At 45.6% G+C, this 288358-nt stretch overlaps 5 protein-coding genes, 1 non-coding gene and 1 pseudogene across 9 annotated transcripts; 3 read left to right on the forward strand and 4 right to left on the reverse strand.

The window, feature by feature from the left end:
- Positions 1 to 4418: 4418 nt before the first annotated feature.
- On the forward strand, positions 4419 to 44143 carry KCNC1 (potassium voltage-gated channel subfamily C member 1). The gene is made up of 4 exons (XM_016225151.2): positions 4419 to 4988; positions 33965 to 34898; positions 41851 to 42039; positions 44079 to 44143. Exons 1-4 carry the CDS (start codon positions 4419 to 4421, stop codon positions 44141 to 44143), a joined length of 1758 nt encoding a protein of 585 aa, XP_016080637.2.
- A 3743-nt stretch (positions 44144 to 47886) lies between these two features.
- SERGEF (secretion regulating guanine nucleotide exchange factor) lies at positions 47887 to 220424 on the reverse strand. Of its 3 annotated transcripts, none has more exons than XM_087821761.1 (11): positions 220342 to 220424; positions 216217 to 216352; positions 214880 to 215035; positions 212871 to 212965; positions 208183 to 208243; positions 205369 to 205482; positions 202841 to 202903; positions 198488 to 198646; positions 175141 to 175307; positions 108495 to 108531; positions 47887 to 50405 (listed from the first exon to the last, which is right to left on the reverse strand). In XM_087821761.1, the coding sequence occupies exons 1-11, from the start codon at positions 220399 to 220401 to the stop codon at positions 50095 to 50097; spliced, it is 1359 nt and encodes a 452-aa protein (XP_087677887.1). In that variant the 5' UTR covers positions 220402 to 220424; the 3' UTR covers positions 47887 to 50094. The 3 variants fall into 3 exon arrangements, with proteins under 3 accessions (XP_087677887.1, XP_016080638.2, XP_016080639.2); XM_016225152.2 differs by lacking the exon at positions 220342 to 220424 and adding an exon at positions 219643 to 220094; XM_016225153.2 differs by lacking the exons at positions 205369 to 205482; positions 220342 to 220424 and adding an exon at positions 219643 to 220094.
- A 5307-nt stretch (positions 220425 to 225731) lies between these two features.
- LOC148092023 (small nucleolar RNA SNORA76) lies at positions 225732 to 225857 on the forward strand. Its single transcript, XR_015715337.1, has one exon. It is a non-coding gene; the product is annotated as a small nucleolar RNA SNORA76 (small nucleolar RNA).
- Positions 225858 to 228238: 2381 nt separating this feature from the next.
- TPH1 (tryptophan hydroxylase 1) lies at positions 228239 to 241907 on the reverse strand. Its single transcript, XM_016225210.2, is given in 11 exon segments — positions 228239 to 228425; positions 229957 to 230090; positions 230856 to 230951; positions 232515 to 232641; positions 233399 to 233534; positions 235637 to 235833; positions 235979 to 236046; positions 237327 to 237427; positions 238927 to 239110; positions 241777 to 241844; positions 241847 to 241907. Coding segments are annotated over 11 exon segments (1344 nt in total). The 5' UTR covers positions 241893 to 241907.
- Positions 241908 to 243684: 1777 nt separating this feature from the next.
- On the forward strand, positions 243685 to 244032 carry LOC107546738 (E3 ubiquitin-protein ligase RBBP6 pseudogene; annotated as a pseudogene).
- Positions 244033 to 258988: 14956 nt separating this feature from the next.
- On the reverse strand, positions 258989 to 278020 carry SAAL1 (serum amyloid A like 1). 2 transcript variants are annotated; one of them, XM_016225150.2, is made up of 12 exons: positions 277879 to 278020; positions 276480 to 276596; positions 273419 to 273502; positions 270229 to 270308; positions 268571 to 268630; positions 268324 to 268439; positions 267507 to 267687; positions 265506 to 265588; positions 265229 to 265417; positions 262948 to 263141; positions 261194 to 261286; positions 258989 to 260536 (listed from the first exon to the last, which is right to left on the reverse strand). In XM_016225150.2, exons 1-12 carry the CDS (start codon positions 278008 to 278010, stop codon positions 260444 to 260446), a joined length of 1422 nt encoding a protein of 473 aa, XP_016080636.1. In that variant the 5' UTR covers positions 278011 to 278020; the 3' UTR covers positions 258989 to 260443. The 2 variants fall into 2 exon arrangements, with proteins under 2 accessions (XP_016080636.1, XP_016080635.1); XM_016225149.2 differs by having other exon boundaries at positions 262948 to 263144.
- Positions 278021 to 279981: 1961 nt separating this feature from the next.
- LOC107546736 (serum amyloid A-2 protein-like) lies at positions 279982 to 283239 on the reverse strand. The gene is made up of 3 exons (XM_016225216.2): positions 283149 to 283239; positions 280500 to 280638; positions 279982 to 280144 (listed from the first exon to the last, which is right to left on the reverse strand). Exons 1-3 carry the CDS (start codon positions 283237 to 283239, stop codon positions 279982 to 279984), a joined length of 393 nt encoding a protein of 130 aa, XP_016080702.1.
- Positions 283240 to 288358: the final 5119 nt, after the last annotated feature.

A 288358-nucleotide genomic window follows, 5' to 3' on the forward strand; every position in this document is an offset into this window, starting at 1 on the left:
CAACACCTCCCCTCTAGTCTGAATAAGAAAAATTCCAGAGCTGAGGTGTTAAGGATATAGGGCTTATTATTATTCATATCCAACAATAAATAAATTGATGCATAAAAAAATTGAGTAATTTGCCCAAAGTCACAGCTAGTCAATGGTGGAGCTGGAATTTGAACCCAGGCAGTCTGGTTCTATGCTCCTGGCCACTGAACACCACTACCTTGTCTGTAGTTCACTGGCCCTTGCCCAGGCCACTGATCCCAAAGACCCTGGCATGGGACCACAAGCTTTTCTCTCTGCAAGGGAGGGGCATATGGCTATGAGTAAGGGGGGGCACTGCTCAAAGATGAAAAGGAATGAGGTTCTCAGCTGGGCTGAGGGTCTGTGGTTAGTGGTTGTGGGGGAGAAGCTAAGGCTCTGTCAGCAGGTCCTCCTCCCACCCCTGCTTCTCTGGGGCCTTTTCCCTTCTTTTCCTGTAATGCCCTCTTGGTTTTTCTGGGCTTTCTGCAAATGCCAGCCTTCTTACAGTGTGAAGAGAGTGTGAGAAAAGAGACTTTTATGTCCCTGCTTAGGACGGAGAAGGTGGGGGGCATTCTTTGAGGCTTAGGCTGGGGGGGTGTCATCAATGATGAAGGTGAGAATCCTAAAGTGGGACAGTGGGGGCACCTACCCTCTCCCACCTGGGAGGCTCTTCTCTCTGAGCCTTCTCTGCCTCACAGGGGATTTTAGGGTGTGATGGACACCCTTTGACACCCCCCTTCCCTCCAACCCTGGCCTGCTTCTTTTTCTAGCACATCCTTCTGGGCCAGGCCTGACCAGAGCTCCTAATCACCCAACCTTCCCCCTACTAGGAGCCCTTTGCCTCTCCCTTCTTCCCCTCTTCTTCTCTCTACCATCTGGGGCACATTTCAGCTCCCCATCGTGACTCACCATGGGTAGTGGCCCGAGTGGGCTCCACACTGACTCCCTGAGAAGCCCTAGGTAAGTCCCTCTCCCTGACTCAGCCTCAGTTAAGGGCTCCAGGCTCCTAGAGCCTCCAGCACTGGGACTCTAGGATCCTGGTCTCTGTCCTGGCCTTTCTCAGATCATCCCAGGCTTTAATAAGGAGTTCCTGTGCTCTGGGCACTGTGCAGGGAAGCAAACAAGCAGCATCCCTGGAGGAGATGATAGTCACTTTTTGGGAATGAGATGAGCTAGAGTGAAGGCTGGGGAGTCATACTTTGATCCCATGTGGTTCTACAAGAGAGGGAAGGGATGGAGCCCTGGGCCCCGTGCCTGGCAGAATCACAGAAGGGTCCCTGGGGGGTAAAGAGGGGTGAACATCTGGCTGGAAGGAAGGGAAGGTCTGGAAATTCCTCTTCCTTCTCTCTCCCACCTTGATTTCTCCCAGCCAGGGGTATGTGTGTCTCCATCTCTCTGTGTCTATCATTTTCTTTTCCTGCTGGGGTGTCCATCTCTCTGTTTTGTCACCTCCTTGCATTGGGGCAGAGCTTTCTGAGACCCTATGCCCAGGAGATCTGAATTTGGGCCAGGCTGAACCACACAAGGTCAGGCTTCCTCATGGGTAGGAGACGGGGTTCACTGGTCAGGGTGAGAGGGAAACTCAAAGCACTCTCACCCCTGCATTATTCTGAGATTGCAGGGAAAATAGCTCCCATTTAGAAGAATAACAGATTGATCTCTGGAGGGAGGATTGTTCGCTCCATACTGGCCCCATGCTCCAGCCTTCTCTTTAACTCTGCCGATCTCCACCCCTGTTTCTGCCCTAATTCTGCCTCTTTCTGTCTCTCCTCTTGTTCTTCTCTCTCATCCCTCATCTCTTGCCCTCGCCCTGGCCTCTCTCCAACTCTCTCTACTCCTCCAAACCTTTCCCCCACCACACACAGATTTCCCTGGGGCTGGGCTGGGATTCCCTTGGCCAAGCAAGGAGAGAGATGCCTGAAGCACAGCTTTGTCCCCAGGCCCACAACAGTGTCTGCAGGTCAGTGTCAAGGGACAGCTGTCTGCACAGTTAGCAAGTTCCCGCAGGTAAATATGAGTCTCGTGTCTTCTTAATTAAATAGCCCTTTGCCCAGGCAGCCTTGTGTTCGATTGAGCTGGGCTGAGATCAATAAGCTCCTTTCCCGGCAGAGCCACCTGGAGCTGGGCCTGACCTTCCCATCCTGGTCCAGGCCCACCTGCCCACTTCCCCACCAGCCTGGGAACCCCTCGGGGACAGGGTCTCTTGTGCTCCTGTGCCTGGGACAGAGCCTGGAACAGGAGTAAAGGAGTGATTGCTCAGTCGAGTAAACTGAGGCACTGGCACCAAACACTGGCCAGGAAGGCTTAAAGGCCCAAACTGCAACTCCCACCTCCAGGATCATCTTTGAAGCTGTAGGAACTACAGCAGGCAGCTGCTCCCATCCAGCTCCCAGACACAGAATCCACTTACCAACCAGGGCAGCTGAAGTCCTATGGGGGGAGGCGGGATTGTCAATGCTCAGGACCACCTTCTGCCCAGACTGCCCTTCTCATAGGGGATCCCCACTTAAGGATCCAGGGCTAGTGTGGGAGGATCAGTGAGCAGGATCAATAGGGTAGAATGTGTGGCACTCATGGGAGACTAGGGTCAGCCTGAAGTTATGAAAGGCCTGGGGTCAGTAAGGGGTCGAAAGGGGTTAATAAGCGTCCAGGATTATTGGATTGTTAGTAGAGAGCTTAGAGGACAGCATGTATGTCGTGTGTATGGGGGTGGGGGAGACATTTTGGGGTCCATGCGAGAGGGTGCTTTTGAAAGGATCATGTGGGCTCCAGATTCCGTGACAAGGGTCAGTATTAAAGGGTTGTTTGGAGCGGCCCATGCTGGTCCAGGTCAAGGTGTCCCTGATAGGGATCGGGGGCGTCTTGGTTCACTAGAGGATAAGACCGTCCCCAGTTTGAAAAGAGAGGGGCGGGTGCAGACGCCCCTCTCACCTCAGTCTGACCCGGGGACGCTGGTCTAGATGTCTCCCGGAGACCTCTCCCATCTAGTGGCGCTCCCCGAAAGTGAAGCGTCGGCGGGTTCCCTGGGAGCTGCAGGAGCCATGCGGGGCGGGCGCCCCCAGCGCCGGGGTTGAGGGAGGCCCAGCTCCGCGCGGGGCTGGGAGGGGGCGCGGAATCAGGGCTTTTTAGGACCCAGCGCGGCGCCTCCCTCCGGGGGCGAGTGCGGCTGCGCGCGCCGTGTGCCTGTGTCCGGAGAGCGGCGGGCTGGACGCGGACCGCGCGAGCGAGCGAGCAGGAGAGCCGAGCGGCACCCCGGCGGCAGCAGCGTCGCGGCGGCGGCGGCCGCTCCGCGCCTCACCTCCCCGGCCTCTCGGCCTCGCGGCGCCCCGACCCGCCACCCCCGCCTCCCGGGCCCGACCACCGTAGCCCCCTCGCTTCGGCCAGCAGCGCCAACCGCCTGCCTGAAGGAGGGCGCGGAGCGCGGAGCGCGGAGGCACCGGAGCCCGTGCCCGCCGGCCCCGCCGACCGAATCTAGCCGGGAGAGCCCCTGCCGGGCCCCACACAGCTCCGCAACAGTCTGGGAGCTGTCCCTTCAGCACCGCACCCGGAGCGGGAGCCTGAGTCCGAGCGCAGCCCAGCGGAACCCCAGCTGGAGCCGGAGCGCACCGAGCGCGGCGCTCCACGGCGGCAGCCGCACCGAGCAGCGTTCCGGCGCCCCTGTCCGGGGGGCCCTCCATCTCCTCCAAGAGGCGGGGAGAAGGAGCGAGCAGGGAGGGCGGCCGGGCAGGCGCGCCCGCCGCCGGGGGGAGCAGGCAGCTAGGCAAGGAAAGAAGGAGGGGGCCCGAGCCCGCCCTGCGCCCCGAGCTGCAGCCTCGCCACGCAAGGAAGGAAGGCAGCGGGCATCCATCTCCCCCGCGTCAAGAGCGCGCTGAGGCGACCACCGCACAACAGAGCGCGAATTTCCCGGCCCCCTCTCCACCTTCCTCCTTCCGGGGGTTGGTCTATCTGTCTGGTCCTGGGAGCAGCTGACCTTACCCCCAAAAGCTTTGTGTCGCTTTGTACATTTTCCCGCTGAGATGGGGACGGGAGCCCGGTCCCCCCACCCTCTTTTCCCCCCTCCCGGGGCTCGCCGCTGAGCGCCGCCCCCCTCCCTCCCTCCTCCTTCCCTCTCTCCCGCCCTTCTTTCCTCCTCTGCCTCCTCCGCAGCCAGACCAGCTCCCTCCTACATCTGGCGCCTAGAGACCCTTGGGATCCCGCGCACACTCACTGCCCTGGACCGGCACCCGACAGAAATCGCCCTGAGGGGCTTGGGTCGCTCTTGGGATTGCCAGAGCCGCTGTCCTCTGTCCCCCCCGACGGCTGGGGGGAGGGGGGAGGAGGCCGCGCGCCCCCCTCCCCGGCGCCAACACCCCCTGGCGGCCGCTCCCATGGGTGTCCCTGGGCCGCGCCATGCCTAAGGGGGCGCCGCGATGGGCCAAGGGGACGAGAGCGAGCGCATCGTGATCAACGTGGGCGGCACGCGCCACCAGACGTACCGCTCGACGCTGCGCACGCTGCCCGGCACGCGGCTCGCCTGGCTGGCGGAGCCCGACGCCCACAGCCACTTCGACTATGACCCCCGCGCCGACGAGTTCTTTTTCGACCGCCACCCCGGCGTCTTCGCGCACATTCTGAACTACTACCGCACAGGCAAGCTGCACTGCCCGGCCGACGTGTGCGGGCCGCTCTACGAGGAGGAGCTGGCCTTCTGGGGCATTGACGAGACCGACGTGGAGCCCTGCTGCTGGATGACTTACCGCCAGCACCGGGACGCCGAGGAGGCGCTGGACAGCTTCGGCGGTGCGCCCCTGGACAACAGCGCCGACGACGGGGACGCCGACGGCCCTGGAGACTCGGGCGACGGCGAGGACGAGCTGGAGATGACCAAGCGCCTGGCGCTCAGTGACTCCCCCGATGGACGGACAGGCGGCTTCTGGCGCCGCTGGCAGCCCCGCATCTGGGCGCTCTTCGAGGACCCCTACTCCTCCCGCTATGCCAGGGTAAGCGACAAGTCGGCCGTCAGGGAAGAGGGGGAGGGGTGGGGCGGATGCGAGAACTGGCACCTAGGGAGTCAGATGAAAGGGGGTGCGTGGTGTGTGTGTGTGTGTGTGTGTGTGTAAGAGAGAGGCTGTGATTTTTTCAAGGGTGACTAGTTTTTGTGTATGTAAGGTCTGTTTGTATTTCCAGATTTAATATGTATGAGCGAGTATGAATGGGTATGTTTGTGTGTGTGAGTAGATTGTGTGTGCATATTTATGTAACTGTGGTGGTGTATATTTGGGCGGGTAAAGAATGTAGTGAGAATGAGTGAGCATGTGCATATGTTTGAGTGTGTAGGAGCGCCTGTGCATGCATGTTTGTGTCTTTGCAGGTGTGCACTGTGAAGGTCTGATTTGCCCTTTGGATTCTGGTGTGGGGAGGGAAGCTGGGCACCCTTCCTCCTTCCCAGGTAAGGGCATCTGGAGCCAGCCAAGGCCCACAGACAAGAGCCTGAGGCCTGGGTCTGCTGCTTGAGATGGGCTCCCCCCCCCCCCAGGGAGCAGCCTCCGGCCATTCTGAGGAGGTGGTCCAGGGGGATCTTTATGGCTAATTACTAGCTTGGTAGTTGTGTAGGGCTCAGCTATGGGGAGGTGGCTGTGATTCTTCTGAAACCTGCTCCTGGGAACAGAGCCTGTCCTTCTTCCTCGTCAAAAGGGCAGGGTATTGGAGGGGGCCACTGGGTTTGGACCTGTCAGGAGCAGAGAGGGGGTCAAAGGGGGAACTTACAGGGAGAAAGTCGGTGAGAGGTGGGTGTGTCTTCACCCGCCACTCCCCTTTCCTGACAGCAGTTTATTACAGGGGAGGAAGGGCACCCTGTTCCTGACCTTGGCCCTTCAGGTGGCCTCTCTGGATCAGTTTCCTCATCTGTAAAATAGGAGAGGGAGTTCTGGTGAATTCTAAGGGTTTTTGCTACTTAACTAAGCCCAAAACTGGGCAGCCAGTAGCAGCTTAGTACTACTTGCTGGTAGCAGCCACCTACTTTGGAAGAGATACCCCTTGCTTTCACTGAATTCTGTCCTAGAGGCCTAAATGGAGCCTAAGGCATGAAGGAGAGGGTCACAGTTAGTAATTTAGAGCAGAGCCCCACCCCCATCCATAGCTGCCACCCCCCACCCCCTACTGGGCTAACCTCTGCCTCTGCCCACTGTCCTTTACTGCTCCACAAGCCTTCCCTCCTGCCCACTAGAACCTGGGGGCAAAGATGGGGCAGGAGTGTCTGCCGAGCTGCTGAGGATCAGTGTGGGAAGGGGACTTGGGGGCATTGAGGTGTCCACAGGCGGAAAAAAGCTGTGTTTAGGCGCAGGCCTGGTAGATTTGTGACTGAGATAAAACACTCAGTGTTTCAGCATCCTTTAAGGAGGGGGCAGCAGGTCAAAGTGTTATACATTAAGTCTTAGAATAGGTGTGTATGGGGGTGAGGTTACTAGGGAGAGAGCCAAACTCCCGCTTTTGCCACTGAGGACCCTGCCCAAGGTCACCCAGGGAGCTAGAGACTAAGCAGGACTAGAACCAGGTCTCCTGGGACCTCATCCTCCTCAGAGTTGGCCACCTTGGGCTCAGCTTCAGGGCTCTGACGTATGTCTCTGAGTTTCAGAATAGGCAGGGGTCATTTGAGGCAGGTTCGAGCCCCTTCCCCTGTCCATCTTCTCCCACTGAACATTCCTAGTCTGTAGGGTGGCCATCACCCAATGCAGTTAAATCGGCTGGCTAGGGTGGTTTGGAGTCTCGTTGGCGTACAAAACCTTATAGAAAAGTCCTGATTCTATCAAGTGTCCATTGAAGAACAGACTCGGAGGGAAAAGCTGGGCAGTAGAGGGGGATGGAGGTAAGTTAGAAGGTGCCCCCACACGAGTCTATCAATGCTACCTTCTTTCCCCAGGAGCCACACAGAGTCATTTCAACTTCCTTGGGTGACAGATGAGGACACTGGGGCCCACAGGGGGAGGGACCTGCCCAAGGGCACACAGAACTGAGGGCAGAGCCTGGATTAGAACCCAGACTTCCTGCTGCCCTCTGGCAGGCCTAGCTGCATTGCGCTGCCTCTCTGCGGCTCATCTGCGCAGGGACCAGCCGGCTGCCCTCCCTCCCCCCCTCCATCTTTGCTCAGCCACTGCTGCTGTCACCTTTGTTTACCCCTCCCTCACAGGGGCCCCAGGCCTCCTCAGATTGGTGGGATTTAAATTTTTCTTGTAGATTCTAGACCAGAATCCTGTATGTGTGTAACATTTTGTGTGTGTGTGTGTGTGTGTGTGAAAGAAAAGCTGCATGTGTGAGAGAATTTGTGTGAGAGAGATTCTATGTGGCTGTGAGAGACTTTTCATGTGTGTGAGAAAGACTGTGGGAGAATAAAAATATGTGTGAGACTCGGGTGTGGTGGTGCGTGTGTGGTGAAACTGGCTGTGACATCCTGCGTCTCTATCAGGGAAATTCTGTGTGAGTGTGAGAGACAGATTGTGTGTGTTTTGAGAGATGGACTTCGTGTGTGAGAGTGAGACTGTGTGGGGGAAAGTGTGTATGAGGAAAAGAGACTATATGTGTAAGAGAGATGCTGCATGTGTGTGTATGGGGATATGTGCATGTGTGTATGTATGTGAGAGATTCTTGGGAGAGGTGTGAAAGACTTGAGGTCAGTGGGAGTGCATTGGTGTGTGAGGCTGTACGTGTGTGTGCATGTGTGTATGTGTAAGGCTGTGTGGGGAGTGGGGAACGCTATGTATGATATAGACTGTGTGTGAAAAACTGTGTCAGTGTTGCTTTGTGTGCTTGTATGTGAGATGTGAGAGACCCTGTGTTGCCTGGGCCTGAGTGAGCCTTGAGGAAGATGAAACTCCAGACCATCTTCGTGCCTGCTGCCTCGACCTCCTGGGACCTCTGGGCTGCCTTAGTGAGCGGCTCTGCTTCTCATTTCCCGTCCTCAATAGAAATACTCTGTAGCCCTGGCCAGCTGTCGATGCGTGGACGGGTGATGAGGCCACCTCATCCAGGCCTTAGTGTTGGCTCTGGAATATAGAGGCTACTTAGCGGGGGTGGGAGGTCACATCTGAGCTCTTGGGTGACAGTGCTAGCTGGAGCAACTGGTTCCCTGGCCTTTCTCTCCTGTGGTTTTCTGGGCACCCAGGCTGAGGGGGTGAGGAGGGGAGCTGGGACACGATGAGCCCAGCTTGTATTCTGGGGTGATAGGTTGTGCACCAGGCACACACAAGCAAAGGATGATGACACTGCGTGGTAAGGGCTGTGAAGGGGCTTCCTGGGACTGTGAGAGTAAGAACTGTCCCAGAGCAGGTGATGCTGGGGGAAGCTTTGAGGGAAAGTAGGAATTAGCCACGCAGATGGCAGGGAACAGCAGTCCTAGCAGGCAAAGCTGTGGGAGGTGTGGGAGCAGGCAGGACTGTGTTGGGGTGGCCTGGGGCAGCCATGACTTGAAACCTGCCCTCCTCTCTTCCTTGGGGGCCGCCGGTACAGGTCTGAGGCCCTTGGCTTTTATCTATGAATTGCATGTTGTCATCAGGAACATTGTTCTGTGTCAGGTCAGAGCCATCGGTGGTCCCTGTGCTAGTAAGTATTGTCGTGTGTGTGTGTGTGTGTGTGTGTGTGTGTGTGTTGACATGTGTCCCCCAGAGTCACTTGTCCTTCCAAAATGACAAGCAAGTGCCAGTGGAAGCCCCACCTCCATCTACCCCACTGCCCAGCCCTCCTCCAACTCCAGGTCTTTGTCGCTCTGTCTTGTCCCCACCTCCATGGGATCTGATGTAGTCTGACGCCTCCTCCACCTTCTGGGAAGGAAATTCACCTGGTGGCTGGGATGAAGAGCCCAGCCAGAGACTTCTGTTTCTCCCTTGGATCCCAGCTGACACGGGGCTCTTGGAGCCTTGGCTTGGCATGCAGAGGGATTGGGGACAGAGCTGCTACCAGGGCCTTCTTAGGCAGCTTGCCCCCTCACCTCATAGCCCACTTCCCCAGGTCAGGAGACCCATGAGCAGTGGCGAAGGGGCTGGGTGCGTTCCCTTCCCAGCCACCCCAAGGGCCCCCTGCTCAGTGTATCCTCCATTCAGTATCCTTCTCTTTCCCATGATGCTCTTACAGGTGTCCTTGTGTCTTTGAATGGTACCTCCAACCTCCTCCCTCATCGCCCCTCCTAGTAAAGAAGGGCTCAAACCCAGCATCTCCTACTCTCTGCCTCTCAGCCTCTTCACCTCTAAAATGGGCATAATGCTAGAGCTCACCTCAGGGCTGATGGGAAGATTAACTGAGGTAATATGTGGAGAGCCCCAAGGCATGCAGTAAGTGCTTGATAAATACTGACTGCTGTTATTACTCCTATTGGGTGTATTATCATTTTACTTCATGACTCTCTAGACTCCATCCTTTGCCTTCTGTCTCCATGTCCATCCTCCAGCTTCAAGCCACCACTGTTTCCTGCAGGCCAACTTCTCCAACAGCTCCCTTACTGCTCTCCCACCTCCAGTACCTCCAGTTCATTCTCCACTTCACGGAGGTCTCTTCAACTCACAAATCTGACAGCTCACCTTCTTGCCTGCTTAACACCCTTCAGTGCCTCCCCAGCCTGCCTCTCCAGTCTCTGACCTGGCTTTCCTCATCACTCACTGAGCTCCGGCCACCCTGGCCTCATTTCAGTTTTTTGCATGTGCCAGGTCTGCCTGCCTCAGGGCCTTTGCATATGCTATTCCTTCTGGAGCACTCTTTCCTCCTAGTTTGCCCCTCTTCATCCTCCACGCCCTGCTTCAAACATCACTTCCTTGGTGATGAGTGATGCCTTCTCAGACTCCACAGGCCAGGTCAGGATTCAGAACCAGAATCCTTCCCTTCAGAGAAGCTCTCTGATTTGTAGTAAAATGTTTGTTAGCAGCCTTGCTTGATTCAGGTTTGTCTCCCACTCCAGATGCTAAGCTTCTTATATAAGCAATATAATAGAAGCTATTATTATGGCAGATGAGGAAGCTGAGGCCCAGAGAGGAGTGCTTTACCCAAGGTCACATGTGAGCAGGTTATTTGGGGGGCTGGCTCAGAAACCCAGGTCTCTAATTCTCTACTCAGTAGCCTGGGAACCCCCATCCACCTTGAGACACCTCAGGGAATGTTTGGAGTCTGGTGCTCTGGGGGTAGGAATTTGTGCTCCCTAACTCTGGGCAGGAGGTCTGGCATCTGCCAGAAGCTTTGGAGATTAGCTCCAGCCTCCCATTGTCATCTCAGTGGTGAGGGAGCAGGCCTGGTGGGGACCCATTTCAAGGCCTGCTGCCTGAGCCAGAGATCTCAGGAACTTCCAAGACAGCTGAATATAGTGCTACGCTATTCTGAGCAGTCCCATGACCAGTGTATTTGCTCTGGACCAAAAGGTCAGGTCCTCAAGCCACTGCCTCCCGTCAGCCCTCAGGCCAGCCTGGCTACCACCCTTGCCTGAGCTTCCCTTCCCTGGGTGCAGGCTCAGAGGAAGAGTGGGGTCTAAGAAGTTTCAGGGACTCTTGGCTGCCCAGTCCTTATTCAATAAGGGAAACACTTGGGTGGGGGGGGTACCATCTTCTGCATGCATGGGACTATTGGAGCAGGTGGGTGCTCCCGGGCCACCTCTAGCCACTATCCTCAGTAGGCTCAGAGAGGGAAAGACACTTGTCCAAGACCACACAGGGAATCAGTGAGACTCAAACTCACACCCATGCCTCTTGGCCCAGGGTCTGGCCATTTGCATTTCTTTTGGCTCTCAGTTTTTAAAGAACACCAAAGCTCACCTGTGCTGTTCTCTTACTACTCCCTGTATTTCCCCCACTGAGGGAGGGAGAATAAGCAGCTGCCTGCCCTCCCACCTCTCTTCCCCACTCCACCCTCAGGGCCCAGCACAGCTAGTTGAGACCTCCACAGATCGGCCAAAATCCTACTCTTATCATTCCCCAAGCAGGGTTTTCCAGAACCCCCTTCCTTTCTTGAATCATAATACTAACAGCTACTGTTTACCAAAGCACTTAATATGTATCAGAAATCTTAGGGTTTAATTTACATATTCTCATTTACTTCTCACAAAACCCTTGTGGAACCGTATTATTTTTAGCATGCCAGTGTCACAGAGGAGGCTGGTGAGTCTCAGAGAAGTTGAGTAACTTATCCAAGGTCACTTAGCTGACGAGTAGTAGAGCCAGCGTTCAGACTTGGGTCTGCCTGACACCGGAACTCTGCCATAACCACTGCTCAGTACTGTCTCCTGGTGCTTCCAGGGATGGTGGGGTCTGTGGCTTGCTGTGGGCCCAGGCTTGGGTGCTTACCTGGTTCCCTCCCTCCTCCACCAAATACTCTGTCCTAGCAAGTTACCAGGGAACCTGCTCAGCCATTTCTGGCCCCTGAACAATGGCAAGTGAGGGTTCAGCCTGGAGGTGCTAAGAAAATGCTCTGGCAACCCCCAGAGAGACAGTTTTCAGAAGGTGCTTTAACTGCCCCCAGCTGCAGACTCCACATGGCCTGCAGGGAGATGGCAGAGAGCTTGGGGAGGATTATAAGTTATCCTGCATGAGGCGACATATGGTAGCAATGCTGGCTCCTCCTCAGCTCGGCATTCAAGGCCTTCTACTCTGGAAACTGCCATGTTTCTTGCTGCTCCTTTCTGCCAAGCTCCTCCCTGGCCTCCTCATCTTCAGCCCTAGCTCTCCTTCCTCATCCTCAGTCCAGCTCTTCTCTAGGGCTCATGTGAGCTGTTCTGGTGCCGATGATACCAAGTGGTAGGAGCCCAGGGCAAGGGGCTCTGAAGAGCTTCCTCCTACACTCGTTCAGGCTCCCTCAGCCTGCTGTCATTCATTCATTCAAGGCATAGTAATCACGCTCTGCTTGGGGTCTGTTCTGGTGCTGGGCCCCTAGGAGCCATCAGTGGCACAGTAGACTCACCTAGCCTTTTCACAAGCACAGGCCCTGGGGGTACCACCTCTTTTGGGTGTGTTTGCTCAGGCCCAATGGGTGGCACCTGTTGCCCTCTCTCCCAGGCCCTTCTCTTGGCTGTCCTCCCTGTGAGAGTTGCAGAAAGGTGCACTCCGAGAGGAGATACCCAGCCAGGCTGTAGGGCTGGAGCAGGGTAGGGCGCTAGCTTTGATGGGTAGGGACACTGGGAGAGGGGAGCAGTGAGCTGCTGCTGTGCTGAATGGGGCTGGGGAAGGGGTGTTTGCAATGGCTGCTACGGGGGCTGCAGGGGAGGTTGCTGGAGAACTCCCCAGCTGACTCTTAGATTACTTGGGATGCTTCAAAAAAGGTCAGGTTCCTGGGCTCTGTCTAGCAAAAATTTGATTCTTAGATCTTAGGGTCAGGTCAGGATGTTTCCACTCCCAGGTGATGCTGATGCTCAGAGAGCGAGGGTCTGCAGTGGGGCATGGGGGCTCATGCTACTCAATGTGGTCCTCTGACCACAGTATCATCACCTGAGCAATTGTTAGAAAATAAGAGTTTAGCAACCACCCCATACCTGCTCATTCAGAATTTGCATTTTAACAGGAGTCCCAGATGAGTCATACACACGTTAGAGTCTGAGAAACACTGATGTGGGCAACAGTTCGTAGTCAAGGGGAAGTGTCAGGGTGCAGAGAGGCCTGGACGGGCGCATCCAGGGTGGCAGAGCTTCACGGTGATTCTCACCTTTCCTGGTGCCCAAGATATTGGTGTCAGGGTGATGGGCCTGGGTGTGAGGCCCCAGCTCAGTAAATGGCAACTGCGTCCAGTTGCTCAGACTAGAAACTTTGCCATCACCTTGGACTTCTCTCTTTCCCTCACACTTCAGCAAATCCTGTTGTCTTCACTTTGAAAACATACCCAGAACCCAACTGTGTCTCACCACCTTCACTGCTACCTTCCTGACTGAAGTTGCATCTTCTATCCCCTGGATTGCTGCAAGTGATCCTCCCTGCCACCATGGTAAAATGCTAGTCAGACCGAGCCACCTTGCTCTGTCTCGCTCAGGGAGGAGCCCAAGTCCCTATGAGGGTTATAAGGAACTCCCTACGACCTCCAGGTGAGTTCCTACCTCCCACCAATCCCTCTGCCCTCCTGCCTCTCTCCTCCAGCTCATTTTGGCCCCCTTGGTTCCCACCAGCACCCTGTTTGTGCCTCTGCCTCAGGACCTGTGCTCTTGCCGCTCCTTCCCAGGCAGAGCGTTTCTCCTCTGATTCCTCCCTCACCTCCTGCAGGTCTGCACTCATGTCCTTGTCTCAGGTCTCACCCTGCCATTCCCTCCTCCTTCCAGGCTTACCTGTTTTCTCTTTGGCATTTACTGCCATCTACCTATATTATCCTTATTTACCTTGTTTCTTGTCTGTTTCCCCCACTAGAATGTAGGTTCCACAAAGGCAGGGATTTTTGTCTCTTACCCATTGTTAGATGCTTGGAACCTAGAACAGGGTCTGGCACATAGTGGGTGCTAGATAAATATTGATTGAAAGAATGGGTGAGGAGCCACAGTTCCAGACATAGGTCCAACATTGGCTCAACACCTTTGGGCCTGTTACTGGCTGGCCCCCTTCCTTGCCTCACCTGGAAACACGATCCCTCCATCTCACACACCTGCAGGCACCATGGAGAGGCAAAGTCTGCTGAGGCAGTCCTGGGAGTGCTGGGGTTCCCTAGCCAGGGTCCCACCTGCCATTGCCCAGGGCTAGATGAGGCTCTTCACATGCTGGCCCCTCCGTCTCCCCAAACCCTTCCTTCATGCGACATCAGCCCAACCATTATGAACCACCACAGCTCAGAGCTAACAAGCTGTTTTCTAAAACCAGGCTGCATAAGCTGTTAGGATGGTGACATTTCAGGGACACTGAAGTCCCAGGTCCACTTGGTCCAGACTAACATTAAAGGCCAACTCCCTTTGGACTCTGTTTCCCCAATGGCCAGGCAGGCTCTCTTCTCCCCCTCCCTGTCCACTTCCCTCCCTCCCCTGTTCCCTCCCATCGGCTCCTTTCCTCTCTCAGCTGTGTTGGTGAGAAGTTCTAGGCATTAGTTACTGGCTTTCAACATGGATTCTATCCCTCGAAGGCCTAGCATACTTCTTGTCCCAAATCCCCCTGCATTGAGCCTTCGTTATGTCTTTAGTAGCAAGTGGGTGGGCTTCATGGCCAGCCTGCACTTCCTGGCTACCTCACTTGGCAGTACGACCTGGAGCCTTGTTCTCTCCCCAAAGCACGGCATCTTAAGCCAGGAGGCCTGCGCTTGAATCCCAGCTCCACCACTTTCCAGCTGTGTGACTTTGGACAAGTTCCCTGACCTCTCTGTGCATCAAGAGAGGGATATTAACAGCACCTGACTCATAAGGAAGTCGTGGGGATTGACTATGTTAAGCACTTAGCCTAGAATGCTGAACATAATAAGTACTTAATTACCACAGGTTCCGTTATTGTCTTTTTATCAGCATTTGGCTATAAAACATCCAAACAAACTTGTTCCCTGTCTATTTCCTTCTTTCAGCAATTGACTCTCCCTTCAAGTGCCTCTCTAGGGGTCACCTCACCTACCTTGGCCCTGAGGATACCTCCTTCCAGAGTCTACCTCCTAGAGGCCAGATTTCAGGGGTGTCACCCTGGGAGGCAGGCCTGGATTCTGCCACAAACCTGCTGTGTGTCCTGGGCAGGTCACGGTCCCCTCTGAGCTTCAGTCTTCCATCTGTTGTAATTGGCCACTCATCTGTGCTCTGCCTCCCCCTGCCCAGCAGTATTGGGGAGTGAGAGAGATGAATGGTGGAACTTTCGCCTACAGGTGGAGAGGGAGGGAGGGCCGTTGATACCAGGCTGTGTTGGGAGCCAAGCACAGGGAACTGAGATGTTGACAAGTGTGCCAGGATGGTGAATCTGGCAGGCAGGGACATGCATCACAACTCAGGATTAAAACATTTCCTCTTTACAGTGGATGCTTGGGCACAGGGAGCAGGGGCAGAAGGGCCAGGCAGGGCCCAGGAGCTGCTGGAGGCCAGGGGCTAGGGCCTGGGGCTCCTATTGGTGCCAGTGGGTGGTACCCACTTTGGGGCTGGGCTGCCCTGCCACACCGACGCCAGGCTGGATGGGGACAAGCTAATATTAGCTGGGGTGGCCCCAGACAGCTGAGCTCAGGGGGCTGCAGGGGCCAGCCTTCCTGGGCCCAAGCTCAGATGCTGTTTCAGCCTGGGCCATGGCAGCCGAAGGCAACTTTCTCAAGCCTGTGAGGACCTCAGATGCCCCTTCCACCTGGCACAACCCAGACCCTGCTGGCCTAGCAGCCCTGATCCTGCTTCACCCAGGCTCTGGCTCCAGCCCTTGAACCCCTGGCCTACTGTCCATGATGTGACCCCCCCTTTGCCTCTTTCCTTCCCCATTCACAGTGCAGAAAGGGACTTCTCTCCCTACTCCTCTACTCTGTACATAAAGACAGTCTGTGTAGGTCCCCTGCCAGAGACAGCTGTTAGGACTCATTCATTCAAAAAAAATTTATTGAGCACTTACTAGGTAACAGGCACTGCTCTAGGAGCTGGGAATGGAGCAAGGAATGAAACAGTCAAAAATACCTGCCCTCAACAAGCTTATATTCCCATGCAAGGAGAAACAAATGGATACGTGGAATAATAGTGTGTCAGATGGTGAGAAGGGCCATGGAGAAAGAAATATAATGGAGGTAAGGCCCAGGAAACACGGGAGGTGGTAACTTCAACTAGGCAGGGAAGGCCTTCCTGAGCAGGTGATGTTTCAGCCAAGACTTGAAGAGGTGAGGGAGGGAGACATGTGACATCTGGGGAACACAGGAAACAACTTGCCCTGAGCAGATGCATCCCTGGGGTTGAAGACACAGCAAGAAGCCAATGTCAGGGTCAGGCTTAAAGAGCCAGAGGACAGTACCAGGTCAGAAATAGCAGAGCTCCTCACAGTTCCACTGGGCTCCCAACAGTGGGCCTGCCTCTGCCGGGCCTGCCCTCAGGCTCCCTCGGTGTGTCGCCGCAGTGTTTGGCTGTGCTCATATCTGCACTGCTGTCCCCTCCCCTCCCATGGCCTCAGGGGTTGCACAGTCTGGACCTCCAGGCCACTGGACCTCAGAGAGGGGGTTCCTGCCTCACATAACAGGGGACCTCTGTGACAGAGGTCCTCCCTAAAGGTCAGCTGTGCCCAGGAAGAGAAGGTGGGACCACTCATGGCTGCCACACACTAAGGGATGAGTTGTTCCCTGAAGGCAGTGTGGAGCTGGAGAGAAGCTGGTGGGGGAGCCAGAGGTGAGGGGCCCTTCCAGACTAAGTCCTGTGAGCAATTTTTATTCACATAGCCCTCGATGGCTGCTCACCTGGCTCTCATTCCAGGTGTGTTGAGAGAAGATGGTTAGCATAGTGGTGATGGGCAGATGGGAGCCAAACTGCCAAGGTCCACGCCTGGCTGTGCTGATTGCTAGCTGTGTGACCTCTGCGAGCGTCAGCCACCTGGGCTCTGAAGGGGGCATAACAAGAGTCCCCACATTAAGAGGCTGCTGTGAGACCACATGAAATAAGCTACAGGAAGCTCTCAGCACAGTACATGGCACAGCACAGCGTTCCAGTCAGGCACCTCTGTCATTCTCACCTTTGGCAACGAGGCCTCTTTCTAGGATGCTCTGCACACACCGGCCTCCTCCCCTGGGGGGTTCTGAGAATATGAACCTAACATCTACAGGAAGGCTTCTGTGACCGGGGAGGCTTCAGCAGTTCCCCAGGGAGCTTCTCTACCCCAGCAAGAGGTAGAATGGGAAAGTGTGACTCCCTTGGGGCTTGTCACTAGGGCAGGACTATGAACATGTTTAGACCCCAGCCTCCCACCAGAGCCAGCATCTTACCACTTAGAGATTAATGTTTTATGCTCAACCTCAGGGGCTCTCTGAGCAGCTGTGAGGAACACAGTCACCTGCTGGGCCACCTCGAGCCAGGCAGAGCCCTGGGCTGAGGGCCAGAGGCTGGGCTTCTGGAGGCCCATGTGGCTGTCATCTGCTCAGGACCTGCCCTGGGTGGTGTGCTTCTTGCTGCATTGCCATGGTGCTCCTAATGTGTCCCCTGACCAGTCCACACCTGCAGCATGGCCCTGGTTCTTCTGGGCCTTAGTTTTTCACCCGTAAAGTTGCATAATGATGTCCCCAGCCTCTCAACAATGTTGGGAGAATCTACTAAGACTGAGGCAGAAAGATCATTTGTGAGGGAGGAAACATGGCTCATGCAGGGCCGTGTGCAGGAGGAGACTACCATCGCAAGGGCAGGGGGAGTGTTGGGAGGGGACATGGTAGAGGTAAGAGCACAGGCCATGGACCTGGCTGGGCCTCGGTTTGGTCTCCCTGCTGCCTCAGTGTAGGCTGGGGCAAGTGTCCGGCCGAGCCTGTTTCTTCCTGTGTGAAAGGAGAGCGTTTCAGAGGGCAGAGCCCAGTGTGGTGCCTGGCACATAGGATGCACTTACTAAGGGTGAGATCTGGCTGCCTGAGGCACCATTGTCACCTTGGTCCTGGGTTCAGATTCCCCAGGGGAGCTGGTCTAATGAGGCCGTGGCTGAGCCACAGAGACAGGGAGCCCTGGTGGAAGCCTCGTCCGATGGCCTCACAAGCCTTGGGGGCATGAACCACTGTCACCAGTGATATATTTAGCAACACAAAGGTCAGAAATGCCAGGAGCTGGCTTCCTTCTAGGCGGCAGAAATCGTGTCTCCCAAGGCCTGGCTGTCACCAAGCAGATATTTTTTTCCTGTCTGGCCGTCAGGGGATCTGAGTTAAAGCCTCAGAGTAAGGAATCACTGTGGTTCACCCTGGCTTGCTGAGCCTTTCCATTTCCATGGCCCTTTTCCAGCTGTTGTGCTACCCTTGGAAATGCCACCAGTCCTGTCTTTCCAGGTCACCCACTCTTGGCCTCCAGGAACGTCAGCCGTGCCCCCGGCATGCTCTAGCCCCTCCTGCCTCCTCCCTTCACTTATTCTCTTTCCTCCACCAATTTGCCCTTTCTTCCACCTCCATATCTGAAATGGATCCACCCTCCAAGGCCGGCTTTGATGGCTCCCTCTGTCTGGAGCCTTTCCTGATCCCCCCCTGAAGAGGCTGCTCTCCCAGAGAGCCCTTCCTGCCCTTGATCCAGCTGACCTATTGAGGCTGCATGTCTCCCTGACAGCTGCAGCCTCTCAGAGGGCAAGGACCAGCTTAGGCAATGATAGTGCCTGTTACATAACGTGGAACCGATCAATCTTTGCTGAAGCAGTGTACCTCACAACAGTCCTGTGAGGCAGAAGGATCCTATATTATCCCCATTTTACTGATGAAGGAAAAAATGGCCTAGAGAGATTAAATATATTTTCACAAGACCACGCAGTTAGTAACTGGTGAAAGAAGAATTAGACCCCAGGTCTTCTTTGAGAAATTAAGAAGGTAAATTGGCAGTGCCATGTTCCTTCCTGTCCTGTTATGCACGAGGTGGACATGTGGGTGAGGGAGAAGCAGATGAAAGAATGGATAAGAAGATGGGTATGTGGATGGGTATGGATGAATGGGTGGAGGGAAGGACTTATGAATGGATACCCAGATGGGTGGGTAGCTTAGTGGATTGGCCAGGAAACGGATGAATGTGAGGATGGATGGATACATTTCTCCTCTCTTGGCTTCAAGGCAAGAGAGGAAGTCTCACCTCTCGTTAAATGAAAACAGCCTAGAGAATGGGACTTGAACCCTGAGGACTTCAAGGTGGAAGGCAGGGTGGAGCAATCCAGCCTATGTGTGAGAAAGTGCATTTGTTAGATGCAGAAGGGGGGTGGTTTGTGGAGTGAGGGAGCTGGGAGCTGGAGGCACGGACTGGCCTAGGGGACTGGCCCACTCTCAAAGATTAGAGTCTCTGATGGAGCAGCACCAGGTTGCAGGTAGTGCCATGTGACAAGGGAGGCCTCAGGGTCCAGGGTGTTCTAGACTCCTTGAAGCCACTGAGTGGGTGGGGGGGTGGCCTCTGAGCCCCAGGACACACTGAGCATACCTGAGGAGTGTGCTTTCCTGAGGCCCTGGACTGTCCTGGCTTAGGTATACCAAGAGCCACCGCCTTCCCAGTGCCTTTTCCCATCATTCCCCAGTCTCATAGGAGCTCCAAGGCTTTCATTCTAAATGCCTAGCAAGGGCCAATAAAGGGACCACGAACATAGGTGGCCGATAGTTGATCTTGGCAAGGCCTGGAGGCTTAGATGCTGCTAGCCTAGAGCAGATGCTTCCAGCTGGAGCTAAGGATCTCCATTAACACAAGGCTCCGTGCTGTGAGCGGCTGTGCTCACAGACACAAAGCCCTGCTCTAGCATCCCCCAGCACCAGGCTGCACCCCCCACACACATACACTGGCCCCAGCAATCTCCCTGGGAAACCAGGTCCCAATGAGAGCGCCTGGTGTGCCGCTAACTGCTCATTACAGTCCTGGCTGCAGCTAAGTATAGCTCCCGCACACACAAGACCAAGACAACAAGGGAAAGTCTTTCCATAAAAAAGCTCCACGTGCAAACACACAAGCATCTGCACACATATGCTTCCACACTCGTGCATGCCTATGGCCTTGGACACTCGTGGACCCATCCTTGCACCAACACAAATTTTAATTCATCCTCTCAGCATCCGTTCTATACATGTTTGTTGAGGGACTGGGAGGGAGAGTGGTTACGAGCATGTGTTCTGGAGTCAGACAAAGCTGGGTTTCGAATCCTAACTCCGCCACCTCCCAGATGTATGATCATGGGCAACATAACCTCTCCAAGCCTCAGTTTCCTTCTTTGTAAAAATGTGACGGTAACCACAGTGTGGACCTCAGAGATGATGTATGGGTAACGAGATGGGGCATGTAAGAGTGCTTAGGAACGGGTCCAGCTCAGGATAAGTGTCAGCACCCAGTAGGTGTCTCTGTCCTTGTGATTGATACTATCACAGTGCCTAGCTCTGTGCTGGGAGCTTTATGTAAAGCTGTTATTTCTGGAGGTGGTTGTGAAAAGTGGTAGCTGGTATATAATAGGCACTCAGTAAATACATGATGATTGAATCAACGAACAACTGAGTGAAAGCTGCATCAATGGATGGCCAATGTCCTTGGAGCTTTCTTCTCTCGGGAGGAATCCACTGCACTTGTCTCTTGCCCAGTGTCTCTGGTAGGATCTAGATGTTCTTGTGGGTAACACAGGGGTCCTAGAGATAGAGCAGGAACTCGAGGGGAGGTTCAGGCCCCTCATTTTGCAGATGGGAAAATGCAGGACAGGGGAGCAGGGAGTTCTGGGCTGGCGCTAGGCAGGGCTCCGTCCAGCCTGGGTAAGAAACAAGCTTCAGGATTTGAAGGCTCTGTCACTGTTCCCAATCTTTGAATAGGCCGGCAGCTAAACTGGCTTGGCCATTGCACCTCCTCAAAAAGAAAGTGACATTTCCTGGTGCTTTTTTAAGCCCAGGCTGGCTGGCCAGGTCTGGGTGTGGAGTGGGGAGGGGGCAGGTAGTGCAGGGAGTCACACAGCCCAAGTCTCTCCTCACCTTGAGTGATCTCAAAATGCTGGGAATAGACATGGTCTCATCTCGCCATGTGTCCCACATTCCAGTTCTGATGCCCAGATTCTAGATTCCACACTCCAGTGCCCCCATGTAGGTTTCTAATTCCACATTCCCGTGCCAGGTTCTGCCCCCTAGGCAGCACTTGGGGTGTTGAACTTCATAACCAGCGCTTTAGCTGGCAGCCTGCGGGTAGGGAAGATGTGTCCGCCTGTCTCTAAACAGGAACCTTTGTCCCCTGTGGTCACTTTCCTCAGTCATTCATGTCCATGGCTGGTGGGGACTCAGGTCTTTGTTTATTGAGTGTGCCCGTTGCCAAGAGATGAACGTGATTGTGCCTGCTGCTCGTGTGTATGAGTCTGCTGTCAATGAATGTGCCCATTGCCAGTGTAGAGGTAGGTCTGCTCTCAACTTCTGTGCCCATTGCCAGTGTAATAAACAATCTCTGTGGAGATTGAGTTGATGAGAACATAGCTGAATGATTTGTGAGTGCGTCCGGGGCCAGTTTAGTCACAGACTCATGGATAGAGATTATCTTTTCCAGGGCAGATGAAGATCTGACGCAAGCGCTGTCAGTGCCTGTGTAAAGGCAAGTCTGACATCAGTGACTGTGCACACTGCCAGTGTAGACACAGGCACAGTGTCAGTAAATCTGTGACTGTGCACACTGCCAGTGTAGATGCAGACGCAGCACCAGTGAATCGCTGATTGTGCACACTGCCAGTGTAGACGCAGGCACAGCACCAGTGAATCGCTGCTTGTGCACACTGCCAGTGTAGACGCAGGCACAGCACCAGTGAATCGCTGCTTGTGCACACTGCCAGTGTAGACGCAGGCACAGCACCAGTGAATCGCTGCTTGTGCACACTGCCAGTGTAGACGCAGGCGCAGCACCAGTGAATTGCTGCTTGTGCACACTGCCCGCACAGACTCGGGAAAGTGGGCGCCAGAGGAGAGGTTCCCTTCCTACAGAGGCTGAAGGGAGTAAACTTATGCCCACTGTGTAGATAGAAGGATTGAGGCGCCTGATAGTTAGAGGCTGCGAGAAGAGGTTGGCAAAGGGCATCAAGAAGGAGCAGCCAGTGAGGTGGGAGGAAAATCAAGAGCCTGTGGGGCCCTGGCAGATGTGACAAAAAGGAGGGAATGACCAGCTGCTTCAGATGCTGCCGATGCTCAAGGGAGGTGAGGGCTGGGAATTGCCCTCGTTCTTTCTGCCGAGAATGCTCTTCCTCGTAGCCTGTATTTCCCTGGTTGGTTCTTGCCCGTGCTTCCAGCCACTGCACTGCTGCTTCCTCTTGCGGCTGCTCTAACCCCAAGGCTTGTGAAATGCCTTGTGCGTTCTTGGAGCCCTCATCACCTCACATAGGTACGTATTTGCTGGTATGGTTATTTGATAAGTAGCCTCCTCTGCCAGGCGGCAGTTTGCTCGCTCTGTACTCAGTGCCCTGCACAGGCCTGGGATTAAGAGTAAATATTTGTTGGAAAGAGAGCAGCTGGACAGTCAGCTGTGGTCCTGTCTGGGCTGTGCCCTCTGCCCTCCTTGAGCTGTCCCTCTTGGGGGTCATCTCTTTATTCCTTTCCCCCAACACACACACACACACACACACACACACACACACACACACACACGCACGCCCTATTGGGAGTCAGAACCCCTGACTCAATACAAAAACACAAGTGGGCATGGAGAGAAATTTCCCAGTGAATTCCTAGTGTACATACCATGAAGCTTGGAAGCTCAGTTTTCTCATTTGCCAAATGGGGACAATCGGGACAGACCTGCTGGTGGCCTAGCTAGTGTGTGTGTATGTGTGTGTGTGATTCATGTAGGATTTAAAATGTGAAGATGTGTTATAAACTACAGACAGCTGTACCCAGTGTCATCTTAATGAGAAGACTGATGTCTTCCTCCCAGGGCTACCTGGATGGATGTGAGAGAGATTTACAAATGGAAGCCCTGGAGCATTGTGGTTTGGAGGTCAGAGCGACCTGGTTTCAAATTCTGCCTGTTACTTCCAAGCTATGTGGGTTTTTGAGTTTTTTGCACTTCGTAATCACTCTGAACCTCAATTTTCTTATCTGCAAAATGGAGGAAATGACACCTTCCACAGAGAGGTTTTTAAAGATGAATGAGATCATGTTTGTAACTGTGGCCGTTGTTACTTGATAGCAGAGGACAGTGAGGCTCAACAAAGCCAAATGCTCCTGCCACCAAGGGGACTGTGAGGTTGGAAAGGGCACAGCACGTGATCCATTTAGCCATTCATGGGGAGCGCTCAAGAAAAGCAGGCTCGGAACCAGGCCAAGGAGCTGGCCCAAGACGGGGAATGTGATGGTAGCCGGAGGAGGCCTGGCCTGCAGGATGGATGGCTTAGGGCTGGGTCCGGAGGCCCACCTGTGGGTGTCACAGGGCTGTCACAGGGAAGAAGAGAAGCAGATGTGTTCTGGTGACCCCAGACACAGAATTGGTGTCACCGGGAGAAAGGAGCAGGGAAGCTGACTTATACAAGAAATAAAAACATGTCCCTAGAGTTGTCCAAAGACAGACTGAGTGGCCTCAGGAGCTCCCCTTGCTCGTGGTCCCTCACAGAGACATCTGCCTCAGGGTTACCACAGGAGGATTATCGACCTGCCCCCGGGGAAGGCCTATATACACTATATGGGATGCTTCCTACTTACCTCCTAACCTGGGAATCTCAGTCACACATTTCTTATTCCAAATGGTGGCACAAAAAGGTTTGGGGCACATGACACATCTATAACTGAACCCTTAGAAATAAAGAAGAAAAGAAAAAATAAGAAATAGTGACACCCCAAACCCAGGTAAAGGATTAGTCCAGAGTTGAGCACCAAATTTAGCTGAGCTCCCTGGCAGTCAGAGCAAAAGAGGAAATATGAAGGGTTCCATAACTCATCAGACAAGCACACCAGGAGACACACACTGTTCTAAGTCCTGAACTAGAAGAGCAATTCCTGTGTGGAATACTAGTATTTCTCCGAGTTTAAAATGTTTATGGGAGAGGGTGTTTACAGTTTGGACTCCAGCTAGGAATGAGTGTTGGCTCCCATGGGACCTTCTGGGACCCTGACATCCAGCCTTCCTCGCCTGGGGGAAAGTCAGGCATTCTGGGATAGCACAGCCCTGTTCCCCTAAGATGACCTGGGCCCTCTGCATTCCCAGTGAGTAAGGTTGAAACCAACCTGGAGCAGCCAGGCTGGGCTCACAGGGCACAGCCAGGCTGAATCGTGCTGTGTGTGGTCTGTCTACTGCTGGGAGGGCCCTATAGGAGGCCTGGGGTGCAGGACTTTGAAGTAGGGTAGGGCTGATGGTGCCATTGAGAACCCCTGAGACCCTGGGCAAGATCATTCACCTCTCTAAACCTCAGACTCCTCGTCTGAACAGCAGTGATAACAATAGAGCTCATCTCACTGGGCTGGCGTGAGGCTTAAATGAGACTACGGATGGAGAGCACAGGACGCAGCCCAAGGCAAGGAAGGACCAGGAAGCTGCTTGTGCAAATCTTCCATCTTGTTCCTGAGTTAGGCTGGAAAGCCTGGAGCTCTGGCTCTTACCCCTCATCACTGTATGACCCTTGGTGTCCTGTCCCACCAAGGCTCATTTCCTCTCAGCCCCGAGGCAGGGTCTCACGTGGGAAACCCTGTGGAGGTGGGAATGTGAAGTCACCATCACCCTGAAGAGTGCATCCCTTACGGCTGGAGGCCACGGTGCTGGGCTTGGATATGTACTTGCCTTGGGCTGTGTCACCAGGAAACAGGCTCCAAGGGCCATGTCATTGGCCCTCACAAGGCTGTCATTTGTTCCTGGTCTGTTGTTAGCAAATGATAGCAGGAGCAGAATAAATTATAGGAAAAATAAATGGAAATGAAACACATTTCTCCTTTAGCTGTTGCTGTTGCTCCTTATCCTCCCCAACCCCATAATTTGGGGGAAAATAAAAAACGCTGTGTTTGGATTTTTGTAGAAGGAAGCTTTGGCTCAACTCCTAGAATCACAGTGTGCAAGGGAACTGGCAGTCTTGGGGTTTCTCCTGCCCCAGAATTGTGCCCTGGATCTGGAGAATTCCTAGACACCTGGCCTGTTCCTCCAGGCCCCTCAATTATGTCTTCCTTCCTGGAGTCTATTATTCTTATTGTCCCTATTTTAAGAATAAAGGATCTGAGTCTCCGAGATGTTACTTGCGTGCAGTCATAAACCAGTGGCAGAGCTGGGATTCGAATGCAGCTCTCTGAGGCTAAGTCCAGGACTCTTCCCCTTCTACTGTGCTGCCTGCTCCCCAGCCCCTAGTGTTGTCTCAGGCTGATGAGGTTCACTGTGCATCGGTGCTGCCTGGCACTGGGTTTCATCTGGCCTCCCAGATCCCAAATGCCAGGATGGGGCTGGCAGCAGCAGAGCCACTGAGGGCAAAAATTAAAGGTAAGCTCTGGCCCCACCCACCACTACTGAACACCAGTCTCTGGGTGTGAGGCCAGGGAATCTACATTTGTATCTCCACTCAGTTGCTCTCTCCCAGCACCCTCCACAAAAGCCTGTCTGCTCCTGCCTCTTTCATGACCCACCAAACTCCTCCAGGGACAGCCTCTTTCTCCCTGCTTTCCCTTCTGCCCTTCCTGGGGGCTTGGGCTGGGCCCTCACCAAGCTCTCTTTGCTGCTAAATCCAGACACTTCTCCTCTAACTTTATGCCACTGAGTCCCTCAGAAGTTGTCCCTCAGGAAACACCCCTCCCCTTGTCCTCCAGGACCAGGGCTGGCCTCATGGGGCAGGCTGGTCACTGCTGCTCAGCCAGGCCCACGCGGGAACCACTGGACTCGGGCTCGATCATGCTGCAAGGGCTGAGCGGAGGCAGGTGGGGGGCACTCTGAAGGAGAGTCCTGCTGTTTTGTGATGTGGGGGCACATCTGCCTCCGTGTCCCAGCTATTCCCAGCTCAGTGGTTCCCATCCCCTGGCTGTAAGATTCCAGGCTTTCCTACATCTGAGACACTCTGATCCCAAGTGCTCCATTTTGATGGGAAAGGACAGGGGCAGGAGGCCCACTGAGGGTCAGAGTGGGAGGTTTGTGTGGGGACCGAAACAGTGTATTTGAATACCTCCTTCTTACTTTCTATGTATTATTTCATTTCGTCATCACAACTACCTGGGAGGCAGGGAATCCTATCCCACCTCCTGCCTATCAAGGAATGAAGGCCCAGAAAGGGGCAGTGACTTGTTCAAGGTCACCAGCTGAGCCAGGCCTAAAACTCAGGTTGGTCTGACCTCAAGGGCCGGCCATTTCTGCTCCAGCTGCTGCTTCCTTTGACAAGAGGGACTCAGCTGCTTTTGACCTGGGATCTAGAAGGCAGGCTGGACCTGGAGAACAGAGAGGCGTGAGAGGGCATTTACGAAAAGGCTCAGAGGCTGCAATGATGGAAGCCCTACGTTAAAGCCTAGGACTGATGTTACAGTAGAAGCTCATTCTCATCTCCGCTCCACCTGAGAGCTCTGTGACCTTGGGCAGGTCCCTTCCCTTGTGCTTCCCTTTCTCCATTTCTGCCACAAGGGGCTGCTTTTGGACCAGAAGTCTCTGAGGGCCTCATCCCCCGCCCCCCCGCCCCGCCCCTGTGTGTGTGTGTGTGTCTACTGACTGTATTCACAAGACCTAAGTACCACTGATTTAAGACATGCCATGAGCCCACTAACAGCATGTTGGGGAAATGGGGAGAAGTACTATTTTAAGGATGTCTACCTTTTATGACATATTTTCATTTCCAAAATGTGCATCTTGGAATGAAAATGACATGGGAACCTCTGCCACCTCAAAAGTCGCCACTGTGGGGGCAACCCTTTCTGTTATGTAACCTGGGTCTAGGATCATGAGAATGAATTCGTGAATTCAGTGAAGTGGGTTCTCACCTCTTGGGGAGCCTGGGCTCTGGGCTCCCTGCCACCTGGCCACTGCCTTTGCTGGCCTTGGCTCCCCCACTGCCCACACTACTTCCCAGGACTGAGAGGGCCCATGCAGTGGGACGAGAGGACTCTGATATGGGCACAGCCTTGCCTCCCTGTGGCTTTCCCCTGAGTTGGCTCAGTGGCCTTTTCCACATTCCTACCCTATCTGTCCTCCTTAGGGACAGTCCCGGGGAAAGGGGTATGCCCCAGGCAACTGTGTGAGTGATCATCTCTGGCAGGGAAAAGGGTCCTGGCCCTGGGCTGGGTCTCAACTCAGAGAACACATGTCCAGAGTGCCCAGCCAGACCCTGATTCCACTAAGAGATGGCCCATACATGTGTGTGTGAACACACACACACATCACACCCATGCTTGTGCTCGCGTGCATACCTACATTTCACCCATACATGTCCTTACACACCACACCCATAAATGTGCATGCAGCATACACACACGTCACACCCATACATGTCCTTATAAACACACATTTCCACCACCTGCATGGAATATATATGCTACACACAGTGACTGTTTCCACAGCCTTGTGCACACTCTTGGAGTCAGTTCACATAAGCAGATGACATACCTTCACCACGTATACACACCTACTCCGCATCTACACACTGCCTCCCCCTTCCCGCCAGCACTCTCCCAGCGCACAGACTTTCCCAAACAGGCACCCACACACCATGTTCCCTGCACACACTCACACCCTCCAGCTCCCACCCTCCATGTAGCACCACAGGGAGCTCCTGCCATCCACTGTTCCCTGGGCTGGGTGCCAAGAAGGGAGGATTCATGAGAAGGAATGGGGGCCAGGACCTGGACATTCAAATGGAGTGCTCAGGACCCAGCTAGACTTCTTGGAGTTGATGGTGGGGAGCATTTATTGATGGGCCAAAGAACAGACTGGACCCCAAAGAGCCACCTTCCCCCTTCTCCCCTCCTCGCAGCCCTCAGCCAGCCCCACACGCTGTGGGCATGCCCAGCCCAAGGAAGTGCAGATGAGTGTAATTCAGTTTCCAAACTCAACTGGCAATTTATTTAGGCCAATTGGCCATCCCGCCTGCTGTGCATCACTGACTCCACATGGATTGACTCAAATGCTGTGCACCCCCCCCTCCCCCGCTGGGCAGATTTAATTAGACGGAAAATCTGACCTGAAGCCTCTGGGGGCCTGGGGCCTGGACACCAGCCAGGGCTCCCCTGATTAGCCCCACTGCCTGAAACCTTGCCGAGCCTCAAAATCCTCAGAAGGGACCAAGTCCATCCTCACTTTGCCAGTGCTGACACTGAGGTCCAGAGAGGGGAATAACTTGCCAAAGTCACACAGCGAGTGCGTGACCAGACCAGAAGGTCAATCCCTGCACCATGTTACAACCATAGCCTCATTTCTGGAATACCAAACTGCAGAACACAGGTCCCCACAGAGAATCCGTGAACAGTTCTGAAAAGCAAGTACAATTCTCTAAAGATGACTGTGGCATAAATAATTTATAAATGAAAGTCATAGCACATATTGGTCATTTTAATAGTAAGTTGCCTTTCTGATTTATGGTTCCAAGGTTGGGGCTCTGATAAAAATAACTTGGTGATTTATAAAACATCTTCTTAAGTCAACAGATCGTTAGTAGGTTTGTCTGACTTTACAGCCAACAACCTCACCATCCTGGTTACTATAGAAATGGGATGCCTTGCTCCGTTGCCATGGCTACACTTTCTAGAACACAATTGGTGGGTCTCTCATGGTTTGTGATTTGGTTCTGGGGGAAAAAAGCCAGGAACTACCAGCTTGGCTTTCTGCTGCATTATCAGGAGATCTTGCCTCTGTTGTCTTGAAATTTCACTCATTACCTAAGCACGTGCACCGTACTGTGCATGTGGCCACACAAACTACAGCACAGTGTCCCGACCACACCTACCCCACCACCAGCTAGCAGCCCAAGAGGGGCTGGCCTCACAGCTGGCGTGGATCCTGGCTGTGGGGGCACAGATGCTGCCGGATGGGCTGGGGAAAGGAGACAAGGTCTGGTGGGAGGCAGGAAATCAGGAAGCCTGTTGCTGATGGGCAGGCCTTAGGGATGGGAAATCCGGGAGCTGACGTCATTGGAGCGGCAGAGCCTGGGGTCTGTTGTAATCAGAGCAGGTGCACGGTGTGGTGCCCATTTCTGCATCATCCGTGCGCTCTGTATGCGCGCGCATGCTGTGTGGGGGTTTTGGGGTATGCACCCCGCAGTACAGCACCTAGGTGTGTCTGTTTGGTGTGCAGCAATGTGTTTCAGTAAGCTCCATGGGCCCTGTGTTCTCTGCGTACGTGTGGCCCAGACAGTGCTGTAGTTTGTGTGGCCATATGCACAGTACAGTGTATGTACTTAGGTAATGGGTGAAGTGTGTACTCTGGGTAGTTGTGTGTCTGGTCTGTGAGTGACTGTTCCATGTCCTCCGGGTGACTGGGGATTGGGAAGCAGGCAGCTCACATGGGGTGCAGCCCCTGCCCTTGCCTGCAGCCTTTACAGAGAGCGAGAGCCCAGGCTTGCTGCCCTGGGCCTGCTAGGCAGAGGCTCCCTCCCTGCCAGGGGTCAGCTGACCCCAGGGCCACCCCTCCCCATGTACTCCCCCCACCTCTCTCCGGCTGAGCTTCTTGAACAGGTTGAGTTCATCTTCCACCCGCCTTCTCTGAGTCTTCCAGGAAGGGGGCCAGGTGGGAATGCAGGCTAGACCATCCAAGGCTGCTGTCAGCATTGATTACCTGAGCAAGGTGTGGCCGCATGCCAGCCCCTGGGGCTGCTCTAGCCCCAGGCACTACTAAGTTCTGGGCAGAGAGGCCCAAGAACCATTCAGGCATGGCTGGGCTCCAGCTTGTGGATCCAGGCACCCCAGCTCTCTCCATTGGAGACGGGCATAGCCTGCCCTCAAGTCTGGGCTGTGGGTGCCAAGCTCCAAGATGAACCATTTGGACATGACTGGGGTCAGCTCCCCAGTTCACAGGACTGTGCTTCTAGCCCCGAGAGCTGTGGCCACTGCAGTGGTGGAAAGAGCTTAGGTTCTGGAGCTGGATAAATTTGGGTCCGAGCCTCTGCTTCATCCCTAGCTTTCAACCCTTGGTCCTTGAACCTCTCGGTACCTAGGTTTCCTTTTTAGCAGAATGGGGTACGACCACCTGTCTGACCAGGTAGTGTGAGGATTAAAGGTGCAGAATAGATCCTTAGCCTGGTTGGCTTCCTCCTCTCTCCTTCCTGAGCGCAGCTTCCCTGAGGCTGGACAGAAGGGAGTGGGGACTCAGCTGCAGTGAGCTCTTGCTTTGGCGGTGCACCGTGGCTGACCTGCTGGCCTCTAGGCTTCGGAGGATGTGGTGGTCTGAGCGAGCCAGGGGCACCTTCCTCCACAGCCCTCCTAGGAGCCACTTGGGCCTGGATGTTGCTGAGGCTCTGCCTGTGACAAAGTCCAGAGGGAAGGCACCACGGAGCCTAGGCAGGGCCGGAGGCCTGGCTTCCACCTCTTCCAGCTTCCCTGCGGAAGAAGTCCTAATGTCTGGCTCACCGCCTGGATGCTGCTGTCCACCTCCCATCCCCACTCCTTTGGCTCTGGGGCCCAGAGGAGAAAGAATTTAGACAGGATCTCCACTGATGGCTGAGAACCAAGGATTTTTTCCTGCCTTAATTCCTATAAGACCGGACCTCTTTCCAGGCCTCATTTTCCCCATCAAGATCTGTCCTGTGAGAGGACCAAATGGGGTGAAAACTCTAGGGGCCTGTCGGGGCACCTGGGAGGGAGAAGGTTCCTGGGACACCAGAGCCCTTTCTGGGCTGTTCCCATGAGTCTCCTCTAATGAGCACTAATGAGCCAGAGTTGGATACAAACTCGCTGTCTCCTAGGGGGTGAATTTAGAGTCTCCTTGGGGTCTCTGCATTTGCTGCCTCGTAACGGCCTCAGCTGCCACAAGGAACCTTGCCTGGAGAAGGTGTCCCAGGAGAAGGGCTACTTAGTGGAGTGCTGAAGGATGATGGGTTTTTCCAGAGAAAAATTGGCAGGAGCACTCTGGTGGGAGGAAGGACAGGTGTGACAATGCGGAGATGAGGGGACATGGGGGTGGGGGTCAGAGTTGCATGTGGTAAGAATGGTGGTTGGGTGCATGTAAGGATGTTAGGGAAGCTAGGGCACAGAGAGCCTCGTGTGCCAGGCTGAGGAGTTAGGGCTTTTCTGTGTGGGCAGCGTGGTCAGGGGGCATGCAGACCTGGAATTCAAGCCAGCTGCTCCCTCTGGTTTGGAAGCTGGACTGGTGGCCAAGACTAAAGCCTAAAACCTGTTAGCTTTGACGGCATTAGCCCTGTTGAGAGTCACATATAAGCAGAGGGGACAGAGGAGGGTAGATGTGGGACAGATTAGGAGGGTAATGCCATGGCTGATGGGGCAGTGAAGAGGAGAGGTGCCTCCTGCCTTCTGCCACTGCCCAGGGTCGGGAGCCCAGGGGTGCAGTGAGCCCTGCCTCTTGGCATCCCTCTTTCACAAAGGCCAGGGGAGGGGGTATGGCTGGAGCATGACCTGCCCATGGGGATTATGGGCTGTGAATGCCAAGCTCCGAGATGGGACCATCCAGAGGGAATCTGGGGCCAAATACCCAGTGGACAGGGATGTTTTAGCTCCAAGAGCTTTGGCAGCTCTGGTGATGGAAAGTGCTGGACAAACGGGTTGGAAATGGCAGTCTCTTTCAGCCACTTCCATTTTGCTTTCCTGGTCTACCTCCATGGTGACCCAGGTCGGCACTATCTGGACACTTGCAGAGCTGTTTCTGGAGCCAGAAGATCTGGTTTAAGTCCCTACCGTATCCCACCTTGTCAAACCTCACCCACTTCATAGGGCTGAGGGGGCCTCACCTTTTCAGTTCACTGCTTTGTACTCAACTCCCCGTGTGTCCTTTACCCTCAGCTGGGCAAGAAGCTCCCTGAGAGCTGGGCTGAGGCCCTACTCCCCTCTGTGCTGGTGCTTGCTGAGGAAGGAAAGGCAGAAAGGGTGGGTGGGTGGGTGGGTTGGTGGGTAGGTGGATGGATGGGTAGATAGGTGGGTGGATGGATGATGGATGGATGGTTAGGTGGATGGATGGGTGGATGGATGGATGGAAGGAATGGAAGGGAGGGAAGGAGGGAGGAAGGGAAGGAAAAAAGAAGAGAGGAGGGAAGGAAAGAATGGACACATTCATGTTGGATGGGAGAGAGAGAGGGAGGGGGAAGGGAGAAAGGAACAAAGGAAGGAAGGAATGGAGGGAGAAGGGGGGGAGGCAGGGAGGGGACAAAAAGGATAAATGGATCTGTGGACCAAAGGGAGGGAGAGAATAGAGGAAGGAAGGATGAATGGATGGAAGGGAAGGAGAAAGGAAAGAAGGAAAGGTGGGGATGGAGAGATGGGTAAAGGAAAGGAGGGGCAGGGGAATGGCAGCAAGGGTGCATGGGGATCACAATGGGTAGTAGTCTCAGATAACATTTTTGAAAACCGCTCCATGCACTGAAGCCAGCAGGACTGCCAGCATCCCATGATGACTGCCTTGGGCAGGTCTCTTCCTGTTTCTGGCCCTCAGGCTTCCCCATGGGTAGCATGTAAGGTCTTGGATCAGATAATCCCTAAAGGCTTCTCTTATGTTGACATTCTGAAATGCTAGCTTTGTCCCTTCGCCTTCCCTCTCCCCTTCCCCCAGCCCAGAATGTAGCTTGGAAGGTCCACATAGTTCTTGGTTTCTAGATCCCTTCCAAGTTGGGTGCCAGGTCCCAGGGCCATGGTCAACCCAGACAGGGCTGTTCTGGGACTTCCAATGCTGCCCCCTCCCCAACCCAACCAGGTGGGGAGGGGTGTCAATGTAAACTAAAGAAATTGCTAGGAGCAGTATGGCTGCCTCCTTCTGAAGGTACAGGGTGAGACCGTGGCACTCCTTGAAGTTATCTGTGAGGGCACCTCTGTAGACCAAAGGTGCCACCTATTCCAGACTGCAACCCAGGGCTGCCTCCAGGAAGATGGCCGTGTTCTGACCATGGTCTGTTTTGGCCAAGCAGAGAAAAGGAGGGTCCAGAGGGAATGGGAGTGGTGGGAACATACAGGCAAGAATGACCAGCTGGGTCCCTGAAGGAGAGCTGCTTGGCCAGGGTTCCATCTGCCCAGGGCCGTGCCTAAGGTGGCCATGGAAGGTTAGCGTTCCGGGCGACCCAACTGGAGGCTGCAAGAAGAGACCTTGCCTGAAATTCAGTCTTGAGCAGGAGGATTTGAAACTTAGACAGCTGCTTGATTATCTTTTCTTGGTTTCCCATGTCTCCTGGGACTTGAGAAGCCCAAGGGGTTATCATATGGGGCCCCCAAACCAAACCAAAGGATCTCCTGAACCTTTCTCCAGGGGGCTCAGGGCCAGAGCGGGTGATTCTGGACAGGCCAGGTTATTCCGGCCATTTCCTCCTCACCGATGGGGTCCGAGAGAAGCAGGTGCTCACATATACTTGGAAAGCGCCAGCACCCCAACAGCTTCTTCCTCCCTCCTACCCACACCCCTACCCAGGGGCTGGCAGGCAACAGCAGGAGAAAAGCAGACCCTGTGGTTTATGGTGCCTTTGAGGATATCTTGTCCAATTCACTGACTGATGCCAGAACCAGCAACACAGTGTCTCTGACATATGACCATTTAGCCTCTATTTGAATACCCCCAAGGATGGGGAACTCACTTCCAGTTTGGGTATGTGAGTTCCTAGGAGGACAGAGAATTGAAAAAAGTCATCTAAGGCCCTGAAGCAGATAAAATCTTTAGATCTAGACTGGATAGAACCTGAAAGAGATTCCGTGAGTGAAGCACAGATTCACAAAAAGGAGAGCAAACGGGCTGCAGCAGGAAGGACAAAAGATGGGAGATGTGGCTGATTCCACCGTAGCTGTCCCTTCTCATTTCTTTGCCAACTTCAGCACCAGCAAGCGAGGTCACTTTTATTAGTCAGGGTGGCTAAATGCTTTAACCAGTGTCCCCCAAACCACAGTGGCTTAACACAATAGGAGTATATTTCCCACCCAAGCAATAGTTCAACGAGAGTATTTATGGTCTTTTTCAGGGACCCAGGCTCCTTTCTCCCGGTGGTCCTGCTGGCACCTAGGGCTTCAGCATTTGCCTGGCAGTGGGGGGAAGATGGAGTAGGAAGGTTTTATGAGCCAGACTGGCAGTAATGCACACTCCTTTCAAGCAAGGTCCACTGGCCTGAATTCAGTCACATGACCCCACCTAACCCAAGGGAGGCTGGGAAATGTAGTCTAGCTGCGCATCCAAGAGGAATGGAAACATGTTTGTAAAACAAAGCAATCTCTGGCACAACCCTTTAACTCCTGAGTTTCTTTACCCTGTGTCCTGAGGAGGGAGAGGTGGCCTGTCGGCTTGGCCCGTGTTGGAAGGTTCACTGTGCAGGCCTCTTCCCAACACAAAGGCTCCTCCGGTTTCTCTGCTCTGGGTGGGAGGGCCTGCCCTCTGACACTCTGTGTTTCTCCCCCACAGTATGTGGCCTTGGCCTCCCTCTTCTTCATCCTGGTCTCCATCACCACCTTCTGCCTGGAGACCCACGAGCGCTTCAACCCCATTGTGAACAAGACGGAGATCGAGAACGTTCGGAATGGCACGCAAGTGCGCTACTACCGGGAAGCGGAGACGGAGGCCTTCCTCACCTACATCGAGGGTGTCTGCGTGGTCTGGTTCACCTTCGAGTTCCTCATGCGTGTTGTCTTCTGCCCCAACAAGGTGGAGTTCATCAAGAACTCGCTCAACATCATTGACTTTGTGGCCATCCTCCCCTTCTACCTGGAGGTGGGCCTGAGCGGCCTGTCCTCGAAGGCCGCCAAGGATGTCCTGGGCTTCCTGCGCGTCGTCCGCTTCGTGCGGATCCTGCGCATCTTCAAGCTGACCCGGCACTTTGTGGGCCTGCGGGTCCTGGGCCACACGCTCCGCGCCAGCACCAATGAGTTCCTACTGCTGATCATCTTCCTGGCCCTGGGTGTCCTGATCTTCGCCACCATGATCTACTATGCTGAGAGGATAGGGGCACAGCCCAACGACCCCAGTGCCAGTGAGCACACCCACTTTAAGAACATCCCCATTGGCTTCTGGTGGGCCGTGGTCACCATGACAACACTGGGCTACGGAGACATGTACCCGCAGACATGGTCCGGTATGTTGGTGGGAGCACTGTGCGCGCTGGCGGGTGTGCTGACCATCGCCATGCCCGTGCCCGTCATCGTGAACAATTTCGGGATGTATTACTCCTTAGCCATGGCTAAGCAGAAACTACCAAAGAAAAAAAAGAAGCATATTCCGCGGCCACCGCAGCTGGGATCTCCCAATTATTGTAAATCTGTCGTAAACTCTCCACACCACAGTACTCAGAGTGACACATGCCCGCTGGCCCAGGAAGAAATTTTAGAAATTAACAGAGCAGGTAGGAAACCTCTTAGAGGCATGTCGATCTGACCTTTCACCTCTGCCCCCGTAGCGATGATTCCAGATTCAGTCAGACTGCTTCCTTAGTTCCGTGGGCGACCCCGGACCCCCGCACTCAATCTCGAAGTGTGGAGCCTGGGGGCCCAGGGAGATGCTGGGCAGCCAAGTTCACAAGGCAAGAGCCAGCTAGAGGAACCTCACTGGTGGCCCTGGGTAAGGAGGTTGACGTGCTGGTCTCATGAGATTCTGAAGAGATGACGTGGCCCTCGAGGTTGCTGAGGACTCTCTTAGGAGCCCGGAGAGCTGCTGCTCGGTGGGCAGGAGTCCAGCGTGAGTCTCTGACTCAGGCCACTGACCTGGTGTCTGGGCAGGGCGGGGGTGGGCGTGATTTGGAAATGGCAGACAGCTTCCGATTCGGTCTTTACACGGCTCCCTTCAGGCTGTGCAGACGGTACAGGTGGTGCATGGGATCTGGCAGGAGGGTCTCTGCAAAGGCAGTAGCAAGGATTCTCACCCCAGCAGAGCCTATCTCCATAGCTGAGTGGGATTCGTGCTCTGATTCCGGCTGCCTAGCGCCAGGTGCGTCCTAGGAGACGCCTCTAGCCCTCCGTAACAAGCTTACTTCCCCCATAGCATGCCGAACCAACTCATCTTCTACCATCACTCTAGAGTTTAGCATTTATCTTTAGAACCTGTTGGAGTGACTCTAGCTTTCACGTTGTCTGTTTGGGTTGATGGTTGAGTGGGAGTTTCCGATGGCCTTCTGACGGAAGCGGCTGGTGAGCAAAGGATTAGAGGGGCCACCACCCCTGGCAGCTTAGATGAAAGCGCTACAGACCAGCAACCACCTCCCACCGATGGTTCTCCCCATGTCCGGCGGTAGAAACTGCAGCAGCAATACATGACACCCCAACCAGTGTACAACCACTTTCCCGTGAATTAGGTGGGGGCCGGGGAGGGGGGAGGGGGCGGGGGGCATGAAACAATACTAGTCACCGTGGGATATATTCTAATATTCCATGGCTAGTGGTTCGTTATGGGACTCTCTCAGTTTTATGAGAACCTGCACATAGCACATAAAGTTGATCACGGGGCTCTGGTCTGAAGATATAAAGCCCATAGTCTACCTCTACCCATGGAATACCATCGACTTATTCTGTGGACACAGGGATTTCAAAGGAATGGATGACCCAGAGAAGAATACAGCACTGAGCTAAGGAGCGTGGGGCGAGGGAGGCTGAGTGAGTGGTAGGTAGCGTTTAGTTTACGAAGGACACCAGGGTCCAGGTCTGGCAGGGGAGCTGCAGGCTAGCTCAGCCCCAGATGAGCAGGTTTGCCCTGGTTTGGGTGGCCTACCCCAGCGTATGATTGATTCTTCCCCCCTGCTGAGGCACTCTCTTCCCAGCCACCCCCATCCTGCTCCACATCTGGCTTCATCCCACAGCTGTGCTGCCCAGAACAGTACCCCCAAGGCCCACTTATCTGCTCAAAGGAGGTCTCCAACCCCTTCTCCTGTCCCCATACCCTCCCCCTCCCTGGGATTCCTGTAGGCTCCTGAGAGGAACTTGGTTAGTGTCTTGGGCTAGGCCAGAAGGTGGGCAGGGGTCTCAGGAACTGGAATAGGGAACTTGGGGTGGGGCTGGGCTCCCCCTGCCAAGGCATGGCTCCTGCTTAGGAAGCCAGGCATTGGCTGGTGGAAAGCTCCAACCCTACCTCTATGCTTTGGATGAGCTAGTTGTTTGTCCTCAGGAGCCACCATCCTGGCAAGGAAAGTTCCTGGGGCTCGAGGGGAGGGTCTGGATTGGCTTAGCCCCCAGCTCTACCCCAGGCTCCATCAGGAAGAGCTGAGCCTGAGTGGCATCACCATGGTGCAACTTGGCCCTTCCTTCACATCTTCCCCAACACTGGATCTTTCAGGATTAGTGCCCCAAGCATGGGTGCCCCAGGCCAGCCTGTCAAGGATCCCCAGTTCACTCCAATCAGGCACAGATCGTCTGTGCTCCTGACAATGCCAGTATTCTCCGTGTGCTAATTGCGTGCGCACACACATGCACGTACCACACATGCATGTTCACACACGCACGCGCACACACACAGAGTACAGACGTGTGTGCTCTGACATGTACACCAGCTAGTCCCAGGGAACAAGCCCTCTTCCCATGCTGCAGCAGACCTGGAAAGTCCATGCACTCCTGTTGGATCCCCTGGACCCCACAGCCTGGCAACCCTGCTCCTGGGAGCTTCCGCACCCTGGCCCCAGGTCTCAAGAACCCAGAGCTCTGGCAGGAGCAGTCTGTATGGCTGGAAGGTGTTCTGTGGCCCTCCCAAGCCTGCCCCCTGAAGCCCCATGCCGGTGTCCTCCTCCTGCCTTTCCAGTCCCATCCCCACATTGGATCTCCACTCCCTTCCCAAGTATTCACGTCCCCTCCTGGTGCTGTTTTAATGTCCAGACCTGTCCACCTTGGCTCTGAGACCCCCTCTGAGCTTCATCCCTCACCAGAACACCCCTTCCTCCAAAAGCTGGTGTGTGAGACCCAGATTAACTGTCACTGAGAGGGGTATGGTCCTTAGGGGTATCCCCCCATTTCTGCCTCCCTGAATCCCTTCCCGTTCCCCTTCTTTTCTGCTTACAGCTCTGCACCTAGATGGGCATGGGGCTGAGGGTGCATTTGTGAGTGAGTGGGGGCAGACCAGAGGCAAGGAAGGCAAGTGTGGGTGGAGACCGGGCCCTGCAGGGATTGAGGGAGGTGAGATGCAGCTCCCAAGTCCTGTCCAGCCTCATTCCACCCTCAATAGCAGTCAGGCGCCTCAGCGAAACCTGGGGTCTCCAGTTCCTCTTTTAGAACCTAGGTTCGGGACAAGTACAGCATGCTGGGCTCTGAGGGCACCCCCCCCTCCAGGGCATGATCCCTGGGACTCCAGCAAGGCCTCCCAGCCATGCCATAGCTCCTTCCCCTCCCCCCACCTCTGGTCTCTGGAAGCCTCAAGTCTCTGTGTCTGTGAGGAATGATCTGGTCTTTTCCTCTGTACCATGGCTAGCATGGCCTCAGTGTCAGGGAGATTGTCCTGGGGGGGGCTGTAGGACCTTATGGGGGTATGTCAGGAGGGTACCCCACATCATCAGCGGCTGCCTGGAGCTGATAGCCAGGAGATGTTGCTCCCCCCACCGTCTGCAGTCAGGAGGCCCAGACCACTTGCTCTGGACGGCTCGGAGTGCTCCTCTGTCCTGCCACGTCCATTCACGTGTGTCTTGTCCATCTCTACTCCTGTGATGTGGGTCAGTCCTCTGTGGTGCCATGTCTGGGGCTATGGTGTCCCACCATAGGTGATCAGTGGGCTGGCGGGGAGGAGGGGTGGTGGCCAGACCCTCTTTCCTGCCCACAGGCACCCTCAGCAGCAGTGACCCCCAGAGAAGACCCTGCCTGGGCCCCTGGGAACTACCACTGCAGCTTCTGGGTCCTCTTTAGGGTGGTGGTGGGAGGTTCTCTCCAGAGCAGTGAGTCCTAAGTGCGCCTCTCCCAGCCCTCCCTTTCCCCTGCTTGGCTGCAGAGAGTGCCTGGAGTGGTGCTAGCCGGGGTAGGGTGAGTGACGACTGGGGCAGAGGTGACCAGGCAGGGTGTGGGCAGGGCCCCTCACATGAGCTGATCAAGTTTCTGCTCAGATACAGGGCCTGGGTGGGCAGCTGGGGCCCGTGTGGGGTCCATGTGGCCCCCAGGCGGGCTAAGGGGGAAGTATCCGAAAAATGATGCAACTCTGAGGGCCAGGCCTGGTGTTCTTTTCTGTGTTTTTCATATTCTCTCTTTTTCTCTCTCTCCGCTAATCATGTTTCTCTCTCTTTCTCTCCTCGTTTTGTTGCATGACTTGTGCCGGTTCTCGTGACTGTACTCTGCTCGTGTCTCCCACAGACTGTCCCCAGATAGCCTGGGACTTTTTCCCTGAGCCCCCCGCTGGGCAGAACCCTTGGAGCTAAACCCAAGGAAATGCCCAGCAACCCCCCACCCCACCCCAGCCCTGTGTGCGCCCCCGGCGCCCGCTGCTGGTCTGAACAGTAAGTACATCGGCTGTGCCTGGACCAGGGCGAGAAAGCCAGCCCCGCTGGTGAAGGGCCCTGACACCCGGTTCTCCTTGCTCCAAAGTTTTAAAAAAATGACCCTCTCGCGGATGCTCATCTATCTCAGCCCATTTCAAAGCCTGGAAACCATCTCCGTGAGCCGCTGCCCATGCTGCCATTTCATCATCGCAAGCCCGCGGGTCTAGTGGGGCCGAGGGACCCTGGCCCAGGGGAGGCAGGGCTCCGGCCTTCTGGGGAGCAGGTGGAAACCGAGGCCATCTCATCCAAAGGATGGGGTAAGGGCAGAGGGGGGAGTCTTGGGTGAGCTGACCCTCTGGCCTTTTTCACGGGTTCCCCAGGTTTGCAGAGTAGGTCCCCCCTTTGTTTCTCTTTCGTCCAGCCACCCTTTGGAGTTGGGGAGGGAGGATGCTCCCACTTTCTGACAGCACCCCAAACCGCAGATAAACTAACAGCCCAGGGAGGCTGGCTCCTTCACAGAGCAAGACCTAAACACTCTCACCCAATTACAGCCCTTCCTCAAACTCATGGTCGAGAGTAGAAGCAGAGCCAAGTGTGTCTTGGGGGTCCCTCAAGGAAGGAAGGGTGTGCAGCTCACACCTACCCAGGGATCCCTGCCGGTTGCCCCCTGCTCCCTTCCCCTGCAGGGAAAACCAGCCCCAACTTTGGACCCTTTAAAGTCTGTGGGAGCTGGATGCTCCAGGGGCATGGCGCTGGGGGACAGAGACTTTGGGTGGGGACACAGCACTCAGAACCAGAGGAGGCCTCGGGCTCCACCCTTCACCTTTGACCCACCCCTGAGCAAGAGCTGTAGGCTGTGGACCCCTCCCCTGACCAAGGATGGCCAACGGAGGGACAGCGCGTCCTGGCTCCCCCAGATGGAGACGCAGCCTGGTAGGACTTACTGTTTCCCCTTGAGGAAGCTTGGGCAGGATTCTCTGCGCCCCGACTTCCGCACCCCCATCCATGCCCCCTCTCCCCAGTCACCCTCCTTCAGCCCAGAGACCCTTGGGAGGGAAGCGGGTCTGCCGGAGGGGTGGCAGGGCCGGGCGTGTGTGTGTGCGCACAGGTGTGTGCCCACAGACACGCCCAGTGCGAGGCCCAGCCCCAGTCAGTGGTGTCCGAGTTACCTCGGTAACTGGCCTCAGGCTCAGCGTAAGGCGGGAAGCGAAGCCCCGGACTTGCCGAGAAACACACTGGACGTGAACTGCTTGCCATCTTGTATGACAGACTTTTTTTAAGTTCCAAAATTATGATGGGATTTTTTTTGGATTTGCTTTACGAATAAACCTGATTGGTCCATTTCTCTTTTGACTGACTGCCTCTTTGTAGTGACATTATGTGCACACGGCCGGGATCCCGCCCTCGGGCACGCTGAGCGGTGCCCGCGGAGGAGGATCCCCTCTGCGTGCAGTTCATGATGTGGACAGGGCCACGGAACAGGGTCAGATCGGGAGGGGACTGCCCAGCTTTCCCCCTTAGGCTTGCAGAGCGCCTCCCCTCCCGCGGTCCCACTCACGGTGGTGGCCGTCTTCCCTGGAGGCTCCCACCCCAGGGGAGGTCCCTAAGAAAGGCAAGGTGCCCACTGTGGGGACTGAGTTGGCTCTGCCTGGCCAGGAGGATTCTGATTTGAGAGCAGAGAGCGTGGGGCAGGCTCAGTCCCCAGGAGTGATGGGCGGGGGCAGAGGCCAGGCAGAGCTACCTCTGCCAGCTGCAGGGGCGTCCACGGCGCTGCTCCTGGACTTGGGAGAGGGTGAGCTCCCTGCCTGGCCACACTTTGCCCCCCGGCCCAATGTGCCCCCAGACCTCCTCCCAGGTTTCTTCTCGGGCTGCCACAGAGGCCAAGACTCGTCTTCCCCACCTGAGCCCATCAGCCGCTGTTGTCTTTACACATCCATTTGCTCTGCTTTTCGGGGGGGATGCTGCTGAGAGGAGACAGAGGAATGGGAGCCCCTCCCAAATCATGGCCACTGTCACCGCCTCATGCAAACATCCCTGTTGTGCCTGTGCAAGCTGACCAGGCCTGCTTTGTGCGGAGCGGGTTGGAAGCCACTGGCTTGGTCTGTGTGGGGACCAGAGCGAACCGAGTGACCAGCATAAGTCTGTGTGGGGGATGGGGCAGATTGAGTGGTCAGATTGGGTCTGCATGGGGACAGAGGAGGCTGTGTGGCTGGGCCTAGTCTGTATGGAGACTGGGGCAGACTGATCAGATTGGATCTGTGTGGGGGACAGAGAAGACTGTGTGGCAGGGCCTAGTCTGTATGGGGGGCGGAGCATACAGAGTGACTAGATTAGAGAGATATGGGGGGCGGGCAGGCTATGTGATCAGATAGGGTGTGTGGTGGACAGCGTGAAATGAGTGAGCAGATGGGATCCAAATGCGGACTGGGGTAGAGTCGATGGATGGGGTCTGGATGGGGCTAGGGAAGCCTGAGCTGGGTAAAGATGGGAGGCAGCCAAACTCTGGTCAGCAGCAGAGGGGTCAGAAAAGGCTGCCTCTCTGGACTGGAGTGTTTCAGCATGTCTGTCTGTCTGCCCCCTGAGCTGTGTCTGGCCCTCTACCCATGTCTGCATCCACACCATCCTGTCTCATCGGCCCGGCCTTGGGCCCTGGGCCCAGCCCCCAGCACCGCGCTTGCTGGGCCCATCACTCATCTTTTTGCAAACTTTGAGCAAACCCAGGATCCCCTCTTTTGCAGCACTGTGGGCAGCCTGTGGGCTACCTGATGAGCCGGAACTCCCAGCCTTGTGCCTCCCTCCACGGCCCCTCACTTTTCGGTCCTCAGGGACAGGCTGCCCTTTGCCAATGCCCCACCTCCGGCCTGTCCCCCCCACTAAACAGTTTTCAGTGTCTCAATAGCTTCTGCTTATATGTTTGAAGATTCCAAACTGAATGGGGAGGTGGCGAAGGCCGCGCTGGCGAACGAAGACTGCCCCCACATAGACCAGGCCCTCACTCCTGATGAGGGCCTGCCCTTTACGCGCTCGGGCACCCGCGAGAGATACGGACCCTGCTTCCTCTTATCAACCGGGGAGTACACGTGCCCACCTGGTGGAGGAATGAGAAAGGGTATGTAGAGGAGGCTGGGGCACTGCATCAGCCGGGCCGCCTCGCGCTCCTGCAGATGGGTGGGCAGGGTGGCGGGCAAGGGGCGCTGAGGGGCAGGCAGGCACACTGATGGGGGGCAGGGAGCAGAAGGAGCCCCAGGGTTGGTCCCCTGAGACCTGAGTTCTTCTCTCCTAAGTGGAATGTCAAAGCAGCAGAGAGAACCTGAGGTCCAGGCAGCTGTGGGTTGGTATTAAGGGTTAGTATTTAAGGGGTAGGAGGGTAGGAGGGACCTGGAGACAGGCTGGTTGGCTGACTGTGGGCCATGACCCTAAAGAAGAGGGGTACCCAGGGATGCGGGAGGAGCCTCGATTGCTCCAGGCTGCTCTGACAAATGGCAGGTCAGACCCAAAAGGCAAAGTGTTCTTCCCATCCAGTGGTTGAGGAGGGCAGTGGGTGGACCTGGCCTGGCCAGGACCCTGTGGGATTAGCCACCCAAGATCCATGTTCTGGAAGAGGTATCCTTTAAAGAGAATCCACAGACCATTGGGAGGGGAGCCATGAAGAAAAAGGTGGCTTCAGGCCTTGGGGTTGAAGCCAGTGTCCCTGCAGAGGTTAGGTGTGTGCCAGTCAGAATATTGCTAATGGCAGAGAATTTGCCAAGAGAAGGTTGTTAACACAGGACTCTGTGCAGCCCCTTCCATCCCCAGGGCCCATTAGCCAGGTCCTGGGTGTGGTCAGCGCCCCCTTGTGGTTGGTGAAGGCTGACTCCATGGTGGTCTCCTCTCAAGGACTCCTTCTACCAGATCCTTATCTTAGGCTGACACCCTGGGGAAAGGCTTCTACTAGAGCTTGATAGAGAATGGGCTGGAGAGAGGTTGGGGCGGGAGCCCAGAGCACCCTAGCTCCAGGCTCCAGGCCTTGGCCCGTGGCCCAGAAGGTGGAGAAAGCCATCCTCAGCACAGGGGACTGGCTGGGCAGCTCGTGCATGTCTGGGAACACCTCCTGCTCACATGGGATGCATGCTGACCAGGGTGAGCAGGTTGGGCCACAGCGATAGTTGGTTTTTTAGAGCAACAGTTGGTGTACCCTGTGGCCATTCACAACTGCTCCAGTATTTGAAGTGGTTCAACAATACACAGGGAGAAAATGCAGAATTCAAAATAAAAGGCAAACCCAGACGAGGAGAGGCAGCCTACACTGAGATGGGGAAGTCTTTTGGTCACTGGTGCTTAGTGTGCCCACCTGATCCAGGCTGGTCCCTGCTTCCTTGCCCTGCCTGGAGGTCCCTTGGACCCCAGTGCGGCATAGCGCTCCCCGCATGGTGCTGCATGGCGGAGGGCTGCCGGCCTGGGAGGGGGGTGGGCCCATCCTTGGCACCTTCCATGGATAGGCCTAATGCATCTGGCTTTCCCCTCAGTGGAGGCTCTAGAATGCCAGGAGCAGGGGCAGGCCAGGGGAGGGAGGGGGAAGCAGGTAGACCTTTCCCAGTGGCTGTGCTCTGCCTGGTAAGGTCTCATGGGCTGCCTGCCTCCTTCATCTTGAGCGTTGGACCAGTCTGTGTGGCCTGGAGCAGAAAGGAGAGTTTACTGTGCTTCCAGAAGTCCAGGAAGTGTGGGACAGAAGGAGCCCTCTCTCCTTGTAGTTGCCCAGCGGAAGCCACTGTCCACAGGCAGTACCCACTCCCCAATCCCAGAGGCCTGGGTGCCAGAATCTTTGGGAGGCACCCAGGGTGAAGTGCCCCCACCCACATCCACCTAGCCCTGCTCTCATGGAGTCATGACAGCCGCTGGTGACTTGCTTTTCTCAGGATAATTCCAGGCCGTAAGCCATGTGCAGAGTAGCAGAGGAGTTAGGGCCTCTACCCGGTCCCCAGGAGGGAGAGGAAGAGGCGTGCTAGGCTGGCTCACTGCATGGGAAACCAGGCCAGCTGGAGAAGAATCTGCCTGCCTCTGCATGCGGCTGTTCTGTCTTTCCTCCTCCTTCCTTAAAAACTAAGTACCAAGCGGGATGGGAGAGCCAAGAAGAGACGCTCAAGTGTTAATTGTATTCTTTACATACAGATCTTTGCAAAGAAAGCCCTGTCATTGCTAAGTATATGCCGACAGAGGCTGTGAGAGTGACTTGACCAGGCGGCTTGGCCGAGGACACTGGTGGCTATTAAGCATCTGGGTGGACCTGCAGCCCCTCCTCACCCTCGGACAGAGTAAATTCACGCCATGCAGGTTTGCCGGACGAGTCCGAGTGGCCCAGGCATTGTACTAGGACGGACGTAGCTTTTTCTACGGCCAAATGGTAACTGACCGTAGAGGATTTCTTTTCCTTCTTTTCATTTTTAAAAAATTTTATTTTATTCGGGGAGGGAGGTGGAGGGGTTCCTTAGCATGACTTGCATGAAGTTAAACAGAAAACCCAGCCAACCAAACCCACCCACCCCCCTGCAACTGTATGATTACCCTAAACAACGAAAAGAAAAAAAGCAGAAGTCCTCTATTTTCTTTCAAAGCTTTTTACTTTTATACATGTTGGAGCCAGACTGTAAGGGCGTTCGGTAGAAACCTGTACATTTCTGGGGCAGGGGTGGGGGTGGGCAGAGGGGTGGGGACAGGAACAGATTGTTTCCCTTTTTGTACACGAGATCGAGAGGAAAGGTTCCTAAAAGGGCAGTCGGTCAGTCATCGGTCATATTGACCTCACCTTCATAATTCATCTCTCACGTGGAAACTGAGAACTTTGCTCCAAATAGAATTGTGGAAACTCGCACTGCCGCCTTCTTCCCTCTGTTTGGCCTGCTTGTGACCCAGCGGACATCACCCCAAGACCCCTGACAGCGGCTAGTCTAGGTTGATCCTATCATCTCTTTCGGTGTGTAGATCCAGTGTGACCAGCTTTCATAACAAATTGTTCATAGTAAATACTCAACACCGTATGGATTTCCACGTGTTTCTTTAGAGCACCGAAAGATCAGGACCACAGGAGGGGCGGCCCTCCTCCTCCTTCACTAAGGCACAACCTGGCATTGTATGCAACTTAGTACTTCAGAGTAAAAACTGCATGCCCAATGTTATGCAAAGCGATTCTAGCATGAAATAAATTTTGTATCACGGTTTCTGTATAGTCTAAAGCAGATTTGTTTTCCTGAAGCAATGGGAGGTTTGCAGAGACACATGTCTGCATCTCGAATAAATATAGTATTTTCCCAAAAGAAACAGAGGACAGTAGCTTGGCTTTGGTCTGATTCTAAAATTAGTGGCTGGGGGGTGGGGGTGGGGAAGGATGATATTTTTGAAAAACACATGCTTGAGTTGAAAAAAATGCAACATCTCGAGCTCTTGCTGCAGCTCGCAACATTTCCTGGAAAGAGAGCAATGCTGCTTTAGTTCCACACCCTCCCCTCCCTGGGCCCTGGCCCGAGATAATAAAAAGCTGACTTTCGAGATGAAGCACGGATCTGGGTTTTTATTGCCTCAGTCAGTGTCGCAGTTTGGTTCTGGGCCTAAGGAAGAAGTTGCTCTCTAAACAGCCCTCTGCAGATCCTGTTGGCTGGGGGAGGGAGACAGCTCTCAGGAAGGGCTGGGCATGCAAGGACCTGACCTAAGACAAGCACATCCTCCAGGGGTTCATCAACACGGCAGCTTCTCTGTGGAGTCATGCCATAGTCATGACTCCTTGTATCTGGCGATGTGAGAGCCACTCCCACGCTCCCCTTCTAGGTGCAGACCACCGTCACCTCCCTCCTAGGGCCATTCTTGAGTCTGATCTAGCCAGAGGCAGGAGTCTGACTGACAGGTCTAGGTGCCCTATCCTGCTGCACCCTTGCTAGGCCCAGTCTGGTGGAGCACTTTATGGCATACCCCTCACTCAGCCCAGAGGTGTCTTGGAAGGGGTGGAGACCTCTCCTAGGGATCTTGATTTGCATGGGTTGTTCACTTGGTTTTGGTTGGGGGTAGAGTGGGGGATTGGGGTGCCAATTCTTTTCCTAACCAGTAGAGAATTTAGAAATGCTCAGGTGGAAAGGTTTCCAATGGTCATGGTAGTCAACCTCTGAATGGAGGCCCACAGAGGAGTGACCTGCCCAGGGCCACAAAGAAGTGGGTGTCAGTCTCCCCTTGATTTCAGTCAATGATCAGATGTGAGGGGAGCTGAAAGTGGGGCCCGATTTTCATCTAACAGTTTTGAACACCCTCTAAGCATTTGCCTCAACTTCCTGATGCCCTGTGAGGCCTGGGAACCAAGGGGTGGGGGTCGGTGGGGTGAGTACAGTAAGGCCTCTGCCCAGGGCTCCTGTAGCCAAGGGGCTACCAGATTTACGCTGTGTATGTAACAGCCATTCATAAGGACCAGGGCATAGAAGCCAAGCAGCTTCGGCTGCCGCAGGGCAGGTCGCGTGGCCTCCCTCTATCTGGGCTCTACCTTGGAGGAAGTGCCTCTGGTGGACTCAGGTGGGACTCAACGCAAAGCCATTTGGAATGTGGGTTTTCAAGGACCATACAGCTCATGGGGAAAGGAGATTAACATACACCGAGAATCTGTTATGTGTCGAGCACGTGAGAAAAGTTGACTAGTGAGAACCCACAATGATTCAACATGCCCATTATAGAGGCAAGAGAGTAAGGCACAAAAGTAACTGGCCCAGAGCCACACAGCCAATGAAGCCAAGATTTTAAACCCAGGTAGTCTGACTCCAGAGCTTGGGCTAAGCTGTCCCAAGGCCCTCCTGGAGCTGGAGGTGGAACTGATAGGAACACTAGAATTGCTGCTCCTGAATCCCAGAACCCTCATAACCTGGCTGCCTGCCCTCCTTCATGAATTGCCATGGGGTGACCAAGGGGCCACTTCACATGCTGCTCCGAACCATCCACACACATCTGACCATCTCACTCCCTGCTTAAATACCCTGCTGCCCTAAGAATGGGGTTGAATCTCCTTAAATTAGCTGTCAAGGCCTCTCCTCTCCCAGCCTGCACATCCCCCTGTGCTCCAGTCAGTGATTCTCCAAACTTGCAGCAGCTACACATATGCACCGTAGGACCTAGAACTCCCTCCCGCTAGCCCATCCCCGTCATTTCCCAATAATATGCTAACTCCCAATTTCAACTGATCACTAAGTTACTTCACTCAGAAGTGGTGGGTGTGTGGGGGGCTGGGGCTCTACTCTGAGCTCTAGGCCTGGATTCACGCTTTCCAAGCACGATCTCATGTAGTCTTGTTCTGATGGCCCACTGGGACCAGAGGCGGTGGGTGTGTCAAGATGGGGTCCCTGCCATCAGGAGGGGGAGTGTGTGTGTGGCAGGTTAGGAGGTGAACATCCCACTAACCCTTGGTATATAGTGGGCCATCACCCATCTCTCTGGAGCGCGGCCCAAGACCTGCGAGCACACAACGGGGTCCCCCCTCTTCATTTCTCTTTTCTCCTCTCACACGAGGAGTGTGAGGGCCAATTTACCCAGTCTATCAGAAAAAGAGTAATTCCTAAAAATGAGTGCGTATTTTCTCAAGTCGGCTCCTCTGGTTCACTTGCTACCCAGGTGGATATTGACAGTCAAATGGTTATGCTATCCAGGATGAGTGGGGGTGAGGGGCCATAGCTCCCACTCTCTTAACCTCCCCAGTCCACCGTGGCCCTAAAGGTGTAGGGACAAGTTCATTCACTAACAGTTTCTGGGCACTTCCTCTGTAGAAGGACCCCTCCTTAGAGAAAGGGTCCCAGAATCGATCTGGCCCTGGCCCTGGCTCCGAAGAGCTCAGGGTCCATTGGGAAGGATGGGCTTGAACACCTACAAGTCTGAGAGAGAGCAATAGGGATTAAAGGGCCCAGAAAAGAATCCTGGAGGCACTGTCAACAGCCCCCCCCCCCCCCCCCCCCCGGCCCCGGAGCGTTCAGTCACTCAGCAGATCAGGCCCACGAACTGCCCTAAAGAAAGCTTGCCTGCCGCTACCCGGAGGGCCAAGCATTGGATCTCAAGGTGACGGCACAGTCTGCGGTATCTTCTACTGCCGAGAGCCATTCATTGTCCCGTGTGGATTATCTGTGCCCTGCATGCTTCCAAGAGGGTCTGACTCAGGCTCTGAGCAGAGCTAGAGGCTCAGGGCTGCTGCACCACCTGTTTCAGGCTGGGAAGGAGCCTCGAGACACTTCTTTCTTGTGCCCACCAGGCCGCAGAAGAGGGACTAGGGCACTGCCACTCTGTGAGAGGGTGTGGCGATTCCTCGTGAGGAAACCCTGTCTCGTAGGTATGGGTGGTGGCCAGTAATAGTGGGCTGGCTCCAGCATGGGTCATCCCTGGGCCATCGATCACTTCACCTCTGAGGGCTCAGTCACCCTGGCAAGACCAGCTCAGAGTGCATAGCAATGTCCTGCCTCCTGTTCCACAAGTGTTTGGGGATGCACTGGCCTCACTGGGTCCAGGAGGTGGGGGACAAGCATTTGCTGGCCTGGGCAGCAATGTTTCCAGGTACAGTCCTGGGAGCAGGACCCGTGCCTTCCTGTTCAAGGTCAGCCAATGCTGTGGGTGATCTCTAGCTGCAGGCCTGGGGAGCTCAGGATTGCCCTCATCCCCACTCTCCTGAGCTGACCCCCTCTTGTCCTAGGGCTACCCCTTGTCTGCCTCGCCCCCTTGTCTGAGCCCTAAATGTGTCACCTCCCAATCAGGACCCAGGGACAGGAGTGATAGGTACGGTCTTAAGATGGTACCTTCCCCCTTTTAGGCCTCTGTTTTCCCACATGAACAATGAAAATACTGAATAAAGTCTGTGGTTTTAACCCTTTCTCTAGGACCCCTCGTCAAGTGAAACCTTATGTAAAGTCTAGATAGTGTGTAGTGTAAAGTATGTAGCGTAAATGAAAATGAAGCTGCTGTGCATCAGGTGGAGGGTGGGGACCACTTGGCCTTCCTTTACCCATAGCCCACCAGGTGGCCACTGAGTTTTCAGGACACTCCCAGGGCTCTGATGTAGTGTGAGGCCCGAGGCTACAACGTAACTACAGGTCTTCCTGCTCTGATATCCTGGGGTTTTGCAACTTGCTAAAGCCATCGGAGCCTAGCGCTCTCAGACCCAAACCTTCTCCTGTGTGATGAAGGGAAGGCCATATGGGATGGGCACAGACCTGGCTGGATAGCTGAGGCCACTGCTACTGAGTCTCCTGGAAAAAGCTGCTTTCTGAAACCCTCTGGCCAAAGGTCTGCTGCCAGTCACAGGAGAAAGGAACTATGTCCCCCAGGGCCATGGCTGCCACCAGGAAGCCGGGGCCTGGGGTCTAGCCTGGTCCCCATTTCACTTGAGGGCCCTCTTCCTGCAGATGCTAGGGCCTGGGGGCGGATGTGAGGGACTAGGGTCTTGATGTTGCTGTCCCTGCAGACCCCCTTCCCATGCTGTGGCCTGTCCCTCACCTGAAACTACACAGCTTGGCAATTACAGTCACACAGACTAGCTCCAGAGTCCTGCCTGGCTCAGATGAAGACATCAATCTTCTGAGAGCTTCAGAATGGTGAGTTCTGGATTACAGATTCCTCTGTCTGTCCCAGGGGTCTCCTCTCCAGGCCTTGTCTCTTCCTTCACTTACTCATCTCCACTTCCTTCCACCCCCACTCCAGAGCCTTCCTCCCCTGGTCTTAGTCACCAAGACAAGAACTCCTTCCTGTTCAGGTATCCAGCCACCTGATCAGGGTGCTTTGATATCTTTGAACCAAAAAGCTACATGCTCTGAGCCCTGAGAATGAAACCCAGGAGAGGCACATGGCTGCTCTGAGCATGACCTAGGAACTCTCAGTCTTACTGAATTGAAGGCTGCTGGACCAGAACGACCACTGGGGATAGGGCTGGGTTTCTGTCCCCACCAGGGAGGGAGAGCCTGGAGCTTTCCTGCACTGCCCATGTCCTTTGGCAAGGACCTAACCCTCATTCTCATCTGCTGGGGGGAAAAGATGTCTCCCTGAGCCCCAGACACCGGGCAGGCAGCCTCCCATCGTTCCAGCCAGTAGTCAGCTCAACCACAGTGCCTCTAAAGCCCTTCCTGGCCAACCCCACAACCTGACACAGCCATTCTCCAGGAGGTTTTGTGTGGGGAGAGCCACTTTATTAAAGGGTCTCTGTCATAAGCCCCCCACTTCTGCACCTGTCAGGTTGGCTTTGGGTAGATGGTCCTGGTTGTGTTTCCTTCCAGTTTCCCTCTTGGTCTATGGCTTCCTGAGACTTGGCATCCTCGCTGGCATCTGGGGAAGGGAGGGCTGGCAGCTGGCAGAGGGCCAGGGAGTGGCCAGCCCCACAGCCCACAAGGAGTCCTGACGACGACCGCAGAGCCTGCACAGGCTTCGGGGCCCAGACGTCGGCTTCGCTGTTGTCCCCACACATGCCGTGCTCGTTCCAGCCCCAAGAGTAGCACACCCCACCTGTGAAGGAGAGAAAAGACTGCTGGAGAAGCCGTTTGGGTTTTGGATAGGTGGCTGACACACTCACCCTGGGGGCACAGGGGACATCATAACCCCAATTTACACATGAAGAAACCAAAGCTCAGGGACACCTGGTGGCATGCTCACTATCCCTGCTTCCACTCCCATCAACCCACACTTGCTCTGCCCCAAACCTGGCTTTCCCCCCTTGGCCCTTCCCTATTGTCACCTCCCAATATGTGATCTAAGACCTAAAAATGCTGTCTCCAAAAATATCTCAAATCCTTCCACGTCCCTCCCTCTCCACTGCCACCACCCCCTCCATCCCAACACCGTCCTCTCCAACGGAGCTGCTCAGCATCCACTCGGATCTTCAAAGAGCATCCAGCAGACACCTCTGCGCCTGCAAATCTACTCACGTCACTACCCTGCTTAAACCCTCCAGTCACTTCCCACCACCCTTAAGACCTTTCCTTGGCCTGTGACTATCTTCCTGGCCTCCCCTGGCACAACTCTACCCCCACCCTCGGCACTCCAGACGCCGCCTTCTTCCAGCTCCTCTACCGTGTCCCGTGGGACCTTCCTTTCTCTTGAAGTCCTTGCTTTACTGGTCTCCAGGTTTCCTCCTCACCCTTTGGATTGCAGCTGAAATGTCTGCTCAGCCGCCAGATTCCCTAGCTGCCCAGTCCAACTGTGATTCCTGTCACTGCCCTGTCCTTTGGTCCTTTGCCAGGGTAGGCCGCGCAGAGACGACCTGCGCGGTGGTGTTTACTGTCCCTTCTCAGACCGTTCTCTCCACAGCGAGGCAAAGAGCACGTATGTTCTGTTCACTGTTCTACCCACAGTTGGTACCACTGTTCTGTTCACAGTTGGTACCCAATAAGGGTTTATTAATGATAAGAGACTGAATGAATTCAGAGCCACACAGCGAGAAAGTATCAAAGCCAGCATTCAAGCACAGGTCTCTCCGCCAGGCCGCCAGCTCCCACCCGACCATGGCACCTCTTCCTAGGGTTTGGACCCTTTCCTAGGGTCGAAACTCACAGTTTTCTGTAATTGTTTAAAATTTTTTCTGGATATAAAAGTAATGCATCTTCATGGAAAAATGGAAAATATGGATGAGCGTAAAGAAAATTAGACTTCCAGAATTTTGTCCACTACTACAAATATTTTAGATATCTCTTTCAAACTTTAATTTGTGAAATTTGTAAATATTTGTATATATTTTGTCCTGTTTTTACCCCTTAATATTTCTCCATGGAACTGCAAATTATTCAAAAAGTAAATTAAAAATAATTTGTTTGAAATTTTCAAATAGCTTAATATGCAGAAAGGTACAAAAAATAATTCAACAAAAAGACACATAACATCCCTACCCAGATTTAGAACATTCGTTAACATTTTGCCATATTGTTTCAACCCTTCTTTTAAAAAAGTCAAATCAATCAAGCTGGCATACAATATTTGAATGCTTGTTTAATATTTTCTACATATACATCCTTAAAGACTATGCAATATTTTTAGTTTGTTTATAGTATCATTCAAATATGTATTGATACTATTATCAAATATGTATTTTTATGACTTGCTCTTTACATAGCATTGTTTTTGAAATTTATCTGAGCTGCTTGTTATGGATCTGGTTTATTTATTTTAATTGTGTAGAGTATCCAAGTATGTATAAATCACATTTTGCATATCCATTTCCCTTATCCATTTTCAATTCTTTAATGAAAAATTGTTGCTATTATAAACAGCACTGCAATGAACATCCTTGAACATGTCTCCTTGTACAAATTGGTGTTTGTGCAGGGTTGATCCCTAGAAGTGAGCGTGGTGGATCACATTTAATTGTACTAGGTATGAACAAATAGCTCTCCACAGAGGCTGCAGTCATGTATAGTCCCATCAGCAATGGATATGAAATGGTTTCCCTCTATATTTGCCTTTAGATTCTTGCAGTTCTGGTAAGTACATTTAATTCAAAAGTGCACCTCCTGACTACTAGTGAGATGCGCATCACTTTATGTCCATTGGCCCTAAGTTGCCTCTTCTATGAATTGCCTATATCCATTCTTTGCCTGTTTTGCTCTTTGGTTGTTTGCCTTTTTCTTATTGATTTGTAAGTTTTCTTTGTGTATCTTTTGTTTGTATGATTCTTTGTGGTTAAATGTACTGCAAGTGTCTTCTCCCAGGAGTCTGTGGTGTGTCCCTTCGCTTTGTTTATGGTGTCATTTGTTGTACAGATTTATTTAAAATGACTGCCTAATTGTTCATTATGGAGGTTAAACAATTTTCTTAACCTATATCCTATTGTCAGATAAGTAGGTTATTCCTAATTTTTCATTATTTTGTATAACATTCTATAGACATCTTTATGCACAAACCTTTGTCTATCTAATTATTTTCTCAAATGAGGCTCTTAGAATGGGAATTCCTAGTCAAAGGGCATGGACCTTTTCAGGGTTCCTGAGTGCTGTTTTGAGTGCTGCCAGGATACTTTCAGAAAGGTCATCGGGTATACCTATGGCAATCTGGGGGAGTCTGTTTCACTCCAGCATTGCCAGTATTTATTAGTTACTACAGTGTTTAAGAATCTTTCATAATTTGAAAACAAAAATTATATCTCACTGTTTTGACTTTTATTTTTTTACTACCATTGAAATTGAAAATTAAGTCTTACGTTTCTCAGGAATTTGGATCTCCTCTTTTGTGTATTATCTGTCCCATTATCTTTTTCCTACTTAGCATAGAAAAGTGTAAGTGCTCAGACCTCAGAGTTAGATGGCCTGGGTTCAAATCCCAGCTCCTCCATTTATTAACTGAGTATCCCCGGGTAAGTTACTTAGCCTCTCTGTGCCTCAGTTCCCTAATTTGTTAAATGGGAATGAATGGAAGTACTTTTATCATGAAGTTATTCACAAGGATTAAATGAGTAAGAATGCATAAAACACTTCGAATGGTGCCTGGCACGTGGTACTACATAAATACTTGCTATTGTAGTTGTCATTGACTAACAGCCTTGTTGTTTTAAATATTTTTAAGAATAGTAATTCTTCTTCTGTCATATCTGGCATAAATATTTTTTCTCAGTTTGACTTAAAATTTTGTTTTGGGTCTTTGATATAAAACATAAGTTTTATGGTTCTAAGTATTAAAATTGATTGATCTTTTATAATTTCTTCCGTTGTTTGTAAGAACTGAAAGCCTATGCCTATCTAGATCAGAAAATATCCTTTTTGATTTTTCAATGATTTCAATTCTGTATTCTTTACATCTCACTCACTATCCACCGAAACTCTGTTTTAACAGAGGGAGGTGGGCTGCCCAGGATTCCCCTTCCCCTACCTTTTCCCTAATGGGGAGGCGATACTTGGTCTACAGCTTGGGTGTGGGGGACACGGATGCCTGCCTGTGGGCCCTGGGTGAGGAAATGCACGCAGAGAGGATGCTCCCCAGGAGGCGGCGAAGCAGAGTGTCCGCCAGGCGGGAGAGCGCGGGAGGCTTAGGACCTTCAGGCCCAGCGCAGCACCTGGTGTGGGCCCCGTGCCCAGCCCTGGGGAGTGGCACCAGCTGACGGTCAGCAGGGATGGGGGCGGGAGGAAGGCAGGGCTGACCTACCAGCAGGACTCGGCACAGCGGGCAGCTGGCAGGTCCCCCTCCTCCTGCCAAAGGAAACGCGCTCGGAGGAAGCCGCGCTCCGGGCCGGGGTAGCCGAGGCCTTGAGCCAGGGCTTTCATGCCCACTGGGTCGAGAGGCCTGGCAGAGCCCCAGAAATGCCTGCCCCCAATACTCCCAAAGAAACTCACTTGAGGTTAGGTACTTTGTAGTCTTTATCTCCTTTAATTCTAACCACCTCTGAGGCAGCCATGTTTTATAGATTTTTCTCGTTTTATAGATGACACTGAGGCCTGGAACTGAGGCAGTGTCGCTACAGAATCTGTACTGAACTTCGTATGTTATATATCAGGGTTTGCAAAATTAGTCTATAAAGGCAGATAGTAAATATTTTAGGTCTGAGGGCCTCATTTGGTTTCTCTCGCAATTGGCCATACAAAACAGGCCGTGGGTCAGATCTACCCAGTGGGTTCTATTCTGCTGGCCTCTGGTACATCTATAATACTATTTTCTATGGGTTGTGCTTGCTGTCCTGGGTCCCACACCAACACACAGCTGTGTTATAATTGTACTGAGGTCCCCAATGACCTGACAGGGTTGCCAGGAGGACTGCATGAGCGGAGATATATACATATATAATACCCCAGCATAGCGCCCGACACACAGTGACAGCTCATGCCCACATATGAGGCACACACTGGGGAGGGGCAAGTGGCAGAGAGGAGAGGGAGGGGCATCATCCGATGGGAAGGCCTCAGGTGGAATGAGGAGTCTGAAGGCTCTGAACAGTTTAAAACAACCTCAGAAAGTGAGAGACTGGCTACCCACCCACCCCACTAGGACCCACAGCAGGACGTCTTTAAATACTGAGCTCCTCTAGCATTTTAGCATAGCCCCTGCCCGCCCCCCACCACTTAGGGCCAACCTTTTGGGGACAGGAAGGGCCTCTGGACTCGCACGATGCCACCATGTGGGCTGTTCTCGTGTATAAAGGGGAGGAAGAAGAATGTCTCACGGTAAACTTTCATGAAGCTAACTAGAATACAGAGCACCCTGTTTTCAAAACAGCTGAGTTACAGGCGGGCTTCCAGCTTTACTGAGGGCCTTCTGCACTGTGCCCAGCATGTGCCAGGTCCTTGAGGACACTGACACCCACCTGATTCACCCAGACTGCTTTGCTGGCCCTGGAGCACACCGCTGAGCCTCGAGTGGAGAGGGATTTCCTAGCCTCGTAGAGTTCAGGCCCCCTGCTTATAGGGCTCAACAGATTTGGCCTGACCAGGATGTGACAAGTGACAGAGCTCATGGCCCACCACACTTGCGTCAGCCTAAGAGCCCTGCAGGCAGCGGAACCTTGGGACTGGCAGGGTCCCTGGCACAGGCTACACACAATACCCAAATCTGTTCAGGCCTTGTGGCACCTGCCTGAGCTTCTTGGCAACCTGGGTCCTCACCAGGCCTTATGGTGCTGGGACTACAGCCCAGTGAGGGGAACAGCGAAATTTCTGCTGGAGGCCTTGCCAAGAAGGGGCAAACACCTGAGCATGTATAGTAGAGCTTCCTGATGGTCCCTGAACCACAGAATGAAGACTTCCCAACCTCTCCTGCAGCTGGGTGTGGCCAGTGAGATGTCAGCTGAAAGGTTTGTAATAGCTTATGGTAACCTGCCTTCAAAGACAGATGGCATGTCCCCTCTGTACCTTCTTCTCTCTTCCTTCCTTCCTTCTTGTCACTGGGAATGTGGATGTGATAGCTGGAGCTCTAGCTGCCATCTCACACCATAAGGATCAAGGCTGCAACCTAGAGATGCTGCTTCTCAGGTTCCTACAAATATAACCTCAATTCCCACAACAATCGTATAAGGTGTTACTATCTCCATTTTACAGATGAGGTAACTAGGATCAGAGAGGTGAAATAACTCGTCCATGGTCACATGGCCAGTCTAGCCAGGACCAGAATACAGGGCTCCCAAGTCTCAGGTTCCTTCACTAGTTCCAAACCATATGAAAATGGTAATACAATCAGTGAATAGTTAGTGTGTGCCAGGCCCTGAGGTAAACACTTTTAAGTATTAATTCACTGAATCCCTAAAACAAGCCTATAGGTACAATCTAACATTACCCCCATTTTCCAGAGAGGCGAGAACTGTGCAAGGTAACAGAGCCAGTGAGAAGCAGAGCGGGTCTCAACCCAGGCAGTCTGACTCCAGGACCTCTTCTGTTAATATACAGTCCTCTCTAGCAAAAACCCTGCTTCCCAGGTCATTAAGAAAAGGTACAGAGAAGCAGCCCACCTGTGTGGGGACAAGATCAGCGATGGAAGGCAGGGCTGTAGCTGGTGAGAGAAGCGCTCTGTGGAGCAGAAACCTCGAGGAGCCTTGTGGGCGCTGCGGTCAAGGCTGAGGAAGCCGAAGAAGGCCTGCCCCTCCTGCACCTGGTGGGGGTGGGGAGAGCAGGGAGGGAGGTCTGGGGTGGAAAAGTCAGGCGGTAATGGTTTGCCTTGTCTCCTCCAGTCAAGGACCTCACTGCAGAGAGACAGGAGGGGTGAGGTTCGAGCACCTCACAGAGAGGAAGGCTCTGGAATCAGGAAGTTGATAAATGTCACTGTGGACACAGCTGACCTGAGTCCAGCAACTTTGGGAAAAACTTCTGAGTGTGCAGCCAACTAAGTTCATGGAGATCTCACCCTTCTGGCAGTAATTGGTCCCCAAGGTTCTGCTGTGAGCAAGGAACAGTGAGGAAGGAGCCCAGAATTCAGGCCTCCTGAGTGTTCTGGGTCTGGGTGGCAACTTCAGGAAGGAGGTTCAGGCCCTCGCCCTCTCTTGTCCGGACAACAGACAGCTACTTTATCTTGTACGCTGAGGCAGCCGGCCTGGATGAGAGAAGTCAGGGTGGAATAGTGGGGTCTAGGTCCTCCCCTGGACAATTTCCTGTCTCCCCACCATCGACAAGACCCAAAACACAGAGGAATCTGGCCACTTCTCACCAGCCGCAGCACCTCACATTGGTACTCCTGCAAAGGGCTTCCTAACTGGTCTCTCTCTGCTGCCTCCATTGTCCTCATGGTCTATTCTCCACACAGAACTGAGAAATCCTGTTAAAACCTAAGTCAGATGTGGCACTGCTCTGTTTAGAATCCTCTTACTCAGATAAACAGCAGCTGGTCGATCTCCAGCTTCCTCTTTGACCTCATGTCCTGTCATGTTCCACCTTGTTGACATCACCATAGCTACACTGACTTCCTGTTCTCCAAATAGTACTCGCCTCAGGACCTTTGCACTTGCTGTCCCTGCTATCAGGAGTGCTCTTGCCCTTGATAACCACAGGTTCACTCCCTCATGTTGTTCAGGTATTTGTTCAAATGTCACCCTGAGAGGCCTTCCTTGACAACGCCATATAAAACAGGAACCTACACCCTTCCCCATCTCTATTTCCTTACTTGCTTTATTTCTTTATATATATATTTTTACTGTTTATCATTTCTCTCTCCTGACCAGAACACAAGCTCTTTGAGGGCAGGGACTCTCATTTGTTGCTGTATCCCAGCACCTGAAATAGTACTTGGCATATATTAGTGCTCAATAAATACCTGCTGTGCACATGAACAAACGAATGAACAAATGAATGAATGGCTAGCAAGAGAATGAAGCTGCCTTATTAGCTCTAAGAGGGCCAAAAGATTGCCCGTGGATGTGGGGTGTGGACGCCACGGGAAGGCCGGTTTCCGCCCACCATCAGGAAGGACGCTGCCCTGCCCCAGGAGGTTCTGTGCCCCCAGCTGGTGAGAGCATTCCTACAGTGGGCAGAGTCGGGGTGAGAGAAACAAAGGTCCCTCTGATCCTCGGAACTTATGTGGTGTGTGGGTGAGTGTGAATGTGTCTGTGTGGGTGAGAGAGAGAGAGAAGGAAGGTAGAGGCAAGGAGCTGAGTAAGAGAACACACACCCAGGCCCTCAGGCTTGCTCCCACAGACACAACAGAGGAATGGCCTGGTTCAGATGGTAAATAAAAATGTGCTGCATTTCTAGGTTTGCCCTCACAGGTCTCATTCAAGAATGGGAACTGCCCTAGAACTTCTTTGAGAACCCCATAACTCAAAAAGTTGTTCAGTTCTCTCCACCAATCTCTATCCCTTTACATAAGAGAGAACCGAGGCCCAGCGTGGGTGGTCTGGTACCAGAGGTCCCGGTCGACACACCTTCACTGCTCTCCACCTCGCTCTGCGTCACTGTAGGCTCCACATTTTTGATGGCTAGAGAAGCCCGGTGAGGAAGGTATTTGGATCAACACTGTATGGAAGAGGAAGGTGAGTCTGGAGAGGTTCAGAAACAACTAAGTCAAGAGCGGCAAAGGCCAGCGCTCTCCCCCCTCCCCCCCACCCTCAGGAGCAGGAGGTGCTGTGGCTGCTGTGGATACATTTCCTTAGTCACCTGCAGAAAGAGTGTGCTGTCGCACGTTGGCTCCACTGGGTGACTATTCTTAGATCTAGGGAGCTAAGGATGATGGATTTAGAACTTACGAGGTGGAAACATGTTGGCCTGTTTTATAAACAACTGAAATCCTCCCCACAGACTGTCTTTCTGAATTCTGTGTTCTCTGTTAGCACTGCTAGCTCGCTGGGCTTCTTGGCGGTACTGGCGAGGGACAGAAAAGGCAACTAACCCTCTTGAGGGCCTACTAGGACCTCCTGTGGTGCTAAGGACTTTTGCATGACCCATCCCATTTAACAGAGCAGCCTTGGGGAGATGGCATTGACCACACTCTGTGGATGAAGAAACAGAGGCTGGGGAGGGCCAGAAATAAGCACACCCTAGGATGAAGCTCCAGAGCTGGGCTGTGATGAGTAAGCCCAATGTGGAGTCTGGGGCTGCCAGCGGGGGTCCGGCCCTGGGCTGGAGCAGCAAAGGCACCATATGGCACTTTTGGAGTTTATTCCCATTAAGAGTCTGCAGGCAGCTCTCTTATCCTCTAAGATTTCCTCACTCCAGGTGACATTATCCTCCCTCTGTATGACCCGGTGGCCTGTCCCCATGGCCAGTCAGGGCCGCCTCCTCTCAGTAGGTTCCAGGTAGTCATCATCCCTCTGTAAGTGTGGTGCCCAGTCCAACCAAGCCCATCCAGACGCACACCTTGCCCCAGAGGCTGCCTCGATCAGTTCAGCCTGAGGTCACTTAGCTGCACTAAAGTCCAAGTCCACTGCCTCTTGCTGAGCCCACAGCCCACCTATACTCCTAAACTGTTTCCGCATGAACTGCTGCACTATGTGTCTCCTGGCCTGGCCTTATGCTGGTGTTTTGAACCTGGCCAGAAATTTCAGTGGTCTCCACTAAATATCATCTTATTAAATGAACACAGAAATCTCTGAGGGGCACCAGTAGAGGGGCAGGGGCCCAGAAGTGGCTCAGAAGTCAGGAATCTCCAGTGTGGAGAGGAGGCTGGGAGTTAGAGCAACAGTGGGGTAGGAGTAAGAAGGTCTGTTACGGAACCCAGCAGTGAGTCCAGAAGAATCCACACCAGATGAGAAGAGAAGGGTTCTAGAGCTCACTGAGAAGCCCCTGATGACACAAACCCGAGAAGGAGTTCTCCCTAGGGTTTCCAATCCTATCGCTTAATAAACACCGAGTGTCTGCTCTGTGTTTGGTGGTGCACCCAGTGGTATCCTTCTTTCCAGCCACACTGACCTCTTTGCTGTTCCTCCAGCTGGCCAGTCATGCGTCCGGCTTTGGCGTTTGTACTAACTGCTCCCTCTGCCTGGAACACTCCTCCTCAGGCATCCACATGGCTCCCTCTCTCTCTCCATTTGGGTCTTAGTTCAATGTCATGTTCTCAGGGTGCCTTCCCTGATCACTCAACCCCATCCTTCTATCCCCCTCACCACTGCTTTATTTTCCTTCCTAGCACATCACCCCCCCCCCCCCCCATCATATACTCATTTGTCTGTCTTCCCACTCAAATGGACAGCTCTGTGAGAACAATTTCATTTTGTTCAACTGCTGTATCCCGGCACTTAGAACAGTTTGGGGTACATAAAAGGTGCTCAATAAATGTTTGTTTTAGGAATGAATATGTGTCACTTCCCCAGGAGGAGCTTATTCCCTTGAGAGGAAGCCAAGTCCAAGAACAGGGCGGGCCGTCCACAGGGGTCACCAATCCAAAGGGACTGTGTGTGGAGGGGCGGTCAGGGCAGCCCGTGAAGGCACTTGCAGTTCATAAGGAACCTGCAGCCTCAGCTGGGGGGAGGCAGACATTAGAGCTAAAGAGCGATAGGTTCCACTTCCAGCTCTAGTACCAGCCCTGTCGTGCGTGGCAGGCCTGGCCAGGAGTGTGCGGCCACTAACTCAGCACATGGTCTTGGGTGAGTCACAGCCTCTCCCAGGGCCTCCATGTCTGTACCTAGGAGCTGAAGGCACCAGCTTTGCTGATATCCAAGGGGCCTTCCAGGTCTAATGGTTCATGTTTCAAGACAACGGAGAGTACTTTCCAACATACTCCGGCTGCCACTCCACAGCACATCTGAACCTGCTGGGGCCGCAGCCTTGCTAGCTTGAGGTGGCCAAGAGAGACACCATTGCTGACAACAGCGCCTTGTTCCCAGTCACTGCGCTGGAGTTTCAGACTTTCCAAAGCCCCACTTCAAACCCGAGGCAGGGAGACCAGGGAGCAAGCATGTCTAGAAAAGAGGTAGCTCACTTAAAAGCTGTACCCTGGTAAGTAAGGGGGTTGTAACCAATATCAAGGCATTTTGACTCCAAGCCCTGTGCTCCTTTCCCTCACTGGGGTCATATCTTAGGAAGAACTACAGACCCAAAGGGCCTTCCTTCAGTGGAGAGACCATAAGAGTTGGAGTCAGAAGCTGGGCCACGCCCTGCTCTAGCTCTTCCTGCTGAGTGCTTTGGGGCCAGCCCCCGGTACTGAGTCTCAGTGTCTTCACCCGCAATGTGGGCTATTACTCCTGACGATCCAAGTGCTGTGGTGAGGTTCACGTGCGAGTGAATGGAACCTTTTGTATATTAGAAAGCTATATGTTAATTAGCACTAATACCATACATTGTGCCCAAAGGCCAGGAGGAACCTACTCCATCTATCTTTCAAGAAACCCACAGCCCTAGGAAGTACACATCCTGGGCCACAGGCAGCTGGGTTCGGGACCTGAATGGGCAAGTCACTTTACTGTGTAGGCTGAGCTACACACGACAGACTGGACCTGGCCTGGCTCCAGTCCTACACAGACCAAATGGTACCAAAGCTAAAAACGCTTGACTGGCGTGTAGAGCCCATCAATGTGGACAGTTCTTTATTCTGAGCATTCATCCCGTTAACAAACATCCTTCTAAGACCAATTCCAGATGAAGTACTATTTGGGCGCTTTATGTGTACAAGGGAAGAGGAGGTTGGAGGAGCACGGATAAATAAGACAGTCCCCATTTTTAAGGAATTGCCAACCTCTTAATAGCTAACATCCCCTGAGCTCTTACTACATACCAGGAACGGTCCTGTGATACTTCCACATCCCCCTCCACACCCATAACACCACAATAGGGTAGGAATGTTCAGGATCCCTATTGCACCCCTGAAGAAGCTGAGGCTCAGGCCCACCTGAAAACTAAATAGTGGCGCCAGGATTCGAATCAATGTCAGTCTGTTTCCAGATCCTAAGCTCTTAACCGCTGTGCTCTATGGCCTCTATCGCTGGTGGCCTTAGGCAAGCATCTTCCTTGTGGGTCTCCATTCCCCTATGAAATGTGGAGGTTCAATGATTCCAGTGGGTACAAGAGATATTGCAAACAACTGTGAGCAAAAACAGAAAGCAAGAGATGCCCACCTCAAGTAGGTGCTGAGTGGGAGGTGTGGTGATCAGCTCCCACACCGCAGGGGAAGGCCGAGGACAGCATCTGGGTGGTGTAAGGCCAACGTCAGGCTTTTACCACACACACGGCTCAAACTGGCAAGTTTCAGAGGAACATGGCTGACGCCTGGCCACCTCCACCAATGTCCTTTCTCCCACCAAACCGAACTGCCCCCATCTACACACTCATCTACCTCCCCAGATGGACCTTTGTTCATACTGTTCCCTCTACTCTTCCTCATCTCTTCCTTTTCTCCTCCAGGAAGTCTACTCTGATCCTGTAGTTTTCGCCAATAGCCTACAACAGACAGAACAGCTTTAAGAGCCACTTAAATACCATTTCATCAAGAAACCCACATGTCAGTGGGACAGCATTTTCCTTTAAGATCCTGGTCCTTGGTGCATAGCTCCCTGTCGTTACAATTTGCTCTGTCTCTAACAGAGAAGGAGCAGTGGCCCTTCTCCATCTGAGTTTTTCATGGCAGCAGATGCCAGTAAGGTTGCCTGGAGAGTCTGGAATTGCCATGTTGCCATGGTAACGGCAGACCAAGGTTCGATGCTTTATCCCTGATGAGCTGCCCTGGCAGTGCCATGCCAGGCTGCTGGTGGAATCTTCCCTGATGAACCAAAAAAAAATCCATTAGTGGACAAGAAACTGCTCCATGGTGCTGAGGTTTAGCTCCTGCAAACACACTTGTGGGCCACTCACTCAGCCCCTCGGTTGATAAGGAAGCCAGGCCCTGGCTCTCTGCACTGTGGCTCACTCAGGGGGTAATATGGTTTTTAATGGCTCAGCCAACAAAGTAGGCCCTCCCCCACTCCAGCCCCCAAATTACCACTTCTCTTGTTTGATGCCGCCAACCAGGGATCTGCCGACGTGGACCCTGGCAATTAGCACAGCACCCGCATTTGTTGGGGAATTAAGAGCCACTGATTAGCCTAATTCTACCCCATTTACAGGCAGTGAATGTCAGCCTGAGATTGGCTTTTCCAAATGGTGGCCCAGAGGGTGGCATGATCATGGCCTGAGTTTGAAATGGAGGCAAGGGCCTGGTGGGGCAGAAATTAACCAGGAGGGACAGCAGGACTCGCCTCTGGACCTGGCTATGTATCGACCTTTGCCTCCCCTAGTCTTGCCCACCTAAGGTAACTGAAGACCAGAAGGAGGTGTATCCACACAGAGGTCATGCCTATTTCCAAGTCAATATTGACCAGAAAGGGACCCAAATCCCTTTGACAGCCTCCCTGATGATACACACTGGGAATGCCCAGCCATAGAACTAGTGAGCCCTGAACTAGGACTTTAGGGGGCTGGAAGCCTGAGTCAATCTCTGAATGGCTAGGCAGGACCCTGACACTCTGCCGAGACTCTCTTGCCATCCCACCTCCTAGGGGCCTGAGCCTTTTATCTGTCCCCCAAGTTGTTGTCTGGAGCCCCTTAGAGTTTGAATGCCCCATAAGAATTACCTTAAGATTCCTGCTGTCACACCCCTCACCCCCTGCTGAAGGACCCCAAATGGGCCCTACAGGATATTGACATTCCCAGCATTATACCGGCCCCTATACCTTGGATGGTTGGTCCCCATCTGGACCCAGCAGGAGTCAATTCCATAGCTAGCATGGCTCCCTGGGTTTCTACTCTCTCCTGCCAATTTGCTTGTATGCAATACACATGACCATGCGAGCTGGCTAACTTAACACGTGCCAAAGACACTAGAGAACTTCCTGATCCCTCCACAGAAATTCATAGACACAGGCCTGGCTGGAAGGCCTTGACAACTGAGCTTCCCTAATTCAAACTCTAGCTTGCTTGAAAATGGGCCGATCCAGGTCTTTCCAGACACTCAAAACATTTATTGAATTTTACTTGGTAGCTGACATGAGGACACAGAGTGAGCCATTCATCACATCTGACATCAAGAAATATATAATCTGAGTGATCAGGAGAGACTTCCCAGTGGGAAAAAAGTTATGGACAAGGGGAGGAAGGGCGATCCAAGTAGGAAGAATGGTACGAACAAAGGCCTTGCTGAGGAGGAGATGGAGCTTGTAGAGCTAATGGTGGCAGTTCAGTCTGGTAGAAGAAGAGGAAGTGCAAAAAGTAGTAGAAGGGCCCTGGCTTGCATTGCTCAGTGGTTAGAGCATTGGCCTGAGCACCAGAGGGTTGCAGGTTCAATCCCTGGCCCAGGTCGGGTGTGTTCAGGAGGAAACCAACCCATGTGTCTCTCACACATAGACTTCTCTCTCTCTCTCTCCCCTCATCCTCCCTCCCCCCTCCCTCCCTTTCACTCTCTCTAAAAATCAATGGAAAACATATCCTTGGTGAGGATTTAAAAAAAAAGAATTGGAGAAATAAATAAATCTGAGATGATAGATACAGGGTATATCACTGCAGATGGCTCAAAAAATAGAATCCTCAACATGCCTGACTAAGGATTTTGGACTTCACTCAGCAGCCACTGGAAGCCACTAAGGCTTTCGGGTAAGGGAGGAGCTGAGTCAGAGCTGTGCTTCAGGAGAAAAAGCTGGAGAATAACACCATCATTGCCATGTTGGCATCACGGCAGGTAACGTTCACGTGCTCCTAGGCTGTGCTGGGCACTTTTCTAAACTTGAGACTGAATATGGCAGAGGGGCTACAGGCAGATCTGTTTGGAGGCGGAGGCAGAGTCCAGGAGAAAGAGAACGAGCAGAGCCTGAGCTGTCTCAGAGGCGGTGGGATGCAGAAGAGAGATGTTTAGAGAGAAAGCAAGGAGGCAGGGCCAAGGTGACTTGAGATCTGCGAAGCTGTGGGTACAGGGGGCTGAGAGGAGTCAGACAGCCTTGGCCAGAAGACGGGCAGGATGGAGGTGACATGGAGGTCTAGGATGGGCAATTCTTTGATTCATAGGCCTGGTAAATGAACATAGAATCCAATTCCAAGGACACAATCAAAATATTCCTCTTGTTACCTTGAGTTCAGGAAAACATTTGGGGAGAAAAAGACAATGAAAGACAATGAAAGAAGGGCAGCTATCCCAGGAAGACTTACTTTTCCACATTCTACCCTGGTCCTGCTAATCAAGAACCTGCTGGCTAGAGTGAGAAGGAAAAGACCTGGAGAAGGTGTGGCTCCTCCTGGCTTTGACACTTGTGTCTTCTTGATAGAGGTCTTTCTGTCATGATATGCATCACACTGGGGCCCCCAGATAGGCAGGGAGTCCTGCCTCATTTGCTGCTCTGTCCTGTAGGTACCACTGGTACCCACCCTGGGGACAAGGGCCTTCAGATGGAAAGTAAAAGCTGCCTCCTCGGAGACTGGTCTCATGAGCCACACGAACCCTCTGCTCTAGTCAGGAGGGCTTCTCACCCTGCTCCGCCCTCACCTGTACTCCACAGTCTCTCCTATGCTCATGCACCCTCCTGCCCCCAGCCAGGAAGGCCCTCGTCCATTTCTCTTGGGCCAGTCCAAATCCTAGTCTAGCCTTCAAGGCTCAGCTCCAGGCCTTATTCCTCTAAAAACTCTATAACAATCACTTCTTCCCTGAGCTGCAGTACTTAGAATGGAAGTTTTAGAGCAGGAAGGGAAGGTCGAGATCACTGGGCTGACCCTCTCAGCTCTACATAAGAGGAAACTGGGGCCTGGAGAAGGGAAGAACTTGCCCAAGACAGAAGAAGGGCTATGGCTAGAATCCAAGTCCATAGATTCCCTGGACTACCTCCCGTGAACTTGTAGCTTGGCTTTGTTTCACCTGCCCATGTCACAAACTGTGAGACTGCCTGGGGGACGATGCCTCTTGTATCTCTATATCCTGTGCCTAGCACAGAGCCCTGGATGACAGGTAGCTCAGAGAACAGAATCCTCAGTAGCCAAAGGCTCAGGAAGACAACAGGTCCTGAGGAAAAGCAAGACACAGGTGAAGGAGGGTAAGAAAAACCGCTCCTTCCAGCAATTCTCCACTGTTCTGGGGTGCAAGCCAAGCCCGGCCACTGGACTGGGGGCGGGAATAGAGATGATGCAGTCAAAGGGCTTTTACATCCAAAAGAGAATTTCACTTCCAGTGCCAATGTTCTAGCCCATAGCTTCCTGGGAGAGCAGCTTGCAGAGGCTGGCAGAGGGGTCATGATAAGGTCAGCTGCCAGCTGAGGGACACTGGTGATGGTGGCAGCAACAGCTGAGGGAAAATTTTTCTTTTCAAGTTAAACCTTCAGATTTTTAGAGCAAGAAGAACTCTACAATCACCCAGTCCAATTCCAATTTTTTCAAATGGGGAAACAGGTGTTGGGTAAGGAAAGAGACTTGATCAGGGTCACAGCCAGGACGCAGTCCTGGGTCTCTAGATCCCACCCTGCAGGGCAACCTTTCTCAGTAGGGTCCCACCTGGGTATAGAAGGAGGGCACCTTCAGGGTCAAATGGTCACCAATTTCTACGTTGTTTTTTAAAATGTCAAAATACAGTTACTGGCAGGCCAGTGATTCAAGTTTAAAGAAAAGTATTGGGTTTGACTAAGGCTCCAAGTGAAGAAGCCACTTGAGATCACACAGCTAGAAAAAGGTGGAGCCAAAACTCAAGCACAGATTCATCTCGTTCCGAAGTCCACCCTTTCTGCACCGGCTCAGGTGGCCACGCAGGCTGCCTCTATGCTCAGAACAGAGGAAGAAAGGCAGGACAGAGGAAGAAAGGCAGGACAGAGGAAGAAAGGCAGGACAGAGGAAGAAAGGCAGGACAGAGGAAGAAAGGCAGGACAGGCAGACATCCTGAGCAGTCAGAGAAAGGACTTCATTACAGAGGAGTCCTGGGTGAGCACCCTCCTTGGCCGCAGGTCCTGTGCTAGATGCTGGAGGAAGAGGAAATGAGGTCCAGGAGTGCAGATTCCAAATGAGCAGCTACAAAGGTTGGAAGAGAAACAAGCCCAGTGTTTTAAATTCTGAAGTGAGAACGAGGCTGAGGAACAGTACAGGGAAGGGACAATGTGATGGGACACTGGCAGGGTCCTGCCTGAAGACGGTGTGCCCCCAGTATAGCCACCTCTGTACTCACAGAGCACAGCACAGCTCAGCACCTAGCACATAAGGCACTCAATGCGGAGCTGAGAGTCAGCACACGGAGAAAGGAGACTTCTACCCCCAAGGGAATTGAGATGCAGCTCCAGTGCCTACAGAGAAACGGTCAGCCACCAAATGGGCCCTGTGCCCCCTCCATTTGGAGAAGGGGCAGGAGGCAGCTGGCAAGTCCAAAAATGCTGACACAGAGAGGGACAGAGCTTCCAGGCCCAACCGACTTCTCCATGACAACAAGCTCACAGAAAACTGCACAGGAGACTGAGAATCCAGTTTTTAAATAATGACACAAAGCACTCTCAGTCTAAAACCACACATGCAAAGCAATAGCTCCTGCCTCTTAGCCCCTCGGGGGCGGGACACAGTTACTAGACAGGTACCTCCTTCTCTCCTGCCGTTCCCCTGCCCAGGGCCCGTGTGCCCCTCCTGCGGTCTGCTTTTCTGAGAGCTGCAGGCAGGCTCCCTTGCTTGGCAGTATACACCTCAGGGCATTGCATCAACTCTGACAAGCGAGTGTAGAGGCTCCACCAGGGTTGGGGCCGGCTGGGTCCTTCGGCAAACGGGTGTGACAGCCAGCTTCCTGTCGCACCACAGCAGCAATGGCTGAGGGCGATGGGGGACCAAGAAGAGCAGGGTAGAGGCTTTTCCTCCTCTGTCTCCCGATGGTCAAATCCTGCTTCATCCTTCAGGGCTCAGCTGTATTTGCCTTCCTCTCCCTGCGATGACTTAATCGCACACAACTTCCACTGTAAATCCAAAGCCCTCTGTTTACATTTCAAATATACAACTTTTCATTTTACTTCTGCTTACAGAAGTAGACAGACGGTAGTCTACTTTGCATTTTACTTTTGCTCACTTATTCTGCCCCCAGTAGAGAACCTGGTCTGTGATAAAGCCTCAATAAATGTTTTCCGAATTGAATCAACAGCGTGCGAAAACATTTTAATGTCAGTACCTAGAGGCCAACCCTCCCTCGGTTGACCCGAGTGCACTCAGACTATCGTTTCCCTCCAAAGCCTTGGGTGCCCAGGGAGCGGGCAGGCAGTTTCTCTCTCTCCGGCGAAGCTGTCCTTCCCGCTGGATCCCCCACTAGCCATCTGCCAACTCTAGTGTGTACTCTCTTATAGTTTTACAGACATCACCATCTTCAAAAGGGTGCCCCAAATAAGCTGGGTTCAATTCTAGCTGCATCACTTCCCGTCTGCAAAGTAATTTAATCTCTTTGAACCTAGTCTGCAAAATGGGGACAATCCCTTCCCGTTGCTGTATCTTGCCCACGGCACGAGGTTGGTGTGAGGAACAAAGATGATGAATTGTGAGGATGCTCAAAAGCTGGAAGGCGGTCTCTGTGCAAAGGGAAGGTGAGTGCTGTTTCCGGGATCTATGAGAGATATAGCTGGGCCTAAACTCATGAGTGACTTGCCCATGATCACACGAGGAGGTAGCAGCCGAGGGTCCGGGTCTTCTAGTTCCTGGTCCAGAGCTCTTCTCCCAACCTTATGTTGCTTTAGAGATCCCATCCAGGCATTCTTCAACTTTGGCAAAAGCAACTCCATGTTCCATTAAAATGAGAAGCATTTTGGATCACCTGCAGAGTATAAATCTCTAAAATGGAATGGAGTCCAGCTCTCTACTTCCAGGCAGAATGCCACCTGAAACACTCTAGACAGGGAGTTAACTCTCACTCCCCCACCACGCCTTTCCTTCCAGCTCTCAGTCACTGCTAATTAACCGGGGCCAGAAAGGTCATCCTGGTGGCTAAAACATCTTGCTGTGGCTGAGCCCAAGTCTTCTCATCTAACCTCAGAAACAAAAATAATAACTGCAACACTGTGAATATTAGAGGAGCAGATTGGGAACAACTTGGACAGGATACAGAGGAAAATGGGTATGGCTTGGAGTGCAGACTTCAACGGAAAACCACTTCGGGTACCCTAGGGCTTGTCTTAGGAAGTAGGGGCACTGATTTCTTGGGATGTGAAGTCAAAAGAAATAGATCTCAGAGAGACAAGAGGAACACATGGCCCCACTGCTCAGATCCTAAGCAGAGATGTCACTGAGTGGAGCTTCTTCTGATCTCAGCGATGACTTGGAAAAGGAGAGAGGGCAGAAGAGAAGGAAGGAAATGTCCTTGTCGAGAACCCTAACCCTTTTATGGTGTAATGCTTAATTTTGTGTCACCTCGGCTAGCTTATGGTAACCAATTGTTTGGTCAAACACTAATCTAGATGTTGCCATAAAGGTATTTTTTTTTAGATGTGATTAACATTTATAGTCATTTGTGGTGGGTCTAATCCAATCAGTTGAAGGCCTGAAGGGCAAAGATTGAGGTTTCCTGAAGAAGGAATTCTGCCTCAAGGCTGCAACACAGAAACCCTGCCTGAGTTCAGGACTGCAACACCAACTAAACTCTTGCCTGAATCTTCAGCCTGCTAGCCTGCTCCAAGGACTTTGGACTTCGCAGCCCCCATAATCATGTGAGACAATTCTTTAAAATAAATCTAGGTAGGTAGGTAGGTAGATAGATAGATGATGACAGATAGATAGATAGATAGATAGATAGATAGATAGATAGATAGATATAGAGATAGATGATGATAGATAGATGATAGATAGATGATAGATAGATAGATGATAGATGATAGACAGATGATAGATAGATAGATAGATAGATGATAGATAGATAGATAGATAGATAGATAGATAGATAGATAGATAGATAGATAGATATAGACAGACATCCTATTGGTCTCTTTCCCTGGAGAACCCTAGTATGTGGGGGGCTGAGTGTTTTCATCTAACTTACCCCAAACAATCCTCCAAATGACCCTGAGAGGTAGGTTTTGCTATTCTGATGTTTGCTTACAGGAGAGGAAGCCTAGGCTTGGAGAGTTCAGTCACTTGGCAAGGGACACCGCAGAGCCCATGTTTTATGTGTTTCCCCACTGTGGGTGAGGAAGCAGAATTTCTCTGCAGAACGCTGCGCTAGAATTCCTGGCCGGGCAGAGCGTTGCTGACTCTTCTGAGCTCTCCTTCTCACAGGGATGTGGTTAATGCCAACAAGAACTAGGGGTCTGAACAGCAGGTTTCTCATTCAAATATCACGACCTGCTTTTGTTAACACACTCTTTAGGCTCCCCATCATTCCCTGGGATCAGCATCTGGATGGAGGACTGGGGTCTGCACAGAACTTCAGGGTCTCATCACGTCTAAACCTGAGCCTGAATGTCGGGAGAAGACAAGGTGTTGTTAATCCCTGAGTGGTCTTCCCCCTGAAGGCAAATCCAGGCTGGAGGCTGTTTCCATTTGGCTTCTGCAGGGAAGCGGGAAGATTATGCTCTCCGCTCAAACAGTGAGCACTGGAGGGGCTGCGTTCTCTGGGGCTGGTGACTGAGCAGGCTCCCTTCACTCTGCATCCTCAGGCTGCTCTTTCCCAACCCCAGGGTCTCTCAGCACCAGAGTCTCCTGAGGAAGGGAGCATTCTTCCCCTGAACAGCTTTGGCCCAAGGATGGATGAAGCCTCTTCCCTCAGTGCCCATTAGTGCAGCTGAGACACGGCGGGATCTGCAAGGGGAAGTTTACTAAATGCGAGGGGCACTGGAAAGGAAATAATCACAGCAGTCCAAATACATCTCCAGGCGGCAGGGCTGCCAACACAAGGCTTCTGACTCTTTAATAACTCCCTTCTCTCGCTCCAAAGGCTGGGACATACATCTACAGCAGCCTTGGCCCAGTTTCCTGTCATCTGAACTTGCAGCAGTTTCCACTGGGCCGCTAGTTTGCTTGGCGTGGCCTCCCAGAGCAGTACTGTCCAACATGTTAGGGCACACATGAAAAATGATAATGTTTGACACACTGGGTAAACAGAGAGTGAAAAGGACTTTGAGGACTGAAGCCAGCTAGTCCCAAACATACCTCTTCCAAGGTCCCACGGTGAGAATGGCAGAGTGGGATGTGGCTCTCAATCTTTTTTCTACTCTGCCTCCAGGGCAAGGACCACAGGGTGTTCATCCCTAATTGCATCCGGTACTTTACACATGGCAGTGCTCAGGAAATGTCAGAGGAACAAATGACAAGAACCCAGAGCCTTTCCCTACACACTCTCAGGCCCTCCGGCTTGTAGCATAGGCTTTGGCCAGAGATCTCCTCAGCTGCAGGCAAGCACAGAGCCCTCACATCAGAGAAGGTGCTGGCAAAACTCTAAGATGGCAAAGCACGGCCCGCTTCTCCTTTAAGTACTATTTCTCTTACTTAGTAGGTATCCCTGCCCTGACCCTGGGTTCGAAGCCCCCTCTCTTCATTACCAGCCCTCTGCCCCCACTTCCCTCCTTCCCCCAAACTTCCTGTCCATCTCTCAGCCCTAGTTCCCATTAGATCATAATAGCCAGTAAAGCTAGGCATGGTGTTCCTGGGGCCATTTGTGTGTTAAACCAAAGGAGAGACACCTCAAAAATTCTGTTAGTAAGGAGGCCACAGAAGGAAAAAGAATAGTTTTCAAAGTCTGACAACTCCAGGCTCCAGCCCTAGTTCTACTTTCTGTTTGAATGACCTTGGGTAAGTCACTTAATTTTTCTGACATTGGTGTCCTTATGTGGAAAATGATCATAAAACCTACCTCATAGGGTGAATATACAAAGGTCTTACAATCTCGCACTGTGTGGTGGGTTGAACAGTGGCCCTCCAAAAGATATGTCCAGGTCTTAACCGCTAGAACCTGTGCATGTGACCTTATTTGGAAAAAGCGTTTTTACAGATGTGATTAAGGATTCTGAAACAGGAAGATTGTCCTGGATTATCTGTGTAGGCTCTAAGTGCCATCACAAATGTCCTTTTAAGAGAAAGGCAGAGGGGCATTTGACACACAGAGCAAAGGAAGCAATGTGACCATGGATGGGAAGATTACAGTGATGTGGCCACAAGTCAAGGAGTGCCAGCATCCACCAGAAGCTGAAAGAAGCAAAGGACACATTCTCCCCCAAAGCTTTTGCAGACTGACTAAGTCAAGGACCATGACATGACATCATTCTGGACTATCCAGGTGGGCCCGAAATCCAATCATAAGTGTCTTTGTAAGAGACAGACAAGGAGAAACAGACACGACCAAGGAGGAAGCAATGCGAAGACACAGGCAGCCAAGGAAACCGTGGAGCCACCAGAAGACAGAAGAGGCAAGGAAGGTTCTCCCCTAGGGTCCCCAGAGTGAGTGTGACACTCCTGACACCTTGATTTCAGACTTCTGGCCTCTAGAACTGTGAGAGAGTAATTTCTGTTGTAAGCCACTCAGACTGTGGTACTTTATTACTGCAGCCATAGGAAACTAATATGCACTATCTCCCTAACATCCCTTAGCTCGTGCTTTATGCTAGAGCCATACAAACCACGTGCACAAGAATGTAAGCTTCGGGGGAGTAGGACTTTGTCTGACCGGGTCACTATTGTAACCCTAATGATGAGCATGGTGTCAGATACGTGGCAGCTGCTCAATACATGTTTTTGAAGAAATGAATGAACTGTAGTTCTCAGAGGGCAGCAGCCATACGTGATTTACTTCTACACCCTCAGCACCCAAAGCACAGGGCACATGGCTCTATACAAGTGGAATTCCTCCTCCTCCCCATCTATTCCAGCACTGAAGGGGCAACTCTTGGGGAAAAAAAGTGGGGGAGGGGAATCTTATCATCCTGGAGCCCAGAGATTAGCTTGAGGGACCAAAGAGTCCATGAGTCTTATCTCCAAACTCCCTTTAAACAGAAGCCCTGGAGAGAACCATGGCTGCACAGTCCTGGGGATGATATTGTTTAATTAAACAGACTCAAGTCACCAGCGTCTGGCTCAGGCTGGGCCTCTGGGACCTGAGCAGGCAACATTTCATCATTAGAAGGAAAGGAGATGACAAACTCCTGAAAGAACCCAGCAGGCAGTCAGAATTAAAATAAAACCATTATTTCCAAATACACATCCCAGGCAGCACTGACTGCATTCCTGGTATCGCACGCAGGCAATACTAAATTTAGAACTGGCAGTTTGAGTCATATGCTGATTCCTGAAGAGAAAAACTAAATTCAAGGGGGGAAAAATCAGGTGACGTATAAAAATAAAAATGCAACCTTGGTCTCTCAGAGCAAGCTGTCAAGAGAGGTTAGGGAGAAGTTTTCTGCACAGAATTCAGCCTCTGGAGGAATTCCAGGGTGGGGGCAGGGCCCTGCTGGGGAAACCTCGGGAGTGCCTCCCAGTGCAAGCTGCAGAGGCAGGAGGGGAATCTGCATGCTGAGCAAGAATGTGAGAACGCTGTTTCCAAGGCACTGTCACACGTAGTTTCAACCCTGCGGTGCAGGTCCCGCCTACCCCCCCCCAACACACACACACACAGTTGAGGAACAGAGCTTACACAGGTGAAGTGACTCACCCAAGTCATACAATCAGTGAGCAGGAGAGCAGGGATTTATTTTAATAAACTTTTTTTAAAATTACATTTATTGGGGTGACATTGGTTAATAAGATTATATAGGTGTCGTGTTCATTTCTATGATACATGATCTGTGTATTGCATGCGTGCCCACCACGCAGAGTCGAATCTTCTTCCGTCACCATGTATTCGGCCCCCTTTACCCTTTCCTGCCCCCCGCCCCTTCCCTCTGGCAAGCACCACACTGCTGTCTGCGTCTATGAGTTTTTGTCTGTTTTTCTTGACTGTCCATTTGTTGCCTTCAGTTTTATATTCCACATGAGTGAAATCATATGATTCTTAACTTTTGCTTTCTGACTTATTTTATTTTTTGGAACAGATTTATAGAAAAGTTGAAAAGATAGTACAGTTCCCAAATACTCCTCCCCCGGTTTCCCCTATTGTTAACACATTCCTATTGTATATTTGTCACAACTAAGGGACCACCTACCATCAGTAACTAAATGCCACAGTCATTAGATTTCGCTTTCCAGAATGTCCTTTCTCTGATCCAGGATGCCCTCCAGCACACCACAATACATTTAGTTGTCTCCTCTGGTCTGTTACAGTTCCTCCCACTTTCCTTGTTTTTGATGACTGTGGCAGTTTTGAGGAGTACTGTCAGGTATTTTGTAGAATGCCCCCCAATTTGGGTTTTTCTGATGTTTTCCTCGTGGTTTGAGTGGGATGATGAGTTTGGGGGAGGAAGACCACAGAGGTGAAGTGCCCTACTCATCACGTCACATCAAAACTATATACTATCAACACAACTTGTCACTGATGATGTTAACCTTGATCACGTGGCCAAGGTAAAGTTCGCCAGGTTTCTTCACTGTCAAGTTTTTCTCCTTTCCATGCCCCCTCCTTGCCCCATACTCTTTGGAAGCAAGTCACTAAGCAGAGCCCACACTCAGGGGATGGGAAGTTAAGTTCCAGCTCCTTAAGGGATGAAGGGGGGGAGTCTACATAACTTATTCTTCTGTATGGGGAGCAGGGATTTGAACCCTGGTCTATCTGATCACACTATCTAAAATATGCCCTCTTTTTTCTCTCTTATAGCATCCTGTTGTTTTTTCCTTGACAGGATTTCTCACAATTTGCAATCATGTATTCATCAATGTTTTATGTGTTTATCAATTTCTTTTTACATTACCGCTCTTTTCCAGTATGTTTTTACAAGGCATTTCTTGCTTAGCGGAATCAGGTGACCAACCCAGGACCACACAGCTAAAGAGTGGTGGAGATGGGATTTGAATCCAACTAGTTTCAATAAACTATGTCCTTCTAGACCATGCTGACTCTCATTCAAATATCGAGTAGATACCTGGATTTTAAAACGCTTAAGATTTCTTTTAATCTTGAGATTTTCTTATTCTGACTTGGGGTGTGGAGGATAGGAAGGTCAGATGTCCATCTTCTTGAAGGCTCCCTGCACTGCCGGGGCATATAGGTAAGCCTGGGCCTACTGAATAGGTGCCCTGCGCTCCAATGGTAACCATTCTGATACGGGGAAACTGGAAGGCCTTTGAGATTAGAGCCAGAGGCAATACCAGGTTGATGTGCCAGGGACCTGCATCAGGGCCCATGGACCACTAGCTCCTGTGGGCTGGGGAGAAGGCCATCAGCCAAGGCATGGCAAGCTCCAAATACAGCAAGAGCTCCTGGAAGCGTTTCTCCCCCATGGTGCAGTCACTACATGCCAGAAGAGAGATTCTGAAGATGAAGGCGAGGAAAGGTCAGAGCAGCTAAGAGGGTTCTGAGGTCTGTAGCCTCTGTTCAAATCCCAGCCCATTCTGTGGTCAGAGCAGACTTGTAGCCACCCTGAAGCCAGAGCACAATCTCATGATTGCCTTGCGTGTCCTCAGAAGTCCCTTGGCATCACCTTCTATTCTGCAGCCACCTCCCTCCTGTCACTGAATCTTGCCCTCTATGGAAAATGGATTTGGGAAATTGTCCTCCTCAGGTTTAAGTCAGTATCACAGGCACCAAGATAACAAAGGCATTATGGCAGAGTCAAGGGATGAGTGACAGGGAAACAGGTTTTCTGTAACATTGATCAGAGACCCCCAGACACTGACTCTGCTTCTTTCCCACTGGACAAAATGCAGACTTGCTGATCCTGAGCCGACGATGCTGTAAACATTCTTTTAACAGAAAACATAGAAACTGCTGTAACTTCAAGAATAATAAACTAAAGCTGGAGTACAAAAGACCTGTGGTGCAACAAGAAGTGGTTGTTTCCCAGATGCAGTAAGACCTACTCTGCGTGGACAGTGTAACCAACGGCTGTGTGCTCCATATGGAACCAGAGGCGAGAGGAGGCAAGGTAGAGACCCCCTGTGTCTACCCCCATCCTGCCTGGCCTTGCTCCCAATATGTACCATATCCTTGAGTTATTAAGTCAGGAATGTGATATAATCTTACAATTGGGGTGTGAGTGTGAGAGAGAGAGAGAGTGTGTGTGTGTGTGTGTGTGTGTGCTCCCACCAATCCATAGGCTCCCTCTGTATTTCCTCCACTCTCCTTCAAGAATTTCTTGTTTAGCTGATCCCACTGCACTCACTTGTAAGTTGGGATCCATTTGCATGAGCCCCACGAGCTGCCCTGTGTTGGCAGCTGGAGCCACTTGCTGAGAAGGGCCCTTGGAATACTGAGCAGGGCCGCGGCTGACCAACATGCCACGTGGATCTAGTCAGAATCTGCTGGGCTCCACTCCACGCAGCAATTGGCTGTCGCCTGCTCACTGTGAGTGGAGGACCCGGCACTTTTTTTAGGCCCTTATAAATAATACATTTTGTCATCTTGATTCTTCTTTTAAGCTATTTTTTCCTCCTTGGGAAAACCACTTTCACTCTACGAGACAGAGTTGTTCATAAATCAAGAGGAGCTCCAAGTGACCAAAGCCTGAATCCCTGACTTTGGAAGGAGTTGGGCAGCCACCAAACCTGATTAGTCAAGGAGAAAGCTAGTCTAGTACAGGAAGAGAATCTTACTTCATGAAAAAATGTTTACATGTTTGATCCCCTGACCCAGGGAGTCCTACTATCACAGCTTTAAATACCACCTTCAAGCCCTGCCTCCCTGAGTCCCTACAGGCTGATTACACTCAGTAACATGCTGAGGGGCCTTGCCGTCTGTAAAATGGAGACAAGGCTACCAGTCATGCAGACTGGTCCAAGCACCTGGCATAAAGTCCAAGCTCAGTACGTGAACTCCCCTTGAACTGTCCTTGATACCCTGCAGCTCCCAAGAAGATACATTTGTACCTTGAAAAAGTATCATTTTTCCCCCCTCTCTTCACTGACCAGGAACCACTGAGAAAGGATCCTTTAATTAATATGGCATAAGGAAGCCCAGCTACACAGTGGACAGAACACTGAACTTGGAATTAGATACACCAGGGCTTGAATCCTGGCTCTGCTACTTGTTATGGGCTCTTGGGCAAGTTCTTTAACCTCTCTAGACTTTAGTGTCATAATAAAAAAAATGGGGATAAACCACTAACTTCATAGTGTCTTGTAAATTTTAATGAGCATATGAGTAGCCAGGGAGTCTTGTTAAAGCACAGATTGTGATTCAGCAGGTCTTGGTAGGGCCTGAGGTTCTTTATTTCTAATTAGCATTGGCCAAGGCCAAGGCCACTGGTTTGTGGAGTACTTTTTGAGTAGAAAGGACATGCATGGTGAGGGTACTTTGTAAATTGTGAATGGCTTTGTCAGCTTACGGTCTGATTCATTAACCACTGTTGTCCTTCCTTCAACACAAAGAAAGTCATTCCACAACTCAACCTAGACTATGTATGAATCCTTAATTCTTTACAGGTAAGCAAAACAGTGATTATCTAATAAAACAAGGACTGGGGAAAACCACTGGTCACCAAACCTCTTCCCCCCAACAAAGCACAACACCTCTTATCAGCTAGCTGATGTCAGAGGTAAACATACCAGCAAACAAATCTCCAGTGGACCTTAAAACCCCTTCAGATAAAACTTTTGGGTGTAACAATGTAACCACCGTGCCCCTCCCCCCTCCAAAGCACTGTTTTAAATCCAGATGTTTAGGACTAAACCTGAGTACTGACTTGAGTGAAAGCAGGTTTCGGTAGGGTGAGGAAGGAGAGAGCCTGGCGCCCTGAGACAGGTTTGATGGAGCAGGAGGGGAGGAAACTGAAGAGCATTTGATTATGGAATGAAAGAAGGAAGCCAGTGATAAAGACTGTGAGAGGGGCTTTCCTTTCTGAAAGAGTCGTACTCCTGTTCAAGATGCAGCACCAGGGTCACCTCCTTGGTGACATCTTCCCTGACAGCTGGCTCCTACTCTTGGTGCCAAAGCACTGACTCCCACCCGTCTACCCACCCTGGAGCCGGTGCTCCTCGTAGCGGACTGAACACTCATTTCCGTATTGATCCCCAGCCCTGTGGGGTCAGGGACCATGTCTTATTCATGTCTATATTCTCAGCCTGGCACAGAGCCCTGGCGCGCATCAGGCACTCAGTGAATGATGCCGACTGAATGCATGCAAGAGGCGGAAGGTATTGAAGAGAAAGCTTTAATGGCCTTGCTTCAGGGCTCTCTTCCCTGGCGGGAGTCATTCACATACTCACGTGCTTGGTAAACACGCATGCTCCAAGTGGGAATGCTCAGGCCTTTCACCAGTTTTCAGTGTATTTCAGTCTGAGAAATGTTTCAAACTTTCTTGACCCCAAGATTGTAAAGTTAGTAATATATATATAATGTATATATTACTAATAATATATTAGTATTAGAAATATATGTAAAACTTTTAGCGTTTTTTCATAGTGCTTTCGTTTTCACTGTAAACTATATACATAATTTTCCCATTTTCAAACAAGGAAATGGGACCAGACAAGAAATTAAGTGCTCTAAAGCAGAATCTCAAATTTTAGGTACATAAGAAAAACTTGATTCTTAAAAAAATACAGATTCCTGGCCCTGCCCCCAGAGATTCTGATTCAGTAGGTGTGAGATGGAGCCCAGGAATCTGCATGTGGTGCTCCCAGGGTCTGCAGGCCTAAGACAAGGCCCCCGGGTGATTAGAGGTCGGTCCAGTGCCCTCCTCAGGCCAGACACCTGGCCTACTATGGAGCTCGGTGCCTGCTGGAGGTCGTCTCAGGGCTTTGGTTCCAAACCTAGAGTCATGGGATGGGAGGCAAGTCACACAGACAGCACCTTCCCAGGGCCTGGCAGGAAACCTAAAACCAGAGACACTCAGGTGATGATGGCAATTCCAAAATCCCATGCGCAAAACCATGAAGCCAGAGTGGTGGCTGGAAAATAGATCACATTTCTGAAGACTTAAGACCTGGATAACCAGGTTCTGGAAAAGGACCAGGCCCTCTAGGCAAGAGGGGGAGAAAGGGAGGGAGGGGGGGAGGGAGAGGGGGAAGGAAAGGGGGTCAATTTCATTAAAGAACAGCAACCAAAGAAAGTATCAGTAGACTCCTCCCTCTCATCTGCCTTCCACATGCACATCCCACTGACTGCACCTCTGATTCCTCCATCAGCCCCTTCCCCTTGCCCATTGCCAAGGCCCTGATTAAAGACCTCAAGGGTTACCTTTCACCCAGACATTATATAAAAGCCTCTCAAGGCTATGCCTGCCTTTCACCTCTCCTTTCCCTCCCACTAGAAACTGTCTCTTCGTCTACTTCCACTAGAAAGCCTCGTTAATCTCCCCAGAGTGTAAAAGACCACTGTATTTGAAGCCAGAAGATCTGGTTCTGGTTCTGGACCTGGATCCAGGTCCATCATTACCTAGTTGTCTGTCCTTGAGTTAGTAACTTCCCCTTTTGGGATTCAATCTTTTTGTGTGAGATGGAGAGCTGGACTGGGTCATCTCCAAAGTCGTCTCCAACCCTAGAATGTCCTTTATGCACATTTCTACTTAAAAACTCATTTACATCTTATTCCCTATGGAATTAAAGATATAACTGCCTTATCCTGGAATATCTAAGGAGCCCTCTGTGATCTGGCCCTACTATGGGCTGAATGCTTGAGTCCCCCCAAAATTTATATGCTGAAACTCTAATCTCAATGTGATGGGATTTGGAGATGGGTCTTTGGGAGATGATTAGGTGGTGAAGGTGGAGCCCTTGTTATGGTATTAGTGCCCCGATAAGAGACAGGAAAGAGAGCTTGCTCCCCCTCTCTCTGCTGTCCACCATGTGAGGACACAGTAAGAAGGCGGCCATCTGTGAACCAGAGGAGGGTTCTCACCAAGAACCCACCATGCTGGCACCCTGATCTCAAACTTCCAGGCTCCAGAACCATGAGCAGTAACTGTTTGCTGTCTAAGCCTAGGTTGTTTAAGTCTGCAGTATCAGGTTATAGCAGCTTGAACTAAGATAGGCCCAAACTGTTCTTAAGTACTGTTCCCTTTGTTAGAGTCAAACTGATGTATTCCCAGCTCCCTGGACATGCCAGGAGTTTTTTTGTTTCCTCAATGCTTTTGTCATTATATTATTTCAGAAGACCTACTACTACACCTATTTCAAGGTGCATGATTCCCACCCTTGTAGAGGTCAAAACCGCATGGATCTCTTTTAGTTTTGCCCTTTATGCCCCTCGCCTAGGAGTCAACTCCTCCTCCTCCAACTGCCAGTATTTCATTTGTCACCTCTCACAGCTGGTAGTACAGTCCGTCCTGGGCCTGGCTCACATCCTTCTGTCAGCTCCATGAGGGCAAGGCCTGAGTGAGTCTCCTACCCACTTAGCACAGGGCCCTGCATAGAGAAGGGCTTGCCAAGTATCTGTTGGATAAATGTCAGAAAGCGGATGCTCCCATTTTAGTTAGACCCTGAATTTCAGCGGCAGCCGAGGCAGAAAGGGTCACACGGTCAAACAGTTTCCAGTCTTATAAAATGAAGAATACAAATTCCTGTTCCAGTGAACAACTTTTTCTTGAAGTCAACCCCAAGAATGTGAATCATAAAAAGGGGCCACTGAGCTGGGCAGGGCAGTGTACCCACTGCTCATAAACACCAACGGCTGAATGCCTAAGATGATTCTCCTGCCAACAACAGCTCGGGCTGAGGTGCTCGACTTGGTGGCTGCAGGCTGACTGGGAGCCCTCAGCCCATGTGCAGAGCACATGCTCATGGCCACGGTGGCTAAGTGAATTCTGTGCCCTACGCTGGGAAGAGGCAGACTTCCTGCCTGGATGGTGTTCCTGAAGAGGTTTTTCTCCTCTGGCCTCCCCTAGCCCTGGATCTGGCTTATCCCAGCTTATTCTTTGTCCACCTGGAGTTAAGTGTGTATGTCTTATCCTCCTGACTAGACCGACTGTCAATTCCTGCCTGGAAGAATCATGTTTGTCTCGTGTTTTCCTCATCTTCCCATATCCCACATGCCTAGCACAACGCCCTGCTCACAGCAGATGTCAATAAATGTTCTCTGGATGGATACTTAAATTTAGATCAAATTGACTCAAATCCCAATTAAAATTCCTAGTCAGAAAGACAAGATTTAATTCATTTTCTTCCTACAAAAAGGACAATCTTGCTGTTTTAAATAACCTAATATATTTTCTTCACAACTCAGAGACAGATGCAGTTTCTGTTTTTAGAAGGCATATCTGAGAGGCTGTGAAGTAGTGCTTGATTTTGATATTTTATTCTGATTAAATGAGGCATATCAGTAATATGAGGGATGACTTGGCTTGCTCTGAACCATCACCCTAGAATCCCAGGACACCTGAACGTTGAGGGGCCTTAGAGGCCAACTAAGTTGTTGTATAGCTGAGAGAATTGAAATTCAAGAACTGGGATTAGCACCCAGGTTGGATGATTGACTGGTTGGTTAGTTGGTTAATCTCTTTTCCTTGTTCATTTAGTCAATGCACAACACTGAGCACACACGGTGTGCCAGGCCCTGTGCTGGGTGCCAAGGATATGGGACTGGCAGAGACAATCACAACCATCACTGAGTTCTCAGACTAATGGTCACCTCCTGGTTCCTTGGTCCAGGACATTTTACCTGCTTCAAAGGAGCTAAGTGGCCTTCAAAAGAGCTTTCTCGGAAAAAGACCAATGTCAGTTGGACAAAGCAGCCTTGCATTTTCCTGGAGCTCTGCACTGCCCTACAGGTCAAGAGCATCCATTCAAGGGCTAGTGGACCGGGATTCCTTGAAAGCCTGATACTTTATGCCTCAGCTCTGCCTCCTTGGAAGCCACACAACCATGGCCACACTCAGAAATATGTTCCTTCGGACTAGGTTGTTATTTCTCCCTTCAACCTAATGGCCACTCTCTCTTCAACAGCGGGAACACTGGGTTCTCACTCTCTGTCCCCCACCCTGTCTTACACAATATAGGCAATTTATACTTGTGGCTGATAACTGTAAAAGGTAGTTTTTGGTCCTAGAACACTCCTCTCTTTAAACTCATCCACACTCATCTCCTTTCGGGAACGGCAAACAGGCCTCATCCTCTGCCAATTTTGGTTGACTGGAAGTGGCTGCCTAGAGTGCTATGTTGAGAACATTTCTGAAGCTGCATCCAGACGCAGTAGGAAATGAGGATTTGATTGATCGGCAGTCTATGGGACAGCTTTTGCTTTCCATCAACTAGATCCTGGCTATAAGACCTCTGTTGGTTCCTGAATGCCTAAAGGATTAAGTCCAACACTCTCAACGTGCCCTACAAGACCCTTCACAGTGTAGTCAACAACCCGACCACCACGTACTCTATAATCCAGCCACACCAAGGTGTTCTTGAATACACTCCTCTCTTTTAGGATTCTGAGCCTTTACAAATGCTATTCCCATTTTCAGGAATGCTTTTTCTTTCTCTTTACCCCCTTTTGACACCCAGTTTCTCTGTGAAACCCTCCCTCACCTCCCCTATGAAAATCCTCTCCTTTGTGTTCCCCACATCCCTTTGTTCGACCCTTTGCCATTATAGTGACTCACTGAGATTCACCTATGTACATGTCTACCATAAGAAATGAAAGGGCCTAAAGAGTAGAGCCCTGTCTTGCTCACCACCAACAGAACACCAGCCACAGATAAGGCACTGGCATAGGACTGCTGAGTGAACGAACTCTGACAATCTCTCCCCTTTCACTTCTCCCAGCTGTCTTCTAGACATGCAAAAACTAACCTCTATCTACAGTCTCTCAAACTTGCAGAGGTGCACCTGGCAGACAGGTCTGTCGCCTCTGTCTACACAATGCCAGACACCCCCCCCCCCCCCCCCCGCCTAGTATAGGAATTAAAACTAGATATCACTAACCTGGCCAGTGTGGCTTAGTTGGTTGGGCATCATCCTGTGGACTGGGAGGTCATGGGTTCGATTCCCGGTCAGGGCACATGCCTGGGTTGCAGGTTCGATCCCCCATGGGGACACATACAGCATGTACAGGAGGCAACCAATTGATATTTCTCTCTCACATGAACTGTTTCTCTCTCTCTCTCTCCCAAATCAATGGAAGCATGTCCTTGGGTGAGGATTTAAAAAAACAACCAGATATCACTCTGATCTACACTAATTGGGTACTGAGTAGACTGAGCAGAATAGATTATTTCATCTAATCCTTCATTAAAACCTGTTGTCCTAACTTCAACATAATCACAAATTTATCTACTTCTATCTCCATTGTCATAACCCACTGTCATAACCCAATCCAGGCCACTGTCAACTCTCCTGGGCTATTACAATAGCCTCCTAACCGGTATTTCTGCTTCCTTGTTCACATACTACAATCCATTCTCCACTTAGCTGCCTCCATTTTCTTTAAGATCCCATCACCCCCTTGCTTAAAGCCTTTCAGTGGCTTCCTATTGATTCTAGAAAAAAAATCCAAACTCCTCTGTGGCTGCCAGGGCCCAATATGATCTGACTTCTGCTTCTCTCTGACCCTGTCACTTCTCCCTCCGGCACACCATGTCCCAGCATCCAGATCTCCATGTCACTCCTCTCTACCTTTGAATCTTCTCATTGCTCCCTCTGTCTGGAATGCTTTAAATAAAAAATAAATAAAAAGTTTTAATGTTTTTATTGGTTTTAGAGAGAGAGGAAGGGAGAGGGATAGAGAAACGGAAACATCGATCAACTGCCTCCTGCACGCCTCCTACTGCAGATCGAGCCCACAACCTGGGAATGTGCCCTGACCGGGAATCGAACCAGTGACCTCTTGGTTCATGGGTTGACACTCAACCACTGAGAACACCGGCTGGGCTGCCTGGAACGCTTTGAGCTCTCAGCTCAAAATGCCACCACCTCGAGTCATGCCCTGATCATCCTTCCAAAGTGCACAAGAAGTCTCCCAGTTACTCTCTATCCCAGAGCCCTATTTATTTCTTTCATGGTACTTCAAATCTAAAATTATCTTTCTGACTTACTTGTTTATGTTTGTACTGTCTACTTGCCCCACTAGAATGTGAGCTCCATGAAAGCCAGACCTGTGTCCCTTTTGCTGCCACATCCAGTGTCTACTGTGGGTCTGGCTGAGAGTAGGTGCTAAATATTTACTAAAAGCTGAATGAATAAGTTTCTGGAGCTCCCCAAAGACGGGGCTCCTATTTTTCCCCATGACCTATTACATATTCCTCTCAGACACTAAATAATAATAAGCTGCAGAACACGACACTGGATGTCAGGAGCCCTGGGTTGCAGGTTACTTCCACACGTGCCCCTCATGAAATACAACACAACAACATCAAAGATCCAGGAAAAATGCCAAAATAAGGAAAGGAATCTATTTGCCTTAGAGAAAGTCAGAAAAGGGGGAGAGCTCTGTGGCTGAAGAGGCTTTAGCGATCCAGAACAGTCTTGGGGCAAATGTCAGGGGTGTGATACAGCACGCCAGGGAAGGATGGTGTTTCCTGAACTGGCATAAGACTAAACACGCAGCACTCAGATAGGAGCTTTGAAGTGGCCTCTGTGGAAAGGGGGAGGGGACTGATGGAGAGGACTTCAGCATGACCTCAGCTTCCAAATGTATTGAGTGGGATACAGCGGAAAGACCACCGGATTAGTAGTCAGAGGGAGGATGAGAGAGGAAAGATGTACTATTGAGCACCTCCTCCATTGCAGGGTCTGTGCTATGCCTTTATCCACTCTACCTCATTCAGTCACATAATCACCCTCCCATGGAGGCAGTAGTATTCTCATTGAGAAACTGAGGCTCAGACAACCTACTTTAGTTCCCTGAATTTCAGGATGCTTAATCTGTAAAATGGATAAATAAATAATATTAAAAAAATAAAATAAAATAATAAAGCCCATTTCACAGGTCTAGTGTGAGAATGCAATAAGATATGGTGTAGAGTACCTACACCATGTGGGTGCTTTGTAAATGTTAGTTATTATTAAGAACCACTTATGATATTAATAACTAGCTTGTGCAGGTCACACAGCTCATGAATGTCATAGGTGAGATGCAAATGCTGGGTGGTGTTTTCACCATGTCAGGCTTCCCCTTAGAAGACCAGGATTTGAAACACAGTTCTGCCAATAATTAGCTACATGACCTCAGACAAACTATTGCACCTTCCAAGAGTCATGCTCTCTTACCCTGAATAAAGGGGCCAAGAACTCCGCCCTACAGAGCCCACAGAAATGCCAGAGGACAAAATAACCAGTGAACACGAGTCCTCATTGTACATGATGACTGTGATGGGCACCCTGAACAGGGGCAAGTGTCTTCAGGCTGGCATGATTCTAGTGTGCTAGATGGTGACACATGAAGCCAAAGCCAAGCCTGGGGTGCTAAGGGTTTTGCAGGCGGCAAATGGCTTTGAGTTGACAGTGACTATGCTAGCTCCATCCAAAGGCTAGTCTGTATCTGGTTCATGTTCCCCTAAGACACCATCAGAAACAGGCTCCAAGATTTTATCCAACACATTTGGAAAATAACTCCTCATAAAATTAGCTTTAGGAAAGAGCTGGCATGAGAAAGGGACATAGCCAGAATTCTAATGGGGTCAGATTACAAGCAACAGGCCACTCTCGGCACCTGAAAGGATTTCTCTGCAATGAGGGCTGGGTTCTTTGGGGAAACTTAAGCCCGGTGGGCTAACTGCTTGCTGAGTGGGTGTCTCCTGAGGGAGATCAGGACAGTGTGTCCCAGCCCACCCCAGGCTGCCAGCGGGCTGACACATGCCCTGCGTCTGTGCCCAGGGAGCAGTGAATGTTCTCGCTGAGCAGAGCATGCAGACTCGTGCCATGCGCACACACCACAGAGCTGACAGCTGATCAGAGGCAGCTGATCAGAGGCACCACAGGCTTCTCCCCCTCTTACCTCCCGAGGTGCTGGCTGCTAGGCTTAACTCAGATGACCTACGTACACAAAACTCTGCAAGGTATTTATGAACCGGGTTTTGCAGACCGACAGAAGGAGGTTCGGAGAGCAACTCACCCAAGTCACACTGTTGGAAGAAGCGGAGCTGGGATTTAGCAGAGGTCATTCTGACTTCAAGGACACTTCTGTCCTTGACAGACATGCCCAAGCAGACTGACTTTTCAAGATAAAAGGCAAAACCAAGAATCAGAATCCCAGAGATGCAATTCTCAGTCCACCCCTCCCTGCCCCCCAGAAAGGGTCTCTGTTCCACCTGACACATGGCCACTCACATGGTCACCCCTGCAGGAACAACTTCCCTCAGAGGGGCTCACCATCTGTTCCAGTGGTAAGAAGTTCTTTGTTCCATGGACAAAGGGAATGTCAGCTTCCCTTGAGCACCAAAATTCACAGTTTTTCCCCTTTCTCTCTGCACTGCATGGTAAATATACCAGAGGACTTTTTTTTTTTTAAATCCTCACCCAAGGATATTTTTTCCATTGCTTTCCAGAGAATGGAAGGGAGGGAGAGACAGAGGGATAGAGAGAGAGAAACATTGATGTGAAAGAGACACATCAATCAGTTGCCTCCCGCACACGCGCCGACCAGGGCTGGGGATGGAGCCTGCAACCGAGGTACATGCTCTTGGCCGAAATCGAACCTGGGACCCTTCAGTCTACGGGCCAAAGCTCTAACCACTGAGCCAAACCAGCTAGGGCTACCAGAGGACTTTTAAAAGAATACTACGTGCCCTTTCATGATCCCTGGCCTGAACTCATGTGGATTGTGTGTTTCGATTTTCACAAGACAGACACGGCCATTTGCAGATCCTATCATTTGGTGCCAGGGCTGGATAAGTTGCTCCTCTGCCCACCCCCTCTCTGCCCTCAGAGCAACCTCCTTGGCCACTCCACAGGAGGACACAGAGCCTGCTCTGCCACTTCTCTCACCCTCACCTGAACACAAAGATGCTCTCGGACAACAAACCAGAACACTTGGCACAGGGGTGGGAGTGGGGGAGCAGGGGTTGGGGGCTCAGACTCCCCAGCTGAGCCCCATTCAAAGTCAAGAATGAGCACTGTGACTGGTTCTTTATAGCTACTGTCTAGGGAGACTGTCCAAGGAGGAGGCCCAGAGACAGGCCTGGGAGTCACAACCACCAAGGGAGCCCCTGAAAAACCAACTCTCTGAACTCAAGGGCATGCCCCTTGATGAAAGTCAGCAATCAGCACCCTGGAGATTTAGCATTCTCTCCACCCTCTGCACTCAAGTCCTACTGACCCTCTCAGTTCTCTGGAGGCTCTGAGCTGCCTCTCACCTTAGGGGCCATGTTGGTCCAAGTACGAGAAAGCTTTTCTCCAACCTCATCAGTTCCCTTACCTCATAAACTGCCAATGACCCTTCAGATCTCAGCTCAGATGTCTCTTCCTCAGCCAAGCTATCCCTGATCACCTGAAGTAGACCAGAACCCCTATCATACGATCTCATGGCAACCTGTCCCTTTCTTTCATAGCATTCACCCTAATTTGCAATTTTACACTTATTGCAATTATTTTAATAGTGTCAGATTCCCCCAAAAGACTGTCAGCTACTTGAGGGCAGAGATCATGTGGATCATGTCGGTCTTATTATCATTGTATCTTGAGCGTTTAGCACCAGGCCTGGCGCACATAGGTAGGCAATAAAAATGCGCTGAATGAATAAATAAAATGCAGCTCTTTTCTGAGCTTATTGTTACCAAGGTCCTTTTCTAACACTATTTCTGAGGTGCTCTGGAGTTTGTCTTAGGTTCCCTGGAACTGTTGATATTTTGTCATCTCTGCTATCCTCTAGTGTCCACTAAAGGGGCCTACCTTCTATAGAGGAAGAGATCACTGCGTTGTCATCATTGTGACCACAGTTACACTCACGGAGGATTTACTTACCACGTATTAGACACTGTCAAGTACCACGCATGTGGGACTCACATAGTCCTCACAGTCCTGTGAGGTATACACTACTTAATCCTATTTTGCTGATGAAAAAACCTGAGACTCAGAGAGAGTTTTCTCAAACTTGGTGGGGCCATGTTTTGAACCTTGGTCTAACTCTAAAGTCTACAGTTTTAATTACAACCTGTTGCCCTGTGAAACGGGGCTAATAATACCCATTCGTTGTGATATCATGAGGAGTCAAGCACAGGACGCATTTGGTGAAGGGTGGCTATTATTACTGTGGTGGTGCTGGAGGCATCGTGGGAGGGATAACCATTTACCACATGCGTGGTATTTGACTGCCCTTCTGGGGCTGAAACAGCTGGACTTGGTTTGAAAAAGAGACTTTTATGAAAAGCGGCATGCTGTGGCAGTTCCAACACAGGGTGTGTGGAGCGGGGAGGTGACATACTAACAAAACCAACCCAAAGATCTCTGGCCCCAGGAACTAACCATTCTGAATGAACTTGGGTTTCTCCTCGCAGATCCAGACGTCAGGCCTGCAAGAGTTCCTTGAATTTCTTTCGCTACTTCTCTTTCTACCTCCCTGCAACAGAGTAGCAGAAAGGACACACTGCATTTGGGTTCTAAGTCTGAATTCTGAAGTGCTCAGGGCTGAGCCAACAGGGATCAGAGCCTCGGGGTCCAGGGAAGCCAGCAGATGACAAAGGACCACATGTCACCTCTGTGGCGGGCTTGGGGCTGCCCCATTCTTCTGCATCTCCCCTCCTTTTCCTGTCACTCACCTTAGGCCATGGAAAGAAGAAAAGCAGCTAAAGCATTTGAGTCCCTACAACATGTCCAGCACTTTTACACAGATTCTCACATAGTAAATTAATCCTCACAACAATCTGGAGCAACAGGTGTTATTCTTACTTTACGGCCAAGAGAACTGCAGTTTAAAGAGACTGAATGACCTGGGATAAATCACTTTGCAGTAAGAGGTGGAAATGAGATTCAAATCCAGTTTTGTTAGGTTCCAAAATCTGTGTTCTTCCCATTTATCACATCAGAAGATTTATAATGACTGAGTCTACAGGAAACACCATGGAAATTACTCAGATATGCATAAGTGGCAGTGAAGCCATGAAAGCCCATTCGTTCCCGCCTTGCCTCCCTCTGCCCACGGAGCATTTCCCATGTGCCGGGCATTGTGCTGGAGGCCAGGCATACAGAGGTGGACAAGACAGGGCCCCTGCTCTCGAGAGGTTCTCAGTCTAGTTAGGGGAGCTCTCTAGGGAAAACCGGATAAGAGAAAATCAGCACACGGAGCAAGAGAGAGAAGGCAAAGGATCCTAAAGCACGAGAACCAAGGGGTCCCTGAAAGAAAACTACTCAAAACGTGGCTGCATCACCAGGGGTCACCTGGAGGGTTATTAGAACTAAAGATTTCCAAGCCCTTGATTCCCAGGTCTACAGAGATGCAACTGGGCCCAGGAATCTGCACATTGAACAATTATCCCAAGTGATTGAACAGCACTGGTTGACAGGGCAGGCAAATAAAACCACCACCAATCTATTCCCGGCACTTTGCAGGCAGGAGAGCAGGGGCAGAAAGGGGATGTGACTAGCCCAAGGACATGCGGGACTCAGTGCTCAGGCTCAGGTTTCCAGCTCACAGCCAAATGACTCACAGTCCTTTTCAAAAACTCAGAATGATTTATTTTGAAGCATTATAAGTGCACATGACCACGACATATTTTATGCACATGGATAAGGTAGATCTTTAAGGACATTATGTGCCTACTGGAAAGTTATTTTCTACAAAAGTGCAGTGTAGAAAATAACAAAGATCAAGGTAGGAGACTAAAATTATCCACGAATACATAGAATGGATATAGATTTTCACAATCACCTCCATCCTGGGCGATCATTATAGAACAGAAAACTTTATTAATCGGGGACAGTGCTTCAAGGTGCTGGTTCCAGAACTGTGATGGAGACAGGGAAAGCAACAGACAAACGGGCACTATAGCAGCCTTGCTACACCCACAGTATCTTCCTCCAGGCAGATGGAGACGTTCTGGTCACTGAAAAAGTGATAAGCCTCCTGCTGCTGACTTCTCTGCACCAACTCAATCCCCTTGTCTCACTAGAACAGCAGACATATCCGCTGTTCCTTCCAGCTTTAGATTCTTTCCACTGGCTAAATGTAGGAGGTAGGCCAAAGCCAGAGGCACACAGAGGCTCTGAGGCTTGAGGGGAGGCAGGCTCTTCTGCAGGTCTTCTATGAGCTCACTGAGCAGCGATTCATCGGCCACCTCCACGGGGTCCCCACTTTTTCAGTGTCACTGTGGCTTGCCTGCATCTGCTTGTTTGAGAACTCTGAGAACAAACTCTACACATTCTGCTTCAACTTCATGTCCCTCTCTTTGGCAGTCTTGGCATAGTGAATTCTGGTTCTATTTACCTTCTAAGGCTCAGGGACCAGAACTACTTCTTCCTTTTCCGCTCACAGGCCACAGGCCCTGAGGCTGGGAAGGGAGCCCAGAAGCAGTGGTTAGAGAGGCAGGTAGGGGAGACTCAGGAGACTCAGTGTTAGAGAAGCTAAATGTAGAAAGAGTTCCAAGGAGGGGCTCAGCAGCAGTGCTGAGAGAGGAGGCAGCTGCTGGAGGCCTGGAGGTAAGACCTACGCCTCCCCATCCTGGCTCTGTCCCTAATATACTGGGCAAGTCATGCCCTTCTGTGAGCCTCACCTGTAAGTGAAGAAGTTGAACTAGCATGTGTCCATGGTTCCCATCCAGGTTCTGAAATTTGAAATTTTCATGTTTGTTCTCTTTGGCACTGGATACAAATGACTAATACCGACACTGGGATTCAATAATAAATGTTTATAATTCAGAATCATAGATTCAGAAATCTTAGAGCTGGAAAAGATTGATAAATCCAGTTCTCTCTTTCCTACCCATTTGATGATAAGGAAACTGAGGCCCATAGAGGGACTGTAAGTTCTGTGAGGGCAGAAACTATCTGTCTTGCTATCTACTACATCCCTGGTACATTTTCAAAGCTGTTTGTTAAATGAATGAATGAACAAATAACCTCTCTCCAAGGTCATGCAGCTTGGGGGCAGGGGAAATACCCTCATTCCCTGCCTAGAAGGAGGGAGCAGGATAAGGCAGAAGCCTCGGGCTGCTTCTGGCCCCTGCAGGTTGGTGCTCTCTAGCTGGAGAGCCAGAACAGAGCCAGGAACAAATTCTCAAGGCTGGTGGTGCCAGCAGCGGTTGGCCACAAAGTGGGCTTCTGCTGGAGTCCTCCGCGCCGTGTGTAATGAATCACACGATGTCAATTACTGCATTCTGTTAACAAGCTCGTGTCTGCCTGTGCATCACCAAAGAGTGCCCTGCAATTTGCCACAGATCTGCAGTTAAATGTGGCAGAGCAAGTGGGGCAGAGGATTTTGAGACACTCCAGGCCGAGGGAAATCACGTGGTTTGTTTTTGGCAATTGCTGGCCTCAATGATCCAGCAGCAGTATGTAGGGATGTACTTTGCCCTCTCTGCAGAAGAGGTGTGTGTCCTGGGTATCTTCCCTGTCCTGGAAGGAATAGGTTGCCTAACTCAGTAAGTCCAGCTGGAGAAAGCCATCACTGTCCTGTTTCCTCTGAAGTATCGAACAGCACAGGGCAGGGGTAGAGTGGTAATTGAAAAATCACCTCCAGCGTGGCTCGATGGACTGGTCATCCAGTCATCAGCTCTGATGTCTCACACAGGATTCAAATCTGGCTGCACTAAACATGAGCTGTGTGGTCTTTGAATAAGTCTCTTTCTTTGTGACTTGGTTTCCACATCTGCAAAATAGGGATAATAATCCCTACTTTGCAGAAGTATTTGCAAGGATTAAGAGAGATAATGCAGATCAAACCGTCTGGGTTAGCAGCTGACACGTAGCAGGTGTACAATACATGAGCCTCCTACCATGTTCAAGATATTTTCTGAAGGGATTCTCATCTCTTGAGGAAGATTGGGGCCAGGACCCTAAGCAAACCCAGACAAGAGACGCTGTGTCTTCAATGTGTGTGTTTCCCCCTCGGTGGCTCCATAGTGGCGATTACAACTGCAGTCATGTGAGGATGTCAGATCTGCCTTCTTCACCTCCACCCTGGCTGCCGAGAGAAGAAGTGAGCAAGCCTCCCAGTGAGAGGGGAAGATGCTCATTTCTCCAGCAGCACTGCTGCAGCCTCTGACCTACTTTCCTACTAAAAATAGCCCCTCTTAGGTCACTGCCGCAAATTGAATTCCGCTGCTTCCCTGCACCCTGTAAGCAGGTGGGTGGGCGTCAGAACACATTTGGGGAGCAGGAGCCTCTGCTTATGTGGTGCATGGCTGCCCAACAACCAAGCATGCACGGAGGGCAGAGGGCTCTAGGGCCCACCCCACCAGTCACCTATGAACCCAACAGAGCTGCCCCTGGCCTTGCAGGGATGCCTTGGGGGGGGGGGGGGCAGGTAGTGAGGGAGATTCTAGTTCCTGGGCTCTGAAGTCTGCTAGAACTAAATTCAAATATGAGCCCCACTGCATTCTTGTTATTTAAACTTAGGCAAGACACTTAACTTTTCTCTGCCTCAGTTTCCTCATCTGTAAAATGGAGATAATAAAACTGACCTTAAGGTATTATACAGAGAAAATATGTTGTATATGAAGCAGTCTTTGGCATAGAATAGGTGGTCAATAGTGAAACTCTAACAGTTATTCTCTATTGTTGGATCTGTTACTCCACAATGCCCTCATACTGAATCCTCTCACAGTGGGGGTAGCAAGGGACAGAGAAAGACCAAATATGAGATGGATTGAGTCCATTAAAGAAGCCATAGGCATGAGTCCACAGGAGCTGAGCACGGCTGATGAAGACATTGCTCATTCATAGGGTTGCCAGGAGTCGGAGCTGACTCAACAGCACATAACACACACATGCACTGTCTCAGCAGATGTCATTTCAATTCTAGCTCTGCTACTCTCAAGCTATATGATCCCTAAGGAGGCATTCATGCTCTCTGAGTCCTAGACTTCTCACCTGTGAGATATGGATAATTCTCTCCCCATCCTGTACCTCACTACACACACACACACACACACACACACACACACACACACACAGAGCTATTGCTATGATTAAATGATACAAAGAGTGTAAGAGACTCAGACAGACATTTGGATTGTTATTAGAGTCCTGAACATCAAGACTGGTCATTCTGATGATGATTAGAGACCCTGCCAGGATCCCCTGTCACTTTAGAAGGATTTAATTACACTCACTAGACAGCGCCTTCTAGCATCTGAAAGTGAATGGCAGCAATGCAATTCATCATAACCCTCAGTGAGACCTGAAACCAAGAGGTGAATACTTTGAGAAAAATGCATTAACCAAATACTGCATTCCGGAGCACTCTGGGGAATCATGGTTTCCCGGGACACTTTCCTGCTCCATCATTTATGTGTGTGTATTAGCACACAATGTACCCCAGGCAGCCTGTTTCTAGAAAGCAGGATTCAGCAGAAGGGAGGCTGGGCTCAAACTCTGCCACCAGGGGTCAGATGGAGATGGGTTTGGGGCATTCACTCCAGTTTTCCAGATGCTGCTGGTGAAATGTCAGGAGACCTGGCTTACAGCTTAGATTCTGCTGCTTACTAGCTGTACAACCTTGGGCAAGCTCCTACCTCTCAGCCTCAGTTTCCCTTCACATAAAACAGGGATAATGTCTGTCTTAGACAGATGTGCTGCTCTTTGCTATGAAACTGATGCCACGGTGACTATGTACCATGTGCTGTGTGCCTGCCCCTGTGCAGAGGCTCTTGTGCATTCTTCCACTCATCCTCACAGCCCTGTGCGAGGGGTACTATCATCTCCAGTTGACAGTGAAGAAATTTATGCTCGGAGGAGTTCAGTAATCTGCTCTAGGTCACACAGGTATAAAGTTGCAGAGTTAGGATTCAAACCCTGGTCCCTTTGATTAGAAACCCTGTGCTCTTAAGCACTAAACCATATTCCTGCCTACCAGAGAGCCATCGCAAAGAAAACAAATAACACTTATTATGTGCCTCCTGGGTGCCTGATAGTCTGCATCCCTCTTCCACACCACGTGAGTGCCAGGAGGTGCTCCAGGGTCCGGGACTGTGGGGCCCTGTGGGTACATACACATCTTGAGAACAGAAGGGAAAGACAGGACCTGATGCAAAATACTGACTGCTCTGCTCCCCTAATTCGTGAAGTCTGCCACACTGTGAACATTAGCAGGGGTGATGCATGAAATTTCTCCAAAGTTTCAAAAGTTGGAGATTTGAAGGCCATTTGGCAGTGAGAGAACCTTGCTGAAGACTAGAGTAAAGCACTCATGTTCAAGCACTGTTATGGATCTCCTCAAGCTGATGGTACCCAAGGTGACTGTGCTGGCTACTGATGAGGGAAAGACATGACTGTGAAGGCAGGAGCAAGCGCCTGCAGAGAAGCTGGACAATCCCTTCCCCGCCGTCACCCGACCCTCCACTGCTTACACGGAAAGGATTAAGGGACACTTGAGGAAGACGCCACATTTTTAAACCTTAGGCTGGATCGAACTAAAAATAGAACTGTGATTTAAATGCCTATAACTGAGTCTTCTGCTTTTGCATTCTCAAACCAGAGTTCTTCCCCTCTCATCAACTCCACCTCCCCAAAGTGCTCATTCCCACAACTTAGAGACACAGGGAAGAAAGAACTGCTGAGAGTCTAATGCACACTTGGTACCATGCTGGGCCCTTCACACCTACGATCTCATCTGTGCTGTACAACAACCCTGTGAGGCAGGCATGATCACTCCCATTTTATAGATGAGGAGATTGAGGCCCAGGGAGGTGAGATGACTTGCCCCAGGTCACTCAGCTAGTAAGTGGCAATGCTGGGAACAGAACCCAGGTACATCCAACTCCAGAGCCCATGCTCTTTTAAACACAAATGTTACTACATTTCAAAGTAAGAAGCCGGGCTTCACTTTAAGCTTAGTGAGTGATGAAAGCAGCACTGTCTTCCAATCTAGCGTATGGCTCCAGGAAGGACTCAGCAAAGCAGCCATTGGAATGATTCACTCCTGTGACTGACAGGAAGACTTCTCTTGGTTAAGGCTTCTGCAGCTGCTAAATCTGCCACCCCACCCCACCCCCTCCAGCTGGGAGGTGGAATTATTTATGTAAGAATTTCCGTGGCCTCAGGGCATGATAATCAGAGACTTTTAGGCGATAAAAATGTCATAAATCATAATAAAGGACAGGAGGAGCTGGGTTGGGAAGATAACAGGAGAGAGAATATTCTGAAAAGCAGGGCAGTCGGTACAGATGCAATAGAATAACTCCCAAAGCTCAAAGAAACACTTTCCTAGCAACTTCTTCATCTGATTCTCATACCACCCCAGGAGGTAGATGTGAGTATCTGCATTTTACAGATGATGAAAGTGTGGTTCTGGAAAGTTAAGATCCTCAGGTCCAAGGTCAGACTTAGGGCTAAGAACCTAAGTCTCTTGATTCCCAACCAGTGCTTCTCCCAAGCCAACTACTCCTAAAAGTTGTGAAAAGACAAATCTGTGAGCCCTGTGCGGAGAGAACCTGTGTCTCGCTGCCCTGCATGATGGGACTGGGGAGGGCGAGTGGCTGTGTCAGTATCAGAGAGACAGCAGAGTCTGGAACTTCAGGTTTGGCTCTCAGGACACTTTATCAAATCCCACCTTAGCTATCTACTGATAGTGTGACCCTGAGCAAGTCACTTAATATCTCTGCCTTGATTTTCTCACTTATAAAATGTGGCTAATAACTACCTATCTTATATAGTTGTTATGACAGTTAAATAGAAAAAAGAAACCAGTGCCTGGCACATGCTTGGTGTGAGCTGTCACTGTTTTCATCGTCATCATAGGTGTTCAATGAATGTCCATTCCCTCTTCTTCCTCATGCTCCCAAACCTCCCAGGGCACTCCCCCCCCCCCCTTCATTATCTGCAGCGCTGTGGAGAGTAGGTCTAGGGTTGGAAACTGGAGAGCAGAGGGTACTTCTTCCCAGGAAGCCTGACTGGGCTGGCCTTGCTTTCTGGGACAGTGAGCTGCTACACCAAGTCATTCATCTTACCTTATGCTGTGTGCTTTCAGGCCAGCCCTCAGGAACTAGTGACTGCACCCTGGACTTTCCTCAAGGAGACAAAGCCTGCACAGGTACGGGCTCCTCCTAAGGACCTAACCCTCACAATGATTTCTTTTTTAAAATATGTTTTTATTGATTTGAGAAAGAGAGAGGGAAACATTGCTATGAGAGAGAAACATCAATCGGCTGCCTCCTACATGCCCCCTACTGGGGATCAAGCTCGCAAGCTGGGCATGTGCCCTGACCAGGAATCGAATCAGCGACCTTGTGGTGCCTGGGACGATGCTCAATCAACTCAGCTACTCTGGCCAGGGGTCACAATGACTTCTTGACATCTAGGGACAAAGTTTTGCAGAATAGGTAGGTCGCTGCAAAAGGGGGCTAGGAATGCACTCTCTGCCCTGGGCCAAATTACTGCCACAGCAGAAATACTCACAGACTAGCCACACTGATGTAACATTATCAAAGTATCACAACACCACACCCTATACCAAGGCCACTGTGCAGAAACACTATCCACATATACATGAAGAAGACACTGCTTAAGTAGATCTACCTCACTAACCTTCTCTACAAAAGCAACTCCCTGACCTTTTTAAAGAGCTAAAGTCTTCATTCCGATCTCCTAGTTCTATCTGGATTTTCCACAGGCATCTCACACTTGGCTATGTTCAAAAATAAATTCGTCACCTTGTCTTAGGCCTGACCTTTTCTCTCTTTAAGTAGTTCCCGTCTTAGTCAGTGACAACACACCTACCAAGAGTACCAAGCAGAAAACTGGGCACCATCCCTGATCCTGCCCATTTTTCTTCCCTTCTCAACTCTGTTCACACTGTTAATACTGACAAGCTGAGCTTGGTCTTCCAAATCTCTTACTTTCTATCTCAATTACCACTACTTAATTCAGGTGCTTACCACAGCCCTTCCTAAGGTAATGCTCTGGTTTCTCTACTCTGGGTCTCTCTGCTTCCAGACTTCCTCTCCTTCAACTCAGCCTGTCCCCAGAATGATTTTCTTACAATACAAGTTGAATCATGTGATGGTCAGTTTTCATGCCAATCTGTACCCAGTTAGTCAATCAAACACTAATCTAGGTGTTACTGTGTAGGTAGGTATCTTATAGATGTGATTGACATCTATAATCAGTTGAGTTTATATCAAGGAGATTATTCTGGATAATCTGGGTGGGCCTGACCCAATCAGTTGAAAGGCCTTAAAAAGAGAAATGGGGTTTTCTAAAGAGTTTCTGCCTATTGACTATAGCATCAGCCTGCCCTTCTAAAGATCTGCCCCATGGATTTCAGGCTTGCCCACCCATCCTTCATAGTTGTATAAGCTGATTCCTTGCATTAAAACTCTTAATATATGTCTCCTACTGAGTTTGTTTCTCTGATTGAAACTGGGATGATATACTCTGCCTCTGAAACAAAATCCTTACTTTGATAGAGCTTATTAGACTGGTAAAAATTGATAGCTGGATCATTCCAAGTTGGTAAGAATATGGAGCTACAAAAATCTTCATGTACTCCTGGTGTCATGTATCAGGCATTAAGCTAGGTCCTTTACATATATTATCCCCTTTAATTGTCATAATAATTCTTTGAATGTTCTCATTCTCTTTACGTAGGAACACTGAGGCTCTGGGAGGTTGTAATTCACTCAAAATAACAGAGCTAGAAAATGGTAGAGCTGAGATTTGAAACCTAGTCAGGTTTCCTTTATGGACTTATTGTCCCAGCAAAATCACATCAAATTTATTTGAGAATTATAATAAAACAGCATTAAACCTGTGATAGTCTATCTTGCTTTTTATGCAAAATTATTACCTTTCTTTTATAATCATGCTTACACTTTTTACAACATCAGGAAGTCTCTATAAAGCAAGGTCGGGGGTTGAGGGAAGAGATTATCATCTTTATTTTTATAGTTGTGCAATTAGAACCCTTGCAGAGCAAGCAAACTGCTTAAAGTCACAAAATGTAGAAGATTAACAAAAGCATCTGAACAGTCTAAAGGGCCAGATTAAAAAGACATCTTCCCTTGGGGACAGCCAGTCCTGGATTTGGGAAGGTGTCAGAGTTTCAAATGCTCCCTTCTGAGAAACAACAGATGATAAGGCAATATATTTTTTAAAGGATTAAAGAATAAGAAAGAGCCCTTGAAAATTAAAAACGATAACCAAAATAATAATTCCGTTAGAAAAGTTGGAAGATCAAGTCAAGGAAGTTTCCCAAAAAATAATCAAAAAAGTAACAATATGTCCAAGAGGAAAGGAAGGTAAGGAAATTAGATGATGAGTCCAGGAGATTCATATACATCTAAAATTAGTCCCAGAAAGAGAAAAATAAGAAAAAAAAATTATCAAAGAAATATTTCAAGAAAGATTCCCAGAACTGAAGGACTTAAGCCTCTGGATTAAGAGGGCTCAATAAAGTACCAGAGCAATGAATAAAAAAAGACCTGCACCAAGGCACATCATCATAAAATTTCAAAACACTGATAATAAAGAGAAGTTTCTAAGTTTCAAAGAGGGAAAATAACCTGGTCACAGACAAAGGAACAGGAATTAGAAAACAGAAACAGCAGACTTCTCAACAGTGATACTATAATCCAGGGGACAGTGGAAAAATGCCTCCAACAACCAGAAGGAAAAGAATTTCCAAATTAGAAGCCTACACACAGCTAAACTATCAATCAAGTGTGAAAACAGAGTAAATGTATTTTCAGAAATTCAAGGAATCAAAAATGTATCCCCAGCTAATCTATGTCAGGAGGATACTGGAACAGGTGTTCCATCAAAACAAGAGATTAACCAAAAGAAGGAGGAAGACAGGGAGATGAAACAGAGTAAGAGAAATCCCAGGGTGATGGTCATGCAGGCCAGGGTAAGGCTAGAGGCTCTGCTCCAGCACACACCAACGAGGCAGTAAGTGAGGGCAGGGGCCATCCCCCATGTCCTCTCATCCCCTCCCCAAGGCCTAGCTTCATGCTGGGAACAAAGGAAGAATGTTTTCATCAATACATGTCTGTGGTGTTGACTTAAGAATAGAGGAGCAAGAGTGATGACAAAGAGGGGCATATGGGAAGCAAGAAGAAACACCAGAAAGAGCACTGAAATGAGTCAGAAAGAGAGCTGCCGACTACCTATCCTGTGCCAAGAGCTTTTCCATAAACCATATAATTCATTCCAATGACGAGCACTTACAGAAGTTATTATTATCTCAATCCTTAGAGATGAGAAACTCACAGACTCAGAGAGGGTAACAGCCCTGCCCATGGTCACACAGACATTAAGAAGCAGAGCTGGAATTGGAACCCATGACTTCCTAACTCTAAGGCCTCAGTTCCTTACACTACATTATGCCGCTTGGAGTAAATCATGCAACCTTTCTGAGCTTTCATTTTCTCTTCTGCACACCAGGGATTGATTGTACTTTCCCTGAGAACTTCAGAGTTACTGTGAGAGAGAAAGGGGATGGATGAGAAGTGCCCTGTGCACTGTGAAGCAGTGTGCACACATACGACGCTACTGACATATACAACATGCCCCACTAGGGCTATATTGTGGAGGTTCATGACCAAGTTTAGCCTTTTGGCTGCCTTGGGAAGAGGGAGAGACTGGGCTGGGCTGGGCTTGTTGCAACTAGGTCAGGGTAGAGTCTGATGGGGATTCTGGAGCCACAAAGCCTAGTCAGAACAATCAGACATCCAGTGTGCTGAGAGCCAATGGGTAAGCAGCATCTTTATTGTCTCAAACTGAAAAGCACAAACTTACTGAATTAATATCTTACAAAGCCACAAGATCAAACACACTGCCATTCCTCCCCGATTCTGCTGTTGAACAGCCACTAGCTTCTGAAAACAGATCAGACCAAATCATTGCTCTGCTTTAAAATCTTTCCTAGTCCCTGTTACCCTGCAGGATGAAGTCCCATCTCCTTAGCCTGGCATTCAAGGCCTTCGAGACATGGCCCCAGACCCCCTGCAGCCTTGTCTCCCACTGCTCTGTTCCTTGCCCAATTTTCCACTCCTTCTCCATGCTTTTGTTCCTGTTGCTATCATTGCCTGGCAAGCCTTTCTATTCCTGCTATTCATCCTTTAAGACCCACCTCAAACATCATCTCTTATGAGAAGCATTCCCTAACCCCATGTTAGGGTGAAGGTATGAGTTTATGGATGAACGAAACACAGTCTCAGAAAGTGCCAGAGCTGGTTGAGACCTCAATGACGACTACCTTATACAATTCTCTGTTTTTATCCAAAAAGAAAAGGAGGCCCAGAGAAGGAAAGTAGCCTGTCCAAGGTAGCAGCTGCTAGTCTTATACTCAGGTCCCTTGGCCCAGGGCTCTTTCTCCAACACTGTACAGGCTCCTAATGAATGAATAAATCCATGAACGGCCAAATGGGGAAAAAGAATGTTGCTGAAGCCCTGCACAGAGAGCACACTTTGGAATAAACAGTCACAGCTGTTCTGCGTTTAAGGGCTTTAGGTGCACCCAGGAGGAACAGGGGATTCCACAAAGACAAGAGGCAGCAGGGACCGCAGCCACAGGGTAAGTGGTATTTAAAGGCGCTGTGCAAGCTGAGGCCTTTGGGTACAAAGAAGTCTGGGGCGATACCATGGTGTCTTAGGTTGCAGTGCTTGCTCCTGTTTAAGGAATAACAGAGCAGGCTCATGGGCCTGACTGCTTGGTCACTGTCAAAGCTGCCCCATGCTGCACATGGCCTCCTAGGTGCAATGCTGAGGAGAGACTGCGATAGGGGCTGGCCTCTGCCCACCCCCAACAAGTACTATCAGTACCAGCTCTGCTGTTGGTTTTTCCAGTCTTCCAAAGTCACTGCATGCTATAAGCTCAGTTGATGCAGACTGATATGCTAATTAAGCCAAAGCCTGACCTCTGCAGGGAGGTGGTACAATGCCAACCTCAGAGTTAGCAGATGTTAGTCTGAATCCTGGGATCCACCTCTTTGAGTCTCCATTTTCCCATGAGTAAAATAGAGACAAGTATCTATATACTTTCTACCTTGCATGATGATAGCTAAATGAAATGATATATGCGAAATGCTCAGATTGGTGCCAGCACTTAGTAGGTACCCAACTACTGTCAGCTCTCTTTTACTCTGTAAAAAGGCGTTATCTTTAGTTTTTTTTAAAGCCTTTTATCTTCGGTAATTGTCAGCTTCTGAAATGTCTGCTAAATAACCCATTAAGATCCATAGTGACTACACAATGAAGTCAGTGTCCCTCAGAATACCATTGGAGACGGCCCCAGCTGACCCTCAGCTGTCATGCTGGTCAACCATTTGTACCTCAACCATGATTCACACTTTCAAGCCTTCCTTCCCCTTGCTCATGTTGATCCCTCAGCACAGAATCCTCTTCACCCTTCCTCCATTCAGGAGCCACCCCTTTCATGAGGATTTCCAAAATTAATCACTCCTTGCTCTTCACTCTCCTAATTCTTGGTACTCTCTGCTTTGTATTCAGTCATTCATTCATTCATTCATTCATTATTAAGTACATATTATGAACCAAGCTTAATTCATAGCTCTCTTTCCCATTAAATGTTGGCCCCATGAGGTAACAATGGCTTGCTGTATGCCTCCACGGCATCCAGAATGCTACATTACCAGCTGCTGGTGAGCTAAAGGGAGGGAATGAGGGAAACAGTGTAAGATTCACAGTGATTAACAAACATGTGAAGCACCTACTGCCTGCAAGACATGTGTGGACAGTTATGGCCTACTAAGATGCACAACACAGTTTGTGGATGTGAGGCCAGACTTAAGTGGTGTAGCCAACTTCAGAAACATTTCTCAGATGGGGATCTTAAGGCCCAGAGAGAAAAACTGCCCAGGACCACACACTCAGCAGAACAGCCTAAATCAGGAAGACAAAATACCTGGCAAGGTTATGGCACAGTTGGAACTCTCATATATTACTGGTGGGAGTACAAACTGGTACACCACTTTTGAAAACTATTGAGAAGTACCTCCTAATGTTATACTTATGACCCAGAAATCCTACACACCTAAGAGAAACTAACATATGTGTTCACCAAAAGGCACGATAAGAATGTTCATAGCCATGTTAGTCACAATTCTAAACTGGAAACAAACCAAACGTTCATCAACAGCTAAGTGAATAAGTTGTGGTATATTCATACAGTGGAATATGACTGATGAGTAAAAAAGAACTATTGCTACACATAAAATGGAAATTTCCTATAGACACAATGTGCTGAACAAAAGAGTACACACTGTATGATATGAAGTTCAAGCACAGGCAGAACTCGTCTCTGGAGACAGAAGTCGGGACAGTGGTCACACCTGAGGTGGGTTCTTGACTGAGAAGGCATGTGAGGTGGCCTTCTGGGTGCTGGAAACTTTCTGTTTCTTGTGCTGGATGGTGGCTTCTTAGGTATATACATATGTAAAAAACTCGGCAAACTGAAACCTTGAGATCTGTGCACTTTTCTATAATATACTGTACTTCAATTTAAAAAGGAAAACAAACAAAACCACCCTAAGTAGTTTGTCAACTATCAGATTGGCAAAAATCCAAAAGTTTCTTAACATACTCTATTAGGGAGACATCATAAACAGGCACTCTTATACATCGCTGGTGGGAGTGGAAAATGGTGTAATTCCTATGGAGACCAATTCTGCAGTATCTTGCAAAATGAATACACTTAGTCTGTGATACGATAACTTCACTTCTAGGAATTTATGCTATGACTACACTCTCCCACACGTGAAATAAAACACATGTGAGGTTCTTCACCACATCATTACTTGTAATAGCAAAAGACTGAAAATGACCTAAATGACCATCAACAGGGCACTGGTTAAATAAATCATGGTACACAGGTACACTGGAACATTATGTAGCTATAATGACGAAGTAGGAAGGCTTTTATACTGATGCAGAAAGATTTCCCAGATAAAACTGTTGAAAGAAAAAAATCAGACACTAAAAAGCGTGTATGGTATACTACAATTTATGTAAATGGGGGGATAAAAATATATCTTAGTATTCACTTATGTATGCAAAAAGAATCTAGAAGGATTCAAAAGAGACTAATAATAGCATTAGCTGCGCACTGTGGTAGAAGAGTATGGGGACACTGGATAGATGAGGGATATGGAAGGAGGGAGGTCTTACTTTCCAAATCTTTCTATGCTTTTTAAATTTTGAATCATGTACATGTATTAATTATTTTTAAAACTATATAAGTAAATTATCTTTCAAAAAGAAGTAAAGGACAATGGAGGGGGGAAGAAGAATCCTAAAAGGGGTGGTTTTCCAAAACCATGCCATGGATTTCACAATTTTATCTGGTTGTTATAAAGAGCACTGCTTAATCTGAAGCAGAGGAGAGTTAGGCTGGATGAACCTAAGAACTTGCCAACATGAAGGGAACTAAGCATTGAAATGAACAGATGAAGTAATGTTATCTGGCCTTAAAAGCAGGCCAGACGGGCACAGGTAAGCAGGAAGGCAGCATCAGGTAGGAGACCACAGGCTCTGAAGTTAGAGACTCAGGTTAAAGACCCAACACACAGACTCCTCCTGACCACCCTGTGACCTGAGTGGGGCAAACTGCTCAGCCGAAGCTCCAGCTGCCCTCATCTAGAAGATGGGCTTGACGGTAGTGCCAGCTCACCAAGTTGCTATGAGGATTAAATGGATAATAATGCACTTTGTCCATCACACTGTGCATAGGACCACACGAGTTTGTACTTATGACAAAGCTCTCTCTACAAGGCCTTGAGGTTTGCAGATACTGCCTCTCAGAGGGGCAGCCAGTGTCAAAAAAAGAGTTCTATTAAATTCGTACTGTGTGATGGGTTTCAGGCCAAGATCAGACATCTGCCACATATATTACAAAGATACAAAGGTTCAACAATTGGAACTCATCATTGAGATGGAAAAAAAAAAAAAAATCCTTGCATAGATTATTGCTCCACTTTGATAAAAAGAACTGGCTTTGCTTGAAGGAGGGGAAGGAGGAGGAGGAGGCGGCACCATATTTCCCTGCCAAATATCTAACCCTTTAACAATGCCTGTCTGGTGAGCCTGAGCGCTCCAGGAAAAAGCCACCAATAAAATCCTTTCCAAGGGTCTGTGTGGAGCAGGGAGAGAGGAAATGCAGTCAGCTCTTTTTTCTCTGCAGGAAGGGAAGGCTGAACAACTGCACATCAGGAGAGAAGGCAAACAAATTGCCCATTCAAGCCAAAATAAGCTGCTCCCGGGGGAAGCAAAACAGCTGGAGTTAATTCAGCCAGACACAAAGGTGAGGGCCCCAAAGACAGGGCCGGGCCTGGGGAGCCGGCCTCTGGCAGGCAGGGATCTTCCCAGCAAGTGGTGGCCACTTGCCCTCATCTCACCTCTGCTGACCTCAGCTTACACCCACGAATGGGAGCTTGTCCGCCAGCTTTCTCAGATGTAGAGGGAAATCCTGGCTAAAAAGGATTAAGAAAGGAAGCAAACTAGTGTACCTGCCAAGTGGGCGAGCACCTGCTGAGCACCTATTATGGGGCAGGCACTGGGCTGGCGCCTGACATACCTGTGCCATTTGGCAAAACAACTTTTATGGGTGGTACTGTGAAGGAGATTTTACAGATGAGGAATCAGGCTCAGTGAGGAAGAGTGATTGTACAAGGACATAACTAAAGAGTGGCCAGGTTCTCTCCTTCTTGTTTGTCACTTGAGTTTGTCTCTGCCCAGCTCCAGCAGTTTATCTAAAGCAAGAACTGACTATCCTTTCTAGCCATGGGGGTGCCTGGTAGCAAACACAGAACACATCAAGAGATTCTTCATTGGAAAACTAAGGAAAGAACAAGAGCAGATTGCAAAAGAAGTGGGGAAGAGGAAACCTGGAAGCAAATGAGGTAGCAGAGTAGAATTACTTTGATCTCTGAAGAAACCTGAAATGCGGCTGCTGTGGAGCTTGCCTCAAGCTGGACATGCAGACCCTGAGTCCCTGCCTGGGACAGTGGACAGCAGAATCCTGACTGGCACAAATTAGGGCTAGCAGCGGTTCCAGATTCCCTAGACTGGAGTCCCCAGGCTTCAGTTTAAAAATCCATTCTGCAGCTATGCTGAGCATCTGCCCTGGACTCTGACATTTTGCGGAGTGGGAGGAGATACTTCCCTCTCTAGCTCCTGAGATTCCCACCCTGAATCTCAGACCTTCTTATAGTCATCTTAAAATTACTCCCTTCCTTGAAGTCTTAATAAACAGTAATGATAATATCAGCTAACATTTGTTGAGCCATTACTTTTGGGCCAGGGAGTTAGCAATTTACATAACATATATATCACAGATGAGACGATCAAGACACAGAGAGGTTAAGCCACTTAGACAAGGTTACCAGGCTCACAAGTAGAAGAGCCAGAGTTTGAACCCAGTGCCTATGCTCTTCCTCAGCACCACCCAAAGTGCCTCAGGCCTTAGGGTCCGATAGAGTCAAAAGAACAATCCTGGAAGTCAGGCAGACAGCTCTACATGTACTGCTACTTATCCCTGGGCAACCTGGTTAATCTGTCATATCTCCGAGTCTCAGTTGTCTCCTCTATAAAGTAGGTGCAATAAATATGCTTTGTGGAGCTGTGTCCATTCTAAGACAGTGTACGTCCTCAGTCATGTTCCTTACCCATCTCTTTTTCACCTCCCCTTCCAATTTTGATTGTCACTCATTCATTAGACATCAAGACTGCTTCTGTCCTTGAGCAAGGTTTGGCTTCTTCATATTCTGTTCTAGTCTATTTTGTAACTATTGTGTGCCTACAACGTGTGGGACCCAGTACCAGGCATTGTGGGGCTGGATTCCAGGAATGAGACTGGAGGTGGGAAATCCATCTAGAGTGGGCAATGGCAGAGGGCTGAGGGGAGGAGCTGGCTCTGAGAACCAGGCTTTCAGCTGGTAGGAACTCTCCTCCTCCAGCTTGTCTCCCTCTTGCTGGCCTCCTGCCAGGACTAACAGGCACTTCTTGTCGCCTCCTGGTGCACAGCTTGCACCCCGCAGGGCACCAACTAAGGGCCCCATTCCTCCCATGCTGGGAAGCCTCTGCTCCCAGCTCACACGCAGGCACGTAGCCATGTTCAGAGCTCTGTGACTGGGCCCACCTATCCTGACTCTGGAACCATTCATTCCGCACACTGTGAGCCAGACCTCAGGCACTGGATATAAAAGAGAAAATGACAGGTCTTTCCTCAGGGAGTGCACCAGCATGCCCTGCTCTCCACTATCTCTGATGTTCTCCTCACTTGGGTAACATGGGACACACCTTTCCAGAACATTATCATTTCTCTCTTCCGACTAAGAATTACTTTACTAGAATAGACACACTAACATGCAAGTCTCCCCTCTGCCCACCCTGACCAAGAGAAATAAGAAACAGAATTATAAATATATATGTACATATGAATGTATTTCTTATGCACCCCCTATTTACCAAGTTATCTCACCTCATACGTTATCTCACCTCATCGTCACAACCATCCTGCAAGATGAAATTATCCCTATTATATAGAGGAGGGGAAAAACTGGAAGCTCGCACAGAGATGGAGCCGGTTTGCACCAAGGCTGTCTGCCTGCAGAGTCTCTGCTCTTTCTATAGCCTCAGGCTGACTCTCAGCTCAGCCTGCTGGCCTGCTAGCTCTGGCCCCCTCCTCCTTTGTCTGAATTTTGTTCTTTCAAATATTTAGATTCCCTGCAATCTTCTTGTGTGTGTGGTCCCAGAGGAGGCCACCCTCTCCCAGACCAGTGACAGCATCAGCACCTCGGATTCTCTGATTTGCCTGTCTTAATTACACCCAGGCTGGAGCAGTTCCGGGGCTGCTGCAAAGCGTGCAGGCTTGCTGTTCTGTTTTCTCACTCCTCTGACTACAGCCCCTTTTACTCCCCACCCCCTCTGCTGGCTGGCAGCCTACCTCCTCGCTGTCCTTGGTTCTGCCTCCTTGCACATCACGTTCAGGCCTGCCAAGGACTGCTTCAAACTGCTGCCGCCCCAGGCAGCTGAGCCAGTCTAGCTCAATTCAGAAAAGAGTGCTCGAGTCTCTGCTGAGTGCCAGGCACTGCTCTGGGTGCCACAAATAGGCAGGAAGCAAAAGGAAAGCACAGGGGCCTTGCTCTTCAGAAGCTCAGAGTCAGAGGCTGGGAGGGAGAAGCAGACAGGAGCAGAAATGGCTGGCCCAGGGCAGGCGGTGAGGGCTGTAACAGAGTCCTAAGATATCAGAGCTGAAGGGAACCTTGGTTTCCTGTTTTAACCCCTCCACTTTATAGATGGCGAACAAGAGCCCACAGGAGGACAATTATATGAATAAATGATGTCGAGAAATAACAACCAGCTCTTCTAAAACCCTTACTAGGAGCTAAGTACTGTTCCACGTGCCTTACATGTATTAACTGAACCCCCTCAACGACCCTCTGAGGGAGGCGCTATTGCCCTCCCCATTTTAAAGATAAAGAAAGTGAGGCATTGAGGGGTTAAATTCCTTGTCCAAGTACACAGCTAATAAGTGGCAACCTGTATTGCACTTAAGCATTTGGGACCTACAGTGCTGCCTCTCTAATGCAGGGGTGAGAAACTTTTTATCTATCCAGAGCCATTTGGATATTCATAACATCATTCGCAGGCCATACAAAATTATCAACTTTAAAATTAGCTATGCCTGGCCGGCATGGCTCAGTGGTTGAGCATCGGCCTATGATCCAGGAGATCATGGTTTGACTCCTGGTCGGGCACACTCCTGGGTTGAGGACTCGGTCCCCGGTATGGGACATGCAGGAGGCAGCTGATCATGACTCTCTCATCATAGATGTTTCTCTTTCTCTCTTTCTCTCTCTCTCTCTCTCTCCCCCCTTCCTCTCTCTGAAATTAATAAAGAGATGATAGATAGATAGATAGATAGATAGATAGATAGATAGATAGATAGATAGATAGATGATAGATAGATATAGATATAGATATAGATATAGATATAGATATAGATATAGATATAGATATAGATATAGATATAGATATAGATATAGATATAGATATAGATATAGATATAGATAGATATAGATATATTTTAAAATTACCTATGAAAAAGCTCCTAGATTTACTGAATTTCTAGTCCCTTGGCAGGGTCAAATCAAATTATTTCACTGGCAGTATCTACGGCCCTCGGGCCGGATGTTCCCCACCCCTAGTGTGAGACATAGACAGAGTCTACCAGCGGAAGCAATAAGAAGGCTCCTTGAAGGAATTACTCATAGGTCCTGGTTATCCAGAATCAACTAAGAGGAAGCCTAATTAATCAGAAGCTTCAACTAAGAGTTCCCAAGCACCACAAAATACAAGGCAATGAGTAAACAGAGCCTCATATTTCCAAAGAGCGAGCCGAGCCACCCAGGAGAAATAAACTTGGTGGAAGGGATTTAGTTAAGGAAGGAGTAGCAGCTCAACTCCCTTCCTCTTTTATGTCTAGCTTTCTACACATGCTGCCCCCAACCTGTAAGATCTTTAATATCCTCAAATACCACTTCCTGAGGTAGGGAGACCAGCTCAGGCACCTTAAGAAGAATCTCAATGATGTGGATTGAAATGTGTAGAAAAGGAGGTTCTAGCCTTGGTCAAGCAAAGACTTCCATTTCCCAGAATCTCAACACACACACACACACACACAGGCACCCTGGCCTCTGGTTAACAAAGAGTCTTTAATTTTGCCACATGAGTTTCAGAATAAACAGTTACCAGGATATTAGCTACTTACCAACCACTGCCAGATTATGTTCTGAGCCACATGAGACCTGTAAAAAGAAAGAAAATAAGTTACATTAGAAAAAGAAAATGTATAGATATTTCAGCCTATTTATTTTATGGTCACAGTCATTTTTTTAATAACCCTAACGTCTGTTTTTGGCAAATTTTACAAAGTAAGTAGAAAGGGGCACCATATACAAAAGTTGACTATAATTACAACATACTCACAACTACATAAAAAGGAAAAGTGAATTTTAAAAATTGAATGAAATATCTAAAGATGTTAATGTATTTGTTTTTAGGCAGTGAGAACATAAGTGATTTTTAAAAATCCTTTCTTCTTTCTACTTTTTTGTATTTTTCAAACTTTCTATAATGAGCCTGTATTACTATAAAAACTAAAATATAAGGCAATACAAATGATAGTTTTTGAAAACTGAACTAAAAAGACCATCACTCTTATCCTAACTGACAAAATGAGCAGAGAATTTGGTGGAAACAGACTTGTCTAAGGACAAATGCTTGACTTTTCTCATCTGTTCACCTTCCAGTCACACAAATATCTGTAGTTCTCTGGACATGACACATCTGTCACACCTCTACACATGCAGAGGCCTTTGCACATGCTGTTCTCTGCTTGGAATGACCTCAACAACTGCCAACCTAGAAAACTTCCACTCATCCTTTAAAATCTCAAAGCGTCCACTGAGATTCCTTTGCAGTTGCTTCTAGGCAGGCTCAAGCACTCCTTTCCTTGGACAACTTATATGCACCCCCACTGTAGCAATTATCTTGTGGCCTTTTGCATTTTTTCCTGTCTCCTCACTAGGCTGTATATATCTTGAGAAAAGGACTCTGATCCACCTCTGCATTGCACAGTTGGATTGTACAAGGCCAGGGACTCAACTAACATCTGTTAAATAAGAGAATAAATGAAAGAACAAAATACATAAAAGAACAAATACCTGATACATGAAAGACAATCATTTAGGGTTCTGAATCCAGTGTCCACCCAGTGACAGGCCCTTCTTTCATTCTTTGCACATCCCAACTGCTGCCAGGAGGAAATGGTTGGGAATATAAAAGCAGAAATCACCCTCCAGGTACTAATTAAAAGAAACTCAACACTCTGGAGAAGCATCCTGTGACCTTTATCAGGATGCTCACTTTAGCTCCTGGCAAGAGGAAGTCTCAGGTACTCAAGGAGGGAAGGGCCCTGGAGGTTTTCTAGTCCAATCTTTCGACATTATGAAGAGAAAACTGAGGATTGGGAGGACAGAATTTGCCTTACATGCCACGGCAAGTGTGTCAAAACTAAGACTACAACCACGCTGATTCTCACACAAGTTCCTTTCCTGATGCTACAGCTTCTCACTCTTTCCCAGTGAAAACCACCTGGAAGTGATACTCAAAAGTAATCAGCATAGACCCCTGACAGTGACAGGTTCAAAAGGCATTTCAGCACTGAAGGCCAAATAACACACTGGTAAGTGAGAAGGGGCAGCAAGGCTTCTGAGGCTTTTTTCCTTATAAAAGCTGTGCTTCCCAGATCCCATCTTCTAAAGGGAAGGGGCCTATAGCGAAGGTGAACTCCCTGACAGTGTCTGGCAAAGAAGCACCTGTATATTTGATCCCAGTAAAGATTTCCAGATTGTCTAGTCTCTGAGGTCCTTTGAGACAGGCTCTGTATCTAATTTATCTGAGAGGGTCCCACCATGTTTCATATACACAGCACAAGTTCATTCTATGCTTCCTGGTTATACTGAGCTTCCCTAGGTTCTGTCATAGAAAGATGTTTAGATTGAAAAACTGGGGAAAACTTAGATATCTAATATTAGGGTAATGTTTATGTACATTATGATAGAACCACCTGATGAACTATTATACAGACTTGGAAAATGATGCTTACACAATGGAAAATACTCGTGATATCCCGTGAACTGAAAAAAATTGCCTAAAAACTGTATTATGAATGTAATCTCAACCCTATAATAAAGCATGAATGAAAGACTGGAAGGAGATACATCAAAACGTTGACAGTGACTGCCTCTGGATTAGGGATGAGACAGGCATTATGAATATGGTTTTTCCTTTTGCTTTTTTAATGCTTTCTAATTTTAAACACCATTTTTATAATCAGAAAATAATCTTTTAAAAATAAGAAAAATAAATGCAGTGCAGTTTCCACCACAGAGTGGGGGAAAACCCCAGCCTGCTATAAAATCTGATATGTTTTATAGTGGGGGGGAAAAGATTTGAAGGAAATATGACTAAACTACAAAGGGCAGCTTCTGTTCTCTATTTTTCAAATTTTCTGTAACAGTGGTGGTAGCAGCAGTAGTGATGATGGCAGCAATAAAGGCAGGAATTAAAGCCACCATAGACTGAGGACTTATGTGCCAGGCATCACGCCAAGGCACTTTAGAAACATTATCACATCTTAATCATCACAATAATCTTTTTCAGGTAGGTTTGACTTTGCTCATTTTAGAGATAAGAAACTGAGCTCATACATATTAAATAACTTTCATAGCTAGCTAAGGGGAAGCAGCAGAACTAAAACCCAGGTCTTCCCAATCTCCCAGCTCCTGTTCTGTACTACTTGATTGTATCACCTTTGTTTTACAAAAATAAAGTGATTTCATTTCACAATATGCAGACAAAGGGCCTGCCTCTGACTGCCAAGGTTCAACCTGGGGCTGTGGACTGCAGAACTGACCAACCTTCAGGACTAGAGGCTTCCAGAAACAAGCCACTGACAAATGCCAGTATCAGGCAGCAGGTGCTGCTCTGAATTAATGAGCGAGACAGTGATGAATGGATTTTGTCAAGGCCACATAGAGCTTGAAGCTCAAAGCTCCCCACTGCTTCCTGCTGTCTGTGCATTGGCAGAGGCCAGAAGACTGAACACCACAGGCCACAAAATCCCAGGGCTACACTCCTTCAACAAGATTGTATCAATGACCGTTAGCTTCATATTGCTCCTGTCAGCATCTACCCTCCGCACAGCTGCAGGCAGTTTTCTGGAAGACTGTGTTAACAGTGGCAGTGTGCCTGGGAGAAAGAGATTCAGAGCCAGGAAGCCAGGTGAATCCTTAGTCCTCTGCTTCCTGGCTCTGAGACCATTAGCTAGGTATTTACCCTCCCCGGCCTCAGTGTTCTCAGGTGGAAAAAAGTACGTAACAGTACCTGCTCACCTGCCTCACAGAATTGCTAGAGGACAAGTGAGACACTCGCATCTCCTCATAGCCATGCGGCTCACCTTTCTTACATGTAAATCTGACCATGGCATGGCCCTATACAGAACACTTCACAGGCCCCCAGCACTGGGAGGACAGCCTGAACTACACAGTGTGGCTTATGAGGCCCTCTGGAGGAAGCCCCAGTTTACCTCTCTGGCCTCATTTCCTCCCTCTGCTACCCATGAACCCTCAACCCCAAATAACATATTCCCTTGGTTCCATTCACACCACATTACATGTTCTCAAAGAACACTACAGGATGTCAGGCTCTTATGCACGCTCTTCTCCTTGACTGGAATTCCCTTTCTCCCACCGTCTATTGCTCAAGTATCGCCTCCTTATAAAGCTGGCCCTGACTGCTCAGGGCAGACCCAGCTGCTCCACCCTGGCTACTCCCACAGCATTATGCATCATGGCCCTTGTCACACATGAGATGTCTATTCATGAACTGTGCATGAGTTAGGCACCACTGTTTCTCAAACATTCAGCAAAGTGCCTGCCCAGCAGTGTCTCTGCCACGCAGCCCAGTGCAGGGCATAAAGGGGTGCAAGGGGCTGATCAAAAGGTAAGCGGCCCAGACAAGTTAGATGATCCCAAAACAAATGTCAGTAGTGATGTGGCCATTCTAGCCCAAGTGAAGACAGGCACTGAGATGCACAGTGAGGGCAGGAAGGGAACAGCATTACAAGAATAGTATGGAGATGACAGGGGCATCAATAGCACAAGACATTGTTCCAGGAACTCTAGCACAGCAACACACAGTAAGCCAGCTGCAGAGGTCAGTCCTGGGAGATATAAAGTGGGCTCCGGCTTGCTGGATGGGGCCTTCAGAAGCAGTGGGGCACACCTCCCCAAGGGTGAAGAGTGGGACAAAGCTGGCTGTGGAAAGCTGTCCTGACTCAGTGCTGCTCAAATGCCAGAGGGATCTTCTCTGTTCAGGCATCTCAAACTGAGGAGGCAGAGCTGCAGAAAACAATTTCCAAACCCCTAGCTACCACAGGGACAAGATCTTCCAGCGACATTCCTGCTAGGCTGGACTCCGTCGGCTATTAAGGGAGATGCTCAGAAATCTCCCACCGGCTGGACCCCACTAACTGCAGCTGGATGGGAATGAACTGGGGCAAGAATTGACTGGTAATAGCTGCCCAGTAAATATATGATGAATGCATTAATGAGATAAATGAATAACTAAATGAATAAGCAAAACTTAGATTAACATGGAAATATTTGCCAGATGTTGAATGTGAGCACTTTAGTTCTCAGCAGTACATTTGTACCATTTCTAAAAACAGCTGACTGGCCCTTTTGAGTGTTTATGGCCAGACACCTGGCTAACTGCTTTGCCTGTTTTATCTCATTGAAACACATGCCAAACTTAAGAGAGGGACTCTTTTGTTACAACTGCTTTACAAACCAGGCGACTAGGGTTCTGAGGAATAAGGTATCTTGCCCAGTGTCTTACAGCTAATGAGGGTGCAGGATTCTGTGATCACTCCGATTCAACCTTTCTGTCCTCGCAACTGTTTAAACCCTCCTGTTTGTATACAGGATAGAAATATACCGCTCACCCTTACATCCTTACATCCGGAAACCCTGTGCCAGTTACCCAGGATCTAAAGGGGGAGAGCCCTAGACTTTCAGGGCCCAAACAACATCATCCTAGGGCTAGAGGTGTCCTCCCCTGGGCTGATCTAGAAGCTGTTCCCGGGCTTTTTCTTGGGGGGAAATGCTGTAAAATGGAAACCAGGCTTTGTCCCCTGCCTTCCCTATGGAAGCCGTCACCTCCTGGGGTCCTCCACCAGATTTTCCAACTCTGAGCATGGGGAAATCAAGGCGGGGGAACAGAGTGGGGCAGGGTACAAACAGGACTCGGGAAGAAGCGCTGAGATGCCAAGGAGAGGAAGCGGGCCGGGACTGCCCTCATCTTCTGCGCAGCTGCTAGTGACAGCCCGGGGACCACCTTGGGATGCGCCTGGCGGCCCGCAGGGCCTGCTGATTGGTTCCTGCCGGTGCCCTGGGCCGGCTCGCGGATGCTATGGCAACGAGGCGCCAGTGCGGAGGCACGTGACGCCGGGGGAGGGGCGGCCGTTCCCCAGGCCGCGGAGGGGGCATCAGAGCCTGCGCCCCGCCTCACCCAGAGCCTGGGCCCGCACAGCCTCCAGGAAGGGGAAGCCGCTGGGTGCAGCTCCAGAAAGGCCGCCTCCCTTGGGGTTCACAGGGAAGGGAGTGGGCACCTCGGTGCACACTGCTAGTACCCCGCCCAAACCCAGCTGTCATGTGTGTAGAGCTCTGGGAGACAACCAGAATTTCCAAACCTGTTAGAAAAACAGGGCTGGGAGGCTGGGCATGTTTCACAGGTAAAATGCAATCCCGCTAGCCAGTAGAGTTTTACCCCTGGTTCAGAAATAGCCCCAAATGGAGCCCATGGAGACAGCAGAGAGGCAGCACAGTGGCCTGCTTCTAGAAGCACCTGGCCTTAGAAAGAGGCCTTTAACTCCCAGTGGGAGGGCTTGAATTTCTAACTGAAGCCCAGGTGCCAAAGATCAAAAAGTGAGACCTCAAGGCCAGTCACTCCACCTGTCCTCCACCTCAAAGTCCTTGGAGAAGAACCCATTCTCCCTGTACAGCCAATTCCTTTTTTCAAAGCACATTATATACCTTAGGAAATGACGCTTAAACTAGGTATTTCCTTAAAAGTTGGGGTGGGGAGGAAGAGAGCTAAAATTTGGTAAGTGTCTGGATGCCAGGCATGTGACATTGTAGAACTGACTCTACCCCCACAGCCTCACAGCCTCAGTTACTCTGGGAAGTGAGAACCTGTCTCCCTACTCAACAGGTCAGCAAACACACTCCGAGGAGTTAAAGCGCTAGTCCCAGGTTACGCTGGGCTGTACACCCAGGCTGTTGGCCTTGATCCAAAACCTGTGAGTTCAAGCACTACCCATACTGCCTTCCTCTTCTGATACTGGTACCAAGCTGCTCCTGTCGGTAAGGCGCAAACTCTCAAGTGCCAGGAGATCTCTGACTGTCTCCCTCCTCCTCTGTCTCCGTCCTGTTAATTCTGTCTTCTCAGAGATTCTCAAATCTATGTCTTGACTTCCAGCTGCTACCATCTTAGTTCAGTCCTTTTCACTCTAGCCCAAAGAAGGCATCTAAAAGACGTCAAGCCTTCTTCTCTGTCATATCATGATCTCATTTTTAAAACAGCATTTTTAAGTTGTCACAGTCTCAAAGCCTCCTAACTTCCTACCACACTTGACCTCTTACCCCTTTCCTGCACATACCCACTAAATTCAGAAACACAAGTCTCTTCTCTGTCCCTGGAAAATCTGTTTCCCCACTTTTGTACCTTTATTGGCACCATTCTCCTTTCTTCATATCATTCTAAACCTGACCAACCCTTTAAGACCCAGTTAAAATTCCACTGCCTTGAGGAAGCCTCCCAGATCACCTCGGCCCCAAGGAGATGTGCTTTATCTCAAATCCTACCACCTGCCTTGGCTATAGTTTGCTTTCATCAAGTCTCCTTTGTACTGTTAATAATACATATACATACATACATACATACACGCATGCCAGGAGACCCAAGTACCCAAAATAAATGATTACTTACTTCCATCAAAAGACAAGTACAAGAATATTCATAGCAGCTTTACTTATAATAAATAAAAACATAAAATTACCCAATATTCATCACCAGTAGAATGGATAAAGGGTGATATATTCAGCATACTTTATAGCAATGAGGAGGAATCTACAGCTATTCGCAACATGGATAAATCTTCAAGAATAATGGTAAACAAAAGAAACCAGACACAGACGAGTAAATATTGTATGCCTCTACTTACACGAAGCTCAAAAGTAGGCAAAGCTTATTTTAAATAAATGGTATAACTGTTATGAAGGAGCAAAAAGAACTAATCCTGATAACATTTAAACATAGTACTTTGACTAAAAACTTCTGTTTAAAAACAAAAAGCTGCCAAAAAAGTCTTTAGCTCTACTTAGTGGATTTTGTAAAATCATAGTAGTATGCATATATCAATTCTAAAAGTATTTAGTATGTATTGTAGGAATGAGCAAATGAGGAAATATATTAATGTTGTTGGGAGCCGGAATTAGGAAACACAAATATGAGGGATGGCTAAAAGGAACCCTGTGGACACTGGATCAGAAACAGAGGTATAAGTATGAACTCACAGTTTTACACACACACACACACACACACACACACACACCCTGAATTAAAGCAATATGAAATTACCTATAAGAAATAACACCCCAGAAGCAATGAGTTCACTTGGTGCATGGATCTTGGCTTTTAAATTCTGTTCAACTAAGAGGACTTAGAGCTCCTTAGAGAAATGGCTAGTTCTAGGGTTGGGACTGGGAAAGAACAATTTGAGCCTGAAACATCTATTTGTGCCAGGAAATAAGAAAGTGAGCAAAGAATGACAGGAACATGTAAAAAGGATACAGAAGCTAGCTTGAAGGGTCTCTCACTGGCTAAATAAGGGAGAATTTGAGCATCAAAATGAATGACAATAGTAGATTATAACTCAATGAATAAAATAAAAATTCATGATTACACACTGAATAATAAATAGGGGAGCAGGAAAAGCTCTTCCTTATAGTATGATGTCAAGAATAATAAATGTAAAAGAAAGAATTAGACAAGAAAATAATTTTGCAATAGTAACAGGTAATTCAGGGAAGAATTATTAATGGATGGTAGAACTACTGGGCAAAAGGCCGAGAGGAACAAGGTATTTACGTAGTCTCAAAGTATCTCTTCACAGATTATTTCTTAATTACAAAGGAGAAATGGTGACCTTAGAAAGGAGGCAAAATCATCTTATCCAAGTGATATAAATCCGCATTACTATTAATGGGACAAACTGACATGAGGTGCCTCTTCTTGCAATACATGAAAGACACAACATTATTTCGTACTCCTGCCAAAAGTGCCTAAGTGAAATCTAATCATGAGGAAACATCAGATAAAACCAAATTGAGGGTCATTATACAAAACAACTACAAAACAATTGTCCTGTACTCTGAAAAAAATATCAAAGTCATAAAAGATTTTAAAAGCTATTTCAGATGAAAGGAAGCACAAAGACATGACAACTAAATGCAATATATGATCCTGAACTGGCACCTGGATCAACATGAAAAACTTCCATAAAAGATATCATGGAGACAACTGGAGAAATATGAAGATGCTCTGTATATTAAACAACAGTATTCTATCAATGTTAAATTTTCAGCAAAGAGGGAGAGGACACAAAAGTGGCAAAATGTTAACATATGCTGTACCTGGGTGAAGGATTTGGAGAATTCTTCATATTATTCTTATAACTCTTCCATAAATCTGAAGTTATTTCAAAATAAGCTAAAAATTTTAAACAAGCACAACTAATCTAAGAGGAGAGCGTAGAATAGCAGTTATCTTTGGGTGGGTATATTGGAGAAGAGGCACGAGGGAGGCTTGCTGAGGTGTCTAATTTGGGTGATTACACAGCTGTATACAAATGTAAACGTAATTGACTCTGGTCTAAAGTCTGACATTTGTTAAGTCATCAGACCTTGGGCATGAGGCTTGCACTTTCTTTTCTGAGGCTTCATTGTAAAACGGGTTTAATAACACTAGCCTCACGGGATTGTGAAGCGTCAGTAAGATCCAATACCCCGAAGAACCCAACCCAGCTCCTAATACTTAGAAGGAGTTCAATGTTACTTCTATCTCCCTTGATATCCCAACTCTTTTTATAAGTCCTCTGAAAAATATATCTTCATATGTGATCAATATCAAGGTCATTTTTATTGCTGTGATTTTAAATACTGGGCCTCGCTTCAGAAAGGCTCCCCTGCAATGAGGCTATTTCAGATTCCAGCAGGCGCCACTGCTGTGCATGTGCAGTAAGCCTTGTGCATATGCTCAGCTCGCACGCAGTGCAATGAGTGCAGCTAAGCAGGCAGGGATGTATGGGTGGCTCAGCCTTGAGGTCAGAAGGCTGAACACAATCTCAGACTATTAAAATGTACGGGCTACATGGGATAATCTGTCACTCAAACCAATGTTTCTTCAGCAAGAAACCCACAGGCCCACAGAAGAAGAACGAAATCTCTTGCTCAGCCTCCGCCACGCTGAGGGCGTCGGAGAAACAGTGAGCCTTGGTTCTGGCCTCAGCTCTGGCCTGGAATTCTGCAGCAGCTTCCTTGGTGTCCCTCTCCTCCCCAGCCTCCCCCTGCTCTGTGAAAATACTCTTCCTAAAGTACACATGGATTATTTTGCTCCCCGATGCCCAAGCCCAAATTCCTTTGTCTGGTATTGAAGATCCTCCATGGTCTGGGCCTAGTGTGGTCCTCTAGCATCTTTCCCCAGTAGAATTATTCACCGGGACTTGCATTCCAGCCTCATCAGGCCCCACACGGCATCCCACCACCCCACTCTCATCACGCCTGGCTCCTGCTGTCCCCTCGGTTCAGGGTAACCTTCACCACTCATCTTGGGAAGGAGGGAGAGAGGAGGAGAAAAAGAATTGCTAACATTTATTAACTACCAAGTCCCATTCTAGCACTTTTTGTGAATTAATTCATTATATCTTCATTTGATAGATTAACTGAGGAAAAGAGTGGTTAAATGCCTTGACTAAAAGCACATAGCTAATAAGTGGCCAGGCCACTTCAGAAGTAACTGCTCCCTCCTGTGGGCCCTGCTCTAGAAATAGCATTTATTCCACTTAAGTGGTTCACATGTCTGTCTCTTCCCAGGTTATATAGGTTATAACGTTCATAAGCATGAAGACTGCATCTCCTTCTGAGTGCGATAAACAGAGCCCTGCACATAGTAGGTCCTGATGTTTGTTGAATTGAAGTCACTCATCTGTGTACTTCACTCAGCTCTTGGCTCAGAGTCAGGCATAGAGTATGTACTCTGGAAATGCTACGTGAATGACGCTGGATTTATCTACAAATTTCCTCAGCTCCTTTCCAGGGTCTCATAAATACTTTGAGCTCTGTAAGTAATGGCTGAATTCAAAGACTAGATGATCCTTCAGATGTTCAGAATTTGAGTCAGCAGATAAACAGAAAGCCTCCCAAGACAAGACAGGAAGATCCCACAAGGCCTAAGGGAGAGCCACTGAGTGATGCTTCAGGATGGGAACAGCTAGAAATTGGACCTTTAGCATGTGGAAGGAGACAGCACAGCCCCCTCCTATCTCAATTCTACCTCCAACAACAGTAACAAAAAAACAAGCCAACAGACTAACTCTGAGCCACCTGTCCGCAAAGCCCAAGAATCTTTGCCTTCGCTGCAGCAGAGCTTGGCTGGGCTACTGCTGGCAAGAGCACCTGAACAGGGCCTCTGACCAAGAGGTCCTCGGGGACCCTGGAGCCCCTCACACTGAGGATCACTTCTGCTTTTTTGATTAGAACAAAACAAAACAAAATCTAGAGTGCCAGGTCCCAAAGCTTTATTCTTTCTGGGATTAAAAAGTCAAGAATTCAGATAAGATGACGCAGAGAAATCAAAGCTTATCATAACAAGTATGTGCAGTGTGAGAATGATGACTGTATCTACTGTGACTGGCCGGTGCCACGTGCCCCAGCCTGACAGACTTCCTTCCCAGGCACAGCGCACAAGTCCGCAGTCTAACGAGCTGCTGCCTGGCCCCAGGGGCCGCTCGCTAGGACCCCACGGCCTCCGCCCCGTTCCCAGCTGAGTGAGCATCAGTAAATTACCTTCTTTAACTACTGATGTGACTCTGAAACTTTACTGGTTCAAGATAAAGGTGTAGATTATCATATTCTGTTCTGGGCCACACACGCGAAATAAATTTTAAATAAAGTTTATTCTCTTTTTCAGATTATAAAAATTATATACAGTTATTACAAAATAATAAGAAAAATAAAAAACACCTATAATCCACCACCCACATGGTGTATTCCCTTCGAATTTTTTCCCTATCAATATCTGTCTGTGTGAATAAAATGTACATAATTTCAGGAACACAGTCCATATTCTAATGGGTCATGCTCTATATTCTGTTTTTATCATGACTTTTGCACTTAATGTTATGTTTCCCATATCATTACTTTCATTAAAAATGTAATTTTTAGCATGTGCTTTATAGTATCATAGGAATATGCCCTAATTTCATTATTTCCTTACTGTCGGGTACCTAGATTGCTTTCAATATTTTGCCATTATAAACTGCTCTGTGGTGAACATTTTTGAAAAAATATTTTCCTATATCACTGATTATATCCTTAGGATAAATTTTCCAAAGTAGAATTATTGAATAAGAACTATGAATCTCTTTAAGGCACTTGTACAGTTCAGGCAGTACATTTTATTTGGGTCATGGACAAAACAGATCCATCCAGAAGAAAAAGAACAAAATGGGAACAGAGTAAAATTACTGAAATAATAATATTGGCTAACATATATTGGGTGTGTATAATGTGACAGGAAGTTGCCAGAGAGCTTTGCATGCATTGGTTCATTTAATCCATGAATTAATCCTATAAGGTATACATACATAGATAAGGAAACCAAGATTCAAAGAAGTTAATTTGTCCAATATCTGTTAGTAGGTGGCATAGCTGAATTTAAATCATTATGATTCCAGTAAGTAGACTTAATGCTATGCTATAATATGTCATGTAAAAAAAAAAAAAAATAGAAGGGAAAAATTAGTATTTTCAATCTAAAGAGAAAATTTGGATGGTACAAGCGCCACAGGAAGAAGGGGGACCAGGTTGCAGAATGAAATGGCATAAGGTTCAATGGACAGAAATGCTAAAAATGTCAGAGTTCAGTTTAATAATACAAAGGCCTTTTTTTTTTTAATCCCCACCCAAGGATATGTTTTTATTGACTGTATTTCAGAGAGAGGGAGGGAGAGAGAAGGAGGGAGGGAGGGGGAGAGAGAGAGGGAGAGAGAAATAGAAAGAGAGAGACAGAGCGAAACATCGATTGGTTGCCTCCTGTATGCACCCTGACAGGGATTGAACCTGCAACCTTTCAGTGTCCAGAACGACGCTCCAACCAACTGAGCCACACCAGCCAGGGAAGAAAGGCCATTCTAAAAATGAAAGTTTACCAAAAATGTGAGGGCTGTCTCCAGGAGGGTATAATCTAATTACTCTAGGAACTCCTTAGAAACAGAGTTTTTTCTGGTTGCTGGCAGAAGGAGAATTCAGAAAGATTTGAAGTGCAAGAAGACTCTTGGGCTCCACTGCTGTCTTTGAGGATGAAGGGGCCATGTTCAAGCACTGGAGAGCACTAGCTAATTTCTGAGCACAACCTTGAGCCAACCAACAAAAAAATGGGACATCAGTCCTATAACCACAAGGAACTGAAATATGCCAACAAGCTGAATGAGCTTAGAAGCAGATTCTTCCCTAGAGTCTCCAGATGAAAATCCAGCCCACCTTGATTTTGTCTTTGTGACTCCTAAGCAGAAAACTCAGCTGAGCTCACCCAGACATTTAAGCTATAGAACTATGAGCTAATAAAGAATACTGTTTTAAGCAACTAAGTTTGTGCTAATTTGTGAAGCAAGAGAAAACTAATGCATGCTACTTAAAACACCTTGGAGTATCAATTTTCTGCAATAGAAGACTGTGGGCCTTTATTCATATTCCTAATGATAATGATGTTTAATAATTTTAAAGAAGCTGTTTATCTTGGATGTTCAATAAAAGCAACTGTGATCACACACAAATAAAGAAAACTAATACAATGAGTAAATGGATAAACAAACTGTGATACAACATATAATGAAATACTACTCATCAATAAAAAAGGAGCAATCTACTGATATGCACAACATGAATGGATCTCAAAAACAGAATGCTGAATGAAAGAAGCCAGACACAAAGTACATACTGTTTGATTTCATCAATATGAAACTCTAAGAAAAACAAATCTGATTTTTAGTGATAGAAAACAGAAAGACAAATCTAATTTTATAGTAACAGAGAGGCCGGGGTTGGGGTGGGTGGGCTAACTGGTCCATCCCCTTCCTGACTGACTTTCTGCCTCCACCTGCACCCTCAGCCCAGCACTGGAACTGGGGAGGCCCACTCATAAAACACAGCACTACGCATTCATTTCTTCCTCTGCTATCCTAACAAGACCGAAGGCCCCATTAGTCCCCAATGTGGGCAAACATACAAAATCCTTAAAACATACATTCCAAAGGGGAGTAACCAAGTTTTCAAAAAGCTATGCTACATAGCTTTCTCTTTTCAAGTTCTTTTTAACGTTATGTCTCATCTATAGGGGGAAATACTGGCAAGGTTCAGTATTCACAATAATTTAACACACTTTTTTAAAGTGGTGTTTTCAATCAGTGGCAACCGGCAATGGTGACTGAAGAAGTCAGGAACCTGGCCCTGCCTACAAAACAGAGGTCAAATATTTGTTAATAAATTACTTGTTCTAGCAGCTCTGATGTGAAGCTGTAAACAAGCTGCCACCTTGTGCCTCATGCGGAAGGCTGCGTGGCAGGGGGCAGAGGGCACGAGCTTTGCAGTCAGACTGTCAGGAGGATACCGCAACAGTCCAAGGTACGTGAGGGTTAACTTCTGGTTTGTTAACCTGGCCAAGTTACGAAGACTTTCTAAACCTCAACTTCCTCATCTGTATAGCTGGAATTATAGCCATAACTTCACAGGACTATGATGAGGGTTGAATTTAATTACCTACACTTAGGATCTTGGACAAAGTAGACACTTACATGCTAGTTCACCTGCCCCTTTGTCCACTGGCACTCTGACAGTCCTGAGAAACAAAGGGGTAAGTGGGAAATTACTGAGAGGTGGGGAAGGAATCCTTTTCTCCCCAGACCTCTTTTACCTTTCATTTAAAAATAGATTAGAGGAGAAAAACATGCTTCCAAAATTCATCTCTAAATGTGATCCTCTCTAAATGTGTGAGCAATGATCATTTTATGGGCAAACAAATCATTTTTATATTCATCAACTAACAGTGATTTTAGACCTCTAAAGGGCACTTGAAAAGCACTGTATATATTTCCATATTAATCAAAATGTTAGTGCTACCCTAAAAAATGGCATTTTTTCCCTTTTTACGATTTCAAAATTTCTATCAGTGATAACATAAAATTATTGATTGCTATGTGCCAAGTACAACACTACCTAAGTGTCTTTATCCTGAATACATACAAAACACCAATCTGAGCGTTGGCATCGCCTGAAATATATTTGTAAATTTGACCATTCTTTCTAAGAGTCTATCTACTTATATAGCAGCTAAAAATTATCCCAACTTTCCCATTTGTTATGTGCTAATGTCTTCAACTGCATTTATTATTAAACTGAAATGTACCCTTTATTCCCTAATAACCTTTACAGCTATTGAGTCAATGGTTCAGTGACCCTACCTGGAGGGAATGGCAGGAAATGTAACAGCACACTTCTGACCATTCTAAGTGCTTTGTCAGCAAAAACATTCATACAAACATGAACCACTGTTGTGATTATGTCATTTAGAACCATCAGGGTTCATCCCATGTATACCAGGTATACTATGTATATGGGCACATGCTGGGGAGACTGGACTCAGGAAATATCCCGTAGCATGGACGATACGTCAGAGATTCAAAGATAAATAAGGTCCACCTGAGGGCTTCCTTCAGCTGGACTGTAAAAGGCAGCCAAAAGTGTGTCTACAGAGGAAGGCTCAGGGGACAGGGAATGGTGGCGGCAGCAGTGGAGAAGAGCACTGAGCACAGGTGTGAGATAGGCAATTCGCCAGCACCAAAAAATGAACCATCAGAATGAACCATGAGAAGGGTTTTCCCTTCTGACCCTCCTCCTCTGTCTGTCTGTGCTGCCATCACTACCCTCACAGTCACTGCGGAACCGTCTCTGAGTCCTCCTCTTACTCCCCAAGTCCCGCCAATCACCACGGCCTGCAATTCTGTCTCCCTGGTTCTGCTCTCACGTTGTCCCTCTTCTCCATCCCCACTGTCACTGTGCTATTTCAGATTTTCAGAACATCTGTACTGGACAACTGTAATAGTTTCTAATCACTTCCCCTCTCTGCTGTTTCCCTTTTTCTCCAATTCATTGGGTGCCTAAGGTAACCTTCCTAAATCTCAGTTCTGACTAGCAACTCTCTGCTCAAAATGTACTAATAACTCCCCTGTGCCTAGAGAACAGATCATGAATCTTTTAACCAGACATGTGGGTCCATCTATGAACAGGCTACAGCGCACACTGGCAAGCCCACACCTCCACTATGCCTTCCCCACAGGAACCCTGTATTCAGCCCAGGGGGACCATTCACTGACAGCCCTCTCTGTGCCTCTGTCTGTCCTAGTCCCTCTTTTCCTGTCCTGGTCTCCCAGCTCCTTCTGTCAAAATATTATCCATCCTTCACACTCCCTGGAGTCTTCCCTAACCACCAGCTGGAAGAAATTTCACCATCCTCAGAATTTCTACAGCACCGTATCTACAGTTCTCAGGACAATGGGCAATATTTTCTTCCACGACGGCTGTTTACATGCATGCCCTACCCGCCTGCCAGTCTAGAGACTTCTCAGTTCCTCCCACCACTCCACCTCTGCACCAGGCCCACAGCACAGCAGAAGAAAACATGCTTTTTCCTCAGGCCCTCAGTTTCCACATCTCTAACATGAACAAAACTCAACCTAATTCACAGAAATATCAAGAGAGTTAAATAAGATAATACATGCAAATTATCAGCACCCAGTAGGTAGCTGCCAAATCCAAGCCCCATTCTTCCCTTTCACATAGCAGAGCACTTACTGAACAAATAAAACCTTGTGTGCTTTAGTTTGCAAAGAAATGTTTTGGGGGTTTTTTTCTCACTGAAAGATGGAGGGAACAAATGAGCAACAAATCACTAAGTATACAGAAGACAGGAGTAGCTCAATCTGACTGGTATGAAGAACTCACACTGGGCATAGAGGGTGAGATTATGAAAGAGCTGGAATGTTTCACCCAGAAGCTTTGGGGAGTTTTACATTAGAAAGTGGGCAGTGTTCAGAGCCCAACAGTCCCCATGCTGTATAAAGGCTAGACCAGGGTTGGTGAGTGCTGACAGACTAAGGGACTGGAGGGCTCTTCTCAAGCTGTCACAAAGGACTCCAAGCCTAGGTAATTAGGAGAATAGATGACCCCCGGGAGAAGAGAGGGATGGCTGGGAGATGGGGAGTGCACAGGGGGAGTGGCACAAGCAGGGAGAACACAAGTTTACTCTCTTAGTTTGAGATGGACACAGGCAGGAACGAGGAAGTACTGTTTGGTGTCTTGGGGGACTGGGAAGCCACTTTAGAAACAAACAAAAGCCTCCTTTTGTACATGAGGACCTATAAGGACTCACTGAACGAGAGTCATGTAGACCCAAGTGTCCCCAACGCTGGCCCATGAACTTGCCTATCCATCAGACATCACCTGCCTGGGAGGAGGTCACCTCGAGGCTGCCTTTCCTTCGTTACACTGACAAGGCATAATACTGCAAAACAGGGCCCAAAACTGTTTTATTTGCAAAGAGAAATTCAGAGAGTTGGTACCTTCCTCAAATAAAGAGCTGGTTTACACAGAGAAGATAATGTATAACTACAGCCTAAAATCTAGTCTGGAGCGAGGATCCAAAATTTATGAGCTGGGTGACCTTGGGTTAGTCACTAAACTCTCTGGATCTCGGGTACTTAATTTGTTAAGTGCAATAAGGTATCTCATGTACCAGAAAAGACCAGAGATGTCAAGAGGTCTCCCAGTTGTAAGCTCTACGATTCAGTACTTAATCTAAATCCTACAGGTCAGGCTCCGCTCTCACTGAACCCCTGGACTGGGACTCACTGTAGAAGCCTACATGAGATGGAGATGTTGGGAAACTGGACAGAGCACAGGATGAGAGTGGGGGCAGAAATTCCAACTGTCAGGTCCCAGTCACAAGAAGATACAGCTAGAATATTAAAGCTGGCCAGGGGACAGAAGATAATTAATCTTCAAGGCAATAAAAATATTTAATTCATTCATCTGAGCAAAATGACAAGGGAGAAGATAGATATTTGCTTTTCCCCTCTCTGTTCTGACAAGGTTGCTCTGGATGGATCGTAGAATGTTTAATGAACATTTAATATAAGCGCCTGAGATGCAAACAAGTAAATGATGAGGACCTGGGCAGCAGGCAGCAGGAGCTGACATTGTGAAGGCTGCAACCAGGGCAGCCGTTTCCAGTGCAGAGCTTTGGGAAGAGAAGTTGATTTGCAATCATTCTGGTGACAATAAAATGAGAAGATGGGGATGGACATAGGGGAAACTGCAGGGGGGAAATTGTGGGATTTGATAACTGAAAGGATAGACATGAAAGGAAGGAAGAGGTACACAGAAGCTCCTTGAGCTTCCTCTCCAGCATCAGAATCACGGAGTCACCAAGTAGGCAAGAGAACAGCCATGGAGAGAGAAGGAAATGGGAGTCTCCATGTCCTGTGGATGGTCTTAAGCGACAAGACAGCCGCCATCAGCAGTGAACACTTCAATCCCCCCTTCACCTCAGCCTTGCAGGCCTCGAAAGTATGACCACAAAGAGCCAGAGCAGTCAGCCCACATCCGCTCTTTGCCCAGAACAGAAGGGTGTCTAGGGCCAGGGGAGTACATTTAGGGAGGTGTTCAGGGGCTGGGAGAGTATCCAAGTAGAGATAAGAGGAGAAAATGTAAGAAGTCCATTGCATTGGACCCTATGCTGGCTTTACGCCTTATATACTTTCTTCCTTAGAGGGGGATAATGAAGGCTCCAAGAAACAGAAAAGCATGTCCAAGGCTGCAAATGAAACCATGGGCCATGGCCTCAACCAGTGGAGCAGGGAGGGGAGTCTGCACGGAGAAGAGCCTAGGCTCTCCCAGCTGTCCTCGGCAACAGCTAACATGAGCGACTGATGAATAAGGACCACTCTTAAGTATCGATACCTGAGAGGCTTCACCAGGGGTGGACAATTCAGGAAAGACTGTTCAGAGGGTCCATCACACCAGGCTGAACCCTCCGGGCCTCCACTGTAACCGCAGCCCTGCCTTTCCCTCCTTTTATGTAACCCCGCAAGGAAGACAGATGACTCTTGAGAAACGAAATTACAATCTCTCTTCAGCTTCTCTCTGTCTATCCCAATCACTTCTATGAACTGTTCAGATGACGTTCACTCTAGTGACAAGTCCTAGTATGACCCCGAAATGAGAATATATAGAAATTTCTATGAATGTGTCAGCCTTGGGATGAAAACCTGCCTCAGTATGAAGAAGCATTTCTTCTTTCCTTCCCTCCCTTCCCCCTTTCCCTTTCTTTCTTCCCACAAATACCAACTACATGCAAGGCCTGCTAATTTGCAAATAAATATGTCCTTCTAAGACTAGGGAAATTGTTTAGAAGCATTTAAAACCACCTGCTCTACCCTAGCCAGTTTTGCTCAGTGGTTAGAGCATCAGCCTGCACACGATTCCGGTCAGAGCGCATACCTTGGTTGAAGGCTCAATCCCTGGCCCCCACCGGGCACGCATGGGAGACAACCAATTGATGTGTCCCTCTCAGATCAATGTTTCTCTCCACCCTCCCCACCCCCCACCCTCCACTCTCTCTGAAAAGGTGAGGATTAAAAGTAAAATATAAGGAACCTCGACTTTGAGGAGGGCTGGATCTGGTCTGGCTACATGACTACCAGGGCCATCAAAGCCTGATTTTCTGCACTGGAATGTCTGACAACAATTCTAATGGGCTTGTTCTTTTCTGTTCACTTCACATAGCTCAAGCCAGAGACTACTTGGCATTTGAATTATAAACTGCCTTACAAAACATGTCGGCCTTAAATTTGGCTTTGAAAGAGCCTGTGCAAATGGTTTGCTCTATTAGCAAATTTTTGTATATTTATCAGAAAATGGGTATGCATTTCTGCATTTCAATTATAACATCAGCACTTGGTCCAAAGACAGAATTCCTTGAATTGAGACCATCCAAAAGATCCAAGGAAAACTACCAGGGAGACTGCTTTATTCCCACCCTCTGATTTCTCCTCGAAAGAGAAAGATATGCTGTACAGAATTAAACTGTTCTAACAAAAACTGTAATCTTTAAAGCAAATTTCAGTACATTTAAGTATTCTTTATTGAAAACAACTTTCAGGCAAAAGAAGCCCACTTTTCTCACAGAGTATCATAAAAGTATAATGGCCTGGAGTCCTGCCACATTCAACTTTTCTGACTTTGAGAACTTAAGCTCTCAGTCTGATGCAAGACCCATTCCCACCAAGCATTCTTGGGGAGGCACTAGCCTCCCGATAAACCAGGCCTGGTCCGATCTGAGGAAAGAAAGGGATACAAGTTGTCTAGCAGGGATCCAAGTAACCTAGGAGTCCAAGGCCAGCAAGACCCAGGTTCCCTCCCTAATGGGTAATTTACAGGAGACCACTGGGCATCTGTGAGTTCACATGACGGGAGTGATGACATAGAAGTGAAATCCAGGAGGAGGAAGTGGATGTCCTTGGAGCTGCATTGGAAATGAGGACAAGGGCATGACTGGTTATAACAGCACCGGGCGGCCTATGCTCCAGCCCCTTCCTCTCTGTTCCTTCGCTTGCCCATCTATAAAATAAGGAGCTCAACAAACAGGTCCTTGGGGTCCCAGTCAGCTCCGACACACTAGCTTCTAGCCCCAGATGACCAGGTAGGTCTCCAGCCTCCACAAGGCAGTCCTGAGACCAGCATGAGCAGGCCACTAGTGTCTTCTCCTCATTTCTTCCTGTCTTCACCCAATTCATTGCTCAAAGCCTAACTCAAATGTCACTAGAAGTTTCCCCGACTCTTCTGGCATAATCACTCACTCCTAGCTCAAAGCCCCTCATTTGTCTTGGTGCTCAGTACTGAGACTTTCAGAGATGAATGCAAAATAATGGGAACAGAGGCAAATGGAAATATTACAACCCTTCTCTCACCACTGTGTAGAACTCTCACACCCAGTTCCAGGCCTCTGACAAACCCAGCTCTGGAAAGCCAAAAGACTTGCTTTAGAATACCAGTGGCTAACAAAGATTCCGCCTGAACCAATCTTTGATTTTTTAACTGAGAAAAAGCCATCCCTGAGCTGCCAGTTATAAAAGCTGTGTGGTCTGTAGAAAAACAGAAGGCAAAATGGCCACAGGAACAATTACCTGCAAAGGAAAGGGGGGGGGGGGCTGCAGCGCAGAGCCCCGGGGGCGGGGTGCTCGTGGCTCAGGCTCTGGGAGACAGTGCCATGCTGTGGCCACCTGCCGTCTCTGCGCCGCCTTCCGCAGTGGCTGCAGGTACAGGAGGCCTGCTTTCTGACCCAGTTTTCTTCCCAATCTCTATTTAGCTGTTCGCTAGTGATGCTCCCGGCATGCCAATCAGATACTGCAGCCTGCAGTGCAGCTCGCTACAACAAATTCACAGTTCCTAGTAAATTCAGTGGAAAAGTACTGTGTCAAACAGCCTAATTAAACTGACGTAATTTCCATAGCCATACACTTTTATCAAATAAGAAAGAAAAAACCACTCAGGGTAAAAAGAAGGAAATCGTGTCTTTGGAATCTTATGAAATCGACTGTGGTTCCAACGCACTTGAAGAATGCTTCCATTCAGTGTCCTTGGAGCCAACCTGCCAAGTCCTGGGTCCTGGGTGAGACCTTGGACGGTGCTGGAAAGAGCACCCGCTACAAGTCTGGAGGCTCTTCTACAGACCCTCAGTCACTCTGGGACCTTGGACAAGCTCTTTCCAGTCTTAGGAAAAGGGGACTATCAAACTAGACTGTCATTAAAACAGCCTGTAAGTTTCTTATTCTCCAGACTGTCAAACTTATGACCAAGAAAAAAAAAAAAAAATCATGTACTTCACAGGGCTAGTGAAACTAGAACTGAACTAGAAGGCCTCGATTCTGGTCCTAGTTCTGCTACTAGCTAATTGTGACCTTGGGCAAACCACACCAGCCCTCGAGACTTCAAAGACCTCATCTGCAAAGTGAGGATGGTGAACTAGATGAACTCTAATGCTCTATTCTATTCCACAAAAGATGAAATCGGTCAGCACTATCCTGGAAAGGGCAGTTCTGAATGTCACCAACCTGGAGCATTCCAATCTGCCCACGCTAGGCTTCTTCTTCTCTTGGTGGGAATTAGTTACATGCTCTTTCCCACTGTGTTTAAAGATCTATTCTAAAAATACAAGAGGGACACTTGCCTCTTCCTCCTTTAGAAGTAACTCAGCAAATAAGGTTACCTTTTATCTCACTCCTCCCCAGCTCTGGAAGAAGATGGCACTATCCCCGGGGGTGAGGGGAACATAACCTAGAGGAAAACTTGAGTGACAACTCTTGGTTGACCTGAAGTGCCACTCAGTGTCCAAATGCAAACTAAAAGAAGGCCCTAGGCATTGATCAGACAGATGATCAAGGTAGGGTGAGTCAAAAAGAGAAGGACCTTGCAGGGAGAGCAGAGGGAGGGAAGAGGAATGGGTAAACAGAGCCAACCAGAAATCCAGCATCAGAATTCTCTTCAGACAGCAAACGGGGACTGCATGTAGGAGGAGGCAAGGCAGACAAAGGTAAGGGTGAGATGAAATAGCATGTCTCCTCTTAATCAGCTACTAGCCCTAGAAATGCCACCTCCTTATATTCTGAATCCACTTACTTTTCTCCTTTACCATTGCCATAACCTTAGTTCAAGTTCTCCTCAACTCAGGTCCCAGTCACTGCCACAGTCTTCGGACTCCCCTCTTATCTCTCTCTCTCTTTCTCTCTCTCTCTCGCCAATCTGCCCTTTACCCTGACACCATAGTGATCCTTCTAAAATGCTATTCTAAACAAGCCACTCCTCTACCTAAGATATTTCTACAACCCCCTATCACCTTCAGAACAAAATAAGAGCCCTGCACAGCCTGGACCCAGATTATCTCTCCTGAGTCATTCCTCACCATCCCTCCAATCTCTGTTCCCATCAGGCTGAAGTGTCTGCAGCTCCCTAAAGGTTCAGCCTTGGGTCTTCATATAGTAGCTCTTTCCGCCTGGCACTCTGCCCTCCCCACAACTCCCCCAACCACCACCACCATCACAAGCTCACTGTAAGCCCACCTCAACTTACCCTTTAGGACCCAGTTCAGACATGACACCTTCCAAGAGACTTCTTTGACCCCCCAAATCTGGACACATGTCCTCCTCTGATGCTCCCACAAACATCGTCTGTTTATGCCTTCACAACATCACTATACTGAATTGTAAAGGGCTCCTGATTCTTCGGTCTCCTCAACCATGTTTTCACATCTTGGAACCCCCGGTGCCTAAATACAGTGCTTGACAACGGCACTCAGAAAACGGTTGATAAATAAATGAGTAAATAAATAAGTAAATGTCAGAAACTGAGCATACCACGCAGGGGAGGGGAGCCTCAGCCTATTAAAGAAGCAAGTACCAGGAGAGATATAGAACAGGTTAGGAGAGAAAAAGTCCAGGATCAAAGCAGGGTCGAAGGTTCAGAGCAAGGATAAACCTGACAGTGGGAAAACGGAAGGCAGAGACATGTGGGAGCTCTAGCTAAGGGAGAGAGATGCAATTCCACAGTCAGCATGGGAAGCCACAGAAGAATCTTAGGCTCTGAGAGCAATAAATTTCTTCCCGCTGGAATCTATAGAACTCTCCCAAGACTAAAAAGATACAGAAGCAGCAGAGAAAGTAATAAGTGGTTTAGCTTGGAATCACAGAAAAAACCTGGGGTTAAAGCCAGAACAAGGCAAGGCAATTCAAAGGGAAGATACTGGTAGGAAGAGCCAGGAGATACAGTGGGAAGAGAGCAGGGTTTGGAGTCAGGCAGCTCCACCACTTACCAGCTCTGGGCAAACCAAGCCTTGGGCAAACCAAGCCTTTTTTCTCTAGGAATCTTAGATTCTTCACTGGTAAAGTGGGAACGTAATATGCATTTCATAGAACGATTTAAAGGAACAGGTGAGACATACTATACTTTGTAAATAAAAGGAACAACGTAATTGGCACCTGCTCTTATGAATGTTGACCAGAGGCCTCTTTGGTCCCAAGGTATCTAGTGCTTACCAGTTGTTACAGATTCCTTGTGAAGCAGAGGAACGCATACTGATAACTGAATGTTCTCCAAGAGATGAAAAGTCTGACATGTTACCATCTCCTGCACGTGATACCGCTGGAAGAGGCAATGCTTAATCCAAAGGGAAGGCACTAATAATGATGAACTTGTAAGCTAGATCAGGGTCCAGTGGGAAGGGACAAAATAATGTGTTATTTTGTGTAATGTCACAGAATGGATGTTTTATTGATGATATGAGTGAGGTATCATTACACTATCAGACTCATAGAGAGGACAAGCCAAACCACATCTGTAAGAAATGAAGTGCCACCTGAATGGTGATCATCCTGGCTATGTCCCTCAAACTGGAAAAGGGAAATGTGTATCAAGAGGAATAGAAACCAAGTTCTTCAGTCTTGGACACAAAAATGTCAGGATGTCATCTACACACACTTTGAAGTTTTCCCTCCAGGGCTGAAGTTTATTAAGTTCTGGGTTTGTTTTAATAATGAACTGATGGAAATTTGTCTTATTGGATGAAGTATTCATTACACCTTATGAATCATACACTATTCATTCTTTAATTCCACTTTTACTGAGCACCTACTGTATGCCCAACATAGGCAAAGGGGACACAGAAAAAAATTCAGAAATAATACGTCCCCTCAGATGTCCCATGGAGATGGAGAGGAAAGATATGTACACATGAAGCCACTTTTAAAAAAAGACAAAACAAAAATCGAGCTGTGAATCAGTACCAAATGTGCTAATATAAAGTATCAGTGTAAGGGAAGGAGGGAGGAGGCTAGGAGGACCTTGTGGGCTCAGGTGGGTGAAGACTTCACAGAACAATTAGAACCTAAGCTGAACCTTAAAGAAAAAGTAATATTTGGGTAAAGGTTAGGGAAGGAAAATAGTACTTCAAGATTATAACAACATTTATAGAAACCTATTCTGTGCTGGACATTGAACCTGAGATGAATAAAAAAGGACAACAACACTGGGAGAACTTAGCACGCGGCAGGGACTATTTTAAGCCCTTTACCTGAATTAACTCAATCTGCCCAAAAATCCTGTACAGTAAGTTATTGTTATTGTCCTCATTTTACAGATGAGCAAAGTGAGGCACAGAGAAGTTGAGTAATTTGACCTGAGTGCTAGAGCCGGGATCTGTTCAGACCCAGGCTGTCTGGCTCTTAGCAGTCTTCCTTCCTCCCTCCCTCCCTCCCTCCCTCCCTCCCTCCCTCCCTCCCTCCCTCCCTCCCTCCCTCCCTCCTTCCCTCCCTCCTTTTCTCCTGTTCGGTTTTATTGAGGTATAATTGGCATGTCCATATTTAATGTGTACAATTTGGTAGGTTCTGACATATGTATAAACCCAGCTAAACCCTCACCACAACCAAGAGAGTGAACATACTGATCACCTGAAAGTTTCCCCATACAGCATGGGCAGTTTTAACAATGACTCACTGGCAGAAGTGGGGAAATCAGGTGGAGAGGCAGAGGGGCATAGTCTGGGGTTTAAATAAAGACAAGTTTAGTTTTAGAGATGATGACTTAGAGTTTATATTCAGCAAATATCCAGAAACAGGAAACTGGAGAGGGGCTTGGACACTGGAAGTAGAAACACTGGTTTCAGAATCCTCAACTAAAGGTAAAAGTAAGATTCCACCTGAGGAAAAAAACCAAGGGGAAGAGCAGGGACTAAGAACTAAATCTGGAGACATGCAGTGCAGAGGACAGGAAAACAGAGAAAACGTGAGGAGACAGAGATGCACCCTGCTCTGAAAGCCAACGAAGAACATTTCCCGAAAGTCAAGGACAATAAAAACACTGTGATAGCATGTCAGAGTTTAATAAAAACCAAACAAAACTCATAAATAATCTAGTCTAATTGTTATCTGAAAAGATAAAGGGGATCTGAATGAGGTTATAGTCTAGTGAACAACAGGTATTGCACCAATGTCAGCTTCCTAGTTTTGATACTGACATACAGATACTCCTTGACTTACGATGGAGTTACAACCCAATAAACCCATCATAAGTCGAAAATATCATAAGCTGGAAATGCATTTATTACACCTAACTTACTGAACATCATAGCTTAGCCTGGCCTGCTTAAAATGTGTTCACACACTTAACATTAGCCTACAGTTGGGCAAAATCTCCTCACTGCCGGGGCCCAGCATCGCAAGAGTATCATAGCACATGTCGCTAGCCCAGGAAAAGATCAAAATTCAAAATTCGAAGTATGATTTCTATTGAATGTGAAATGCTTTCACACTGTTGTAAAGTTAAAAAATCAAAGTCAAACCTTCAAAAGTCGGGGACTGTCTATAGAACTACATAAGATTCTGCCTTTGGGGGATGCTGGGGGGCGGGCACACAGGATTCTCTGTACTGTTTTTGCAAACTTCCTATGAGTCTATCATTATTTCAAGAAGTAAAGTTTTTTTTAAAAGGAACATCTTATATATGCCAGGCATTGTACTGGACATTTTTTAAATAAATGATCATTTTAACCTTCAAATAATCCTACTAAGTAAGCATTACTATTCCCATTATATAGCTGACAAAATAGAGATTCACAATAAAGAGCTTGCCCAAAGTCACCCACCCAGTTAATGAAGCAGCTAAAATGTTAACTTCTTCAATGACGTACATAAATTCCATCTAAAACAGCCCTGACAAGTAGCCTCTTGGCTTCTGCATGAACAACTCCCCACCTTTATGCTTTATATCTACATGACTTTAGAATAAGCTACCTAACCCCACCCTAGCCCCAGTTTTCTCATCAGAAAAATGGATCAGCAGCTGCTGTCCTGATTCACAGGATTGTTGTGAGGTTTCAGTGAGATTAAGAGTGTGAAAGCCACTTGCAAACTGTAAAGTCTGTGCATGTCTGAGGGACTGACATTCTGAAATTGGCTGCGAATACAGTCAGCCCTGGTAAAACGGAGGGGAGGAAAAACGATCTGCACTAGCAACTCCTGCTGGCCTGTCCTTTTGGGTAGCATATGACCCTGGAGATGCACCAGCTTCCGGCAGCATCTGGCCAAGGGCAAGCAGTCCTCTCTGCACAAGCCAGTATCAGCAAACTGGACCCAATCACCATCCCCCCCGCCAACTCCACTTTCCCCTAGCCCCACATGCATATGGTATCCTTGCCTATGCAGATGTCCTGTGCCCCGAGAAGCTGGAGATGAGTGTTTGTAGATGAGCATTCTGCTATCAGGCTACTGGAAACATAGCCCCTGGCCCATGGCCTCCAGCCATTGCTCCAGCTGTATTACTGAAGGTACACTCTCCTCAGTGCACCCAGAACTTAAGAAATGAGCAGCTCTAGATACCGATACCCCACGGTGTCCATAGTACTGGTGTTAGCCAGAGGTGAATGTATTAAAGCAACAGAACCCTCTGTCTCGAAGGTTGCTTGTAGACATGCTTCTCTGGATGAAATGGCCTATCATCTCAGGAAGGAGGCCAGGCTGCATTGTCATTTGTCAGTCATGCAGAGAACACAACTGCACTAGGGATGCCAGTGCAGCCTGACTCCCTGGCTTGATCAAAAGGCACTTATCACTGCAGCAATGCCAGTGATTCCAAGAGCCCTCAAAGGAGACCCAGAGCTGGAGGGTGGGCAGGCCTCGCGCCCAGCTCTATCTCAGCCCTTCTCTCTGACACCACTGACGCAGCTGTAAGCTAAGCTCTCGTTATGTGGACCACGCACTGCCTCCTAACTGCTCTTCCTGTTTCCAAGCCAGTCCCCAAGGGCAGCCAGGGAGAGCTCTGATCACATCGCTTCCGCTGAAAAATCATTCACAATTCTCACTGACTGCAAAACGGAATGAAGCCCAAATCCCATGGCTTAGCATTCAAAGACCGTCTCAAACTGTCCCTAGTCGACCTTTGTAATGTTGCTTCAATTATTGCCCTTCGTGTTCTTTAGGCTCCAGCCAAAATGAACTACTTCAGATCCCCGAGTTCGGCCTGTGATTCCTGTCTCTGGACTTCGTTTATGCTGTGCACTCCATCTGGAATGCTTCCTTCTTATCCAAATCCTGATTTTCAAGCCAGCTCAAATCCCACCTCCTCCATGAAGCTTTCCCTGGTTATTCCAGTTCACATTATTTTAAGCTACCCATTATCATTTACCTGGGGAGCTCTTATAAAATACTGATGTCCAAGCATCACCCAGAGATTCTGACTTAATCAATAGGCACAATTGATTTTTCTTTTTAAAGTTCCTAAGGTGTTTCTAATGTGCAGCCACATTTAAAAACCACTGTCCTAGTTAGAAGCGATCTCTCCCTTCACTGAGCTCCCACAGCACTTTATGTAAATATATTTTATGACACATAATTTCTAGCTTCTTTTATAGATATTTTTAAAAGATTTAATTGAGCATTTATTTTGTGTCAGGCACTATTCACTATTCTAGATACTGGAATACAACAGTGATCAAAACAAACCCTTGCTCTCATGGAGCTTATATTCTTTTTTCTTTTTTTCCTTTATTATTTTTTTCTCTTTCAATTACAGTTTACTTTCAATATTATTTTGCATTGGTTTCAGGTGTACAGCATAATGGATAGACAATCATATATTCTACAGAGCGTTCCCCCCAGTATTTCCAGTACCCACCTGGCACCATACATAGTTACCGCAATATTACTGACTATATTCCCTATGTTGTACTTTACACCCCTGTGACAACTATTTTGTAACTTCCAATTTGTACTTCTTAATCCCTTTGCCTCTTTCATGCCGTCCCCCAAGCCCCCATCCCTCTGGCAACCACCAGTCCACTCTCTGTGCCTATAAGTCATTTCAATTTTGTTCCTTTGTTTATTTTGTTCTTTAGATTCCACATATAAATGAAATCATACAGTATTTGTCTTTCTCTGACTGACTTATTTCACTGAGCATAATACCCTCTAGGTCGATCCATACTGTCGCAAATTATTAAGATTTCATTCATTTTTATAAGTAATATTGCACTACTTCTTTATCTGCTCGTCTACTGGTGGGCACTTGGGTTGTTTCCATATCTTGGCTATTGTAAATAAGGCTGCAATGAACATAGGGGTGCATGTATTCTTTCGAATCAGTGTTTAGGATTTCTTCAGATATATTCCCAGAAGTGAAATTCCTAGATCATGAAGCAGTTCTATTTTTAATTTTTTGAGGAACCTCCATACTGTTCTCATTGTGGCTGCAACAACCTGCAATCCTACCAACAGTGTACAAGGGTTCCCATTTCTCCATATCCTCGCCAGCACGTGTCATTTGTGAATTTATTGATGGTGGGTGTGAGGTGATATCTCATGTGGTTTCAATTTGCATTTCTCTGACAATTAGTGATGTTGAGCATCTTTTCATATATCTATTGGCCATCTGAATGTCCTCTTTGGAGAAGTGTCTATTCAGGTCTTTGGCCCATTTTTTAATTGGATTATTTGGGGGTTTTTGTTGTTGAGTAGTATGAGTTCTTTATAAATTTTGAATATTAACCCCTTATTAGATGTATCATTGGTGAATATGTTCTCCCATTCAGTAGGTTATCTTTTTGTTCTGTTGACAGTTTCCCTTGCTGTGCAAAAACTTTTTAGTTTGATATAGTCCCATGTGTTTATTTTTTTCTTTTGTTTCCCTTGCCCAAGGAGGTATATCAGAGAAGAAGAAAAAAGCTAAGAGAAATAAAGAGTTTACTGCCTATGTTTTCTTCTAGGAGTTTTATAACCTCAAGTCTTACATTTAAGTCTTTAATCCATTTTGAGTTTATTCTTGTCTTTACCCCATTTATGTTCTTGCCTCACGGAGCTTACATTCTGATGGCAAAAGGAAGAATGTGAACAGAGGTCATGTTCTAGAACTCCAAGTTATCCCCTTGGTTGAAGCAAAAGGTTCACTTAACTTGGATGTGGAAGATGAAACTAGAAAGGTCTATGCCAACCAGAGGAGATTCTAAATGCCAAGTTGAGAGATCAGAACTTTACTTGATACATTTCGAGGAGCTGCTTCACATTACTCATCATATTACATAATAAGTCATTTAACTCCAAATCCTTTTTGAAAGAAGCTCTGGTAAAAACAAACATTTCTGAATTGGTATTGTAATTATTTCAAGTCTGCTTCCTCCATGAGGCAATCAATTCAACGGACTGTGAGCATTAGTAGATGCTCAAAAGATGCTGAATGTATGAACAAAGGAATGACTAAATAAGTATACTAATGAGCAGCTCTGAGGGGTTATGAGCAGGAGAGAGGTGGCTCAATGTTGAATCAAGGGTGGGAAGGAAGGGATAACGGGGGAGGTGGTGATGGAGAGACTGGCAGCAAATCTAATGGTGAGGAGGCTATTGTGATTAGACAGGTGAGAGGCCACCAACTAGATTAAAGAGAGTAGGAATGAAGAGAAAAGGGCAGAAGAGGAACTATCAAGTGATTGGCAGTGGGGGCAAAGAGAAGGAAGATATCAAAGTCTCATTGAAGTCTGGAGCCTGGGGGGCTGGAAAAAGGGAAGTTGAAAGGAAGAGCAAGGTGCTGTATAGATATCACTTCATTTAATCCTCACAACCCTTGGGGCATTATCACCATTCCCTCTCTGACTTCACCTGCACTGATGTTCATCCATGCTCGCTCTGCTGGAGCCACAATAGATGCCTTGCTGTTTTTCAAATGTGCCAGGCCTTTGCCCTGGGTCACTCTTCACCAGGTACCTGCATGGTCAAGGCCCGCACCAACTCCACCTCTCTGCTCAATGAGGCCTATTAAAAACTGCAACCGAGGAGGGGGGCGTGCAGGGCGGAGGGGATCAATAGGAGAAAAAAGGGGACATCTGTAATACTTTCAGTGATAAAGATATATTAAAACATAAAAAAACCTGCAACCCACACTTATCCCAGCTCCCCTCCAGAATCCCCAAAGTCTCTTACCTACTCTCTCTTTTTTCTTCTTTTTATTGTACTTATTACCTCTAACATATGATATGATTTTCTTATTTATTATGTCTACGGTTTAAGGTCTGTCTTCCCTCATTAAAATGTAAATTCAACGAATACAAGGATTTCTATTTCCCAAATGCTTTGAACAGTGGCTGGTACATAACATGTACAATAAGTAATTGATGAATTATCTCCATTTTATAGATGAGAAAACTGAGACTCAGAGAGTTAATACAACTTTCCCTAGATAACACAGCTGTCAGTCAATCTGTCTAATTCCAACTTCACTCTGCCAGGCTGTCTTGCTTTAGACATGCCAACTTTGAGGGGACAGTGGCCCATGTGGAAAGCAATGACGAGCAGGCAGTGAGAAATGTGAGGTTAGAGCCAACAGTAACCTGCTCACAAACGATGGAGTGGGCCTGGCTGGGGGCAAGTCCAGGTGTGCAGATCCTGAGCTGCCAACAGCCTCAGAAACAAGCACTCTAACCACAGCCTCACCAAGACAACCAATGGTTTCATTTTCCAAGTGCAATCTGAAGAATCAGGCCAGTTTTTCCAGCAAAGCAGTTCCTAATTTTTCCAGCTGTCTAAATTGTCAAGTTAAAAACGTATATTCAAGGGAATGTATTTAACAAAGGGACGTGTTCTATTTCCCTTTTTACCACCCACCCTGTGGATCTGCAATTGGTTTGCCACCCCGATCCCTTCACAGAATCCATACAGCACAGGCTCATTTTACAGCGCAGTACATTAACCCACTGGAGCTGCTCAAAATAAACAGGGCTGGAAAAGTGTAATTATTTCCAGCAAAAGAGTTGGTTCTGCATTTTGACAGTCATCTGATATATTACTGTACTCAGTGCTAAACTGTGAAACTGCAAAAAAAGAAAAAAAAAAGAAAAAAGAAAGCATTTTTTAAGTTTCGAAAGTCCTCATTATTAAATTATAAGGCAGGTCATTTGTGATGAGTCAGTCCCCAGTCCAAAACCGGAAGGATAACAATGAAAGGCTGCAGGAAGCTTGACTTCTTTGTATAACCTCTACTATCCACAATCCAAGGCCACTGTGAAAGTTAAACAAGATGGCACACCCAGCCCATAAGAAGTCCTCGATAAATGTCAAATTTTGTCCTTAATTTTTATTGTTGTTCTCCCAGCAGCAGAACTTACAAACTACATCAATTTGTCCATTTGGTCATGACTCCATCATCCCCAAAAAGCTCTCAGTCCACCAGGGAAGGGCACGTAAGCAGGTCATTCCCACACAGGGGATGTGTGCTAGGAAAGGGGGAGACATGAGGGCAGTGTGGGTGCAGAAAAAGAGCCCTTCCTCCCTCAGGAGAGCAAGCCCTGAACTGAGCTGGAAAGGGGAATAAAGGTCAACAGAGTGTGGGGAAAGGTGAGGAGGGCAGGAGGCCTGGAAGCCAGAAAGAGCACATGATTTGGGGAAACTGCAATTAGAACCGGCCTAGAACGGCCAACGCAGGGCGAGTAGATATATTTAGACCTGCAATGGCCCCTCTCTTTGTGTTAAGGTGACAAAACGCACTGGCTCCTCGGCACAGTGGGAAGTGACTGTGTGTCTCCTGTAGCCCACCCTCCCCAGTCCAAACTCTTAGAGGAAGGTGATCTCTGGCTCCAGCCACAGAGCCTCCCGTGCTTGCTCTCAAAGATGATAGAAGAGATCTCTCTTGAAAGGAGGACTTGACGAAATCTAAGCTACCCAGTGGCGACGTCCGAACGTGCTGAGTCAGCTGCACTTCAGGAAACAGAGCGTCCTTGAGAGACAGGGCAGATCACTTACATACAGAAAACCGCTCCTGTCCACAAAAGACAAACTGTGAAACGTTTAAAGTTGGCCTTCAATTATTAAACGAGCCCAAACGAGCTCTGGCAGGAAGACGGATCGCGCGCACTCAGGGAGGGCTCCGGCAGGCCAGCCTGAATTGTGTCGGGCTCTTCATCAAGGCCGGCAGGCAGGGCGAGAGACAGGGCTCCCTCGGAGATCACAGGGTCACGTGGCTCCCCAGAGCTTTTGGAGAACCCCAGGAAGAGACCATCACGCCCAGGGCAGGGTACAGAACATGGTAAGAACCGGACCCTTTGGAAAACGTGTTTTTTTCTTAGGTATGACAGCGCATGCTGGCAAAGATCTCGGTAACAACTTCTCGCTCCTCAGTCGGCATTTTCACACTGGCCAGTGTCTGGCTTCCTGTGTAGTGCTTAGGCAGTTATTCTACCGTCTCCCCTGCGGGTATGTTTCTGTCCCCTGGGACCAGCAGCATGCTAGGGTGAAGCTCTGGGTCAGAGCTGCCTTCAAAGCCTGCTCGCCTGTTCACTAGCTGCATGGCTTTTAGCCTCAGTTTCCCCAACTATAAATGTTGATACATGGGTTTGTTATGAAAATTAAATAACACATGTTATTAAATAATAACCTGGCACATGAGGGGATCCTTATATTTTGCTCCCTGCTACCCTCTGCTTCTTTTCTTTGTGTCCCAGAAAAATTAGACTGCTTTCCTGTCTGGGCGATGGGCTCACCTTTTTATTATTTTAAATCTAAACAGTTATCCTGTGGGGCCTCTGCTTGATTTAACATTAATTTCCCCTGGAGGTCACCCTCATAGGAGGAAATCTGGGTAATGATCTCAGGGCCCGCCCTGTCACATTCTGACCTCAGCAATCCACCCTACCTGGTCATACCTCTGACCATGCTCCTCCCTCACTGCCTCACCCATGAGCTCGGCCCATTTCCCTGCCCGTTCAACCTTTTTCTCCCTCATAGCTGATTCCTGTCTGTTGGGCCAGCCCTGCCACAGGCCAGGGATCACCCTCCAGGCCTCACTAGGCTTCTGCCTCTTCTGCCTCTCACCTGGTTTAGGCTACAGGATCCTGAGTCCCTGGAGAGCAGGACCCATGGCTAAGCACTCTCTGTTCCGCAAGCAGCACAGAATCCAGCACGCAGCAGAAGCTGGCCAGAGCTGGTGGGGTGAGAGGGACACCGTGCCAGAGGGCCCAATCCTGGGACATGTTCTTAGAAGTTCTGTCTTGAGGCCAAGAAAAAATTTCCTAGGATGGAAGCACTCCAGGAAGCCTAGGCAATGACAAATGAGCTGAGCACACAATCTCCAAGACTCCTGGGACTCCAGAGCCTTCACTCTCTCTCCCGCACAGTCCTCACACACTTGGAGCAGTTTGTGTGAATGGGCCTGGACGGGGTGTAGACAGTACAGATCCCGGCCTCAATGGAAAGAAGTGCTGCGGAAGGACTGATGAGGAGAGAGAGAGAGAGAGTGGAACAAAAGACGAGTGAGATGGGAGTCCTGGTCACAGGGGAAAACAACTTAATTTAACACAGTGCTGGGTGCTGGGATACAGAGGTGGGTGTGTACATAGCCCAGCCCTCCCAACCCTGAACCTCCCTCACTGGACTCAGCATCCTGGACTGACACTGACTTACTTGTCACCTACTAGACCACAAGCCCCTTGATGGAAGCGACTATGCCATACTGAACATTATATCTACAACATCAAGCATAGTGACCAGCACAAACCCAGGTCTACCAATTTCTAGCTCTGTGATCTTGATGACTCACTTAAACTCACTAAGCCTCAATTACCTAGTCTGTAGAGTGGCGATAATAATCTCTACACCCAAGGAGGAAGAAATGAGCCCTTACTTAGCCCAATGCCTGATTTAGAATCAGCACTCAATAATCATTAGGTAGTAGTAGTATTATAGAGCAGACATCAAGCAAATGCTTGATGTGCGGGTGTAAGAGAGAGGAATAAACATTCAAACAAACGATGACAAAATTATGTAATAAAAAATACTGCAGGACTACATCTACATCTGTAAGAGAAGAAAGGAGAGAAGGCACCTCATTTTGTCTGAGCAAATAGAGAAAATTTCACAGAGGAAGTAGGTAACACTTGGATTAAAATCTAAAGAACTAAAATCTGGTCCAAGGAATGGCATGTGCAAAGGCCCAGGGACAGTACAGCTAATTTGATGTGTTCAGGAAATACAAGTCTGGCTACAAGCAATGGAAGGACTGTATGCAAAAGAGCAGTGGTCACACAGGTTGAAGAGATCAGTAAGAGCCAACAATTCCCTGCATACTGTCAAGGAGACACTGAAGAGCACTGTAGGGTTCTGAGCAGAAAATGAATGGCACAGGTACTCTGATGGCTGTGCAGAAAGTAGATAAAGGAGGCAAGACTCGAGGTAGCACAAGGGAGTGATCTGGATTGGGGGGAGGGAACAGAGATGGGGGTAGAGAGAAGGGGAAATGAAGCCAGCTCAAGGAGCCAGGTAGAAACTGAGTCTCAGAAAAACTGCACTGGCCCTTGTACTCCCCAAGACGCCGCCATATAAAGCATGGGTCTATGAGTTAGATAAATCACCTTCTCTCCACATTGCTGCCTTACAATTTGTGCAACAGCAGAGGAGCATGAATATGGAAAATTCCAGCTGAAAGCTTTGACCGGAGTGAGCAGGCTCAGAGGTCACAGCCACCACTGACGACTGGACAAAACCACCTACGACGGGCCTGGGATCAAGGCCAGCACTTTTCCACTCACATGCTAACCCGGGGCCCAAGTTGCAGGAACGAAACCTTTTAGGTGTCCTTTTTTAAAATATCATTTATAGGAATTCAAGGTCCTCCAAGTACTTCAGAGAAATGTCTGTACCTCATCTCATTGGTTCTTAGTCTAAACAATAGTCTCTTTGCCTTACATGTTCAGGCACCAACAAAAAAGATGCAGTGATTCACCAAGTCTCTAGGGTCTCAGAAGTCAGTCAGTCTATCGGTCACAAACACACACACTCCGCCCCCCACCGACCTCCCACACATCTCTCCGTCTCTCTGTGTCTCTTGCTCTCTCACTCTGTCTCTCCTGCAATAAGAATATACTATTGTCCTGTGAAAGGAGCTGCATTCTAATGGCCTTGAGGGGGTGGTGCTTGGGGGGAGGAAGGGAGGGTTCAAGGCCATACAAAACCATTCCTGCTAAACAAATATGGTTGCCTTTGCTGCTTCCTACCTTGGTTTCAAACTAATTAGACAGAGCTAATGAGCAGGCAGCAATGGTGCTTGGTTCAGCTGTTCCAGACCCAAGTGTTTTTTACTTATTAAAAATAAAGACACCCAGAGGCTCAATTTGGTAAAAATGTGCACAGAGAGGCACATTTCCTTTTTTTAAAAAATGTTTTGCATTAAAAACGGTATCTGTTTAGTAAGTACCAAAAATCAAATGTACAACAGCAAGATCCCAGCAGCACCTGTGTGCATTTTCAGGCTTGTCTTCAAAGAACATGAGAGAGAAATTCAGAAGACCTGAGTTCTAATGCCAGCTCTGCCATTTACCAGCCATGTGATCTCGGATAAAACATGTAACACCCTGGGCCTCAGCTTCCTCAGTATCAAACGAGCATAATGCTCTGCCTATCTCACAGAGTCTGGGGGAAAGAATGTCATTGGAAGTGCTTTGCAAACCATAAAGCACTTTGTCAACACCTACTCAGTCAACTAATATTTACTGAGGGCCTATTATGTGCCTGGCATTGTTCCCCTTCAACTGTTACCATCATTACCAACACTGCACCTCTTCAGCTCAATCACTGGGTATCAATTTCAAATGCAGCCTGGTCTACAGTCTCAAGCCACCCACCAATTCAGCCAGCTTTTTCCTCATTGAAACATTAGTCACTTGCCTCCATCAGCAGATAGTTAATGGCATCTCAGCCCTAGGAGGCCCTGGGACATGTTAGTACAAACAATGATGGTGACAAGGGCCTTCTGCCACCTCTGTTACCTCAAAGGGCCTGAACCTGAGAAGCTTCCAGAACCTTCCTTTCCATAACCACCGAATAAGATGATTGATACATCCAGAGCCATGGCAGGTGAGCAGATGGTAAGCCTGTGTGGCTATGTCCTTCTGGTACCAGAGTGCCTAGTTCCTTGACCTCACCAAGTGATCTTTATCTGCAGGCTCAGCTCTAGCCTCAGCCTAGCCCTGACCAGTCAGTCCTGTCCTCAGTTGGGAAAGGTTGAAAGCATCTGAGGTTAGCAGCTTAGAAGCAAGCTCCATGTGTTGTCTTTCCTGCCCTGACCTTGTTCCTTGGTTTTCATCACTAAGCATATGCCTTATTCCAGAAACCATACCCTGCTTTGTGCCAGAGGTCCAGCAAGGATAACCCTGAATGGTTTCCTCTATCTAAATCCGCACCTAGTGAACTGCTCCACCGAGACCAGAGTCCTGCCATACTACTACTCTAAGAGACTGTCTTGATGCAGAATCTACCCAGGAGCCTTCTGGGACCAGAGCTCCTAGGAATTCATCTCCATGCCCCTCAGTGTGCAGCTCAGCGTCTGGCATCTTGTAGGCACACAATACATATTTATAAGGTGCAAAGCTGCCCACTTGCTTAGGTGACTGCAGTGTCTGCTCCTATGCCCCTCCCCACTCCCAGGACCTCCTTGATGCCGTGTTCTCTGGCTGCTGTGCTGTCACAACAATTCCAGGCTCTGAGCCAAGTTTCTGGGTCAAATCTACCTACCCCATTCTCAGTAGGTCCCCTTTGTCATTTAGTGCATTCTAAGAGCCAAAGTGCTAAGCAAGTTCTGAAGTCTGGTCATAGGCTCAACATCCCAAACCCTTTCACTCCTAGAATCTGAGAGTCGGAAGACTCCATTTGGGCTATCTTGCTCCTCTGGCACCAGTGTGGAAAGGACTCGAGTTCTGTTCAACAGCACTGCTGAACACCGAGTGGTGAGAGGGAGGCTCTGCTGAAGATGTCAAGGTTGACACAGAAAATGTCTCACTACAGCCTAAGAAAGAAGGGCTCTGGGCGGGTCTAGACTATAATATATCAGGTTTTGGCTTTATGATGTTGCTCTAAACCTGATCATAGGAAATCTTATTTCTACTGTTTTATTTCTATTTCTTTCCAGATCAGCAGATGAAAAGTATATATAACACCAAGGGAAAGTGATGACCTAAAATTTAGTCCTGGTCTCTTCCCCTAATTGGCTGTGTGACCTCAGGCAAGTTACTCTCCTTACCTGGGTCTTTTTATCATCCTTTGTACAGGCCAGGCTTAGATTTAGTGATTCAATTCTAAGGTCCTTTCTATGCCTGGCATTCAGCAATTTCCTTGCTTCTCAATGTGTGGTTCTCAGACCACAGCAGAAATGCAGAGTAGACCTACTGAGTCCACCCCACAGAATCCAAATCTGCATTTGAACAAGATCCTAAGTGATTTGCAGGCACACTGAAGTTTGAGAAACACCATCCTATAGCTCCTCAGAAAGACCCAGGCCAACCTCAAGCACATCTCTGCAAGAAGCAGTAGAAGAATGAGACTGTCACAGGACTTGACTGAATGTGATTAGAAGCAGCTGGCCAGTAGTAAGGGCCAGGGAGAAATGCTGCAAGATCCTTTTAAACTCAGCTGCGATCCATAAAATATCTCTCAAGTGCTTACAGTCTTCTAAATTTGAAGTCTTTAGATAAAACGACTTAAAAATACTAATTATGCACGGAAGTCTAACCATGAACCAAGCATTAGTGAATGCAGCGCTCCTTCTGCACTGGAGAGCTGCCAGCAGCACTGAACAGAGCTCTCAAATCAGCAACGAGGTCACCTCTGAAACCACAGCACTTCTCCCAGCCCCGCCTGTCTCCTGACTGGCCCTGGCCGGCGGAACTTCAGTCCCAGTTGGCATCCCACAGACAAGACCACACTTAAAGGAATGCCGCTTAGACCCACACAGCAGGGCAGAGGTGGGACATGGTCACAACCTCTGAGGTCATCGACCCACAGAGTCAGAAGTGGAAGAAGAGGAGAAGCACAGACCAAAAGCAGCACAGACTAAAACCTTGTCCTTGCTTCCAAATCCAGGGAGGACACCAGCTTCTGGCTTGGTGGGTGAGCATCCAGCTGAGAAAGTCTCGTTCAGTCAATGAGGCTGTGAGACAAGCAGAGAAACCATCCTGAGCCCTGGATTCTAGTTCTGGCTCTACGCTAATGTGCTGTGTGTCCCTGGGAGGCAGCCTCCTGCCTTTCCCCCTCCCCTCCAGATGAAGAGTCATCACTTGCTTCTCTGATTTGGAAGTCTCCTACACACTGTAGAGTTATTCACCTTTGTTTGCAAAGCCACATCACCCACTATGCAAGGGCTATATTTCAATTGCCCATTTCCCCAGCAATGGAGGGGACAGGAGGAAGGAGGGAGGAAGGATGGGAGGGAAAGCCTGGACCTGATGACTTTGCAAGGCATCAGCAAGTTGGAAAGGAAGCCCTTTCTTAAGGCCGTCTCAATGTCACAGTGCCCATTCATCCTGAGGACACTGTGAAAAAATAACTGATAACCCTCAGAGCCCAGCTCCAAAACTCCTCATTGCACCTGCCAAAGGTTCCTTTCTCTTCCACCTTATGGTTTCAGGATCACACAATAACTACACACATTGTCAGGATTTCTGACCATCTGATTTCCCCAATCACTCTGATAGAAATCTCAAGTGCAGATCTGACTGTAAAATTATCTATAAGCCATTACCTATAGCTATACTCAGTCTCCTAAAATCAATCTTCAAGACTTCCAAACCCTACACAGAACCTAAAGGAGCAAGGCGACAGGACTCCTGATTACCTCCTGATTATCCCTCTTAAATAATCCTGCAGTGGGGGTCATGGGTAAGATTACTCTCAGTACTTGCTAAATGGACTATGGCCAGCCCCAGTCCTCTCATAGGGAGGAATGAGGGCTTGCCTTTGTGAGTCCTCACTGAGAACTGACCCCTGGCAGACCTCTAAGATGCACCTTCTCCTAGGATGCCTTCTCTGACCATCAGTGTTGCCCGATGTGCTCATCCCAACACTCCCTCCCTCATCTTATATGGCATCTGTCTCCCCAAGCATTGTAAGCTTTGTGAGGACAGAGCTGTAAAACTTGTCTCTGTATGTATGGTGGCCTACACATAGGAGTCATTGAACAGATGTTTTATGAGTGAATGAGTGAATGGACCAGCCAATGAAAAATGAACAAACAAGAACCAAAGATCATTTACTGTTTCATCAGTGTCAGTCAAGACCGCCCTTCAAACTCATTGTGAGTTAAGCCTATTCTTTAGTCCAGAAGTTAGAACAGAAAGAAAAGACCCAGGAGGTTAGATCTGGAAAAAAGTGGGGATTCAAACTGGCCTGAAATTTTTTCTGGACCACGGTAGACTAACAAGTAGGCTATTCTCACCTGCTTCAGATTCTGCAGTGTTGTGCTCCTCTTACCAGAATTGTCAGGTTGGAAATTTCTTCTTAAGAAATGATACTGTTTTAGATTTTAGTTATTAAATGCACTGTGAAAGTACCCAGTGCATATTCATTGTTTAAATTAACATCTGTTGAACCTCGATCTATAGAAAGCTATTTCTCGATGTCATAAACTAAGAATCTGCAAATAGTGGAGTTACAGAACCACTCTGGGCCACCCACTTTTGTGAAAATGAAAGCACCTAAGGAAGGCAGGCTGACTTCGGTGGAACAGCATCTATTTTTCACCCACTTATGTAACCCTGCACTGTCAAAGTGCACCAGTAACTTGTGCTGTCCTCTCTCATGCCCCCAAGAAAAACCTCCTTTGGGGCTCTTTCTACATTTATTTTCAATTGCCAGATCCCCAGAGGAAAAAAATCAAATCACTGACGCTATTTCAAACTTCATGCTCAAGGCAGCCACTAAGAGGATAATAGGGCAGCTCAGCTTTTGCTCTCTTTGAGACAGGAAGATACCCTATGGCTGTAAGGGGAAGGCAGGACACGTGTGAGGACATTCAAAATATAGTGAGGAAACCCAACACAACAGAAAGATAAGAGGAGCTGGAAAAAAGGCTGTTTGGAATTATGAATCATCCCAAGGTAACTTATTATGTTATTATACAAGAAACAAAACGAGCTTTCAGAGTTACCATTCATTTATTGTTTCATCCATTCACGCATTCATTCAGCAAACATTCACTGGGTACCCATTACATGGCAGGCACTGAGCTAGGCAGGCAGGGAGAATGAGAAGGATTCTAGTAAGTAGCAGAGCATCAGCCCACAACTGCTCACTACGTTCCTGCCGCACTAGCCTTCCTGCAGGTCTCTGTACAAAGGTCTCAGCTTGGGTGTTGTTTCCTCCAGGAGGTCTTGCCTGCTTTGGACCCTCACCCTACCCTGGACTAGATTAGGCCTGCCTGTGATATACTCCCACAGTATCTCCAATAGATGGCAAGCTCCACGTGGACCGCCTCCCCAGTAACTAGCATAGTGGCTAGAATATAGTAGAACTCAAATATCCACTGAACAAATGAATGAACTGGGGTTTATGGGCAAACTACAGGCCCCAAAATGTACATGGGGAAAGTGTGGGATTTGGAGCTTAACAAACTCAAAATTAAAGCCCAGTTTCACCACTCCTTAGCTATGTCACCTTAAGCAAGTCCCAGGATCTCTTTGAGCCTCAGTTTCCTCATCTCTAAAATGGAGATAATTCTTAAGAGATGTGATTAAATAATATGATGTGAGTAAAGTGGTACAAAATAGATTCTCAAGAAATACTACGCCTTACTTCTCCCACCCCCAAATCTACAGTGAAGAAATAACTGATGACAGCGTGGCACTGTCCCAACCCTACAGGAACTTACCAACTTACCAAGACAAGAATCAGGTAACAATGGGCCCAGGACCAAGCCCACAGTTGGAGATTAAATGGCCTGCAGCTATGGGAGAAGATGGCAGAAACAAAGCCTATTCCTCATGCCAGAAAATGGCCTTGAAGCCTTCAGACAAAAGCATACATCTCTTCCCTAACTATGCTGTCCAAAGGTAACTAAAGGGAACCCAAAGGTCTACAAGTTGGTTACAGTCACTGAGGAAAACCAGTGAGGGAAAGGCAGGGCAGTGTAGGTCTAGGCTCAGAAGACAAGGCTTAAGGTCAAACTTTGTCACCGATTAGATGTGTACTTTGGGGGCAAGTCCTTCCCTTACCTAGGCCTCATTTCACCATCTGCAAATGGAAGGGACTAGACTAGGATGAGGTCGAAGGGCCATTATAGCACTAAAGATGCGTGTCCCCAGCCATAATCAGTGGGTAGAGGGAGACTTCAATCACACACACCACTGATCTGACAGCTGCACTCTCAATTACAAAGCGATGAAATGGTCAGAAAGAAGAGCTAATACAGTATTCCCTGATCCTGTTTAGTCTCCCAATTCAACACTGCACCTGTTCCTTCTGCATTTGCAATTTACTAGATAATATCATCACAGGCACTCCCTTAAACAGCTTCCATTTATCACTTGCTTGGGTATTTCAGGTCTTCCTTTTTTAAGACTAACGAGAGTATTATAAAGACTAATCAATAAAGCTGCCAAACAAAATTTACCCGGAAAATTATTTTCTCCTTTCTTTGTTTCCATTAATAATAAAAATACCTTTAATGAATTGCTGACCTGCACTGATAATCAGACAACTACTAGAAGGGACATGGGGACAAATATGTAATGCCTACTTCACAAACATGTGAGAGAGTACTGTAACCCATTCATAACCCAGAGCCTTTTTCTTATGGAAATAATACTATAAATAATACTCAATATCTAGGGCCTGCTGCCTTGCAACAATATCCACCCTAACTTCCAAACACATACCCAACTAAGTATCCCTTAACATACTCTAGCCATTCTGCGAATGGCTGGAGAAACAGTGATAAGACACAATTTCTGTCCTTAAAGTCTGAGGCTACTGGTCAAGTGGTCCCAGCTGTGGAAAAAAAAGTGGTAGACAGAACCAGTCCATATGCCAGAAAATGGCCTCTGCAAGCACGGAGGCCGAAGAATGAATTGCGAAACACAGCCCAATACCCAAACCATAGAAGCCACATGATCCTGGGGCAGCAGTTTTCACAGTGTGGTCCCAGGCCATCAGCATCAACAGCTCCTGGGAACTTGTTAGAAATCCAATTATCAGGCTCCGCCCCACACCTACTGAAGCAGCAACTCCTGGGGTGGGGCCCAGCTGTGTATTAACAAGCCCTCCAGGTGATTCTGATGCGTCCTTAAGTTTGAGAACCACTTCCTTAGAGCATCCCAACCGCTGCATATTTGCAGTAAAAATGGTAGAAAATGTTGCCCATTAAACCTAAGAGAAAAACAAGAAAATGGGGTAAGAAATAGGTTTAAATTACCTTAAACGTTGGTATTTTGGAAAAAGCAGGTTTATTAGAGGAGGAAGGAAGGGAGAGAAATGCTGGTTCTGGTGCCGAAGGAAATGCCTGCATAGAGAGGAGCCTCTGAAGCTTATGGCCCCAGGCCTTTCCCTACGTGGTACTTCATTTCCAAATATAGGTCTTTTCTGTCTCCTCAGCTAAGCTCATCACTTCAGAGGGTGTTCCCGCACATTCAGTAGCAAGGCTCCCAGACTGGGCAACCACAATTAAGGACACTGAAAAAGAAATTTTTTTGACTCATAAATAAGAGAGTGGAAAATAAAAAAGGAAGGAGTAATAAATGTTGTGAGGTCACTAAATTTAAAAATGAAGGGAGAAGTAAAATTGAGAGGGAGAAAGAAATAGGTGAAAGAAATAAAGTAGGATTTGCAACGCTGAGTAACAAAAGAAAGAAGGTTGGGATAACTCCAGAAGGAGAATATAGGAGTGAAAGAGCACTGAGTCGGCCTTGGCCTCTGCCACCAGGGGGTGAAGTTGACCCAGCACAGCTTAGTTACTGCCCCAAAGCTTTTATGTTGACTCGTCCTTTCTTGTTTTGTTATTGTTTTGGGGTGGGGATGGAGATGCAGAGCAATTTCAAGTTGGGTGGCTGGGACGGGGAGAGCACACCAAGCAATGGATTGTTTTTATGCATGTTAATTCAGTCAGTGACCTTAATTAAGGATTATTGTTACATTTTACAATGTGGGAACCACCATGTGACAAAAAGTGCCCTTCACGATAAATGCTCTACCAAGTTATATATTAATATTCTACTGCAACTAAGTTTTTAAGATAATACATTTGATTTTAAAATACCTATTTTCCTGGAATAAAACTCAGTATCAAGTTAGGTCTAACGTTATGGTCCAATGAAACGTTAAATACTAAGAAAGACAGTAATAATGAAAAGTCAGCTGTACTGTAACAGCACATTTCCTGAAGAGACGATCTGGGGTTCTACAGGTCACAGAGGAAGAGACACACATGGTTAATCATAAATCCATCTAAAGATAGTTCATTTCTATCATTTCTCAGTTTTAATGGAAGCTTAAACAATTCTCTGGGCTTGAAAGGTTGTAAATTTAATAATGTTCCAATTCACTACTAGTTCGCATTGATTTTCTCTCATTTTAATCTGTATTGATTAATGTCATTTTGTGACATTCAAATGGCAAATTGGGGAAGAAAATGATACACACTGAGTTGGCCCCTTATTGAGAAGAGCACTAAACTGGAAATCAAGAGACCTGGGTTCTGCCCACTAGTGTGGCTCAGTTGGCTGGAGCACTGTCCCATATACCAAAAGGTGGTGGGTTCGATTCCCAGTCAGGGCATATACCCAGGTTGCAGGTTCAATCCCCAGTCAGGGCACGTGCAGGAGGCAACTGATCAATGTTTCTCATATCAATGTTTCTCTCTGTCTCTAAAATCAATAGAAAAAGAAGAAAAGGAGACCTGGGTTCCAGTCCTTGCTTAGCCACTACTAGCTGTCACCCCTGGGAAAGTCATTTCATCTCTCTAGGCTTCAGGTTCCTCATATATAAAGCAACACAATAATATTGACCATAGCTCACCAAATTGTTACATTGAGCAAATGAGAAGAAGTAATTATGAAATGGTACATAGATTTCCCTAAATTCAAGTCAAACAAGTAAACAACCCCTTGACTGAAGAACAAACTATTTTTAAAGGCTTTTAAAATTTGGCAAAGAAAAATACTATGCTGCTTTAAGGGTCATAAATATCAAGGTGGACAGGGAGGAAAACTGGAAAATAGTTTTCTTTGTTGTTGGGTCCTCAAATTTTGTTATAATCAAAATAAGTGTCTTTGGAAAATTCAAGTCTAAATATTCCCAAATGATGCTAGAGTTACCATAGCAACAGATGGCACCATTCAGTTGGAGCAATCAATAACAGCCATCAATCATAAGTAAGGATATGAAATAATAACAATAATAATAAGACAAATAATACAGATAAATACACTAATTAATAAATAATAATGCAAGAATAAACTTTCACATACTCACAACTGTAAACCTACTTTTGCCCACCCCTGTGTGTTATAGCTTAGGGGTAGGAAATGATTTCTTAAAATGGTGGCAAAAATTCTAACTATAAAGGAAATACTGTTATATTTGACAGCAAAATTAAAGTTTTTGTTCATCAAAAACTGCCATAAAGTAAAAAATCCAAAAACTGAAAGAATATATTTGCACCACATGTTCCTGACCAAGATTTGTATCTAGAATATATACCTAATTCTTCTCAAAAACTCACTGGAAAAATGGACAAAAGATAAACTGATACATAACAGGAGATGTTATGTAATGGCCTAAGAATATGAAAATGATCAATCTCACTAGCAATCAAACAACTGCAAATAAAAGTCCACCCCAGTGAAATACCACTTCATACCCATCAGTTAGTAAAAATTAAACCATCTGAAAACATCACATTTTGTAAATATCTTATAATACCTGAAGACTCAGCAATTCTACTCCTAGCATAGAACCCTGAAGAAATGCTTGTTTTTGTGCACCAAGCCTTGTATGAGACTTTTAGCAATCTCTCCATTCATGAAGACCAGAAATAAGCCATTTATCTATGAATTGGAGAACAAACAAATTTTGGTATAATTATACAATGGAATACTAGAGCACAGAGATTCTATATCCCTGTAATGAGTCTATCCCCTGGGTTACTGTTTCCCTGTAATATGGGGCTGAGTCCCATAGGACCCTGCATTCCTGAGTGTCTTAAAGGCCCAACTCCCCATCCCCTAGAGCCTATATCTGATCCCGTGCTCCCTTGATCCACCATGACGGCAGTTTCCCTCTACTGCTTTGCCTATTCTTTCTTAACATGTAGCCTTACTTATATCTTTTAGGAAATGATGACTGGTAATTTAACCTACTTTTGCCCACCCCTATATTCTCCAATATTGTCTCATAAACTTATATGATTTGAATTTTCACCTTAACTTTTTGTCATATTTCAGAAATGAATCCAATTATACATTTTTAATGTGAAAAAAAAAATAATAGCCATCAACAAGTGGCTCTGCTTTTCCTATGATGAAAGCCACAAGAAAGTTTCCACTAAAGGTGGTGCCTATATGCTCACACTTCTCTGAAACATACAGTTTCAAAATGCTTATGGAATTAACAAGATTCAAGTGATTTTCAGAGTAAACTGAATAATGAAAAATACTAGGAATTTTTTTTTTTTTAAGTATTGAGATCCTTGAATGAAAAGTACTGTCTGGGTACATAGATCACTATTATCCAGGAAGGAATATCAATCAAATTAGTCTATAGACAATTTACTCTAAATGTTTCTTTGGCTGCTATATTAATAAAAGGTAACATAATACATGGTAAATCTGTATTCAATAAAACAAGAGCTTTCAATCTCTCTATTAGTGGACACTCAAATTCAAACAAGCCAAACCATCCCTGAAACAATTCTGATCATAGAGCTAGACAAATATTAGCTTAGCTTACCTCCCAGCTGGTAGCCTGGAGTTTAATCCAGTTACTGATACAGGAGAAAAGAAACTTCCTGTCATTTACCTTCAATTCACTGTTGAACCCACATCTCTAACAGCTCTCTTCCAGGTAAGACCCACAGCTCGGATATTAGTTCTACTATTAAATAACAATGGTTCCCTTCAATATGATGGGATTAGTGATGGGACCATGACCAGGGAAATCTTTTGTTTTTTAATCCTCACCCAAGAATATGTTTTTATTGATTTTTGAGAGAGAAGAAGGGAGAGAGGGAGGGGTGGGGAAACATCAATGTGAGAGAGAAACATCAATCAGTTGCCTCCTTTATGGTCCCCAATTGGGGACCAAATCCTCAGCCTGGGCACGTGCCCTGACCAGCAATCGAACCAGCGGCCTTTCGGTGCACAGGACAATGCTCAACCAACTGAGCCACACCAGCCAGGGCAATAATTCTTGACATACTAGATATGTGTCAAGAGCCTTTAAAAATTCTATATCCTTTGATCCAGGAATCCTACTTCTAAAAATCCTTCCTGAGAAAATAATCAGAGATTTGACCAAAGGTTTAGGTACAAAGGTGTTGATCACAGCATAATTTTTAGTAGCAAAAACTGAGGAGAAAGAAGAACCCCAGCTTCCTCAGGATGGGTGATAGAAAGCCAAATTTTTAAAAAGTGAACAAATAGCTAAGTGGAGGCATGAACAAATCTGTAATCACCCATACTGCTCACCAGAGGAGGCAGGCAGGGATGCTCATGAGTATCAGAGGAGGCCAAATTGACAGAACAAGAGTGTTATGGAGAGAGAATCCATTTCTGCCTTGGCGTCTTGGTTCTCCTTAGCTTGGCCACATCAGACAGTGAACCAGGTGGGACAGAGCACAAAAAATATGATAAACTCTGAGTGAATGTTACATTCTGAAGAAAGAGACTAAGATAGTGACACCAGGTCCATCCATGTTGTAGCAAAAGGTAAAACTTCCTTCTTTTTTATGGCCGTGTAGTATTGCATGGTGTAAATGTATCCACTCAGCTCCTGATGGACACGTGGGCTGTTTCAGGATCTCGGCTATTGTAAATTGCGCTGCTATGAACATAGGGGTGCATATATTCTTTTTGATTGGTGTTTCGGGGTTCTTAGGATATATTCCCAGAAGTAGGATCACTGGGTCAAAAGGCAGTTTCATGTTTAATTATTGTAGGAAACTCTGTACTGTTTTCCATAGTCTGCATTCCCACCAGCAGTGCACTGGGGCTCCCTTTCTCCACACCCTCGCCAGCACTTGGTTGTTGATTTATTGATGGCAGCCATTCTGGCAGCTGTGAGGTGATGTCTCATTGTGGTTTTCATTTGCATCTCTCTGATGATGAGTGACTTTCAGCATTTTTTCATGTCTCTTGGCCATCTGTATGTCCTCTTTGGAGAAGTGTCTATTCAGGTCCTTTGCCCATTTCTTAATTGAATTGTTTGTCTTCCTGATATTGAGTTGTACAAATTCTTCACATATTTTGGAAATGTAACCCTTATGGAATGTATCATTGGTGAATATGTTCTCCCATTCAGTGGGCTCCCTTCTTATTTATTTATTTTTTAATCTTCACCCAAGGACATTTTTCCATTGCTTTTCAGAGAGAGTGGAAGTGGGGGAGAGAAACTTCGATGTGAGAGAGACACATCCATTGGTTGCCTCCCACACTTGCCCAGACTGGGGCTGGGGATCGAGCCTGCAACCGAGGTGCGTGCCCTGGGCCGGAATCGAACCCAGGACCCTTAGGTACGCGGGCCAATGCTCTAACCACAGAGCCAAACCCGCCAGGGCTCCCTTTTCATTTTGATGGTTTCTTTTGCTGTGCAGCAGCTTTTTAGTTTGATGTAGTCACATTTGTTTTTTTCCCTTTGTTTCCCTTGCCCCAGGAGATATATACTGAGAAACAAAACAGAACCAGAGGCATGGCTACGTGGGACAGACTGACAGCTGTCAAAGAGGAGGGGGCTGGGGGAGACTGGATGAAAGAAGGTGATGAGATTAGCCAAAGAACATAGATGCATAACCCATAAACACGGACAACAGTGAGGTGATGGCCAGAGGGAAGGGGGGACAGGGGCTGGGTGGACGTGGGCAAAGGTGGGGGGAATGGGGGACATCTGGAATGGGGTAAACAATAAAAATAAAGTTTAATAAAAATATAGTGACTCTGTTACCTAGGGAAGGAGCAGAAATCTGGTGATGCCTCTTTTCCTACCGTTCCATACTTTTCATATACTTAGAAAACAAATGATAAAAGAGTAGAAAGTGGGGCAGGGACAGGAGGGGCAGAAACGGTAGCAAGACAAGGAGAAAGAGAATGGAAAATCAGGGCAGAGGAAAGATTTTAAGAGTAGGAAAGCATGCTTCCACAGTCAATAAGTTAGATGACAAGTCAGGAACAAGAGGTTTTTCTTTCTAATTTAAAAAGGAAGGTGACTTCACTATTCTGGCCAGAACCACCTGTCTCCACCTCCCTCCCTTGCCCATTGGCTCTCAAGGTAATGAAATATCAAGGTAGACCAGGCAGTGTGGACATGAAAATCCACCAGTCCTCAGCCCACCTCTTGCACTGGAACACTCTGAGCCACCCTGAGTCTTCTCAGTTGGAAGGGCTGCGAACAACGATGAGTTAATTTGGGCATTTCACTGCAGAGAAGCCAAGGCGCTACCTCGCTGCATGAATACAGTGTGCTGTTGGCTTCCTCTGGATCTTCGGGTGTGCCCAGGTATCACAGGCAGTGTGACTCCCCGGAGACAGGGCAGCCCGGGGCAGAGGCAGAAGAGTCAATGAGCCAGCAGCAGGCAAAGACACGAGGGGTAACCCAAAAGTGCAAACTCACAGAAAAGGCCAGCCTCTGGGTGATTCAGAGCTCAGTGGAACCCTGTCCATCTGGCAGCAGAAGACAGTTCCAGTCTAGACTTGGTCACTCTCTTGAGAACCCTCTTTGGTAATGGTGGTGTCAGTCCCTTTCTCAATTTGCACTTAATGCTCAGACATCACGGGGACATGCAACCAAGAACAACTCCTCAAAGATTCTCAGGAATATTTGAAAAAGAGAAGGAATAATTGTTTGCTTGTGTTATTTTTAATTAAAGGTGTTTTTTTGCAGAGGAAAGAGCCCCAGAAAAACCTTTCTAATAACGTAGTCAGAGCACTCTCCAGCCCAGCTGCTCCTTCCCTCTTCCAGTCTAGCAAAGAGAAGGAAAGCTAAAGGGTCTAGCAAGCCAATGGAATCGAATCCATTCTAGTAGTCTCCACGTGGAAGCTGGAAGAGCACTTTTCAGACCAAAACAAAACCCAAGCCACCTGTACTCATGGACAATGTTCTAATATCTCAAAATTCTAAAAACACCACCTGGGATAGTGGAAAGGACAGCACTGGTAGTCGAGACATCTGGGTGTAGGCCCAGCTCTGCCAATGACCTGCTGTGCAGCCTTAGGCCCAGTTTTTAGCCTCTCTGAGGTCCAGTGTCCCCATCTGTGAAACAGAGATGATAATGTGTACCTAATTTAACACTACTGGTTTTAGTTTTACCTGTTAGAATTTCATACATATGGAATCATGCAGCGTGTACTCTTGTGTAAGGCATCTTTCACTCAGAATAATGTTTTTGAGATTTCATCCATGTTGTTGGATGTATCCCTTCATTCCTTTGGAATCACATGAATATAATATAGCTTTTTTTATCCATTCTCCATAGATGAATACTTGGGCTATTCCCCGTTTGGGGCAACTATGAATAAAGATTCTACTTTCTATCTTTATGATTTCGACTACTCTAGGTACTTCATATAAGTGGAATCATACATTATTTGTCTTTTTGTAACTGGCTTGTTTGATTCAGCATAATGTCCTCAAGGTTCATCCATGTTGTAGCATGTGTCAGAATTTCCTTCCTTCTTAAGGCTGAGTAATATTCCATTGCATGTATATACATTTTGCTTATCCATTCATCTGATGGACACTGGGCTGCTTCCACCTTTTTGGCTATTGTGAATGATGCTGCTGTGAACACCCTTCCAGATCCTGCTTTCAATTCATTGAATATACATGCAAAAGTAGAACTGATGGATCATATGATAATTCTATTTTTAATATTTTAAGGAACCACCATACTATTTTCCATAGTGGCTGCACCATTTTACATTTCCACCAATAGTGCACAGGGGTTCCATTTTCTCCATATCCTGGCCAACAGTTTTTTGGATTATACACACACACACACACACACACACACACACACACACACATATGTATGTGTATATATACACATGTATATATATGTGTGTGTGCATATATATATATATATATATATGCCATCCTAATGTGTGTAAGATATAATCGCGTGTGGTTTTGATTTACATTTCCCTAATTAGTGATGTTGAGCATCTTTTCATAAGCATATTGACCATTTGTGTATCATCTTTGGAGAAATGTCTATTTAAGTCCTTTGCTCATTTTAAAAATTAAGTTATTTGTATTTTTGTTATTGATGTAGTAATATCAAATCTTGAAGTCAGATAAGTGAATCCTCCAACTTTATTCTTCTTTTTCAAGACTGCTTTAAAATATTTGAGATCCTTCATGTTTCCATATAAATGATAGAATGGGTTTGTCAATTTCTACCCCTAAGCCTCTTGGGATTTTGACTGAGATCACTTCAAATCTACAAATCAATTTAGGGAGAACTGACAACAACGCTGAGTCTTCCAATACATTAATGTGATATATCTCTCCATTTATTTAGTTCTTTAACTTCTCACAGCACTATCTTGTAGTTTTTATGTACAGGTCTTTCACATTTTTCGTTAAGTTTATACCTATATCGTTTTGGGTTCTTGATGGAACTGGAAAAGAAATCGCTTTTTAAAGATCTTACAATTCTTTGCTGCTTCTACATAAAAAATATAATCAATTTCTGAATGTTGACTTTGTACTCTGCTAAATTCAGTTCTGGGTTGTAATAGTTATTTTATAGATTCCTTAAGATCTTCTTTGTTGACAACCATGTTATCTGTGAATCAAAATAGACTTACTTATTCCTTTCTGATTTTTAAGATATTTATTGCTTTTTCTTACTTTATGACACTAGCTAGAACCTCCATCCAATTTAATGGTGAGAGAGGACATACTTGCTTTAACCTGGTCTTAGGAAGAACACAATTTTTCACCATTAATCAGACTGTAGAAGTTTCCTTTTATTTCTAATTTGCCCAGAGTATTTTCACAAATGAATGTTACATTTTTTCCAGCTTTGAAGTATAATTGACAGATAAAAATTGTATGTGTTTAAGATATACAATATAATTGTATATACATATACATTGTGATTACCATAACCAAGCTAATTAACACATCCATCACCTCACATGGTTACTATTTGTGTGTGTGTGTGTGTGTGTGTGTGTGTGTAGTAAGAACAATTAAGATCTACTCTCTTAGCTAATTTCAAGTATACAAAATTATTAACTATAGTAACCATAATGTACATTACTCTCTAGGCTTATTCATCTCACATAACTGAAACTTTGACCAGCATCTCCCCATTTCCTCCACACCACAGCCACTGGCAACCACCATTCTACTCTTTGCTTTTATGAGTTCAATTTTTTGGATTCCATATATAAGTGAGCTCGTGCAGCATTTGTCTGTGTCTAGCTTATTTCAGTTAGCATAACGCCCTCCAGGTTTTATCCATATTGTTGCAAATGGCAACACTTCCTTCTCTTTTAAGACTGAATAATATTCTTCTGTGTGTGTGTATGTACGTGTGTGTGCGCTCACACTTGTGTATCACATTTTCTTTATCCATTCATCCATCAATGGACATTTAGTTTGTTTCCATATCTTGGCTACTATGAATATGGCTGCAATGAACATGAAGGTGCAGATATCTCTGAGAGATACTGATTTCATTTCCTTTGGATATAAACCCAGAAGTGGAATTATTGGATTATATGGTATTTCTATTTTTAATTTTTTGAGGAACCTCCATTTTGTTTTCCATAATGTCTGTACCAATTTACAATCCCATCACCAGTGTATACAAGGGTTCCTTTTTCTCAGCACCCATCAACACTTGTTATCTCTTTGCCTTTGATAATAGCCATTCTAACAGGCATGAGGTGATAATAGCTCATTGTGATTCTGTCAATGCTTTTACTGTATCTGTTGAAATGATTATATGGTTTTCCACCTTTATTTTGTTAACATGGTGAATTACATTCATGGTTTTTCAAATGTTAAAACAAGCTTTGATTCCTAAAATAACACAGCTTTGTCATGATGTATTGGCAGATTCGATTTGGTAATATTTTGTTAAAAATTTCTGTGTCTGTGTTTGTGAGGAATACTAGTCTATAATTTTTGATTTTTGTAATGTCTTTGTTGGGTTTTGGTATAAGAACCATGCTGACTTCATAAAATGAGTTGGAAAGTGTCTCTTCCTCCTCCTCTATTTTCTGAAAGATTTTGTATAAAAACTGTGCTTTGTTTTCCTTAAATATATGATAAAATTTACCAGTTACACCATCTTGGCCTAGAGGGTTCTTTGTAAAAAATCTATTAATAAATTGATTTCTTTAATAGATATATTGATATTCAGGTTTTTTATCTTGTGGCAGTTTTGGTAAATCGTCTTTTTTCAAAGAATTCATCTACTTTATCTAAGTTGCTAAATTTATTGGCACAAAATTGTTCATAATATTTCTTTAGTATCCTTTAATGTCCATATACTCTGTAGTGACACACCTACTTTCATTCCTGATACTGGTATTTTGTGATCTCCTTTCTTCTTCTTGATCAGTCTAGCTAGGATTTACCAATTTTATTTATGTCTCCAGAGAATTGCTTTTGGCTTTATTTTCTCTCTACTTTTGTCTATTGTCTATTTAATTAATTTCCTTCTTTCTACTTATTTTGGGTTTACTTTTCCTTTTCCAGATTCTGAAGGTGGAACTGTAAGTCGCTGAATCTAGTCCTTCCTTCGATTTTATTATATATGCTTAAAGCTATAAATTTCCCTCAAAACACTGCTTTGGCTGCATCCCACAAGTGTTGATGTGTTCTATTTTCATTATTGTTCGGTATGAAGTTTTTAAAAATATTTTTATTTTATTTTGAAATAAGTTCAAAGTTCGAGAAAAGTTGCAAGAGCTGTACAAAGAGCTCCTGTTTACCCTTCACTCATATTCCCCAAATATTAACATTTAACCATCTTTTCTCTATGTTCCCTTCCCTTCAGTCTCGATTTTTTTCTGAACTATTTCTGAGCAAGTTGCCGAACTGATGCCACTCTAAAATGTTAGTATGTTTGTTACCAAAACAGACAGCACTCTTTACATAACAACTTGACCATCAAAACTAAAACGTCAACACTTGTAACTACCATCAAAACTTCGGACTTCATTTAGGTTCATCAGTTGTTCCAGTAACCCTCTTTACAACAAAAGGATCCAGCTCACAACTGTATATTTCATTGAGTTGCCACACCTCTTTAGAATCCTTCAACCTGGAACGGTTCCTCAGTCTTTCCTTACTATCGGGACCTTGACACTTGTGAAGATGGGCCTGCTTTTGGTTACTCTCCAGTTCCTTCAGGTAGTTGGGTTTTTTCACATTTTGTCCAAGTTTGCTGTCATTTTCTGTGGGATGGTTGGTCTGAAAGAACTACTCCACCACTACCAGAAATCAAAATGTGATCCTATTCTCTTCCGACCACGGAGCCTACATGAAAGCCCTGCCTCTCTCTGTTTGACCAGCATGTCAGTTCTCACAGCTACAAAATAGAAACATCTCCATTATGTGGTCTCATAGCATTTCATACAATTTTTCCAAATATCTACACTACTATTATCAATTAAAATAATACTTACATAGAGTTAAAAAATCAAACAGTACAGAAAGGTATCAAACAAAAAGAAAAAGCCCCCCACCTAACATTAAAAGGATTATCTCTAATGAACAGAGTCTCTCTGTTCTATGCCTGGCATACCAATGATAGGAAAACTAAAAGAAACTCTGACAAGGAATGAGAAGACCAAAGTTTCCAGTCCTGGTTCTGCTCCAAAACATTATTCATGCAAAAGCTATTTCCTCAGCTCCTAGTAGTAAATTTAACTCCTCTGTGCCTCAGTTTCCTTATCTGAGGAAAAATGCAATAATGTGTGTTTGAATGTGTTGAAAGTTGAAAGTAAAATACAAATGTAATAACATGTCAAGTATTAGACCTCTGGAAAAATCAAAATGGAAATCAGAAGCCTTAGTTGGGATACAGAAGACAAAGATAAGATGGGAATGGAAAAATCTATACTCTATTTGGTTGTATAATATTATACTATCTATACCTGCACTGTCCAATACAGTAGCTACTAGCCACATGTGGCTATTTATATTTAAATTAATTAAAATAAAATAAAGTTTTAAATTCAGTTCCTTTGTCACACTAGCCACATTCCAAGTGCTCTGGTGCCACATGTGATTATCAGCTACTATATTAGACTGATATAGACCATTCCTATCATCATAGAAAGTTCTACTGATCCATACCTTTTTCTACTATGTATAGTCTTAACTGCCTGTATTAATGTTGTTGCTACGGAATTAATACATAGCAGCTAGCCTGACACTATAAAACAAAACCAAAAAATCTCAAAGTTACAAAGAAATCAGCCTGCAGATAGGTAAGTGTTCTAACCAGAATGGTGTTGGCCTTAGAGTGCTGGAATAACCCTTGCAACTGCTTCTCATTACATGGATTAGGAAGCTGAGGCCCCAGGTCCCACAGAGAATTAGCATTAGAGTTCAAAATGGAAACCTGGTATCTCATAGCATAGGCTGTGCAGCAGGATCTGGATTTTAATGACAACTCTGTCACTTACTAGCCATGTGGCCTTGGAAAAGTGACCAACCCTGAGCCTCACTCACCTCATCTGAAAATAGGAATAATAACCTGCACTTTGCTGGGTTGTCATAAGGATTACAGAAATGAGGTCTAGAAAGTCCTCAGCAGAGAACCGGGCACCAGACCAGGACAGTTACCTGTTGTCATTATTAGCCAATACATTGCTCTTTCCACTATATGACAAACTGATCAGGGAGGCTGCAGCCACCAGATGCATCATCATCATGGAGTGAAGGAAGGGACAGGGAAATGATGCAGCCTGGCAAAATGTGCCAGGGGAGCAGAATGATTAATGCATTGTACAGCAGTAACTACAGAACTGCTCCCGCAAGTCCCCATGCAGCAGGAGAAATTTCATCTTGAGGGGTGTAAAGGGGGAGGTACCATTTGCACGCCTCGGTGCTCTTCCCCTTAAACAACGTCTGAGGAATGGAGCACTGCAGACTGAAGAAGATGCTTGCATTTCTATGACCCTCATGCTGAGACACTGGAGGAGTCAGCATTCTGATTTTGTTCCTTTCCCTCCAAACTCATATATCACAACTCTGTCTGCAGATATCCCAAGGCAGACCTCTCCAAGCCTGCTGAGAGTGGGTGGAGCTCAAGCCCCCATGGCTTCTACTAGTGCCTGCTGTATGACCTAGCCCCTCACCCCCTGCCCAACAGTGTATGAGACTCTTATTGATTTTAGAGAGTGAGGAAGGGAGAGAGGGTGAGAATGAGACAGAGAGAGAGAGAAACAACTATATGAGAGAGATACATGGATCAGTTGATTCCCATACACACCTCGACGGAGGGTCGAATCTGCAACCTAAGTATGTTCCCTGACCGGAATTCAACCTGCAACCTTCCTGTGCATAGGACGATGCTCCAACCACCTGAGCAACACCAGCCAGGGCCAGGGTATGAAATTTTTTTTAAAACCTCAAATAGAGTGCCCACTCCACAACACCATATGCTCTCCCCTGGAGACCACCGCACATGAGGTGATCAGATGTTAGAGTGAAATCAAACAGTAACAGGTGACTCAGACTCTCAGTGAAGAGAGGTTTCCATTCAATTCCATAAGAAATCCCAGCTGTTTGCTTTCTAAAAGGCACTGTGCCATGTTCTAAAGATACATCCACAACCAAGACATGGTACCCATCCTCAAGTAGCTTATACTTGAAATGGTAACTGGAGTTGTCCAAAAAAGATTCAACTGGATGAACTCTCATCTGAGCCCTGTAAAGTGGTACAAATTGGATCTGCAGGTAAGGGGTCTGGGGTTGAGACACTCAGAAGCTCATCGTTGCTACCACTATATTAGTCTATATCCTCTAGTCTACAACACTGCCACTGTGTTAGCTCTGCTATTTCCTAGCTGTGTCCTTAGACAAGTTACTGCCCCAAGTTTTGGTTTCCTCATCTACAAAATGGTGATGAAATAGTGCACTGCTTCACAGGAACATATAAGAACTGAAAGTAATGTTCATGGAGTGCTTAGCACAATATGTGGTACACAGACAATGTTCAACAAATAGGAGCTATCATTATTATTTCTTAAAAGTCCTGTTGTTCCCAATCAAGTCCTTCTTAACTGCCAATCTCCGTGCTCAAATCCAAGCCTGCCAACACCGTCCCCAGATTTATTGCCTCAGAAGGAACCAGCCTCTTCCCATACAGGTCCTTCAGAAACCTAAAGAGGCTTGATCTTCTCAACCACCAAACTCAGTCTCTCCAGCCTTGAAATTTCATCTTCTCTAAGGTCTCTCAAAGACTCAAGAGACCTGGCCAAAAATGCTTTTCCCAACACTGCTTCTTAATCTCTCTGTTCAAAAGTCTTCGGCTCTTACCTGTAGGAAATTTATACTATCACTCACATCCTATTTAGAAAGCTGGAGGACTCTGTGTCCTCCCTGTTGTCACATTCCATGTCCACAGCTTGAATGCACCCTGGGTACTTGGTAAGTACTAATGAATAAATAGGAACACAAAAATCATACAAATGATTCACATCAAACCCCAGCTCCATGATAACTCACAGTGATTTCCAAAGAGCTACAAAACCTGAAAGCCCAACAAGGCTGGATAGGACAAAGAAATCTACTAACATAACTTACATTTGTTTATTGCTTCCTAGTTTATTAAGTGCTTTCACATCCATAACATCATTTTGACAAGCACTTGGAGAGGAAGGCCTAATAAGTATTATTATACATGACAGATGCAAAATCTCAGGCTTTGAGAAGTAAAGCAGTTTGTCCAAGAATCAAGCCATGATGTAAAGTCTTTTGATTCTTCCAAGTACTTCTCCAATCATAATTCTGTTGCTCCTTCATGCAGACTCTGTCCTCAAATAATGTGCATGCTTCAGGCTATTAAAAAAAAAAACCTTACCCAAAAGGGACCACATGGAAGTAAAACCACAGAGAAGATACTCGAGAATGACTAAATTACCTTTCCGGAGTGAGGAACTGTCCTCTCTCGATCCCAGGAGTGTTGGCTACAATGACACATGCATTTTGTTCAGCAGCCATGAGCAACTGTTCCCAGCCAGCTGGGTCTCCTGAAGTGAAACATGGGAAAGTCTTCATGGGAGCTCCAAGCAGCCTCCCGACACCTAGGATGGGCTCCCACCATGCCCACTGCTTTCCTCTCTCCTTATACTCCGAAAAGTAAGAAGCTTCACAATCATCATGGCAGTTGCTCTTTTTGCAAAGACATTTCTGATTCCTTCCATTTCTGCTCCACACAACCAGTCTCCCCCAATCTTCAATGATACCAGGCACCCAGTAAAAAGTACTCCCTTCAAAACAGCAACCTGCAGTTTTTATTCCCACAGAGAGAACCACTACATCACAGAAGAGAATTATGTGATCACACAAACACTAACTTCTTCTAGTCATAATGCAGTGGTCCCTCTACCAACTGGCCTGGGTCTTGGGGTTCTGAAAGCTGTATCCCAACAAAATGGCCTGGATTTGCTTCTTTAGATAAGACAAGAGCAATGTTTGCTCTTTATCTGCCTCAAGGGATGCCTACCAAGCAAGGCCTCAGTGGCTCAGAACATTGCAAGCCAAAAAAAGGCTAGAACTAGATGGGAATGACCTTTGGGGAAGGGCGGTGACTACAGGGCTTGCTCCCAAGGCAGCCATCTACTACAAAGCTAAAGGGACCTAGTCTGATTCAGGCCAGCACCCATAGCAAAGAGGACCTCTAAGCAGGAAGCTCCGAGCAGCAACAACCCTCAGAATCAAGTAGATGTGTTCCACTAGGGAATCAGTCATTCAGAACAAGGTCCCAAATAGTGACTGAAGGTCCAGGACAGAGAGGACAGTCCTCAGGCAATGGGACTGGCAAAATCCATGCCCTACTCAGGGTAGGGCTCTTGGGCAAGTGGAAATGGCAGAGAGGTCCAGCTATCTGGATGGGGCCAATGTGGGAGAAAGAAGATGTTTAAGAAAGGCAAAAGGAAGGCCAGGGTTCTTCACAGCCACGCAGCCAGACCTCCAGCAGCCCAACGAAGTCCAGATCTGGACTCTTAGGAGACTCAAGGACTAGGAGGGTAGAGGGAAGGTGAAAAAGGGCTTCATGGACAGCAGCTCAACAGAGCCAAGAAAGGTGGGTAATGACACCAAGCCAAGAAAAACTCAACAGAGAGAGAAAGGAGAGCTGGGTTTGTCAGGTTGAAGGGTAGGGACACAGAGATAAATATAAGACATAGTCTTTGTTATCCATTGGGGGACGGGTAGTAGTTGTCCAAGGAGCTAAGGGCAAAGGGAAGCAGGAGAGCCAGCACATGCAAAGGCCCAGAAGTATCAAACAGCACGATGATTTCGTTGGTTTGGTCTGAATGAAATACACAACGCAAGAGAGAGAGCGATACAAGGTGAGACTGGATATCCCGGAGGGGTGGGACCAGGAAGAGCTTTTTATGACAAGCCAGAGATTCTGGACTTCATCCTGGATGGGAAGCCATTAAAAAATAAGGGCATACATTCAACCTATGACAATTATTTACTGAGCATCTGCTAGTGCTGAACACTAACCAAGGTGATGAACAAGACCAGCAATAATCCTGGAACTTATGCTCTAATAACTCCACTCTTCGAACACTGGCTGTGGGGCTTATGGGTTGTGTGTTCACCTACCCCTGAGGGCAGAGGCGGGGCCTTATTCTCCGCTATATCCTAAACGCTTGGCTAAGTTTCTTCCATACATATAGTAGGTTTCCAATAGTGTTAAATGTGGGAATGAATGTTTTTTTTTAAAGTAAGAGCCTAGCACGATCAGATTTATATTTTAGAACATCATTTTGGCAGCTGAGTGGGACAGCTAGGAAGAGGCCAGATTAGAGATGGAGTCTTCAGCTAAGGGGCTGTCACTGTAATTAGGCAGCAGATATGGAGGGCCATGCCAGAGGAACAGGGGTAGAGATGGAGGTAGTTTCAATTCCCTGGCCAACCAATTTAGGCACAACTCACTCAGCCTTCACAGACCTTGCATTTCTCTCATCAAACCACTCCAGCCTCCTTTAACCCTCATTGACTTCTATTTCCTCTAAACCTCTGCACGATTTACTTTCACCCCGGAAAGCCCAGTTTTCAAGGTCAAATGCAATAAAAGACAGCTGGACAGCTCCCTGGTGACCCTGGGTGCGGCCTGGGGCAGTGGTAATGCTCTAGAGAGTGGTGGTGACACATGAGGTCACTGGGACTTTAAATCAGTGCTGATGAATCTCCTCTGCTGCTGAGAGAGAGCAAGCCAGAAATATCCTTGCTGTCAGTGCTGATGGCGACCTCAACAGGAATCCACACTCTCTGGCACTGCGTGAAGACTGGCTATGGATTGCCAAGCATCTGGCCTCCACTATTTTCACTGGTTCTGATTCTAGGAAGTGTTTGCCACAAGATCCAACACGGTTCTGTGTAGCTCCTAAGACGTCAAGTGATTGAGACAGAAGAGCAGCTCTGGCACACGGAAAAGCGGATATTATTACTCCCACTTGGTAGATGAGAAAAGTAAGGCTTGGAAAGGTTTTCACTGGCCAATAGTGACGTGGGCTGTAGGTGACAGAGCAGAAAATCCAATCCAGGTCTTACTCCACATTCAAGAGTCTGTCCATCAGACCCCCAAGCTTACAAAACTAATGCAAACCAGGCTCTCCTTTCAGGTTCCTGAGTCTGTTCTCCTCCACAATCATTCACACCTGCAGCCTGTACTGCCTGTCACCCTTTCATTCCCTATGTCCCTGCTTCAGCTTCCACCTAAGCTTCTCTCAGAAGTGCCACCACACCTCCCACCACCAAGTCCCATGGTCTGTTCTCAGCCTTCAACCTCCCTGACCTCCCTGTTGAAATCTCCTTGGCTCCGAGACGCTGCAGTTCCTGGCTTGCTCCCTCTCTTGTCAATATCAGTCTCACTGGCTGCTCTTCCTCTGCTCTCCTCTTAGTGCAAGTTCTTGCCAAGGCTCCCCTGCTACTTTACATTCATTCCCTTGAGGCCTAATTTAATGTCAACACTTCCAATTCAGGAAGCCTTTCCAGTCACCCCCACCCGTACCCTCCAGAATCCAACAGAACCAGAGAGGCTGAAAGTATAAGAAAGGAAAAGTCCCCAAGGACACAGGGAAGGGCTGAGATCAACATTATCTTCATTGTCAGACTCTCCCTTCAGCCTCTGTCACATTCTGCTTGTCCTGCCGTGAACTTGTCTGAGCACTGCCGCTAGCTCAAAGCCCCTAAGCCAGGAACTATTCCACTCTCCTCTGTTCTCCTCATTCGGCTCATGTAGTACCCGGACAGACAAACATAAATAAGCATCTGTTGAATAAAAGAAAAACCAAAGATGAGTATGCATAAAAGTGCTTAGTAAACCGTAAGTGCTAACGGACTGACAGTAAAAGCCTCGTCATCAAGATACTTTGTAAGAAACGTCTGGGTTGTCTGAGCACATTATAGGGTCTGTTCTCTGGCTCTGCAGGATGTCTGATGCCCAAATGCCTGCAAACACAGAAATTCCTGTTCCTGAGCTGGCCTTGGGATTGGGGAGTGCAGACTGGAGAGAGAGCGAAAAGGAGCAGAAGAGGGCCACATACCTCCCAAACCATTTCATTTCATTTGTCATTTATTCAGTCAGGAAACATCCACTAAGCACCTACGAGGTGCCTGGAATTATTCTAGACACTGGGAACCCAGCCTTGAACAAGACTGATAGGCCCTTGTCTTGCTTATGTTTTAGTGAGAAAAAATGATAAATATAAGTAAATGAGAAAATAGCAGGTGGTAAATACGTGCTTCTGTATCAGATCCCTTTACCATCTCTTTCAAACAATACAGCACTGTCTGGTGGCTCTTTCTCTCTCCTGAGTGTTCACATAGACAAATCCAGGCTACAGCTTTGAGGTTTGTTTTGGGTTACTTCTCCTGTTAGGGCAGCAGCCACCACACAGATGTGCTAGCTTTTCTAATCTCCAAAGAAACAGTCTTTGGGTGAACACTGCTATCCCATCTGGGGAGGCTCCTAAAACCTGCTGCACCTGGGAGGTTTGGGCTACCCAGGCCCGTGGCCTCAGAGACCTCCTGCTCCTCTAAGAACAGCAGTGACACACGGATGACTTACCAGACAGTGACTTGGAAATGCTTTTCCAGGCTATGTTCAATGCTGTCAGAGCCCTCCAGACTCAGCTGATTGCTGGTGGTAGGTTTCTGTGTTATTTAGGGCACCGAAGTCCCACAGTCTTGACACAAACTTAAAATTAGAAATGCATTAAATATAGGAAAGGAGGAGGAAGGTCATTCAAGAAAGGCAGCCTTCGGAAACATCTGCAGGACAAAGACGCCCTGGAAACTTCCAGGTTCATTAATGGGTTTTACACAGCATTCAAGTGGTATTTCTCCTTCAGAAATAACACTGTGGAAAGCGTAGGGGACTGGCTCAAACCTCAGCTAACACAGCTGAGTGAGTGACTCTGCAAACTAAAAATAGCTTCTTTCCCACTCATTCTGACAGATTTCACTTAGACCCTGTGCACAGGTTGATCCTCCAACAAACAGTTTTAGTCCTGCAGCAAAATGAGGGCTGATGGCATCTGGGCTTCACGATTATCCAATCCCTGGTTCAACCCTTGTTTATTTCCGCATTTCCTGCTCCTGCTCTGATGGCTGCGTGTGTGCACACGTGCACGTGTACACTGAGCTCCCTCCCTGGGACTTGGTGCTCCTCAAGCAAACGTGGGCAGAATTTAAACCAGCAACATGACTCAGGGCCATGCTGCAGACTGAGCCCAGAGCAAGGCCCTCAGAAACACTGAGAATCAGGCTGCTTTCCATGGATCTTCTCCCAATTCCCAGCTAGCCTCTCTGAGCCTCAGTTTCCTCAGTTATGAAAGGAGGACAACCATTCTTATTTGGGCCTATTTCACAGCATTGCACTGGGCTCAAATGAGACCACATATATGAAAGCTATATGAAAAGACAGTAGTCCTCGCAGAAGGATTGGTGGCAGTGAAGGGGCAGGCTGGACAGGCAGCGAGACTGCAAAACTAGGCTGGACCACTGGAATGGGCAGGATCCTGACTACGCCAGGAGTTAGAGCAGATTCAGACTCACAGTTTTAGTTCATGTTTTCCCCTCTGCTGGACTGTCCTTCTACCTTTTCTAAACTCCTACTCATTGTTAAGAACCCAGTTTAAACAACACTTCTTTCTGTTAGTGTCTTCATTGCTCCCTTGGCCTAACATACCTCTAATGGCACTTTTCACTCTGTACAGTAAGGATTTATTTATGTACCTGGAAGTTCTTGCAGGGCAAAGACATATACTCTTTATCTTTGGGTCCACCTCCCCACCCACCACCCTGTGTGGCCGAGGCAGGTGAGCAGGAGACGTGGGTCAGCACACACAGAGCCTGAAAAGGGGTGGCGGGTGGGGAAGCCAGGAAGCGTGTCGCCAAGGCCTGCCTGCCCCTGGAAATAAGGGCAGAGCTACCGAGATGGGAGTCAAAACCAAACTGCAAGTCCTGGAGGACCAGGTGGGCACATCATACTAACTCCCAGTGACCTAAACTGGAACAGGAGGCCCTGGGGACAAGGAACGAGGGCAGAGAACAGAGCCAAGGCGAAGAAGCAAAGCAAAGCTCAAGTGGCCCTGAAGCCTGGAACATGTTAACACTGGTTAACATGACAAAGTCAAGCCAGCAGCTGGGGTTAAGTGATCTTGGCTTTGACATTGAGAGACTCCAAGGGCAGGAGTCACTACAGATTTAAGTAGTGATCACTTATATGACATAAGAGTCACAGGTGGAAAGGACTCTTAGACTTATAAGAAAATTAGGAATCACCTGGTCTAATATCTCCGCCCTACATATGGGGGAACTCGGATGCAGGAGGGAAGGGGGCTTGCCCAAATTCATTCAGTCAGGGGAAAGCCAGACTAGAACCTAGGTCTTCTGTCCCTCAGTCACCTTCAGTCAAGCAGATCTTCTCATGGGTCCACTAACACACCAGGTGCCCAGCTCTACCTGCTTTGGAACCACTAAGTGAGCACAAATGCTTCTGCCCAACTGTAAAATGTAGGCTTCTACCTGTGGGTGGAACTTTGAGCCAATATTCCACAGGAACTGTGCAGGTAGCAGCCCTACTTAGGGCTTGGAAAGCAAAAGGCTGCTGTGGTGCATATTTGCTGTCAAGGAGCAGAGAAACTTGTCTACACACACTCCACCCTAACACGGGCAGGGGGGATTAATCCCAAACCTGTGCTACCCCAGGAATTTTCTGAGAGTGGCTACAGAGGCCTAGGATCTAAGGCAAAGCTGACAGTACGTGAAACATGTAGTCATCACTACTAGAAGAACATTAAAGGAAGGCCCAAAAGGTCTAAAATCTCAGTCTTTCTCAGGCCTGAGATGAGCTACAGCTCAGAAGAAAAATATTGAGACACTCAGGGAATCAGAAACCCTGAATCTCAGACTTTCAGAATTTTCATCCATGTGAGGATAGACATGTAAAAGGACATGTGCATTTTTACTTCATCTATACAGAAGATATGTGAGCTTCAAGTACTTCAAGTCCAAGTCTCAGCCTGCTGTTTACCTACAGTGTGATCCAAGGCCAGTGACTCCCCATTCTGAGCCTCTGTCTCCTTATCGTAAAGCAGTGATTATAAGCTGTGCCCAGGTTTACTATGGAGATAAAATAATATCTATATATAGCATTTAGCACACTGCCTGGTCCATAACAACCACAGGGTAACATTGTGTTTATTTGCTTTCTTTTGTTCACAGGAAGGGATATATATACCACAGTCCAGCTCTATCTACCTGTGCTTTCCCCTTCTGCCTGGCTGTCCCTCTGGACTCTTCTGGACAAACATCCTACCTGAGGCCCCAGCCTAGACAGCTCACTCCTCCCTCAGCTTATCCTTTGGACATAAAGATGGCAATTATCAGCTATGGGCCACACTCAGGTCCTTAAAGATCTGGAATCATCAACTTAGTTCAAGGCTGTTCCTGTACCCCCGGGTGTCCCTGCACCTCCCTGGCCAAGCCTCTGCCAAGGTAGCACCTTGCTTTGTCCAAGGTAAGTGGGGCTTTGAATGGCGTTTGGGCTTGACATTTCTTCCTAGCAGCTTATAGCTGCCCACACTGGCTTGGCTCTGGGCCTCAGGCAAATAGGTATCTTGTGGGTCAGATTTGGACATCAACAATGGAGATAATTCCCAGCCCCAATTTACCAAGAGAAAACAGCCTGGAGTCTGAACCTGCAGTGAGACCAATGAGTATGCACACCAACACCCCAAGGACTGGAGCAGAGATGGAGGGGAGCACTGCACAAAGCTGCCACAGGTCTCAGGCGATTCCTCAGATTGCCCCACTAAGAAGCTAAATAAAAGTCACATCAATGTCAGGTCCTTAGGCTATATGTTTGCACTGGCCATGCCTGTCACAGTGCTGCGTATCGTGGCCACTGCAGGACCTTAAAAGGCTTCAGAGGAGAAGAAGAGAAAGGACCCAACAATAACTGAGTGGGTTCCTGCCACGTGCCAAGAACTCTGCAAGGAATCCTCACCAACAACCTTCTTTAGTAGGTGTTAGCATCTTCATCTGGCCAACAACACCAGAGACTTGAAAGCTCCAGAAGCTCTTGTGCCTCCTCTATGCAACCAGACCACAAAGTCTCAGCCAAAGAGCCTAAAGCCTATGTACCAAGTGTCAGCCCCTGAACTCGCAGACACTGCATTCCCTCATTCACTGCTGGGGGCGGCAACTTCTTTCAAACAGAATGCAGAGAAATGTAGCGAAAGTCATAAAGATGCTCAGGGCCTTTGCCCCTGTAATTTCAACCCCAAGATTATATCTTCAAGAAATGACTCAACAGGGTATTCACTGCAGAGTCCACCCCAGTGCCAAAAAAAAAAAAAAAAAGGAAATGATCTCAATGTCCAACATTCAAAGAATGGTTTGAAAATATCCCAGAATCTTCCAACCACATAAAAGCCATTTAAAATGATCTTACACCCAAGAAAAACAAAGCAATGCATTTGTGGTCAAATAAATGAAGATAATACCAAACATTATAAATAATTTGTAAAGGATGTACGTGGAAATGTAGTTGTGTTAGGGTGGTACGATTATAAATGGTTTTGTTATTATTATCATTATTATTATTACCATGTCCAAATTGTCTCTGCGGTGTTGTTTAGTGCCTTTTCAATTAAAGAAAAGAGAGAGAGAGAAAGACAGACAGACTCGAGGCAGCCCTGAGGAGAGGCCCAGGAGGGCGCGGGCTGGGACGTGAAGCAGGAATGGATGCGTCCTACATACCCGGAAGGCGGAGGCCAGGCAGGCCCTGGGGGAAGGGAAGCCCTCTAGGTATGGAGAGGGTTGTAATTAGTCTGATGCTAATTACAGAAGTCTCACTAGCTTATTAATTTTTTGACAAACGCTGAATGGAGACTGAATTCCTTTATCAAGCCAGCCTGGGTTCAGAGGCACATTTCCTGTGTGGCCATTCTCATTCTTCTTGAAAGCCAAGCCTTTTCTTTTTTTTTTAAGGACAGCAGTAAAGTGAAATTTAGTAACAGAAACATACACCCTGGAGAAATTAAGACTCCTGCCTTAAATGTAGAAATTCAAGACATTCCAGGCAACTGCAGGGGCTTGAATACGCAAATGAACTACAATGTTTTCCACACTGGGAAATATAAACAGAAATGCAGAAATACTTAGCTCAGTATTAAAGGCCCCCTGATCAGGTTCCATCCCATCTTTCTGATATTACCTCACACTCGCCCCCACAGATACCCCACGCGCCAGTGGTCTCCCAAATACGTTCTTCACTTTCCTTCCCTGTGACTCTGCTCAAGCTGCTGGGCCCACCTGCAAGGCCTCTTCTTGAACCTACAGCTGCTCGCTCACGTCCGACCCATCCTCAAGGCAGAGCTCAGGGCCACGTCCTCCTCCAAGCCTGACCCAGTGCCCGCACCCTGACGTCATCTCTCACCCCGCAAGTGGGCCCAGACTCCCTTTTCTACCACACAATAAACCACAAGCAACTTGAGGCAAGGACCCTTCAGATTCCTGCGTGGACGCTACTGTAATGTCTGGAGTATGCACACACAGTAGGCCCTCAGCAAGCGCTCTGCTGAAAGACAAGGCAAAGAGGTGCATCGCATCTTTGGAGAGTCACACCTACCTCGGTTGCTCCCATTAAGCAGTGCAGAGATGAAGGTGTGCTCTCCCATGGCCTCGAGCAGGGGAGGGGCGAACCCTGCTTTTCTGGTTCCCAGCCTTCCTGAGACTCCGACTTCCTCCCTAGTTGACCGTAGTCCGCTCGGCCCCAGGTAAACACCTTGCCAGTTTCTAAAAACAAACATTTGAATTAAGGCTACATTCCACAGCTCTCATAGGTAGGCACTGAATTACAAGTGAAAGTGTGAACATTTATTGTAGTACCAACTATGAGATACCAAGAGCCTTTCTATCTACCTGTAAAGAAAGCAGAGGTATTCAGTTTTTCTAAAAAGATTTTTTTATTAATTTTTAGAGAGAAAGGAAGGGAGAGGGAGAGACAGAAACATCAATGAGAGAGAAACATCAATCGGCTGCCTCCTGCACACTTGTGACCGGAGATTCAGCTTGCAACCTGGACACGAGCCCTGACTGGGAATCGAACCGGCAACCCTTGGGTACACGAGATGACACCCAACCTACGAGCCACACCAGCCAGCGCATGGGTAATCATATTGACATATGTGGGAGAGGGGAAATAACTTGCTCAAGATCCAATCAGCAGTGAGCACCAGAACTGGATTCCAACAGAGGCTGATTCTGAAGCCCATGTTCCTGCATCTTAACAGATACAGACACAGACATGACACAGAGAAAACAGTCACCCATGCTTCATGGCCTGCCCACCCTCTCCTCTCCTCACAGGCTCCTTGCCCATTGCCCAGATGTTTCTCAGACTCCTCTCTCTCTCACCCAATTCAGGGCTCCCATCAGCCACCCTGAAGTCCCCAGGCTCCTGACTTGCCCCGTGTCACAATCTCTTAGGGTCTTACTCTGAGCTCAATTAATGGCCAGTTTCATGTGTTTTCCCCTCTGTGTAATATAAGAGGACCTTTAGGAGTCTAAGCTCTTACTCAAAGGAGCAATTTGAAGTCCCCAGGCAAGTGTCTATGTGTGCTAAGCAAGGGAGTGTAGAAGGAAAAAAAGACAAAATCATTTAGAGCCAGAAAAGCATTCAGTTCCCCAGATGCACCACCTGGGAAGCTGGCCAGTGCTAAGGATGATTGAAGAAAATGAAGTTTGGAAAAAGAGAAATGGCCTTTCTTCTCCCAGATAAGAGAAAATTCACGAAATTCATTCAGTTGTACCAAGTGCCGCATTTGTTATTTCAACAGAAATGCAAAATCCGATGAGGCATAGATTATTAACAGATTCTCTGCAATAAATATGCATAACCATGTGCGCTGTATAAATTCTTTATACATGTTTATTTTAACAAAGAAAAACTTTGCTTAAGAGACAAAACACCAAGTAATACATATTAAATTCTAGATAAATCTACTACATACACTGTGTTTAGTATCAAAGCTTCATCTGGCCCCACATTCAACATATGGCTTATAGTGTCAGCTAAAAAACAACCACAGACTCCAGGGGAAATGTCAGAATATTGCAGGAATGTAGGGCTCTGCAGGGATACTTTCTAAGGATCAGTCTGCTCCCAGGCACCAACATAGGCACCAAGAAGTTCACAGGAACCTGACTTCTGAGCTTCTTCAAAAAGGGAGCAAAGTCTGGGCAGCCCGTGGGGTAGCAGGCACATTACAAGACCTGACGTACTACTCATGGCCTCACCTATGCTGTTCCTTTGGCCATGGATGACCTTTCCTTATATTACTCACATGATCAACAATGGTTCAACCTTTAGAGTCCAGTTCATGTACCACCAGTTCCCTGAAACCTTTCCTGACTCCTCAGTTCTCCACAAAAAGGGTGAAACCCACCCTCCCATGAGCCATCTTTATAATTATACTCATCGACTACTATGCTCCCATTTAACAGCTGAGAAAATTAAGGTTCGGAGAAGTGATCAGCCCAGGATCACACAACTAAGCCACCTCTCCTTCTTCCACGAGCCCATGGTACCTCTCTACATCGACTATTCATACTGGTCCACATCACTAGGTAACCACGCAACACTCTTCCTTCACTTCTGTAGGATTAGACCCAAAAAAAACTACATGCCCCAGGCCCAAAAATTCCAAAACTGGCAAACTGAACTGAGCTGGCTGACATTCACAAGCAGACTGCCTCAGCAGGGAGATTCCCAAGCAGCCAGAGGAGACTGTGATGTAGGTGAGCCTAGCATTCCTCTGCTGGGAAAAACTGGCAGGTTGCTATCTGCAATTCTACAGAAGAACTGTGTTATCACAAATCCCACAATGACTCCCTCCTTATCAAGTAAAGGATCATAGAACTTTCTCTGCTATTGATTATTGATGTCCAAGACTGTCCGGATACAGTGCCACCATTATTACATCTCCAATAGCAATTCAACCATTCCACTTACACAGCACTTTTCACCTTCAAAGTACTTTACAAAGATTAACTAATTAATCCTTGTGCCCCTGGGGAGGCACAGACATTCTATTAGAGACAAGCCTAGAAACCAGGCCGACTTGATGTCTAGCCTTCAGTCTCTAGCCTGTTTGCTCAGTCTGGTAGGTGCCCTCTCTGAAGCTGTTTCCCCCAAAATACACTCTGCATCAAAAAGCTCACAGAGGACAGAGGAGACTCTTTTATTTTTCTTTTAAACAGACACTTATTGCCCTGGCCAGTGTGGCTCAGCTGGCTGGGTGTCGTCTTGTGCACTGAAAGATTGCCAGTTCGATTTCTGGTCAGGACACATGCCTGGGTTGTGGGCTCCATCCCTGATGGGAGGCATACAGAAGGCAGCCGATCGATGTTTCTCTCTCTCCCTCTCTTTTCCTCTCTCTAAAAATCAATAAAAATATTTTAAAAAAACAACAAACAGACACTTATTGACCACCTCCTAGATGCTGGCACATTCATAGACACTCTCCCAATTAATCCTAATAATTCTGTGATGTATAGATTATTAAGCTTATTTTACAGATGAGGTTAAATGACTTGGTCAAGTCAAAACAACCAGCAAGTGGCCAAATCAAGATTTAAACCTGTGCCTCTGACTCCTAGACTAATAGGATATTCAACGACTGCACAGCTGCTGTCACAAACTGGCAAACCCTGGCTGAGAAACAGAGTTCTTACAGTGTTTGAGGAGGGGGGAAACCTAGATTAAGTGGATATGTTCTGTGTACCATGCAGCTTTCCTCACCTCCCAAGAGGACATGCAGAACTCAGGACTGTGAGTACTAAAATACAGGCATTAAATACAAGGATTATGATTTTAGGTCACCTGGAGTAAAAGAAAATAATAAATCCACATACAGAAGATGTTCATTGCTGCACTGTAGATAAATGTCTGCCTCAGGCTGAAGCACACCATCAAACCTAGGGAGATTCAGATCACAAATGCAACAAATGGAATCTTCTCCTTAGAGTAAAGAATTATAGATTACTACCATAAAACAGAGATACATTAATGTCACTCAAAAAGTATAGGTATGTGTCTCTGGATAAACGATAAATGACAAACAGCTCAAAATACAGTCAGCAAGCAAAATCTAATTTAAAGGCATGTCCATGTGAGAATTAACAGAACTATGGAGCCAAGAAACGTACATGGCAAAAGATCACAACTCCAATTGGAAAACAGCAGGGGTCAAATGAGTAGTATCAACAATGAATGCCCGGGGAGCTTGAAGGAAGCATTTCAAACTAGAATGATCCTGGCAAGCTTGATGGAATAAGTGGCATTTAAGGTGAACTTCTGGATAGAAAAAAGAAAATATAAGAATCTCTAGGAACAGGAAGAGGAGATTAGCAATGACAGAAATCAAAAGGCACAAAGTGGGGCAGGTGGAGAGTGAGGGTCATGAGGAAGGGGGACAGGAAGGGGACTCAGGACTGCCAAGATGGGGCCAACCACAGGGAAATGCCAGGCTCGGGGTCTGGACCTTACCTTCCAGATCAGGGATCCCCAAATTCATTTGCTTGCACTCCCCTATCAGTGAAATATTTTAAACATACCACCAACATATGTATATTCATTTATTATTAAAGTATGCACTTGTTTGCATATATTTATAAATTATAAATGTACCCTTACTCAAAAATATACAGTGTAAAACATACTCAAGAAGTAGAAAGCTTAAAAGAATAAGATAAAAAACACAAAAGAAACCAATTTTCTCTTCCCACACCCTGGCAATTGGTCTTGCATGCTCACTCTAGGTACTACTGTTAGACAGACTAAGGGGAGATTGTAGGCTTTTGAGCAGGAGTGGGCCTGATGAAAGGAATGTTTTGGGATGGTACACCTGGCAAAGGACTGAAGGGCTCCAGTAATAACAATATGCATAGCTAACACTTCCATAGCACCTACTATGTGCCAGGCAATGTTCTAAGCATTCTCTATTAGTATCCAGTTTATCCCTCCCAACAACTCTGTGAGACAGGCACTATTTCCTACCCCATTTTACTGACAGGGAACAAGGCACTTACCTTGTTCACAGTGGCAGTGAGTGAAAAGCAAAGGAAGGAAGGGAGGAAGGGAGGGAGGGAGGGAGGGAGGGAGGGAGGGAGGGAGGGAGGGAGGGAGGGAGGGAGGGAGGACACACACAGTAACACAGTCTAAAATGCATCAGGGCTGAAAGCAGGTTTTGGAATCACATGGTGGGGGGAGTAAAAATTTGCAAGGCTTGGCACCCAGTTAGATGTGAAAAGGAACAAGAGGAGATAAACAGCACTCTGAGACCAGGATTTCCAGCTTAGTGGGAAGGCAGTGGTGCCATTAAAAGAAACAGACAAAGGGGCAGACGTGCTAGATCAGGGTTCCCAGCAATGAGAATCATGAAAACCTATTTCATTACCAAGTGACTGATTCTTCTGGGACCTTTGGCATAAACCTTATCAAATAGTCAACATAAATAAAGAAGTAAACAAGGAGAAAGACCACCAGGTGCAGAGTCCTGGGGAGGGGAGAGGGAGAGGGGTGTTCTGAGGTTAAAGGGTACTCAGGAGGGCGGGTGGGTGGTGAATATGCACCTGTTACTCTCCAGCTCTGCTGAGCCCTCATCCCAGATCAGTCTGTGCAACAATCTCAGAGAACCACATTCCTCACCTTGGGCACACTGATGCCAGTTTATAAATTAGAAGGACCACTGGATTAATGTGCATCTCCCCCTCCATAGGGTCAGCTCTATGATAGCAGCAGGGACTCTGCTTTTGCTCATCCCTATATTCAAGAATAACGCCCAGCACAAAGTAGGTGCTCACTAAATACCTGTTGCCTGAATGAACAGATGACTCTACCTGCTTCTTGCTCGCCAGTGCAGAACTATATCACTCACTGGCTCCATCCTGAGCCCGTTATCCCACATCTGTAAAATGGGAATAGTAACATCGACCTTGTAAGGTTGTTCCAAGAACACTTTTACATAAAGTACGTGACACGTAATATTAATAAATGTCAGCCACTGTTACTATTACTCTCCAAGACTGAACACCCCAGCCTGTTACCAAGAATTTCTATAGTTCCACCCACAGTTTCTACCAATTTGTCAAATCATCTCGGCCAACTCCCATCTACCAATGTCTTAGGGTCAATGCCTCTGACAATAATTCAAGAAAGAAAAGAACACTGAAGGCTCTGTCATGAAATTCTGGATTTCTGTTAAGATTCAAGCATAGAGACCTCTGAAGTACTGCACAATATAAACAAATTAAAGCCAGGAATAAAGAAGAAAGTGGAAGAGGAGAGCACTGGGGAAGAGAGATGAAGCTAGGTGAGCAGGAAAAGGGAGGAAGCTTTAACCTAAGACTCATATCTGGATCCTAATCCTGGCTTCTATTCTAGGCTATGTGACCTTGAACATGTCCCTTCTCCTCTAGGGGCCTAGATTACCCCATCCATAAAATAAGAGGGCTGGAATAGATGACCCTTGAGACATCTGCCTGATCTAAACTTTAATAAATGATGTATAAAACTCTTCAGGGTCAAAATGAGCAGTGTATGATATAATGTTATTGGCAGCTTTGGAAAATTTAATCTGACCGTGTCCTAAAATAAAACATCTATTTTAATATCAAAGGCCACTCACATAGTTCACAATTTAAAGAAAAATTGGGACTTGACTGCATATCCTATTATTTTTTAGTAAAATTTCCCCAGTCCCCAAAGTGATATCATGAACAATATCACAGAAAAAGTTTAGAGGTTTTAAAAAATTAATACAGGAATAAAATTTCCAATCATGGGCTGCACAACTAAAAGGGGAGAAGCGGCAGCAGCAGCAAAAGAGTAAACAAAAAGGTAAGAGGGAGGTGGGACGGGGTGGGACGGGTCACTGGGGAGAAAAAGGGACATCGGTATAAACAAAAATAAAATTTAAAAATTAAAAAAAAAAAGGTAAGAGACAAGAGAATTTATTTATTGAGAGCTGAGTCTGTCTAACATTGCTTTAAGCACTGCCATTACGTTATATAATTTAATCAACTCTTAATGATTCATTTTACAGGAAAAGAAACAGATCACAGAGGTTAAATGACTTGCTCAAGATCACAAAGCTAGTAAGTAGCAAAGTTGCAACAATAATGATGATACTAATACTGATAACTGATATTTTGAGGGCACTAATTTCATGCTAAACTTCTTTACATGGATTGTCCCAAACCCGGTGGGAATGTCTCAGGAAGCCCCAGTCCTAGTTTGTTTAGCCCTTGCCTTCCACACAGACCCTCCCTCCAAATACCTATGCTCTTCGAGGCTGGATGGCTGCCCCTTGTCAAGGGCACACTCACTTCCTCCCTCCAGGGCCTTAGGGTCAGGCCGTGCGCCGGCCTGAAATGCTGGTGGGCTTGCGTGTTCCACCCAAGAGCTCCTTCTCCCCTGTCAGCGCCTGACTCAGTGCCACTGCCTCCCTAACCCATGCCATCATCTCCCTGTCAGAACAGCCATCCCTTCCATTAGTAGCCACTGGCATGCTGTTTGTGTCTCTGTTCCAACAACTATTCCATGCCACCAAATATAAGATTATTTGACAACATGTCTTATGTTGCCCTCTGTATTAGTCAAGGTTTTTCAGAGAAACAGAACCAATGGGATAGAGAAAAAGGTTTATAAGGAACTGACTCACATGATTATGGGGGCTGGCAAGTCGAAAATCTGCAGAGCCGATGTCTCAGTTCAAAGGCTCTCAAGCAGGAAGAGCTAATGTTCCACTTGGAAAGCAAGAGAATTCTCTTCCTCAGGGAAGGGTCAGCCTTCTGTCCTGTTCAGGCCTTCAACTGATTGGATGAGGCCACCCACACTGGGGAGGGCAACCTGCTCTACTCAGTCTGCTGTAGAAATGTTAATCTCATCCAGAACACCCTCACAGAAATACTCAGAATAATGTTTACCAAATATCTGGGCAACCTGTGGCCCAGTCAAGTGACACACAAAATTAACCATCACATCCACTAAAGAGTGCAGAGCAGTGATCCTTTCTCTCTGTGTCTTCACAGCACCTACTACGGGGTCTGACCCAGAGCAGATACTCAGTGTTTGCTGAAAGAAAAGGGAGTAACAGGCATCGCTCTTACCATGCCACCAAGGACATCAGTGACCATCCCATACAAAGAGAAAACAAAACTGAGGAAAATAAATAATTTTTCCAAGTCACCCAGGCTACTCAGAAGCAAAGCAGGACATTCACAATACTCAACAAATCATTACTGAGCACTTTCTCTCCACCAGGGGCCATCCCAGGAGCTGGGGGCCACATCAGTGAACAAAACAGACACCACTGCCTTCCTTTGTAGAACTTCCATTCTAGTTCGGGGAAGGCAGATGATGGACAAAACACATAGAACATATCCCCTGGCAAAGGACTGTAAGTGTTAGAGAGAAAGAGAAAGTAGGGAAAAGAGAAAGGTAGAGCTGGGGAGGGAGGTGGAAGCCCGGGACCTGCGTCCAGCTCCCCACTTCCTGTCTGGAGCTTTACCTCTATAGCATATGTGATCTTTCTGAAAGGAAGAATCTTAAATTTAAGAGACCTCAGCCAACTCTAAATACCTCTCAGGACTGTGATGAAAATCGAGGCAATACACATGAATGCACTTGTAAACTCTAAATGGAGGTGCTAGTAATATAATATGACTATTACTCTTTCTCTAAAGTCAGTTTGGCACAGCCAGTGTGGGTCAGTGGTTGAGAGTCAACCCATGCACAGAGAGGTCACCAGTTCGACTCTCAGTCAGGGCACACGCCCAGGTTGCGGGCTCGATCCCCAGTAGGGGGCGTGCGGGAAGCAGACAATGGATGTTTCTCTTTCAGCGATATTTCTCTCTCTCTCTCTCTCTCTCTCTCTCTCAAAATCAATAAAGACATTAAAAAATAATAAAGTCAGAGCCCTGGCCCTGAGGGGCCGCTCTGGCTGAGTGCTGGGGCTTCCTGCTCTTCCAAGGGCCCAGCAACACATCGCTGCCACTCATACCCAGCAGCCAGTTGGCACCAGAGAAAGCTTCCTGATTGAGGCCAGTGTCTCTGCAGATGTTTCCCAAGTCATTTCACATTCAAACTCCAAAGCTTCTTCGCACACTTTTAGACTCTTATTAATAACATTTTAAAATGTAGATTGCTGCCTAATCTTAGCTGCGTAATTAAAAAAATAATCTTGCTTCTCTCCCTCCCAGCAAGAAAGGAAACTATACCCCAAGGCTTCTGCAGCTAAGAATCACACCCTACAGAAAAGCTAGTAGGAGGCCCAAGGAGGGAAGGAATAGTGGGGGGAGTTGAAGTCAAGAAGTAAGGCTAATCCTTTGATTTTAGAGGAAATGAAAATGAGGCTGAGGAGGGAAATGATTTGCCCAAGAACACACATGTATTTTGGCAAAGCCAGAAACAGAATCCCAGTTTCCTGCTTCCCAATGAACTCTGCCTCATGGGGAGAGGAAAGGAAGAAGACAGATTGTAACTTCTTGGAAGATAGGAATCTTACCTATGTGATTCTCCTTACTCAGTGAGTGCTGTTCACCTGGGAAATAGTCATAGGTTTCAGGTGTTCAAGGGGATTATGGGAACAGAGTCCAAAGTTCTGTATATTCAATTTAGACTCACAGACTGTCACAGTAAGAAGGGACCGCAGGGCACCGTAATCCAGCCGTTTGCTTCTAGATGGGAAAAGTGAGGCAGGTAAGTAAAGTGACTGACTTACCCAAGGTCATGTAGTGAGTTAGAAGCAAAGCAAGACTAGATCCCAGGCCACCCTATCTTCTAATACATCCTGGCCACAGCTTCTTAGAAAAATACCAGTCAACCTCTCAAGGCTTCCATTGCTACCTGCAGTTTACCAAAGGCATCCTGGGCTCCTCGGCCAGGAAGAACTGAGAGGCAAGGTCCACACAGTCCCTCACTGCCTACCTTCCTGGGATGGCTTCTTGGAAGGCCCAAAGGCTTGGTGATAGAAAGACACACATCTCTACCCCCATCTCCTTGGGGTTCTCCCCCCCCACCTAGAACTGGTGTTCCTAACCTGGACTTCAGTTACTGTCCATTGCAAAAGATCATCAGCAGTTTCCATCTCTGTGAAGTTACAAAACAAGAAGTTTAAAAAAAAGGCCAAGCACTGCACCCAGCTGTTGGTGAGGCCGAGTTTTCCACTGATGACGATGACTCACAGCGCCCGAGCTGGAGGCAGGAGCTGGGAATGAGACTTAGCAAGGGAAAGCCAGAGTTGAAGAGCATGCCTGGGCCTGTAGAGGAATGCTTGAGTTCCTTCAGTAAAACCCCTTGTGCCCGGCTGTGGGAACACAGCGCCCCCTGCAGACCACCATGAGGCCCCGCAGGAGCAGGACCAGAGACAAACCATGATCTGGGGCGAGCCTTCCTGCAAAGCTCACCACAATATCAAAGCTGTTATGTTAGCAAGACAAGAGATCCAACAACACAGCACCCCCCAAAAAATACTATTTGCATCCTCCGCTTCCAAAGAGAAACTGGTTTTTGGTTAATGGGAGGCCCAGATTAAGAACTTGAAGCAGGGGAGACAAAGGTTGCCCCCAATCTTTAGGTGTAAACAATTTACCCAGGGGTAGGAGCAAGGAGGGGAGGGAGTCTATCCTGGGATGCCAGTTCATGATCAACCAGTGACAACATTTTGGGACATGACTTTGGATGGTGCCTCTCAAATTTCTTCTAACCCTACCCTTGGGAACTCTCCCAGGTTTCTCCTGAGAGGTGGGTATAAGAGACCTTTTGGAGACCTAATAGAGCTATACTCTATTAGGAGAAATTAAGGAGACGTGTAGTCCCAAGTTCAATAAGAGACTGGGGGAGGCTTGGATCAAAGCTGGTGAGCATGTGGCAACAGTGAAGTTATATTCAAATTGCTCACCTGGAGGTGCATGGCCTTGTGGTTTGAAGGGCCACCAGTCCAGATCCATGGTGGGACAGCCTGTCTTTCCTTCCACATCTACTAATTTCCCTCCCACTCTGCTCTCTGCTCCCATCTGTCCCTCAGGCCCCAGGAGAAGCACCCTTTATCAGCAACCACTTCTGTAAAAACCTAACATGGTTCAGACTACCTCTCATGGTCTTCACCTTCAGTCACACCGGACAAGGTAAGGACCAAAGCCACAGTGCCTTCCTTGGAGAGGCTGACTCTTCCATGGCCAGGGACTGGGAAAGGCATCTGCTACACAGGGTTTTTCATTTCATAGGATCAGCTCCAACCAAATCAGCAGAGCACTGTTACTATGGACCATCTGTCAGGACCCGGAAACAGCTCTGTTACATAAAGGGGCTGGTGTAATGAAATTTATTAAACTGGATCCTTCCTCTAGATGAAGCCCTTGAAGTCTCTTCTAGGAGGGGCCATATGGGGCACTGGAGGGGCACAGGGCAAGGGACCCAGAGGGTCCTAATCCTGGCTCCGCATCTGTTAGCTGTGAGACCATTTCCCTGAGCTTCTGTTTTCTCAAATCTCAAATAAGGATGAAATGGTCCTTTCAGCATCATAATTCCATGACTTAGTATTGTTTCCAACAAACTGGCAAAACAGTAAGCTTACTTTGCTATTAGTTTTATACTGTAGGGTTAATTTTCTTTTTAAAAAAAGAGCAGTGCCTTCGTATTTGTGGACTTAAAAGAGAGAAGTGAGGAATGGAGCCACGGACGCTGGGGCTGGCTGGAGGAAGTGCACAGAGGAGAAACCAAAGTTAGACCCTCCTATCAGCTCCGGCAGGAAAGGCCCAAGCAGATCTCCAACCATGTCGCTAGGAAGCAGGGCTGTTAGTGACCCCCTGCCTGAGCACATGGTAACTGCCAGTTTGCAAAGTGCTTTCACATATAGGATCTCAACACCCTCGAAGCTGACAGAGTGACACTGTTGACCTCCATGTCACATTGAGCAAAGTAAGATTAAGAAACTGGATAAGGTGGGCCCATGGCTCTTAGCCACCCCTCAGCCCCCTCACACGTGAAATGGGAGTGAGCCTTACCAGGCAAACTGTGAAGGGATTAGACAGATGATTTCATAAAGCCCTGGCGCAACGCCTGGCGCACAGCACATCCTTGATAAACGCGAGTAACCCTTCCCCACACACCTCCATCTTCTCAGGGCGGCATGGGAAGGGCCCCAAAGCTGCTCATCTTCAGGATCCTAGGAAATGCTCAAGATGGAAGGCAACATGCTGGCATCCTGGGTGACCTTCCACGTGGCCAGAGACACCATCCCAGAAGACAGACCAATGAGCCAGATAACTCGTCCCTATCCATCTCGTGGATTCTAATAATCATCCCAGCTTTTGGGGGGTGGGGCTCCCTTGAGAATCCAGAGTACCTCAAAATCAGCCAGAGATGAGAACTGAAGCAAAAAACAAGCATGAGGCCTCCACAGGGGAGCCTGAGAGAGCCACCCAGAGGCAGGGCCTCTCCCCAACTGTTCCTGTTTATCACCCTCCCCTCCCACACAGGAACCTTCACCGCTGCTCCATTGCTCACAGAATAAAGCCTGAATGAGGACCCGTACCTATTATACCTGAATGTTCCCACTCCCTTCTTCTTGCCTGGTCCCATGTTGAGCAAAGTGCCCCAGGGTGCACTGCCCTCTCCTGTGCCTTTGCCTGTAGTATTCCTTCTGCCCAGAAGGTCCTCCCCTCACCTCTACCTATGCAACAAATATTTGTGAAATGATAGAGTAAAGGAAGGAATGTGTGAATGAGTGAGTGACATAATATACCCCTGTGAAGCAGACAAATTAGGGATTATGATTCTCATTTAACAGATGAGGATCTCCAGGCCCAGAAAGGCTAAATGACTTGCCCAAGATCACAAAGTCAACAAGCAACCAAATTAGAACATGAGCCTGGCTCTTCAGGACTACTTTGGCCACATAAGACTTCCTCTTGAGGTAAAAAGTCACTCTCGTATTAGGAACAAGCTGATCCAAGATTCCTCAAAATGGGCCACTTTCATCTTGGCAAACATCCGAGAGCACTTGGAGGCACTGGCTGTCACTATGATTACTGACAGTTCCTGTGAGACAGGCAAGGTCCCCTGAGAAAGGGCAAGCACAGTACTGTCTGTGAGGAACCTGAAAACAATGGTGAAATTACAGGTGGGTCACTTAAAGCTCATTTTCAGAGAGATCTGGGAACAAATCAATCCAACCAGGAAAGAGGAAGATGACTCCTTGAATGGAGGCTGAGCCCTCTGCCAGGGACCTCCAAGCCCTTCCCAGCATGCCTGATACCCCCACCCACTGTGGACAGACAGGGAAGCCAAGGACCCACAGCAGGACCTTGCAGACATGCAGGGACAAAGCTGGCCCCAAGCCCTGGGGCACCAGGCATGGCTGTCAGCATCAGGGAGCTGAGGTTCTCAGCCCTGGTCTTCTCTGAGAAGGTGGGAAGCGGGCAGGGCCACAGGTTGGGTCTCCTAAGCACAGCCACTAAAATGGTACAGCTTCCGCACGCAAAAGTTAAAGCCATCCATGGAACTAGCCCTCACTGGGCCTCTCCTCTATGCCAGGGGAGAGCCAGGGGTAAATACAACAGACCAAGTTCCTAATCCCAAGGGGTTCACGTTAGGTGAGAGAGTGACAACAAATAAGTAAGCAGTAACGATACTATGGTTTCAGGTCGTGAAAACTGATCTCATGAAAAATAAAGCAGGGTGGGAGTAGCATGTGGCTGGGACAGACTGGCGGTGGCTATTTCCAATAGGGTGGACAGGGAGGGCCTCTGTGAGAGGTGACAGTTGGGCAGAAAATGATGGGAGTGTGGCAATAGTGTGGGTATCAGAGACTAGCACTCCTGGCAGAGGGGACTGCTAAAGGTACTCAGGGTCTTCTCAGACACAAATCCTACCACACAGTGTTGAGGAGTATGCAAGTGGCAGCACCTGGCGGAGCACCTAGTCCATGCCAAGTGCTTGGCAAAGACTGGTTCCCTGCCCTCCTCTGACCCCCTTGGAAATTTTTTAAAAATGGAGAATTTGTTCAACTAGCTGTGCTAACTCGTGTCTTATTGCATTGTGCCTCTGACAAGGCCCTGGGCCTGCCCATCTGTTGGGTGTGGAAGCTGTGAGATGACCCTTGTCAAAGCTTCCAGCACAGCACAGCCTGATGGGAGGGCCTTGGCCTAGAGGAGAATGTGGCAGGCAGGAGGGTAGCAGAAACGGCAATGGACGCTGCCCTTACTGCAGGTGGGAGGGTGGAAATCACTAGGACCAGATGCTCACGAAACCAGGATCAAGGCAGAGAGTTAGCTCCTGTCTCCTTCCCTTCTTACCTCTGGCTCACTGGCCCACGGCCCAGCCCTTGTCTCCTGACTCTCCCACAGGGTAGCCAGCCAGAGGCCAAACCATCCTCAGTTCTTGTCACAAGCAAGGAGATAACTGGGTATTATTACCTCATGGTGAGACCTTAGGTAGCCCCCTTCCCTCTCTGGGCCTGAGTTCTCCCATCCATAAAAGGAGAAGAGGGCCTGGGTGACCTCTGGGGGTCCTTTCAGCTCTGACCTTGCTAATTCTGACTCCGGATGCTGGCCCAACCCCCCTAACCCCCCAAAGCTGTCTGCCTGCCCACTGCTGCCATCTCGTGGCCCTCCAGGGCCAGCTGCACTTGGCTTTGACCGGGCCCCTGACAAGCCCCCTTATTCGAATGCACCTATTTCTAAGAGTGAATCCTGCTTCTGCTTCAGCTTGACATATACTGCACTTCTCCGGACCGCAGATCAATGGGTATTCATTGCCAAACACAAAAACCAAAAATAACACCAAAACTTCATCTCTCTAGCAGAGATGACACACTGCAGCTGAGAGTCCGACCTCCCTACTCAAAGACAGGAAGTGACCTGCCCAAGGTCGCACAGCTGCCTGGCTCCCAGACCAACTCACAGTTCCACTTTATCACACTGCTTAGGGCTGCTGGGCACCCCGGAAACCAAAAATAAAGTCAGCCCAGGGCAAAGGAAACAAAGCCTTTGAAAGGTGGGAAACAAACTATCAGGATTCCTTGGAAAGCTCAAGAAATGGTAAGATAAGGCATGTGAACATGTGAGCAATGCTTGCAGAAATTCACTGGAAGTAACAAATTGGCAGTGCCCAGGGTATCTCCTAACCTTGGAGGGCCTCAATCACAAGGACACCTTCAGGTCTTCCATAAACCAGTCTCCAAGCCACCACCGCAGCCTGGATCCTAGGTTAGGGAGCCCCCCAAAGGACAAGAAAGACACACTGGGGTAGCAGCATGCTTCCCCCACCACATGAACTTCTCAAGGTAGAGTTATAGCTTGTTTTCTCTACCTCCAGACCTCTCAGCACCTGGCCAGAGCAGCTCAGTAAAGGTCTATACAGGCAGACCCCTTAGATTCTTACACAATCATGGGAACTGTCCACCATTTGTGGACTCAACTGACCACACTCTTGGCTCTGTCTGCAGCCTACTCCTGAACCCTACAGTGCAGACCCTGAAAAAACATACTGTAGGTTATTTGCCTTTTCTAGCCTCTATTATCTCACATCTGCAGCATAATGGGTGCAAGATCATCTACTGGATGATCTTCAAAGTCCTTTTAATTCTAAAATTCTAGAATTTGAAACCAGTTCAAGGCCAATCAAGGCTACTCCACCTGCAGAGCAGATATAAGGAGGAAGTAATCAAGCAATGCTTCCCTCTAGTGGTTTAATGCTGTCACTACATCCTCTCAGCTCTGAGCCCTACCACTGAACTGCATTTAATCCCACCCTGAACTCTGAACAGAAATGGGCTTGCCCTGGTGCAAAGGAGAGGGAGAGAAAGCATGGACCCAGGAACTAATGAGGCCTCTGAGCAGGTTCCATGCCACTGGAGAAATTCTCCATCTTTAGGAACAAGTGTATTTTGGCGCTCAAAGGACCTTTTGTGACCTCCAACTCCTCTCTTCAGATGAGGAAACCAAGGCTCAGGGACATTCAGAAGGAACTTGCCTGAGGTCACAATGCTGACTCACAACTGAGCCAAAAATAGATCCCCACTTTCCTGCCTCCTTCTACAGTCTACTGCCTCTTTTCCATGCAACCTCCTGACTGAAGCCTGTGGAAGTGACCTGTCAAGGACTCACACAGAGGAATGGGTGGCAAAGAGGCCACCCCTGCACTGCGGGGCAAGAAATTTTACTCATTAACATTCATGGGAGATATAATCAAACTAAAAATTACATATCTGCATAGAAAATATGAAATAAAATTCATTCATAATCCCACCAAGCAGAGATAATATTCTGGCATACTTCTTTCTAGTCTTTTCTGTGCAGACATCCTTTTAAAAAAAAACAAAAAAAAACAAAAAACAGAAGTTATAGTGTAGTAACTTACTGTAATATACTTTTTTCACTTACTATATCATAAGCATATTTCTGTCACTAAATGTTCTTCTAAAACATTCTAGTTAATGGCGATGTTCCAACATGTGGTTGTACCATAGTTTACTTAACCAATCGCCCTACAGTTTCACTTGTTTCCGTGCATTTGTTTTTGTCATTATAACATAGGTTACAATGAATGGCAATATTCTTACTAATTCTTACTATTCTAACATCCATAATTATTTCCTTAGGCCATTTTATATTTTTTTATAGGACAGAATTTCAGAGCTGGAATGGCCCTCAGAAATCATCATGTCCACAATCTCCGATTGCCCAAACGCGGAAAAGGAGACCAGAGAGTTTTGTGTCTTGCTAGAGGACAGAAAGACAGCAACAGAGCCTAGTCCCAAACTCTCCACCCATTCACATGCGACCTTCCCCAAGTATTTCACGCCGTTCCCTGACCACCCTCGCCCACACTGACCTCTCCTTCCTCTGGAACCCTAGTACCTTCGGTGTCTGGGCCGCTCCTCTGGCTCTCTGTCACATCCTTTTTTATTCTTCTACTAAATATTTCATTTGTTCACCCAACTACAAGCTTCCTGAGGGTAGTTCTGGGTTTTATATTCCCTCGTATTCTGTAGCATAGTGTGATATACATGTGAGTAAGCATTCCACAAATACCTGCTGAAGTCAAGGATAACTAAGAAATACCTTCCTTACTGCTTGGAGAAAGATGCTTCTTTGAAGAGTAAAGGAAGTTCGGTCAATGAGTTAGAGCGTTCTGAGATACACACAACTTGGAATGAGAGCAGCAGGCTTGGGGACAAAGGACCAGGTTCAAGTTTTAGCTGTGCCATCTATTTGGACCAGGGCAATGCAGTTAACCAATCAGGGCCTTGTCTGTGAAGCAAGGCTAGTAACACCCATTTTGCCAACTTCATGTGAGAAAATGGATGTGAAAGCACTTTATGGTGATAAAAGTGGTCACAAGAGCTATGCCTGCTATTGTAGTATCATAAATGGAAATGCAGCTGCTTCTGTGAATCCTGGAATGGCCTCAGGACCCTCGCACCTAGGGCACCATCTCCTGGTTTCTACTCCACCCACAAATCCATTAAGGGAATCTATGGCTACACATTTCAGGTAAGAATCAGTGTTTTCTTCAAACAAAACTTCCATGTATACATGGAACTATTATTCCTGGTTCAGGCCCCTGGGTGTGCTTGCTTAAGTCAGTCATCCCCACTTGCTCATCGCCTCTAGAGAGAATGTGACGAGGTGGGTAGGACAGTGGACCAAGAGCCACGAGATCTGTGTTCTGTCCTAGCTCCTTCCCTCACTCCCTCTGCTTCCCCCACTTCAGTCCTCAGTTTCCCCATCTCTTAACTGAGGAGTCAGGCAAGCTGAGCTCTAAGTTCTCATGCATTCTGACATTCTAAGGATTCTAGGATAAAAACTAATGACTTCAACAATAAGCAAAAACTATCCATTTCAAAACAGTCCTTTGGGCTTGTTTTGACTTTCAATCATTGGGTTTCAAAGTTCTAAAGCACAAACATCATGCATTCCAAAGCACCTGCTTTAAATAGGGCCCATGAGGTCAGAATCTCCCTGAGCTCAGCTGAGGTTTCATGATATACGGTCCCAAAGAAGATGGAGTGATATCCACTGTCGCTCCATTCTGGAAAGGATTTTGGCCAAAAAAAAACCCCGGAAAAATCAGCATTAGCTGTATATTTATAAACTCGGTTTAGTGTGAATCAATGGTGAGGCTTGGATTTCACTAATGCTTAAACATCAAATGCAATAAAATATTTCTTGGTTTGTGACACTTAAAGAAAGGAGACTGGTCCTTCCACATATGGCATGCAATTCCCCCCCGTTAGAGAAAAAGAACAAAAAATATCTCAACTAAAGAACACAACCAAGAACCAGGAGGACAGCAATGGAAGGGGGAAAAACTTACTGAAGAGCAGAATTGGATTTCTAGCTTTAAATGCTGCCCTAAAGCCACTTTCTCTCCTCTTGGCTTCAGTCTTTTCACTTGCAAAGTGAGGAAGTTTCTTCTTCCATATCTGATTCTCTAAAACTTCTCAGGTTCTAGGACTTTCTTAGGTGACACTGAAGAAACCAAAGAATGTTAAGGACTCGGTATTTGCACTTTTTCGAGCCACAGTCTTTGTGAGACCACAATACTACTTTGGGATGCTGCTTGGCTCAGGAAAAGCTTCCAGCATCCAGAAAGCAACCGGATTCCAGACATTCTAACCAACCCCACATTAAGTTTCAGATCTCGTGTAAATCATTGCTCTTGAAATTCTAATTTATCACCAGCAACCAGCACTTAGCATTTTTAAACACTCATCTTTCTGCACCCTCCAGAAGAGTTCTGAATCAACCTGTAACCTATCCAGACACATTCATATCCAGCTCCTCAGAGACCTTTGCCAGAGAGAGAAGATATGGGCATCTGACCTCCAGAGGGCTCCAGAGTTTCAAAGGGCAGAGGCAGCTAACATGTACTGACCCAACACATGAGCCCAGTCCTGTGCTGGATGCTGGAAGCATCTCATTTAGTTCTCAGACAAGGTCAGCAATGCTTCTCCATTTTCCTAATGAAAAAAATAAGCTCAGAGAAGTTAGGTGTATTCATTTGTCCGACCTGCCTCATATGTGCCAAATATTTTACTGAGCACTGAGAATGCAATGCTGAGCAAAACAAACATGGCCTCTGCCCTCATGGAGCTTAGAGCCCAGTGGGAGGGGGAATTAGTCATAGAATGCTACAAAAAAATACCACAAAGGAGAGGTTGTAGTGCTCTGAGAACAGATAAAAGGGAAAAGTGACTCGTCGGGGATGTCAAGGAAAGTCCTCCCTTTGGAGGTGATGACTAAGCTGAAGTCTGAAAAATTAAAATAAAAATGATGTAACTAAGTCAAAATGAGGGGGTACAAGGATAAGTGTGCCAAATAGAGGGAACATCAGGTGCAAAGGCATTCCGGTGGTACATACATGATGCACTCAAGGTACCAAGAGGTGACAGTGGCCTGCACTATGGTGGCGACAGAGATGGAGAGCAGTGGTGCTGCCCACAGCCACACGGCTGAGGTTCAAACCCAGGCCTGTCTGACTCCAAAGCCTGTGTTCCTCTCTGCCTGGCCATTTATTCATTCATTCAGCAATTAGTTGCTAATCATCTACTAAGTGCCAGGCCTATACCAGGTGCTGAGGACACAGCCATGAATAAAACAGACGCTGCTCTCAGGGAATTTACAGTCAAGACATTAAACAAATAAGAATACACATAGATGTACACAGTTACAAACTGGGAGGAGTACCATGAAGCAACAATAGTGTGATCCGAGACTTTAACAAGGACAGTCACCTGTAAGGCCACGAAGCACTTCCAAACTTGATAATATAGAAGAGCCACTTGCCGGCTGCATGTAAGTGAAAGGCCTTAGGAAACTGCCTGTCAGAGCTGGGATGGAGCATCACATCCCTGGCCAGCTCAGGAGCCCTCAGGGGAGAAGCGGGAATCTCCAGCTCTGCACAGACTTTGATAAAACAGAAGTCTTTCTAACTGCTAACTCCTCAATATACTCACGTATCCCAACCTCAGGCACCCCTCACTTATGTACGTACACAGCATTTTACAATTAGCTGAGATTTCACAAAGATTCATTCATTTGAACCTCACGGCAGCCCTACGTAGAATGCTGACAAGTTTGAATATCCTGCCTGCAAGATGAGGAAATTGAAGCCTAGACAGGTGAAGTGCTTTAACCAAAGTCACCAAACTAGGAAGGCAGCCAGATCTGCCATCCAGCTCTCTCTAGCAGCACCTCGGGCCAGGAAATCATGAATCTCAGATAAGACGGCTGCAGGTCACTGAGCCTGGGTAAGGTCACCCAGGAGTCCCATGAAGTTCCTGAGAACAATGATCGGGGACATCAAGCAGCCTGGGGAAGGTTTCTAGAATGCAGCTCCAGCTTGAGACACAGGTACCCTTGCCAACTTTCCCAGATTAGAACAGGTTCGCTTGGATTCTTTCCAAGTGCCTCTGACTAACAGAGAAAAGTATTTTTCCATCGCAAACACTGCAGGCGGGCACCAGACTCCTGAAGCGGGAGGGCAGAGACTGCACCCATATTCCTGCAGAGACAAACTGTAAAGTTAGCCTGATGCTGTGTGAACCGCCTACCTAGGTGCCTACCCCTGGGTATGCTAGGCTTAGCCAGCATTTCTCAGTCGTGGCTCAACTAACATCTGGGGTCGGGCATTTCTTTGTTGCAGGGTGCTGCCCTTGCACTGTCAGATGCTTAGCAGCATCCCCCGCCTCTATCAACTGGATGCCAGTGGCACCCCTAGTTGTGACAACCAAATACGTCTTGAGACATTGCAAATGTCCGCTGGGATGCCAAATCACCCGAGATGGAGGATCACTGGCCTAGGGCCTATGGAGAAGGGGACAACCAGAGTCCACTCCCTTTCTCTCATCCTAACCCATCCACCCAATCCCATCTTACAGGAGAGATATATATATGGTCACTGTGCGTAAACTCTTTTTTAATCAATATCACACATAATTAATGCCTTCCCGAAGGAGACTGGGAGCAGCCTCTGTGCCAACCTGGTCTGCAGGAGGGTCCTGGGAACAATTCACCACTGGAGCTTGTGAAAACAACTAAAGTCAAACAACCCTTTGTTCCACTAATGAGCTGCTTCTGACCCTGTGAGCAAATCTTGTTCCCGTGAACATGAGCGGCAGAGTCTGATTAAACTGGAAGCCCTGGGTGTTTCTTCTCAATGACACTGGGCCCAGATGGAGCGCAACACTGGTAGATTAAATAGCAGCAGACTCCCATTTACCCGAAATCCAGCACAACCACCCGGGCACACAAACATCCCAGCTCCTAACCACTCTGGACTTAGGAGGAAGGCGAAAGTGACAAAGTACATAAACAAACGATCTGAACTAACAGGTTAATTAAACAGCTGAAACATCACCAAAAAATCACGCTCTCAAGTGGAGGTGGAGACCTGAAGCTGAGCTCCGGAGCAGCTGGGGTGACTCAGACAGTGGCACATGCGTGGGTTCCAACCTCCCACCCCAGGGGACGGGCTGCTGGCCCCGAAGTGGAAACCAGCATCAGTTACAGCGCTTCAAGGCTGGAACCAAAGAAGCGGCATCTTCATGTCTTTCATTAGTCAGCTACCTAACTAGTTAAAGGGTTTACTGACAGACTCAACCAAACTCACTGCCACTTGGTAGTAAGTGTATTTCACTGCACTGCAGTTCTTTGAAGACTGACTAACCACAAGACGCCCACCTGTTAATACCCAGTTACTCATATGACTGCTAGTTTCCATGCTACTTCTGCAGGCTGCACTTAGCGCTATAGCTGCCTGTCTCATACAGCATTGTACTGAAATTTCATAACAGATCTGTCTCCCCTAATGGACAGTGGGCTCCCTGAGGGCAGGGTTTATATCTAGTACAAGGCATGGTACGTAAACAGATCCTCACCATCTGTATGATGGGTGGATAGACAGATGGATGGTAAAGTTTTCCATCTCTATATCCTTAGACTTAAGCCTGTCTACACATTTTAGTGGGAGGGCATGGCCTGTGTCTTCTCTCCTGTTTCTCTAAGGCTTATAAGGACATTGCTTAATAGGTTCCAATTAAACAATGACTGATTTGCTTGGACTCTTGAACCCAAAGAGACAAACTGAGGCCTTCTGTTCATAAATCAGTGAGGCCAAGGAAAGAGGTCAGAAATCCCAGCTGTCTACCCTGCTGCACAAGCACTTGAATGTGTTTTGTTCCTTTTGACTAGATACAGTTTGATGTGAGAACTGAACACATTCTCTCCTAGGCAGCGAAGATACAGACATGAGCAAGACTAATAGGGTGCCTTCCCTAGAGCTCATTGTCTGGAGGAAAAGGCAGATATTATTAACAATTATACAAATAAGCAGCTATTATGTTCAGTGAGTCTTTTTAAGAAAAATGTCTGTAGCTGTTGCCAATCTTTAAGCAGTCTGAATCTTTCTGAGGAGAGTCATGATTTTTCCTCCAAATAAATAACACGCTTTCCTTAAAGCATCCTCTGACATTTATTATACAGAAAGTTTATTATACTCCTTGGTCATATAGGCCTCTGCTCCAAAATGACTGTGATTTTTTTTAAAGACTAATTAAAAGCATCACAGTTACGAATACTCATAAGTCTATGTCTGTGTGTTCCAACGTGTAGTATGTGTGACTTAACCAAGGAAAACTGAAGCTGGCTTGAAAACCTACAAAAGTCAGTACTAGAATAAGTCACCAGATATTTGGAGCCTAGAGAGCCACGCATAGCTAATAAGCAGGCCAGGGGACTCCTGAGAACCCCTAAAGTCAGAAGGCCTTGACATGATAATAGATCTTAAGAATTACAAACCACCCACCTGGGAAGTTCTGTGTAAGTCAGCAGAAACTCTAGGAAGGCAGGGAAGAGGAATGGCCACGAACACAAACCCCGAAAACACAGTCAGGAATATGAAGACCAGGAAAGAACTGCCCTAAGGGCAGGGTGAGAAATAAATGAAGACTCAAAGAGAAGATAAAAATGCCAAAAGCTGGATGGCATGGCATGAGAAGATAACACCTGAGGGAACATATGGATGTCTGAATTAATGCACATAGTTTATTAGGGTTAATAAAAATTTAAATAAAAGTACCATGCCAGCTATGATTCAAATTAATGCTCCTGCCTCAATCATGAAATACAATGGTTGGCAAAAGTAGATTTACAGCCTGGCCAGCATGGCTCAGTGGCTGAGCATCGACCTAGGATCCAGGAGGTCGCAGCTCAATTCCTGGTCAGGGCACATGCCATGGTTGTGGGCACGATCCCCAGTAGGAGACATGCAGGAAGCATCTGATCAATGCCTCTCTCATCATTGATGTTTCTGTCTCTCTGTCTCTCCCTCTCCCTTCCTCTCTCTGAAATCAATAAAGGCATATTTAAGAAAGAAAAAAAAAGTGGGTTTACAGGTCTGAGTATGCAAAAGAGTTTATTCTTGTATTGTTATTTATTTATTTATTATTGTATTTTTCTATAAGAACAACTGTAAACCTACTTGTGCCCACCCCGGTATTAATCTTTAAGTTCACAGGTACTGCGGCCTTTAATTTAGACTCAGGTGGAAATGCAAATAGAGTCATCTCTTCAGGCATGACAAGGCATACTCCCCAACAACCCGGGCAAATTTCTGGGCGATGCTTGCTGCAATGGGTTCCTTCTCAAAACCTCACGGACTCTCAGGGCCAGAAGGCAATAATCTAAGCCAGCCTTGCCTTTGCAGGTGCAAACCTGTGATCCAGAAAGGAAAAGCCACATATCTGGCTGACTGCAGAACCAGATCCTAGGTCCTCCCCTGCCCAGTCCTAAAAGCTTTTCATCAGTAAAAACCAACCAACTTATTTCTAAGCATTCAAAGCTGTTTAGACAGCTGTCCACCCCAGCTGCTCTTACCGACCACAAATTCTCTGCTGCTCTCTTACCTGTCTGAGCAACCAGGTGTGTCCACCCACTCCAGACAGCAGTAACCTTTTCTTTCTGAAAACAATGTGCTTCTATTTTCTGGGGCATAGGAAGGAAAGCAGCCTGGGAAGCCAGTTGCCCGTGCTTGTTGCTTCCCCAAACATACAGCTCTCCTGCATCTTAAACAAGCAGAAGGGGAACAAAAGAGGTAAAGGAACATTAGTCCCAAATGATGGAAAAGAACACAAGTCTGAAAAAAAAGTGGTTAAAAGAAGTATTATTTTTATGCTACAATGTTGCACAGAGCAAAGCAAGATACAAAATTTATATACAGCATAATATAAAAAAATTTTTAATTCTATAAACAGGAAATGAGGCCAAATACTCATAGTAGTTTGTCAAGGAATAGAAATTTTCCCATTAATTCATTCAACAAATATTTATTCAACCTCTACCATGTGAAAGATATGTTTCTCTATATTCTAAAGCTTTAAAAATATATGCCCTGCATTACCTTTTATTAGGAAAAAATACATTAACCTTTTTAAATAACTTATTAAAATTATGATTTAAGCTTAAACTTTTGTTTTGTTTTAATTTTTATTTTTTTCAATTACAGTTGACATTCTATGTTTATTAGTTTCAGGTGTACAGCCTAGTGGTTACACATTTATACAACTTACTAAGTGATTCCCCCAATAAGTCTAGTGCCCACCGGGCACCATACAGTTATTACAATATTATTGACTATATTCCCTATGGTGTACTTTACATCCCGGTGACTGTTTTTGTAACTACCAATTTGTGCTTCTTAATCCCTTCACCTTTTTCACCCAGCCTCCAACTCCTCTCCCATCTGGGGCAACATCAGTTTGTTCTCTGCATCTGTGAGTCTGTTTCTGTTTCGTTTGTTTTTTAGATTCCACATATAAGTCAAGTCACATGGTATTTGTCTTTGTCTGACTTATTTTATTTTTTAAGCTGAAACTTTTTAAACATAAGATTTCACTACACGCCCTGCCCAGCAGACAATAGAATGCTACCACATCATGTCTGTGTAGCACTTCGGCTCACTTGAACCTCACAATAATCCTGTGATATAAGCAAGAATACAACTGACTGACATTGTGATTTAATAGAGAAAGAGCACATTCAGAGTCAAGTGACTGGCTTCTATTCTTGGATCTGCTAACTAGCTATTGACCTTGGACAATCACCTCCTCTCTAAGCCTTAGTTTCACCAGCTTAACATTGGAGGTTAGTCTAGAAGGACAAACAGCATAACTGAAGACACCAGCAACAAGACAGACTGGTGGGAAACTGTGGCAAACCAGAAAAAAATTTAACTGGAAGTCAAACAAAATGGGGCCGTGGGCTACAATTGGGCCATGAATCTACAATTTATGATTCCTTCGGTGATTTCTAAGGGCTTTTCCAACCCTAATGTTCTAAGGTTCTATAAGGTTCTTCACATGTGGTTACGGAGCACTTGAAACATGGCTAATCCACATTGAAATGTGTTGTAAGACAGAAAAGCACAATGAATTGCAAAGACTTACTGCAAAAAATATAAAAGTATAGCTCATTAATAATTTTCATATTGATTACACATTGAAATAATGTTTTAGATATGTGGGGTTAAGTAAAATATACTATTAAAATTATTTCACATGTGTCTTTTTACTTTTCGAAAGGTGGCTCGTATTATATTTCTACTAGACAGCACACTTCTAGAAGATAAATGAATCAAGGCTGGGAGATGTTAAATGACTTTCAAGATCACATGGCTAATAAGGAGTCAAGCAGGGTAAGAAGCCAGGTCTTCTGCTTCCACTGTATTTTGTGACCTTCCAGAGAAATGTTACAGTACTGCTTGCCCTGATATAGTCTCAAAAACTGATCAAAAGCTAAACAGTACCAATAAAGGGCATTAGACCAAGAGTCAGGGTTCAATCTCAGATCTGCTGCTCTATCACTCTGACATTGGGCACTTCACTTCACAACCTGGGCCTCTGTTTCATCAAGTCTAAAATGAGAGAGTGTAAATAGGTGGGACTTTTTTGTAACCCAGGTGACTGTGCAGCACTGACACTGTGAAGTTCTATAGTAGATTTTATGTAGCCTCCCTGGACTTCACCAGGGTGTGCAAAGTATGAGGATCCTTCACAAGAAGGCAGAGGAGACCCTCGCAAAGTCTCAAGCTATTAAGTGGCCTGGTTCACTGACCATGAGCCAGTGTAATAAGCTTCTATTCATCTTAGTAAATCTAAACCATCTTTTTGCAAACACAGACTGCCTTCCACATGCCGATCATCACACTGTTGCAAAATTAAATTTTGCTGCAATGCCAAATAGTTACATAATCTACAACCCAAAACAAAAGGTCTGAAAAGCACTGAACAAGACCCAATGTGTTAACAGCTTGAACTAGACCAGGAAAGAGGGATATTAATCTTGGCAACTTTTTTTTTAATTTTTATTTATTGATTAATTTTTTTAGAGGGAGAGAAAGAGAGAAGTATCATTTGTTGCTCCACTTGTTTATGCATTCACTGGTTGATTCTAGTTATGTGCCCTGACTAGGTATCAAACCTGCAAACCCTGGCTCACTGGGAGGGCGCTCCAACCAACTGAACTACCCGGCCAGGGCATAATCTTGACAACTTTTAACTGACATTAAACATATCCAAAAACAATTCAGGCCCAGCCAGCATGGCTCAGCTGTTGAGCATCGACCTATGATCCAGTAGATCAAGGTTCAATTCCCTGTCTGGGCACATGCCCAGGTTTCAAGCTCAATCCCCAGTAGGGGGCATGCAGGAGACAGCTGATCAATGACTCATCATTGATGTTTCTATCTCTCTCCCTTCCTCTCTCTGAAATCAGGAAAGATATTTTAAAAAATCACTTTGTGAATATACTAAAAATCACCAGATTATACAATGTTAAAGGGTGTATTTTATATATGAATTACATGTCAATAAAATAAAAATTCAACATCTGTTTTAGAAACACCAAAATAAAAGTGTTCCACATATGAAATAAGTAACTTCACTAATTACATGATTTTTGAAGAAACTGATATTAGCAAGCAATTAGAGAATCTCTCGGTTTATATAATGCCAGCCACTTCAAATTAATTAGAACAGAGTAGAAACATCTCTTAGCCTACTCTTGTTCTCAGAAAAGAATGCCTTCCCCAACCTCATTGACTGTGGGGCTTCCAGTTCCTCTATGAGGCATTCATTTCAATTCAACTCTTCCAACATATATGTATAAATCTACCTAATATGAGACATAGGCTAAAAGTAGGCATTTCTTTTGTTGGCTGTTAAAATTCATTAAAGAACACCCTACATGTAGTTCAGAGTTTGTAAAGTATTTAAGCTCATTATGTCTCTGAACTCTGGAAACGATAACAGCTTCTCAGTGGATCTGCACTGCAAATCTGATGTTGAAGAAATTAACATGAATTAATTTACATATACTATGTACACACTTTAATTTCCACATAAAACACCATGCATGAAAGTCATTTCCCTTTTCTTAAAAATGTAATGCATTTAACTCTGTGTGAGAGGTCTTAACCAAAATTAATTTCTCAGAGCCATAGTCTCCAGTCTACCAGCAGGGGGCAGGGCAATCTGGACTTTGAAAGAGAGAACCTTTGGAAGAGATAACCTTCACTCTCAAGAAAATGCTACACTGTCACTAGAAAGTTTATACTGTATTGGCTGGGTGTGTCAAATGGATGGATGGATGCATAGCTAAACAGATATAGTGTGAGAGAGAAAAAAGATAAAATATCAATAAAAATAGAGATATATAGTTAAATAAAATAGAGTAAATACAGAAAGAGCAAACAAGGAGATAAATGGGTTAGAAAGGTTAGTTTGAGATTAAACAGAGGGAATAGATAGAGAGCTTAGATAGTTACATTAGACACTTAAATAGATTAGATGGATAAGATAACAATATGTCACATATAAATTTACTGTTGGTTATATGATTTGACAATCACAATTACCCTAAGAGGAAGGCATCCTTATCCCTAGCGTACAATTAAGAAAACAAAATCAGAGAAAAGGAAGTGAGGCCATAAGAGTGTTTTACCAGTATTGTCATATTTAGTTCTCAGAACTACCCACGAAGTATTTTACAGACAAGGAAATGGTCTCAGTAGGGTAACTTGCCTAAGATCACACAAGTGGTGACATCAGAATTCTGACTCCAAAGTCTATGCTCCTCCCTCTGTACCCCAAAATCACCACTTGAGAAAAAAGCATACAGAATTGTGAATGGGGACATCTGTAATACCCTCAACAATAAAAATAAATTTAGAAAAAAATACAACTGAAAGAGCTGTTACCTACCTGTCAATGAAGCCGAGTGATCTGAGCCAGCAACAACACATACTGCTTTAGAATTCTCTAGGCCTACAAAAAAAAAAAATTCTTTTGAAATTACATTTAAAACAGAACAAACTGGGCAGAGAAGGGGTTCAGGTAGCACTGGGAGAACCTCTCAGCCAGTACAGGCAGGTCTGAGTCAGCAGGTCTGGGTTGGCAGCACTGGCCAAGAAGATGGCTAACATGGTAAGGAAACTGGTTACCTACCAGGGGATTGAACAAACAAATAGATATACTGAGGATAAAGGAGCCAGATTTCTCACCATCAGAGAAGAGAGGAAAGATCCAAGAAAAGGTGGAAGGCTAGCATCGACCAGGTGGTACTGGCTTGCAATTGTAGAGACCAGTGTAGGCTCATGGTTTCCAATGGAAACAGATAAAGATATAGGTGTACATATGTGTAAATACATCTATTTCTGAGCTCTGTCCACTGAGGGAGCCTAGAAAAATGACATCTCATACATTCAGCTGCCATCCACATGCAGGCACTAAAATACACACCTAGGCTTCCTGTCACACAGGCAGAACTAGAATTTGGCCTGCCTTCCATCTCCAAACCCAACACTTTCCTCCCTTAATTTACTGACAAAGTATAACTCCAATCGACTCTGCTAGACGTTGTGGTCACCTGGTCTAGAGAATTCAGTCATTCTGTAACTCTTTTTTCTGACACTTCTGCTTAATTGACTAGTGTCTTAATAAAAGGTCCCTGGACCTTAAAATATCCTGTGGGATAAGAAAGACAACACGGATGTTTCTGCCACATTCACCAGAGAGGAAGCCCTGGGCCCGAGCGGTCAGGTGAGGAGGGACATCCAGGGTCCCGGCTCCAGAACCAATGGCTATGAGGTAAGATGGGAGAATGAAAAATGAAAGACTTTGAGGGCAGGAAGTTGATGATGTCATCAGAAAACCCCCAATTCAACTCTGAATCTAAGCTGTGCCCTGAGCAGATCTCAAACAAGTCATTTAAATCAAATCAAATAAAAACATTTCTAATTCCTTCTGGTTACAGTTCTGTGCTAAAATAGAGAGCAGACACAGTTCCTGCCCTTAAAAAACTCAGAATCTTTGGTGTGTGGGAAAACATATGAACAACTCATAATAATACAATATACTGTGCTATCCACATGAGAAAATGCAACAGAGGTGAGAAGAGGGAAGAGCACTTACTGAGAAAGCTGGACCTGAGCAAGGCCTTTAGAGATTATCAGGGTTTTCCTAGGGGAACAGGAAGGAAAGGCAGAGGTAACAATTTGCCACAGGCACAGAGGAATGAGAGAACAGGACACACCAGGGGAGCAGTGAATACCTTAGTGAGGCAGAAAAAATGTTTGGGAAGTTTGGGTTCCTGTTTGAATGTTTTCGATGTCACAGGAAATGGACTGCCTGTCCAGCATCCAGTGCCCCTTCTCCCCTAGGAGCACCCTCCCCAACTCAACCCATGGGCTTCAGGGTGGCTAACTTCACCCCAGAGGAAGGGGAGGGCCTGCAGGACTTGGGAAAATCAGAATGATCCCAGTATCTTGTACATTGCTCCCACTGTGGCGGACCCTTCCCTTTTCCTTCCCCCCTTCCTCCCACCCTCAAAAATCTCTCCTTTGTTCTGAACTAGAGGAGACTGGTTAGAGGTTTCCTATCAAGGTGTCATTGCAGCCGACCATCAGTAGGCTGGGTCACAAAGCAAGAAAGCGGGAGAGGAAGAGAGGAAGGAGACATGGAGACTCAGTGCTACATACAGAAAGACCCACAAAGTGAGTGTAGAGCAGAGAGGGGGTGGGGGAGAGAAAGAATGAAAATGAGTCCCAGCACGAAAGAGAGAAAGAGAGAAAGCCCTACTGACAACTGACCAACAAAACGCTGACCAACAGGCCTGTGGGCAGAACACTTACTGACTACTCCTCGTGTGCCCACATAGAGACTTCCCTGCAAGGACACTCCTGGCCTCCCTCTCTACACACTCACTCACTCCTGCTTTCCCTTGGGAGAAGGAATTGGGCAAGTGAGGCACAGGCTTCTGGGTTCTCCCCTTGGGGTGTGCCTGCCTGTAGAGAAGGTGCCTCCTCGTGTGTTCTCAGCTGTACAGTCAGCTTAGCGGGCCCCACTCTACGCAGCTGCTCTAGTGCCTAGAAGGAAAATACAATCTGGGACTCAGAATTTAGAGGTTTACTACTGCTACATCTTATTCCCAAACACCTAAGTCATGTCTTCCAACCTAGCTTTGAACAGTTCTAGAGCTACCATTTTGACCTACACATACCTGACATGCATCTACCTCTCAATGGGTTCCAAACTATAGCAGTGAAGAGAGATGCTTTTACTGGGCCCACAAAAATCCCAACAAGACTAAAAGACCAACCAATAGAGAGAGTTAAGACACAGAGATCAAGAAATAGCAAAAGCAAAACTCCATTCACCCCTTTTCTGCATGCCTGTGTCTCCACTTCTTGACAAAGAATCAATATAGGTCTCAGAAGAAATAAGGGCCTTACCTGTCACCCTGCTAGGTTCCTTTGCTGTCAAAAACAGTGGGAGAGTCTGCCCAGGGCACAACCGCCGTCCAGATGATGCCAAACCAGCTCCCCACTGGAACACAATGCCACTTGCTTCCCAATTGAGCAGAAGAAAAAAACACACACACTTATTTGGATAAGACCAGATTGCTCTTTGAACCTTACTGCTATGGGAGATTCCCAATTCATTCTCAGTTAACACATGTATTATGGAGAAGCTTATTGCTTCACAAGCCTTATGACTGGACACAGGGATTACCCCCAAATCAATCACAAGTCCAATCTTCAAAGCAATCTAAGACCATCAAAGAAAATTCCAACTTAGTAAAACTCCCTCCAAAAAGTTCTAGGACACTCCTCCAGGGTCAAATTACTGATGACACTTTGATCATGACCGACCTGAAAAGACCATTCAGATTCCAGACCGAGAGGGAAAGAACCTTGAAGGTTATCAAGTCCATTCCTTACATTTACTAGATGAGATCATTGAGACCCTGAAGAGGGGATATGATTTGTACAAGGTCATACAAGGAGCTAGTAGCAGAGAAAATGCTAAACTCAGCTTTCCTAATAACAGCAAAAATTTTTAAGGGCATATATATTTTTAAAAAGAGAAACTTGAGATACATATCAACCAATTGCAATATATAGATCTAATTCAGATCTTGATCCAAACAAACTGTAAAAAAAATATTTTTGAGACAATCAGGGAAATGTAAACACTCACTAGATGTAATTTGATGAAATGACAGAATTATTGTTAATTTTTACAGGTATGATGATGGTATTTTAATAACGTTTTCAAAAAAGAGTCCTTATCTTTTAGAAATGCATGTAGAAATATTTACAAAATGAATGGGGGAGGACTTATAATTAACTTAATCAAACATATAATGGAAACTATGCTGCTTTATAAATGGACAGAAATGTACACATAAGGCTGGCAATTACAGAAAGTTGGTAGGAAAGGGAGAAGTAAACACATGATAGACAATTCTCCACTCTGCTAATTTCTAAGAGAAGCTGCTGCTTATAAAAGTGTAATTACTACCATACAACTTAGCAATCACACTCCTGGGCATTTATCCCAGAGAAATGAAAATTTATGTTCACATAAAAACTTGTCCACAAATGTTTATAGCTTTATTCTTAATAGCCAAACTCTGGAAACAACCAGATGTTCTGCAATGGGTGACTGGTTAAGCAAACTGTGGTTGTTAGGGACTGAATTATGTCCCCTGACAATTCATGTTGAAGCCCTACCCTGCAATGAGGCTGTATTTGGAGATAGGGCCTATAAGGAGGCAATAAAGGTTAAATGGGTCATAAGAGTGAGGCCTTAAGCTGATAGAACTGGTGCCCTTATAAGAAGAGAGAAACCACAGGTGTCTCTCTGTCCATGTGTGTATAAAGGACCATGTGAGGACACAGCAAAAAGGCAGCCATCTACAAGTCAGGAACAGAGCTGACCAGAAACCAATTCTCACAGCACCTAGATCTTGGACTTCCAGCCTCCATAACTGTGAGAAAATACATTCCTGTTGTTTGAGCCACTGGTCTGTAGTATTTGTTATGGTAGCCTGAGCTAATACAGTGGAACCTCTATACCATGGAATACTACTCAGCAGTTAAAAGGAGCTCATTATTGACACTCAAAATATGGATGAATCACCAGAGAGTCACACTGAGCAAAAAAAAAAACCCAACCCCAAAAAGCTATATACACCATGATACCATTTATATAATATTCTTGAAGTGAAATATTATAGACATGGAGAAGAGTGGTTGTCAGGAGCCAGGAAGAGGGTGGGGCAGGTAGAAGGTGAGTGTGGCTATAAAGGGTGACAAGTGGTCCTTGTGGTGATGGAACTGTTCTGTAATCCGACTACCAAAACATCCCGGTTGTGCTGCTGCACTACATTTACACAAAATGTTACTACTGGGAGAAGCTGGGAAGAGAGTGCATGAGACCTCTTATTTCTTACCACTGCATGTGAATCTACAATTATCTCAAAATAAAAGTTACTTTTTTTTTAGGTACAATCAACACTATGGCCCAGGGCACCATCAGCACAGTGCAGCACAGGCTCTTCCTCGCCTCCTCTCCGCTCCCCACTCCACAACTGGACTCCCTAAATGCTTGAGCCTCAGCTGCCACAGCCGGTTAGGGCTGTCCCTCAGCCCAGGAGTGGGGCAGAAAAATGAGCAAGGGAGAGAGAAAAGGGCCACCACCCTTCCACCTGCGACCATCCCTCTCAGCTCACCACCCTCCACCTCGCACACACTGTCAGCCCTACATCCATCGCCCTCTCCCAGTCCAGGAGACAAGCTCACTTTTAAATCAATAAACATTACAATCTCACTAGTGCAGTCACGGCAAAGAAAGTGGGCCTTGGAATCCAGCCCATTCTAGACTCTGATCCCAGCTCTACCTTTTACTACCTTACTCCCTGTGCCACCTTAGACGAGCACTTCAGCCTCTCTGGACCTCAGTTTCTTCATACATAAAAATTAAACTCACATCACCACACAGCTGTGAGGATTAAATGAGGTACTGATTAAATCAAGAGAATCTAGCACCATGCCTAGCATATAATAAAGAGCTGGAAACTTCATTTCTTTCCTCCCTGCCTGCTAAAGGCTTTCCCACATGACTTTGGCCATATGCCCCATCCTTTTCATCAAAGTGCAGCAGAGCAGAACACTCTGAATTACTCCTTACAGTTTATTTCTTCTAAAGCTCTGTTTCTCCTTATTACACACCTACTTAGAGAATAAAAGCAAAATGATCACCTGTAGCAGCTAACGCATGCCTCAGTCCAGCAGCAACACTAACAACCTTCTCTCTCAGGAGCTGTCAAAACAGAGAAAAGGGTTGAGACCTCAGAACATCCCTCTACAAACTGTTAGGTAATTGATGCCCAAATGCATCATGGCCCCCAACCAACATATCCATCCATAAATACCTCCGTATGCATCCCTAAAAGACAAAAATCCTTTTAAAAGACCATATCACACTGCCTCTCAGGATGGAAAGACCTTCAAGTTCACCCAGTCCAGGGGTTAGCAAACGTTTTCTATAAAGGGCCAGGTAGTAAATATTCTAGACTTTGCAGGCCATATGGTTTCTGTCACACTTCTCTATTCTGCCATTATAACATAAAAGCCACCACACACAATACATAAATGAATGGGTGTGGCTGTGTTCCAATAAAACTTTACTTACCAAGGGTTCTCGTTTGCAGACCTTTGATCTAGTCCAATCTCCATCCAATACTAGAAACCACTCCACAACACCCCACCAAGTGGCCACCCAACCCCTGCCAAACACCTACTTCAGTGGCACAGGCTCAGCACCTCCCCAGAAGCCTGTTCCACCTTTGCACTGTTCCATTTATCTCCTTAGGTGAAGCCAAAATCTATCTGCCTATAACTTCTGACGATGCTTTCCAAATGTGTGCAGACAGTTATCACGTTCTAAGATGCCTTGTGGTGGTTTTAAAAATAGGTCCTCGAGCCCGGATGGGCGTGGCTCAGCGGTTGAGCATCAACCTAGGATCCAGGAGATGATGGTTCAATTCCAGTCAGGGCACATGCCCGGGTTGCAGACTCCATCCCCAGTGTGGGGCGTGCAGGAGGCAGCCGATCAATGACTCTTTCATCATTGATGTTTCTATCTCTCTCCCCCCATCTTCCTTCCTCTCTCTGAAATCAATAAAGATATATTTTATTTTTTAAAAAAACATAGGTCTTCGAATTCTTGGAGACCCCCTCCCTTCAAAATGAGCAGCTTAATTCCCCTCCTGTTGAGTGTGGCTAGACCTAGTGACTTGTTTCCAGGGAAGAGACTAAGGAAGTGATGAGTGCTCAGACATGAGGTGATAAAAGGCGCTGAGGCTTCCTGCTTGGCTTCTCTCTCGAAGCACTAGGGGAAAGCCAGAGGCCATGTCTAAACAGTCCTTTAGGGAGGCGCTGTGGAAGGAACTGAAGCCTCCTGCCAGGTGAGAGCGCGTGGAAGTGGACCCGCCAGCCCAGGCACGCCTTCAGCAGCCTGCTGCCCCAGCTGAGATCTCAACTATAACCTCATGAGACCAGCTAACCTGTTCCCAGATTCCAGACCCTCAGAAACTATGTTTGTTGTTTTAAGCTGCTAATTTTTAAGCTAATTTATTACACAGCAACAGATAACTAATACATATCTCTTCTTTAGGTCAAACGTCCCCAGTTCCATAAGCCATCAATCACCCTGCTCTTGGTTTCGCTCCTCTATCAACTCTGATTACTCAATCTCTGTTTTTGAAAGGGACTGTATATACATCTATCACTGCCCCTATGGAACTTTACTACATTTATTTACAGATCCACAGTGTCTTTCTAAACTTCAGGACCCTCAGGGAAGAGTCTGAATCTCAGCTCTTCGCCCAGGGTCTAAGCACCAAACCCACAACAGAACACGAGATCCTAGATGTGGTCTGGCCAGCACTAAGAACAGCTCTGGCCTCCCTTCTACAGACTATATTTCTGGTAATGCAGCCTAGCTCTGGGGAAGATCAAATCTTACTGCTAATATAATTTGGACATATTGTCCTATAAAAATTTTTCTATCCAAAATTAATTAATGGGCTTTACATGTGGATTCAATCTCGTCAACATCTTCAACTCACCTCTATTCCTTCCTCTCCATCCCCACTGCCATTGCTTTAGTTTGGGCCAGGATTATCTCTTATCTGAATTATTAGCAAGAGTTCCCTGAGTAATCTTCCTTCAGTCCATCCTGCACTCTACCCCTCTTGCCCCTCCCTACCACAGTTCTTACCATGTGTCATACACGACCTCCCAGATTGCCCCCCTCCCCACTGGCACTTCCACCACTTCCTTATGCTCCAACCAAACTAAACTGCTTGCAGTATCCCCAACCCTACTGCTTTATGCTCCTACAGCTTTGCTCACAGAGTTCCTTCTGTCTGAAATGTTCTTTTGTACCTACTCTGTGCATCGTATCTCAAGCCAGGTAAACTTTTGCTCAACTTTTAAGAGTCAGCATAAACCTGTTTTCACCGTACTTTCCCCGGACGAATTCAATACTCCCCCCTTTGAGGCTATACATGCACCTACCCGAATTCTAGCATGGTAATGCATTGAGGTGTTTCTATACCTAACATGTCCTGCTAAACTATAAGATCCTCAAATGCTAGGATTGGGTCCTACTCACCTTTGTCCCCCCTGCCTAAACACAGCACCTATACAGCAGCTATCATTAGCTGCTATTAAATAAATGAATGAATTTCTATAATATTTCACTTTGGCACATTCTCCTCATTGCTCCATAGGATCCAGCCTGTCAAAACGTTTTTACCTCCTGATTCTGTCATCCAACATATTTTAACTACTGTTCGCCTCTGTCTTCTTTAATTATGTGACTTAAGCTAAATGAATTATAATTTATATGTAGGTTCTTTAAAAGCCATCTATGTATAATTGGAAGCTGTAACACTTCCTACAACAGGAACTAAAGAGTCTAGACTTCCATGTATAACATGTGGTAAAGACTAAATGTTTGTGTTCTCCTGAAATTCGTATATTAAGATCTATTATCCAATGTGATTATATTTGGAGGTGGGGTCTTTGGGGGGCTTATTAGGTCATGAGGGCAGAGCCCTCATGCATGGGGTTAGTGCTGTTATAAAAAAAGATATCCTAGAGAGTTCCTTCACCTCTTCTGCCATGAAAGGACACAGCAGGAAGATGGCTGTCTATGAACTAGGAAGAGGGCCCTCACAAGACACCCAATCTGCTGGTGCCTTGATCTTGCACTTCCCAGCCTTCAGAACTGTGAGAAATAAATGCTTGTTGTTTAAGCCACCTAGTCTGGCATTTTGTTATAGCAGCTCAAACAGACTAAAACACCATGGAAACCAGGACCCCAAATACCCCACAGACAGCAATTGTTAATTCAGCAAAATGACAGGAGCAAAATCAAGCTCTCTCCAATGAAAACAGATCCACTCTGAGTCAGAGTTTCAGGACTTTAGATAGGAGTGGAGCAGCTTAGGTGGCAAAACTCATTTTGGATCCCAGCATATTTCTTTTAAAATATTCCAGAGTCCTATTATGATCACTTACAATATCAACTTCACCAAAAGTTGTACATCTTAAGTATGACGCAGTGAAAAGAGTTCTGAACTAGAGCCAGGAGTCTTGTTCTATGCTCATGCTGTCCAATATGGTAGCCACTAGCTATGTGTGATACTGAACAACTGAAATGTGTCTAGACTGAACTAAGACATACTGTAAGTAAAAAACGTACACCAGGGTTCAACTTAGTATAAAATAAAAAATATGAACTATCTCATGAGTAAATTATATATTAATGGCATATAAAATAAAATAATAATAGTTTGGATACACTGGCTTAATTTAAAAGTTATCAAAATTAATTTCTCCTACATGTCACAACATGGATGAAACTTGAAAACACACATCAGGTGAAGTGAAAGAAACCAGATATAAAAGGACATACATTGTATATTTCCATTTATATGAAACACCCAGAATAGGCAAATCCAGAGAGACTGATTAGCAGTTGCCAAGAGCTAAAGGGAGGGAAGGATAAGAGGTGACTGCTATTGGGTATACAGTTTCTTTCCTGGTAATGAAAATGTTCCAAAATTAGTTCATGGTGAAGGATGCAAACCTCTGAGAATATACTAAAAACCACTAAATTATACATTTTTAAAGGATAAATTTTATGGTATGTAAATTACATCTCAATAATGTTGTTATTTGAAAAATTAATCTCACCCATTTCTCTTTACTTTTTTAAATGGTGCTATTAGAAATCTTTAATTTACATATATGGCTCACATTATATTTCTATTAGACAACACTTGCTTATACCATTTGCCTAGCTTAGTGTCTTTAGGTAAGTCACTTCTATCTGGACCTATTTCTAACATAGTTCCCATTATTACTAATTTTAGAATTATGAAAAGTCATTAATGTCTTGCCTGGCTGGCGTGACTCAGCAGTTGAGCATTGACCTAGGATCCAGGAGGTTGTGGTTCGATTCCTGGTCAGGGCACATGCCCAGGCTGCGGGCTGATCCCCAGTCAGGGGCGTGCAGGAGGCAGCCAATCGGTGACTCTCTCGTCATTGTTGCCTTTCTCTCTCCCTTCCTCTCTCTGAAATCAATAAAGACATATTTTTTTAAAAAAGGCAAATGTCTTTATAAGATATATTACCTTTATTGTTCTATTTCACAAAAATTTATAATGTGTATGAGGACTAACAGAGGTTTTTTTCACTCACAACCTTCATGCCCCCAACCTAATTTTTCCTAGAAAAACCTAAGCTTTTTAATTTAAATTCTAACTACCCCATGGGTTTTCAGGGACCCAGCCAGTCTGGGGAGGAATAACTGTAACACCCTGGAAACTGTTTAACAAGACACGGGCTAGAAGAATATTAGGTGCTGTCCTTACCTCAATGGTCTGGGGAACTGCACATCTTTGAGGCCTCTGAGGAACTCCTAATTGGCCAAAGGAGTTGGATCCACATGATAGAACTTGACCATTTTCTGCAAAATACAAATATTTAAATCACAATGTAAGTGGTAGGATACCAGTGACCAATGGGTAAATGCTAAAGGAGCAAAGGGAATGAGGAGGGAGTGAGGGCCCTGGGCTTCAGGACATTCAAACCATACCCCCTGCCTTTATTGTCGCTCTAGGAATAAAAAGCCTGTTTTGCACAGAATATCCATTACACTGCCTAATTCTGACAGGAAACTGTGTGGAACACTTAGCCCAGTGCCTAGAGTTGGGAAAGCAGGATACTTGTTCCCCACTTCTCATGTTTCCAGGAAACACAACTTCTATTACTTTAATACTTCGGGTCTTTCTCCCTGCCCTTCCCATACTCACCGCCTTCAGAGGAGGAGGGGTAACCTAACCAACTGGTGAGTTTGGGAGAAGGAAGGAACAGGACACGTGGCTTGGCACCTTCCTCTCAGACACTCTGGGCTGACACTTAGTAAGGGTTTCCCCTATGGGAAAAGCCTAGAGTTTGGGAGATAAGTTTGGATCAAAGGAGTGTTAGCACAACCACTTGGCCTGACAGTTAACCCTGTCCTCCAACTTGGCCTTTATCAGTAAAAAGCCAATAGTTTGATCTCCACCTGTCTGACTGCTCTCCACCTTTCTCACAGTTGATTCCCAATATGAAAAGGAAAAAATATTATTTATGACTCCCTACAACCCCATCACAGGCCCATAATGAGCACTTCATAATGATAGCTATTATTTAGATTCTAATAATTACTATCAAACTCGACACACATTTCTGAACCCCTCCACAGAGGAGAGATGGTGACACCCTAGCAGGGTTTTAAAGACGGGACAAGAGTTCAGCAGAGACAAGAGAGGGGCTGTCCCAGGCAAAGGACAACATGTACTATTTAGTCTGACCAGAAAGGAGAGGGTGAGGAGCGAGGAGAGTAAGAGCCAAGGCAGCACCAGGAACAGCTGGGGAACAGCTGAAGAGCCTGCGTGTGAGCTATGTGTGTGAGAATCCACAGGGGTGTGAGGCGGGGCTGCAGGTGGGCAGGGTTACCTGCTCAGAAGATGCCCTTGCCACAGGACTGTGACAAAGAGGGACCTTAATCAGAAATTACAGATGGTCCTTTGAATCCAGAATGGCCAACTAGATGGGGCAAAACTACTTCCAGGGAGAAGTCAGCTGACAAAGTATCTATTGTCAACTGATTCCCAAGGGCATTTCGGTGGTCCCTCGGTATTTGCAGGGGATCGGTTCCATGAACCCCTGCAGATACCAAAACCTGAGGAGGCTTAAATCCCTTATAAAAAATAGCTTGGAACAATGCATATAGTGGCCCTCTGCATCTGCGAATTCCCAACCATGGACTGAAAATGCTATATGTACTACTCATTTTGATCAGCAGTTGGTTGAATCCACAGATGTGAAGCCTGCGGATACAGAGGGCTGACTGTATTCTGTTACCCTTTGCCCATATCCCTCTACAGCCTATTCTGCTATCTGGCTTCACAAAGACGGAACAGTTCTGTCCAACCATATTCACATTTTTTTTAAATCCCTCATTGGGGAAAAGCTACCATCACTGTTGTGGCAACCTCTGATTTCCACCTACTCCCACAACGTTCCCCTGTGAGTATCTTGTAGCCAACGCTCCTGGCCAGCTAACCCAGCTACACGGCTATCATGAACATCTGGGACAGAGAGTGACCACCAAAGGTGATCCAGCTCATTCCCACCTATGGTAAAAGTTTTCCAGCCCAAAGTTTTACTGTTAAAACTCTCCTTGCAAAAGACACCTCGCAACTTTTCTTGAACCAGAAAGAACATTTGTGTGTGTTTTCAAACACAAAGAAGCATTCGTTTAATCTGCATCACCACCACCATGCTCTTCTCACTCAAAGCCTTTGTGGTGATATTTACCTAGGAGTGCACTCACCTGTGAGAATGATGGTAAAGTCCCAGCCACAGGCCACCTGTTGGATGGGAGAGCCAAGGAGGGATTTGCAGGGTGTAAAATGCAGAACATCCTCCGTGTGACCAAGCCCCAACTGCCCATCTTTGTTCAGGCCACAAACAAAAAGGCTTCCTCCATCTGCAAAATAAAGGCTTTAGTGATAGTGTGCACAAGGGAAATCACAACTGCCAAAGCGAGCAAAAGGGTTTCACTATTTATTTGGAGTTACAAACCCAATAACCTTTTCCCACCCATGTTAATAAGCCATGTATATTAATATGCACTGAAGCAGATGGCACTGGGCCAAGGGGCTCAAATCTAATATCTAAGTGGAAACTCCAAGTGCTACAGTAGTGGCCAATCATCAAATTGAGCATCTACCGTAACAATAAAGCCAAATCTATTCTGCAATTGTAATGTGCCAAGTATTGTTCTAAGAGGTTTCTGCGTGGGGCCAACTTATCCTTTAAGCACAGTGCCTAAGGCACACAATACTTTTAGAGGCCCACAAAAATGTTTCGATTTTAAATTCTTTTAAAATCAGAAAAATAAATGTAATAATAATGAATACATAATATTAAATCTAGCCTGGATTATATTAACCTTTATATCGATGCAGTTGTAAAATATAATTTTTAATATTTCTTTATGGAAAAAGGAGTCCACAAAGGAAAAAGTTCCAAGGACCCATAAAAGTCATAATGCAGCCGTAAACTCATTGATTCTTCTTATCAACCATTATTATCCCCATGTAACAGAAAAGAAACTGACACAGAGGAATTAAGTAAGTTGTTCAAGGCCACACAGCTACCAGGACTAGAACCCGGGCAGTTTGATTCCAGAGTCCATGTTCTTAAGCAGGATGCAATATGCCCTCTTTCACAATATTGTAGCCCTTGTTAAGTCCTATCCTACATACTGCAAGGGAAATTAAGGAAAACACAATGTTCTTGCTGTAAAGGAATATTCAAGCTAATTTCAGGCTTCTAACTCATATGTGAAAGTTAAATAGCAATATATGGTATAAAATGTGATATATTTTGCAGCTCTCCCACTAACATGTCTCGTAACCTTAAGCAATCAGTTTTCCTTTTTGAGCCCCCTTCATACAAGTGAGGCTGTGGGAGCCTTGGGAGAGCCAAATGATCTCTGAAGTTCTTTCAGCTCTGACAACCTAGGATCCTCTGATGATAACGGCTCTTTTACAAAAGTGTTTTCCTCTGCAAAATACAAAAGGCTAAAAGATGACAATATGACATCCTAGGGGGAAATGTCTAAATAAGAAAAAGAGGGGCTATCTACTCTTGAAGGAAAGTTACCTGTGACAACAGCAGAGTGGCCTCCTCCTCCTGTGATCCTCCTGACACACCCAGGTTTACAGAAGTCATTCAGTTTTTGGGGCAAAAATACATCTTCCTTATGGCCAAGGCCAAGTTGTCCATAGCTATTTGCACCCTAAGGATAAAATAAACCAAGGATGAAAAAAGTATGGGAACCCCAACTATTAACGTTTATTTGCTTGGCCTTATCGTTCTCACCCCAACAATATCTCAAAGCCTATATACAAATGAGATTTCATAAGCTCATTCTTTTTTGTGTGTGTGTGTGTTTTTTAAATATATCTTTATTGGTTTCAGAGAGAGGAAAGGAGAGGGAGAGAGGGAGATAGAAACATCAATGACGAGAGAGTCATTGATCGATCCCGCAACCCGGGCATGAGCCCTGACGGGGAATCGAACCCCTATCGCCTGGATCCTAGGTCGATGCTCAACTGCTGAGCCACGCCCAGCCAGGCAGCTCATTCTTAAGAGGCTATTATATGCAACCCCCACTTAGAGTGTAGCCCCATACCCAAACCACTATGCTTTCCAGGTTAGGAGCCCTTAGCACCCACAGCTTATCCAATGATACTCCTCACCTTCCCCTTCCAGTGCCTCAGCCCCTATATGTTGCTTTGGGGGACAAGGGGAGTTCCTTCTGATAAAATCTAACTACATGGGATGGCTAAGAAAAGAAATACTGAGGGGAAATAATGAGGGGAAACAAAGTGGATGGGAATACACTAGGACTAGTTCTTGTCCCTTCACCCCACACCCCACTGGGAAGACTAGCAATGACTTTCTGCAAAGTCAGCTAAGGATTTTGTACCCTCAAGCAGGGCGCATCATTGTTATTTCATCTGTAAGTGAAAGAGGTTGGCAGTGATCTCTAAGGGCCTTTCCAAGTACTATGTTTCGTGACTCTAAGATTCACATGGTAAGATCCCTGTAAGGAAATAGATTTCCTTTTGGTGGATAATATGTCTATCATTATTATACAATAAAGGTCCAAAATCCCTACTCCGAAACCTTTGCAACCAGATATGTTTCAGAATCAGAATTTTATAGGTTTTAGAAAATACAGTATATAAATCATATATACTTCTGCAAGGTCTGGGAGCAGCACCCCATAAGCAAAACAGTATTATTCCGGCAGTAAACGGTACACATACTCACAGGAAGTGGGCAAAGACTATAAACAGCCTATGTCAGGTAGTCTGGGGCGTTCAGAGCTTTTTGTTTTCAAAGTTGAAGATAAGGGATTGCAGACCTGCTGGGAGAATCTAATTAAGATTTCAGAAATCCTTATTTCTCCAAGTATTTGCTTCTGGCTGGTTCTTCCTAGAGATGAGTTATAAAACCTTTAAACTGTGTTTGTTTTTAAAACACCTGAATGAGGAAAAGTGACTTAATACAACTACAAAAAATACATACATACAAACTCCTGCCCCTTATGGTCTCTTCCACAGTCATCTGGACTACAAGGACTCCACACTGGAAGAGCAAGCCAGGGCAGGGTCACAAGTCCCAGAGGCCCTCAAGGACAGTATTAGCTACCAATCTGAGTGCCTCTCCCTGTGCTAGGCAATCACCTTTAATTCTCACAACAAGAAATGGGCATTGTCACTCTCACTGTACAGATGAAGAAACTAAGGCTCAGAGAGGTTAAGCAATTTTCCATAGTCACATAGCTGGGTAGGTAACATGTCAGATGCCTCCTCTTTTCATTATACCACACTTTGTCTCTAAGAATAAAGAAATACATACATACACACATACACACACACACACACACACACACACACACACACACATACACATCCCAGAGCTTACCTGGCAACAGGCTGACTGGCCCCATCTAAAATAGTACCCCCATCACTTGTTTGTGCTTTATTTTTCTTCACAACACCCCCTGACATGGCATTATATATGTTTACTTGTTTACTGTCTACCTCCTCAAAAGTAAACTCCATGAAGGCAGGAATTTTATTTTGCTCACTGCTATTTCCCCTACATCTGAATCTGTGCTGGCCCAGAAAAGGTGTGCATCTATTTTATAGTGAATTAATGTAAGGCCCTGTGAGTCCCTAGGAAAGATCAAATGAAAAGTTTGCACAGTGTGAAGTGGAGGGCCTATGCACAGGATTTCTCCGTCAACCCTGGGATCGTGTGACTATCCCATTGCCAAGGTTACAGGCTGCTGAACAGAAAGTCAGAAACTGGCATTATGGAATTCAAATTATGATACCAAATTTTTATAATACAGCAAGAGGCCCTAAATCCATGATAAAGCAAAACAAAAGGAAATTTTAATACAACCTATTACAACTATATTTGCCTCCCTTCCTTATAAACACTCCAGACAGCCCCACACACACACACCTCCAAGAAGGTAAATTCCCTTGTTATGGACTGAATTGTGCTCCCCTAAAATTCATTTGTTGAATCCCTAACTTCCAGTAGCTCAGAATGTGACTATACTTGGAGACAGGGCCTTTAAAAGGGTAATTAAGGTTAAAAGAGGTCATAACAATGGGGCCCTAAACCAGTAATACTGGTGTCCTTATAAGAAGAAACACAGGGATGCTCTCACATAGAGAAAAATACATCTGAGGACACAGTAAGAAGGCTGCCATCTCTAAGCAAAAGAGAGAGGCCTCCACAGAAACTAAACCTGCTCGAGCCTTGATCTCAGACTTCTGACCTCCAGAGCTGTGAGAAAATAAGTTTCCATTGTTTAAGCCCCCCAGTCTGTGGTATTTTGTTATGGCAACCTTAGCAAACTAATCCACCCCTGCACACAGATAACGCAGCTGGAAGAACACACCGTCAGGTCTCCAAGCACAGCAGTGGGGTGAGGTTCAATAATCTTTGTTTCAGTACAGACAAGACCACATCTTAAAGGCTTTTTCTGTCAGATGTCTCCTCTGTCCACATAGGCCCCAATCTCTGGCCTGGGAAAAGCCAGAGACACCGCCCACCCTAGGCACACATTCAATCCCAAACTCCACCGCAGGTTGAAGTACCACCTCAAAGGTACTCAGACATCCAGACTACCTCCAGCCACACCACACTCTCCCACCTGCCAGTCGGCAGCCTTACATTCAACAAGTGCTTCCCCGGCACTGAGGATTCCTGTTTTTTAATTAGTGAACATATACTGGTTTTAACAGCAATACAGGTATCTCCCCACCACCCTCCCCCACCCCAGCGCCAGAGCTGTAAGTCTTTCACTCGTGTTTCTCCCAAAAGACGAGCACATAGCTCACACACAACAGGCACTCATTCAGTCATCAGTCAACAAATATTTACCGAGCACCTTACCGTGTGCCAGGCACCGTGAGCAACACAGGCACAGTGCCCACCGTTACGATGCTCGCATTCTAGCCAAGGAAACTGACACTAACAAATTACACGTTTCATTACCATTGAGATGCGCGTTACGAAGAACTAAGACACAACGTCTGCTTGCTCCCGTACATCTGGTCGAGTACCTGCCACACACGCCCGTGCCGAGCCCCTCCGCTCCCGGCCAGGGCACCAAAAGATGACCGCGTCTCAAGGCGCCTGTCGAGCCAAAGGGGGCGCTGACTCCCACTCCCCAATACAGGCAAGATCCAGCCACAGCAGAAGAGCAGCAACTCTGCAGGTCTCTGGCTTGAGCACCGCCAAGCACCGTAGGCCTCACATCGAAGGAGGCTCCCGCCCGGCTGCGGTGGGGCTGGGCAAAGGCCCCAAGCTCCGGGCAATGGGACGCTGCAAACCACAGGTGACCCACCGGGCTCTGAGGCGGGGAGATCCTCTCGGCAGGGACAATCACCCCGTCTTTCCCGGAGCTCTCGCGGAACCAGGTGCCCTGCCCTGGAGGCAGGTTCTTCCCCCTGAGCCGCAGCCCCGCGGGTCCGGACCCCGCCAGCCAGCAGGCCCCCGAAGTCACCCCGAGAAGACCCTTCCCTCCCGCCCCCTCCTCTTCTGCCCCCAGCCCAGGATCCTCTAGCCCAGAGCCAGAGCCCCGCTGGAATCGCCGCCGCCCAGCCCAGGACCGCCCACGCAGAGGCCGGGAGCTCCCGGCCCCAGGGCGCCCCTCAGTCACAGCCGCCCCGGCGCGGGGGCGGAGTCACGCACCCAGGCGAAGAGCGCGGCGGGAGCGCGGGCAGCAACAGCGGCGCCGGGCTCGAGCTCCATGCGGGGACGCTCCGCCGACGCTTCCGGGAGGGTCCAGAGCGGAGGGCGGGGCCGGCGCGGAGGGCGGGGCCAGTCTGGGGGCGGGGCCTGCCGGCCGCGCCCTCGCGCCGCGGCGAATCCCGAGCGGGCGAGCCCCGCAGCCCCCGCCCGAGCTGCCTCCCCGGGGCCCCGCCCCGGCGCGCTCCGAGCCTCTCCGCCCCCGGCCTCCTGGTTTGCAGGGTAGCGCAGTCTCGCTTTGCCTTTATTTTTAGTAATACTTCTGTGCGATTGCACCACGCTCCGTCACATTTTTATCTCCTTGGAGCCGCGCCACAGCCCAGAGGGGCTGGCAGGGCTTCACCATTTGATGGGGAAGAAATCGGGGAAGGAGTGAAAAGGGTCCGGCCCCAGGGTCTTAGGCTGAACTCCTCGGGCCTGCTTTGGGGTGCATTTGCAAAATCTGAGGGAGCTTCTTGGGAGATGAGGGTAGTGTCTTCTACCGTTGGGGTCGACCTCAGCGCCAAGTACGGATCGGGAACTTACACCGAGGAGGCTGGTTCTCGGGGATGCCTGCTGGGGCAGCCTTCTGACTCAGTGCCGGGAGCATGGCCCTGCCCTGATTCCAATCATCAATATGGATCATTTTCGCCCAACAAAGATTTTCATGTAAAATGGCTTTTGTCAGACACCCTCTTACACTTTTGGGGGGAGCTAAATAAGCACAATTTTCCTGAGGAAAAATGTGGCAATGCATATTAGGAATATGAAGATAGATATTTACCCAGCAATTCCATGACTGTGAATTTATCACAAGAAAATAATCAGAGCTGTGCACAAAGACTTAAACTGCAAGTTATTCATTACAGGGTTACATACAATAGGAAAGAACTTACTACCTCGGAATTTAAAAATAAACTGATTAAATTATGGCATAGCCATGCAATAGAATACTAGGCTGCCATTTAAAAATGTTTTGAAAGTGCTCTGGCTGGCATGGCTCAGTAGTTAGAGCCTCGGCCTGCACACCCAAGGGTTTTGGGTTTGATTCCAGGTCAAGAGCACGTACCTGGTCGGGGTGCTTGAGGAAGGCAACCAATCGATGTGTCTCTTGCATATCCATGTTTCTCTCTCTCTCTCTCTCTCTTGCTCTCGCCCTCGCTCTCACTCTCGAGCTCTCTTTCTTTTTCTCTCTCCCTTCCACTCTCTCTGAAAAGCAATAGAAAAAATATCCTCGAGTGAGGATTCTTAAAAAAAGTAAGTATACCAATTTTCCATACACACACACACACACTCAGGCGATATTTTTTTTTTTGTACTTTGTTTATAACCCACATTTTCCAAGCCACATGTTACTTTGTGGGTACCAGTGGGATCACATTAAGGATGATAATCCATATTCACTAGTTCTTGACCCCTCTGATGACACAAACATCCAGTACCCTTCACCCTTTATGGCTGGGAGCCCTGGAAAATATCTGGGGTGAGCTCTTAGCATAACCCCTTCCTGTTCTTTCACACCAGCACTCCTGTTGTTTCTGCCTATATGACCACTTGAGGGCAGCACCTCACCTTTACCTCTCTGGCCTGTGGCTATGCTAAGAAAACCATGCTGAGTATTACCCTAAGCAAAATAAGCCAGTCAGAGAAAGACAAGCACCACATGATCTCACTCATATGTGCAATATAATGAACAAAATAGACTAATGAACAAAATAGACCCAGAGACATAGAAGCATGGAACAGACTGAGGGATCTCAGAGGAAAGGTGCGGGTGGGTGGGGAGAGATTAACCAAAGAATTTAAATGTATAAATGTGCAACCCATGGACACAGACAATAGTATGGGGAAGGCCTGGGGGTGGAGAGGATGCAGGTTGGATGAGGTCACTTGGGGGGGGGGGAGAATAAGGGGGACATCTGTAGTACTTTCAACCATAAAGATAATTAAAAAAAAAAAAAAAGAAACAAAAGGGAAAAAAGGAAACCATGCTGAGAAAAATACAAACTATAGAAAGGCAAAGCAGCTCTTTGTACTCAGGGGACCTTGATGTGCAAAAACTACACTGTGTTTGCTGATTGTTTTATAATACTGATCTTTTCTGTTCTGACAATTCCTTTAAAGCATGTGTAATAGGATGTAAAAATGGGACCCTTCCTGTCTCAGTTTTGTCTGACCCCCCCCCGCAAGTCAATAGATGCTAATTACTCCTGCATTATAAAGTGAGGTGCAAAACCACCAAAGCATAACTTGTGGAGGTGTCCAGAAACCAGTGCATGACATCCTCTCCATGAGAGAGGTTGGAGAGGTGGAGAAGGAATTCTGACAGGATATGTGGCAATAGTTGTCAGTGTGCTCCAGGTCCACACCCCCCCTTGTCTAAAGAAAGGCACGCTTCAGCAGGGCTACTTAGAGAGAGTGGTCTATATCACTCCAGATTGGGACCCAGACAGGCTGCTGTACAATTTGTACTGAGAAATTCAATGGCTTATGGTCAGGTAACTGCTCTGATGGTTGAGCAAAGAGTCGCTGATGCTTTGGAGAGGTCTTTCATGTCCAGTTTTTCTTGACAAAGAATGTCTGAGTATCTGCCATGTGAGTGTTTCCCATGCATGGACAACTTAGCCAAGCAATAGCCTTGGGCCCCGTCCAAGGGAACTCTGGAGGGCTGGAGTGACCCTCCAGGAGAGTGACCACTAGGTTCTCAGAGGATGAGGGAGAATTCAACAGCCCCGTCACAGAGGTGCATTTACCCAAGAGACCCGAAGAAATAAGAAGGTCGAAAGTTCTTCCAAAACACCCATAGAGAATGAGTGAGCACTAAACGCCAAGTACACAAAGCACTGATGCCAACTCACAACGGTATCGGACCAGAAAAACCCTTTCTCCTCCTTACCTCTCCTTTCCCCACCATCCCAAACCCTGGAGGAGCCAGGGGCATCTTATCGAGTGGGGTAAGAGGAACAAGAAAATAAAGAAGCTTATTAAGTTCTTTAGTAACCAAAGAACTTATATGTGTATATGCACAACCCTAGGACACGGACAATGGTGGGCAGAGGGACTGGGGGGGAGGGGTCATTGGGGAAAAAAAGGGACATCTGTAATATTTTAAGCAAAAATAAAATTAAAAAATAAAATAGCCCGGTTGGGCGTGGCTCGGTGGTTGAGCGTTGACCTAGGATCCAGGCGATCGGGTTCAATTCCCAGTCAGGGCACATGCCCCGGTTGTGGGCTTGATCAGTGACTCTCTCATCATTGATGTTTCTCTCTCTCTCTCTCTCTCCCTCTTCTTTCCTCTCTCTGAAATCAATAAAGATATTTTTTTAAAAATTAAATAAAATAAAAACAAGAAAATAAAGAAGGTTGGCACACCCCTTCCTTTCTCATTCTAAAGAAGAAAATGCTAAGCTTAGATAAAGTTAAATGTTTTGAACTTTTACATAAGGCTAGATTTTTAAAATACCAAGGAGAGAGAGAGATAGAGAGAGAGGGAAGGAGGAAGGGAGGAAGAGAAAGATTGAGATTGAGATTGGAAGCTAAAGACTGAGAGTGAACAGAAAATTCAAGGCCAGGACCTGAGATTTCATCCAAAGGGGCAAAGAGGAACTACCGACAGAGCCAGTTGCATAGAGAGAGGGCCTGGAAGAATATAGTTGTTTTCTTATTTCACCCCTTGAATGTACATGCATCAACACTTACAGCTACATTATGTTATTTCCCTTAGTACAATTTCTTGGAAGTGTTCAGATGTTGCAACTGTGTACATGCCACTGACTAGCCCCTTCCCATTAACGGCCTGGTTGAGTTGCATTTCCTGATCGGGGCTAGATTTAAACTATGTGATGGTATCACTTTCAGATGCCTTGTCTCCCCATAAGAGGAAAATATAAAGCATTTGGGGCCATACAGACTATATCTCTGCACCATACAGGTTAGGACATTTTTTCCATTAGATTCTTATTTAATCCTCTCAATATTACTGGTATGATAAGTATTGTTAGGATCATAATTATTTTGTAGGGGAGAAAACTTAGGCTCAAAGAAGTTAAGTGATTTACTCCAAAATCAGATTTCTGCTTTTGATAAAGGCATATTAGCTAATGCAGACCAATTCTCTCATCAAAATAACTAGAAAAGCTGGGGAAAATATTTTAAAAATTTGTTTCAAGCCATTAGAGAACTATCAAAGCAGCCAGAACTTAAAGGGCCAATGTCTGGAAGCTGAGAGATTATATTTGGCACTTTTCTGCTTGAAGCATTTGTTAATTAGCAAGCGGTGACTTGGAGGCTAAGAAACTGGGCTGAAAGCAGCAGCTGAGAAGCTGAAAAACTGAACAGTACTTGAATAATCTTATGGAGGTGGGGGTTAGGGAGGATGAGAGTGAAGGAGGGGACAAAAGTAGGAGCCCAGGGCTCCCAAGGAGAACCCCTGGGGCACACCCATAGCTTTCCTTTGGGATCCCTAAAGGGCTGCACCCTAAGAGTAGAGGCAAACTGGAAACAGACCAGCCCTCACAAAGACTGAAACTCAGCTTCCAATTGGCTTAGTCCCTAACTGGACTAAGAAGATCTTTCCATGCCATGACATACATACTGCGTGCTAGAAGTAAAAGTTCATTCCCTCCAGAAGAAGGTAAAATCATCCAGAAGCTATGGAGGCTCTCCAATTAGAAGAGCGATTATTTTAATTATTCTTTACATATGGATATAGGTAATACATAATCCACAACATAATTCCTCCAATACCCTAGTGAAGTAGATTTAGCTCATTTTACAGATAAGGATCACAAGATTGAGACTTAACCAAGAATTCCAAGAAATGGTTACTAGGTTCCAGGCGTGTTTGGCTTCCCTTATCTCATATATTCATAGGCTTTTTAAGAAGTATGAGGATGTGATAGGTTTCTTTAATTAATACAATTGCTAATATATTTAAATCCATTTTAACATGTTTGACAAAAAATAAATGCTTGCCAAGAACATGAGTTTTGTATCCATTTATTATCCAGTTGAATAACAAACTTGCACATCATAAGTGTATATTACATAGTAAAACAAAGGCTAGACTGAAATAGATAGCAGTATCTTTATATATTTCCTAGAAATTAAATATATGAACTCTATTATATGTTTTTTAAACAAATCTAGGATTTTTTTTTTTTCCAATTTGGAAGCCAACTTAAAAATGAACTCTAATTCTGTATATTTTGGTGGGTCATTACTACTGTACAATTCTGAATGACAAAATAAGCAGCTTAAGAAATGTAGGCATTCTGATGACCAGCTTTTGGAGCTTTCTTCAAAAAGTCAGGAAAATAAATACCATTATGTCTGAGTAACAACTCACTGATTAAGAACTATGAACCATCACTGCGCCGGCGTGGGGTGCCGGGGGTCAGGCTGCTGCGCCAGAGCACGTGCTAGAGCGTAACTGGGCCCACTGCTTCCCACCAGGGCCCTTTCAACCAGGAGCGACAGAGCAGAGGGGAAAAAGGGCGGGGAAAGAATTATGAACCAAACTTTTGGCTCAATTCTATTCCTAGATGCTTTGAAGATATATATTTTAAACGTATGAAAATTCGAAGACTCTGAAGATTCCTGACTTACCAAATATCACAAATCTAAGAGGTTCGAAGAACCTAAATCAATCCTTAAATATTTCCATTATTCTGAAGTTGTGAATTGTAACGATTGTGTCTTTAAATATTTATTTTAGTGTGCTTTAGTCATAGAGTGATTTTAAATACCATCATTATAAAATTCAATAACTATGATTCTTCACCATAATCAAAGTTGTATGAAAATAACCAGATACAACATGCATAATTTGCTGTTATATGCCATCTATCATGGTTTGCTTACAATAGGTTTCCTTGCAACCAAATACACTAACGATAAACTAGCTAATGAATCTTTTAAAAATGATTTTAGATTAGCTTAGATCTATTTACTATCAAAAATATATTTAAGTTAATCGGCTATTAAAATGTATGATATAAAGATATGAAATAGCATGAACTACCTTTCCTGATTCTATTTCCTAGTACAGTATAACAAACTGAAAGGAATTTTTAAGATTTTTATAATTTCTTTTGAGGTCTAAAAAGGATTAAAAGATCAAGTGGTCTGTTGAAATAAAACATGTTAAATGATATATAATTAGACAATTAATCTGAAAAATATAAGGACACAGCTTCTTAAGAATGGAAAATTGGCTGAAAATATGACCCTTAACATATGATCAATAAAAAGAAGATCACTGGGAGAAGACACTGATAGGGTATAATATTCAGGTGATTCTGAGTTTCTTTTTGGTCCTGTTGAGTTTGAGATACTTGGCAGGGCTGCCACATTGCACAAGCCCATTTCATTCTGTGAATGGTGCTACAAAAAGTTGTACAGCACTGGCTTAATTTATGGGACATCTAGACGGAAATATCCAGCAGACAGCTGGAATTAAGAGGCAAGAAGTCAAGAAAGATGTAACGGCTAGAACTGCAAATATGGGAATCATAGAAAATGAGAATTGAAGTCATGGACGTGGATGACATTTCCCATGAAGAGATAGCAGAGTGAGAGAGGGCCAAAGACAGACACTTAACGGAAGTCCTCACTTTGGGGCGGGGGAGGAAAGGAGCAAATTAAAAAGATACAGCATGTGTTTGGGAGTCCAGCTTCATCTGTTTACATCAGACCTACTCCCTGTACTACACACACAGCTGACACCACATAAAAACCAGCCCTCGCATTATTACAGTGTCGGCCCTAAAATGCTCTGCCTGGCCTTTCTTACATTCCACCTCCTCCATGTTTCCCCCCCCTCCGCCCTCATGCCTTGCCTTCCCATTCATCGTCTCACCTTATACCTTGGAAATAAAGTGCCCGGCACTGCTGTTCCAACTTTAACTTTGTGCTTCTCTCATCTGTTTCAGTTGGAACTCTCCCTTTGACAACACTGTCTCCTGCTAACCTGAGGACAATCTATCACAGTACCTGGCGCTACGTGTCTGAGTGCAGGGCCTTGCAAGTGGTACCCCCGCCAAGTTCCCTTGGCCCCATGAGTAGGACAGATAACCTAAAATAAAACCAGTGTCATGCAATGCCATCGAAAAGGAAAGTTTTAAGGAGGACTGTCACTTGGGAAGGGGCTCCCTAGTGCCTACAAAATAAAGTCCCAAATTCTTAGCCTGGTCTTAAGGTTGTACCCCAGTGGCCTTTACAGACTTAGCTACTCCTATTTCCCTACGAGACCCTACCCTTGCAGCTACACTGCTTGCTCTTTACCGGGTACGTTTCATGTGCCAAGCCCTCTATGCTCTTGCTCACACCGGCAGCTGGTCTCCTATTAAATTGAGGTGTGTGAATGTGATGACCTTGGCACAGTTCAGTGACAAGTAAGACAGTTTAGAAATAAGAGGATTTACGTAACAATATGGACCAGCTCCATAATACCTATGAAGGTATTCATTTTTGTTTGTTTGTTTGTTTGCTTTTTACTGTTGACACTCCTATGAAGGTATTTTAAGTCATCATAAAGGTCATTTTACCGAAGAAGGATTGGGAAAAACAGAGTCAGGCTCGGACTAGATATATCCATTGGGTCAAACAACTTCTCTACTTAAAAAAACAAAACAGGTAGTCAGTGAATTATATGGTATGTGAATAATGTTTCACTAAAACTGTTACCAAGAGAAACAGGTATGGCTAGCATGCCCAGGTGCAGGTTTTCAAAGACTAACGGTCCATGAAGGAATGGGAGTAGAAAATATTTTTTGGCTGCTATCCCTCCGTGACCAAGTCTTCAAGAAAAGCAAGAGCTGGCCCCAGGTCCCTGAATCGATGCTCGGACGTGTTCTCAGGATTAGGGCTGGTGACTGTCGATGCTGGGCTCCCGGCTGACCTTCGCGAGCGCGTCGCTGACAACACCGAGCTCATGCAGCCCGTTCGCGACGCCGCTTATGCTCTCGGTGCCTTTCAAGATCCGAATACTCTGTGTGTACGGATTATACTTCACTCCAAACGGGCGCTTCATTGTTTCAGTAAATTCTCTAGTTAAGAAAAACAAATAAAAGCCAATCAATTCCCAGTGAAAACACAAAAATTTCTAGTGAAAACTAAATAACAGCAAACCTATTTCACACACTAGGCAAAAGACAAATCTAGACGTTCCTGCAGCCAATCTGACTACTCCCTACACTGCATGTGCACATGAACCCTGGAATCCATAAAAGTAGAAAACCTGACGTCGCCGTGGATACATCTACCCCTAGATGAAAGATCCTGTGGGTGGCTTTATTAACAATTCATTACCTTACACATATCTTAACTACTGTAAGGAGACCGACCACAGTAGCTTTATCAGTAAACAATGACAACTCTGGCCATATGGTAACAGATCCCTCAGTTGTGATTTACACAACTACACACACACACACACACACACACACACACACACACACACACACTGAAACAGGCCAAGAGCAGTCCTGCCTCCTGCCCATGTACATTCTTTCTGCTTAGAATGTTTTCCTCTCACCTTCTCTAAAATGACCTAAATTCTACCCTTTCTTCAAGCATGAAAGTTTTCTGCCTTCTTTCTCAAGCCAAAATTCGAACGTCTCATTTGGCACTCCCAGGAACAGTCGCGCTCAGGACCCCCAGGGGTAATCGTACAGCTCAGGACAATTACGCATGAGTGCAGGGTGAAATCCAGCTTGCAGTCCACCTGGTCTACCCCCAGGGGACCCCTCTTCTAGCTGCACAAAGGTGCCACATGTGCACCTTAGAGGAAGACTTCTGATATCGTTATTTGGTTCTGTGCATGTTAAATGCCCAATTAAAAGAAAATGCCTGGAAGACAAGGAGCATGTCTTCAACCCCTATCTATCTCCATTGTCACAATAAGATCTCATGACCCCTTGCACTAATACTGTTTTGTTGCTTATGCCTCTACCGTCCTTTCCTTTCCTGAACCTCTATCTTAGCTCAGACTTTTATTTTCACTTGAAGCATTGCAAGAATATAAGTAGTTTCTCTGCCTGCAATACCTTCCTTTCTTAACAACACACTTAGCTAATTAATAGTTAAAGCATAGCTTTGATTTCATCCATTTCCTATATTTTTCTACCTCTGTGCCTTTTTTATGCTGTCCTTTAGCCTAAAACTTAACATACCTACATCCTTTCTATCCTTCATGTACTTTCTAAAATGCCGTTAGCCTTCTCTGTTCCCCTAGCTGGAATGAATTACTCCTGCATAAAATGCAGAACAGTGTTTCAGTCATATCTCCTCTAAGGCTTTCTCTGTTGTTGTATAGTAATTTGTGTATAGCTTTTTTTTCCTTAATAGATTATAAGCTCTCTGATTGGAAGAAACCATTTTCTTGATGTAGCTGACTCATAATTTAAAACTGTCATTTAAAACCACATACTCTAAATATTTGTTGTGAAAGGGAGATGTGTTACAAGTAGAAGGCTCCTAGGCTTCTAATTATCCCGTTGCTTACTTCTGTGATTTGTTGCCATTATTGGACCTATGTGTTACAGAGGAAAATTAAGGCATGGGGAAGATACACTTTACCTCATCTTCTCCTTTGCATCTTCAAAGCTTTCAGATACAAAGTAGACATCCTGAAAAGTTGTGATGAGACATTCCTGTTTGCAGGTTACCTTGGGATCAAACGGCTTTACATTGGCATGTCCAGAAAGTGCATGCTGGAAAACAAAGAGTTAGTGAATCAAAGAATGCTATCTATTTTCATATACCACATTCTATACACAACTGCCAGAATCTGCACACCTCTGAATGCATTACTAAAGCAAAGGCCCCAACCTACAATTCCACGCTAATTTCCTACAGCTCTATTTAACCCACAATATTATCCAGCAAAACAAATGGCCTGTCGCTCTCTGGAAATGCTTTGAGATCATCTCCATTGTTTTAACACTCTTCTCCATGTAGGAGGCATCCAAGGATCTTCATGTAGTTCTGTATTATGGCAGGTGCCACATATTTGGTAAGACTTTCTACCTGCGCTAGCTATTCCTGCGCATGGCCTGTACCTACCACCAGGTGGCAGGCTCCTTGAGAGCATGACACTGCCCTGGATTTGGGCCGCACATGTATCCATCACTCAACAAACCTAAGTTTATTCCTTTATTGGCTAAATAAGAAATCTCAAAGAATTCCCTAAAAATTAAAGCTCCTGCTGGCACACCAAAAATGGTGAGGAAACAGCAAGACTTTTTAAGCAAAAGCTTTAAAGCACTTTTTTATTTTAAGGATACATATACACACACTCACACATACATATATAAATCAGAATATTTGGGAAACAGAGAAAAATGTCTCTTAAATAATGTTTACCGTCACCTTCAGTATTTTCCATACTAAGCTCTTACTCAAGCCCGCAAACTATTTCAGGTCATATAAGTGATATTAAGTGAATATAGCAATGTGCGAAGATTTACAACTCTTACTTTGAGTTCACTGATGGAGGACAGTAAGCCAGCACCAAAGACTCTTAGCTGCCCATCTTGTTTACACAGACCAAACTCCACAGTGAAAAAGTAGCACTGCAAAAGGACATCAATATTACTTTCACATCCTGAGTGACTCCATTTAAAACAAATTACAACCCTTCGTCACTACCCAAAGTATCCTGGAATAAAGTCAAGACCCCCCGACTAGCTCACAAGTATTTCTACAGTCTGGCCTCATTCTAAACCAAGACTTCTCAAGCTGTTGTTCCCAGGATCCTTATACACTCTTCAAAATTACTGAAGACGCCAAATACTTTTTGTTTATGCAGGTTATAGCTAGCTATACTTACCATATTAAAAATTAAAACTGAGAAAATATTTAAATATTTACTCATTAATTTTAAAATATGGTAACATAAATAACATTTTAATGAAAAGTAACTATATTGTACAAAACCAAAAAAGTAAAAAACTAGCATTGTTTTACATTGTTGCAAGTCTTTTAAAAGTCTGGCTAGATATTATTTAATGTCTGGCTGGAAAGCAGATGGATTCTCACGTCTGCCCCTGAATTTAACCTGTTGCAATACATTGTTTTCGTTAAAATATATGACTATGTATATTCATTTGCTTATTACCTATATCCCACATTGGAACATAAGCTCTATGAAGATAGGAATTTTTATCTGGGGTTTCTTTTTCAGTGTTACATTCCCTATGCTTAAAACAGCACCTGTCACTTAATAGGTTATCAATGAATAAGAGTAATAATGATGGCTAACATACAGGATTAAAGTACATGAAGAAAATTCAGCCTCACACAGATAAGTAGTTGGAAGAGGGCTGAATAGTGTAATAGCCTTTTCAGATAATTGTGGATATTTTTCTTTGACATTACATCAAAACTCAAAAGGTGGTCGTTTCTTAAAGTTCAGCTGCACTGTGGAATCGGAAACCATATCAGTGAACCCTGTTACATTAAAGTCCATTTTGTACTCTGAATGGATCTTTCACCTCTGCATGATTTAGAAAGGGTCTCCAGGGCCCCAGACCACAATTTGAGCACAGTTCTGACCATCGAGCTCATTTCGCAGCGCTTTCCCCACCCTCACACTCTGCCCCAGCTCCCTGTCTTTCTCAGCGGGTGGAAAACATTACCCACCTTCCCAGGGCCAGCCCCAGCGCTCCTCTCCTATGAAACCTCCCCCAAGCAGTTCTCCGCACTCTGCCTGACCTTCTCTATCGCCTTGATCTCATTCTAACATAACTATCTCCTCAAGCAGTGGTAAGTTCCTGAAAGGCAGGAACCAGGCCTTCCTCAGACTTGTATTTGCAGCATGATGTCTTGTATCTAGTACTCAAAAATGTTTTTAACATCATTTTTTGGGAACCTATCGTTTTTACTGGCAAAAGAAGATATACAAACAATTAACATTATTGTACACTGGTGTTTCCCTGACTTTTTTATGCTCATGTCTCCTTTGATAAACCTTAAAATTTTACATTCTCATTTAAGGTTATTTAAATTAAATTAACTATGAGCCAAGACACATTTTCTAATGGTCATCTTGACTATGCACTTTTAAACTATGCACATACCCGCATCCCACCCCAGTTAAGAATTACTGATCTATGTGGTTATTTACAGATTTATACCGTTGCCAGTTTTTGAACAGCCTCCTCTGAAGCTCCAAGGGATGCCAGGCCAATTTCTTGGGAAAATTGTGCAAAACTAGGTTCAGCCAAAAGGGGGACATGACCTAAGAGTTCATGGCAGGTATCTCTGAAAAAGAGGTACAAGTCTGTCACACTGTGATGCTTAACACAAACACATTCACCAACCATTCAAGCAAAGTAAAATCAGAACTTACTTTTATTAAATTTAACCAAGTGGTATTACTTTGGAAAAAGATCACAAAGGACATTAACCAAATAAAGAAACAGTTTTGGTTCAAAACCTTGGCTACTCACAAACCCACACATGTAAGTTCATACCGATATTCACAGACATGAAACCCCCCCCCCAATCAGGACTCTGATCAAATGTTACTTTCCCTGCAAGGCCTTCCCTGATCACCTTTTTCAAAATAGCAATACTGCACACACACACACACCCACACACACACACACACACGCACCCTCCATCTTCTTTCCATACTTTATTTTTCTCCATGCACTAATCACCATCTGAATATATATAACTGTTTGTTTATTACCTGTACCCCCCCCCCCACACACACACACTGGAATAGAAGCTCTATGAGGCAGGAATTTTTGTCTGATTTTTTCAGTGTTTATACATTCATACTTCCTCTATGCTTAGAACAGCACCTGCCACCTAACAGGTTGTCAAATAACAATAATAATAATGATGAAAATAAAAATGGCCAACATATATAGAGCATGAAGCATGTATTGTGTGCCAGGGGCCATTCTGAATATTTTACATGTGCTGATGTACTTAATCTTCACAACAATCTCAAGAGGTCGGTACCATTATTACAAACAGCAATTTGATGAATGAACGATGAAGTACTCACGGCTCTGGAGTATAGAGGGGGTCTGAACTGTGTCTCACATACTGGGTGCAGTGAAAAACTCGGAAGGCTAAACCTGATAAGAAATCCCTTGAAGATAAGTAACCGGCCACAGGACGGATGGAAAAACCCGTGCGCTCTGCAAAGCAAGGGCAAAAACACAGAGGTCTTCACTGGAACAGACCACATGCTGCAGCATCTTAACTCTGCCAGTGGCACCAAGTGACGCACGGAGAGAAGACGTGAGAACTAAAATGTAGCCTATGTGTACTAGGGGGAAGTAATAATTATTACACCTTTTGCATATCACGCCTCCTTTCGTGTTTACAGTATGAGTTAACATTTCTTCCCCTCATTGTAACAACTAGAAAACTGAGGCTCAGAGACTCAGTCATGTGCCCCAGGCCACACAGCGGGTGGTAAAGGTAGGAGGAGAGCCCAGGTCTCCCTATTCTACACGTTGCTGTCCCCCTGAGGAGTTTCGAATATCCCCCAGACAGAATCTATTAATTTAGGTCAGAACCATTTTCGAATCTACGCCATTTTTTAACCAGTACTACCGCTTATAAAGTAGGTGCAATATTTTATCGATATGGGATGGCGGTCTTCCATTCCCCCAGCAGCCAAGGCTGTGTGGCCCCTGGAAAAGTGCCTGCCAGTAGGCCGCAGTGGCCCAGGGGCCTCGACGGGCTCCGATTTCGCCCTTCAACCCAACCCCTCACGCTCTAGTATTCCACTTGCACCCGGCTGCTTTGTACTTGGGTTCTCCCACTTGGAAGGGCAGACTTCATGGCCCAACCGAACTTTCCACAATGATGGAAAAGTTCCGTATGTGACGGCTGAACACTTTAAATGTGGCTAGTGTGACTGGGGAACTAACATTTCACTGTAAATCTCTTTTAATTATTTTAACAATCACATGTACCTATTGGCTACCATATTTGACAGGGCGGGTAGCCTCTTACAACCGATGTTTTGTTTGAAATGTCTTTTCATTTTGGTTTCTCTCGTTGACACTTTCCCTTGAAACACCTCAAGCTCCAGACCCCCAGTGAACAGCTTTCAGTTTTGTGTCCATGACAACATATTTCTTCCAAATCTCATACAAATCTGATTGATAGTAACTTCTGTAGCATATGCTTGTCTATATCTGTAATCCCATGAGATCATGTGCATGTGTCATCCGTAATCACTTCTTTTTTTTTTAATCTAGCTTTTGTAGGAACCCCTTACATGAGTTCCTCCCTTGTAAAAAGAGTGTTGTTCATTCCTGTCCACTTCTTCTCTCGGGTATGATAGTAGAGTAATGAGAATTGTGGAGCTGAATATGCAGATTTTTATAACAATCTTTGCTAAAAATTCAAAGATAGTAATTTCAGATGGAAATAAACTAAACTAAACATAATTTCTCTTTTTCCCCCTAAGTTTCTAACCTACTGAGATCAAAGGGGATACTTCTTTTTCTTACATACTGGAGACCCTAGATCATTTTATTTCCTACACTGGCTGGAAGAAATAAGGAGGCCTGGTCCAAACAAGAATGAAGATCTAAAAGGGACACAACGGTCCTGACCCTCTCTTTATGCCTCTACGAGCACAGCCTCTCCCACGGGAAAATGATGGCAGGTTAATGTGGAAGGGGCTTCAGACCACCTACTCCCCCCTTCCCCGAGGAGCTTGAATGTCCCCCCTTCCCCGAGGAGCTTGAATGTCCCCCCTTCCCCGAGGAGCTTGAATGTCCCCCCTTCCCCGAGGAGCTTGAATGTGCCCCACCGCATCCCTGGCAAGTGGGTGCGGGGCTCCTGCATCAGCACCGCGGATGGGGAACTAACTACCTCCTGAGCCTGTTCCGTTTCCATTTCGAGCCAAAAGCTTGTAGTTTCTACTCACAGTCCTTTACTTTAGTCATCCCTCTATTATGCAGGATGACCTTGAAATCTTTAAATAAAGCTATAATATCCCTTAAACCCCCAGGTTAAACGCCTTAAGAATCCTTCAGATTTTATTTATATGATGCATTTTCCAGTCCCCTTATAATTCTGCTCACTCTCTTCTACATCAGTTCGGTTATGATTATCCCTCTTCACATGTGGAGCCCAATACAGGGTCCAATACTCCAGGACAGAGAACAGGAAAATTCTCATCTCCCACATCACTGGACGTTATTTCTCTATTAAAAATCCTCTTGTGATCCACGCAGAGCTCAACATTCCCCTGACAAAAAGTTAATGAGTTTATTACCTTTTAAAAAGTTCGAAACATCTTCCAATTGCGGGATGTTATCTTCCCGATAGCCACAATATTTAGAAAGCAAAGGTAAGTTTCTGAGGTATTCTCTGCAGGCGTGCGTCGGGTAGAGCTTGTTGAGCTCTCGGAACACGGTGCCCCAGGTCTTCGTCTCCTCTGCGGTGAATTCAGCCCTGGGAATGGGGTCCCCGCTAGCGACACGGAGGAAAGAGGTTACTTCGAATCAGCATTCAGGAGACAGTAGCACTTATTCTCTACTTACTAAATGAGCGCGATTCCCTCTCTGCCGATTTTACCATTTCCCAGTTGGACAAGTGGTTTTTACACTGCACTTACTGTCTGTAGTTCAGAGCCAAGTCCGCGAAATACTTCCGTCGTTTACGGTAGACACTGTCTTTGAAGCCCTGATAATTAGAGAAAAGGTGTTAAACGTTCGTATTAAAATAACCTTGGCAAGTGATATTTGGGAAACATTTTTATATTCAAGAGCTACATAATTGTTATTTTGAGCAAGCTTGTTTAGAAGTTTATGATCATTTTTAATTTAAAGTCAATGTTACATGACAGCTTTATACTATAGTGGCTACAAAGATAAAAGATACTATAGATACAGCTCTGGCTGGTGCGGCTCAGTAGTTTGAATGTCATCCTTCGCACCAAAGGGTTGCGGGTTCGATTCCGAACAGGGCACATATCCAGGTTTCGGGTTTGATTCCCCGTTGAGGGGTGTACAGGAGGCAACCAATTGATGTTTCTCTCTCACATCGATGTTTTTCTCTCTCTCCCTTTCTCTCTCTTTAGAATCAATGGAAAAAAACATATCCTCCAGTGAGGATTAAAAAAAATACTATAGATACAAAAATACTTTAGTGCTATAAAAATATAACAGTTTGAATAATAAAAGCACCATCCTAGTTAAATATAAGCTCTTTCTCAAGGGTAAAATTTTTTTTTTCTTAATCACATAACTGGTCTCTCCAGCTAGAAATGTTTGTTCTCTTATGTATATCTTAAAGCAATTTGTTCATGCTACCTAGCACACTTTCCACATTTGAATCTCATATGTTTATTTGTACGTGTGCTTTATCTTTTCCACTGGCCTGTAAGCTCCCTGGCAGGTATAGCAGTTATAAATTTCAATAGTTACTCAATAAGATACTATAGAATAAATGGGTGGACAGGCCAGGGGCTCCTGAAGGCTGTATAAATCCTAATACTCTCAATTTATTAATTCTCCAACTCATGCCTGTATTCTTTCCCATGTAATTTCCCAAGGAAACAACTTCCTAGTTCACCAACTGTCTAATAATCCAATTATGCTGGGCAGCATGGGTGATAAGTCTTTTTCCATCCTTTCTTTACTCCCCTTTCCAATAACCCACACCCATTTTAATCAAAACTGACTGCAGACAGAGTCTTTATTTTAGTATAACTCTTAAAATAACTCTTAATACTAGAAATGTCAAGCATTGAACAGATGCTTTGGAACCAAAAAAGTAGGATGCTCTTCAGGCAGTAGGTCTCGATTTCACCAACACAGGGTCTACTAAACCTCCTGAAATCCCAACTAAAACAAGATCCTGTTTAGTCTGAAATAAGCACTTTCTCCCAAAATAAAAGATTGCCCTTAATTTTTAGTTTACTTTGAATTATTTTCATGAAAGTATTTATTAAAAACACTTACAGGATGGTCTGCATCCAGTTCAGATCCATACATCAGAACTCTGTTGGCACAATGGTCCAGGTCAGAAATCTTCTTTGGAAACCAAGGAACTGTTTCCATACCTGCAAAACACAAAAAAAACACAAACAGCTGAAAAGACCATCTTAAGCAAGGCAATAAGGAAGAAGGTATTAAGAAAGTCATAAATGCATTTAGATGAGTTCTATTTTAGCTGGTACATTGAGGCAGAATTTACACAAGTAAATTTCTCTATTTCTAATAAGTAAATATTCAGCGTTTTTAGCTTAAAATTTATAAGTCTTGATTTCCTAAGTGTTGGAGAAATACTATACTTTGCCAATAGACCAAAACTTCTGCATGTGCTGTTCTTCTGCCTAAAACACCTACCCCCTCCCACCTCCTGTTCTACCCCATCCTTCAGTTTTCCTGAGAATATCCTTCACCTACCTCAAGGCCCAAATCAAAGGAGCCTCCCCTGACTCTGTAAGTGGAGCTAACTCTCTGTCGTCTGGGTTCCTGTGACACTATGTTTCTAATTTTCTGAAAGCTTTCTTTCTGTTTCAGTATAATGTATCTGTAACGTGTCTGTCTTACAGGAAAAAATGTGAGGAACTCTAGGGTAGGGACTTTATATTTTTGAATCCTCGCTTCTTAGTAGAAATATCTGACACATGTTGGTATTCCCTAAATATCAACGGAACTATTTAATCTCTATAAAACTCTTAATTTTATAGAGAAGGTAATCAAAGTCCAGAAAGGTAATTTACCAAAGTAGCTCCTCCCTCCCTGATAAAGGAGAGAGGATAAGAATTCGGCCCTTCTTTCTTTGGTCAAATGCTCTTTCCTACATACCCAGCCGTGATATTCAAGAGATTAAACCACAAATACAATAGGGACACCAATCACATTGCTCCAAATAGACACAAGCAGAGTCCTAGGCTCCTGCTCTGCCAGGCAGGGGACTTTTAGGGGAGAACCTGGAGCACACAGGTGGGAAGCACTCCAAGGACTCAGGGAAGCAGCTACCTGACAGCCAAAAATGAAAGTATACCAATATTTTAACAATTTACACAGCCATACAAACACATAACATGGTTATCAGTCCTGATCACACCCCAAATATTGTGACATAATCTGAAGGGGTTAGTTTAAAATTGAGTAGCATATACAAAACGTGGCCAAATTACCTATTTGTCTTTTGCCCCAAGTAAAAGACAGGATTTTTTCACAATAGAAGATCTTAGCCTGTATCTTTGCTGAGTATGTGAACCCTTAAAAGGCCTTACTGCTTTTTATTTGCTTTCGGTGGATGTGGGGACAAAATAGTCATGGGGATGTAAAGTACAGCACAAGGAATATAGTCAGTAATATTGCGATAACTATGTATGGTGCCAGGTGGGTCCTGGAAATGTCGGGGGTGGGGGGCACTTTGTAGAGTATATGATTGTCTAACCACTGTGCTGTACACCTGGAACTAATAGAAAATAATATTGATTGTCAACTGTAATTGAAAAGTAAAATTTGTAAAAAGAAAATAAGTTAATAAAAAGCACACAATTTAAAACATCTTCTGAGCAGCATTTTTACTTTTCAAACTTACCATCCTCCTTCATGGTAAAATGATCAGGTGAGTTCACAGAGAGGACATTAGTATGAGACTTCAACAGAAGAAAAATGTCATTCAATTGTTCTCTGTTGATATCACAGTCAACAAAAATCTCAAATTCCGGGTTTCTTCTCTTTGATTTTCAGGACTCGATGTGTAACAGGTGCATGTGCTTCTCCTGTGTAAAGCAGAGGGTGAAGCTTACGTGACGCTTCAAATGGTGACTGTCTCTGAGCAGATTACTTTCACTGCCACTGAAAATCAATCTCACACTTATCATAATAGCCAAAGGGAGAAAAGGCTGTTTCTAGTGATGCCAATGGCAAAATAATCCCCCCTAAATATTAAGTACTATTCAAAAAAGTTTGAAAAAGTTGTCCCATCCTCCTGAAACTAATAAAATAATACCCATTAGAAGTCCTCAGATTGCCAGAATTAAGTGGCCTTCAAATGAAAATACCAAGTCCCCTAGATAAAAAGAAACTTTTGAAAATTGTCACCAATAAGAGTCAGTTTTCAAAAAGTCATGCTAATGTTACTCCTTTAGAAAAGTTTCCTTTGCAAAAATGCATCCAATAAAATTAGATGAACAGGTTGAACAGAGAGTTTCTAATACCTCAAATCTCCTAAGCCACAAGCTCAGTAACCAGCTAAACCAGATTGCTGCTTCTGGTCTCTTCATGACAGTCTAAGCTGTTGGTGCCATATGTTAAAGCCATGGGAGGAAGAGATCTTCTCTTACCAATTTGGGTAGCTGAGGAAAAGCACTGGTGACCTAATAATTAAACATAAGAGCCAGTCACCCAAAAATTTTTCATCTAAAAAATGAGAAGGTTGGAGTAGATGATCTCCAATACTAACCACTTCAATCTAAATTAACTTAGTGAACATCTCTGTAGCCAGGTAAGGGCTGTGAAGCATACAATGAAGGGTAAGACGCACAAGGAATTTATAATCTAATTGTCTAACCACCAAAAGAACAATTAAGAGGTTGCCTCTGGGGAGTGGGACTGAGGATATAATGTGTTGGGTTGAAAACAAAATATTTTTCAAACTCTTCTAGACTATGTCTATATTTAATTTTTTTAATTCTCCAAAATATTATTTCAAATGGCTACATAATCATATGTCCTATGGATATAAACTTTTTTTTTTTTAACTCCTCACCCGAAGATATTTTTCCATTCTTTTCAGAGAAAGTGGAAGGGTAGAGAGAGAGAGAAAAGTCGACGTGAGAGAGATACATTGAGTGGTGCCCTGACCGGTGCCAGGGATTGAGCCTGCAAGTGAGGTACATGCACTTGACTGAAATCGAACCCAGGACCCTTCAGTCCTTGGTCCCATGCTCTAACCACTGGGCCAGACTGGCTAGGGCTAACCTTCATTTTTAAAATAGCTAACATTTACTGATAAGGTACTTTGAACCATCTTAAGCACTTATATATATTCACTCTATTAATTCTCACAATGATCCTATAAGGTAGGAAAGGTTCTTGTTTTATAGATGTAAAGACAAATGCAGAGAGACTAATTTGTCCATGATCACCCAGCTAATAAGTGACAAAGCAAGGATTTGAACTCAGGCAGTCTACCGCCACAACCTACAAGCTTAACCCCAAAGATGTTCTAGTAGCATCATTTAACCTGTCCCCTACCTTAGGACAAGTAGTTTGTTTATAATATTTAGTTCCTATAAATAAATCTTTGTGTCCCTACGCCCTTAAAACTAAAGTAGGTCCCCCAGTTCAATGCTATCATAGTACCTGGTACTTCTCTTTCAGGTCACTTTACACACACGTAACCATTTATACCCTATGATTATTTGTTCAGTGTCCGTGTTCCCCACTAGATTACACACACTGTGTCTACTTTGTTCAGATCCATGTCCTTAGTATCTAGCAGGGCACCTGGCACATAGTAAGTACTCAATAAACACTCATGGTCTGCCTCACTGACCCCTGTTTCTGTAAGACAGACTGATGGAAGTGGAATTACTGGGTCAAAAAATGTGCACATTATGGGTGTTGGGGGCTGAGTGGAGATGGGCATGGGGGGATATGTAATAGTGTCAACAATTTAAAGAAGAGAAATGCAAAAAAATAAACAAGTACATAAATAATAAAATGAATAGAAAAGAAAATGTGAACACTTTAAGGCTCATAATATATATTACCAGGTTGTTTCCTTACACATTACACTGATTTACCCTCACACCAAAGGTGTATCTAAGTGCCAAATGCATTGAAGCTTTGAAGATAGGGAACTGTATAATTGTAAAAATCTTTGCTATTTTGCCATATAAAAATATCATTAACTATATTATTAATACATCATTAAAATTTTAATATTTTTAAATGAAAGTAAAATTAAAATTTGTTTCTCCAAAATCTATGAAGTAAGCCTTTCTTCCCCCATTTCTTTAGCTATTTATATCATCTCTTCTGTAAACTGTTTTTATCCCTTGCCCATTTGTTAGAACTGAGCAATAACTTAGAAATTTAAGTGCTTAAGAAATTTCTGGTCTGGCCAGTGTTGACTCAGTGGCTGAGCATTGACCTATGGACCAGGCGGTCACAGTTGGATCCCCGGTCAGGACACATGCCCAGGTTGTGGGCTCGATTCCCAGTGGGGGGCATGCAGGAGGCAGTCGATCGATGATTCTCTATCATCATTGATGTTTCTATCTCTCTCTCCCTCTCTCTGAAATCAATTAAAACATGTTTTTTTTTAAAAAAATAAATTTCTGTAGTCTAACTCTGAAGAATTTACAATATTCTATATTTTAAATGTAATTTTAAAGGCTCATTTTAGAGAGTTCTATGCAGAAATAAGGAGAGAGCTTACCTAGAAGGTTTTCAGTGCTTTTATAAGTCCTCCAACTTCATTCTTTAAGGAAAACATGAGAGTTGCTCCCCTCTTTCTAAAAAATGGTCTTTGTTTTCCTTATTGTCTTCAATCATGATGAACTTGGTATACTTCTCTAAAAATAAAGTATGAAAATGTAAGGAAAGGTCTAAAAAACGTGCAATGTAAACATGGTCCCCACACTCAGGGAATCGAAAATCTGGTAGAGAGGATGACAGTGCAGGAAGATATTGTAACAGGGAACACAAATGGCACAATGATGGCAGTGAACAGATTTTTGGGGTACAGGTTCAGAGATGTTTCACTGAAGATGTGTTTGAATTGGATCTTAAAGAAAAAAGCAGAGCCTGGCCATGTGGCTGAGCAGTTGAGCGGCGACCTATGAACCAGGGACCACGTGGGATTCCCGGTCAGGGCCCGTGCCCGGGTTGTGGGCTCGATCCCCAGCAGGGGGCGCGCAGGAGGCAGCCGATCAATGACTCTCATCATTGATGTTTCTACCTCTCTCTCCCTCTCCCTTCCTCTCTCTGAAATCAATGAAAGCAGATTTTTAAAAAAGAAAACGAGGGAAAGGAGTAGATAAAGAAGTTAAAGAAAAAGATGAAGACACAACCAACCAAGAGAGAGCAGTGAGGAGTCATGTAGGCAGCTAAGTGGGCCAGATCCTTTAAGAGGCTCCAGGCAGGCAGCGCAGGGCAGTGTGGGCTTGGTCTTCTATGCCCACCCAAGTACCCCTTGAAGGACGCTGGCCCACGTAATTGAAGGCTAAATGAGAAAGGTAAGGACAAGGTCGTTTTCTTAAGCTCAAGTCCTGGCTTTGAATCATCCTTTCTACAGGATGATTCAAAATGAGGGGCTTTATGCACGTCTGTCTTTCCGATTTAAGAGTGCTTCTGAGTTTTCTTTTTCTTCCGTAAAGCTCTTTTCTTAACCCGTACTGTATAACATTTGGGGGCCCCTTATAAAAGGTGGCCCAAAGAGACCCATCTGGCTTGAGAGAGGGTACAAAGTACCAAATACGGCTTTCAACTGTATGGTCATAAACAATCGTCTGCTACTAAACACCGGCCAGGCAGAATTGCCCATTTCTTAACCTAAACTTAACTATACATGGGAAATTCTGAATTTGTGCCCTGAGGCTAAAAATTCAGGGGTGGTCTCAGATATGCATTCTCAGAATGTTTTTAGAGCTGTGAAAACCTTTGGAAACATTTCTTGTCCAACTATCACTCAAAGACCATGCCCCCCCCCCCCCAGTATGGGTGACTGTCCTACAGCATGCAAACAATAACAGAGATGTCAAATAATAGACCAAATTGCTAGTAATAAATCTATCTACAAATGCGTCTAGGCAAGCTATAATTTCTATGTGTATTAATTTCCTTATTTGAAAAATTGAAAGGATAATTAGCACCAATGTAAAGATAATAAAAAAGATTAAATATTTATAAAATATATGAAACCCTTAGAGCAATTGCTCACCTACACTAAGTACTCACTATTAGCTCTAAGCGGGGAGCACTCAGACTTTCAACGTGGGGACTGACCGCTACTGACTGCGCCACTGCCCCGTCTCCTGCTGGCCCTTAGCTTGAGCGAGGGCCCCCTGGCCTGGTGACACTGTGCCTGTTTCTCGGATCCTCCTTTCCCCTTTGCCGGTCCTCGTCCGCCTTCTTGCACATGAAGTGATTCGGAGTTTCGGGGTTCTGGATTACTGTTTTTATGAACCCCTGCTTGTGGTTGGTGGGTATTTAATCCGAGGCCTCAGAGTCCTTCAGTGTCTGTGAGTGTTCTGTGTGTGGACATATTCTGCTCGTAAGTTTATAAATACACATAGACTGAGGGTGTCCACGTCTCCTCGCTGCACCTTAGGGGTCCTCTGGCACCATGTCCTGTGTGCATTATAAATTCTCTTCTAAACTCAACTATGATACCATCCCCTTTGACGGGCTCCACGTCTCCCTCTGCGACCTAAAGAAGCAGATTATGGGGAGAAGCTGAAAGCTGCCGACTGCGGCCTGCAGATCACCAACCCGCAGACCAAGGAAGAATATACTGATGATCCTGCTCTCATTCCTAAGGGTTCATCTGTAATTGTTAGAAGAATTCCTATCGGAGGTGTTCAATCTACAAGCAAGACATATAAGTCGAACTGAACCAGTGATGGGAACTTCAAAAGCTGTATGTAAAAACACAATCTCACACCTTTTCTACATCTTGCTTTTACCTTTATAATGTAGCAGTGAAGTAAATCATTTTAGAACTTCATATCCAACTGATCATAGTACATATTATAATGTATTTTGATGACAACAAAAAAAATATTTGCTCTAATAACAGGAAGTGTAAATCCCAAATTTCCCAGTCTTAAAAAAGAGAGGAAATGTTTAATGTAATGAAATTGACATTTTAAACAACTCTGGCTAAGACTTTTTCTTACCCTTAGTATATTTCTTACAGCAGCAAGCACATGGAAAGGTTGTTTTATAAAATGTAAGTATTCTTTGGGCATTTACCTCCCGGAGAGTAATCTTACCTTCGACTCCCGCCGGCCCAGCGGCCCCAAATCCGAGACGGGGATCCCCGGTCCCGACGGGATGGGCCGCCCGCTCACCTGCGGCGCCGCCAGCGGTGAACCGGGTAGGCCGGCGGCGGGAGCGGCCCGCCTTTTATAGAAGCCGGCGTCGGCGAGGGCCAATGGGCGCTCGAGGCAGCCGGGCAGTGGCCAATAAGAAGGAGGGAGCCCGCCGGCCGGGGTTGGGGGGGGCGTGGGCAGGGCCGCACGCCGCAGCCTCCAGGTGTCTGACAGGTGTGACCATTACGCCGCCAGGCCGCCCCGAGCTGCAGAAGCCTGACTCATATCTGGAGTTGGAAATTCCCCCCAAACCAAGGGGACACCTATTACCAGCATAGTGACCTCCTGCAGACTTGTCCTGCTTCTCCCGGTTGGTGACCTTCAAATCAGGAGCACGCACACCCCTTTTTCTTCCCTCTGTGCTTCTAGGTTATTTGATAGTCCGGATCTGGCTCCCCATTCTTTTGGTGGCTTCCCTTGTTCCTTGAGGCAGAGCAATCCTTGAACTTTTAAGCAGGGAAGTGCTCAGTATCCTTCCAATTAAAGACATTTTAAAGCTGTGAGCAGACGTGCATGCTGTATTAGCAGAAAATCATGTTACATACTATAGGAACAACATCATCCCACTGTCATTAATTTAACAAATACTTATTGAGAAACTATTATGCTCCAGGCACTGGGATAACAATAGGGATTTTGCAGGAAAAAATAAAATAAAGAAAAAACCAGACATAATTATTTCCCTGTGAGAGAGATAAGTAAACAACTAGTCACACAAATAACTATATAATAACAATTGCTACAAGTAAAGTAAAAGGCCAGGGTGTGTGAAAGGGGCAAGTGGGCACCTAATTCAGACTAGGGGAGAGCTTTACTTCAGGGAAGGAAGTGACCCTGAAGCGAAAACCTGAAGGATGGGAAAAGTGAATCCGGTGAAGAGGCAGGGCTGGGGCGTGTGGCGGGAGAGCTTCAGGCCTAAGCATGCGGGAAGGTCCTGAGTGGGAAGGAGCTTCGATGAGGGGACTAGAACAGCAGTGGGCGGGATGTGGCGAAAAACAGGAGAGTCGAAGGTAACAGGACAGAGAGGTGTGCAGTGGTCAGAAAACTCCTTTGCCAGAGATTCCACAGATCAAGATGATAAAACAAAGGTAAGGGGAAAGGCCATTTTCCATGTGAGTACCACCCAAAGCTTCTCATTTTGCTACAAAGGTGTCCATGTTCTAATCTCTGGAACCTGTGAATGTGTTATCTTAGTGGCACTTTACAGATATGGTTAAGGATTTTGAGATGGGGAGATTACCCTGGATTATCTGGTAGGCACAAAGTAATCACACGGGCTCTTCCATGGGATAGAAGAAGCAGGAGAGTCAGAGGCAGATTCAAAGATGCCATGTTGCTTGCTTTGAAAATGGACAAAGGGTCATTTAGCAAGCAAGTGGCCTCTAGAAGCTGGGAAAGGCAAGAAAACAGATTCTCCCCTGGAGTTCCCAAAAGGAACACAGCCCTTCAGACCCCTTGATTTTAGATTACTGAACCCATTTCAGTCTTCTGACCTCCAGAACTATGAGGTAATAAATTTGTATTGTTTTAAAACACTAAACTTGTGAAACCAATAAAACATTTAAAAAGGGGGGGAAAGGGGGGGCATCTGGGTGATTGACAAAGGCCTATTTCTTGAGCTGAGTGATGTATACTGGATTATTTGCTTTTTAATAATTCAATTAGATACACATTTGTTTCATGCAGTTTTCTGTGTTTTATTTGACAAAATGGATTAATAAAAACAAACTATAAATAAACAATAGCATTTTTGGTCCTTTTACAAAATATTTTAGTATTTACACCTTATAACTATTTGTTTTTCATCCTACTGTAGTAGGTAGGGCTGCCAGAACAATGTTCAATAATAATATCCTGTTTTGTCCAGACTTTAATGGGAAATATTTCTAACATTTCAATTAAGAATCATATCTGCTATAGATCTCATAATAATGAAGTTTTCTTCTGTTTCTCAGAAATAGATGTTAAATTTTATCAAATGAATTGTTGGCATTTACTGAAATGATCGATTTTTTTTTTAACCTATTAATGTAGTGAATTACATTAAAAGATTACAGGCCATTAGCTACATTAATTGGTTAAGTGATAGTCACATGACCCAATTTGAGCCAATGATAATCAGGCCCAAGACTTGGCTACAATTTAGAAGAGGGTTTTTCTCTTATCTTTAACCTTGGAGGAGAGAAGCCTGCAGCTAATGGAAGTCAGCCAGCAGAGAAGGCTTACTGAGAGTGATGCCAACATGGAGAAGAGCACTATTGAAAGATCAAGTAGGACTTAATGACATTGAACATCTGGAACCAGCCATACCTGAAGCTTGAGCCCTTTTTTATTAAACCAAAGGATTCTGATTCATAAGTTACTGTTTCTTCTATGCCATGAATTCATTCTTTATTTTCTTGAAGTAAAGCCTTGAATAATTATTTTCAGAAAGATTGCATGGGTATTTTACTTTCAAAATACTAATGAACAATAAAGTGCTCCAATTCCAGAACCTTGCTGTCTTTGTCATTTCATGTGTCTCCTTGGCAAAATAGCAAGTAAAACTAATACAGCGTTTCTAATGATGGCAGTTCAATGTTCATGTAATACAGATGTAGGGAAAAAAGCATTTTGAGGAAAGAAAATGGCTTCATAGTCAGAAAATTTTCAGTTCAAATTCCAACTCTTTCACTTATCTGTGAGATCATGACAAATTTAACCTCTCTGAACCTTTCTTCATCCAGAAAACCGAGATGATATTATTGCCCCTATGAGACTGTGGTCAGTTCCCTAGATCAGGTCCTAGCATACAGGAAGCACTCAGTAATTTTAAGTTTCCTTCCTCTTTCCTTTCCTTATGGCTCTTCAATAAAGTAAAATATCACCACAGACAGGAACATTTATTTTAATACATTTTAACCCCAAATCCTTATATAAATATCTCATCAAATTTGAAAAGTAATACTAGCATTCATGACAATTATTTTTAAAAAGTTGTAGTCCCATCCTGGCTGGTTTTGCTCAGTGGTTAGAGCATCCATGGACTCTTGGACAGAAGGGTCGTGGGTGCAATTCCCAGTCAAGGGCATGTACCTTGGTTGCAGGTTCAATCCCCGGCCTCCGTCAGGGCCCAAGCAGGAGGCAACCAATCTGTCTCTCTCACTTGGATGTTTCTCTCTCTCTCTCTCTCTCTCTTTCTCTCTCTCTCTCTGTCCCTCTCCCTCTCCCTCTCTTTCTCTCTCTCTCCCCCCTCCCTTCCTCCCTCCCTTCCCCCTCCCTTTCACTCTAAGAAATCAATGGAAAAAATATCCTCAGATGAGGATTTTAGAAAAAGAGTTGTAGTCCCAGGATGTTATAAGATAGCAAAAGATGTAAAATTTTGTGTTATTAAATAAATAATATATGAAATGTGGGTGTGTATTGTATAGATAGTATGAAGACAAATTTTTCTTTTTTGTGCATTAAGACTAAAGCATATCAAGTTCAACAGAGGACATTAAGTTCGTAATGGGCATTGTTTAGATTCCGTTTTATATCGATCCAGCAAACAATTTAAAATAATATCAGCAGCTGGTGCTTACCGAGTACTCGCTTTTTCTAGGCACTGCTCTGACAACACTGTTCCTACGCCAAACCTCAGGCAACGTCTGATTTGCTGTCTGTCTCTATAGATTTGCCTTTTCTAGAATTTCGTATAAGTGGAATCATATAACAGCTACAACAAAGGCTAACGCTAAGTGTAGCCTGGCCAGACAGTATGTACACCTCAAAAGAATCCTCTGCAAAGTTATTCTGAGGCTCAGCTATGGGGATTTTCTTTTAATACCATGTTATACACAAACTGAGTAACTAAAATGCATACTTTCTAATTGCCTTGTGACTGGAGACTTAGGTAAACGGAAGAATTAGTTTGGATTCCACAATGTGACTTATACATATGATTTAGAAAAAAATCCTTTCAGGGTATGGAAAAAAGTCCTTTTATTAGGAAAAAAATTAGGCCCAAAGTAAAAGTTGTGCTTACTTTTCAACAGTGTGATGTCTGTATATGAACGTGGCAAACTGGGGAGGTTTTTTTTCCTCTTAAATTTATATAGTGTTTTACATTTTACAAAGCATTTTTATTTATATTGCTTACTTTGATCCTTAAAGTAACTGAGATTCAGAATGGTTCAGTGGCTTGTCCAAACCTTGTAAATGGCATAAAAAGACCTTGAAACAGGATGTTCTATCAGCTCTGTGCTGTTTTACTCAGCATGCTACCATTTTTAAGAGGAAACTGGGTTTGAACTCCAGCGAGTGAATATGTACTTAGTTGCATTTTTTTCATTCAATTGAAAGGGATCTCTGAAACAAGCTACAGCCATCCTCCAGAAGCCACCATCGCAGTGGGGATGCTCCTGCGCCACCTGTCTGTGGCATTGTAATTATGCGTTTCCTTGTTTTTCTTCTTTACCATAAGCCCCTTGAGGGTAAGAACTGTGCCCAAGATCCAGCACAGGGCCTGTTACAGAGAAGGTGCTCAATAAATAATTATTGAGTACATGTTTGTTGAAAATGAATGAATGAATACAAAAATGAGCAAGTCTATGTGAGAGAAATGAAAGACGTGATCATAAAACAAAATGCTCTCTGTAATCCTTAATCAGAAAGATCAAAGCTCCATTTATGTATCTGAGTATGAAACAGAGGCTTTTTTTATAAGACCTCAGATGTCAGAGGCCATATGGGATTCTACCCATGTTCAAATGGAAAGTAATTTGATGAGACAAAGGGATGAAGGAGAAAGATCAGGCCAGGACATAATCTCTTGAGTCCTCAAGATCCAAATCTACTAAATCTCTTTCCAAAAGCATAGTAATCTTTACGCCATGATGCCTTCAGTGAGCACTCATCTCTGATAACACCTGAATGTGGATGGGAAGAGCTGTGCACATACAGCTTTATGCAAGTTTCACTCCAAATCTGCTCCAATTCTCAATTAGTTTTAAAAGTTACAATTAGAAACCCTGTTTATGATTTGAACATTTTTGATTCAACACATTACTCCAAGAAATGTTGGCTTGTGGTCACTTTGGACACATTGAGCAAAATAGCCCAATTAGCATTAGTTGTGACAAAGTTTTCTATTTGCTGTGCATTATAGCTTGCCTAAAGTCAGACGGTAAGTGACAGACGGGGACCAGAAACCAAGACCTCACTTATCCCAGGGAATTTTCACCTCAATGTACCACAGAATTTTAAAAAAGGGGGGGGGGGGAAGGAACCCAAAGGATTTATTTCTTTTTTAAATTTCTTCAGGTTTTTAGACTTCCTTTGACTTTGGGTTCTAAGTCTTATGGAAATCTCCCAATCCATTATTAAGAGATGGTTGTTGGAGTAATACAATATACAGATGATGGACTATAGAATTGTACACCTAAAACCAATATAATTTTATTAACCAATGTCACCCCAATAAATTCAATAAATATATATTTTTAAAGAGACAATTGTGAAAGCACCCAATATCATATGGGAGAGCCAAGACATTCTAGGTTCAGGGACCATGACTTACATAAAAGATAAAGGAAATTTTGTTCCCTGGAGTTATTCAATAAAGCATTCCTGCCCAGGTTAATAAAGTAAACAGTGTGAGAAAATGCCACTAACTATGAAATACAGAGAGTTCTGAATCATTAGGAAGTGCTGGCTATTCAGGTTGTGAGGAAGAGGGAGACTCCTAGTCCGAGAGACAATTGCGATGGGGCAAACAGCCCTGTTGCCTGGGCACACTTGATTTCCCCCAGTGTCTGCTGTCTTAGTATTTGTTCTGCACTGTTTAAAGAGGCATTATCACCCTTCTCATTCAATGCAACCAGTAATTTCTGCTACAAGTCAAACAGCATTTGTTGAGGCTGCGGAAAGCAAAGCCAGTTCCATTTGTCTAATTAATGATCTCTGAAGTTTTTATGAAAGGATATCACTAAGTCTACATCAGGGAAACTGAGCAAACTTGATGATGAACCTCCCTTCTCTGTATCTGCAACTGAGCTCAAGGTGGGGTGGCAAGCTTTCACAGTAATCAGGAAGACTCTGGAAGAATCTGAATGCGACCATCTGGAAAGGTCAAGGGAAGAAAATACACCATATGGAGAGACAAGTGAATGCCAAATGGACAGAAAGGAGAGGCTTTCATCTTTAGGGAAAGTCTAGCTACATGGCAATATCCCAAACCCCGCCCCAGAAGAGGTTAGTTGGGGGCATCTTTTCTTAGGTGCCAGACATTAGAAGACTTTACAGGGTGCATTGGGGCAGAAATTAATCAAAAAAAAGCCCCAGCTTTTCCTTACAGAGAAGCAGCCAAGCCCTTAATCTGTCTTTAGTCGTTAAGGGGGCTCTGGCTTACATATTACGTAACTTTTTCCTCAGAGGGCAACAAAGCTACTGATACCCAGATGTGTAAATAGCCTGGATGTGACCTGCTTGGAAGGGGCCAAGAGGATTCATGACAAAGCATGGCCAGGAAAGGAAGCCTCAGGAAACCCAGGAACAGCCTTTGCACCCCATAAGTGATATGGGTAAATACAGGTCACACAGCCACTCAGCAAGTTCAGAGCCACTTCAGAACATTGGGGAGAGCCTAGGAGAGCCTCTCAGCAGCCACTACACAGGGAGCTGCTCGTTCTTTCCTCTCCAGGCCGTGCTCGTGCTCACCCCACTGAGAGTCCTGGAAGCACACTCCCAGATGTGCACCTGGCCCACATGTGCAGCAGAAATGGTTCATGTTTGCCTCTGTAATAAAATCGTTGAGTAAATCTTGTAGAGCTTTAAATCAGCTTCATAAGAATCACTAGGAAACTTCTCCAGGAAAGGTAGAGGGATGGTGAGGTACAGAACTCCAAGGATACTCAAGAGGACCAGTGTGTCTCTTGTAAAGGCCTTGCACCAGAAATGCTACGAAGTCATAAACTTAGTACTGACCATGAAATCCAATCAATATAATGCAAAATCCAATAAAACTATAGTGCCCTGCCACTTGTAGCAACCAATTCTTCCATTCCAAAGTGGAGTTCCTTCTGAAAGCACTGCAAAAATCACTCTTACAGTCAGTCATGGACCCCCCAAAAAAGAGCAACAAGACCACAAAAAGTGGCATCTATTACTTGCAATGGTTTAGCTTTCATGTGGTGGCAGCCATAAGAGGACTGTTGATTGGCATCTCTCAGCCAAATTATGTCTCTGAAAAAGCTCGTGCCAGCTAATGATCCCACTGATTTGGACTAAGAGCATCTCAAGGATAGAGAAAGTCAGATTCAGGTTTTTGGCACCTGACGCTTGTTCAATTTGGGGGCCCTGTTCAAGAAAAAGAACACAAAATTTCAAATTCAAAAGCGCTAGGCACCTCCTATGATCTTGGAAGGGTCCCCAGCAAATGAGAGTCCCTTAATCCAGTGCTTCCCTAACTTTGCTGCACATTAGAATCATTTGGGAAGCTTAAAACATCCTAATGCCCAGTTTGCACCCCTAACCAATTACATCAGAGTGTCTGGGGAGTGAAACCCAAGCGTCAGTAATTTTTAAAGATTCCTAGGAGATTCTTGTATGCATCAGAGTTTGGAAACCACTGCTTTAAGTTTAGGCTTCATTAGCTTCACATGTTTCTAGACAGAGAACATAATTTTCATTCATTTAACTAACATTTGTGGAACAACTGTCATATTCTAAGCAGACACATAACTGGCCATCAGTAAATGCCTGTTGGATATTCGTGAACACTAGTCAGGCAGTCCCTCCTGTTTCATATTGGCAACTGTGTGTAAACTGAACTTGGAATTCTTCAGTTTATCTTTCCATTTAGATGTGTCAGCTTTTATGGTAACACTTTGGGTTTACCCCCAGGATGAAGATGCTTCATGGCTCCACCACACACATTATTAGGTGGTCATTATGGATTCTGGATACAAAACCAGTCAGCCAGCACGCCTCCTGAAATGTCATGAAGCATCTTTTTCATCTATTGTCCTCCTGTTTTCTTGGGAATGAAACTATTTAGAGGGACACTGAGTCTGTGAGGATTCCAAATTATCTGCTAAAACTCTGGCAACTCCATCTCCTCTGACTCTTGACCCATGTAACAGGGTCTCAAAATGCAACTCACACTGTTACTGAGATGTAGAAAAAAAAGGTTGTTTCATTTTGCTGCAATAATAAATCTAATATTTCTCTGGAATCCCCCCGTCAGTTAGTAGCAGAAAAATTAATAAACCAAAGATCCAATTCAGTCTAAATTTATCCTGGCCCAATAATTTAAATAGACCCTTCAAGAATTGCAGAGTCATTGATTTTTAAAAATAAAGGCGGCTCAGTGTCTCGGGTAACTTCCTCCTGAGATGGTAGAAGGGATAGAGGGGTGCGGCTATGAGGCTTCGTGATGGATGTGAAGAGGACAGTGCTCTTGCGTCTGTGTCCTACAGCTAATGTAAATTCAAGATTTTGTCTCTTTTGGCTTGGGTCAACTCTCCACAGTGCTCCCTGAGTGACGAGGCCTCATCTTGATAGGGGGAATTTGCTGAGGGACAGACATACGGGGCCTGCTGAGAGTTAAACAGGCTTATTGAAACCACCAGGGTGCAGGTGGGGTGCGGCCGAGACTGCCTTTATAGGGCTTAGGTGGGGGGGGGCCATCTTGTTTGTTCTGTCGTTCCTGGAGCAGGGTGCTGGTGTTCTCACCTGTCGTTTGTGGTTTGGCAGGGGCTTGTGGTGACTTTGTGATTTGTCGGTTGCGAAGTTCCTGCTTCTGTGACTGCACATGCCGAGATGGGAGTTTTGGACTCTGGTTGCCAGGGACCTTATACATCTCAGCTCCCACTGGCAACACACCCTTGAGTATCTTACAAACACATCTTTCCCCCATCCTCCTGGACCAGGGCCTTGCCTCTCCTCCGGACTCTGCTGTGGCATCGCCATGCCCTGCTGTGGCAGGCCTGTCTGCATGCCCACTAGCTCGCATAGCATTGATATTACGTGGGGTACTCAGACAGCTTGGGAGAGCTAAAGCTCAGAGCATCCCTCTGCAGGTGAGAAATGGCCGAGCCCTAGGCTGCCATGGGAGCAGCTAGAGAGGTGATTTCCTTGTGAGGACCCACAAGAAAAGTGAGGGCAAGCATTTACCTCCTGTCCTTAATTGTCATGGAGGGTGGGCAATAGTGGGAACGTGCTTACTGTTGGGCCTGCATATAAAGTGCAGGGAGACAGTCACCCACAAAAGGACCTATGTATCTCCTATAGCTATGTAAGCCTCGAGAGAGCCCCAAATCTCCAACTAGCATGTAACTTGGAGGAGTGAAAGTACATCACTTCAAAGGAATGTGGACCCTGACTTTCAGAAACTGATGCAATGAACAGCTAGAACTAGCTCCTATTTTCCTCCTATCTTGAATTATCGCCTTATGAATCCCACTAACTGAGCACAGTGCTTAACACACAGCAAACTCAACAAATTGCAACATACTGGGGCCTGAATGGAAACATGATGAGGTGATCGTCTACAGGTCGGTTTCTCTCTTGCTGGTTCTGTGAACTTCAACAAAGCACTTACCATCACATTCTGGAAATTTATCTCTGATTGAAGAGATGACAAGAGACCCGTGTTCTATTAACAAATCCCAGTTCTCCCAGAGACCAAACCCTCTGCCCACGAAATCCTCCAAGGCTCAACAGCAATGTTACAGAAATCAACACTAGCATGCAGGGTGAGTGCTGACCAAGAGGGACATTAGGGGCTTAAAAAGAACTGAGCTCAAATTTCAGAGCCAGAAAAGATAAATTTGAACCAAAAATAAGTATTTCCCAAACTCCAGGATATGACAAACTCATGACAGCTCCTCAGTAGTAATAGACACATAAAAATCACTAGGCCAATCTAATTCATCTGATCACAATCATATCAGCTACAAACCCTTTTTCTGTTCCCTGTGTACTTATTTCCAGGACCAGATACTCATGGTCTCACGACAACCTTCCAAGTGTATAGTGGATCCACTTCCCAGTGTTGCTGTTCTGTTTGGGATTATTTAGGCAGCAGAACTGTACCCTTCTTCCCCTGCCTACGTTCTCCCCATCATCCAACTGCTTTCTTTTATCCATCTGTGCGCAGGCTGACACTCTTAACTACTGAGCCACACCGGCTGGGGCTCTTTCTTTTATCCAGAATTGCATAAGAAAATAAACATTTCAGTTCCTTCTGGCCACAGACCCTTGAATCTCTTTCTCATCACTTCTCCAGATTAGAGACTTGGAGGGGAGACAAGAAAGAAAAACATTTTTGTTCAATTAATTTCCATTTGATTCAAGTCTGAGTAAACTCTGGGCACAGAGCAACCAGGATGATATGATTATGGAAACTATTAATCTCTCCATCAAAGGACAGCCAACTCATGGTTACGGAGCAGTAGGCACGTTCCTCCAAAGGGCTTCCGCAGCATGATCCTCCAGGTTTCCTTTGGGGTCATAAGTACTCAGGGTACAACCTGGGGCAATTTCTAAAAGATAAAATAATCCTTGAGTTGCTTTGTGAGTTGTTCTAGAAAACTGTTTTTTCTACAATTGCTCTAAAGAAAATAGCCAACCCACATTAAAACATGTCCAAATAGAATGGGAGAGAAAAATCTTAAGATTTTCAGATGACTCAAGCCTCATCTAAAAAGGTAAAATTTGGATCTTTAAAGATCAAAGATTACTTGAAGTGGGCAACAAGCAAAAGGGTGCATTCAGAGCAAGAAGTCTCCAAATGGCTTATTACACGCCCCCTTCCCAAACTGCTTTAAATACTGAATACTATAGTCATAAAAATTGAAATAACTTCTAGAAGTTACTTAGAACAAACAAGACAGTTGCCTGATTTGTCCAATCCTAAAACACACAGAAAAAGAAATTAGATGATTCAATTTAGGCAGTTTGTTCCAGGGTCCACATCAGCAGATTTCTTTTTCCATCAATGGTGACAGAGTACAGGCCTCTCCGTGATAGAGAAGTTAAAGGACTTAAGTTTCCTCCAGAAGTGCTCGCTCCTGGGTACATGTAGGAAAAGTCCAACATCAAATGCATTTTGAAGAAAGCACTCATGGATTTACAAGTGCCACCAGCCTCCCCAAACACAGTCCCAAGGGAAGAGTGAATTTCCAGAGATGCCAAATGACATGGGGTCAACAGGCACCATTCAAAGCAAAACTACCTGCTCCCATGTTGATTAAGTGACTTATAATAAAGCTATATATACATAGTCTCTTGAATTGTGGACTGTGATAAATACACACCCCCCACCCACCTGCCCACCTTCCTTTCAGTGCACACACTCCTTCCTGGAAGCGAGCTCATACTCCAGGAAGGCAAGCGCCCCCAGGACAACACACAAAGCCCTTTCATCCTTTCCTCCCACAATCCGTTGTCAGAGTTCGCATGTCCAAAGGCCTGACGTCAGTTTTATGAACTGTTCTCCAAAACATCTCAATTTCTAATGTAATCATATAAACCCTGATTTGTAAGGAGGCAAACTCATAAAAGTCATTATGAACAGATCCCATGATGTCAAAGGAAAAAACAGCTAGAGTTTAATAAGCAGCCTTCTTTTATTACAATAGGCTTGATGTCATTATTTATTATTTCCAACACTAAAACACAAAGCCATGTGCTACACTGTGAAGCAGTATGAAAAGGGTATGTGGACTTTGCTGAGTTTAATATCCTCTTATTGACAATAGATAGAAGATCTGAACAAGGACTGGGAACAGGAAATCATTTTAGCGATTTCATTACAGTAATAGAGAAAAGCATTTCCAATGACAGGGATTGACAGATGGCCTGGTAAGACTTCACTTCTAAACAGCCTGCAGAGCAACAAGCCCAATATTGATATAAGCTCAGTATATAATTAACAAGGTGTCCTAGTGAGCAGAAAAGTTTTCATAAATATATGCTGTAGCCTTAGCAGTGGAACATAGAAAGCTGGTGTTTAAAAGTTAATTTAAAACCACTTCACAAGGAAAGGTATTTAGAGGCAGCAAGAGGTATACAGTAAGACTGTAGCTAAAGATCTCTAAAGTTCTAAGTAAAAATCATATTTGCAATGAAGTATCATGTATGGTATATCTTTACTTAATTTATCCCTAATAAAAAAATAAATGTAGTTGCAGAATTTTCAGATTTTTGAGACTTTTCAAATCTCATTCCAGAAAACCTAAAATGCTTTGTAATGTACAGGGTAGGACAAAAGCAGGTTTGCAGTTGTGAGCATACAGATCTATTCTTCTATTATTTTAGGATTGCTTTTTTTCTATTTCTATTTTCTAAATGCCCTTGGGATTTTGCTAGGAATTGTATTGAATCTGTAGATTGCTTTGGGTAATATTAATATTTTAATAATATTAATTCTTCCAATTCATGATCTTGGGATGTCTTTCCATTTATTTGTGTCTCTCTTAAGTTCTTTTGTCAGTGTTTTACAGTTTTTAGTGTATAAGTCTTTCACCTCCTTGGTTAAGCTTATTTGTAAGTATTTCATTTTTTTAAAAGCTATTATAAATGGGATTGTTTTAAAACAGGCATAGACCAATGGAACAGGACAGAGAGCCCAGAAATAAATGCAAACATAGTCAACTGATCATCAACAAAGGTGCCAAGAATACACCACAGGAAAGGATAGTCTCTTCAATAAATGGTGTTGGACAACACTGAATATCCAAAGGCAAAAGGCTGAAACTGGACCTTACCTTACCCCACACATAAAATTCACGCAAGCTGAATAAAAAGTAAGCTCCAAGAACTCAGAGAAAAAACTTCTTGACACTGGTCGTGGCAATCACTTCTTAGATATGTACCAAAAGCACAGGCAACAAAAGCTTTAGGTCTGGTGTGATCCTCAGGATTACACAGGCCCAGGCTCTTGTAGGTTTGGCTAGCCCAATGGATAAACACTGGACATAGGTGAGCTCTAATAGTCTGTCCACTCTAAAACTCTATGATTCTGCTTCTCTCCCTCAGTCTCCTCTACCCACAAAATACACCACTGAAGATCACCAATACAAACATTTGTTAGTAAAAGTACCCCACTACGGTGCTAAAACATTTATAACCTCATATCTGGTTAGTAGTCACCAACATTCCTCATGACAAAAGTCTCCTTGTCAAGTCAGCTAAAAACCCTGGAGTAAATATAATTTTCATACAGGTGATTATATACTAATGATAATCTTTCCTATCAAGTATTTGTGTTGGTTTCAACTGTGTTAAATTCCACAGTATTTAATGCTAATACAATAGTTTTGAGTTTTACTTAGATGTAAAAGGAATAAACATCATTCATAATTAAATTTGGGCTTAAAATTGTGTATATCATCACTTGCTTTTGAAAAACATTAATAGGAAACCTCAAACATATATACAAAAATAGAGAGAATAGCATAATGAATCCCCATGTAATCATCCAGCTCCCGCAGTTCCAATTCAAGGTCAATATTGTTTCATCTACTCCTTTAACCCACTTCTTTGCACTCAACTGACTATTTGAAGTAAATCCAAAATAGTATACCATTTCACTATAAATATATGACTTACTAACGGTTCTGCACTGGATCTCACACTGGCTATAAAAAGAAAAATTGGTATGCACTAATTCAAGAGGTGTGTTTACCTATGTTCTCTTTCTTAAAACTTCTGCCAAGAGCAGAGAGGAGATTGGAGTTGCAAAGTGGAAAAAGAGAACATATGTTCACATAATACACGCAGTTCGGTTCTAAATTAATATGGGCCGATTTCTTTTAAAAAGACTACTGATGAGTTTTTTTAAAAATAGTTAAAACAAGGAAGATAATCTATAATCTCAATATTTCTTTTCTTCAATTTACTCAAACTCACAGTTATCTCAGACACAGCATTACTATAGCCCCGTCCTGCAGAATACAAAGTGGTTCAACATTTCATGCATTTAAGATTTTCTGAACCCTAAACAGAGGTCGTATCTTAATGTCTATGTTTGGCATCCGCATGTGTTTCATCAAAAAAAGCAAATATGCTCAGAGATGGCTTTTAAACTATGTTCCACTTACATGCCAAAGTTATTCGGCGTAACTCATTCAAAGCCAAGGCAATGGAAAAATGTTAGAGTAGAAAAGTCTTTTGATCTAGAAAGTTGGATCAGCCAAGAAAACAATTTAACTATAGCCCATTAACTTAAGGGGTAAAATATCTTTAAGGGGAGGAGCAGCGGAAAACATGTCTTCTGTATTGTCTCAAGTGGTTAAGATACTTAAAAACTCAAACTCAAATTTAATTATAAATAGAATAACACATTCAGCAAATACTAACTCATGTCCACTTGTAATTTCTCCCCTCCTCTGCAATAGTATAGGGCAAAGAATGAGTTGCGATTTCACTTGCACAGAAGATTCTAAATTTCATATCTTTGCTTCTGAAGAAAGCACCATTTCGAGTATCACTGTTGATAAACTGTTTTCTTGGCTGATCCAACTTTCTAGATCAAATTTTTTTGGTGAATTCTTCAGATTGTGTAGCATTAAAAAAGTTTTAACATTACTCTTGATTTTAAAAAACTATTTATTATAATGTATAGATTTAGGAAGTTTTCAAACATATCAAACGTGAAAATAAATGGGATTTATTTATTTTAAATAAATAAATCGTAATGTTACAGTAACAACAAATAACAATAGGGGAGGTTGAAAGCAGAAAGGGGAAGCTAACTATAACTTGGACATGCCCAGTCTTCACACAATGCACCCTTTTCTCCTGTCACTTGCTGGCTGTGAAGGGCACTTTTTCCCTCAGATACCCAAGGTCCTTCTAAAAAGGTGTTCTCAGGAAAACAAAATGTGAGATTACTGTGCACTGAGGTAAACATGACTAATAACGTGGAGTATTCTCTTATGGGATTATCTGCATCGTAACCTTAAACTTCTAGAGCTAATAAGAGTGGAATTTTTAGCACCGGCTAACAGGCAGGAGTAATTTCATCAGTGCCTTTGAAATTTCATGTTAAATACAGTCACGTTCAGCTTATGGATAGATTATCACCAAAAACATACAAACAGACATAAAATAAACCTACCAATTAAAGTTTAATCAGTAAGACTTTGACTTTATGGTTCAATTCTTTTCGGCAGGTACACTCACAACAATAAAACTGTCTCCAAACTGGAAATTATTTCTCTCTTACCAACAACAGTATCCCTGTATTTTTAGCAAGTCAGTCAAGAAAAGAATACAAAGTGTGAGGCAAGACTAATGCTTTAAAGCCAAAAAGATTCTGCAATAAGCCAGGAAGAGGTAGTACCAAAAGAGAGGTTTAAAAAGCTGGTTTTGTTCTTCATAACTGATATTTTCTTATAAACTATTAAAAATTCCACTTCCAGTAACTGAAATAATGCTTCTGTTAAGTATACTTCTGTTAAATGTGCCTGGTTGATTCTCTGAATATATTTCATTAGGTAACACTATAAAGAATGATAAAGTATGAGAAGGAAATCATGTATATAGCACAGTTTGCAAACAATCAGAAGTTATGAAAGTACTCAGCCTTATTTTTAAAAATCTGAATTCACTCAAATGAATCATTTTCTGAAAACCACTGGAATTATGCTAAAAATAGAAAATTTGACTAATGTATCTTCATCAAAATGTTAGCATTTGTATCTTTATATATACAACACTGAAAAGAATTGAACTGTAACAAAGCTAAAGAACCTCAATGATAAGCTTGTATTTTTGTTTTCTTTACCTAAAGATGACAAATACCACATAACCAATACAAAAAAAGGGGGGAGGAGGTGTTTGATGGTAATGAAACTCCAGGTTCTAATACTAAACAAAAGTGAGATAAGGCTAGGGGAAGGAGAAGGGCATGAGTTAATACCAGACAACTATGTTCTTACATAGGCTTATTTAATACTTCCTATATGTCAATTTCAACTGTCAGTAAAAAAAATAATAATAACAAAGTTTATTTCTTGGGAAGAGGAAATTACAATTCAGTTCTTAAGTCTTAACCTTTAAACTTGGGAAACTTTCTTTTAGGTCACCAGCAAGGGTCTTATCAACTTCATATAGGATTTTGAGAAAGTCTTCCACCTGTGAGTCAAACAAAGAACCAAATAAACGTAAGTAGAGGAAAAGGTGATTTAAGATATTGATTACTGACTATAAAAATGCTCTACCTGTGGTTTCTAAATAGCCCAGTGGAAAAGAAATGATGACATATCCCCAGATGACAATGATAGTACTTCCTGAAACATCAAGAAAGTGACTAGCCCTTACCATTGTTTCACTCTTAAACTAGTATTTACCCACGCGCTGATTCCCTTTTATTCCCATCCTCCTTCCTGCCATTCCATACATCCCACATTCCATACTTCACCTTCCTAAAAAGTTCCTATCATGAAATTGCCTCTAATGAGAGTAAATGTGATGTAATTCGAAGAACCAGAAAAACCTACTGACCATACCTATCTAAGAACCTTATTTTGGTTAATATATATGCTGTCTACTTCATAACAGAAAGGAGTACTATAAATTCAGTGTTGATTCCTTTCTCTTAAAACCTGAACTGTTCCTCAGGCCAGCCCCAAGAATTATCCAGCAGTCACCTATCTGGCAAAGGCATCAAGTTGTGTGAATTGTATGCACTATCTTTTTGGACAATGGTCTTGAAGATCAAGCATTTATTTTAAAACATTTTATTTAGTAATCTTCTGAAACTCAGCTACCTATACATTTACTCATACTCACCACAGGGCTATAGAAAGGAAGGAGGTTTTGAAATGCACAGGAACACTTCTGCTTGCTTAGCTGGCCCTCCTTTAGTCCCTTAGCCACAGTCTCCTAAAATAAAAATAAAAAGACCTAAAGAAAGGAAAATTTCTAAAGCTGTATCTGCTGAATAAATACAAATCCATATGCAATTCCCTATTGATCCTATAGGCATTTCAAATGTCCCAAGTTGAACCCAGTATCATTCCTCCCTGTGTAACCCAAACATGTGCTCCATTGCAGTCCTTAGTTTAATGAAGGGCACCACCACTCAACCACCCTACCATCAAACCAAAAACTTAGGACACAGTCAAGGCTTTTCCTCCTCCTCTGCTGCTGACCTCTCCCCCTCAGTGTTAAATTCTATTAAATCTCTCATCCCACCCCTTTTCTCCACCCATACTTCCATTGTTCAGGCTCTCATTTTTTAGATTATTCTTGAAGGTTACAGCCGTAAGAGCCTGTTGATTGGTCTCTGGACCTCCAGCCTCAACTAACTCTAATCTTCTCTCTCTTGCTTTTGGAGTAATCTTTCTAAACAGAGCACATCAATTGATGCTTAAAAAAAAAACATCTTTAGTAGCTCCTCAGTTTCCTCAAGATTAAGTCCAAACTCCATTAAGTATGGCATATAAGAATTTTCATGTCACATCCCTGCTTTAGCCTCAGCCCACTTTCCTCCTATGTTCCTATCACTTAAAAATTAAGAAACATCTATGTCCCTCCCTCCAAAAACACAAAAGGAACAAAAAGCAATGGGGAAAATACTTGCAATGAACATGCGAATGAAGATACAGTGTTACCCAAGGAATTCCATGCAAATAATCAAAATGGATAAATTTTTAAAGCAGGAAACACAACCAATATACAAATATATGGAAAGATATTCAAACTCACTAATAAAAATGCCAATCAAAATAAGGTACAATTTAATCATCTCTTGAATTTTGTTTGATATAAAATTATAATACCCAAAAATAAGGATCAAGTAAAATCAACATTTTCACGTCACAAGCCTTTTGGAAATATGTAGCCATTATGCCTCAGTTATCTTCACATTTATAATGTCGAGCCTAGGAATCTAACTTCTGAAAACCTATGCTAAGATAATCATACCAATCTGGAAAAGGGAAAGACAATTCACCAAAAAAACTAAACAAAAAAAACACACAAATCACCAGAACAAAACAAACTTGTTTTAAGAAATATTCTTCTTGAAAAAACTTCAATGACTATGAATATACATTCAATAGTTATATCCTTTTTTTCCCCTAAAATATATGAACAGAAAGGATATGCTCAAAGGAAGACTATGCTAATAATCTTGAACATATTCAGGAAGACTATTCCTTAAAACAAGTTTACAATCAATTTTAAAAACTGATTTTTTTGCAAATTAGGTATTAAACTGACTCTTAGTTAAAAAGTCTTTCAGTGAATTGATCTAGAGTTAGAAGTGTCTATAATGTAATGTTAAGTGAAAATTGTATATACTGTGTTACATAAATATGTGAAAAACATACATATAAAAATATACCAGTCTACATCATTTGCTGGTTTAAAACTATAAGCTTATGGTGATAAGTTTTTTCTTTCTCTATTTTCCCGAATTTATATAATACAGTTACACTACTTTTATATTTTAAAAAATAATAACAGTAATAATGAAGTTGGGAGCATTAAGCAACCCATACTTTCTTTTGCTGAAGAAACCATTAATACTTCTTTCTTACCTTTGTTAATACCTGAAAAATATTAGAAAGAAATTCACATGAAATATCCTTTAAGATTTTCAAGTGGAAATCATCTTGGGTTAAATCAGACTTTTTAGTTTCTTCTGTACTAGACTCTGCTGCGTTCTCTGGTTTCTTCTGACAATGTTCCATATTTTGTAAGACACGAATCAGGCTGTCAATTAGAGGAAGATCTACTGTAGAAACAAATCAAGAGGTATGAGATTAGCCAGTGAAATTTGGTTATTCACTCATCATTCATTCATTCATACTGAACACCTATTAGTGCCAGAGATGGTACTTTAGGTACTACAGTCATAGGTGCACACAAGACCATCAAGGCCTCACCCTTCAAGAGACTTACATTTTTATACTCTCAAGCAAATGAATTTGAGATATATATATATATATATATATATATATATATATATATATATATATATATACTGTGAAATGATTATCACAAAAAGTTAACATCCATCACCACCCATAGTAACAAAATTTTTTTCTTGTGATGAAAACTTTTTTAGAAACATTTAAATATACAATACAGTGTTAACTACTGTTGTTGTTAAAATATAAATATAGCCCAGCCGGCATGGCTCAGAGGTAAAGCATTGACCTATGATCCGGGATATTGTGGTTCAATTCCCAGTCAGGGCACATGCTCGGATTTCAGGCTCAATCCCCAGTAGGGGGCGTGCAGGAGGCAGTTGATCAATGACTCTCTCACCATTGATGTTTCTATCTCTCTCCCTCTCCCTTCCTCTCTCTGAAATCAATAAAGACATATTTTTTTTTAAAAAAAACATAGAAAAAAAAACAAAACAAAGCTGTATCAGATAAAGCCCAAGATTACCACTGAACAACTATAAAAAAGAATAAGAGAATTCAGTAAAATTAACATACAGAAATTAATTGCCTTTATATAATCCAACAACAATAACCAATGAAAGAAAAGGCATCACAGACAATAGCAATCCAAAAGATAAAATATCTAGGAGTATACCTAGTAAGAAAGATGCAAGATCTGTATGAACAAAACCCTAAAACATTACTGAGGGGCACAAAATAAGACTTAAACAAATGGAAAAGCACATGTTCTTGGATGCTCTATAAATGTAACATGACCCCAATTAGGAAGATTTTTGGGTTTTATTTTTAGAAGCTCTAACTCTAATTCAGTGTCAAACAAAAATAATAGTAAAAAAATTCTCAAAGAGAATGAAAGGGGACCAGTCCTACTAGTTACCAAAACATAAAGCTTTAATAATTAAAACACTATAGGTACTGATACATGGACAGAGCAATGGAACTGAATAAAATATATAGGGATATTTAAAACATAGTAATCAAGAAACTTCAAATCAGTGTGGGTAAACTGTTTCTTCCATTAAATGATGTTGAGGTAACTGGGTAGCCATCTGGAAAAAACCTTGCATGTAACACCAGAATAAATTCTAGATGGATCACAAATTTTACTGTAGTCATAAAAATCATTCTGTGAAAGACCATTTGTGTACATAGAAAAATATTCATTTTCTATTTCTAACTGAAAAGAAATTGCCTAAAAAGCAGGACTTAAAACTATATATATGCATGTGAGTGTACAGCAATCATCTCTAGATGGCAGGAATACAAACACTATTATCCTTTTATAAATTTTACAATTTTTTTTTTTTTATTGAGAATGAAATATTTTTATAATCATGAGAATAAAAGCACTAAAATAAAAAATGGGCAGGCCGGGCGTGGCTCAATGGTTGAGCCTCGATGTAGGATCCAGGTGATTGGGGTTTGATTCCCGGTCAGGGCACATGTCCGGGTTGCGGGCTCGATCAATGACTCTCTTGTCGTTGATGTTTCTCTCTCTCTCTCTCCCTCTCCTTTCCTCTCTCTGAAATCAATAAAGATATATATATTTTTTTTAATTAAAAAAAAATGGGAGAGAGTTGCCCTGGCTGGGTGGCTGAGTTGGTTGAATTGTTGTACCATACAACAAAAGGTTGTGGGTTCGATTCCTGATCAGGGCATGTACCTACTAAGTTGTGGATTTGTTCCCCAGTAGGAGAACCTATGGAAGGCACCCAATCGATGTTTCTCTCTCACTGATGTTTTCTCTTTCTCTCTCTCTCTCTCTTCCTCTATCTCTAAAATCAATAAAAACATATCTTCAAGAGAGGATTTTTTCAAAAAAGGGAGAAAGAAAGCAAATGAACACCACAAACCTAGGTTTTAAAATCTGGTAGAATTTAATTTAGTGAACTAAAATGATACTTGCCTTTTTCTACCTTTATATACTCCTGTTCAACCTGTGAAGCATAGATGGCAGACAATACTGAAAAAACAGAGGCCAGCACTGTTTTCTGTTCTTGAAGTATAATGGGTGGATCATCAGATTGGCAGAATTCATGGCAGACCAGGTCAAAGAGTAAATTCCAAGTGTCTTTTCCAGTATCAGGACACTGTACTTAATAAAAATGATAAAGAAAGTAGTACTTAAAAAACAGAAAACAACAAAATGAGTAAATACAGTGCTTCCCCATACAACATCTTACCAATTGCTTGAATTCCATCATCCACTGTGGTAAGTAGCTGTAAGATGTGCATGTAAACATCGAGTCCTTCCAGATTTTCAGAACTAAACACAAAAAGCAAAAGCACTGAATCAACAAATTTTCTGTCTATAGGACTGCAATCATTCATTCATTCATTCAGCAAATACTCATCACTCTGTACTAGTCACTGCCCAAGGCGTTAAGGATAAAACAGGGAATAGGACAAAGTTTCTGTGCTCACCAGAGCTTCCATTCTAATGGGGGATCAGTCAAAACATAAACAAATATTCTGTAACATAATCAACACAGAGAAGAAGTAAAAATTCTTTTTCACCTTGTCCCATGAAAGCAACAATGTAGAAACCCACTGGGAGATACTTGATCATTCTGGTTTACTTGAAAAATCAGGACCAAAGAAATGACTGAGACTTTTAAAGAATGAATGTAAGGACCACTACACTGATCATCGACAATAACGAAGTTCTTAAAACGTCACAGGATTACCTCAGCTCCCTAGCTCCGAATACTAAAACCATGTTAAGTACAACCTTTATGTTCAACAGTTTGGATGCCTAGAAACTCACAATCTTAGTTCTTCAACCAAGCAATTATGTGAAAAGACAGTAAACAATTAAAAGATGGTTCAGCAAATATTAAGTACCTACTGTTTTCAGGTATTATGTTAGGGGCTGGGAAAACAGATGTGTAAGACATTATTCCCACCTTCATGAGGTTTATAGTCTAAAAGGAAAGAAGATAACTAAAGGGGTAATAACGAAGTAATAAGAATGTAATGCTAGAGGAAGTCCAAGGTATTAGAGGAACACACAGCAAACAGACTTCATTTAGTTTGGAGAATCAGGAAAGTCATCTTAAGAGAAACACTGTTTACCCAGAAACCTGAAGGGGCAAAGAAATGTTTGAGGTAGAGGAGACACAGTGTGCAAAGGCTTGGAGTGAAGAGGCCTTGGCTCAGTGAAGAAATGAAGGAATTCCGTGTGGGTGAAACACAGAAGTACCAAGAATGAGGATGGAGAGGCACTGGGCAGGATCCTGTAAGTCAAACTTCTAAAAGATCTGAAACGTCCTAAGAAAAGCAACTGAAGAGTTTGAAGCATGAAAGTGGGATGATCATTGTGTGCTCTACAGTCTAGGCTTAGAAGGAGCAAGCCTCAAAGCAGGGAACTCAGGTAAGAGAGTGTTGCAGTTGTCCAGGTGAGACAGTGGCCTGATGGTGGCACAGATGGCATCCCAGAGAAAGTCAGGATCAAGGCTTGGAGGTTGAATGGCCATGGGAAGAGTGAGATGGGGAAGAGTCAGCAACAGCTTCCACATTTCTTCCCCATTATCCAAATGGGATAATGATTATGTCATTTACTGAGACTGAGAATCCTGAAGGTTTGGGGGAAATGATGAATTTAATCCTTGCTTGGATAAAGGACATAAAATTAATAAGCTTTAATGTGGGTTATTAAGAACTAAGATTGCACAACTGACCATTAAACAGATATAAATTCATAAGTTAATTTTCCAGTCACTAATAGTAAATAGTTTCAATAACCTACAAGACCTAGTAATCACTCTTGGGAAGAGCCCAAAAGTCAGTTGCTTACCCAAGACTGGCATATCTACACAAGAAGCAAGAAAATAAACATCTGATGTTAACTGAAGAAGTTGTTAAATGGCCAATGTAAAATAAAGCACAAGAAAATCATATCTATTTGATTTAAATTACACAAAATTGCACAAGATTTCAAGACACTAAGGATAATTAATGCTAACAATAGCCTACAGCTTATATTAGAACAAGTACTTTGTAACTATTACCAATTTTAGTACAGGACAAATATACTGTCACTACAAATATTAGTAGTGAAGCAAACCTGACAAAGATCAGCTGTGTGCTATTCAACCTGTCGAAAGGAAATTATGATATCTATCTAAGCACACTTCTAGTAACTGGATTTTCCCAGAACATTTTGTACAAAAGAGCTCACCTACCGTACTTGTTTGGCAGCTTCAAGCACACAGGGCACAATTCTAAACACTCGCTGTTCTTCAGAATCTTCCTGGGGTTGGTCCACAGGCTGAGCAGCCCCATTTCTAATCCATTCCAACATTAGCTTCTCATCCAAATCAAAGAGCTTGTCCACAACCTCCCCCACCTTCACCAGCAAGTCAACTGCGGAGAATAAAACAGATACCGAAATGAGAAACAAAATTTTGAAAGTAGTAATATTAATCAAGATTCCTAAAGCTATTCCAATAAAGCCAATCTTGCCAAAACATTACTTATTTCAAGAGCAGTAAATCTGCCTCCTTTGCTTGGGAGTTTAAGAAGAAATTTTATGCCCTGGCCTGGTAGCTCAGTTGGTCAGAGTGTGTCTTCCCGATACACCAAGGTTGAGGGTTCAATCCCTGATCAGAGCACATACAAGAATCAACTAATGAATGCATAAATAAGTGGAATAACAAACCAATGTTTTTCTCTCTCTCTCTCGCTTCCTCTCTCTCTAAAATCAATGAATAAAAATTTTAAAAAGAAATTTTATATCTCTTTTGAAATAATTTTTGTCAATTACAGTTCACATACAATCATTAGTTTCAGCTGTACAACATAGTGATGAAACATTTATACATCTTCCAAAATGATCACCCCAATAAATCTAGTACCCACCTGACATGATACAAGAAATTTATATCTTGACTTGAAATACTCTCTCACCTTACACTTAGCCTTAAGTGACCTCCAGAAAGAGTTACCTGGTTTCCTAACAATAAAATAAAATAAATTTTTCTAGATTACATGGTGACCTACCATTTGTTGAACTTGACATGATGAAGCAAATGCTATCATAAATAGCTGGATGTTCCTGGATTCTTTCAACCCAGATACTGGCCACTTCTGTCTGGGAAAGGCACGTTAGAAACAACCTACATGATAAATAAATGTGAGCTTGATATCTATCTTTCAAAAACTTTAAAGGAAATGCAAAAATAAAGAATTAACTCTACTAGACTCCCTTATGGGTGAGTATAAAGTCCATAAAAAGAGGAAAACATACCTGCTTGTTTCCAGCAGTGTAGGAGGGTCTGAATCATACAAACAGTGCAATAATACCTGTCTACAAAAACAAAACCGTTAAACCAATATGCATCAATTCTCTCAAGTTAAGTATCAGAGTTTTTAATTCTTCAAACATTTTAACTGTGAAATACAGCATATGCATGTAAAAGCCTGTGATAAAATCTATACTTAATAACTATAAAACAAACACTTATATTACCAAGAAACAGGACAGCGCTGCATCTCCATAGCCCATGTGCCCCTTCCAAATCACAATTCTTTCCCATCTAGAAATAACTACTATCCTGACTTTCCAGCACTCATTTATTTACTTCATAGTTTTATTTAGTATATTTTGGCTTCTGAGTTCATTTTTTCGCCATGTGTTTAAGATCTACCCATGCTCTTCCTGTAGCTGTTGTTCTTTGATTCACTGCTACAGAACATTCCATTGTACAAATCTAATATAGTTAATTTTTCCAGCCTACTACTGATGGACACTTGGGTTGATTCCAATTTGGGCTATTTCAAGCAATGCTCCTATGATACTTTTTGTATAAGCATCCTGATGTATGCGTGCACAGTTTCTCTTACCATATATCTGCCAGTGGCACTGCTGGGTCACAATATATGCCTAACTTCCAACTTGACTAGAGAATGCCCAACTCTTCCAAATTGATTGAACAAATTCATATCCTGTCATCAATGTAAACTGTTCCATAATTTTAAGATAAGTATTTATTGAATTTATAAAACTTGTTAACATTACTCATTCTCAGATTTTTGATAGGGACCACTAGAGACCAAACACAAGCCTGAGTCATCTACTCCATAAATGATTATCAATTACCGAGGAATAAATACCTAGGATTTGAAAGTCCCTCCAAACAGAGAAAAGGTAATCAACCACCTCTGTCATATCACTTGAGTCCTGTGATAAACCCTACAGCCCTACTAGCAATAACCACCCAAGACAGTATTCTGAAATTATTGTAGGCACAAATTTCTTTGAGATTCTGATGAACAGCCATGAACCCTCTGCATAGAATATGAACTCACTCACAAAATTTAGCCTATATTTCTAGGGTGTTCTCAAAACTCTTAAAGTAACCACTGGGGTTTCCATCACTAAAAAATCCTCTGCCCCAAACTATACTGCCCGGAGAAGACAACTACCTCCAAGCAGAGAATGGAACCTTTGAATCATAGAGGCAATCCTGTGTCTTCTAGTCTGTTGGCAAGTCCCACCCCCTGATCTAAGTCAGAGTTCTCAGGGTAACTTTGTCAACAAGTCTAGTTTTTTTCAGACTCTAGCTCTCTGAGCCCTTCGATTCCCTGAGCCTAAACTGCTTTGGACTCTGGTCAGGTGCCCCATCTCTAAGCTCTGCCTCACTGGTTCTTACCTTATCTGATTTACCAACTACTGACGATTCAGGTTCCTTTGCTATGGATAAAAATCTTGTCTCATGTCTATAAATGGTGTGGAAGCTCCTAGCTACCATCAACCCACAGCGAAGTTCTTGGAGAGCGTTCATGAGGAGAAAGGAAGTACTATACTTCATAATATTTTTCTATCTCTCCTATGTATCAGGAGTTCCTTAGGGATATGAAATATAAATCTATGTTTTTAAATATAATTAGCATAGTAATACTTACCCAAGATTTTTATTATTGCTGATGGATGCACATATCTCCTGGAAACAGGCCATATTACCTAAAATTCCCACGCAGATTTCCTGTCGAATCAAATGTCACAGGTCACAATGGCTCTTAGGTGAAAGACACATACAAGAATAAACACTTGAAGAAAAACTTGCACTGAGCCTCAGGAAACGGAACAGGAGGCAGCATATAGAAATATATTGCCTGTACCCCAATCTTGACAAGCTCAGAGTATTTGGAAAGGGATGAAAGACATAAGAAAAAGAAAGATCAAAGGCAGGCAGACACCATGGAAGAATCTTATGGATAAACTTTTAAATTACTGGCAGGATTTAGATATGAAAATAACAAAGATACTCAAAAAAAGGGCAAAGTATCAAGAAAGACAAAAAGGGGATAATGTACATGCTACTACAGTGGACAGTAAAGAAAGGAGCCTGGCTGTTGCATAAAGTGAGAGAAGAGCGTGAGCTAAATACAGCAGGTAAAAGGATCAGGATTAAGGGCCCTGAATGCCATGAAGAGTTTAGATTTAATTTGGGAGGTTATGTGGAGCCATGAAGGTCCTCAAGGAAGGGAACAACATATTGCAATGATATTTTAGGAGGATGGCTCTGGCAGCAAATGCATATTGCATGATAGTGAAAAAATTTTAAAAGAAGTTAATAACCTCAGTGATAACAGCTAATGTTTATTTAGCATTTACTACGCCCACGCACTACTCTAAGACTTTCCATGTATCATTTCATATAAAAATTTATGAGGTAGGTACTATTATTATCCCCATTTTTCAGATGAGGAAACTAAAGCACAGAGAAGTTAAGCAACTTGCCCAAAGTCCCCAACTAGGAAACAGCAGAGCTCCAGAGCCTGAGCACTCGGCCACTATTCCATACTGTATCTCAGTAATCAAGGTGCAAGAAGATGAGGGTGGTAATGGCAGGCATGGAAAGGCATAAAGATGAAAAAGACTCAAGGTGAAAGCAAAACAGTTTGACACGAGGCAAAGGGAGAAAGCAGTTGAACATGACTCCTAGGTTTCAAGTTGTTTCACTTCTCCAGTTGGAGATATCATTGACAGGAAAATTGGAAAAGAAAGTGTAGGAAAAGACACAATGAGTTCAGCTAAGGTAGTTTCCAAACTTGCTGGAACATAAAAATTACGTACAGGGCATGTTAAAAATACAGATTTCCAACTCCCATCTCAGAAATATTCAATCAGAATTTCCAGGGCAGGGCCTGGAAGCCACTGTTTACAAAGCATACCACATGATTTTTATGATCAGATATGTATGATACATCACTGAGTTAGGGTATATAGAACTTTGGATTGGAAGATGCAGCAGGCAAGTATAGAATGAGCACCTAAAAAAAGTTGGAGATATGGCACCAGAAATCAGAAGGGGGTTCACAGCTTTGATCCCACAGGTACAGATTTGCAACTTAATGATGTAAAGAGTGGATGAGCTCACTAAAGAAATCAATATTAAAAAAACAATGGATTTGGGTCTACCTCTTAGAAGGAGTCTACACTCAGCATAGAGGAAGAAAGAAGCCATTAAAAGTGACAGGGAAGTGACTGAAGAGGTCAGAGACCAGGAGAATAGGTGGCACCAAAGCTACAGGAGTGAAGTTTCAATAAAATGCGGGTGATCACGTGTTAGTAAAAGATGAAGAGTTGGAGCAGAAAGCAAACATATACAATTTCTTTAAAAACTAAAGAGGGAATAATTGAACTTCTAGTCAAAGACCAAGTTTTTCAATCTTAGCTGCTCACTGGAATGAATCCCCTGGGGGAATTTTAAAAGCTCTCTGGAGCCTCACACTTAGAGACTCTGTTTAACTGGTCTGGGTATGGCCTGACTCAGGATTTTTAAAAGTGCCCTAGGGCAAACCTTCTCAAAATGTGGGGCATGGTACAGGGCCCTGGTACAGAGCATCACTTACAAACTTGTTCAAACTCCTCAATCCTGCCCCAAACCTCCTTGATCAGAAACTCTGGGGGTGCACCCAGTAGTCATTAATTCTGGGACACGCTGAAGTTTGAGAGTCCACATTCTCAGTGATTCTAACCTGTGGCCAAGGCTGAGAATCACTGCTGCAGACAGGCTATGGGATATATAATAATATGACTAATTCCTGAAAGGTACCATTCCTGACATAAGTTTACTTTCTTTAAGGATTATTCATGAATCAATGTATTTAAGTTAGAAAAATACAGGAGAAAGTCATATTAACTGTCAAGTCTTTATATTAATATAATGACCCAAAGAAAAAGTGCTTCATCAGGCACCAACTCGTGTAGAGCACTATACTAAATAAAATTTTAATTCAACATTCAATTTGTGAAAACATGCTATAGAATTTTCCACTGAGAGAGACAATACAGTACAGTGGTTATACTGAAAGACAGGCTAGGCTCAATCCCCAGCTCTATTCTTTTCTAGTTGTAAGACCTTAGACAAATTTCTTAAGCTGAGACCTAGTTCTTTTATTTATAGAGATAAATGCCAACCTAATAGAGTAATAAAATCAAATAATCAGTTAATAGCAGTTATTCATAATTATAATTACTTAATAGATATTTATTAATCACCTACATTGCGCATAACACATAGCAACCTAAATAGCACTAAAGCATAGTACACTGCACAGAACATAAAGAGTAAATGAGAAGTACAGATAATTATTTGGGAGTTTATTATGAACAATGGCCACTGCGAGCTTACTTATTTGAGAAGGCTTAGAAGAAAAGTACCACCTTGGATATCTGAAGTGTAGATTTTATGCTAGAAAGATGAACTAGATTCAGATTATGGAAAGTCTTGAATAATAGGCTGAGTTTAGAATGAAGATTTTTAAGGAATGGAGGATTTTATGAATAAAAAAGAACAATAAACAGAAATGGGAGGGCAGGCACTGTTCCCTGTTCTGCCACAGATTAGTGGCATAACTTCAGTTAAGCTTATTTGAAAGTATTGATCTCCCTGGTCCAGCCCAAACCTAAAATTCTAGGATTCTAATCATTTCAAATAGCACATTACCTAGAACCTGGTAATGTTCAATAAACACTTGCAGACTATTGTAGCCAGAAAGAAAATTAAAGTGAGAAAAATGAAAGACTATCCAGCATTATTTGCTGTTATTGCTCCACAGAGGAGGCTACAAAAACGTACATACTTACTCTTAATCGAGGACATTTGGATTTGGCCAATACGCCCATAAATATGTCAGGAGCATTAAATTCTTGGAGAAATAAAGCCACATCCTAAAAATAAAAACGATTATTAACTTGGATGTTGAATATTCCTCTTTAAACATATAGCTTAGGCAACCATAAAAAAATTTTAATTTCATATATACCTCCTTTCAGACACAAGGAGAAAAAGTTAGGAACTGTGTCAATAGATAAAAATAATGTTAGAAAGTCTTGCCCGGCCGGGTGTGGCTCAGCGGTTGAGCGTCAACCTGGGATCCAGGCGATCAGGGTTCAATTCCCGGTCAGGGCACATGCCTGGGTTGCGGGCTGCAGCCGTTCAATGACTCTCTCATCATTGATGTTTCTGTCTCTCTCTCTCCCTCTCCCTTCCTCTCTCTGAAATCAATAAAGATATATTTAAAAAAAAAAAAGAAAGTCTTTGTGGTAGCTGGTCCCAAGGCAATGGAACAATTCCATAAACAAATCTAAACGAATTGTGATATTCCAGAGGGTTGTCCTCTTTTTTCTGCCTTGAATATATTAACACTAATGATCTTAACCACCAGGAATTCTCATTCATTCAAACACATTTCCTGATTGCTAGGTATCATGCTGGAAGCCAGGAATAGGGGAAAAGTAACCCTCTTAATTCCTGTCTTCTAAGAACTTAAAACACAACAGGAGAAACAAGGGAATACTCCTATTGGGTTATGCCCAAAATTAGAATTTGTGCTTTCAAATTCTCAATAGAAAAAAATTCTGATCACAGTGTAACTGCAGCAGCTTCACACTTCCTTCCTAGAATTTGCCCAGTCCACATGACCTAACAGGACACACCACAGAGGTAAAGGAACCTGGAGTGGACATGTGATCTCATCCTGTTAGAAATGTGTGCCCCAAAACTAAATCAGTTTGCTGAAATTAGAGAAGACCTAAATAAATGTAAAGATATAACTTGTTCATGGATCAAGAGACTCATTATCAGTATTTATCAATTCTTCTCCTAAATGATCTATTAATTCAACTCAATCTCAGATTCTAAAATTAATATGGAAATACAAAGGACCCATGACAACCAAAACAACTCTGACAAAGAACAAAGTTGGAGGATTAACACTACCTGATTTCAAGATTTATTATAATGGTAGTCATCAAAACAGTGTGGGATTGATGTAAAAATAGACAAACAGATCAATGGAACAGAAAAGAGTCTAAAAACAGATTCACATGTATATGTACAAACAACTAATTTTTAACAAAGGTATAAAGGTAATTCAGTGTAGAAAGGACAGTCTTTTTGATAAATGAGCTAGAACAATTGGATACCCAAATGCAAAAAAAGTGAACTTCCATCCATACCTTGCATCATACTCAAAAATGAACTCAAAATAGGTCATAGATCTAGAAGTAAAACTTTTAAAATTATAAAACTTTTAAGAAAAAAACAATACAATTTTAAAATGGGCAAAAGATTCGAACAGGCACTGCACCAAAAAAGGTAACAGACAGCAAATAAGCACATGAAAATACATTCAACATTATTAGTAATTAAGGAAATCCAAGTTATGATTATGAGAATCACCACATACTTATTAGAATGGCTAAAATTAAAAAGATTGACCATAGCCAGCTGGTACAGATGAGGAGGAACTAGAGCTGGAATAGTAGCTCATACACTGCTCATGGTAATGTAAACGTAAAAAACACTTTGGAAAAAATCTGACCATTTCTTAAAAAGTTAAACATATACCTTCCATATGATTCAACCACACTACTATAGGTATTCACCCAAGAAAAAAGAAAACATATGTCCATACATATTTATACACAAAAGGTCACAGTAGCTTTGTCTGTAATAAACTATAAACAACTTAATATCCACCAACAGGTGAAGAAATGACTAAATCATAATATATACATATAATAAAATATCACTCAGAAATAATTTTAAAAAAACCAAAAACCTCCTAAAATACACAATAACATGGATGAATCCTAAAATAATGATGCTGAGTGAAAGAGCCAGACCCCTCCAAAATACAAATATGATCCAACTTATATAAAACTCTCGAAAATGCAAAGTATTCTGAAGTGACAGAAAGCTGATCAGTGGTTGTCTGGCATGGGTAGAGGCAGGAGGGGGTAAGAGGAGGGCTTAAAGGGGGCATAAAGAAACCTTTGTGGGTGAGAGATAATGTTCTCTCTATCTTGATTATGGTAATGGTTTCATGTGTGTATACACACGTCAAAATTTTTCAAATTGTATAGTTTAAATATGTGCAGTTTTTGTTAATCAATTATGCCTCAAGTATATTTTGTCTCAATTATACCTCAATAGAACTGTTTTTAAAAACTGGCTAAAGACAATGAATAGCCATCAACAATTTTTAAGACAGAAAAATACAATTAAATCTGTTTTAGGAAAAAGATAACTTGGGTGGCAATGTGGAAGACAGAAGGGAAGTAAAAGAGACTAAAACAGGATTTTAATCAGGAATCTATTGTGAAGTTCAAGTAATAAAATGAGAGCTTATGTGCACTGATCTCTTTCACCTTTTTTTCTTACGGGTAAAATAAGAGTACTACCTACATCACAAGGTTACTGTGAAGAATAGATGGAATAATATACATGAAAATGCTTTTGAGCTACAGAGTACAATACAAATGTTAAAATATTGTATTGCAATTATTTACATGTAACTCCTCCTTGCTCCTTCCTTCTAATTTAATCATGGTACATAAATGGTTTCCTAACTCCTACCCTGCTCTCAAATACGGGGTCAGCGTTCTCTTTAGGTAGATAAGTATCAGAACCTTCCTGGGCTACAAGACTTCTTGCATTCACAAAAACTATATTTAGCACAAACCTGAAAGACTAAAGTGTAGCATTTACAGCTCCTGGGACCTCATTCCCTGTACCTCATACAGGAGTGATTACAGACACTAAAGTCTTCCCCAGAGATTTAAGAACCAAACCTTTAAGAAAAAAATCCATGCATCACCTCCTTACCCAACAGTCTTTTCATTTTCATTTTCTACCCCATACCTCATCCATTGACATATCCCATACTCTGCAAATTTCATTCTCCATTTCTTCATCAAGCTCCATCTGCTGCTGCTCCTCATCATCTGAGCTGGATTTGGTGTTTTCAGGGCTAACAATCTTCAGAAACATAAAAGAAAAAAAAGAGATGAATAAAAGCTATCCATCATACTCCTCAAGTAATATTATCCCATAATCATTTAGAAGTCACAAAGATACTACCCTCAAAGTGTTTTCTCTTGCAAAAACTTTGTTTTAAAAAAAAAAAAAATCAGTATCATTCAACATTCACGGAGTAAATACCGTTGGTAGGCCCTGGGGTAGAAATACAAAGATAAGTAAGATTTAATCCCTTGTTTTCAAACAGTTAATAGGGAGTAAATGACATGTAAACTGATCATCACAACATAAAAGGCTAAATGATTCAACTGAATTGTGGACAAAGAGTTGTACGGGCAAAAATGATGGACCGGTGACCTATGCCTGGGAGAAGTTAGGAAAAATTCTCTTACGTGATATTTAAGCTAAATCTCTGAGGAGGAAGAGGAGGAGAGCATATGGGAGTTAAGAATTAAGGACCTAGCATGTTTGGGGAATGTCACGGGCAGATGAGACGGAAAAGGTTGCAAAGAGCCCTGGATTCCAAGCTAAGAGATATGCATTTTTCTCCTGTAGGTAAAGGGAACTATGAGGAGTTCCCATGAACAGTTTTTTTCTTTTAAAAAGATTATTCTGGCAGCTTTCGATGGACTGGAAAGGAGAAACTGGAAGTAGGTAAATCAGTTGGGGAAAAGCAGGGAGAGGAAGTTCACACTTAATGACAGTGTCCTATAAGCCAAACATAAAGGTAAGCGCTCTCGGCCATCCCCTGTTTAACCTACACAATAACCCTGCAGACAGTAACAGATATTATCATACTACTGCTTAGCAATTGGGAAAGATCGAGGCTCTGAGCGCTGGGTGATTTGCCCGCAGTCACACGGCCAGGAGGTGATGAAGCCGCGCTTTTCATGGCAGAGCTCTATGACTCCCAAACCACCATTTATTCTACTACAACAGAAGTCCACGAAATAGATAAATCAGGACCTAGACCTCGGAAAGGACTGTGGAAATGGGGAGCAAAAAACCCGAGTAAGCTATTTACACGATCACGTATTTGGGGGAAATATGCGAAAGTAAAGTGTTTCAACCGCAAGCGCTCGGGCAGCCTGTCATTGTACCTCCCTCGTGCTGAGGGGCCCCGGGAGCGGCCCCGGCAGTTTCGGGGTCCGGGAAGCAGCCCGCCGCAGGGCCCCGCCGCACGCGCCGGGGAGGGGTCGCCGTGGGGACCGCGGCTCGGGGGCGCAGGGGCGGCCGGAGACGGGGGCGGGGGGGAGCCCACGAGAGGCGCGCGTTTCCACACCTGGATAAGCCCGCTGAGGACGCCGAAGAGCCAGTGCTTGCTGTACACCGTGCTCCCTATGCAGTCGCCCCCGGCCGCCTCCTCGTCGTCCTCGTCCCGGGTCGGCGGCGGCGGCGACGGGTTGCGGTCCATGATCCGGCCGCTACGGGCTTGGAGGAGCCGCGCCGGAAGCCGCCGGAGGAGGCGAGAGGCCTCCTGGCGCCAGAGGGCCCGGCCCGCTCTCGCCACAGCGCCCCCTGCTGCCCAGAGCCCTGCAGGCCCGAGCTCCCGCCCGATCTTACCGTCGGGCAGAGGAGCCCAAGGACTCCATCTCCCGCGCTCCTAGGGCGCAGGCCTGACCGTATTCATGATTGCCATTGGCCACCCTCCCTGGACCTTATATTTCCTCCCCCCCACATACTCTGTGCTGGACTGGACAGGATGTGTTCATTTTGCCACATGACCTCTGCACCTATGAGTCACCACAGTAGGCAGTGAGAGCACACCTGGAGGCCATGCCTACCCCAGGATGGTGACCAACAACGCAGTTATACTAGGAAGTGACTGCAAACCATATAAATGTCCCACTAAATGCAAACAAATTGTATTCCCAACTCAACTTCTCCTTAGTCAGATCCCTAAAAGGCCTGTGACCACCCCAGTGGTCACTCAACACAAAGACAAACGTGATGATGGGATTTGGAATGGACAGAGTCGGAGGCATTAACTGCTTGAAGTTAAAATATTGTACTTTTTTGGACTTTACAAAGGTGTTCAACCATGTGAACACTTTTTTAGAACCTTTCCCAGGGTCTTGGGTTGGTGCCATATAAGTGGAGAGCCATTGAAGCTTAAGCTTTATCAGCTTCACAGTAAATCTGACTCTGCCTACATGCATGTCTGATAGGACATTACAAAAGTCATGCAGAATGCAGGATGATTGCAGCACTGTCCTGTAAATTGTAAGATTTAATGGATGGCCCATCCACTAAATGCCCCCATAATTGTGCCAACCAAAAATGTCCCCAGAGATATCCAAAAGCTGCAGTGGGAATGGGGCTGGGTGCAATGCTGTCCTTCTTGAGAACTAAGATCTAGGTCTCTCTCTGTCCCCAGGACTGGCAAGTTTGGGGAGGAACTCTGCTCATGCCATTCTCTAAGGAAATGGCTACAGTTGCCTTGTCACAATGATGTAATCTCCCCCAAATTGCTACTTGCTTTTTTCTCAGCCCTTTATTACCTCTGCTCCCCATATGGATTTACCCCCAGAGACTTGTGAGGATCAACTGGGATAGTACATGGAATACACTCATTGAAAGAATGACTAAGTGAACTAATATATGTAAGAATGTTTTATAAGCTTAAACTTCAATACAAATTCAAGTAATAGCAAATGGTTAAGAATGATAGTTCTAGCATCAAACTAGCAATGTGACTTGAATATACATTTTAACAGTTTTGCCTCAAGTTTCCTCAGCTATAAAATGTGAGGATCCCATGGGATAACACAAGAAAACACTTAGAGAAGTATCGGGTCCATAGTTAATTTGCTGAATATTAACTGTCATATCATAAACATCCCACTACTACTAACTGATATTAAGAGAACTTTAAAAACAAGCAGCAAGAGGACTAAGATATAAAACACTAACTGACAAGGATGGGTATAAATTTTCAAGAAGGCTTGAGCAAAGTACTATGGAGGCATTTACTGATAAGGTTAAGGGTTTAGGGGCTGACAGAAATGTACACTGAGGCCTGGACACTGAAAGGCCTGGTAATAGCAATGTAATCAGAGGGGCCTGGAGAAGAGCAGGTCTGACTCAGGGAATGGTTGGGGCAGGGCATCTGCCCGGTGTGATCCTGAGATTATATCCCCTACACCCAAAAGCACAGGCACAGGCTTGGCCTTCATTTGAGTGTTCATCCATCATCCCTCGGTACTAAGAGGCCATCCTTATAGCAAAGAATAACACACAATTTTTAATATTCAATCTCTTAAGCATTTATTACGCATACATTATATGTCCTCCCTCGGCGTTGGGGGATATAGAACTCAATGACTCAGTGTCCCTGCCCTCAGGGGGCTCACGGCCCCATCTCCTGAGAGCAGAGAGACAGAGCTTAGTACTTGCTGGGCAGGCCAGCAGGTCTGAAGTGGTTGGGGTCTTTGCCACTCCGGCCCCATTCATTGGCTTTCTGGTCAGCCCTGGAGTCCTCCACTCCATGGCCACTGTTTCCATACTTAAAAAGGTCAGTGAATCTCTGAGCACCCTCTCTGGCGTCACTGGAATGGAAGAGAGCAGGTAGGAGGTGAATCAGGGGCTGATGAGGAACAGCCCCACCCTCCCAACACTGCCCTTTCCAAGGGACTGGTGACTCCGAGAGGAGCCTGGAAAGAAGCTAAACACTGAGCCCACCTGGGCACAGCCCACTCAGCCCTGGGGTGACTCCCCCTCTTACTGGGAGAACAGCACCGAGTGGAGGGTGGGAATCACCTATTCCACAAGCCTTGCTCTGACTCTATCAGAGCCCACACTGGACATAGAAGGGCAGGCTTGGCAAGAGGAGGAGGAACCAGTCTCCATAGGAAATTTCTGTGCCAGGCCACCAAGCTCTGCTCACCCCAGGAGCTTGGTTACCTGATCACTTTAGCAGCCCAGGCGCCCCCAGGTCCCCTTCGTGCAGCATCATAGTTCCCTCGTGCATGAAAGTATTTGTCTGAGTTTTTGTAATTGGCTTCTCTCATGTCAGAGTAGGCTCTCCACATGTCTTTAGTCCCTAGGAAGGAAGGAAAATGTGAGATGAAGATAATCACATCTTGGCATAGTAAAGGAATAAAAAAGTTCCCTCTCACTGATTCCAAGATTTCACTCATGGAAAAGCCCTTGGAGACTGTACTGTCATGAAATAAATATTTTATTTTTTACTTCTTTAGGTTAATGTTATGAAATTACACTTCATGCACATTTAATTCTGTTTGACTCCATTCTAAGTTCTGTTGCTACTTTGGTTTTGGCTGTATGATGCATGTAAAGAAGGGGTGAGATGGTCTTTAAGGGACGTTTGGTTGTACAAGGAACCTCCACCTGGAAAGATGCAGGGAGCCCCCTGACTGGGTGTGAGAGCAAAGGTGATTCTGAGGGAGGTTCAGAAGCACACAGCTCCCAACCTAGCCAATGGGGGGCATTCATCCTTGTGGGCAAAGGGAAGACAACTTGCCCTGAGTACATCTGAATGTCTGAGCGCATTTGGTACCTGGGCAACTGTCAGAGCTCAATCAACAGGTGATAAAAGTGAGTTCCCTAAGAGACTTTACAGAAATGGGGTAACAGATGCAGAGCAAGGGCAAGTGACTCAGCAGCTGTGAAGTTCAGTGTCCTCTCAATAAAATGGGGGAGTATTGCCTCCATCAGAGTGGTTACGCAGAAGAACTGAGAAAATACTGTATAATGTCAAGAACACTGTAGGTGGACAATATACTATCACTTTACTTCTCTGGTCCTTGACGGTGGGGGTGGAGGCTAAAGGAAGAGAAAGAATGAAGTAAGATGAGCAGGGAGTCACAGACAGAATGAATTTGATCAAACCAAAATTAAACAGCAAATGCCCTGGTAGGTGTGGCTCCGTTGGTTGAGAGTTGTCCTGTGCATCAAAAGGCCATTGGTTTGATTTCCAGTCAAGGCACATGCCCAGGTTGCAGGCTCAGTCCCCAGTAGGGGGTGTGCAGGAGGCAACCGATCCATGTTTCTCTCTCACATCAATATTTCTCTCTCTCTCTCTCCTGTTCCCTTTCTCTCTCTCTAAAATCAATTTTAAAATGTTTAAATTAAATTAAATGGCAAAAAATCAATAACTTATTAGGAAAAGAGAAAAATGTACTGTGGAGTTATAATCATGGTTTATATAATTGCTCCATGAGATAACTGATCTTCATTTTATATATGTCATTTTGGTTATTAGAAAAGACAGTTTTGTTGAAACCTAGTTTTGTTGTGACATTCTCACTGTTCTTATACACCCTGAGTTACTAAGTCAAACAGACCCTTGTTGTCCAGACTTGCATAACAGGTACTGCGAATGTATCTGGCATATTTTATCATCTAGGGGCAGCAAACCGAAGACAGTGGTTCTCAAACTTTGGTGTGCACAAAATCATCTGGGTGCTTAATAAAGGTCAGGTTTTACGCTCAGTCCCAGAAATTGTGGTTCAGTGGACCCAGTTATCTGCATTTCACAAAGCCCCCCCCCAGACCCTATATGATTCTCATGCAACTGGTCCTAGAACAACCCTTTGAAAAACACTGACCTAAGAGATGAAAATATACTTTTAGCTGGCTCTATGAGAATTTAGATAGAGTTAACAGCAAACTCTTAAGACAATTACTCAGAGACTATGACAGAAAAAAAATGCAAACTAATTCTGTGAAATAAACAAAATTTTGTCTCTTTACTATGGCTAGTGAGGTATATATGTCTAGCTATGATTTTCTGGTTAGATCTGAGCCCCAGGGGAACCATCATCAGGCACTGTAGGGAGAGGATCTCTACAGAGTTGTCTTTCAAAGGCACCTCATCCCCGCTATTAGCAGTTTGCTCAGATAAGGGACAGAATATGTGTTCACAAATCCCTCACTCTTCCATGCACAATCTTGTCTGGGAGACAATCTAGTATCGTGGTCAATAGCAAGGTCTGGGAATCTCAACAACCTAGATTAAATCTTGCTCTACTTGGAGACTTTGTTAAGTATCTTAATCTCTGTGCCTCAGTTTCTCTGTTAAGAGATAATGATATCCACGTCGCAGGACTAAAAGATTAAAACATGAGGATGAAAATGAGCGTATTTGCACATGAAAAACATTTAGAACAGTGCCCAGCAGGTATTAAAGCTCTGTTAATCTTGGTTGTAATAACGAAGTGGTTGGGGAGTGTGGTGCTCCCCACACCTTGGATACACCCACTTTGTGCCTGAGGGAAAAGAAATGAGCTGCCCCTGATTGCCATTAGAGGGCAGTAAAGCACAACTTATATTTAGGGAGGTGCCTCTGAACTCCAGATCCCTCCATCGTTCTTGAAAATTGGGAGACAAACCTTATGTGCTCTCTGGCCTCAGGGTTCCAACAAAAGAGTGCAGAGTGTGTCCAGAAAATCCTATGGAACACCTACCACAAAAACAGCCTTCTCTTTCTACCCACTTGTGACCTTTCCTTGTGGGAATGTGGCCTCTGCTCAGGTGAAACCTGGGTGGGGCCTGAAGCACCCTCCTCAAAACCCATTCATTGATCTTTACCTTGACCAGCTTCCCTCAAGAATGATCTCCATCTTTGGCTGCTGACACCCAGGATCAGGGTGCAGAAAATGATGACTGTGGAAAACTTCATCCTGAGGCAGAGAGTCAAGCAGACACAACCAAGCATGAAATCATTTTGTCTCTCTTTTCTTGTTGTAATGTTGACCTATCCTAGCATTCCAAAAATAAGTTGCACTCAATTTTATATTTCTGTAGCAATATCTGTATCTGCCTATTCATCTGTATAAATGGATAGGTTGTAGTTCAGAGAATCCAGTTCTACATTTTCATCCGACTTATTAAAATCACAGTGATTCCCTGTATCAGATAGTGCAACGGGCTTTTGTACAAACCAATTTCCATTTCAGTTATCCCCTGTCAGCCCTGAAACCCAACTGGACAGGAATTGTCCAAAAGGCATTTGGAAGTTTTGTGACGGCTCTACCTCTCTGTCGTGTGAGATGAGTTAAACAATCCATAAATATGGACCCTGGCTGGTGTGACTCAGTGGTTAGAGCATCAGCCAGCACACCAAAGGGTCATGGGTTCGATCCCCAGCCCTGATTGGGGCGTGTGCGGGAAGCAACTAATTGATGCGTCTCTCACATCGATATTTCCCTCTTTCTTTTCCCCTCCCTGCCTCCCTCCCTCCCTTCCGTTCTCTCTAAAAATCAATGGGAAAAATATCTCAGGTGAGGATTAACAGAAACAAAACAAAACAACCCCACCGGCATGGCTCAGAGGTTGAGCATCGACCTAGGGTCTAGGAGATCCAGGTTCGATTCCTGGTCAGGGCACAGGCCCGGGTATTGGGCTCGATCCCCAGTCGGGGGCCTGCAGGAGGCAGCCCATCAATGACTCTCTTGTCATTGATGTTTCTCTCTCTCTCCATCTCTTGGAAATCAATAAAAATACATTTAAAAAAAATTTTTGTAGGATACCTGCTCTACCATCACTACTCAGACAGAGAAGCACACGACAAAAATCTCTACCCCAAAAGTATTCCCATCTGGTGAAATCTAATGGTCAGAACAGGAGATTCAGGAAAGATGCAGAGAGCTGTGGTGCAGCACAAGAATGCTGGTGGGAAAAAGAATCTCCAAAGAGGAAAAGTGTTGGAAAGTTCCAGCAGCTCACCTTGGCTGTTTGGTCCTGCCGAGGCTCCTGGTGAAGCTGGGCTGCCTGTGTTGCCTGCCTGGGAGATGTGCCGGGTGCTATATATACTGACGCTTTGCTAGTGGGACAAATGAGAAGAAAGGTTTGAAGCCAAACATTGAGATGTGGGAAATTCCTGTTGGTCAGAAACCAGCTTCCGGAACATGATGGTTATTTTTCATATCATCTAAGTTTCCCACGTTGTGCAACCTGGCAGCTTTCAGGGGTGTAGCAAATTGGGATTTCCTGCCCACTTGCCGTCTCCCACCTGGTGGGGAAGGTTTATTTTCCCTACACAAAAACGCACTGACATTTGCTGTGAAGGGTAATCAATATTTTAAAAAGATTTGATTGAAGAATGTGAAAATACAGGGCAAGTGGAACAGCAGAATGGGCTCCATTGCAAGGGGACAGCTCAGGAGGAAGCTGGGACCCAGGGTGCAGGAGGAAAGGAAGGGCAAGACTACCCAGAAAAAGAAAACCTCTAACACCCATGAGGCATGGACTCTGCACTGAAAGAGGGAGTCCTCCAGACTCAAGTGTCTGTGCTCACTTGCTATGGAAGGTCATGATGGCAGGTTATACATGAGGTTACTGTAATCCGTGAGTGTTGAACTTTAGGGGAGAAATTTGCTGTAACGTTGTGTAGAAATGACACACAAGACATAGTGACAATCTCTGAGGTCTGTTTTTTTTGTTGTAGTTGTTATAAAAACTGCTTTGTTAGGAATTACTTTAGTAAATATAGTTTTTATTATCCCATGTGCTGTTCTTGCAGCTGCAAGAACAAAGTGAACATTTTCTCTTTTTTATCTTGAGGAAATTTCTTTTACCAGACATTAGTCGGGGTTATTGTTTTCAAGGTCAGGTGCTGAAGCCATATGGTTAGCGCTCAAAGATAAGCAGGCCTGAGAGGAAACAGAATCTACAGAAAAGAAGAGGTTAGAGAAGGGTTACAAACAGAAGGGATATGGGCCGTGGAAATGAGCGGCATCCTTTCCCTTTTATCTTGCATTATAAACTTTTACATGTGACCTTGGCCCACTTATCAATTTTTATTTTATTGTAACCTGTATTAATTTGGATGCATTATTTATGTATACGCATGTGTTTGCACCTTTAGTGTTGCTCGGGGTTTATGTATGTGGGAGAGGCATACACATGTAAACTATATTATGAATAGACATGTTTTTCTTTATCTCAACATTGGAATCCCAGTCAGGACAGGAACTAGGTTGTTGGTTTTTGCACCATTCATTATCAGTGCTTAGAAAAATGCCTAAAACATAGGCTCAATGAATGAACAGGTTCTTAGCTGAAGGCTCAGGTTGCCTGAAGAAAACTTGCAAAGTATAAAATAAGTATAAACACTTAAAAAAAAAAAAAAAAAAAAGCAGTGCTAATTTCATCAGCCTAGATGGGGGAGGTGGTGAGGAGAGCTTCTATTTGGCCTCCAGCCTATTTTCTAAGTGTGTGTACATTTATGAATATGTGAAGACAGGGGATATAATACCTCCCATTTTATGTTCTGCCTTTTCACTTAACAACTTCTCATGATCATTTGTCCAGGTTCCGACCCATACTGCCACAAAGCTGGCAGCAAAACGGGTTCAGACCTGGCCTGTTAGGATTGAGCATGTGGCTTCTTCGCCATCTGCTGTACAACTGCCATCTGAGCTTGGCAGCAGTAGAGCACATAAGCAAATAAATGTACATTGTAATGTAATTCGATTATGTTCAGTACTTACTAGCTTAATAAGAACTCTCCCAGTGGAGTGTTACTGGCCTGCGAGCACTGATCTTATCTGATTCCTTGCTGTGTTTTCAGGACCCAGCACCATTGCTGCCACATACTGGGGGTTCAGTAAACAGGTGTTGGATAAGTGAATGAATGCATGAACAAGTTTTGCAAACATCTTTATCACAAAGGAAAAGAGGCCGTGGTTTTAAAAGGTACTGTGTTAGCCCTGGCCGGTGTGGCTCAGTTGGTTTGGTGTGGTCCAGTGCACCGAGAGGTCACCAGTTCGATTACCGGTCTGGGCACACGCCCGGGTTGTGGGCTTGATCCGAAGGGCATACAGGAAGCAGCCAATTAATGGTTCTCTCATTGATGTCTCTCTCTTCCTCTCCCTTCCCCTCTCTCTGTAAAGTAAATAAAAACATATTTACAATAAATAAATAAATAAAAATAAAAGGTTCTGTTTTAGACTAATTGGACAGTTCTAAGTTGAGGTCGGCAGGGGAGTGAAGGAAGATGGCAGTGCATTGGGGCTCCCTCCCAGGTAAGATTGTTCAGGAACAATGCTCACTGGCACAACCTGCAGGTCTTGTCAATGTTCCCAACTCTTTCAGCAAAGGAGCAAGTTGGCCTTTGATGGGAGGTTTTGCAAACATGTTTTAAATGGTGTGGTTTGACAGGAGTCCATAAAAAATGAATTTGTGTGTAAACCAAGCATGCTTTTCTCAGAGAGGACCTGGATTTTGTCCCACAATTAGAAGTGGAATTTGGGAAATTAAAATATTGTGAAAGGGCTCCCTTTGCACCCAAGTTCAAATGCAGGCTGTTTGTGATGCATTTTTCCTGTGGCCCACAGCCGAGGACAGAGACTCCAAGTATCCACATCTGAGAGAGAGCATCCAAGAAACAGACAGATCTCTTGAGCCCAGTGCTGACAAAGGGGTGGCCATTCAGGCCTTCACAGCCACCACCTCCTCATCTCACCCCACCTCTCGTCCAGAGAGGAGGGGCCTGAGGAGGATGGTCAGAGGGCAGGATGGCAGTCTTGTGAAAGTACAGTGTTTTTAGAGACAGATGAATTCCTCAAACAGGTTCTGGGTGCCAGGAAGAAAACAAAAACATCTTTTTAGTCTTGAGCTGGGTGCATGCTGAGCTGCAAAGATGCCAGCATTGTGGTGGCCTGTCAAAGCAGAGGGGAGCGTGGTGAGGGAGCTGGGGAGAGTTGACATGGGTGGGACCCGGTGAACTTTCTGGCTGCTTCTCACCTAAGGGTTTCTGGAAGATGGAGCGGCCCGTGCCAGCAGTTTGAAGAGGCTGTGGTGGAGTGCAGCTAGCAGCAGACGGGGTGAGCTGTTTCCCACCTGTCGTTATCTGCAGTCCTGGCAGAAAGAGAGGAGGCCTTCAGTCATTCCGGGGGGGTCTATTGGAAAGACCACTGAGTGTAGCGTAAAGGCAGTGGCTGGGCCAGGTGAGGTGACACCTTACCTAGGGAAGGGACTTGGAACTGGATCACTGTCAGGACCTGTCGTGGGTATACCTGTTCCCTTGTGTGGAGGTTCCCCATGTCTGAGTGGCTGGTGTGAAGCTGAACTTGACCTTGGAGCACCACTATCACGCTTTATGATTAATAATAGCTCATAGATGATTATTTCCTTTCAGTAAATATAATGAGAGAGAATCTGTATTATGTTTCATCACTTCTAAGACACACATGTCTTGATTATAAATTTCTGAAATTAGAACTTCTCTTACATTCCCTAATGACCAAGCAGCACTAATGAAATTGTCATTGCTTTAGGAAAACTTATACATTTATTTAGTGCAGGCTTTTCTTATTGTTTATATACACAAGAGTGATGTAAAATAAAAATCTATGTCTAAGTAGGCCTGAAAGAATTCAATAAGTGTAAAATAAAAATTTTGAGTGATAAGAAACTGTTATGAAATTGGCAGTATTTTTTTCTTGGTGGTATATAAATAACGAGGTGTCTTTCAGTCCCTGGTGTCTTAAACTCAGAGAATGCAGTATGTTCTTTTCTCCCTCCTCTAGTTTCACAGAGTGTTTTGTGCTAACTTACCCCTCTGATAGCACAGTGGAAATTCCAAATATTTATTGCTCTCTCCCAAGGCTTTTCATTATGTACCATGGTGACTAATAGTTTATTATACTTTAGGGTCTTAATTTTTTTTTTTTAAATGTATCTTTATTGGTTTCAGAGAGAGGAAGGGAGAGGGAGAGAGAGCTAGAAACATCAATGATAAGAGAGTCATTGATCTGCTGCAGCCCACAACCCGGGCATGTACCCTGACTGGGAAT

This window comes from Miniopterus natalensis, chromosome 11 (genome assembly GCF_054644295.1).
Source record: "Miniopterus natalensis isolate mMinNat1 chromosome 11, mMinNat1.hap1, whole genome shotgun sequence".
Lineage (NCBI taxonomy): Eukaryota > Metazoa > Chordata > Mammalia > Chiroptera > Miniopteridae > Miniopterus > Miniopterus natalensis.

Coding starts and splice junctions, on each gene's coding strand:
- KCNC1 (XM_016225151.2), top strand. CDS start 4,419: ATGGGCCAAGGGGACGAGAGCGAGCGCATCGTGATCAACGTGGGCGGC. Junction 4,989..33,964: donor ACTCCTCCCGCTATGCCAGG/GTAAGCGACAAG, acceptor TCTCCCCCACAG/TATGTGGCCTTGGCCTCCCT. Junction 34,899..41,850: donor TTTAGAAATTAACAGAGCAG/GTAGGAAACCTC, acceptor ATATGTTTGAAG/ATTCCAAACTGAATGGGGAG.
- SERGEF (XM_087821761.1), bottom strand. CDS start 220,401: ATGGAGCTCGAGCCCGGCGCCGCTGTTGCTGCCCGCGCTCCCGCCGCG. Junction 202,904..205,368: donor GGAACCTAGCAGGGTGACAG/GTAAGGCCCTTA, acceptor TTTTTTTTGTAG/GCCTAGAGAATTCTAAAGCA. Junction 108,532..175,140: donor GCTTAATGGGAGCAACCGAG/GTAGGTGTGACT, acceptor TTCTTTTTACAG/GTCTCATGTGGCTCAGAACA.
- SAAL1 (XM_016225149.2), bottom strand. CDS start 278,010: ATGGACCGCAACCCGTCGCCGCCGCCGCCGACCCGGGACGAGGACGAC. Junction 265,589..267,506: donor GAAGCTGCCAAACAAGTACG/GTAGGTGAGCTC, acceptor TTTTGTGTTTAG/TTCTGAAAATCTGGAAGGAC. Junction 261,287..262,947: donor TTTTTCAGGTATTAACAAAG/GTAAGAAAGAAG, acceptor TTTTTATTTTAG/GAGACTGTGGCTAAGGGACT.
- LOC107546736 (XM_016225216.2), bottom strand. CDS start 283,239: ATGAAGTTTTCCACAGTCATCATTTTCTGCACCCTGATCCTGGGTGTC. Junction 280,639..283,148: donor CTTGAGGGAAGCTGGTCAAG/GTAAAGATCAAT, acceptor CTTCCTTCCTAG/GGACTAAAGACATGTGGAGA. Junction 280,145..280,499: donor TGGGCTGCTAAAGTGATCAG/GTAACCAAGCTC, acceptor CTTCCATTCCAG/TGACGCCAGAGAGGGTGCTC.